The sequence below is a fragment of the Manis javanica genome, chromosome 1 (genome assembly GCF_040802235.1).
Source record: "Manis javanica isolate MJ-LG chromosome 1, MJ_LKY, whole genome shotgun sequence".
Classification (NCBI taxonomy): Eukaryota; Metazoa; Chordata; class Mammalia; order Pholidota; family Manidae; genus Manis; species Manis javanica.
This window is the reverse complement of record NC_133156.1, coordinates 229,512,673-229,801,030: the sequence shown is the minus strand read 5'-3', so window position 1 is coordinate 229,801,030 and position 288,358 is coordinate 229,512,673. Positions and strand designations below refer to the sequence as shown.

Below are 288,358 nucleotides of genomic sequence, written 5' to 3'. Positions count from 1 at the left end.
TAATATTTGAGATACAGTTCAGATATAAGAATTCATGACCTTTCCATTCATTTATTAGTCTTATCACTTTTAATATATCAAAATTTATTTAAAATGAATGAACACTCAACCATATCTTTAGTTGCACTGATAAATACTGAGATGGAAAAGAAAATATTTGCAGTAATATTTAAATTAATAATAAAACAAAGATACATGTATTTTGGGGGCTATACTTTCAGTGATAAATCTAGGATTTTTCCACTTAATTTTCTAAAGTATGTTTTATTGCTTATAGACATATTATATGTAAGTATAAACATATAATATAATGAGTTATTATTGACCATTTGGAGAGTTTAATTTCACTTTAAGATTAACAAATTAGGGCATGCATTTTAAATAATCACATATTTTTTTCTTTTATGAGGACTCAATATCTAGTATTTAAAATTGATGTAGACAGATATTAAATATAATAAATAAGAAAATTAGGACTTAATTCTGAAAATTCATTATGGCAGAAAAACAGCTATGTTGCCAACACATAAATAAACATGTTGACAGAATTGACAATTAAAGATAATATGAAACAATTCAGGTTTCTAGCACTATACATGTTATATTTTATTTAATTAATTTCAATAATTTTGAAATTAGCACTTGTAATTTCTTTATATGTACACAATAGTTTAAAAGAAAAATGTGTGTCAAAAAGAAAACCAAAAAAGAAAGTGGAAATAAGCATGCAGGCATGTTCATTCTTCATAACATTCAAGCTGGCAAAATCAAAAGCATGATAAATGTTTTTATAAGGTGCTTGATAGAGTAAATGTATTAAAAATTAAACAGTATTATTTAAATATAGCATTTAATATGACTACTATATCTGTGTGTATAATTCAAGTTATATTAAAGTTAATTTAAATATTTTGTATAATAAGGAAAGAAAACCAGTAGCTCTGAGAAAATACAATTGGTCTCTGGCTAGGAGCTAGTTAATGATAGCAAATGAGTTAGTAAGATCTTTTTTTTTTAACTTCTGTGCATATTGATAGTCTGGCAAAACTGTTAACTCTTGCCAGAGTGTGTCTTTTACAAAATTTTCCTACAGTCATGCTGGTTCTTACTGTTCATTGGTGATATCACAACTATAAGCAACTGTGAAAAACCATGAGGACTGCTCACTTGTAGAAGACCCAAAATATTTTAAGGCTTTTATGTTCCACATGGGGTAAAGTTGAGAGATCCTTAAGTTTCACTAGCTTCAGAGAGAAATCTTTGCTTGTGCTTCGTTGTTAGAAAACGTGTCTCCTCTAATTATGAAAGTAGAGCTGTGGCCATTGTTTATTCTCAGGAATTTTTATCTAAAACAACTATCAATTCTACTTTGTCAACTCATCTGAATGTTGTCCTTCAAAATCAGGCCCCTATTTTGAATATACATCTTATATTTAAATAGATACAGAGGGGACAAGGAGATAGTCAGACAGGAAGATACAAGGAGTAAGAAAGAGAGAATTCAAGATTTATTTTATATACATACATCTATTAGATAGATAGATAGATAGATAGATAGATAGATAGATAGATAGATAGATAGACAGACAGACAGACAGACAGACAGACAGACAGATAGATAGATAGATAGATAGATAGATAGATAGATAGATAGATAGATAGATAGATGATACATACATACATACATACATACATATATACATACATAGACAGACAGATAGACACATACACACATAAATGATCTTTAGAGCGTTGGTTTTAGAGACAAAGCACTCAGGTTGTCTTTTACATATAGATCATCTTTGGCACTTCTCAGAAAGCTACTTAGTAGCACCAAAGAATTTACTCCTTCATCTTGCTCATGTACTTCATGACAGACATAAAAACAAAAAAAGGATCTTAAGAATAGTTGGCATGATTAGTATGCTCCAAATTTTTCCAGCATTGCTCAATAGCATTACAGAATGTGTTCTGTTTTTCAGGCCGTCAATGTAAGAAAGCTCTAAAATCAAAAAGGCAGCCTTATCTTTCCCTCTGGGCACCACAGATTTTATTCATATTTTTTATATGTTCACTTAACAACAATTTATTACTTTCACATTTTCAGGATGTGAAAGAGCTGGCATAATAATTACCAGCAAAACGCTTCTAAATGACCATGTCCCATGGTTGAAATCCTTGTTATTAAAAGTTATTGGGGTAGACAGCTCAGAAGCTGGATTGTAAAGGAAGTGAGTAAAGTTCTATATATTCATCAATGACTTTATTTCCCACATTAATGGGTATTAGAATTTTAAAATGAATTCTGGAAAGATAAACTAACCAAAGTTTGTGCAGAAACAGAACTGAAATGGTCAGATGCCCTGTTCAAAGTTCTTAAGAACAAAACTAATACTAAAAGTAGGAATTCAACCCTTGTGTAAATTGTCCTGAACTTCCAGAATTAGTCCACATGACAGACCAACACTATCCAAGGACGCAGCATTCAACCTGCACATTTGCCATTAGGAAAGCCATGCTTCTGACTTGATTTACCTGTTTCTAACTAGATTCTAATTGAGCTCCCATAAATCCAGTCTCACCTTTGCCCTGGTATTCTCTGTTGTCTAGAAGCTAAAAGATGAAAAAGGAAAAAAAAAAGAGAGAGAAATGTTTAAATCCCAACTATTCTTCTGCTAATCCTTTTCTTCCAAGAACGGATTTGACTTCTTCCTTGCTTGAAAACTGTCACGCAATGAACAGGATCGTTAACCCACTCTGCTGGATTTGCAAATGCCACTACAACCAAAAGTGCCCTCATGCTTCAGGTAGGACTCTAATTAAACTCCCAACTACTCACTGTCCCATCTGACTTTATGGGTTTGGTTACTGAATGTCAAGTGTAGAAAAGAAAGAATTTATTCTCAAGGATTATGTGGAACTGAATCACACAAAAATTATGCACCTGCACCTAGCTACAGCCGCTGTGTTCCTACGGTAAAAACACAGCAACAACACATTCCTTAAGTGTTTCTAAATGTTGGCTCTGCTCCCCATGGCACATGGCACTGAAAGAAAAATCCCTATAATAAATAATAGTGTCTTTCATCTGAGGTCACAATCTAACATCTGCAGGGGAAACTTCCTTCCCTAAAAATTCTAGGCATGATACTGGACAGAATTAATACTTCTAGACTTAGTAGTTTCTTACTTAGTGCAGAGAAAGTGGGGAGTATTTAGTGACCGTTGTCTCTGAATTTTCCTTGTCATAGGAATGATGAAATTGTTTTTGAAAACCAGCATTTGTAACTATATGTTGCACTAAAAATGTGACCATTGTAGAGTATAATACAACTTTGTTTCTCTCTAAACCTTAAAGTTTTAAAAACTTTGCAACACTTTAGCTCCCAAGAATCCACAAGGGAAAGTTTCACCCATCAGAATACAACCTATCCATCCTAGAGAAGTTACTTGTTCTGTTAGAGAAATTAACAACCAATCAACCTTTTAAAATAAATTAGCAGTGCCAGGTCTCTAAACCTGGTCTCTTCCCACTGAATGACTTGAAGTTGGGGTATATTCACTCCTCAGGGAACCATCCAACTGTATTCCTGTCCATTTAAAGTGTATCCATGATTTATCAAGCCCCGTACAGAAGACAGTTGGCAAGCCACATCACATACAGGATAAGAACCTATTTATATAAGCTGGTGGCCTTGTAGGGAATTAAGAAATACAAAATAAAATAATCAGGGTAATATTCATTTATGTATTGAAGTAAGGCTTATGAAATGCTACAAGTAACATAGCCTTAAAAGGATGCATCAAAAACATTCTCACTGGCATGTTAAGTATTGCATATAGATATTGCACTAAGATATTTAAGAGAGGCTACACAAATCCAAATTTAAAATGGAAATGTTTAATGCAATCAACAAAGAGAAGCATTGTGAATGTGAAACATGAGTTGTCTCCCTTTGTAAAAATTCTCTGTGCCTTTTCCTTGGCCATATTTAAATTGTGATTTTCTTAGGCCGCCCCTTCCTCTCTCCTCTTGGTGCTAAGTAACAATATCGTAGTGGTTATACAGTGCTAGGACTTTTAATGCATGTGTTCCTTAATGCTGGTGAAAGAAATCTCAGGAATATAAGAAGGATAAAAATGTTTCCCTCCCTACAGCTGCAATATATCATATATATATGTGTGTATATATATATACATATATATAATATATATATAATATATATCTATATGTATTATTCTGCCTCATCCATCTAGTTCTGATATATTCAGTGAATGGAAAATATCTACAGAAGTATTGATCTTGTTGTTCCTATGAAATACATGTGAAAAAGTATAATCTTTTCTGTATTAGGCTATTGAAACTGTACTTATGCATGTTATTTGTACAAAGAGACTTTTGGGACACCTAGACTTCAGAGGTTAGTGCTCAGCCCTGAGAAATATAACCTGTTAGCCCTCCAAGCTTGCAATTCTGATTGTCCATATTACAATAATTATCTGACCTGCTAATAATATTCAAATTGGCATCCTTATTTCCTGAAAGTGTAAATAGTTGTGAGGTTTCATTTTAAAACCAGAAGAGCACTTCTGGAATTCCCTTTTCTCTCCCTTTATTCATAAATGTATACCATTAAAAAATGCCATGAAAATGCTGAATTCTCTTCTTTGTCTCATTTCAAATAAACCTAGTATATTCTGGGGCATTCTAAATTACAGTAACAAAAAAATAAGTCCTGAGACTACATACTTTTTAAAATGCAGAAAGAAGATAATCATTTCTAGCTAATAATATATTTAGGGAAGAATTATTTAGTATCTTTCTTGAAACCTAGAGGTTGACTGAAAAACAGAATATACCTTTAACTTCTCTCTCACTTTTAACTTGAATTCCCATCACCTATTTGCAAAACCATGTTCAAATATAACACGCCAGCCCTCATGGGAATCTTCTGATTTACAGATGAACAAATTACAGAGCAATGGGGTTAGGTAAGAATGTCACAATCATGCATAAAAGGGGGAAAAAGTAAGATTTTTAATCTGCTAAATACTAATTTCTGGTGTGTGACCCAGCAGCTGCTTCTGAAAGAATACAATTAATTCCATATGACATTTTGTCTAGTTATTAATGCCCCAATTCTAACACTAGGGTAAAATCTTCTGGCATGTTACAGAATAGACAGAATTAAATGGAAGACTAATCTTTTGCTGTATTACTCATAGTGAATCTTTTTCTAGATTATTCATAATAGCTATCATCTCACTTTGTTTTATTTCAAGTAATATAAAGGACAAATGTTTGAGTAGATGTGTATAGGTTCATGATCAAAAGAAGAAAAATTAATAGTTTCTTTTATATATATCTTTTCTTCCTATCATCCAATTTTACATTGTATTACACTTAAAATCATTATGAGCTCTCCATCCTTAAAGAATATCTCAATTTTAACTTAAGCATAACATTTTTAGAAGCATATTGCCTTAGAGCAGATTCTGTCATCCATGTAGCATTCTTGATCCTTTCATAAAATGGCACTTAAAAGGAGAAAATATAAGAGTATAATAGAGCAGAATAAGGAAAGCGTTTCAGCCCTCAATCAGAAGGAAAAAAATTTTTTAATATAAAGAAGTAAGGAGTTATTTTAATTTCTTCTTTCTAGTAAACTACAGTGAGAAGAATAAGATATGATTAAATCAAATCCATATTTCAAGTAATAAAGGAGAATAATGAGAGGAATCACTTGTCCAGCCAAGTGAGAAGAAATACAATTGTGTTTTCAGATGTTAATCTAACTTCACTGAGCCAAATCATCCATTAATAGGATGGGATACAGAATAAGAAAAGGCCCTTGTGGAATGTGTCTAGGAATGAAGCTACAGACCCATACAGAAATAATTATGATGCAACATGCTGTGACTGGATGAAGTTCTATAACTGAAGAAAAATGCTAGGGGAACATAGAGGAGGGAGGCACTATTTTTGGTTGGGGTAATGAGGCTGGGTGAGAAAAGACTTTAGGGTGATATTTTCTATCTACCTCTCTACCCAAATTATCCCTTGCTATGGTGAGTAGGTGAATAGAAAAATTACTTATAAAACTGTATTTCTGTACAAAAGTTACCTCTTCTCTCAACAAAATTTTAAAAATTTGAATAAACTGTACATTGTTTATAGTTAACTGCCTGCTGGTTCAAGTGGAAACTCCTTAGTATGATACTCAAAACCACTAATATCTGGCTTAACCCAAGTCCCTAGTTTTATGTTTCACCAAGTTATTTTCTTCTAGGTATACTCCTGGAAACTAGAATATTCTGGCCTTTTTTTTTTTCCCCTGTGTATAATTTCACAGCTTCCTCTCTCTAGAATGTCCTTTCCTAATCCTATTTTTATCTGTCATATTATCAATCTCCCATACTGAAACACTCAATGCTGTCATTTATCTTTCTATCCATCTGCGGCGGGTAAAGACGGCATAAATTCTTTGTCACTTCCTAAGAGGTGGGGTCTATTTATGTATCCCCTTTAATCTGGGCTGAACATGTGACTATTTTTGGCCAATAAAATATAATAGATATATTGTGCCAGTTTCGGATTTATCCTTTAAGCTTCTGCATCCTCCCTCACAGTCCACTTGCTCAGAGGGAAGCTAGTTACTTCCATATAAGAAGCCCAACTACCCTGCCATGCTGTCAGGAAGACAAGTGGAGAGACCACATTGAAAGATAGAGATGCCCAGCCACCGCCAGCTGTTCCAGTCATTCTGCCTGAAGCTCCAGATGTGTGAGTGAAGGAGCTGTCTCAGACTCTTAGCCCATCTTCAGATGACTGCATTGCCAGCTATCACCTTACTGCAGGCCCTGGAAGAGTTCAAGCAAGAATTGCCCAGCGGAATCCAGCCCATATACAATAAAATTCAAAATTTAAAGAAAGGACACAAAAAAGGAAGATGGCAAAACAAGAATTTTACATATATATATATATATATATTCATAGTCTTACTAAGGCTAGTCATCTCCTAGGGCATTTTGGGGACCTTAGATAAATTTTCAGTAATGGCATATACAGACACCCAAACAATAGAAAGAAAGAGACCTCCGGTCACTAGGTGGCATTGTCATAAAGTCAGTGGAGAATTCACTGTAAAGCACAGAGCCAGACTGTCCATCCATTCAAAACATCTCATAAATGGATCCAGGGGAAGGTCTTAGCTTCACATGATCTGTTTCAATACAAGATATGTAGTTTTAAAATCCAACTAAACTGCACTTTCATGACTAAAATGTTTTAGATTTGGTGCAGTCTCTTTTGTAAAACAGCCCCAATAAGGTTTTACTTATTTGCAATTTGAAATACATTTCACTTTAAGAAAATAACTTACTAAATGTATGCATGTTTTAATTATGTACTGTTTAAGACATAATTAGAGAGTATGAGTTTTAATTAGGTACTGAGTTTTTATTTAATTCTTTTGTATACTGTTGGGTATGTGCGGGTGTTTATGATTTTAAAGACCTGACTCTTTCTTAATTAGTTTCCACCCATTCTGATCTTTCTGTGAAATAATAAGCTAGCCACATCATCCATTGTGTACATCTAAATATGTGCAAATTTTCTAAGAGACAGAGATTTTTTCTAAGGAACTGAATTTGTGAACTTAATAAAATAACATTTTTTTCTAAGATTTTTACCTGTGGCTAAAGTTGTATAGATCTCCACCGTTATTATGAAGGTCTAACAGTTATATTTTTTTACATAACAACCAGTGTAATTTCTTTAGAGCATACTGTAAAAATAATTTTTATAGTCACCTTGATATATTTAATAATAAATATTTCTTAAAGAAGATTATATGTTCTCAGTATCAACATACTTTCTAAATTCACTCATAGATTTTAATACAAATAATCAAAGTCTCCTTATCTAGGGACCAAAAAGTATGATCTCTATTGCCAATTCCAATTTAGCCACTGTTATCAGCATTTGGGACAGGTAAATAAAAAGAAGGAGGGTAGCATTTTTGAAGTGCCAACTCTGTGCCAGGTCCTTTTATATATAGTCTCACTTAATTCTCTGATTAGCCCTGTGTGGCAGGTATTATTCCACTCTTTAGAAAGTACTTGAACTGGGATTAAAATATTCATGAGATCTGTCTGATGCTAAAACTCATGCTCTTTCTGAAATATCAACTTAATTATCATTAGAAATTAAAATTAGTAAGTAAAATGAGAGTACACCACATATACAAGTATTTGTGTGTTTGGGTGCATTTAATATGAAGTAAACAGTTTTTATTGCTGGTAAGAAATCATAATGAGACAAATTAAAGCATCAAAACAGATGTTTTTCAGCTTGTCTTAAATACTGAAGGGACCAGGCACTGTGAAACTACAGGAACATTCTTTCATTCTCTCAGGCCGTAAGAGAAACATTAAGCAGTGATCTTTTCACTTGTCTTTTCAGAAATAAAAACAGTCATGAGTTGAGAAGCGATATAGTTCTTTATGTTTAAGCAAAAGAAGAGTAACTAAGGAAAATTAATTGTATAATTTAAAAACGCATCAAGTCTTCTTACTTCGTATGGTAGTACCAGCATTATTCCAGAAACAATCATTTTTTTCTAGGTTGATCTTTGCCCAGCAACTACATGGCACTTCCATGAGTAACACTATTGTTTATTCATAGTAGATATAATTTTTTAAAGACACTATGCTCAAGAGCAGTACCAAAATAGTTGTCTTCTATCAAAAGGACAATGTTAAGTTCTTAAGTAGTCTGTGTTTTGACATCTGTAAAATTTGGATATTATTACCTCATGGATCTAGCATTGGGATGAATTAAGAATAAAAACATAAAGCTATTTTGGTGCCTGATATACCTAGGTTCTTGTAGTGGGTTGAATGGTGGTCCCCAAAAAGACATGCCCATGCCCCAATTCCTAGAATCTGTGAATGTTACCTTATTTGGAAAAATAAGATCTTTACGGATTTATGTTAAGGATCTTGGGATGAAGAAAGCAGCCTGGATTATCAGGGTGTGTCATAAATCCAGTAACAAGTGTCCTTATAAAAGAAAGAGGACACTGATAGACAGATGTAAAGATGGAGGCAGAGATTGGAAGGATGTGGCCACAAACTAAAGACACCAACCTCAAGCCACCAGAAGCAAGAAGGAAGGATTCTACTCTGGAGCCTCTAGAGGGAGTATGGCCCTGCCTACACCTCCATTACAGAGGTTTGGCCTCCAGAACCATCAGGGGTATTTTTTCTGTTATTGCACAAAGCCAACCAGTTTGTGTAAGTTGAGAAAGCAGTGACAGGAAAACTAATACAATTATTACATGGTAGTTACTAGTAGGTTAAAGTAATTGCTATGCCTTCCTTTTGGTTTACTTCACAGGCTCTCAACCTTAAATTCACATTAAAATTATCTGGGAAACTCCTAAAATATATATGCCTAGACCCTATCCCCTGAGATTCTGGTTTAATAGGAAGGTGCTAAGGGAGTGATACAGTTCTCAGTAGTTTTTAAAATATCCTAGGTAGATACAATGTGGAGCAAAGGTTGAGATTCATTGTTAATATTGCTCATTCAGTCTGTCTTCCCCATTTGATTTTGAGCTCTATCAGGACAGGGACCATGTTTGAATTGCCCCTGCCTAACACAGTGCCTGACATATAGTCATGTATTTGGGGAATAAATGAATGAATGTCTAATTCTCTAACATATGTTTATTCAAATGTGAAAAATGAACCAAGCATGGCACCTAATCTCAAGCAGTTCTTGATCATGACAGGAGGGTGAGAAGGCAGTTTGGGGATAATAAGCATTACATCAAGTAGAATCACATTCAGCTCCAAATTATAGAAACCCTAAATAACAATAGATCAAATAAACAGAGGTTTCTCTCACACAGAAAAGAAATCAATTCGTAGACTAGAACTAGTAAGATAGTTTTAAAGTCATCATGGACCTGAACTTCTGTCTTGTTCCTCCTTGCTTCTTGGCATATGGTCCCTAATTCATGGCCCAGTATGGCTGTCTGAGGTCCAGAGATGACAACACAAGCACACTGCCCCCAGCAGAAAGGCATGAGGCAAGCACCTCCCATGAAGGACCCATTTAATGTACATGACATGACACTCCCACTAAAGCACTATCCCAGTATCCCAATAACCACAACATACTCATCTACCATCTCTATCTACAAGATAGGCTGAGAATATTTCTTTATTTCATACATCATATGCCCAGGTAAAAATTGGTAGTTCTATATATTATTAATAGGAAATGGATATTTAGAGGAATTAGTTATTGTCTCTGTCATAATAAATAACTCTATCGGAACAAACTTAGATACTGGACTGTCATAAAGGTCCATACTTTGGGAGTACAGGAAAGGAACTAAAAATCCTGCCTGGAGCATCAGGAAAGGCTTTATTGAAAGGTAGCACTTGAGCTGTGAAAGAGAAATGGAACAATGGGCAAGGAAAAGGGTGCTCAAGCAGAGGGAATATTGTGAATAAAAGTATAGAAATAGACAGACTATATATCACAAAAGGTGCATCTAGTTGAGAATATAAAAAAGAGGAAGGGCGTTCTGCTGTGGAAAGAGAACAAGGATTTTGAATCACAGAGACCAAGCTTTGAATCACTTCTCTAACTACTTAATAGATGGGTCATGAACGGTAAATTGTGAGATTTAGATTAAAATATGAAACACGATTTACAAATAATAAAGTTGAAAAATATACACATGATAAGGATGAAACTGAAGCTTCAATCAGTGATGAAGCAACATAATTGTCGTACTAAAAACTTTGTGTTTATTCTGTTAGTAATAGTGAGGAAACTGAGTATCTTAATAAAAATCATACTATTTTTTTATGGAATGTCTTTTTAGTAACTTTAATTATAATTTAATTATAATCAGATTTAATGATTATTTTAATAATAAAAAACTATTCATTACAATGAGGAGCTCTACATGCTGCCGCCATGGAATTCTTCCACACCATTTTATTCCTCTTACAGCTTTCAAAGCATCTACTAGACACATGCAGAAAAATCTGTTTGAAAATGACAAGCGAAGGATGTTTTATAAAGTCCAGATGGAATTCGGTCTTTACTCAGATCAAATATGAGAAGACATCCAGTCACCAAGGTAGATATCTACCAAGTAAATCCTATCTGACTTCATGAATTGAAATTTTCTGCATTTTACTAACTGAACCGAACTGTAGTGTGGAAGCTCAGCAGTTATGCCACTATGGGAAGGGCAAAGGGAATACGGAAGGAATGGTAGAAGATTATCCTTAGTTATTGATAACAACAAGGTACTAGGCATAGTACCAGATATTTTATTGCCAATGTCTCATTAAACCCAACAACCCTATGAGCTGAATATAACTGAGGTTCAGTAAGGTTTAAGTGTCTTGCTGGAGTCGTTGGATGACCAATGTCATCCAGTCATTGTATGACCAAGAATCGAAATCCCAAGTCTGTCTAAATCGAAAGAATTTTCCTTTCCCATACAGATGATAGGCACTTTCTTACTCACTCACTCACTAATTCTCTTTTCACCATTAATTCTCCATTTCCAAATTATTCTATCCAGCTGTTAAACCAAAATCCATCTCTCTTCTATTTGCCCAGATGTTTCCAGCTTCAATGTTCACTGATTTTCTTTTCCATTTCCAAGTTATCTTACTTCCTTATTTATAACGTAACATATTAACATTTCAAAATTTAAGAACAAAATTATCAATGGAGTTAACATGTAACACTTATCTTGCCTTTAAAAGCTCCCTAGTCTTTATTGTCCTTTGCATAAACAGCTGCTGACTGATCTTACATTTCTTCCTTTCTCTTTTCTGCAGGTGTTTGCTATGATCAGTGGTGGGGCTAAAATATATGACATCTATCTTTGCTCAAGAGAGAAACTGAGATCAACCTAGGCACTAAGCCAGTTGTAAACCCCTAAGAGATAATTTATTTATTCTAGGAGTATTCATAAGATGACACTGTGAACCATGAACAAATACAATTATCACAAGTCACCCCTTATGTGCCCCGTGCTACTAATCTATCTTTCAGCTTCCCACCCCTTCATCAGAGGCAATTGCAATTAACCATATTTGGACTACTGCCATTCTGTAAAAACACTCTAGGCATTTCCACTTCTGAGATTTTATTTATTCCTTTCTCCCTACCCAGAAGGCTCTCTCACATCTCACCTTATAAGAATCCTATTCATCCTACAAAGTTCATTGCAGCTCAAAGTCCATCCCCTCCAGGAGACTTTTCCAATAATTAAAGGTGCTCTCTCCTTTCTTGCAACTGTTATAGCATTGTATTGTATACAATGATATAGAAAAAATCATATAAATCAGATGTTTGGCTTAATAAATTACCTTAAAATGAATACCACCCAGGTCAAGAAATAGAAACCCCTTCCACATTCCCCCACCCTAATCCCAACCACCTACCTCCTGCCACAAATCAACATTGTGATTGAGTCATTTTTCACATTCTATTTCATAATACTGATTTGAGCATATATGTGTGCCTCCCCAATTAGAGGATAAGGAATTTCAGTCTTCTTACCTAGTAATCTGTGCAGTTCTACAGCTCTATGATAATTTCAGATTCTGTTAAATGCTATAAAAGAAATAAATATGATGATATGGCAGAGTAGCTGTGGTGGCAGGAAGGAGGGGAAAGATAGGAAGGAAGCTGCTTACTTTGGGAAAGTATCTAAGGAAAATTTTTCTGCAGCGGTGGCATTTCAACTGCATCCTGAAAGAAGAGAAAGAGCCATGGGAAGGGCTGGAAGTAACACGGAATAAGTACAAAAGGCTCTGAAGAAGGCAAATATAAATCTGTGACATCTTACTACACTGATGGACAGTGCCTGCATTGGGCTATGGGTGGGGGCTTGATAATATGGGTAAATGTAGTAACCACATTGTTTTTTCATGTGAAACCTTCATAAGAGTATATATCAATAATACCTTAATAAAAAATTTTTTAAAAAAGAAAAAAAGGCTCTGAAATATGAAAGAATTTGACATGTTCAAGTAAAGAAAGGAAGTCAGTGTAACTGGAGCTCAAACAGCAAAAGCAAGAATGATAAGAATGAAGGCAAGAGACAGGTAATAGGGTCCAGTGCCATTAAAGAGTTTGAATTTTATTACAAATGTAATGGGAAGCCATCCAGGCATTAAATCCAGATATTGACATGGTCTGATTCACATTTTTTAAAATATTATACATCGAAGTTCTGAAAACCTTCTCCTTGGAGATGGCTCTGGCTATTACTTTAACATCAGGAGAGCAGTCTCTTCCAAGCACCAACTTCACATCTTCAACAGCCAATCAGATTTTTCTTCCTGAGAGACTCAACCTTACCATAGACTCAGAAAGCTGAGAACAAACTTGTCTTCTCCCCAGTAACTGATTTAGCTTCCTTATTACCATCACTTCCCTGGTTCCCTGGCTTCAACACCCTACAAGTCCTCCTTCCTCACCCACTGAGCCTGGGCAGGGCTCCTATGTAGGACATTCTTTTTCATTCCCACAGCTACTGCATGAGATCAGGATTGCACATAAAACTTGATTCTAGACTACCAAAAAGAGAACCCAAAAGGTCTCCCCTTCCTTCCAATTTCTCAGCCCCTCTTTCTTAGAGCTCTAATAGTTATGTGATACATTCTCCATTTAACAGCTCATATCTGCACTCTGCTATGTCCAAACTCTGCAGTGTGGCTCTTAAACCCCATCCTAGCCATAAACCTTATCTTCTATTGCTTTAAATCCATTATTACTATCAAATTCCACTAAACTATGAGATCTACCATCTAAAACATCCCCCTCCGATTTGCTCATGTAAGGGTTTCAATTTGTATATCTTATAACATTAAACACTGGTCTGGCCATTCACAAACAGAATTTTGAATAATTGTGTCTACTCACATTCAACCTGCTTTAGCAAAAAAGTGTAAGTTTGAAAATTACATGCATAGTTAAGATGATTCAGGGGAAAGAAAAAAGACTAAATTCTCAAACCATGAAATATTTTACCTCAAAGCGAAAATCTTTATGGAAAAAAATAATGAATAACAAAATAAAATCTCAAAGATAGCTATTGTTATTTATCACATGAATGATTTGAAATGCTCTAACTCAGTATTACACCAATATCAAAGAAAACCATTACATGTTCATTTTCATATGCTGAGGATCACTTCTCAGAGGAAAAAGTGGGGTGCCAAGTCAAATCATGACTACTGAAGCAAAAAACAAAAAACCTTGAAAGACACAAGTAATACTTCTTTCCATAACGTCTTCCTCAAGGGAATGCCAGCAAACAGAGGGGACATTTAGTGATGGAATATAAGGCTTTGTATGCATTAGGTGTTATGGGTTAAAATTGCAGTATTTCCAGAATCTCACCTAGCCTTAGTGCTTCTCCATATCAATAGTGTTTCCAAGGGGTGAAGAAAAATAGTTCATCTCCATATTAACAGGAAAATTACAAGAGGGAGCCAGGGTATATCTGGACCTAAGAGGTTGGGTGGGGCCCTTTTTGGAAGCCGAGTTGCAAGAGACTGCAGAAGTACATGACTGCTTGTAAGCAGTAAATGGGTTTCTCTCACTTTGTATCTCCCTTTGACTGATTTCATTTTTGAAGGTATTTTGCCCCAGGACTTTCCCCCCAGGAGTTACAGGTGCACAAGAATTTTTATGAAGTCAATTCCATGTTAAAGTGGTTCCTTTTTGCTCTCATCCTAAACTGATGGAAATACAGGAGATGTAGGAGAGGAGGCTGTCTGGAGGTCTTCATGACAAACATACAAACAGTTATATTCTGAGAACCACATTTGAGAGAATTCTGTATCATCTTTTAAGTCATTAACAAATTGATTATTGCTTATTATCACAGATTGTAGGAAGAGTACTGGGATACTGGGATACACATAAATTAAATGCTGTGATACAAATAAATGTGAAATAAATTTTAAAAAGTCTTCCTTTGCCATTTGAGATGAAAATAAGATATATAAAGGCCAAGCTGACTGGTAAGCTGATGTCATGAAAATACTGATCATCTACTGCCCCTGGGACTACTCACAATAATAATCATAATGATAATGATAGCAGTTTTAATTTTGTGCCTGGTATTTGACATAAATCACCTCATTTAACTTCATCAATAACATTACTTTGTAGATGTACGGCTCAGTCTAGAGAAGTCATGCAGCTTGTGTTTGAACTTCAGCATATTGTAAAGCCTGGATACTTTACATTGCTGCCTCTGTTGAATGTGGGAAGAGAAGGAATGGAGGGAATAGAAGTGTTTTTAAGAATGATTCCAATTATTAGAGGTAGAAACCAATTTATGTCGGGGCAGCAGCTGAGGGAATAAAAACAAACAATATTTGTCTTAAAATTTCGCCATGAGCACTCACATCAGCCATCATCCTGACAAGTCAGTGAACGTTTGTTTGGCTAACCCCCCCTTCTCCTGGTTGGGAAAGATCACATGGGTAGATGACTTGATGGAGTGTAATGAGGCAGTCCCCAAAATAGAGAAAACCCAGGAAAAGAGGTGAGCAAAGCTCTAAAGGAGTCAGTGTAGGAGTCTAGAGAGAATGCGCAAAGACAGTTTGGGTCACTTGTCTGAGATCTCACAGTGAATGAGTGGAAGGCAGAAACACTGACCCAGCACACACATACTGGGGCAGGGATAGGGGAGCCCTGAGGCATATCTGTTTCTATAGCTATTTAGAGCCTTGTCCAAACCATATTGAGATTTTTCTCAAATTTAAATAGTCTCAAAGAATATAATGTAAGACTTTTCTTTAAATTTTCCAATATTTCACAATCTTCATTATTAGCTTCTTCAGCCCGGACCTGATCCTCAACAGATCTATTTTTATTTTATTGTGAATATTTTCATTAAATTTTTTATTAAGTTATGGATGTACATAATTTTCAAAAAATAAATTTTAAGTAGGCTTGCCAGAAAAAAGCAGTTCTGCCAAAGACTAAATGTTTCCGTATGTTAAGTCTTCACTCCTAATGTGATGATACTAGAAGGTGAGACCATGCTGATCTTTTTGCCATAAGGTGATTAGGGGAGGTGAACAGATCATGAGGGTAGATGAGCCCTCATGAGTGGGATCAGTGCCCTTACGAATGAGACCCGGGAGAACTCCCTTGCTCCTTTTGCCTGGTTTAGACACAGCAAGAAGTCCCCTATATAGACCAGAAATCAGTCCCTTAACAGATACCAAATCTGCAAGTACCTTGATCTTGGACTTTCCAGCATTTAGCACTGTGAGAAATAAATGTCTTTTGTTTATAAATCACCCAATCTATGGTGTTTGTTTTAGCAGCTCAAACCAACTAAGATAAGTTCCTTTCCCAAGTACTCAATACTCCCTAGTTCCAACAGCAAGCACCTCCAATTATTTATGTTTCTTCTGATATTTTCATTCATATTTCTGAATGAAATGCTTATACTGCTATTTCCTATCAACTTCAGAAATTACCTATTTACTTCCAATTATGACAGGTCAATATGTAACATACTTGAAACTGCCACCCCTACATTGTTTCCTACCCTCCATCCTCACAGTACAGTTATACCTTAGTTTTGACAACTTGCTAGTCAATCCTTAAACTACTGTTACTTTGTATTTATCATTATCAAGCTAAATAGTGTACTAAGATTTTATTCCCTTATTTGCATACAGTTCCCTCTCTATGTGAATTTAATGATTGCCAGTTATTCTCTTGATTAATTATGTGATTTTTTTCTTGATAACATCCAAATGTCCCAGTAGATATTTTGGATATTTACTATGTTATTTTCAAATGCTCAAGGACTTCGAAAGCATATCAATTCCTCTTTTCCCTGATAATCTATCTCCCCGAGAGCCCTCCAGCTCCCTCCTCCACTCCAGACCCGTAGGTCTCTAGGCCTGCCACAGAGCTGTCTTCTTGGGTCTTTTATTTCCCCCGGATCCTGATCTTTTCTTGAAAATCCCATTGCAGCTCCACTATTTCTTCTATCCCATGATCCTTCTTTTAAAATTTAATATCTATCCTCCAGTAGCCTTCTAGTTAGAATGAGCAGAAGATAAATTCTAAGTATCTATAACTGCAATTATTTTTATTATAAATTCCCCCTTGATTCACAAGTCTGACTTGTTATAAGATTCTAAGTAGTAAATTCTTTTCCATCAGATTCTTGAAGGCATTTCTCCTTGTTTTTATCTTCCCAGTTTATAATAGTAGCTTTCTAGTCAGTCCGGTCATAATTATTTGGTATGGTATTTTTTCATTCTCTAAATATCTACTGAATGCCTACTATGCACTATGTGCAGAATCTCATCTACTTAGCAAGGCAGTATAATATGTAGTTATGCACATGAACTGGAGCCAGGCTGCCTGAGTTCAAAACCCAGCTTTGCCTCTTTCTAGCAGGTAAACTTGGGTAGTTTTTTATATCTCTTTGTTTCAGTTTCCTTACCTATAATATTAAGAAAATTAAATGAGTTATTTGTTGATGTGCTGGCACATAGTATGAACTAAATAAATCTCTGCTGTTATCATTAAGGCAGTCTACTTTGCATACACTATCAAGTAAAGGTCAGACTTTGCTCAGGGATGCTCTAAGAAGCCACCTGCTCTTTGTAGGTGGGTTTGTTTCCCGCTTATCATTGGCTTCATGATGCCACTAGACTTGCCTGAGACAAACTAATGCAAAATACTCTGGATGAGTCCAAGAGAAGTAAATCTTTAGTAGCCCTAGAATTCTAGTATATGGTGAAGCTAAGTGAGACTTCATACTGTGAAAAGATTTAGTTGTTTAATCCAACGGTACTAACTACAAAGTTTTGTTATTCATGGTAATGTGATGTAAAATCAAGAGCCAATGCTTCCTTGCTGTTTATTTAATATCAACAAAACTCTAGATGCCTTATAGGGGAATTTAATTAAACTGGACAAAAAGAATGCTAAAATAAGTAGGGAGGATTGCTAGCACCAGTGTATATAGACAACTTGTACTGAGTGGGAAATAAATTCACTCGGAGCTCTTCACATTTTAGGTTTCATTTCTTTTCCTTGAAGAATACAGAAGAAATCATGATTGATTTTTAAGAAGAAAAAGGCTAGATGTTAGCTATCCTGACTTAATAAATACTTTGGTATTCTTGAGTCACCAAAAGCAGCAAACAAAAATGCTCAGCATGGGAAGCAAAAGAATTTTTTAAATCTTCATAGGAAATACATTCAAGAAGTGATTTGCTAACATCTTGCAGCACTGTGGTTCCACATCAGTCATATATCAATAGAAACTTGAGAAAGAAAAGCATATTGATTCCCTGAGATTCTGTTTCTCCTCATAATATTTTTCCTTTATAGATTTTCATTTTCCAGGGGTGTTCATAGCCAGATACTACTGCCAAAAAGGAGGAATTAAAAATTCCAAAAAGGCAAAGAAGTCCAAACAAGAACAGATAAAATGGAAGACACTATGAAGAATAATAAAAGTACTTAGAAACGAAGAAATATCATTCTTTTGGTGAATGAAGAGAAACTAATGAAAAACTTTAAAAGAAAAAATGGCTGGGAAGCAAAATAAAAATTTTAAAAACCTATGAATATACAAATTAGTTTACAGAGAATAAGATCTAGAGACAATTTGTGCAAATCCCTATGTGGCTCTGCAAGTACTATTGCATTTCTCAGTTATTCAAGCAGCCAGCTTTACGTACAATGGAGTGAAACTCATGCTCAGGGTACAGCCATCCCTGTAGAGTACACCAAGCTAACTGCTATACCCCAGGACCCCTTTATCTTTCTGAGAAAATGAAAGAAAATATGGTGTCCCTGGGCAAATGATTGATGGATCTGAAATATTAAAGTCTGAAACAAAACAGATTAAATCACATTATGAGAAGCACTGAAGAAAAGGATTATAAAACTTCCAATAATGGTTGTATGCAAGAATATAGAAATTACATTCAGAAAATGTACAGACTGCAGCCATATGTCTCTTATCTGTATGGCTCTCAAACAAAAGTGGAATCAGAGGTCATTCCTTATTGCTCATACATATTTCAAACAAACTTACTAAGGTATATTTTATAAATAATAAAAATTTTGATCATTTTAAGTTTATAATTTAATTATTCTTAGTAACATTTCTGGATGGTGCAACCATGAACATAAGTCAGTTTTAGAACATTTTCATCCTCTCCTCCCCAATAAGATCTCTCATGCCCATTTAAACTCTAACCCTACTTCTAGGCCCAGGTAACCACAATCTACTTTCTGTCTCTGTAAACTTGACTTTTCTGGACATGTCACATAAATGGAGTCATACAATATATGTAGTCTCCTGTCTGAATGTTTTCACTTTGCATAATGTTTTTTGAGATTCATTTGTGTAGTAATAACATATGTCAGTAGTGTATTTCACTTTGTTGTTGAATAATATTCCATTATAAGGGTCTATCACATTTGGTCTAACCATTCACAAACTGGTTTTTGATTGCTTCCAGTTTTGGGTAGTGAGATAATGCTCTAAACATTTAGTCACAAATCTTTGTGTGGACACATGCTTTCATTTTTCTTGAGTAAATACCTAGAGAGGGATTGCTGGATCATATATGGTAGTTTAATGTTTAACTTTATAAGTTTAATTTTATGTTTACATGCCAAACATTTTTCCAAAGTGGCTGCACTATTTTACATTTCCACCAGCAATGTATGAGGGTTCACATTGTCCACACCCTCACCAGCATTTGTATTGTCTGGCTCATTTCTTATAGCCATTCTAGTGGGTATGAAATGATATTTCCTTCTGGTTTGGATCTGTATTTCCCTAATAACTAATGATGTTGGGTAGCTCATAACACTTTGAATTTACAAGATCCTTATTTTTCAAATTAGGAGATCTCTAAAAAAGTGATTTATCTAAGATGATTCAGAAATTTAGCAGTAAAAATAGAATATACATTTCTTGGCTGCCTCCTTAATTTTTATTTTTCTCTCTGAAGCAAAAAAAAATGTATAGCCATTGTGGGTAAAATGGTAATATTTCCAGAATATCTCTCCTGGCTTTAGAACATCTGCAAATCAATAGGTGTTCAGAGGTGGAAAGAAGTATGGCTTTAGTTCATTTGCATCATTCCTCAGAGGTGGAGAGAAGTTCATCTCTATATCAATGGGTAATTACCTGGGCAAGGAGGGCTTATTTGTACCTGAGAGGTGAGGGGGAGCACCGGATTTTGCTTCTGCTGGAGTAGGAAAAAGAAAAGGCCCTGGACTGCAGTTTGTAAGCAATAAACAGATTTTAAATTTTATTTCTTCCTTTGACTGATTTCAGTTTTTAGAAGTATTTTGCCCCAGGATTTCCTCTCCCTGGACCTACACCTGGCACAGTCAGCAGGAGTCCTCTGAACCGGAAATCTGTTATAATGGGTGCAACCTGTGGGAGGGCCGCCTCTAGGAATGATGGGGAGAAGTGATGCTCTCACCGAAGGATATGTGTCTACATTCATGTGATTGTGGAGGCGCCACCTCTGCTGCTGGCCATGCCAAACCCAGCCTATGGAAAGGAGCAGAAGTCCAGTACATGTTGATAGAGAAGCAACTGGCTGCTGTGTATCATGCCTTGCTGGCTATGGAGCCCATCACCGGAAAAACTCCAACCAAGGTAATAACCACCTATCCCATCACGGGGTGGGTGAGAGACTGGACCCAAAGGCCATGGAGTGGTGTGACACAGACATCTACCGTATATCATGGGACTGGCCATTTGTCTTTGGCACCCAGGGAATGATGAAACAGATGCATTGGCCCAGATGCACTGGCTAGAAGGAAAGCCTGCCTCTGATGTGGCCCAATGGTTATATCAGTGTTTGTTGTACATGGGGCAAAAGACAATGTGGGCTATAGCCCGTCATTGGGGTTCGCAATTGACCTCTGGAGAAATCAGCCTGGAAGGAGTGCCCTGTACATTGTGCAGATCAGCAAACCACCAAGAGGGCTCTAGAGTGTCTCTGTGTCTCTTTGCAGCCTATGGCCAGTCGCCAGTGATTGAGAGCAATCAAGGCACCCACTTTATTGGACATGCATTGCAAGGATGGGTGCAGCAATTAGGAATAAAATGGATGTGGCCCTGGACATTCTGAACACATGGACCAATGATGGCTGGATCTTCTGGCATCTTGGGAAAAAGGCCTAGAAGCTGGCCTCCTGTGTATTCCTGGAATAACAGCAAGGTGACCCCCCAAAATCACAGTTATTTGCTTCTACAGTCCTTGTGTCCTGGATGCACCCCCTGGCTGCAGCTGCCATGTGATGACTGGAATAGATGAGCTTTGGACTTAATCTGCATGGGACTTTGAACCTAGATGAATCCTCTGGCTTGAGAATTATCATGATTGTATTGCTGTTGTCAAGAAAAAATTGCTTAAAGAGAAGCTTGACTTTGTCTACTGTTTAGTAAAAGTTTGTGAGTAATCTAGCATGGTTGTTAGGAATGAGTAAACAAGTATAGAAACATGTTTTATGCTTAGTGAAAGATTGTGTTGTAAAGTACATTTATTTAATCTGCATAGGCTGAGTCCCCTGGATCAAGGATTATCATGATTTTATTGTTGTTGCTATTGTATGTCATTAGTTTGGTCAGAAGATGGGAAATGAGAAAATTGTAAGGCAAGATTTCTGGAGGGGTAACCTGTGGGTAAAATTGTAATATTCCCAGACTATCTCACCTGTCTTTAGTACATCTGCACATCAATAGGCATTCAGAGGTGGAAAGAAGTATGGCTATAGTGCATTTGCATCATTCCTCAGGGGTGGAGAGAAGTTCATCTTCATATCAGTGGGTAATTACCTGGGCAAGGAGAGCTTATCTGTACCTGAGAGGTGAGGGGGAGCACTGGTTTTTGCTTCTGCTGGAGTAGGAAAAAGAAAAGGCCCCGGACTGCAGTTTGTGAGCAATGAACGGATTTTGAACTTCATTTCTCCCTTGGACTGATTTCGGTTTTTAGAGGTATTTTGCCCCAGGATTTCCTCTCCCTGGACTTACAGCCATATTATTCAGTTTATACTCTCCCCAGTAAATTATAACCTCTTCTAAGCAGTATTCAAGATCTGTATCTGTCACCACACTCAGTACAGTTTTCATGTAATCTTTATATTTCTTTTCTCTTGCTGTGTATAGAATCTAGTATATGTTTGATATTTATAAGTATCTGAGTGAGTGAATGAATGACTACACAAATGCCAGTAACTATTAAAAACACACTGTGTATCTGAGGAAAAGCCAACAATGCTGAAAAGAACTTATTCAAAACACGTATGTGAAAGTAAGTTCTATCCCTTCAATTAGCAGGTGAAGTGAGTTATTTTTGCTTACTCCCAAACTTGATTTGTGCTCATCATCCCCACTTGCACTTCCTAGTGAAATCTCCATCATTTCCTAATTGAATTATAGTAATAGCACCAAAACTGTCTTTACTGCCACCAGTTTTCTTCAACTCCTGCTCATCTGCAAAATAAATATCTGAAGTCATTCCCCTGTTTTAAAACTGCCTTTGTCTCACAAATATTCTTAAAATCCAAGTTATTTCATATGATCCACAAGCTCTTAATATTCAGCATGATACACTAGTCACATATTAAATGGGTCTTAAGGACCAGATAAGTTGCCTGGAGATAATGGGTGGGCCAGCACCAAGAAAATCTTTATTTTGAGGCAGGTTTTCAACCTAGCCAATAGCGTCACTTAAACCTTCCTAAGGTATAAGCCTGGATTTGCAAAGCCTTTCTAAGCCTGTAAACAACAATAACAAAAACATATAATTAATCACTCCTGCTCATGCTGTTATTGTGGAAGATGTGAATACTTGCTAGTATAGCACAGTCCAATCTCCATTCCCCAGAATTGGTTATCTTATTGTCTGGCTCCAAAACCATGCCGTTTTCTCTTCCCTCCATAAAACAGAAAACCACCACTTTGATAGAAAATAAGCCCTTATCCAGCACCACTGGGATAAGTCCAGTGCCTTCTGCGGTAGATAAGCTGAGGCTTAATGCTTCTCTGAGCTCACAGATGCAGGAACCCTGCTGATATTTTTGTTCTCAAGCAAGGTAATCCAAACTCTAGGATGACTCATTCCCTGTGTTCACATGCATTTCCACAAATATTAGCATGGATTAATGCATCAACTCCCACCTGGCATGAGTTTACGATTTGTTAAGAGCAACTGCGAATTAGAATGTGACAGAAGATCTATCCATGCAGAGGAACACCATGCCCTTTCCAACTTCTGGAAAATGTAATGCTACAGACAGGCCAAGGTAAATACCATACAAAGTTGTGATATATTTCTGTCTACTCTTAATTTGCCTGTCAGATTCATTATAAATGCCTTAAGAACTACCTCTGGATCCTTTTTTTACTTGATCACAGTTTTGAGCACTCTTGTGTGTGATTTTACTTGTGCCATTGTCAATGGCTTTTTTTACGTCTTAAAATAACCTGCAGATTTTGTGAAATACCAAATAATAGAAGTTCGGTGTAAGTTTTTAACAATACTTCTTGTTATGCAAAACCTTATAGAAGTACAATTATACGTGTATTTAAGTATCATGTAAACTTGAGATATAGTTTTATATTTTTGTAGATATTCCAGATGGTAGAACACCTAAAAATACTTAAGTAATTTTTTAAATGATGGTATAAACAGTTTTTGCTGGCATTCTAGAAACCCACGCATTTTATTAGCATATGCCTCCCTGTCATATTTTAACAGTCCCTAATAATAACCAAAACAGTTAACACATAAATAGCATTGATAAACTGAGCCAAAGTATAATGTGGAGAGAAAATGGTGCTTCAGCAAGAGCACTGAAAAAGTGCCAGGATGTATTGTTTCTTGTCTTGGCTTTAGCACTAACTGTGTGGGAAACTTCCTCACCTTTTGGCTCCTCCATTTTCTCTTGGATAAGGAGTGTCAACAGGGTTTCCTGAGGCAGGGTCTAGAAAAAAGGCCTATGTGCAGTTTATTTGGAAAATGATCCCAGAGATCGTAAGTGAAGGACCAGAGGAGTGAAACACGGAAGGAGGAGAAGCCAGAAGGAGGACTTTTATGCTGTCAAGTTGGCCACTGCTTTGGGCTACTGGTGCTCAGAACCTTCCAGGAGCCTCAGAAAATGAGCGGTCTTTGAGCGGTCCACCCGGGGGGCAAAAGAGGAGAGGAAACGTTTGTTTATCAGCTCAACGCCTCCTGAGTTAAGTCTGGCCCCTTAAGGGAGTGAAAGCTCCTGACCTTGGAGTTTGCACTTGCACTGTGCACACCAGTCCCGCAGGAGTCCTCTTGGAGCTGTCGGAGAGGCCTGGTCAGGTCGGGAAGTGAGCGATGTGAAGGGAAGCCTGAAACAAAGTGCTCTCAGGTTGTACTAAAGGGAAGCAGGTCAAAGCCCACATAGAAATGGTCCCCTTTGCATGGACTAGAGTGAAAGGAAAGTCAAGAGCATTTGAAATGGTGCACAATAGGTGCATGATACGAGACAGGTGGTGGTAACATGTGCTTATAAACCTTCCAGTTATAATATTATTTAAATATTTACAACTACCATCTATTTAGTTTCTACGAAATAGATCACTCTTTTTACATTGTTATCTAATTTGGTTGCCTGTAAGTAGATGTTGCTATTCCATTTCATGGATGACTTAACTAAGGCTTGGAAGGTTAAGCAATTTTCTTAAGGTGAGGTTCCTCAACCTTCATACTTTTGGTGCTTTGGACCAGATAACTCTTTGCTGGGAAGAGGGGAGACTGTCCTGTGCGCTACAGGGTATTTAGCAGCATCTTTGGCCTCCACCCACTAGATGCCAGTAGAACCCCTGCATTGGTGAGAATGAAAGATATCTGCTAAATGCCCCTTAGCAGGCAAAAATCACCCCCAATTAAGAACCACTGACCCAAAGTCACAATTGCAATAAGCAACTTAAGTGCAATTTGAATGCAGAAGTGACTGCAAAATTCATGTGAAGCCCAGCAGTGTCCCTTTTCCTGTCTCAAATTAATCCAGCCTCTTGTGTTAAAGAAATCAAAGTTCTATGGAAATCAACTGGTGGGAGAAAAGTCAGCTCTCAAAGATTGTTTGAATAAATACAAAGGTAGGGACACAGAGTTAGTAATAAGAATCCTGAAGTAAGACACCAGACATCCCAGCACACTCCTGACGACGTAGGAAATGGGTGAAGTCCATCACACTGTACAACGTTCAGACTAGATCAGAATTACTCCTTAGCAAACCATTGTAATTGAATCTTGTCAGCTTGGTAATCAAGAGCAAATAAATGCTGAGATCAAACCTTTATTAGTCATTATGTATGCACATATGTGCAAAATGAGTTATCAATAAAGTAAATAGTTCATATAAATATCTGCTTTCTCCAATCCTAGGCAAGAAGGAAGCCAATATTGTGTTTCTAAGAACCTAACCAATACTGACCTCCTCACGCCAGCAGCAAGTGGAGTATCCCTTTCAGGGAATGTGTTAGGAGACCCCAGAATAAAAGGAGATGGAGGCTACCAGTGGTATTGAAAGGAAGAAGACAGAACAAAAAGATAAAGGAGAGAAACAGGAGTATCTGATTTTCCCAAATGCGAGACAGCCTTGCCTGCTTGTAAGAGACCATGGGGAGATTGCAACGAGATGCACTAAAGCCTCAAGAGCAAGGGCAAGGGTCTCTGGAAGCGCTTGTGGTCAAAGACGGACTGAGATTGGATGTCTTACCAACCAAGGAGGACAGAGGCGAGGAGTGTAGTTTTGTAGTAGATTGAACTTGATTCAAAATAAATTAATTAATGTGACAATTTTCATACCCTAGAATGAAAAGTGGATAGTCATATTTAACTATATATATTTAATCTGTAAATAGTGCTCATTTCAGGTTGACATTCTAAATAAATCATCTGATCATTTTTAAAAGTCTGAGTTTAAAAGCTTCTTCTGTCATTGTTAAATATCTAGTCTAAAGGTTTGTATGGTCTGTCTAATCATAACAGGCAAAGCTCTGGGATGCATAGGAGTGGAGTCAGGTGAGCCACACCCTTCTTCTGAATGCTACTATAGCTATGCTCATTTATTTTTTCAAAATTGCTATGTATTCTTCATTTCAATTTCATTATTAATTCACAAAGTATAATCATTTATTCAAAAAATACAAGAGAGCACCTACTATGTGCCAGGCATCATGCTAGAAGCTGGAATTCAATGTTGAGCAAAACAGACATAATCACTGTCCTCATGGATATTAGCCTGCTCGATGGGCTAATAACATGAGCGTTAAAACAGGAAGATTTTACTTATTCAGAGGTCAGGAAATATATGGCCCTTGACGCAATAACACCTGAAAAGATGAGTGGGAATGAGCAGGCAAAGAAGGGAGTGGGGAAGGGCAGAGTTCCAAGCAAAAGGAAAAGCTTGTGAAATCTCTGTTGAGGGAAGAATATCAGGGTGCCAAGTGAAGGCCAGAGAAGTAAATACAGATGAGAATATACATGTTTAGAATCATATTAACAACTTCATATTTAAGAAAAATGACACATGAATGAAGTGGTTTAAACTGAAGATGGGAAAGAGGGTGGGGGTGGGAATAACATGATCAGATTGACACCTCAGAAACTGTAGCATGAGATATAAAGGCCAAAGTTATATAGACATAAAGGTGCTAGGGTTCATGAAGATAGCTGGGAGAAAAATTTACTTTCAAGGTCAAAAGAAATTAAGCAACGGGCAACAAACTATTATAATAAACCCATTATGTGCCCTAACAAACCTTATGTGGCACTGAAGGATGGGAAATGCTCAGGATAGAGAAGCTACATGGAAAAAATGACCTAACCAAAGGTATCACCACTGTTACAGGCCATCTTCTCATGAGGTCCTCTGTGGCTAGAATTGATATTTTTAGAACATGAACATTGTTTCCTTTTTTGTTGTTTTAGAATTTCCACTCAAGCAATATATGTTGATTTGGAAAGTACCAAGAGTAAAAAGGTAGATAATGACCATCCATAATTCCACCAGACTATCAAGATGTTATTGCTGCCTGGCTCACCACTAAGGAAAACTGAACCCAGCCCAGTGGCTCAGGGAAGGTATTTCGTTCTGTGAAGTACCAAGAAGCTACGTGAGATAACAGAAGACACCAAGATTCCGGATAAATCAAGCCGAGTGACTAGAGAAGAGGCAGATATCCAAGTCCTGGAAAAAGCACATAGGATCACCAAATCTAGCAGTATCAGAGATAAGAATTAAGGTTAATGGCGCAATGTCAAAAGATAGAAGACAACAGAGAATTTCCTTGAACAACAGCTGGCGTTTGAAGCTCATTATTATAGGCAGGCAGATTTTGTGATACATGGCAATTCCATCTGGTGCTAACAGAGATAAAAATCTCTGAAACTGAGGTTCAGTATTATGCATTTTCAACAAGTTTAGATAATTCTTATGTGCACTCAAATTTGAGTATCACTGGTCAGGGCTATGACTACCATGAGGCCTGATGCTAAAAGAAGCCCAAGCCTATTAAGCACTAGTGACCATGCAAGGAACACTGACTCACCCTGCCTATTTAGAGGTTCTTTTTCTCAGCAATCAGAAAGAGACATTGAAGGTTCATAAGCACAGGTCCCTGCCTTCACTATAGCCTTCCCAAAGCCCAAAATCTAATAGTGTATTTCATCAACTGCATGAAATACTTTGAATCAGCAATCTTTTACAAATAAATTAAATTATTAGTTATCAAAAGCTAAATGAAATAATATTTAGCTTCCTTTAAATATCATCTTTCCTTCTTACTTGTAATATTCCTTAAACCAAGGCAACACCAAATGAGGGCTCAATATACTTTCTTTTCTTAAATTTCAACAGAGTACTAGGAGACAGATTGAAACCTGCAATAGCAGTGATTTATAGCTTTTCAGACTTAAGAAGTACTTAGCTCATATTGGAAGAGCAAAAGATATCAAGCAGAAAAGGACAGGTTCTGTGTGAGTATCATAGAATAAGACCAAGAAATCACAGAAGATAAAACACTGAATAAGAACCACAAAATATCAGTTGTTTTTTAAAGCAAGCATAACTGAAATTCATAAAGTACAGGATTTAATATTTATTAAAAAACTTCCTATTATATTCAGTAACAGTCAAATACTCAAATATTGGATCCAATTCTAATTATGAAGTCCTCAAACTGGAATATAGGCTTGAAAATACTTAAAATCTGCTTAGCTAGTAAAAAATAAATAAGCAAGTGAAACTATTTCATGTATAGCCAGGTAGAAATGTCTTGTTAAAGCAGAAATCCATAAGGGATGGCATTTATTTGGTTTGTTCTCTCTAGGAATTAGAATCTTGACTTTATTATTTAACAAAAAAATCAACAAGAATTCTTAGAAATATTCTTTACCAAAACATCTTTATAAAAACACAGAGGGTGGGTGAGGAGGGAGGGAAAAGGGGATTGAGGGGTATTATGATTAGTATACATGGTGTAGAGGGTTCACGAGGAAGACAGTGTAGCACAGAGAAGACAAGTACTGACTGTGGCATCTTACTACACTGATGGACAGTGACTTCAATGGAGTATGGGAGGACTTGATAATATGGGTGAATGTAGTAACCACAATGTTTTTCATGTGAAACCTTCATAAGCGTGTATACCAATGATACCTTAATATTAAAAAAATTAAAAATTAAATATGCAGAATGAAAAAATCACACAAATAGAGGGTCAAACTAAATCCACATAATGAATAAAAATTACATACAATTTATCTTTCAGTTAACAAGCATATTAATATATAATGAGCTATATAAGATATACAACTACAATCTGAAGTGAATTTCTAATGTATTGATTCAACAAGCAATTCTTAGACAGTTAGGTTTCCAGGTATTATTTTACATGCCGAGGATACAGCAGTTAATAAAACAGATAAAACCCTTACACTCAGAATTCACATTCTAGTGAGGAGAATTAGACAACAAACCTAATAAATAAGTAAATGCAATAATCTTTTAAATAGCAAAAAATAAGTCACTGGAGAAGAATAAAACTAGAGAGAAATGGAAGAATTTCCAAGGGGACTAAAGGAAAAGGCTTCTAAACATAAAATTCTTTGTCCAGATTAACTATGGTTCAAGTATGAGGAAAAAGTAAAGATGTTTTCTAACATGCAAGAACTAAGAAAATTTTCTACCTTGATTGATTAGGATTCTTTCAGGTGAAAGTGAAATAAATCTAATTAAAACATATTTAAATAAGAGAGGGGTTCTATTGGCTCATATATCTGAACTGCCTCTTTCCACCCCAATGTGTTTTTTTCTATTTTATGTCATTTTTCTCTCTCCTACTGCATTATCTCTTCCCCATATCATGGGAAAAAGAGGAAACATGGCTGAAACTACTCTGATTTTTATATCATCCCACTTGTAAAAACAAAAGAACTACATCAGTACATATGAATTCCCTGGAAAGACTTGGATCAGATTCAAATGATACACCTATCTCTAGAAAAAATCTCCTGTGTGTCAGATGACTTCCTTGTTCTTTTCTCACTGTTTTGAATTTGATTAGTGAAATTTATACCCCTGGTTGTTTCCAGTCCTCTATCTACTCTAAATCTGAATGCATGAAGCTGAACACCACTGAAGAAAAAAGCAATTCCACACATGACTGCTCTCACTTTCAACTTCAAGACCATGAACCTCAAATGGGGCCTTAATGTTGCCCGGGAAACACCCCATAGATCCTGGGTTTATGTATTCTGCTATCCTCCTAAACAGCTATTTTGCATATTCTTCTTTCATTTGGAAATCCTACCAATACCCCCTCTGTAAACATCAGTCTCAGCATATAACCAGCTTCCTATATTCTGGAGGATTTGAAATAAAAGAGAAAATTCAAACATCACATTTACACCCACCTGCATTCTCACCTGCTATCAGAATAAACTTTCAAGTTCCTACCTAAAGCCAATTCTTCCACAAATATATTAGATACTGTCCCTTTCTGCTTACTCATAGACAACTTTCTAACAATTCTTTCCTTTCTCTCCGACATCAACTTTTTGCTGTCTACTAATTTCCTGCCAGCATACAAAGAAGCTACATGTGTAAAACATAATTCTCTTTTCCTTCTTCCCCCGTAACTACCACCTCCATTTCGCTGCTCCCTTTTCCAGCAAAATTCCATCACTACATCAAAACTGTTCCTCTCAATGTCATCATTGTCCTCCACATTGCTAGGTTCAGTGGTTAAGAAGGGAGTGGCCCATTTTTTTATTTGACTTTCAGAACATTACACTCCCTTGGTTTTTTCAACTATCTCACTAATTTCTCCTCTCTACTTCGATGATTTCTCCTCTTTTCATTGATCTTTTAATATAGGAGGGTCCCAAAACTTAATCTTTAGTCCTCTCCTCTTCTCAATCTACACTTACTCCCTTGTTGATCACATTTATTCCCACAGTTTTAAATACTTTCTATAAATTGATGATTCCCAGAGTAGTAGCTCTAGCACAGATGTTTCAAAACTCCCGACTAGTCTGTCTCTTGCTTCCTAAACATTCCACTTAGGTACCTAATTAACATCTCAAATGCAGTACGTCTAAAGCTAAACTCCTGATACCAGCTGTCATAGTTGGCTTAGGCTGCCATACCAAAACACCATCGTCTGGGGTTAACAGAAATATATTTCTTACAGTTCTGAAGACTGGAAGTTCAAGATCAGGGTGCCAGCAGGGTCTGGGGAGAGTGCTCTCTTTAGGTTGAGGATGGCCACCTTCTCACTGTATCCTCTCCTGACCTTTTCCTTAATCTGTGTAGGTAGAGAGACATTTGAAGCAAGCTCTTTAGTCTGTATTATAAAGACATTAATTCCATCACGAGGACCCCACCCTCATTGCTTCATCTAAACCTAATTACCACACAAGGCCCCATCTCCAAACACCAGCACATTGGATGTTGGAATTTCAAAAGAAAAATGGGGGGGGCCTGGGGGAGCACAATTCAGTCCATAGCACTGACCCCTCAAGCCTCCTCCACCCTCAGCCTACTACCTTTAATTTGATAGCAACAGCATTTAAGTTACTGGAACCAAACATCTTGGAGTTACCCATAATTTTTTTTTCTCACTCCACACATCCAATGCAAGAAATTCCTTTTTATCCTATCTATAAAAATATATCCAAAATATTTCAGGCAACTCTCACCAACTCTACTAATACCTCAGTCTAATCTTCTGTTCAGTTTCCCCCTCCTAACAGGTCTGCATCTTATCCTTTCTTCTCCACTATTTCCCAACAGAGTGATGCTTTTAAAACATCAGTGAGATCTTACTCTCTTTCTCATTCTAATTTTTCAATGAGACCTACCCAGACCACCCTATTTAATACCACAACTTCTTACCCCAGATACATCAGTTTCTTCCTTTACCCAATTCTGCTTTTACTCAACATCTTCTAACATATAGTACTATTTGTTTGTTGTTTATTGTTTATTGTCTGTCCTGATTAGCATGTGAGGTCCACAAGAATAGTAAATTCTATTTTGTTCACTGATGTATCCCAAGTATCTAGAACATGTCTTACACATAGTAAGTGTTCAATAAATATTTTTGGATGATTTAATAACATATATTAGATCTTATAATAACAAATAATAATAAACACTGGAGCAACTGTTGATGACAGTGCTCAATTAAACATGAATTGCTATAATGTATTAAAGGCCTATCACATACAAAGCACCCTATTGGACAGCTTACAAACTTTACTTAAAATTCTGAAAAAACATGAAAGTTAGGTCTTACTATCAACAATTTGCTGATGAAGAAACAGAGAATCTAAGAAGTTATTATGGTTGCAGCCATATCTCTCTTATCTCCAAAACCCCATGCTCTTTCTGCTACAATATGCTGCTTCTGCTTTCAGTTTGTTTGTTTCACATCCTTTTTGGAAACGCAGAGTAGGATGTAATCAAAAGTCATAACAATGCACTTATTTTCATCTCTTGCCTGTTTCCTTTTTTACCACAGAACCATAACCCAGTCTTCTAATTATGTTTCCATATATTGGAGAAAGAAGTACTACTCCACATTTTTCCGTAGTAGTCAAGTCAAAGGGAAATATTTAAAGAACTAAATATTAGGTCAGAAAGAAGAACACCCAACACAGACTTATAAGCATCAGTGAAGCTGAAAAGTAGTACATCCTTATTGGGAGAAAAATTATTATTTCTCCTTCTTGCTTCAGAATAAAAAGATGAGGCAGAAAAACTTCATAATTGCCAAAGCTGAAAAGTCTTTCATGGCTAAAAGACTTCCATGGCAGAGCAATGGAAAGAATCTAAAGACTTAAAGGATATTGAATCTATATATCTAACAATCCTTTAAAAACGCTTAACTACTATCACTAAATACACTTCATTTCTTATAGTCTGCAGTTAGGAATGGGACAAGGTAATAATTCATTATGAACTCATTTTTAGGGATTAACTAATTTTAAATAAAGTCTTTCCTTATATGTTTGTGAACATTATCAAATATGACCTTATTCTAATCTTGTCAGTGACAACTTGAGAATTTTAGAAGGTTGTGTTTTAATTTTTTTAATTTCATGTTTACATGATAAATTTAGTTTTCCCACCTTTGACAAGTTGTGTTTTAGCATAAATAAAATTAGGTTTAAACTATATACATATACAGTTGACCCTTGAACAAAATGGGTTTGAACTGCATAGGCAAACTTACGTGTGAATTTTTTTTTTAATAAATATCCGGAAAAAATTTTGGAGATTTGTGACAGTTTGAAAAATGTTTTTTTCAGTTTACTGTATTGTAAGAATATAGTATATAATATATATAACATACATAATATGTGTTAATCAACTGTTTATGGTATTGGTAAGGCTTCCAGCAAACAGTAGACTATTAAAATTTGGGGGGGAGCCAAAACTGGAATGTGGATTTTTTTACTACACAGAGGTGGGTAGCTCTAACCCCTGCATTGATCAAGGGTCAACTGTATATGTTTGAAATGATAAGAAATGTGGAAATGAACATAAATGGATTATTTTGTACAACACTTTAACTATTACATAATCTTATATGCCTGAATTGAATATTCATGCATTGGTATATTTATTAATGACTCATTTCTTTGCTATCATATTTTTAAAACACAGCCCTAACAAGTTGATGATATTTAAATAGTAAGTTAATATAGACTAAATTTTTTGCTTGTTTATCAAGAACCTATAAACCTTAACAACACTTAATGTCATACCATGCCTTTAATGTTTAATATTAAAAAATAAACATTTTAATTGAGAAAATTAAATTTAAATTTTCCATTGAAGGGTTTTTTCATGTAAGGCAATGTTCTAAATTATGAAAATTCAGGAATATAGGTATAGATAATGAAGAAATACCTTAACACTTAAAATATTAATTAAAATACTATGCACTATCAATAAATATTATCTCTATTTTCCTGTGTCTGTAAGATGTAAGAAAAAAAAACCTCACTTTTATTTTTATTTAACTTTTTTATGTATGACTCCTGTGTTTCCCTAACCAGGCTGTCAGTCTCATGAGAACAACCATGTTTTACATTCATTGCATACCCAGGAGTTAGCCTGGTATCTTGTATATAGTAGCACTCAGTAAAAAAGAAAAGGGAGAGAGGGAGAAAGAAAGAAGAAAAGCAATATTAAAGCAAGTAACAGTTATTAAGTTAATGGAAAGAGCATTAGCCTTTATTTTAGTTCCACAAGATTTTACTATGTGTCATATATTATATTAGGACCTAAAATCTAAGATCTCCTTACTTGAAAAGGTCACTTAATCTAAATTAGTTTCATTATCAGAAAACAGGGATGATAATGGATTGGTGAGAAAATTTAATGAGGAAAATTAGGCAGAGAACGTACTGTCAACTTTACAAAAACTACACAATAAACATAAGGATGACAATGATAAACTAGCTACCATTCTACAAATGAACATGATGATGAGAAGGAAATTAAGAGTAGTTTAAGAGATAAAGTTAAATTTTCTGAATTCTTATAATAGGATGGAAAGATAGAAAAAGATATCCTAAAGAGGGATATCTGAAAAAATTTCATCTTGTATTCCTCAAATAATTATTGAGTACTTAGAGTGAAAGCAATTCAGAGACAATCCTTACCATCCATGACTTCATGGTTTGTGAGACAGATGGTCCAGTGAAGTATATAATAACACTTGAGGGTAGTAAATCTTCTATTACTATGAAAGTGTTGATCATGAGATCCCTTTCAGTCCCCAAAGTTTTGATTCCATGGACACTTCCATCAGGAACACTATAAAAATAGATGTGGAAGCAGATTGCAGCCATACATTTTAGAAAAGGAATATTATTTGAGTAAAGGAGAATGGAAAATAAAAGCAAAGTGAATCAGGATAGAAAAAAGAAATAGGGAAAAAGGAAGGAAGGAAGGAAGGAAGGAAGGAAGGAAGGAAGGAAGGAAGGAAGGAAGGAAGGAAGGAAGGAAGGAAGGAGGGAGGGAGGGAGGGAGGGAGGGAAGAAAGAAGCTTGAATAGCATGTCTTACCTTGGAATTATCCTTCAGCATAGAAAGTTTAGAGAAAGAGTTTTTCCATAGGCATATGAATCACTAGAAAATGAGGTTATTCTTCATTGGGGCTATAATGTGTGAAGTACTAAAAAGTAATTTGTTCTAAATTCTGGAAGTTCAGTATACTGCTTCCTACCCCAGGAAGCCTCTTTTAATCTTCTGATTTGTTGAATACAAAGCAAATTAGCAAAATTAAAAGGGACTTCAAACTATCAAGTAAGGAACAATTTTTTGCTATAAGAACAGAATTAAGTCCTTCAATATACTTTCATTTTAGTCTATAATCTCCTAATATTTTATATTTAAAAAATCATAAAATGAAAAAATATCAATACATATATAAATCTCCATCTTAACAATATTGCTCATCTTCATGCTATCCTAAATAGAACCTTCCCTTGCTCCCTAATCTATAATTATTAAAAATTTTAAGATTTAGCTCTAGTTCTACATTTCATATAAATCCTCCCTCCCCAGCCAGAATCAATCTTCCAAAGTTCTGTACCACCACAGCACTCAGATGGCTCACTCTGTTCTGTATTATCTGTCAATATGTTTTCCCCAGGAATTAGATGAAAATTCCATATCTTGCCTATCTTTGTAACTCCCACAGTACTTAGCAAGTGCTTTGCATCTATCAAATCCTCAAGAAAAGTTTATTCAACTGAATATTGTATTTTATGGATGTTAATCTAACAGTATTTTGTGCTTTCTTTCAAATTTACCAATATGCAGTATCTTTCTATGTCTAAAAATTACTAAGTATTTTTGTAAATTTAAATGCATTTCAAGTATAATATCAGTTACTTTCATAATTCTATTCCAGTTTAAAAGTTCCCTCTAAAATATACTGTGTTCATAAGAAAAACCTGTAAAGTAAAGGAACTTTACATCCAACTTCTAAAAAGTTCCCAGAGCAGTTTTCAAAGACATATAGGAAATTCATTAGCCATAGCTAAGAATCCAGCCATGCCATCAGTTTGAGTCAAAAACTAGGAAGACTTGCAAAAGTGTATTTTTTTACATCTGTTGTTATGCTTTGTCACTCTTGTGATAAAAAGGAAAACTGAGCAAAATATATATTTTTAATTAAGTGAAGTTCAAAAGTACTATATACAACAATGTGAATGTGCTTAATGCCACTAAACTGTATACCTAAAAATGATTAAAATGGTAAATTCATATTATGTATATTTCACTGCAATAAAAAACTGCTGTATCTTTTTAGTAGTTTGTTTATAGTAAAAGGAGTTCCATGGAACCTAGCACAATATGTTAAATATGTTAAAATAAAATGGTCCAAATAAATGATGTGTTTCAATTGTGTCTTAATAAAGAAAGTGTCCTGAAAGGACAATATCCAAAATATACAATAGGCTTCAAATCATAAAGGTAAACATTCCTTAGCTTATGCTTCTTAGGTGGGATTCCTTAAGGCAGGAGCACCTATGGGTAATCTTTTTATTTATAACCTTTAAGAGATGAGAAAGCTCCTTTCTAAAATAGAAATAATGATAGCTATTAGTAATTACATGTTTGTTATGCACCAGGAGCTCTGCTAGACATTTCCAGTATATTATCGCTAATGTTTGTCCCATGAAAATCAGTCAAACCCTGCTCCACTCTGCAGATACCCATAATCAGAAACATTAGCAAGACTGAAACTTTTTTTTTTCCTGGAAAAAAAATGTCACAAATCCATAGGCTTGTCTTCATAACTGATTTCAGCAAATCCAAGTAACCATTTTTATGATTCCAACTGTATGATATTCTGGAAAAGGCAAAACTATAAATATAATAAAAAGAGTATTTGTCAGAAGTTGGGGATGGGGTGGGTAACTGAAGAGGGGTGAATATGTGAAGTAGAGGGGATTTAGAGGCAGTGAAACTATTCTCTGTGATACTGTATTGGTGGATACATGGCATTATTCATTTGACAAAACTCATAGAATTACACACCACAAAGAGTGAACTGTAATGTAAATTATGGACTTCAGTTAATAAAAATATATCAATATATCAACAATTATAACATATGTACCATACCAATGCAAGATAATAATAGATGAAACTGGGGTGGGTGGAGAAGGTAGTATTTAAGAACTCTGTACTTTCTATTCAATTTTTCTGTAAATCTAAAATTATTCTAAGAAATAAAATTTAATAATTTTTTAAGTTAATATTATAAAAATGTTAATGGTTTATAAAACTATGCCTCATTTCTTAACAAGAGTTTTAGTTTAGCATGAGAGCATTCTCTCTCTTCAGGTAAGCACATTTTCATTGCTATACAACTTTATAACATTGTATGTTTATGAACTGTTGTTACATTTTATTTCTTTGTAACCATCTATAAATTGTTACTTCTGTATGTTCAGCACCTTCAAAAATATTCCTACATCCAACTCCAACTTTGTGGCATTCTAATTAAAATACCCATCCATACTTTAAGGAAGTTCTTCCCTGTCAAAAAAAAGTGCTTAATATTAAATAAAAGATTAGAAATAAATATGAATTGTCAGTTTTTAGAGAAATAAGTCAATAGGTACCTCAAAATTACACACTGAGCTAATTTCTATATCACTCTGCCATGTGCAAATTAAAATTTTCTGTTAGTAAGTTTGTAGTTTGTCAAATGCTAATAGGGGGAGGAGTGCAGAGAAATTTTGTGAAGGTATATAAAGCATTTGAACAACATGCTACTAAAGTGATTAGAAAATGAAGTAGCAGCCGAAAGACTGTGATCCACTCAACTATACTATGAAAGAAACTTTCATTTTGCCCTATTGCAAATAAGCAGCCTCCAAATTTTGATTATTGACACTAAGCGCATAGGTCCTATAGCAAGTTGTCCTACTCATCAAGGCACTTGACAGCTGTTAACGACAATTACAGTAATGATGAAGAAACTGTTTTACAAGTGTAGCATTTAGAATAGTAGTAGACTTGTGAGGTATTCTTTTGTGAAGTAAACTTTAGAAGACAAGGAAAAGAATAATTTTGTAGAACATTCGTTTTTGCCTATAGATGAAAGTATTCATAAATTATTTTATAAAGTCTTGTTGAAAATCAGTATTAACAAGGAATAAAAAGTGTAAATCAATTAAAGCAGGTGTTAGTCATATTAAAAGTCACTTATACAAGCCTTGTGAAGAAATAGTTGGGTTCTGCTTTGACTGGCCACAATATTAAGGGAGAAAGGGTAAGCAAGAAAGAGCTAAAGACAAAAACATACCAAAAATCCCACTGAATATTACTTACATTCTCTTCTACAAACCAAAAAAGGCTACAAACTTAGCAGATTTGTCAATAAAAATATAAAGCCAAACATTAAAAAAATCATTAAATAAATGCTATATGAATATTCAGCATATAATCAATAAACATTTTGAACATGAGACACTGATCAAGGGTTTAGAGACTATAAAGAAGTTTCTAAAATAATGCCTATACACAAGCTTAGATAGGTGAAGAGATAAATAATACAAACAGTGTACTAAATGTTTTATGAGTCAATTTAAAAGGGAAGTTCTATTGTTATTCATGAGATACAGTAACCATATAATGTTCAAGTAGTTGGAGAAAGCATTGTAGAGGCTGTAGTTTAATAATAGGTAAGATTTAAATTGGTAAAAGAGGACCTTAAGAGAGGAAAAACTGAGCAAAATGAGAAAACATTAGTTGGTAGAAAGTGAAGTACTAATGGACTAGTTTAGTTGTAGGGAAGTTGTTGGGTGGTTATCTAAAAGTTACATTATTAGGTCAGGTCAAAAGAATGGAAAATGATGAATCGGTTAGAAAACACCTTAGAAGAAGGAAGCAACAGGATTTGATAGTGAGGAATAAATGCCAAGAAGGAGAATGAATGATAACTGAAAAGATTTTAATGATTTTAATGATGACTGATATATTGAGTTGAAGTTAATGACATGTAGCAATGTGGAAATTAGAGCAGCATACCATAGCAGTTAAGAGCTTTGGCCCTGAAGCAGACTGCCTGGGTTTGAATACTGATTTTGCCAATTAATACTTTCTGATGTTAGATAAGTTACTAAACTCAAAATGTAAAACAGAGCTAGAAATAGTATGACTATGGGGTCATTTAGGATTAAATTACTTAATATATATAAAGAGCTTAGATTAGTTCTGACTCTAAGCATGCACTTAATGAATATTAGTTTTTTTGATTATTGATATGCAATTGAAAGTAGAATTAAAGAAAGATACAATTTGGTGCCAAAACCATAGATACAGTATGGTAGGTGATCCCATGAAAATTGGTGAGATTTCTAAGGAATACAGAAGTAAAGAGCAGAAGTCCACAGACTAAACTCTGGAGTTTACTTATACCTAAAAATCAGAAAGTAAAATAAATAGTATAGTCAGAAAAACAAGAAGTAGTGTATTATCACAAAGTGAAGGTTTCAAGGATGGAAGGCAGCTAGCAATGCAAAGAAATAAAAGAAAATGCAAGCTGAAAAATGACCAAAGTCCTCAGTGACTCTTAAGATCATTCTTTCTAATGAAAGGAGATAGGGCAGAACAAAGAGATTAAGACTCTAAGAGAAGAGAAAGGATGTATGTACCTACAGGTGAAACCTACAGTAGAAATGAGTGGGAATTAGAGCTATGGGATGTAAAGCAGTAAAATAAAGGAGAGAAATTGGAATGGCAATTAGAGAGGCCACAGAATGAACCACAAAGATTTTTTCAAAAAGGAGACATATGACCATATAATTAAGCATGTCGATAAAATTATACTTATTAAAATATGAATATTATGTTAAAGTAGTATTAAGAATATTTTTAGAAGTTAGGAATCAGAACTTCTAAAATTGCTTTAAAAACTGTAATTTTAGTCAATAATTCAGATTCAAAAACCCATTTAACTTTCCAAGTTTGTTTCTTTAGCATTAAAATTTTTTCTTTTAATTTTTTAACATGTTGAAATGCATAACTTACTGAATTTATTAAATATTCTCTAAAAAGTATAATTATAAAATAGGCAGCAACCAGAAATACTGTATGCTTATTAATAAATAAATATTAGTGTTTCATAAAAATATGTAGGGGCAAAGAACTACTAAATTGTTTCCTTCACTGAGGGAAATTAAAGAGCTAAATGTCAAAAAAGACGAGGAGGATTTATATTCAGTGTTTCTTTATCCTTTTTTTATCTTTTGAATTTTGTACTATGTCTAGATATTAATTTTTCAAAAATAAATAACTGAATAAAACTTAAAAGATTATTTAAAAGGTAAACATAATAAAAAGTCAAAAATAAAAATTTTGGAGTACTCTAACAGCTGTTGTTTTTTTACTAACACAAAGGAAATAACTTAGAAAATTTAAATTTATGTTAACTTTATAGAGATTTTAAATGGGATAAGAGGACAATGAATTTTGAAAAGAATTTTTATAACTTAGTTTCCAAAATTATTCATGCTATAGTTCACTTTGTTTTACCTTATTTTTCTCTTCATAGAAAAAGACATCTAAAATTCTAACAAGTTAAGCTGCTGAATTTCTGAAGAAAAATACATAGTAACTGATCTAGATCCGTGCTTTGTTTTCACATCTTTGGTAAAAGGAAAAAATGCAAGAAGACTAGCACAGAGGATGGAAGAGACCTTTAAATCCTAGGAGGGCACAGAACTATATGCCTCAAGAAAAAAAGGCAAACCTGATACCTTTAAGGCACACCTATTCTTGTTTACATTGTTCATTCTTACATTCAACTACCCTTCATTGAATATTTATTATATCAAGCACTATCCTAGGCACTGGGAATACAGTAATAGGCAAAATAAGAAAAACTTTGGCTCCCATAAAGTTTAAAAACCTAGAAGGAAAGGCAGACAATAAACAAGATAAGTAAAATACACAGTACGTTGATAGTAAAGTATTAAGGAGAAAAAGATAAAAGCAGAGAAGGCACATGTGAATGTTAGTAGGAAGCAAAAGCCACACTGAGAAGGTGACATTTGAGTAAAGTTCTAAGGAAAGGAGTGCAGGGCAAGCTATACAGATACCTTAGGAAAGAAAACAAGTAAAAAGACCTTAAGGCAGGGACATTCCTAAAGTATCCAGTGAACAGCAAGGCCAGTGTGGTTTCTGTAGAATGAACAGGTGAAGATATTAAAGAGGAGTTTAGGGAAATGAGAGAGGGTCAGATCAGTAAGTGACAGCAAGACTCAGAAAGCATCAAGCAGAGATGTGATGTGCTACGACATACATCAAAGAGTAGTTCTGGCTAATGTGTTCAGAATAGATTGAGGGGACCAATTAGCTCTCCACTGCAATCGCCCTGGCAGAAAAAGCTAAACCCAACAGGATTTGCTGATGGGCCAGCTGTGAGTTGTAAGAAAAAAAGAAGTGTCAAAGAAGTCTCCAAGATTTTTAAGCTGAGGAACTGAAAGAATGGAGTTACCATTTGTGGGCATGAGAAACCCAGTGGGAGGAGGAGTTTGGGGGAAAAAATCAGGAGTTCATTTTGGGGCATGTTCGGTCTGACATGCTTATGACTTCACAGCAGAGATGCTGAGTAGACAGTTACTAGTTAAGTTCAGGCAAGAAGGCCACAAGATTTCCTTTTTTAAAAAATAACGTGTGTATAAAATTCCAGAAACATAATTACAGGGATTTTTAGATCATGAGTTTTACTGTTTTGCCCATAGCCTGAATAGGTAGAATAGTTTTAATGACTATTTCTTTTGACTTTGCTGTTATAGCATGTGCCTGGGCTTTAAAAAAAATAAAACATGAAAAAGGAATATCTGGCAAGGATATTTTCAAGCAATGATATATTTTACAACAAAGTAGAGAAAACATAATCTGGAGTCTTTCTGTTGTCTGTCTTAGTTCTCTTAGCCCAAAGATAATTTTTTTAGTAGTATACACTGCCACAAACTATTGTAAGTTTATGTAAATGTGTGATCTCTGTGCTATTAGAAAAATCTCCCAAAATGATGGCTAACTCTATTTTCTTTTATGTAACAATTTAGATGGAATTAAAGATGAACTTCACTACATGTTTTTTCCATTTTGCTTTACTAAATAAAGTTAAATGGATAATATTAACTCAGAGATTTGCATTCTTAAGGTACTATCAACATAACTTTTTCAAAGTGATTTAATATAAGGCTCTATTTCTCTTCTCATGCTCACTGTTATGCATCCAAAAGCTTGTTACTTTAAACTAAAGTAATGCAGAAATTTATTCTAAGGTTGAAATAAAACCAAATATTTTTCTGAAGTAGCTTTTCATCCTTTGAATATCTCATTTTGATCTGAAAACATTCAACTTCCATGTTTTAAGAATACAGATAAAAGGAACAAGGTAGAAGGATGATGGATTTCAGTTTAAAATGCCTTCTACAACAGCCCCCAATGCAGCCTCTCCAAACCTGGCTATAAAGACACAAAAACGTAAGAGCTAAAATGTTACCTCCCTCCTACCCTCCAGCTTTCTAATGCCAGGGACAAGAACTCACAGAGCCAGGCAGCAGGGGAAAGGTGATGTCTGTTTGTGCATGTATATGTGTGTTTGGGTAGGAAATACTGGGAGAAGAGGAGCTTGAATAATGACACTAGTAGGAGCACATTTTGCATTTGGGGAGGTGTAATCTCTAAAACTTTTTAATAAGAAAAGCTCTATAGATCAAAGCAGTAATGGGGTACTTACCACTGTAAACAGTACAGTACTTGCTGGGAGTTTAATCACAGGGTCAGTTCAAAGCATGAATCAACAATGAGTGTAATTTTCATGAAACTGGATAAAGGAACCCACATTCAAAACGGAGTTGGGAGGCCAGAATGGGAAGCTCTCATTCCCTACCACCCCATATCAACTGTAGACTGCAACAATATCTTTGCTGTTATAGCATGTGCCTGGGCTTTAAAAAAATAAAACATGAAATAGGAATATCTGGTAAGGATATTTTCAAGCAATGATATATTTTACAACAAAGTAGGGAAAGCATAATCTGGAACCTTTCTGTTATCTGATTGTCTTAGTTCTCAGTATTACACAGCATTCTCAACAGAAAGAAAACTGCACTTAAAAAAACCCAACAGGAGGAAGATGTTCTCCTAGCCTGGCAACAGCCTAGCCAATGAAAGACTGTCACAACTCAGCCAATGAAAAGTCACTATACTTTGAACTCTCAGTTGACAACAATGGACTATTTGTTTATAACAGTCCCTCCCAAGTACCCTCTTTCTTCTATAAAATATCATCCCTTTCCTTTCCCTACTATTCCCAAGTAACCCCACTTTTCCTGGTTAGATAACTGTCAATTTTATTTTTAAGGTTAATAGTTTATACACCATTTATTAAAGAAATGATGAAAGCATCTATAAGTTCTCCTAAAGATTAGGAATAATACTGGAAGCATGTAAATTTGACCTCAAGAAAATATGAGAACAGAAATCAATATTCACACACAGGGACAGAGAACAGGGAAAAAGACCAAGGTTTTTGAAAACAAACCTTCATTGTGATAAGATTTGTCTTGTATAAAGATAAAAGAAAAACCCAATATGAGGCTTATAATAATAATAAAAAGAAGGAAAAGGAAGATGAAACTTGCAGAAAAAAAGCAAAAGGGATACCTTCATAAAACTCATAGGAATAGGCAAATATTGCTAAAAAATAATCTAATTCATTATCCAAAAACAATTTCAAGAAAAGTCAAGTATTCTAGCATTAAACATTGAGTGGTTACTATGTATCAGTAAATTCTTATTCATTAATGAGTAGTCAGTATGTATCAGAGCTAAAATATATAACAAGTATTTGCTCATTTAATCCTCACAATGATCCCATAAATAGTTGTCTCTTTTTAGAAATGAGGACTTATCCAAGATCATAAAGCTCTTAAGAATTCAAAAGGACAGAGCTATTATAAGCACATGTAGAAATTCATTCATTCACTCAAGTAATATTTTAAGGGCACTTTGAAAGGACAGGCACTATTCTGGGCACTTGGGATATATTAGTGGGGAAAAGGGAAAGAATCCTGTCCTCAAAGAGCTTGCATTTATTCTAGCAAGATATAAATTATTGGGCATGTGAGAAGGTGATGAGTTCTCTGGGGGAAAAAATATTAGAGCAGTATATTAAAGTTAGAAAGTACATGATGGGGGATGGAAACTGATGAATAGAGCTGAGTTTGAGACTGTTTTTAGTATATCTGAGAACGTTGGTTTATAATAGAATCATTTAATCCAGTCACATTTACTTTTATGAACTGATACTTTTAGTCTTTGTCATTGTATGTTGTTTTTTGTCTTCTTGATGTTTCCTTCTTTCCTTACTTTTTGTTAAGTAGGCCAGTTTAACGTTTTTTGAAAAGTATTATTCTACTGATGGTTACTTTATATCATGTATATCCTCCATTTCTTTACTAATAAAGCAGAGAAATTAAGCTCCATAAGGCAGTCTTCTTCTGTATTCTATTACAGAGCCTAACACAATGGAAGGAGTACTAAAATATATTTGTTCTATGAGTGAATAAATTAATAGTACGTATTAACTACATCATCATAATTCTGCTCTGGGACCAAAGGTAGACATGGGATAGGGGAAATAAAAATTAGAGAATGCAGAGAAAAGTAGGAAAGAATGCTACAGAGGAGAGTGCCTCTATCCGAATCTGATATTAACAATGATATTGAAAAATTTACCCATCCTCTTGTACCTCTGTTTTTTTCTCCTTGAAAAATAGGAGAAGTGGATTGGAACAGTGGTTCATTGCCTTTTTATGAGTCACAAATCCTTCTGAGAAATCTATAAAGGCTATCAATCTCCACAAATATCATGAAGAACAATAAGTTGACATGTTTCTTAAGACAATGAAAAGCCTTTAATGGGTACATTGTTAATGTGACATGAAAACATTAATGAAATATTTATAACATTTAGAGGTAATTAAATAATTCACACACGCAAACCCTCTTCATACTTAGTAATAAGGAAAAGCCAAAATTCCTAAGCTGGAGGAAAGCATTTAACTAAAGACAGAAAAAAAGATTGATAGGTGTTGTGAAATGCTTTGAAATATATTAAAGTCCATTATCTTCTTTTAAGTTCTCGCAACATTCATTTCAGATAGGGATGGAGTTTTTTAAGCTTAGCTTTTCTTGACAAACCAATTCTGATTGGCCGACTGCATGTCTTAAGAGGTAATACTCTTGAAATTCCATGTGAAAAGTTACTACCTAAAAATATAAGACAATAAAAGTATGTAAGGGAGTAAAAATTACTGTTTCTAAGCTTAAAACTGTTTCCTTTTATCATAATCTAACATTTACTTAGTCACTGAACTAAATGTTTTGAAGACATTAGTTTACTTAATCCTACCTTCATTTTTCAAATGTGGAAACCTCAGCACAAAAAATGTTAAGTAACTTTCCCAATATAAAATAGCAACTAAATAAAATCAGCATTCCAGTAAGGCAGACTTAACAACAATAACAGTATGTAGGTTCTTAAGGTTAACTTGATATAGTGGCTTTAAATAAACCATGTCATTTTTCTGTTAAAACCTGAACAACTAGGCTATATTGTTAATAATTATGTTTGGCTTCTGATAGAGATTAATTATCAATAACAGAGAACAAATGTATTTCATTTGTTATATATCAATGGAGGGCTCTGATACTGAAGCTTTTATTTAACATCACGCTATCATTTTCAAGAAAGTTCAAAACATTTCATGGAGGTATATCTGTTACAAAATCGGTTGACCAGACAGATAGGATGAACTACACTTGATAGCAAAATACAAAAAAGACCTCTAATTTTTAAAGTGCTTTTTAAAAAAATAAATAGTGATACACATATGTAAAGCTAAAAATGTATCACACTTTAAGCAAGCTTTAATGAATTAGTATGACCTTAATATAATAGCACATTACATTGAAATGAAAACAGTGTAATCAACCTAATGCTAAATCTGACATAAGATTAAAAGCATGATTTCTATTAAGTTGAACACAACAAAAATCTGTGTGTGCATCTATGTAAACAATAATGAAATAGCATACAAAATTTAACTATATTTAAATAGAGAGAAGAACACAAAAATAGCTATAAATCAGTTTTTGATACCTTATTCAACATGAAATTATAGTTATATAAAAAATAAGAGGGAAGTACATACCATTAGATTTTTTTTTTCATTTTTTAGAAAGGGATTGTCCAAATAAAACAAAATTATTGTATCATACCTGATACACTAGATTTGGTTATAAATTAGATAATTTCAGCAATTTATGCAGAGTGGACTTCTTCACTATGAGATTGTTATTTCAGAACGAAGCCATGATTAGTGTATCTGATTACTTTTTCAAAGTATAGCCTTCCTGTTTCATATTCTAGTATGACAGATACTTCTAATAATTTTGCAGTGAATGGGAAAACATTGAACCAATTTGTATCAGCAGCAGATCTTTTTAAAGCCTATGCCCTTCAACAGTCATTAAGCTGTGATCACATAGATGTGCTTCTCTGTCTCCTTGGCTTTCCTACATTGCTAATAAATAAATAGTGATCCCTTTTATTATTGCTATATGCTGGATCAGTCTATTGTTTTATATTGTTTAACAATTCTAAATATTCAAGCACAATACCATAAGTTGTTTATTTTAAAAATCACTGTTTAAAAAAGGTCATGAAATCTATTAGTGGTCTTTCAGAAATAATATTAACTCAATTGTTTTCTAAATCATTGCAATCCACAAACTAGTAGCACCTACATTTGTTAGGAGCTTGTTGAGAATGCAGAATCTTAGGGTCTACCCCACAACAGAATCAAAATTATTTGACAAGACACCTTGTCATTTCTTTTATATACAATTTGTATATACATTGAGGTTAGGGAAGTATCAGTGTTGAATGATATGTAAAGCACCTGGTGCACTGGCTGGTTGGTATATTACTCATACTCACAATAATTTCAAACTACTTCCTTGTCTACACCACAAGGAGAGGGGAGACAAAGAGAGACAGGATGCACTGGAGACATTAGTGGTAGAAACTTTTGTTGGAGGCATGATGATGACAAGTGGGTAGGTATCAAAAACATTTCATCACAACCAGGAGTTTCCCAACCTTTAAAAATCACACTGCATACCCACTCTGCCTGTGCAGTTAGTTAGTCCATTCTTAGTATCTCTACTTCCCAGTATCTCCCCACTTTTCCTTATGAATTTTCACAAGCCTCGGGAAGATCACTCCATTTTTATGTACCTGGAAAGTGAATCCAAGATGACTATCCTAACATAGTATTAAATAATTCCAGCTGACCGTATAATTTCTCATATTCAGGACAATGAGGCACTTTTCCTTGTGAAGATACAATAGAGTATTATGGGTTCAGATATTTCGAATGAATGTAATATGTCCAAACAGTGTGTATTTTGTAATCTTCCTCATATATCCATTTCATTATCACAATTGCAATCATGATGATAATACGAGCACAGGATCCCTAATGTTCCTCCGTTCTATCTCAAAATATGTTCCTAAACCCAATTTGTTTCTTTCTGTCCTGGAAGGAATAACCCCTATCCTTTGCAGGCTAATTCCACCACTCTGTTTCTAGTCTCACATAGTATAATTACCTCAGTTATTCCCTTGGTTCAGGGGAGAACAGACTACCTGTGAGCTTTTGATCTTCCATTGGCATGGATTAGTTTTTATGATTATTTCATTGTTAACTAAGAAAACAGGGAAAGATGCAAATCTAAAGTGACCAAATCTTTACTCCAGTACTAGAAACAGAATTCTACTACTGATGAGAAGCCAGGAAAAATGTTTTGAGAAATGATGTTTCTCATCTTCTGCAATTGCAGATGTTTTGCTTAATATATTTCACCTACATCATTATTCTTCTTAGATCTAGTCTTATGTAATACCAGAAATTTCTTACCATATGAAAATTTAGTCAATTAGAACACCATTTCCTAATTTCAGTTCTACCTTACCTAGCCCTATTGGTCCTAGAAGTTAGAGTAGATGGTAGATTTGGTATGTTTTATTCTGATATCACAGACTTCTTAGGCAAAGGATAGGTTAGTTGTTTAACTTTTCTTTAGTTTTATTTTTTTACTAGTAATCAAAAGTTTAAATGGCATAGTCATAAATCATGTTAATTTATCTAAATGATACTCAATTTTTTAAGTTATTAAATAAAATGTCCAGATAAAAAGCCCCATATTTAAAGGATAAACATTGATAATAAATATATGATTGTAAGTAGCATCTCATCAGTGGAAATCCAACTTAGATAAATGTTTGTTTTGGTTTTCCCAGTATTACACATATTAGATGCATATATTATATTCTAAGTGGCATTTTAATTTTTAGCCAATTTTTAACCATTGGAATTTGGATCAGTAAATTACTATTTACAAAAGCATTAAATATACAATCTAAGTATATTTTCCTCATGCTAAAAATACAAGAATGCAATAATCATCTCAGAAGGTATTCTAGCAAATAACTAAAAATCTTACCTCTCCTTAATAAATAGTTAAATTTTTCTTCCTTAAAATCATCAGAGAAAAAAGCAGATCTTTCAGGTAAAGGTTTTTCACCATCTGAAAATAATGATAAATCTGTTATAGAAAAGAGTAACTTTTATGTAAAATGTTAATACTAAAAAACAATTATGTTTTCAGAAACATTTCTTTCCATTGGCTCCTAATATTTAGATAAATGAATCAAGACTTCTTGAAAACTCCTTTTAAAAATGTAATCCCCTTTCTACAGCATCTTACTATGTTGAAGGACAGTGACTGTGAACTTGGTGACAAGTAGTGATTTTACAGCATCTTACTATTTTGATGGACAGTGACTGTGAACAGGGACGTGGGGGCAACTTAATGAAGGGGGGAGCCTAGTAAACATAATGTCCTTCATGTAATTATAGATTAATGATACCAAAATTTTTAAAAAATTAAAATAAATAAATAAATAAAAATGTAATCCCTTGTTACCTTGACTTCTGTGTATTATTTAAAGTTTAAATAGCCTTTCATAAGAATATGATGGGCATCAACATGGTTTACTCCTTATCTTCTTTTACCCAAATTATGTATTTGGTTGACACAGAAAAAAGCAGCAATTTTTCTTTTTCTTTTTATCATGAGAAAGAATATGTTAAAATTAATTTCATACCTTCCTCAGGAATAGAATAGAGAAATTCTTCCTCTGACTTTCTTGGACAGCAATATTCATTTGGAACTTCCTGTTCTCCAATACTGGATACCGTTTTCCATTTAAATAAACTTTGGTGTCTTTTGTGCATATTAGGACACGCTGTTATGTCACAGAATGAAGAAGATGCACATATTTTGTTGACTGTAGCTATTTTCAAATCTCTTGTTTCTGTTTTTACTGCCTCAATATCATTATTTCCTTTTAAGTAAGTTTCTTGCCCATTGTTTGTTTCCTCAGAGCTTTGAATTTCATTTTCCTTACTGATTTCATGAAACATACGTAGTTCTTCAAGCACTAAATCAAATTTACTCTTCATCTCCAAATCTCTTACTATTGTCAGAGCTTCTGTTGATAAACACTTGGCAGTTAAATCCTGAAAACGTTCATTGTTCCCTACACTCAAATCAGTTTCAAACTGATGATTAACACATTCTGTAGCATCATTCTTTGGATGACAATGGTTTGAATTAGCCAACTCAGTTTGTTGTAAAATACTCCAATTTCTGTCGGCTACATTATTTTGATTAACATATTTCATTTCTTCCACATTTACCTCCGTACCCATAAACGGAACTAGTTGCACAGAAAACATGCCATCCATTGAATAAAAACTATTTTTCTCTTCCTTTTCTACTTTAATATCTTTATGAACTTGGCAACTGTTTGTTAAATTTTGTGGTGTGACTTCTACTTCCTCTCCCAAAATTGACTCATGTTTTTTTCCTTCAGGTACACTTAGCAAGTTTCCAAGATTTAGCACATGAGTTATAGTTGTGGGATTGGTTTGTTCACTATGTTTTGTGTCACAGTTTGTCAATATGGTTTGTTGCTTAATATTAAAGAAATCTTCAAATATGCACTTAAAATTAAAGCTTCTGATCCTATTATGCTCATGTTTTCTTTCAATATCTAAATCTTGGTTGTGTATATTTATTTCATAAGTTTTTTCATTAATATGTCTATGGTCGTTCTCTATCATTTTAAGACCAGAGTTAACATGAGTTTTCACAGTATTAGGACTACAGTAAGCCCAATGTTCCACATTCTTGAATTGTTCAAAACAACTCTTACTTTTGTAACTAATTTCTTTTGTCAAAAGAGGAATTTTTTCATGTGTCTCAAAAATTGGAAAATGTGTATTTTTAGTTGCAATACTGAAGGAATTGATGGTCTTTTTCTTAGGCTCTTTAGAAACTTGCTCAGTTTTAAGTAGCTTTCTTTTCTCTAACATAGGTTTCATGTTACCTTCTAATAGTCTTGAAGAAGTTAAAATCCTCATTAGATACACAGTATGATTTTCCCTTATGTTTTTTGAATAATTCAAATACACTATCCATTTGAAAATGCATCCCTCTTCTAATTTAGAATTATTTTCAGTTCTTGCTAAACAGTCAAAATTATTGAGCAAAAAAGCTTTGCTGATTTGCAATATGATATTTGGAGATTCTGAAACACTGGCTTGTAAATATATGCTTAATATACCATTCTTGCCATTGATAATCATATTCCTAGTTACTAGATTTTGAATATCAATTTGCTTTTTACACTTCAAATTTTCATACCAGGTTAAAATACTATTATCTTTTTGATTTCCTGAAATGCTTTTATGGAAATAAAAAATTTCTATAATGAAACTTTCAAAAATGTCACTTAAATGGAAGTCTTTTTGTGTAGCAGTATAGCTCAGCTGTAGCACATTAATGTTTTCCCCTTTACTATTTAACCAAAATAATTGTTTTAGAGCTTTTTGGCTATCTAATGTTGCTATCATGAGATGCCTTGATTGTTCTTCATATGAATTCGTGGCTTTTGTATTGTGATAGTCTTCTTTGCTTAAAAGAACTACTTCTAATAATTGCAGCACAGTTAATTTTTCTCCAGTTTTTTTCATATCTTCACATTTAGTCTTGTAATTTTCCATAACCCAACAATTTTCTCTATTTTTTCTCAAAATATGTCTAATATTACAGTCCCAGCTTTGAGATTTTTCCAATCTGGTATTTACGTAACTGTCCAGGCATGTTTCCACTTCTTTCCAATCTGGACTTTCTAGTATTATAATGAAATTATTTTCAGAGTCTCTTACATCAGACTTGATACTACTGCGGTTATAGCAGTTTAAACTGATCAAGTCTTTTATTCTCACACAAGTATTTTGGTTGCTGAGTGACTGTTGGTTACTCTTAGAATATGAAGAAAAAATACCTTCTGCATCCACAATTTTTTCTTCATCCTGTACCTTTTGCTTCTTCACATCAGGTCTATTTTGGGACCAGTAAATGTCTGTGAAATCCCTAACATATGCCTTATTTTTGTCCTTCTTTTTCTTTGCTGTTTCCTTTAAATAGACAGAACACATTTTGTTATTCAAATCAGTTGGAAACTCAGGGATACTTATTGTGCTGCTATCTCTAAAACAGCTGGATTTGGCCATTGCCACGCTGGGCTGGTTTTGAGGTTTTGATATTTTTAGAAATGTGGATGTTGAAATGTTATTTTCCTTTTTATTTGATGGCATAACACTGTCAGCCTTACATCTGTTGTTAATTTCATGAGATGTTGATTTGGTTTCCTTGCAAAAAGTAACATCCAAAAATAGACGTTCAGCCTGTTTTATGTAACCGTTGTCCTGAATATTGTCTCTCCCTTGGACTAAATACTGTCTTCCATCCTCGTCGGGAACTGCATGTCCATGGTACACAGAGGCGCGGGGCAGAAGCTGCCCAGCCTCCGCTTCGGCGCTCTCGCTGCAGGGCACGCTGGACACCGACTGGTCACCTGGTTTCCGGTCCAGAAGCCCCAGTTCAGAAGACCTCCGGGAAGCCCTCCCACAAGAACCAGGATTTCGTGAGGGGAGGGACTGCCGACAACTGTTCGTCCCAGATTGTCCATTTGGGCCCCCCAGATTACATCTCTGCTTCCCGCTGACGGATTTCTCCGCACGCGAAGCCGTGGAGTTACCAAAATTCGCGTTAGCTGGAACAAGGAGCGCCTTGAAGGGTCTGGGCGAAAACTCCCCGACTTTTTCCACCTCAGACAAGCGAGGCACCAAAGGCAGCCTCCAGCTCAAATCAGACGCAACCCCGGGCTCCTGGAGTCGGAGCCGCTTACTGCGGGGCGGCTGGGAATCAGGGTCCCCAGGAGGTGGCGAGGGGGAGGCGGACTCCCCGAGCTCCGTCGGCTGCGTCGTGTGGCGCGTGAGCGACATGACAGCGAACTGAGAAGAACCGCCCGAGTTCCCGCCAGGCTTCTGTCTGTCGGCCGGCGCGAGGCGGCTCCGCCCAACCCAACCAGCTGCCGCCCTGGCCACGCCCCCGACACGCCCCCTGAGTCCCGGCTTCAGCCCCAGCTTCGGGGCCAGCCACGCCCCCCACCACCCGCGCGAGACCCAGGTCTGTTTCAGAGCGCAGAGCGCCAGGGTCCACTACCCTGTGCGTTTCTAGCTCCTCTTTCGAAAGCCACGGACCCTGACCTAAATATTTCCTCCCATCAGGTAGAATTAAAAAGAAAAGTCAGAATCTCTTTTTCTAAGAATTTGTGAACGGAAACATTATTTTTAAAATTCTAAATTCCATGTTTTCCTCAGAAGCGGCTTCTCCACAGTTGCTCTTGAGCGTATGGTCCAGGAAAGTTGTGTCCTCCTGTCAGGACCGGACTCAGTTGCGGTGTGTGTGGAAAAGGTTTTTTAAACGCTCTTAATCATCCCGGTGGCATTTCAAACTAGATTTCCACATTTGAAGGGAAGAAGTCACTGGTACTTCCAATCTGAGTATTTCAGGAAAATGTCTGCGGAAATTATTACCCAGATAATTATTAATTTTCACTTTAAGACTGTAGAAAGTTTCGTATCCACTGTGGGATGCCCTCCAGTATTATGGATGAAATACTTAAAGTAACAATTGTATCTTGCAACTGTTTCATTTATTTTAAGAAAAAATAATACAGTTCTGACTCATACCTGATAGATATTGTAAATGTTATCTTCTCTGCTTTGAGAATAATTGATTTCCAGGCACTTCTGATTTTTGTGAATTCCATAACCATAAAGAAAATAATTTTCAAAATATTTATTACTATTATGTACACGTTTATAAGAAATATATAATTACCACTCAGTAACCCAAAACCCCAAGCCCCTTGATGATTGTTTCCAAGTTGATAAGTTTTATGTCACCTGGTAAAAATCTGTAAGAAATACAATAATGTATCACAGGAATTCTAACTTCAGAACCCATGGGAGCATTACAGGGCAAGATACAACTGGCATACTACTTGAGGTAATAAGATGTTCATCAGCCTCCTGTCTTGTAAATACTCTTAGATAAATTGTGATTCCAGTTCTGGGCATTTGCTTTGACTTTAGCTTGTAAATTCCTCCAGAGAAATGTTTACTTAAATCTGTAGAAAGCCTTGCTGGATAAGCACTCCATCAACACTATAAATGAGAATGTGGCAGCAGTTCAGATTATACATTAGTGATTTCTTGAAGTTCTATATATCTTAAATTCCTTTGTTCTTTATCCTAGATTTTCCACAATTCTACATTCCATTCTAAAGCAATCTGCTCTAAGCTTGAAGGACAGCTTTCATAGCTAAGGTGGTTGTAATTAGTGCACTAAACATGATTTTAGGAACAAGCATTCTATCTGTAAAGAATATGCCATAGTTTTGCAATTCTAGATTGGTCTGTAATTTAGTATTTGATTCTTCATCTTACTAATTGGGCCAAGAACACCCTATTTTTTTAAAGATGGCCATCACACCATTATTTAAAAACTATGCACTGTTTAAGGACTAAAACACAAATAAAACCCAGAAGTATTCAATGTAATTCAACAATTGTTTGAGAACTGTCTAAGACACTGCTGGATGTACAGAAATGTACGCTGTTTTGTTTTCTATCCTGAAGAAACTTATAGCAATGATGACAGAAAAAGAAGTCTTTTCTTGCACTTCCTTATTTAAATATTACACTACTGAAATTACTATTTATGTGGGGGTTTGCTTTATTTTTAAAATGTTACCTTGAAAATAGACTAGTGATAAACAAGAAATGCAAAAGGTTTTATCCTCCACCCATCATTATTAAAATATTAATGGCACTTGTTCAAATCTTACCTACTCTTCCAAGCCCACTGCAAATATTTTCAATAACAGTAAACTGCTTTAAGGACAGGACCTGTCATTCCTTTCAGCTTGGTATCTTTTCACAGTTCAGATCTGAATGAATGAAAGAATAAATGAGTTCATGAGATAAACCCCAGAAGGCAATGTTGACACAAGGTCCCACTAGAGTTAAGTCAGAAATTCACTCTGCACTTCGAGATTCCTAAAGCCTAATGTCCTAAGCACGGTGTGCCGTATCTTCACAACGAGGTCCTACTTTAACTTTTGGTTTCATCTCTTTTTCTAGTTTGCCCTGTGCTGCCTACCCCAGACTTACTTTCTTGCTTTCCCACGCATGTTCTCAATGTCCTTCTCTTTCTGCAACTGACAAATTCCTCCTATTCAGCCCTATGGGTTCTACCCTCAAGTAATCTCCACCGTGAAAGCCCTTTACCTCCTTATTCTATCCGATCTCCAAGAAGAATTACTTGCATCCTCATCTGTGTTCCTATAGAACTTTATTTTCAACTGTACTATAAAACTTAAAACATCTTACCTATGGGTTGTCTACAACCCCCTCCAACAGACTAAGTGTTAAGGCAAAGATTTATTCATTTTTGCATCATTTTTGCACTAAGTACCTTAGTTAATAAGAAAAAAATTGAATGTTATTACTGTTACTATATCTTTACCAAATGGATTTAGTGGTGTCTTGAGAGTGTTTTAAACTTTGTTTTGGTTTTGGTTTTATTTGTTAAAATGGAGACTTGCTTGAAACTATACCACCACAAAGATAAAAAATTGACTTTAACCATTACTGGTTTTAACATTTAAGCTTCATGATAGAGCCAGATTATTTGACACCACAGTTTTGCTCTTTCATGTCTTTCAATAAATTGTGTAAATGGTGAATAAATATGCAAAGCCTAAAACTTTGTTTCAGACTGACAAGATAATCAAATATATTTTAAATACTTAGTAAGAACCACTAACAAAAATAATTAAAACCAATACAAGAGTTAGAAAGGAAAACATCGTCACTTACTAAAAATATTTAAAATAAATATGGCTATAAATAACAAAAATGGCACTTTTTATCAAGTTACTAAGAAGCACTAAATGGGAAAATATTTTAGAAAACTATGATGCTGTATATATCCACATATTCAATTAACCTTTCAGCAGAGTGATAATGGTAAATTATAACATAAATATAATCTTAATTAAGACAATGTATGTGTAAGTATTTTAAACCATAAACCACCTCCTTTCTCAATTCAGTCTCCCGAAGTAGAAACTTAGTGTTATTCTTAACTTTTTTCTCTTTTTACTCTCTCCAACATCCATCCCCTATGTGGATATTTATCAAGTCTTTTTGATTTTACATCAAAGAATACCCTGAAATTAATCCTCTATTCCTTATCCATAATGTTTTAGCTTTATTGCAGTCCCTCGTCATTTCTTGCTGAGAATATTGCAATAAGCTGATATTTTACTAGCCTCAACTTCTTTAATTCCTTAAATATTATAAGGCTCTTTCAAAGTTTCAGTCTTAGGCATATGGTGGTTCATTTGCCAAGTGTAAATGGCAGGTCTTACTTAAAGTCATTTGCAGTGATTCCAAAGTTTATAGCCATCTTGTGCCTTTAGAAACCCACAGTCTTAGCTGTTCCTCGTTCCTTTGTATTTCTAAATCTTACCTCATTAATGTACTATGATAGTTTCTGCATTTTAGCAATAGTATTTTTCATGGGCTCTCTGTTCTGGAAAACCAGGTGGGGATATTCAGCTATTTACAACATCCATTTGATGTTCTAATAAATTTCAGCTTCAATTAAAAGATACTTTACTGCGGAAATGAAAGCAAGAGTGTGTATTATTTTGAAATTCAGGTGATTATAAATAACACCTTTTTTAAAAATAGTTGTGATTTCTTTTCAATTAACCTTTTACAAGAATCTTTTATATGATTTTAAGATGGAAAATGTCTATCACTTACATCATACAGATTTATAATTACTTTTGTTGCTTTCTCCGTTGTACAGTTTTCTGCTGTGATGAGTCACTTTGGTTCGTTGCATGAGAAATATTTAGCTGGACATTGCAAATTCACAGAACTACAATTTACTTAAAATTTTTAAAGAATAAGATGCATTTGTATTAAATCAAAATACATTTAACATGAAAACTGTGCTGAACATAATTTAATTTCTTAACATTGAAAGCAACATAGTATAATATGTTGGTGAAGAGGCTCCTGGGGTCAGACTGTCTCTTTGAATCTACGATCTGCTTCTTCCCAGCTGCATAATGTGAGGAAATTACTTAATCTTTCTGAGATGCAGATTCCTATAAGTGGAAATGATAAAGTAGAATTACCTCATAGGGTGTTGTGTGGATTAAATGAAATACACCATACATATAAAGCATTTAGAACAGTGTTGGACATGTAAGTGTTCATTACAATTCTTAAAAAATATGCTATTATTATTAATGTCTAACTAGCAGTGCTCTGGACTCAGTATACAGGTTTAGATGAACTGACTGTCAGCATCTCTTTCCAACTATGTGTTTCAATAATTTCATGTGGGTAGCTTGGAGTGGGCCATGATGGAAGTATTTACATCACTGAAATCAGCAAACACTACAAATCAGGGTTTTTTTCTTTCTATAAAGCCAACTGTTAAACAGTTATTAGCATGGTATTGAATCAAACACTTACACTACTTCAGATACAGTACAATGTAAATCAACTCTCACTACAGAATTGTAGCTGTAACAAGCCAAGCAGTTTTTTTTATAGTTGATACACAATCTTACATTAGTTTCAAGTATACAACACAGTGGTTCACCAGCTACCCATATTATTAAATCCTCACCCCAACTAGTGCAGTTACTATCTGTCAACATAGAAAGATGTTACTGAATCATTGCTTATATTCTCCATGCTGTACTACCATCTCCATGACCAATTTATATTATGACTGAGAATTTTTGTGTCCCTTTATCTGCCTCCCTGACCCCACTCACCCACCCAGCCTCTCCCCCATGGTAACCACCAGTCACTTCTTAGTGTCTATGAGTCTACTGCTGTTTTGTTTGTTTTGTTTTGTTTTGTTTTTAGATTCCACAAATAAGTGAAATAATATAGTATTTGTCTTTCTCCACCAGCCAGGCAGCTTTTTATATCTTGTTTGGCAAAGGTCAAAGATAGGCAATTTGACAGACTATATTGATGCCAGGACATACTGTAAAACTTTGCTAAGTAAAATACAACTATGTTAGTGTATTTCAATTTCATCTGATACCTTTTTGAGTGGAGAATCCAAACTTGCTTACATAAAAAAAAATAACTTTCAATATTTTAAGTTTGCTTATAGTTTTATGATTTCAGGATGGATATAGGTTTAGTTTGGGGGAAAATAATGGATCAAAAGGATGCTGCTTCTATCATTATCTAGGGCAGAGTATGTCACTGTTTATATCAATAATCATTGACAACTGAATAACAGTTTTCAAAGTACTTTAGGTAGATGGTCTCATCTGATGATTTTAACTCTGATTTGCTGAACATCTTTTATGTGCAAAGGACTATGCCTGACACTGAAGTAAATATTATGATATATCAGATATAATCCTTGTCTCTAAAGAATGCATTCTAGCGAGAAATATGCATATAAAAGGATAAGTAACAATGTGGCCCATTCTATAGCCTAATCAGGCCATTCACAGCTTTGTCCTAGACTATTTTGTATCCTGATTTCCAGCCACTTCATTCCTAGGTCTCTCACACTCTGCCACTTAAAACTGCTTGGTATTCTCCAAATAGTTACGTTTTCTTCTTGTTGTTTAACTCAGAAAACATTTATTGTTATGAACCAGGTACTGTATTAGCTATTAAGTATAGAAAAATAAGACAAGTTTTTCTTCAAGGTATTTACAATATAATAGGGGAAACAGACATACAGAGCTTATTACAGTATAATAGGATAAATGCTACAGTAAAGGAATACACAGACACTGAATAGAGGGGACCAAACCTAGTCTGGAAGCTTAGGGAAGAAAATGTGCTCAAAGCTGATTCTTGAAGGATACCTTCATGCATTCTATTCATTTGAGCCTGTAATTTTCTACAAAACTCCTTTTCTTCTCCATACTAATCAATTTTTCATCCATGTTCCCATAGCATTTCAGACATCTATTATAATACTTATAAAATTATATAATGGCTAGCTGCATATATACTCTCTTCTTCACTAAATTATTAGCTCTTTGACACTTCACCTTTGTATTTCCAATGCACAGCAAGGGACCTACCCTACAACAGGACAGTACTATTTTTTTAATTGTTGGTTTGAATATATACCGAGAAATACATAAGAAAGAGCTATTAAATACTATATTCAGAAAAGGATGAAATCAGTTTTAGATAGGGTAGATAAGAAGGCTTCAGAGGAGAGAACTGAACTGGATCTTAACAAGTGGGGTCTAGGCAGCCTCAGGGGTGTAGTGCCAACTAGAAAATAAAAACTGGAAAAATAAAACTCTATTCCTCAGAGACATAGGAAGTAGAGAAATAGCTGTAGCATTGGACTGACAGGCAGAAGTAAAGATGAACTGATCATAAAAGTCATTGACCCATGGACTCTGGTTATAGGAAGAGCCAGCCAGTCAAGATGAAAATCAATGAAGGTCTAGAGGAAACTAGGTGATATTTTTAAAAATAACGTCTAAATAGGACTATAATCCAGTAATTTATCTATACTGAACATATGTACCAATAAATGCCTCAGAATTTTTCTAATGATAAATAACACATGAGTTTGGCACATTCTTCATAACTAAATTCAGCATGCTCTAACATTAGTGGACCTTATAGAGATGAATTAATGACAAAAAAATGTGATCAAAGCCATGACTCCCTTTAACAGCTTTTTAGAGTTGTCTTCTAGAAACAGCACCAAGAATCATAGAAACAAGGAGGGAACATAACTTTGGGGCATGGGGAGAGACAGTTAGTTGCCTGCTGCAGTGTGCTGTCACATAATTAATTCTATTAAAGAATATTTTCTCTGATTTGCAAGTTTCTTACAGCAAATGCCAGATTTCTCACAGATAATATACCCCATGAGGAAAAATGTAGGATGAGCATACATGTATAGTTTTGTAATGTTATCTGACACACATTCATTACATACATAATACTTATTGTTCCACATAACTTACTCATGAACAGAAAGGAAGGAAAGTTGCAAAATGTCACTTGCTTTGCAACTTTGCCTGAGCCCAGTCATACTAATCACCCACTTCTGCAGTCACATACCTGCTGCCAATAGCTAAACCTGTCATCTCTGGAGACCACTCAGGGGGATTCTAGATGTGACTTCCTTAAACTTGTTTAGTTCAGTTCTTGGACAATAACCTGGAAAAACACAGATATAGGATGTGGACTCTTTAGTTAGTTACAAAGTCATCTGTGAGAAAACATTAAATGAAGGTAGGGGCTGGGCTTGGACTATGATGTTTAGCTAAGTAGGGACAGAACCACCGTGATCGTGGTTGGAATGAAGATCCTCTTTCTCATGAGAAAAGCCAAAAGGTAAGAAGGAAAGGGAGAAATAGAGTCATCGAGGTCATATATTTCCAAGTTGTACTAATTAGAATATAAAGGAAAAATAACTATGTGTATTCTCCAATATAAAAGTATTATAGTGAATCAAAGGATTATAAATAGAATTTAGTTTAATATGTCTATGGCCAAGTTTTTTACACATAAAAAATAACATTTAAAAAGGCACAGAGGTTTTCTTTTTTGATTTTTGCTATATAATCTCTAATGGGTGGAAACAAACAGAAAGTTATTTAAAATGAAATAATTTTAGTACAAAATATGTGCTCAACACTGCACTTGAGTTGCCATGATCTTCTCAAAAGTATAGGTTTGCAGTCATGAATGCATAAATATGTATGTGTCTTTCTGTTGACAAGCCTGCTTGCATAAAAATGTAATGGCAATATCATCTTCTCTACTTTTACTCTCCAACTCCTCTTTGCCAGAATAAGTGAAAAAAATGAAAGACAAGTATTTTAACTTCTGCATGACATTGAAGAAAAGACCTCTTCATTGGCTGTGATTTATAAACTAATTGCCTCAAGCCATAATTAATCATCCCTGAAGTACCAATACAAGTTCAAACTATTAGGAACATCAATACAGAAACAAAATATGCCAGTTTAAACTCCAAAAGGAAAGTTTGTGTTTGCAGGAAAGTTTGGTACTAGGGACAAACAAGTAGAAGGCTAGAAACAGAATTGTGGCATCATTCACCATTAACTCTGTCTTCAGCCCTTGTCCTCTGGTACAGACCTACGGTAAGATCATAAGGATTTGCATAGAGTCAAAACTGCATTAAGTGCACTGCTCATAAATGCGCTATCATTGAATTTTTCAGAGGCTTCATAGAATTACAAGACTATGTGTATCTTTTTAATTTTTTTTAAAGTATTCAAATTCTGGCAGGAAAACAACCTTAAAATTCAGGGTATTTCAACAAATTTTGTTTCTATTGCTTTTTATGAATGAACACTATAAATTTGAATAAATGTAAACTGAAATCATACTAAGAACTTGAAGGTGGAGAATAATGTCTGGAAATCTATTGAGAGGCAACATAGAGAGCAGTGAAGAACATAAGATTATGGACTCTGTATTCCGGCAGACCTACTCATGCTTCTAGTATCTACGTCTTTATCTGAATGTGTATTCGTTTTGTGATGATTCATTGTGATAAATATTTATGAATGGTATCACTTTATGTCTGCCTTATTTCTATTAATAGAGAAGAAGAAGAAAGAAGAAGGAAAGAGAGGAAACAAGGAAGGAATGAAGGGAAGGAGGAAGGGAGGGAGAAAGAAAGGAAGGGAGGGAGGGGGAAGGAAGATGGATGGATGAATAGGTTCTGGAACTAAACTGCCTGGATTTGAATCCTGGTCCTACAGCTTACTATCTGTGTGACTTTGGGTAAATTCCTTAACCCTCTGTGCCTCAGTTCTCTGAACTGCAAAATGAAGATGATTATAACAGTACCTGCCTCCTGGGTGGTTATGGGACTTTATGAGTTAATATATGTAAAACATGTACAACAGTGCCTTACACACAGCAAGCTCTGCATAAGTATTACAATTTTTAGTAGTAACCCATTCACTTCTGTGACCATTCTAGAATGAGAATCCTTAGGCCAACTCTATAAAGAAAATGATTGAAAGGTATTTCCCAACTTCTTTCAGACTTTTCATTGATTTGTCAAATTTGTTTCAATAAAGTTAATTTTTCATTGTTTTCCCCCATATGGAAAAACTCTAGGAAATAATTCATTTTCATTTTTGTCTCTAGATTTAATATAAAAGGAAAAGAGATACAATACATCCCCTTGGACATTTCCAAATATATTAAACAACTTCACTAATATATATGGCTATCACTCTGCTTTTCAAATACATGATTAAGTCTACTTTTTAAAGTGTCTATTATATATATTTATTCATTAATTCTCACTTAAGAATAATTAACCATATATCCTGATTTTTTAGCATCAGCTGTCATAACTTACAGTTTTTTAAAAAATGACTTTATTAAATATAGCCAAATAAGACCCTCATTACTAAGGGCTCAAAGGCATTTACTCTGGAAACCAGTTTTGACTCAATGAAACAGTCATTTAGTACTGAGTAACTATTATTCAACATTGTGTCAGATGCCATACAAAGAAGTTATGACACAGACACAAGGCATTAACAATAAAAAAACATTTAATAACAATACAAAAGGTTAAAAGGCTTGTATGTTATTTTAAATAGATTATATAAATAATATATGCTTGTGGTTCAAAAGAATTGAGTCATTAAGGTTTGGAGTAGGCTTAAAGGCATCATAGAGAATACTTAAGATTTGGATACAAGCAGAATAGCAGAATATATTGCAGATAAAGAGTATGAACAAAGGCATCGACACAAGTGTAAGATATATTTGGACAATAGTGAGTAGACAAGTGTATTTGAGAATGTTTTGGGGAGGAGGTAAAAGTAGGTAGGCAGGAAACAAACTGAGGTCAAGGGTATTCAGAACCTGAATTCCAGGCTAAAAAAGGTAGACAACTAAATTTGTGGGTTTGCTTCAGAAGAAAGATATATACTAAAATAGCATTTTAGAACAAATTCATCCAGCGGCCACATTTAGGATAAACAGAAAACAAGTGGGAGCAAATGCCATTCAGAACTTAGTTAACAGGCCATTGTCACATGACCAGAAATGTGAAGGACCTCAATGTAAGGATCAACCACAGGAAAGGAAAGGAAAAAGCAAGCGGGAATAATATTTTAAAAGAAATTATCATTAGAATTTAATTCCCTCTGTGCTGTTGTGGGAATAAGGAATCAGTAACGGTTCCAACGTTTCAAACCTAGACGATTAGGAAAATAGAGATACCGTGAATGGATGAAGGATGTGGAGTGGCTGTCCTCGTTTGAGAGCTGGTAAGGATAAAGGTGAGGAGTCTGGATTTAGGCACATTGCCTTGAAGAAACTGGTAGGCTTACTGCACTAGACTTTTAACTGGAAAAGCAAAAATGGAGCTTGGGAAGAGGCAACAAATGCAGAATATTTTGTCACCATGTTTATTAAAATGTGTTGGCATGTTTGTGAAAGACATAAATACCAGAACTGTGTATTCCCAGAAACGTCTTGCTGCTGTTACTGTGTTCTAACTATACATGGTAACAAACAAAACAATATAATTTATGCACTGTGCTATTTATATGTACTATCAATGACATGTGTGGGCATAGAAACATCTTAACTCTCAATGGAAATTAAACCTCATCTTTTTTTACCAGCATGATTGGCTTGGTTTTAAAACATGATTTCAAAGTATGATCCCTGCTTTAATGCAGTCTGATTTTTTTTAAAGGTGGCAAGACCGATTTTATTCAGACAACTGCGGTAGGGGAGAGAAACTCCTGTAAAAACTGAATTCTACTCCAGCTAAGACAAAGGTAACAGATTTTTTTTTTTGAGAGGGCATCTCTCATATTTATTGATCATATGGTTGTTAACAACAATAAAATTCTGTATAGGGGACTCAATGCACAATCATTAATCAACCCCAAGCCTAATTCTCAACAGTCTCCAATCTTCTGAAGCATAACGAACAAGTTTTTACATGGTAAACAAGTTCTTACATAGTGAATAAGTTCTTACATGGTGAACAGTGCAAGGGCAGTCATCACAGAAACTTTCGGTTTTGATCACGAAAACAATGAACTATAAACAATCAGGTCAATTATGATTATTTGTTTGATTTTTATACTTTATTTATATGTGAATCCCACATTTCTCCCTTATTATTATTATTATTATTTTTTTTTTAATAAAATGCTGAAGTGTAGGTAGATGCAAGATAAAGGTAGAAAACATAGTTTAGTGCTATAAGAGGGCAAATGTAGATGATCAGGTGTGTGCCTATAGACTAAGTATTAATCCAAGCTAGACAAGGGCAACAAAACATCCACGGATACACAAGATTTCTCTCAAAACAGGGGGGTGAGGTTTTAAGCCTCACCTCTGTTGATCCCCAATTTCTCACCTGATGGCCCCCCTGTGACTGTGCCTGTCTTAGGTTGTTCCTCCCTTGAGGAATCTTACCCGTCTCTGGTTAACCAGTCATCATCCGGGGCCATACAGGGAAATGTAAAGTTGGTAAGTGAGAGAGAAGCAATATTGTTTGAAAAGGTTAGCTTTTTACTTCTTTGCAGATTTATGCCCTGTGGCTTCTATGCCCAGCATTTGTCTTGAGGCATCTTTACCACTTGGAAGAATTATGATACTCGGTAATTTTGATATAAGGCACGAATTCTACTTAGTGGTTGTGATTATGAAGGAAGAAGAAGAGCTATAGAAGTAGCAGGTGGAAGAAAACATGGGAAGATTGATTATTTCTTTGACATATCTTCTTGTAGTGTAACATAAGCGTGTATAGGTTTTAAATTACTAATTAAATTGCGTGCAACATTAACATAATAGGAATACAGCTACATAACCAAAGCAGACCTACAATTACCAGCCATATCCAGTGAAACCAAGAAAACCAGTTAGGCACCCTAGCATTTGTGAAAACTTATCAATGATATGATGGATATTGTCTAACTGAATTTGAATAGTTTGGGAAAAATCAGACAAATTAAAACAACACATTCCTGGGAAATGTTCATAACCCATATGTTCTTTTAACAGTAGATAGTCTGTAGTCGCAAGATTTTGGAGCGCTGCAACTTGCACTTCTCCTAATTCTCGGTTGAGTTCCCACAGTATAGATCCAGTCAAATTTGTTGTTTTACTGTATGCACAGGCCAGCTTAGATATCTCCTTTTTCATTCCAATGGCAAGTCCAGGAACCGGTGGGATGAATGCAGCTACAACTGCAGCAGGACCAGGATCTTTGTTGAAGTTTTTTGATGATCATCTTCTGGAATGACTCTTCCAGAGAGTGCTGATGTTGGAAGTTCTTCTTTGTATCGTATCTTAATTTGTTTTCTGGGTAGCCAAATTAGGCTTTGATCCTCTGTATAAACACAAACAAACCCTTTGCCCACACTTTGATATGCCCTTTATACCATTGTGAAGAACTTATTGGAGATCACTACACAGGAACTGCTTTTTTATTTTTAAGAGAAAGGAATATTATCAGAAAAATGTACTTCCATAGCTGATCATCTGACACCCTTTAAATGATCAAAATTAAGGATATTTAATGCAGTCTTATTTTGACTGCACTGTAAGCTGAAAGAATTTTTACCAGGATATGTAATCATCAAAATGCTTTTAAGCCTTAATTCTTTGAAGATACTTATTGTTTAATATGGTAAGCTTCAGTATTCTTATTTTGGAATTACTTCCACAAAAATTAGAGCGAGTGGCAAAGAATCTTTAAGTCAACAGCACATGGATTTCAGTGTTACCTGCATATAGACAATCACTCTCAAAATATAAAAATATATGACATTTCCCTTAGAAAGTATAAAAGGAAAAACTATTTAAACTTTTGCAAAGACCTTGAAAAGGTCCAAAGAAGTTACCAAATAAACAAAGAAAAAGAATGAAGTCTAGCATAACTTTCATTTTTCATTACTAAAAAGAAAAAAAAAGAAGAGAACTATATAAGGAAGAATATAAACATATTTTTTGGCTTGCAAATGATTACTCTGACTGCCAAAAGATGATTCAGTTCCAGTGTCTAATGGCAATTGTAAAAACTGTTGCCCAGTCAAATAAACCTAGAAACTCCCTTTTGTCAAGTCTAATTTCTTATTTCTTTCATAAATCAAATCTGATTTCTTCTTTCTATGAACATGGTATTCATAGAAATTAACTTAAACATGAAGTCACTTTTTATTTAAATAGTTTTATAATATATTCCACCATATCTAGTAAAAACCTATATTGAATAATAATAAATATAAACACCTGCTGGAAAATGTCAAATTCTCTCTTTAAAATCAGTATAAGAACAACTGTTTTTCATTGTTTGGGGCTCTGTAAACAGGAAATTATGTGTCACCTACTATACCAATTATGAAACAAATTTATTTATTAAATTATACCTTTATCCTCATGATATACTCTCAAGCAAGGACAACCTTTCCACTTAACTCTTCCCTTAATGGCATCTCTATTTTCCTAATCATCTAGGCTCGAAACCTTGGAATCATTGCTGATTGCTTACCCCCATGACAGTACAGCAGTGATCAAATTTATTAAGTCATAAAAATAATTTTCCCAATTACCAGAATTTCCAACTGAATTTTAATTCTACTAGATAGTAAAATCACAGAAAAATAAATAACTGAGAATGAAAACTAAAGAGAAGGAGGAAATAAATCAACTAAGTAACTACTGAGCTCTACTATGAATCAGGAGCTAGGCATTTTGAGTGGTACAAAGAAAGCACATAGTTTCTGTGCTAATTAGGCTTACAATAGAGTGAGTTATTAAGATCTAAAAGGAAAACTATATGTTTTGTCATATTTCATTGATTATTTCATTCATCTGCAGTCTACTAGAAAATGCAAAGAAGGAAATATCATTCTGGAAAAGATAATCAGGGAAGTCTTCATGGTTGAACAAGACCTTGAAGAATAAGTAGGAAACGTTACAGTTATCCAAATTCAGCACTGCACTATAATCTGACTCTTTGATGGAAAAGTGCTAATCCATTGTAAAAGTCCTCATTTGGGGATACAAATTAGTGAGTCAGGAGATCTCTGATAAGATTTTTGTCCTGCTTTTGCCAAAAGATTCTATTCTACTCTAAATTCAGCCTTAAGGTATTGTCAGAAATCACTGTCACAGTCTATTATTTGCCCCAGCCCCAGTTTACCCTATAGAAAAGCATCACCGTAACCAGAAAAGGGTATAATTTTCTTCTCTCTGAAGGAAAAAGATTTTGTCATAGATCCGAGGAGATTTGCCTTTGGTGTCTCTCCACTCATTCATACTATCTGAATAAAATGCACCACCAAGAAGCAATGTGATTCTTTCTACGGGAGGGGCGAAAAAGAGGAAAGAAAGAATCAGAGAAGGAAATGAAAAGCACACTAACTTGACAGCAGTAGGGACATCATATCTTAACTGTTTTCATGTTTGTGGATAAGGGTTTTTTAGTTTTAAAGTGACCCTACAGGTTATTTCAACAGCTGCTCAAGAGATACAGACTCTTCAGATGAACACTGGTAGTTTCTAAAGACATAAATAGAGTAGGTTACTGAATTATTTCCTCTGGACCGAAGTGGAAAATTGTTCACACAGCTTTTGGGATAGAAAGAAGACAAGCATAAATAGTAGCATTAATAGTCCATTCTCTTAGATTAATAGATTTATTAGCTCCTAAGAAGAAAGAGCTTCAATGTATTTAGAAGTATTTATAAAGATCTATTTTTAGAAATGCATGGGAATTCATAAAGACCAAAGAATGAATTTTAGTTTTCTCAAAACTTTCCTAATCCATTGGATTCAAATTGCTTTCAAAATGACCATGATCTCATGTCTCAATTACTTATTTTTCAAGTAGTACAGTGATGTATAGAAATTTTAACATTTCCAGGTGACAGGATTTTAATAGAATATGACCTCTATAGATTTAATCTTTGGGTCGTATCTATTTGTGAATGACCCTGAAGGTTATAATGACAGTAATACATCATTTTGCTAAAGCACAAATGTGAATCTTATACAACTATGAAGCTGGTGCTTGTAATTGATAACTAAATTAGTAAGTCTAGTCAACTGATTACCCAGTATCTGCAGACCAATATAGCTTTGCTGTTCATATTTATTGTCTCAATACTCTATAAATGGATTATTAACTCCTTTGAAAGACCAAATTATAATGCTTTTTTAATCCTAGAATGATATCCGTATATTGGGAATCAGGAAGGTATTAGGACATATCTCTCATGGATATCATGGGCCTACAATATATTAAAGATGCAATACTATTAACCTATTATTTACTCTTATTTTTCATCCAATCCATAATCAACATGTTTGAACTTCTAATATGACACTACAGTTTGTATAACCAGAATCTATCAAGGCCTATGGTCAACAAATGTTTCTGAAAACATTATATGTACTATGAACCTATAATTTCTCTAAAAAATAAAGTCTATTTAAAAAATTGTATTGGCAAAGTGTTATGTAATTCTAACTTCAAAATACTGTTCAACATTACAATGTTATTAATACTCAATTTTATTGTAAGATCTATAAACTAGCCTGGGAAATCTTAAACTGAATTTGTATTACTTCTAGCAGGAGTACTGTGATCAATGTATCTAATCTGATTTTCATGAGCAACATGAAAGGTCTCCTAGGAAATTATTTTAAATGAACTCAAAACCAAAACTATGAATTTAATTCAGTTTTCACTTGGAAGACACTGGCTCAGTATCATCTTAGATGCAAATTAGCACAATTAACTTCCACCCAGAATTTTGTGGGTGTTCAATATCTTGAATTGTTGAACTATAGAGTCCTTCTTTTAGGTAGAGTTTTAATCTTTCTCCATTTATAAATGAAATTAAGTCATGAAGAGAGGTTAAGGATTTTTCCAATACCACATCTAATAAATAGCAGAGTTCATTCTTGAATCCATGTCTCTTAAATCAAAGTCCAGTGATTTTCACACACAAAAAAAAGTATGTCTATTTTTTGGGAAAAAAAACCCTTTATCTTTCTATTATCTCATTGCTAGAATATTGTTTACTGTGAACCTAATTGCACAATGCTGTACTTAAAAGCATATAATAATCCTCTGTGTTAATTTCCTAGGACTTCTGCAACAAGATATCATAGGGTGGGTAGGATGGGTGGCTTAAAACAACAATTTATTCTCCCACAGTTCTGGAGGCCAGAAGCCTGAAATCAAGGTTTCACAAGGGTTGGTTCTTTCTGAGGCTCAGAGGAAGAATCTGCTCTATGCCTTCCTTGATTCTAGCTTTTTCTGGTTGCTGCTAATACCTGATACTCTTTGGCTTGTACATAACTTGAATCTCTGCCTCTAAATTTACTCTATCAGTCTAAACTAATAAAGCAAACTACGTCTCAATCACTAATTATCAGTGGGGACTCAGAAATTCTGCTACAGATAATCAACTAATTAAAATATTTCTGTCTTTGTTATATTTCAAGCAATTTGAATAAAGGTAGATTCCTTGATGGCTCTGAGATTTGGGGAAAATGTAAAAGTAATAAGTGCTTTAATAAACACATAGTTTATAGCTTTAATGTAAAAAGTTCTATGGGATTATACTATGGACAGCTAATGGATGCTCAACGCACTTTTTCTTTGTGTTCTTAATGTACTCTGGTTTTCTAAATTGTGGAAAACAAAGTGAGGCATTTTAACTTTAAAAAGTTAAAATTTTTGTTTTTTAACTCTAGAAGTCAAAACAACAGTAACTTACTTTCTTCCTAGATTATAAACTACTACTGCATGTTCTTGTCATGCCAAACAAGAATCTGAAACTGAGAAAGATGGAAAATAAGTGGAGCATTTTGTCAGTATCAGAGAATAGTTGCTGAAAAAAAAAAAGATTGCTGAGTTGCATCTAGTTCCACCACATTAAAGCCACGTAACTTTAGAAAGCATTATAATTTGCCCTTTTTAAGGAGATAATCTCATATGTAAAATGAGGATAATGGTATCTAGGGATCAAACAATACAAGAATTGTAAAATCTTTTAAGAGCTATAAAATACAGGATATTTTATCATAGTTTTATGCTTACAATTAATGCATAATGTCTAGAAAAACAAAGAACAATAGAATAAAGGAACCAAAAATCAGTTAGTTTATGAGTGATTTTGAGTACGCCAAATGTGGATTATTTGCAAAACAATTCAATGAAGGTGGAAGACACTCATACAGAAATGTTACAAAATTTCTTTATATCAGAGTTAGGAACTCTAAATTCAGTCAAAGGCCACACATTAGTCAAAACAGTTCAAGAGTTTTGTTCCTAACCAATGTAATACATTCATTTTGTCTTTTGGAATGAAAAGCAGACAACATAAAGCCTTGACTTAATAATTAATAGACAAATTGCCATTTTTCAGTATCTTATGTTTAATTAGAGCTTCATATCATATAAAATATTATCATATACACGATCTCAGTTAATCTTCACAACAATCCCATAAACTGTCTGCTATGTGCTAAGAAGGGAAAGATTCTTCTGTTAGGAGATAATATTTCAGCTGAACTTGAGGGATTAATAGAAATCTCCCAAGCACAGGAAAAAAGGATTTCCCAAGAAGAAAGAAAGAGCATATGCAAAAGCACAGAGAAGTAAAAGTACAGCTCACAGTGTGATAGTGCAAAGGACACCAAAAGATGTGGTAGGAGATTGGGCTGGAGGAGTAAGCCAAAGCCAAAAAATGAAGGATCTTGAGTGCTGTTAAGAAATTTTTATTTTTATTGTTTAAAGTGAGAAACCACTTAATGGTTTTATTCAAGGGAGAGATGTGATTTTGTTTGAGTCTTTGCGATAGTTAAGAGAATGAAAAAGAGCAAGTCCAGGAGTGAGATGAAAGGCTGAGCTAATCCAGTAGCAGTAAAGGACAAATTCGAGAGATATTCAGGAAATGGAATTCATAGGACTGATGTAATGGTTTGATGGGGAATGAGAGAGATGGAGGAAGGTGATATCCAAGGTTCTGATTTAGAGGACTAGGTTGAGAGCTGGCACCTTCGAAGTCCTAGAGAGCACAGGTGGGAGGAGGTGGAGGGACAGAGGCGATAATTATTTTGTACAAGTTGAGTCTGAGGTATCTGTAAGAAATTCACATGAAGATGTTCTTCAGGGAGCTGTAAATAGGGAATTGGAAAAGAGAAATGTCTGGATTTAAGATCATCAATGGTCATTCATTCTCAAACACTCCCACTTTAGGATGGTAAAATAAACTTCAAGAAGAAATTTTGTTAGAACAGCAAAAAAATCAGGGAGTCTTCTGTTTCTTTTCTCCTTTAGGCAGGAGATGGCAATGCAGAGTGCTGGGAAAGGTACACTTCGTTGTGGGCTTCTTTCCTTCCTTCTCTGCAACACCCCACAAAAACAGATGCTTGGTGGTTAAGGCAGACATGTAGCAGTCTACCACATGGGGGGGAGATTCTGAATGTATGACTGAGGGCTTAGCTTTCTCAAAGGAAATGGGAGACTACTGAAGAGAAATGATGTGATCACAGTATTCACAACGTTTATCTTGCATAGCTATATTAGGTGGATAAAAAAGCAGTAATTTATAGAGGATGAATCATAACATTAATTATAAGGGGGTGAAGAAGGAGAAATTGAAGCTAACTGAAGAACGCATCTGGAGATAATACTAACACATACATTGCTTCAGTTTCCTCCTCATCTGTAAAATGGGTTATACTAGTACCTCTCTCATACATAGTCAGGGTTGTTTAATGTGAAATGGCATACTGCATATAAAGTGCTTAGCACACTGCCTGGCACAAAGCAGGTGCTCAATAGGTATCTGCTAAATAAATAATGAATGAGACTTAAAAGAATTTAACCTGATTCCACTATAAAACACCACCATTAGTTACTCAAGCTCTTTTTTTTTTTAAATCTTTTTAAAAATCAGTGCACTCCATCCTCCCAAAACTACATTCTGAAAAAAATCAAAGATTTTCAATGGTCATCATTCTCTTCTTGAACCTCCTTAGGATGGTAAAATGAACTTTAAAAGGGGAATATGATAAGAACACTAAAAAATGCAGGGGCCCCCTATTTGTTTCCTTCATGAAATAGGTGAAAATACAAACCCAATTAAGGAAATCTTTTGTTTTTGTTGATTGCCTCAGAGAGGGTGTAGAATTTATTTTTATTTTGCCTTAAATTTTATGCTAAGATTCTCTGTTAAGTTTCAGAGATTCATTAAAAATGGAAATGAGCAATATTAAAGAAAATGGAGATTGAAGGAAGAAACAAGTCCACAAGATCTGCTTTAGGCAAGAAAGGCTTTTGAAAACCCTTCAAGATCAGAAGTTTCCCCTCCAAAGTACAGACGTACCAGAATATGAAATCCATGATTATATCTGCAGTGGCTATTCACACAATTAAAAAAGAGTACAGCCTAGCATAAAGAACTACTTAAAAATCATTGAAGAAAAGAAATAGGGGTGATATATAGTCCAGTTCTATTATCATCCATTCTTTTGTGTTGTCAGTAACAAAAATGGTGAACATTTCCAACTTAAGAGCACTGCTAGGAATCCATAGGTTAGGCCCAAATGTGGAAGAGAGAAAAGAATAAAGCATCTTCTATTCTTAAGGCCGTAGACCCCCTGCATTTGCTATGACCATTTCTAAGGCCCCAAGAAACTACCAGGAAACTCAAAGCCTTCACAATAATTCACTTGGCAAGGACTTATGAAACTTTTATTGTGACTTCTTCAAATTTTAAGGGAAACTGGTGGCACAACTAAGAGTGAGGTTTCAAACTCAATTTAGATTTGATCATGAATTACAGAGATAAATCAGGGGTGGACTGGGAGAACTGACCAATGAAATCCATTCAAACTAGAACTTTTTAATCCCACGTATGTATATAAAGGCATAGAACTCTCCCACTTAATTGCATGGGAATCATTCCTTCATGGCCTTGCATTTTTCCATTTACTTTAGAAAATCATGTAGAAGGAATACAAACATATACAATGAAACACTTCATGTGTCAGAAAAACTGCTGCACAGTCTTATTCTCCACAATGACAACTTCCTGTTTGACTTTATAGGAAGTTATTATAGTTTGTTAGTCTCTCCATGTATTTTTTTAAATGGGATTAAAAAATTCAAGACAAACATAATTATCTTACATAATGTATCTCCTCTATAAGGGTTAATACCCTTTGTTTTTTAAAATAAAGACACTTTACCCATATAAGAAAATTACTAGCATTATTCTGTGTGAATTTAAATGAATATAAATCCATTTTTCCAATTCCTCTTTTCATTTTCTAATGTTGACTTTCAAACACTTAATTTTTCTTCTAATTTCCTAAATGTCCCTGTGGGTAAAGTGAAGGTTCCTGTGGCCAGGATTCTCACCTGGCCCTGACTGGCTAGCTCACTACACCTGTGTGAGCAATACGTTGTTATGGACTGTATATAAAGGGCTCCGCCCAGTGCTCTGGGCAACACGGTGGCACAGCTACAAGGCTGCAGGGGAGCAGAGAAGAGGCTGGAGCGGTGGCAGGGCCAAGGACAGAGGCTGAGGTGGCTGCAGGGGTAGAGCGGCCCAGAGGCAGAGGCTGGCTTGCTGCAGGTAGACACGCTCTGAATGGACGGGATTCTAATGATTGACTGGCTACCATGGAAATAAAGTTGGGTATAACCCTTTCACCCCAAGCATGTTCTACTCTCATTTCTTTGGTCTCATTGAATCCATAGTGAACTTGTCCAGAGCTGAAACATATTGGCAAGAGAGTCCCCATGCCTTACATTCCACCATTCTTAGTTCTACTTTGTACACAAGATACCTAATATTAAATTGTGAGCTCACAGGACTACAAGCTTAGACCTGTTACACTATTGGCATTTTGCGCTTTTATTGTCATTCTCAGTTTACAACTTGTCCATGCCACCATTAAAGTGGATTGAGGTATTAAATGAAGTTGTGTATACTTAAAAAGTCATTTTTTGTTTTGTTTTGTTTGTTTGAATCTTGGAAGGAGTGAGGTAGAAATAGTTCGTTTCAGAAAATAATACAATTTGCAGCTGAGGAAAGGAAAATGGCTCCTCAGTTGCCTCTGGGCAACTGAGGACTCTACCAGGTACTCCAGGAAAACACACCTCTCCCCCGCTCCACCATGGCACCTTCCTCCCCTCCTCATCCCTTTTCTAAACTTACCCCAGCCCCAAAAATCTCCAGAGTGGGAAAGCTGACAGTACCGTCGGTCCGCATTGTTGCGGACTGGGCTTTAAGTAATGGGACAACTGCTACAGCTGATGGCGTTCTTCACTCAACACGGTGCAATGTCCCAGTGTGCCTAGCAGAGCAGTGCACCTCTGCTCCTTGGTGACCACCAGTGACTTGTGCAAATGCCTGAATAAGGAAAGAAAGAGAGGGCTCATTTATGTTTTAGTCCCCCTACCACATTCCTCTTTTAAACTTCACTCTACCATCTTAAAAGTGGAAGTGCTTTTCCATAATTTAAACGGTAACATTCCTTTGGTGTCTTTTAAAATAAGCTTGCCTCCTGTGACTTCATGCTTCATATAAAACTCGACTAGAAGACACCTCAAAAAAAAATTTTTTAAGAAACATAATATTAGAACTTAAGAAGATAAAGCTGCATTAGTAGCTGGAGATAAAAAATGAAGATATTAAGGATGCCAAACAACGTTTCAGTACAAACAGAACTTAAACAAAACAGCCTTCCCCATTAGACAAGACTGCTTTACAGAAGCACATGTATCCAAGTCAAATATCGCCACAATAAAACACGTTTTAAAGTATGTGTTCATTTTTTCCCAAACTCAAGTTGGAAGTAAGTTAGTTAAAACAAAACATTGCCACGAAAGAGACCTCCAAGGCGCAATCACTAGGTACGCGTCTTCCAGGCAGAAATGGCTTTATGACCCCTTGGGTGATGCAGATGGTAGTGCGGAAACCGTTCTTGAGAGAGGAACCAGAGAGCCCAGCGCAAAATGCTTTAAGAGGGGGTAATCGACAAAACACGGAAAATTACTTTGAAAGCTTTGGAGGCTGTCTCCATAGGCAACCAAAGTGACTTGGGCAGAACTGACTTCTGCCCCCACCTCAGCCGAAGAAACAGACGAAACTGGCCTGGTTAGCCCGGCTGCGCAGTGCGCACTGCGGCCCGGGAGCGCAGGGCTCGCGCAGCCAGACTTGGAACGTGCTCGGCTGCGGCAGGGCCGCCCGAGCCGAGCGTCCAGCTCCGCACAGCTCCGCATTCCGGGTTTCCGCGGTCACCAGCATTCAGGCGCAGAGCCCCGCGGGGAGCGGACCCCAGCGAGCAGTGCCTGGGGAGTCCCGAGAGCGCTCTCGCACCCCTCACCTCGTCTCTTTCCCCAGGCGACTGGCCTATCGGGAAGCGCGTTCCTGGGCTTCGGGCGGGCCGGTTTGGCGTGAAGCTGCGCCTTAGGCGTCACCGCCGGGTACTTCTCTGGTGGAGTTTCTCGTAGCCTTCGCTTAAGTAGACTCCAGTTACCCCAAGCGTGAGCTCCCCGCCCCGCCTCGGCCACCTAGCAGCTAGGAGCAGCTCTCCCAGGGCAAGGGAGATTTGTCAGGAGGTGCTTTCGGTGTCCTCAGAATACAGAGGTTAACCCTACAGCTTCCCTGAACTGTTACGGTGTGTGAAGGCGCTTTGCAAATGGTAAAACTCTCTACTTCAAGTAAGCATTGATCTTCAGTGCACCCCCAGAACTTCACACCCTTGAAAATAAACTGCCACCTGAATTTAAACCTCGAGGGGTTTTGTTCACTACGTTTATCCCCAAAGCATAGGAACAGTAGTGCCTAACAGTAAGTGGGCGGACAATGCAAAATTGTTGTATGAATGAATGTACAAACCCTTGAGGAAACCGATCAGGTTGGGAGCAACTGGGAATTCTCCCTGCTTTCCTGGTAGGGAAACGACCAAACACCGTGCACTACTCCTTGCCAAGTCTTCTAGGCTTTGGCAGGACAGTGAAGAGCGGGAGAGGGCTAGCAAACGTGTGCGGCCTTCAAGGACACAAAAGGGGGCTTTATAAATCACTTGGTCCAAGCCACCAACCCTGGATTGCAAGAGTGGTTTATCCCCGCCCCTTCACTTCCCCAATCCTCATCCTACCCAAAGCGTATTCAGTAAACATTAAGCGCATACAGAGGCACTTATGAAATGTTTGTTGATGGTTATCGTGATTTGCGCAAGGTCACACACACAGAGCAAGAAGCCTCCGACCCAGCTCCCTTCAACACACGTTTGTCCAACCGCGCTAGACCAGGGCCGTCCCGGACCTGGGGTACTGGAAGGCCCGGGCGGCCAGTACTCCCAGCCTCAGAGCCTCAGAGGAAATGGCCCACGCCAAGTGCCCACCATTCAGGGCTTTTTCACAGTGAGCCCGGCAGACGTGCTCACAGCTTGCTGAGACCGCTTCCTCCTGAGAAAAGGATTTCTGCAGTTTTCGCCTTCACTTTGCAGCCTGACAAAGGGTGAGCAGGGCCCTCTAGGGCTGAGAGCGGCGGGAAATGCAGGCTCCACGTGTCCCATCTCTGCCCTCAGCCTTTCATCACCAGACTTGGTAACCGCTGGCCGTGGTGAGCCCGACTCGCTCTTCTTAGAACCCGTCCAGGTGCAAGCAGCACGGGTGGCCAGGCTGCCTTTTCCTATCTACTTTCCTTTTGAGTTTCCGCTAAAATCTGGAGACCTGGAATCCACCCGCGGAAACTCCGAGCCCCTCCATCTGAGCATGCGCAAATGCCGGGCGGCTTTTGGTCACTGGTTCCCGAGCTCTCCAAGCTGGGGCTGCGGAGTTGGAGGAGGAGGGAGGAGGTGAAAAGGAAGGGGGTGCCTGGGGAGGCGGCGGCTCGCGCGCCTGCGCATCCAGTTCCAGGGACCCTAGGTTTTCTATGGGATTCCCAATCTGCAGTAGAGATTTACCCGAGATTGTTGCGGCGGTGGCTGGGCTTGCAAGGCGCGATCCAAAAGGGATTTAAGCAGCCTAGAGCTCCAGAGAAAATAAGAGCGCCAGAGAACCGCACGCAGACGCAGCTTAACCGTTTGTCCGAATTACGTACATATATATTTAACTGAACTGTTGAGTTTTATCATTTTCGTTAAGTGACCGTGCGCAGCGCTCTGACTGTAAGTGGAAAATACAACCTTCGTTGCATGTGTAGTGCAGCCAATTGTCTGGGAGATGCTTTAGCTATTGTCACATACTTTGCTTTGCATAAATGCCTCTAAATGCATGGTGACAATTGCTTTGGTTAATGCTGGCGATCGGAATGTGTTGTTCGTCCACGGGGTACTTTTTGAAATAATGGGGGTGGGGGAAGGGGGAGTGTTTATATGCGGCGTGTTTGGGGGATTGACTTGGGCTCCATTTAAGAAAGGTGAAGCAGCGGTGTTTTTTAAATTTTAGTCTATAAATAGGCGGATTTCCTTACACAGATATAAGTAGCAAATTGGCCAGTTGTGAAGTTTTCCGGTTGCTGATAAAACTATTGAGCGGTGACAGTCAAGTACCAACCTGTCAGCCAGGCGGTTGGTGCACCATTTTTCTCACCGTGGAAGAGCAGCGAAGGTGTTTCTAAGTGAAATTGAGTGAGCAAGATGGTGTGGCAATCAGGGTTGGTTTCCAGGCGGGATGTTAGTGTTCAGAACCACGGAGCTACGCGCAAAATAAGCACATTTCTAAGTATTTAGAAATGAGTAGATAATTTTTCGTTTTTGATTTTTCATCACTATGGTGAATGGGCAGAAAAAGAAAAAATGTTCAACCGCATAGTCACCCATCTATTCTGAACAGTCTGAGACAGAGTCTGTGAATGGGATCTGTCAGACTTAAACTAGTTACCTGCCTTCACATCCCGTGTTCGCATTCTGGAATGTAGGGGTGAGAAATGTATACCCAGATGTGTTACATTTGGTAGTGTTTCTTTGAGGGAGAAAAGGTCGTTTTGTGTTTTGAGTTAAAATGGATTGTCCCTTGCCCAGAAACTGAAGAAGGGTCTTTGCAAGGTCAAACCCCCTGTGGAAATCAGGGGCACTGGTGATAGGGGAGGGAGGAAACTGCGATGCTCCCTGCGAGTTCTCCGCACTGCATGGATCAGTGCCCTGTGAGATTCGAGAGTGGGAATCCATTTTTCTAGAGTTGTCCTCCTGACCATATTTTGGAGACTAAAATGAAATGGAAATAATAGTGGGTGTAGAAAACACAAGTGTATACTGTGTGTCACATCCCACTTGAAAACAAGAGCAGCAAGAGAGTTGTATTTCTACATATTAACCTAAACATTTTTAAAGGATTTCAGGTTGAGACAGATTAAAAATGAAAGTCTTGTGAAAACATGTTTTATCCTCAGGACCATCTGAACTGCCTCCCTGTGTGTGTGGTGGGGCAGGTGCGGTCCTGCACGGTTGAGCACCTCATTCATGAGTGCACTCTGATTAAGCTTGCATGTTTAATAACCCCAGAAAATGCTGCACGGAAGCAGGTTGGTAGAATGGCATGAGGCTGGCAGACAGGAGAAGAGCATGGCCAGCGTGTGCTGGATTTCCTTGGGAAAAGCAGATCCAGTTTCTGGGCTGAAATGAAATCAGTTTTCACCCACATAGGGCAGATCATTATAGTGTTCTTTGGCCCTTTAGTCAGTCAAGTAGTTGGAACCCCTCAAAGGAATTATAATTTATTTAAATGGATGAAATTTGAAATGGAAAATTCGAGAACACCCTCTCCTTGGAAACCCAAAATGAAATCATACTGCCTTTGCTATTCCTCCCTTCCTTACTCCAGGGCAGAAGGACCAGTCATTTGTCCTAACTGAGCCATATTCTTGTCATCACTAAGAGTTGGAATCAGCTCCATGAATGGTGCAGGTGTTGCCCTGCATTGACAAATGGGAAGTGGGGGAGGAAAGGGAAATCTGGTACTGAAACTCAAAGGCGTTAGCGCTCATAGGCTGATGGTTATGCAGGGTCATGTTAGCTAGCAGAGACCTTCTAAAGTATCTACTGCAAACTTTTTGTTTTACAGATGAGAAAACTGAGTCCCAGGGTCTTGGAACTAGGGAAAAGTCAATCAACTTCTAGTCTATGAAATAAACAATTAAAACATGATGATGAGTGGAAATGTTCCCTGCTGTCTACACTTTTAGCATCCTCAGAAGCCTTCAATTATAATACTACTTCCCAGCACATCTTTTAAGAGAGTCCCAAGGGTTTCTTTTTACTCCATAGCCCTTCTCTGCCTTGTAAGGTGTCTCTCTTTTCCATTGCTTCTCACCTCTAATATACCCACCTCATTGGCTGTTAGATCTGGCCCTCCTCGCCTTTTCTGCATCTCAGTCAAATTTTGAATCCTTGGAGATTTTTGAAAGAACTGATGAGTCTGTCAGAATCTTCAGCTCCTGTCTGAGGACTGCCTAGGCCCATCTCCATCCTCATCCTGTTCTAATTCCTCAGGAAATCCAGCCTTTAGAGACACTACTGGCACCATCCTCACTCCTACTGTCTTACCTCTTCCCAAACAGCTGCAGCTGCAGGGACTGGGACCTAGTGGAGTGAGGAAGACGCAGTGTAAACACACAGTGGGCTCTGCCAGCTCTCTTCTGGCTCCTAGAAGGCAGAACCCACATCCAAGATGCCTACCAGTCTCCAACCTTCATAGAAATCCTCCCGATGAAGCTACCCACAGAGAAAGGGGGTTGGGGACTGAAGGAATGAGGCTTCAGTGATTCAACCTAAAGGGGGCGCTAAGTGGGGGGAGGCAGGCAGTACAGCATTTTAAGCCCTTAGAGCTTTTAAAGCACTTGCACATTTTTTCTTGCACGGCTTCCTTCTCTGTCTTGCTGGACAGGGACGGCAAAGCAGGCAGTAATACTGGCCTAATTGGACCTTTTTCTCTTTCCTCCTTTCCTTTTCCTTTCTTACTTGCTTTCTGTATTTCTCCCTCATTTTCTCCCTTTCTTCCATAAAAATTCCCTGAATGCTTATACAGTAAAGCTCCAGGCCTTCTTATTCCTTCTCCAAAAAAATTGATTTCTCAGGCCTTCAGAAAGATAAGTACTACACCACAAATGTCCACTTTGGGGAAATGCCAGGAATTCTTACCTGAAAAGGCTGAGGCATTAGGAGAGGCTTGAGGAAGATAAGAGTCTGAGTTTCTTATTTGAAGGCTTAGCTAAATACCCTTGGAAGCTATTGAAGAAGCTGAGGAAGCAAGGTGGTGAGTTTCTTAACATATTCACCAATTTAAAATTTAATTTAACCCTTCCCCTCATGGTAAACTTCACTGAATTGGAATGAGGTCTGTCTTGGATAGGGTCTTCTTCACCTAATAAATGCCCTTGGGTCAGATGTCACCTGGTCTTGCTATCCCCATTCTGAAACAGTCGTGTCCAGGCTATTCTGAACACTAAGTAGCCCATGCAGAATTCAGAAAATTGTAGCTGCTAAGCGCCCTGCTTTGATGTGTTATGCTGTGAATCTCATTCTGCATTAGTATACCATGATTGGAAATGTCATCCTCAGCAAGCCATAGGTTTTTGACTGGGGTTGCATATAGATATGCCTTCCAAACATTGCTGAGGATCTTCCTGGGGAGTTTCCTAGAATGACAGTATAACATCAATACCAATGAGTGTTTTCCTAATTCACAAGAGCAGTATGTTTTAATGTCATCCTATTGGTCTTTTTCTTTGCATTGAGTGATTGCTATGCTCCTAAAATTAGTGATAATTTGGGAAAATAAGATTCTTCTTACAGAAAGGATCACATTTGGTTTCAATATGGTTGAAATTGACAATCCATCTTAGTTACATTTAGTAGATACAAATATATTAATTTTCCTAAAGTATCATACATTACTAATATAAATTAATAAATAATTGATATTTCTACTATCCCAGTGGTTAATTCACATAATTAATAGAGTATATGTGCTGGATGGCACCCATATAAATTACCTAATCCATCTCCCAATACATAAAAGGTACAGTATATTAAGGAACATTTTTCTCTTAAAGACATATCTGCAATATGAAAGTATAGTTCCAAAGGGTAATGATTTTAATAACCTTTTATATTTCCACAATACCTGTATAATATTTTAGAGTACTCTATAATATTTGTCTATTAAATATTTGTTCTAATAAGAATAAGTTGCATGTTCCTTGTTAAGTATATAAAGAAATTAAATCATTTATACAAAAGCATATGCACATTTATACTAAAATGCATATGCTTTAAATTTCTGTACTAAAAAGAGCAGTTAGACCAAAGATTATTCTATAATTTATTTTCAGTAAAGATATGAAAGTACTATATTAATACCTTTGAATGCTTTTCAATTCACTTACATAAGTATCCTCCCTTTAAACTCTTAATAAGTAAAAGTATAAATTATTTTTACTATTTACAAGAATTGCTATTAATAAGTCAAAGAGGGAATTTGAACCTAGACTGTGGTGGCTACATTTACCATTATTTAGATCATGATTCTCTTGAGCTATGGAATTATTTTAACATGTTCACACTGTGAAGGGACCACAACACTGCATTTCTTATTTACAGTTTGTTTCTAAAGATAACTTGTGCTCTCTTAAGTGAATCAAAATAGTTTGAGTAGCCTGATTCATTGAGAATTTCTCAAATGGGGATCTTGGGGGTGCTTTAGGAACTACTTCATGAATTAAACAGAAATGAAATAGCAAATTACTAAAGAATCCTCAAAGAGGTTTGACACTTTAATAATAAGGTGCCTGTAACTACATTAAAGCGATGTTCTATATACCCTTATCAGCTAACTTAAAGCATGCAAGTCGGCAGCTAATTTGTTATGATTCTCATGCTTTCTGTGGATTTCTCCACTGCTTTACTTCACTGCAGTTCTAACCCAGATGACCTGCTGTGAAACCACCAGCTGTTTACTTTTTTTAAAAAACAATGCACTACATTTCTAACCATTTGTTGAATTATTTTTAGGTGAACAATTTATTCCCTTTTGTTCTAAATTACAATTAAGACTTGGAGTACTCATTCACCAAGTGCCCTATAAGTTCAATATGTCTAATGCAATAATTGCTGAACTTTTTATAGAAATTAGGGCTCTCTTAATTAAAAAATTGCATTTTTATGAAGTATTGCTCATAAAAGGCAAAGTGTTAAAAAATCAGTTAAATTTACTTGAAGTTATAGATGTACAGAATGAATCCAATTTTTCTTTTGCTTTTATAGGGACTTTTCTGAAAACAGAAATCTGTCACTTACATATATTTTTTCTCTTTTGTTTTATCTCTTAGGCTCTGAAAGTCTATGAACTTTTGAGGAGCTGAATATAAATAGATTTTTTGCAAATCATTAACATGTTAAATGTGCTTTGGAGTCTGGGTGAATTTTTTCTAATGCAAACAACTAGACCTTATTTCCGTTGTTTCATATTTTAGAATGCTTAGGCAGCTGAGGATTTCTTAAAATAGTAGACTCTGGTGCTGCAGGAGTCTCTGGTGTTTTCTATTTTGCATTACTTCTATTTGTGATTTGCTTGTTTATTTCTAATTTCTTAAAACCCAATCTCAAATTATGAGGGAAATATCCCATTGGAGGCCCATTAAGCATGATCCAATAAAGTTGACAGGCTTATTAATATAATCTTTTTAATGTATCAAATAGTGCTTATAAGTCTGACTTTCAATTAGCAACTTCTGTGTGTTCAAATTCTTGGCATTTGATGTTATAAGCTAATGCAAGACTATCAATTTCATTTATTCCAGAACTTGAAGTGTTTTTTATTTTTATTCATAAGAGCTTGGTGTTTGCTTTCTTGCTCATGTGTAAAATTTTATGAAAAATATGAAATTATGAAATAAGTTTACATTCTATACAAAATTGTTAGTTTTTCCTTTAAATGTTTATAAAGGTGTTCCTTCCTCTGAGTGAGATGAAAACCATCCATTTACTCTTTCCTCATTTTAGTTTGTCAATGAGAAAACTCCTTAGCCCTCAGTAAGGTTTCAATTGGCTCAAAATTATGAGAAGAAATATAAACAAGAGTTTTCAAGCTAGATACACTTAGAAAAAATATCCAGTTCCACAGTTAACTAGGTCTGTGACCTTGAATTGTGGCTTAATCTCTCAGCCTCAGTTTCCATTTAAAATAATAATTTACAGAATTATTGAAAAGAAAATAGAAGACTACATATGTAAAGAACATAATGTTTCATTATTGAAAATGTAGAATAAATGATAGCTATCATTATCATTCCTTTCATCAGAAACAGTAGTTCATAAGCCACTTTAGTCTGTAAGTTGCAGTTATCTCATGCACAGCTGAATCTCTGAATAAGGAACTATTAAGAGCAGTTAGTTAACAGTGCTTAACCTACCTTGTAAAACACATATGGATTGAGTAAATGTGCTAAGCACTGTGTAGTCACTGTGAAATCAACATTAAATAAGGTACAATCCCAGCCTCTAAGGAATTTATGCTTAAGGAGGAAGACAGACAGATACAATTCAGCAAATCAAGTGAAAAGAAATAGGTGGTATGAACCCAGAGAAGAATTTCCAGAATGCCTCAGATTTCACATTTCCTTCATTCTTTAAGTGAATCCCCTTTCCATTATACAACCACTTTACCATCAGCATCCCACCATGTAATACCAGTGTGTGACTGGCAAAACAGAATATGGAACTAATAGGACTTTTAAAGTTTGTTGGACACATTTTAATGGCCTCTATTAATTATTTTTGAATGTACAGTAGTGCTCCCTTCTCCAGGGTTTCACTTTTCATGGTTTAGGTTACCAAGGGTCAGGGGCTGGAAACAGCTGACCCTCCTCCTGTTGTAGCATCAGAAGATCGGTAATAACCTGACGCTATGTCACAGTGCCTGCATCCTTCACATCCCTTCATCTAATCGTAGGCATTTTATCATCTCACATCACCACCAGCAGAGTGAGTCCAGCGTAATAAGCAATTTTGAGAAAGAGAGGACACAGTCACATAATTTTTGTTACAGTATATTATAATTCTATTCTATTACTAGTTATGGTTAATGTCTTTGCCAAATAAATTAAATTTTATCAAAGGTATGTATGTGTAGGAAAAAACAGGGTAAATCAGAGGATTCAGTACTATAACCAGTTTCAGGCATCCACTGGGAGTCTTGGAACATAGACCCCACAGAGAGGGGGCCGTCCTGCAGCTAAATAATGTGGCCCTTGGCTCCCACCCAAGTCTCCAGTGGGACTGAACTTCAATAAAAACATTCTAAGAACCCTGCCTTTTGGCTTAAATATTATATGATGATAGTTCTATCCTTTAATACCTTCCAAAAAAGGAATTTCTCTCTGATATTCTCCCCTCACCTCCCTTATTGTTCCAACTAATTTCATGACTAATACTTCAATGCATATCTGTGGGAGGACTCTTATATGATTTACTCTTTTATTCTTTCTCCCAGGGCTTTTATGATAAGGGAAATATACCTCCCAACTCCTCTTTCCTGCGGAACTGAAAACTTGTTTCCAGCCCGTACACACACACAGACACACACATACATACACCCCCATGCACACATACAGCACAAATCCAAAATGGCCTTACTGTCTTTCACCTCTTCTTTTTTACCCCCTTTTCCTTCTGCCTCTATTTCCTGCCCAGTTTACTAGGGAATTTCAAGTATATTTCTTTTCTGTGGTTAGAAAGGAACAACCTTTTCTCCTTTAAAACTCTTCCAAAGTTGCACCTATATTCTGAGGCCCTTTTGAATAATAGGAGTCTTGGATGATTCACAGAAATGGGTAGGACTCTTGGTTCTAATTAAACCTAGGGGGCCATTGCCTTACTTGTGAGATGGAGATAAGATATTGACCTTATAGTGATGTTGAAGAATATGTATATGCCACTCAAAAGAACTTAGCTCAGAGTACAAAATATGTCCTCACATCTAGGCCTCTATTTTCCTTCCTGCTCATCCTCCTCAGTTTGAATATCACCATTTCTCCTAGTCTTGTGTCCTAAGTGTTCCACTCTTTCTGAGTAGATTTGTCTAACTTGCTGGAAGTTAAATAATAGCTAATACATACATATCCTGGGTAGCTTGGCGAGAGTGGGAAAGGTACACTAACTGCACCACGGCCCTAGCATAGACCCATGTTCCTGAACCTGTTTAGAAAAGCTCTTCCATTTATTTAAGACATACTTCCTACTTAAGTTCCCAAAGCTTCTGATGACGAATGTTCAGTTGATGAACAATCTTCCCCAATGCCAGTGCTTTCTAGTGCTCTTCATAAATAAAGTCAGAGGACATCTGCTACCCTGACTGTCTCCTGAGTCTTACCTCTTCCCTTTGCCTTTTCCTCCACGCCCTGAGTGAAACAGTCCAATGACACACTTCTTTCACTTTTGTGTCTCATGTAGAGCTGTCACTTACACATCTTTTTTCATCAAATAACACCAGATAAATGGCTGAAAGGGAGCCTTAGTGGTGCACACAATACCTATTGCAGAATAAATTTGAGTCAGGATTAGCCCATCAGAGCCTTCATCTGTTGAGTGTTTGTAGAAATGCACACTAATGCACTTTGGCCTAGAGCAGAGGACAGCTCTCAAGGCAGGGGTGAGGAAGAGATGTACATGCATACAGACACGTACATACAGACCTGATATGTACACAATGAGTTCAGTGTACTTTCATAGATGGTTTTACCTTTTTAAGTAAAATATTTAAGAGCAAATAGCCTTATAACAAATCAGTGCTTATGAGATGAAGTGCTATTAAAAGGAAGGCTTATTGAAAGTTTCCTCCTTGTCAGTGGAGGGACAAAGTCAAAAGGCGCATGGTTTAAATTTGGTGGTAAGGAAATTTTAGACTTTGTTTCTTTAAGGAAATATTTCCAAGACACTGAGTTATTTCTCTTCAAAGAGTTTTGTGGAAACATCTTTAAAGGGAAATAGCACTTCCTACATCGCACTGGTAGATATTCCCAGTGGACGTTTTCACTCTAAGTAGTCCTGTTGTAAAGACCTCAGTATCTGTTTAGCTTTGCTTAACCTTACTTTTCCAAGGTTTGCTCAGTGAAATTTATGTTAAAAATACTTATTACCATCTCACTATAGTTCTGAAAATTCAGTTGGAAAAGCTGCTTTAAAAGGACAAAGGCTGAATTACATATACATGAGTACATAACACTAGCAATCACTAGCTGTGTTTTAGGCATCACAGCTGTGCTGTAGTCATCTAAGTGTGATGTCCTAGAAACGTTCTTTAACTTTTCTGAGTTTAGTTTCCTCAAGTGAAGATAAATAAGGGATTACTTATCCTCTCTAGGTAGGAGTTATTGTGAGCTTGAGATAACTTTGAATATACTCTGTAGATTGTAGAGTGCCATGTAAGGGTAATAAATGTATTATTATTCAACTTCAGAATTTTAACTATCTTTGATTTTTAAAAAGAGATAACTTAAGAAATTAAGTAATAATTGCATACAAATTATTATGTTGAGGTTATATCTGGTAAAATAAGTCTCCTCTCCCCTGCCCTCCCCAACATAAGCTCCTAGGATAAAATGGCAAGCATATGATAACTGTAACCAGGTCTTCACAGTTAAATTGAAAGAAAAAAATGATACTGAAGTCAAGTAATTCTAGAGGGAAAATCTAACATATATACGGTCTGAGGTACATCTGTATCTTCTATATTTTTCTCAGGATTTCTCATCCTGTAGTTATAGAAGTTGAGCCCACAGCCACTTCTCAGTGAAGCTTGTCTCAATTTCTAGAAATTCTTGTGGAAATAAAGGCAACCATGAGCATGCCATGTGTTTACTCTAGCAGAGAAGCTTCAGAAATAAGAATTTTATCCTGATGAGATAGAAAAGGTCCATATGGATAAATGGGCCTTCCATTCGTGGAATCAGCATGTGTGCATGGATCTGCACAATATAAGGACAGTGAGACTCACAGGAGAAACAGAAGAGACCCACTTGTGCATGTGTCCAAAGCAAATCCATTTTGGACAAATTCTGTGCCTGCTCACTGTAGGTTTCTTCTTATGTTCATTGGAAATTTCTACAGAGCTGCCCACAGCTCTCATCATCAAAATCCGATTCTTCCTTAGGAATCCTTCCTAGTCATCCTGGCCAAGGGTTATCTATCCCTCAGTCCTCTTATTGCATCCACACCTATATTAAAGTCACCTGTGTATGTGCCAGCTCTCCTATAAACCTGGATGTTCCTTGAAAGGAGATACCATGCCTGATAAATTTTTAAGTCCTATTTAGAGAGATGTACCACTGGAAGGCAGCAAAACATGAGTCGTAGCAAGCCCACGGTGCATTGCCCCATCAATGAATTATCAAGTTTGGAAATCTCCATCCAGGAGTTGTTAAGGAGTCCACAAACACTTCAGAATAAGAAGAAACAATGTTTGAACATCCAGCTCACAAAGAGTGTCGATGGCTCAGTTCACCAGCGCCAGTCAAGTAAGACTTGGCCCATTTCCTGCATAAGCCCCTTTTCTTGTCCCTTCTAAAAGCAGCAGAGCAAATAACAGAGGAGGGAAGTGAGCAGAATAAAAGAACAGATTACAGTTCTGTACACAGAAAAAAACAATTTTCTGCTACCTGAAAGTGACCTGAAAAGATACAGATCAGGCCAATATATCATCCTGGAGTTGAATGGGAGACACAAGAGCATGTTTGAGACAGTGATGAGGGAATAAAGCTTTATAGCCAGCCCATTCAGTAAACTGGTTATGAAAGGAACGATACAAAATGACATATGGTTCATTCATAAAACAAGAGGTCTAGGCCAGAACTGCTGGTGTAGGTATTAGAAAGAAGAAATCGATGTGACCTGAAATGGCAAAAGAAGGTGGTCTGGATCCAGGTCCCCAACGCGAGAAACTGGAAAAGGATGGCATTTATCCAAAGAAGTGCTCTGAAGAAGACCATGTCCACAGAGGGTTCACATCATTCATCTTTGGGTCTTAGCCAAAAGCAGATTCATCTGAATATTGGAAGTTATCTCTAGGTTAAGTCAAAGAGCAAGAGGGAGGAAATGAAAGCAGAGATCATTTATACTTTGTAATATGAACTAGCAGTGTTGTAAAGAACTTAAAGTGTATAGAGCTCTGTGGTGGATATTTACTTCATTGAATCCACATTATAGCTCTGCAAGGTAAGTGTCTGCAAGGTAAGCTTCATTTTATGACCAAGATCTGTATTACAGAAAGTAATTTGTCCAAGGTCACATAAATGATTTGTCCAAGCTACTAAGTGTTAAAGATGTTACATAAACCCAGGACTCTACCAATCTACCTAGGCTTTTTTTTAAACTTTTTATTATGGAGTGTACGTACATTAGAAGAGAATGATGTAATGAACTCCTGTGTACCCATCACCCAGTTTGAACCACTATTAGGGCCACTTTGCTTCACTTCTATCTCCATCCTTTCTTCTCCAATGAATTAGAGCAAACAAATGTATAGATATGTGTAAAATATCATTTCATTTATAAATATTTAAGTATTTATCTATAAGGACTCTTTAAAACATGTCCACAATGCTGTTATACACCAAAAAAATTACTTAATATCATCAAATATCTTGTCTGTGTTCAGATCTCATAAGTATTGTAATTTGTCTGCATCAGGATCCAAATGAGGTCTACACTTCCCAGTCAGCTAATAGACGGCATCCTGATTTATATAAGATGTTTATATAAAAAACATGCTTTTCATTAGAAAGAAGGATGGTATGGACAAAAGAGAGGTGATTTCAAAGATAAGCCTAGTCTGAAAAAGTTACCTAATTTTCGGAAAATTATATCCCTGACATTAATTGTGAGAATTCATAACATAATGCCTGTGCAAGTGCTTAGAATAGTTAATCTGGCAGGTACAAAGTATTCAGTGAATGTTAGTTTCCCTTCTTGAAAAATTTAAAATGCGAAATGGAATAATAGTCCAAGAAGCTTGAGGAAACTTCTTGGACTGTTTTGGCTCCAGATCGTTGGGGATCACTCCCACTTTTGTTTCCGAATGGAAATTTTACCGTAATTGTGCCAAAGTGGCTAATGACTAATGGCTCTGAGTCCTCCCCACTGACATGACTGTAGTTCTGTATTGTTCCCTACATGAAATGGAAGGAAATTTGTGACACTAAAATGATCTCAAATTCAGAAATATGACAATATTCTGAAATATTTTAATTTCATGTCAATTAAAAATGACAGAAAAATTTAAAATATGATATGTTAAACAATGTTGCAGAAATAACATAATTTTAAAAACAAGTAAAAGCAATGAATCTAACTCAGATTTGAGTTTGCTTTTTGTTTATATGAGCTTGAGCAGGTCAACTTGACCTTCATTCCTCAAGGTCTCTGCTTCTTAAGAGTATAAAATAGAAGTTCTGAGTAAGATAATCTAAGTAATCCAAAGATCAAACATCAACAGCATAGGAAAATGGAAATAATACTGGACTATAAATCAGATCAAATTTGAATTCTGACTCCACCACTTAATGGCTGTGTGGCCTTAGGCAAATAATTAAATCTCTCTGAGCCTCAGTCTTCTCCTTTGTTAAGTGTAAATTATAACCTGTCTCACAAAATCCTTGTGAAAACTAGAGATGATATCTATTTTTCTAGATACTAGAAAAATATCTACCATTTAATTGATATGCAATTTTTAATAATGATGTTGCATATGCTGTTGTTAAAAAGCTTTTAATTTAAACTGAGAAATTAAATGAATTCAGAATCAAAAAGTATAGATTCTGAGTATAGCTAACAGGCCACCTCCTGCATTAGGTACATCTAAAATCACTTGTGGAATTAATGCACATGTTGTCTAGATCATGGATGTTGCATGGATGTTTGAATTTAAAACAGTATATTTATAAAGGCGCATAGCACAATGACAGTAATGTTCTTGTACTGCTTATGCCTGCTTATTTAGAAAATATAAAGTAAGCAGCTTCTACGTTATATGGGAACCACTTCCTAAAATGCCAACCAGAGATTGCTGGTAAGGAGTGCTCAGACTTGTATAAGGTTATATATATGAGTAAGGTTAGACATCTGTGAATGAAGTAATAGAAGGAAGGCTAAAAGCCCATGCAGTATTCCAGCTAGCTTCTCTGAATTGTAGTTATTGGTTCCCATGGTAGATAACCAAGAATAACATCATATCTCTGAATTTGGAACTAGCTTGGACACCACTGATTGATTGTGATTGAGTTTGTCTCATTAAAACAGTGAGAATATTCCAGTTTTATGGTTGCCTAGAATTAGATATAAGTGCAGAATTTTTTTTTTAATTACCGAAGGCAACAGAAATTACTTTTCTCTTTTAGAACCCTTTTTAAAATCTAGTATTACAAACTCATTTGACAAAACTCCAAGAACTGTAACTAAGGAGAGCTGATGTTGGTATTTCAGATAATTCCTTGAATAAAAAGTTGGTTCCTTACAACCCTACTCTGTACAACAGTTCTTAAATGAGCTCTATTAAGACCTGGGAATTTTCTCTTTTTAGGTTAAAGGCATTAATATGTCATTAATTTTTTTTCTTGAAAGAACGCATGTTAAAAAGACATTATTATATCTTTGTCTAAACTAAAACAATAATGCTTATTCATTGTAGAAAATTTAGAAAGTGAAACATAGAAAAAAACCAAAAATCACTTGCAATTGTTTTTTATAGCTTACATTTCCCTCCAAATTATTTTCTAACTGAAACTACTCATTTCTTTAAAATTTGTATCTTTTTTTCCCTTAACATGCTCCTTGCAGTTAAAACTCTTCACAAATGCCATTTTAAGACTTTCACTAAATCTTATACACAGACATGGTTTACATCAGTATTCTCTTATTACAAATTTTAACTTTTAAATACCACTGAAGGAAACATCTTTGTGTATATAGCTCACTACCATTCTGAGGGTAGCCTGCACAATATCCTTGGTCTAGATTTCTAGACATTTCTAGCAGAATGAATGATTTCACTGAACCTAAGCTTGCTGCCTAGCAACAAAGGGTGGGATTCTAGAGAACAGCAGGCCTAAGGGGTTATAACATTTAGCACTTTGTGGAAAATTTGTCTAAACTTGTTAGTCATTTTCAGGTCCAAATTACAGACAGATGGCTTTCCTCCTTTTGGGAGCTCTGAAAAGCATCTTCTGATTAAAACCTACCTGAATTGTCTGAAATTCCATTGCTTACATCACTTTGTTTTGGAGCAGAAAATGGGAAAGACAGCCATATCTAGGCTGAGACCCCAGGACACTGGCTTAAATAGTTTTTGTGGCATGCTTTGCTTTTATTATCATTATGACTACTACCACCACTGCTGTCATCATCCTCTTCATTATTGTTTCTAGTAATAGTCTTTCTAACCAGTCCATGAATTCCTAGAAAGCAGACCCAGGGCCTCATTAATCTTTGGATCTCTCATAGGTCCATACACCTAAGGGGTCTTCAGGGAACATAGTTATTTTAAAATGAAATTCATTCATTTATATTTTAGCTTAAATAAATTTGTGATTTTTTTTCTTGAAAGCAAGTTTTGCTAGAAGAAACTAAATTGAAGGCCACTGGGCTCCAAAGAGGTAATGAACAACAAATTTCACGTGTTCAAAATTTGTTTTGGCCCATGCCAGCCCAAGCCCCACTTTGACACTCCTAGGAGGCTCCTAACAGAATTTTCCCTTACTCATACAGCAAATGTCTCTTGTGCTTCTACTCTGTGCCAGGGATTGAGTTTGGCCACAAGGATACAAAAATCCTTAAGATAAATCTCTGCTTTCAAGAAGCTCATGGTCTAAAGCAGGAGCTAAATGAAGTGAGCCAGGTGTTAAGTCAGTGTTAAAATGATGGTATTTCAACCAAGCAGAATAGCTGCTTAGTATCTTTTCCTTTTAAAATATAGCATCAAGCAAACTGGCCAATACAAACACAGCCATGGTCTTATGTGGATCAAGGTCCATGAATCTGGCACTCCTGATCTAAAAGAAAAACCCCTGGATCCTGACTTAGATTCCATTTTAAGATTAGTTTTGAAAGGATTGCTGTACCAAAGGCAGGCAGTGTCATGTGCCAGTGAAAACCCAGCATTTATGATCGCATATTTTTACAACAGCTATTAAAGGAATCATATTTATTAAACTGAACAATCATATATGAGATCAGCCTAACAAAAGGAAATAACATTCTAAAATAATGCCAGTTCATCAGTTCTTAAATCATTTACACTATTAAAAGTGATTGACAGGCAGACAGGTAGAGGAACAGCATGGCTGTAGTGTCACACAGATCTGAACTCCCACCTCAACATTACCACTCACCAGTTGCATAGCTGCTGTTTTCTTGCCTAAAAATGGAAACTATTAAGTCTATTATGCATAGTTCATGTAAAGATTGAGTAAGATTATGCATGCAGCATACCTAAGACAGAGCTGGGGATAGAGTAAATGTACAATACCAGATAGTTGTCATTATTACTGTTTGCAATGATATGTGAATAACTAAAGCCCTTGAACCTTCCAGACTTATTTAATTATAAATAGAACTCTTAGACTAACACCTTATCTAATCCATCAGTGTATTCTCAGAGCCAAGTCCACTGTATAGCATGCCATAGCTGTTCAATAAACATACATTCAGTGAATCAAAGGATACCAAATGGTTCCAAATGGTTGTCTAAGAAATGGAATTGGGAGGTGGGATTTTTTGACCACATGGGGAAGCTTTTTCAGGGGAAAAGGACCTTAGATCTTCCTGGGTTTTTCTCTTCTGAGTTCTTACCACTTTTCACAGATTCTTATACCTTATGATGGTCGGGTGTTCCAAAACTCCCCACAGTTAATTCATCAAGGAAGGGGGAGAGAGAAAGGGAGAGACGCTTTTTGAAGTGCACAGTGTTTGTAAACATTCACAGTGTATTCCATCTGTCTGTGCTAAGGACTCTACCCTTAGAGTAGTCCATTGCGTCTAGGGACTGTGAATGGCTGTCTTTCCTATTTTCTGCTCCAAAACAAAGCGATGTAAGCAATGGAATTTCAGTGCTTCGCTTTACATGCATATTATCTCACTCATTTTCACAATTCAGTGAGACAATTTTACTTTAGATGAAGAAATCAATACTTACTGGGATCAAATAATTTGCCTACAATCATAGTGTGTGATAGCTTTGAGATCCAAAAAAGATCTGTGCTCTTCCTGCTCATTTCACCTTGTTGCTTTTATGTTCACTATGTTGCTTTTATACGAGGTACTGTCTCTCTGTTTCACCAGTTCATTCATTCATTCATTCAACAAATACCAATTGAGCAACTGTCATTTGCCTAGTACTAGATATACAAGGTGAACTAAAACAGCCTTAATCCCTGTCCTCTAGAGTTCAGAGTGTAGTTAGGGAAACATATTAAATAAATAATCACAAAATAACATAAAATTACAATTAATATTAAGTAACATGGAAGAAACAACACATGATGCTGTAAGAAAATGTAACAGGGAGACCTATTTTGAGCTGTTTGAAGTAAATGATTCCAGAGAAATCCACTGAGGTCTAGATTTCCAGCTCAGCCTCCTGGGACACCTACTAAGATGTGTTTACACTTACTGGGCCTTGAGAAAGGAGATGGTTGCTGCATTTCTCTCTGAGAAGAGGAGAGTGGGCCCAAGTTTTGCATCTCCCAGTTTATACATGACTCACAAGACCCCCAATAATGAGGACAACAGAGTTCTGAGGTCAGTACTTCTCCAAAAGACTCACATTCTGATGCATAGTTCACTGGGACAGTTTCCAGAAATCTGCAAGTACCTGTGTGTCACGTGTCTTCCCAGACCCTTGGTTGCTTATATATGATATAAGCACATTGGTCTTTAAACATGCCCAGTGACTCTATAGTTCCATTAAATTAAAAGTGGTCAACGACTGTTTAATTAAACACTTACTGTATACTCTGAGGATACAAGATGTTTTTCATGCCCTCTCAGAGCTCACATTCCACTGGTGGAGCCAGATAACTGATAGTCTGATAAGAACAATCGTGAGAGAAGCATACAGCACTGAGAGTACTTCTGGGGATGAAGAACCCAAAACTCCACAGGGTGAGGGTGGATGTGGGATAATTTCAGGGGTGCCAAGATTAGGAATTAGCTAGACAGTGGGCAAAGGGGAATAGAGATGCTATTATTGACAGAGGAAGCAGGAACCAAACTATACAATACTGGCAGGAAAATAAAGAGTTATAGAATCTTGATCAAATAAGATGAGCATGAACCATAAAAAAATGTGGATTTTATAATCAGGCTTTGACACAAAATATTCCAAATTATATGAATCATTTCATCTATGAAATTTAGATAATGATACCTATGTGACAGTATTCATGATGACTAATTATAAATATTGCTACATAAGTATCATTTCATGTTTGGACTTTAGAGGTGGTGGCAATATTGGTTTTAATAAGATCAGTTATACTAGCTGCGGTTAATTTATATTGATTTCATCACATGCATTTATTCATCTAATATTCACAGAAACTCCTGCTAATAATTTCTGTTGTTCCCATTATAAAGATACAGAAACAGAGACTTGCAAGTAGTAAATGACATGCCCACAGTTACATATCCAGTAAGTGGCAACACCAGATAGTCTGACTTTAGAACCCATTTCTTAACTGCCTTGTCTCCCTGCAGTAGTCAATGTACAGATACTATTGTCATTCCCAGCATTACAATTATTATTTTAAATTTGAAGTTCTCAAGATCATAGCCAGAATTCTGATATTAAATATCTATTATGCTTAGTTGCTTTTTTTTCTTTTTGAGCAAGAGTTTGTAGATTATCTTTCAGATAATTGTACTTACACTGTTTGTTACACCTTATAATTTCTTTGGTAAACCAGTTAGAATTAGATTCAGCTTAAAAATGATAGAAAATCCCAAATAACAATGGCTTAAGTAAAAGAACTTACATCTCTTGTATATAAGTCAATTCAGAGGTAGGCAGTCCAAGGCTGACAGGGAGTCTTTACAAAGTTTTCAGGGTTCCAGACTCCTTCTGCCCTTTACCTCTGCCATCCTTAGCATGTGGCTTCTGCCTCATGATCCAACATGGTTGCAGCCATCACACTGCTTTTTACCAGTAGGGAGGAAAGGTGAATGAAGGTGTGCCCCTTCTCTTTTAAGAACACTTCCCTAAGTCTTACCAAAAATTGGCATACATACCATTGGCCAAAATTGAGGAATTTTATTACTAAGGAAGGAGAAAATGAATCTGGGAGGAAACTGGAAGTTACACCATTCTAGTTGTAGCAAAATTTTGAAGTTACGCTGAAGGTTATAACTGAGATTGCCAAATTGTTCTTTAAAGTGTAATATGAATAAATCTACAAAAAATAATAGTATTTTTAATTCATGTCTAAGGTTCTGATCAACTATGTCTTTTACAAAGAACATTGCCCCAGGGGTCATAAAATCTTGGTATTCTTTCTGGGGCTTTGCTTCTAGCTTTCTGTTTTGGTCAAATCACTTTCTCCTGCTGTTCCTTAGTTTCATTTTATGTAGAGTGAGTAGCGTTAAACTAGAATGTCTCTAACATTCTTCCAGCTCTACCTACTATTACTGAATGTCATGGGAAATCTCATGCATTTCTTATAAAAATTTTAAAGTCAAATAAGTGTTATAGGGCAAAAATCTAGAAATGAGCCACTTTCTCAGGAATAAGTACAGGTTCATCTCTGCATATTTATAACTTGTCTCAGAAAGGATTAAACGCTTCTGTTTTCTTTATTTGTGCAAAATAGATATGATAAAAAAATGAAATAAGCTGAATAAACATTGGAAAATAGATGAAACTATCATTTGGGGCTGACTATATATAGGGAAAATCCAAAGATTAAAGCAAAAACAATTAATAAATATTTGATAAGGAAGCTGGATACAAGGTAAATTATAAAAACAACCTTCTCTTTTAGACTACCAAAAAAACTCAAAAATGAAAATTGGAAAAAAATATTCTATGTACAATAGCAACCAAGATGATAAAATAGTTCAGATTAAAAATTATAGGAAAGGTAAAGTGCCTTGTAAATGGTAACTATAAAATCTTATTGAAGAACAGAAAATATGATAACAAAGATAATAGGAATACTAATTATATGCATACATACATATGTATACATAAAAAATGATAATGCTACAGAATTAAACGTTATTTAAGTTGTTAAACCTGATTTTAAAATTTATCTGGATGACTGCATTTTCAAGATTAATAGCTGAGAAAGGTATTAAAAAGGAACAGTGAAAGTAAGCTTGCATTACCAGATGTTAGAACATAATAGCATTATAATCAAACTAATAGACATAGGCATGGGAGTAGATAAATAGAGCCATGGGACAAAATAGAGAATCCACAAGTATATCTTATTTTTTATGAGATTTTATGAATTACCAACAAAAGTGGCATTTTAATATAGTGGGAAGGATGTAGTTTATGTAACAAATGGCCCTGGCACAACTGATTACCCATTTAGAAATGAACAATTTGGATCCCTATCTCATACTTTGTAAAATGTATCCCAGATATGTTAAAGACTTCAATTTTTTTAAAGGCTTAGAAGGAAATCTAGAAGTATACTTACAAGCTACATGCAAAGGAAAATAGGCAATACAGAACCTATAAAAGAATAGGCATATTTGGTTACATAAAAATTGCAGGCTCCCATTATGTAAAAAGGTCTGACTATGGAAACTTCTAGTGTATTTTAGTAAACTTTGGAAGACAAGTTTCTGTGTCCTCTGGACATAATGCCTGGTCATAGTTGAGATTCAGATTACAACATACAAGTCATACTGAGATAAGAGCCACTGCAAGAAGGGTAGAGTGTGTATTAAGAAAGTTTGGATGTGAAAAAGAAAATCTGGTTTCAGTGCATTTGTTAGGTTGCCTCTTTGGGGCTCAGAAGTTTCTTCTGCAAGAATATGACAGTTAATCCAGCTCAACAAACATTAATTGATTAATCCATTTTAACAGACTAATTTAGTATTTATTATGTGCCAAGCCATGTACTAGAAAAATTTAGAACCAAAGAAGATAGACTGTCATGGAGTTTATGATAGGGAAGGCACAATAGATTATTACAAGTTGATCAGCCTGGCAAAAAAAGGGGGGCATGGATTATGTTCTGGTGGGCATGCATAATAAAGAGGTTTAACTTAATCTAAAGAATCCCGGATAGAGACAAAGTGAGATTTGTCTGCTGAGATCCTAAGTAGGGGCAGAGTTAGCCAGGTGAAGAGAGGCCCAGAAAGAGTAGTGCTTCCCACACAGGTATTAGCCTGTGCAAATGATTGTGACAGTGAACCTGGTGAGAAATAGAATGAGGCTGAGCAGCCAGGTTCCAGATTGCATTGAATGTTGTAAGGAGTGTTAAAGATTTTTTACTGCCTTCTAAGTGCAGTAAGAAGCTACTGAAGGTTTTAAAAAGGAATGACTTGATCAGACTTGCATTTGTAAAAGATCCTTCTGAAGAATGACTTTGGGAGGAGCAAGATAGAAACAGAAAAGTCTGGAGGCAATTGTAGTTGTCCAGGTGAGAAGTGATATTACCTTGGTCTACGTGACATGGCACAGATTCAGAGACTTGTACAAATTTGGGAGATATTTAGGAGGTCATACAGGAGCATGACTGTATTTGTTAAAAGAAGGAGAGAGTGTGTTCATTGGCAATTGGGTTGAAGGTGGTACAAGTCTTCAGGTAGAGTATCTATTCTTCTCTGTGCCTCTTAACAATAGAGCCCCGAAGTTAGCCTAGAAAATGACACTCCTTTTACAATGTTCTAAATATGCACACTCATCAGAATAGAAAATGTGACTCACGCCAAATGCCCTCACCCAGCCAGCATGGTCTGCAATACTCCCAACCTATGAAATTACTATTGGATTCTACTGAGGTTCAAGTCAAACCTATTGAAATGTCCCTAGGTCTACAGTGTATGTCAGGTGTTCCCAATCTTTTCCAGCACTGCTTCATACTTCTAGGACTCTTTGTAATACCAACAACTGTCGAAGCTCCCAAGGTTAGTACTTGTAATTTCATTATTGGTTGATTGAAAGAGCACACAGTGACAAATAGCCTCTGTGAATTCAACAATGTTTAGAATTCATATTAATAGCAATAACACTGACATATATTTGAAAAATAATTCAATGATATGTGAAAGATACTCTATTCAGTTTCCAAGGCTTAACATTCATATGTATTCACAGACCCATTGCAATAATTTAGTGGGCTCTCCCACCTCCAGACATCACCCCAGCAAACCACAGACAAAAATTTATCCTTCAGATGATCATAAACATTTTTGTTTTAAATAAGAAACAGAGCTAATGTTAACATGACCTTTTTAAGAACTGCACATTATTTAGATATCAAAGAACCTATTTTTTGCTCCCTATTGATGGCATTTAGACAGAGTAATGGGATTGTTTAAACAGGTATTATTTGTGCTCTTCGTAATTTGGGTCCTAGGTACTGAAGGTAGAGTCTGTCCCCAAAGAGGGATACTGATTTTAAGAATAAGCTTCAGAACTAGACCTACAGAACTGTTAGGAACCAGCAGAGCTCTAGGTATTTGCTGCTGTTGCTTTTCTTGGTTTTGTAGGATCCAAGAGGTCCCTCTATTTATACACAGCAGTTCCGCGTCCCTGCAGTTTCACTTTGCATTCACAATTGATGAAGGACCCAGGACCATCTATCTTTCATTCCAAATCCCTGAAAGAGCAAGTCTGATTACTTTTGTCTGTGTTAGTAGATCCTTTCCCACCAGGTAACCTCATCGTGTGTGTCACTCTTGGATCTGTGAACCCAACTTTGAATTTTTAGGCCATCTCTGCCTAAAAACAGTTTCACAATACATCCCTAAATATGAAGTATCAACTGGGCCATTTCAGCTAAAATGACAGATGGGATGTATTAATAACTGATATGTCCAGGACATTGGGCAAGGAGTAACCAGGAAGATGAGATGAAGAAAAAGGGGGGCTATTTGATACCAAAAATAATTTAGACACACCACATGTAGGTATTCCATCATACATGATTTTCAGAGCAAAACTCAGCAGATTTATATTATCTCCATTTAACAGAAAGAGGACAGTGGAACTTTGAGAGCATGAGCAATACACTTGGTCATCTCACAGATCCAGGTCTGTTTCACCCCAAAACTTGAGCTGTTTACAAACTCATTCTAGCCAGGAGTGGTTAGCGGTGGCTGGCATTTGTATTATATGCTTAATACTGGGAATGGAGGACATTGGTTAATCAGTTAGCTTGGTTGGTTAGGTCAGTCACCACAGTTCTTAAGATGTTAAGTCAATAGGTAATTGCCATACATTTAAGAACTGCCTGAGTACTATCTAAATTTGTAAGTAGTGTTGTTATGAAGGTAATATTTGACAGTGATAAAAAATCTGGAAGATATTAAATCAGCAAGAAATAAAAATCATCATGCTAACACTCAAAGTTAATTGTTGGGATTCTTTGGCATATATATCTTTCTCATACTTTTTCCATATGCCTATATTTTTACATAGTTGTGATCTAGATAATATGTACCCTCTTCTAAACATTCCACTTTAAAAGCAGTTCCTTTAATTACCTCAAGTATCTTTTCCCTCTATACTCTTCTCTGTTTGATTCTAGTCTTCTGCCTTGCTTCAGAAAAGATCTGTTAGGTTTAGAAAATACATCAAGTATATTAAAACAAAAAAAGAGAATTAAAATGGAGAGATTTCAAAAAAGGAAAACAAAGATTTTCTTCTGATTTGTTCTTCTAGCTATTAAATAGTTTCCCTGTGTGGCCTAGAGACCTCTTCTGTGCCTTCCTCGAGTCCTCCTGACCTAAAATGCACTTTCAGAGTCTATAAGCTGAAGGAAACTATGCCTAGACAGTTGGCCAAAGACTGTGTTCCATTTTGGCAAAGAAATGCATATTCATCTTTAAGTGGACTTTATTACACCATTTCATGAGGCTGTTCAGAGTGGCCTTTCAGAAATTATTCCAATATTCCTGCTTAGGATTTTGGAGAAACAACAGCTACTACAGCAATTACATACTCACTTTATGCGTTTAGTACAATGGCAGGAAACAGGTGGCTCAGACGGTTACTCCTTCCAATTCCACTGGTTCTCTCAGAACCTTGAAAGGTCAGAATCTTTCAAGATACCTTGCAAATAAATGTTTTGCTAAACTACTGTGTCTGTTCTCCCCATTCATAAGAAATTTGATATTTTATTAAATAATTTTTTTAAACACTTACTGAATGCCCACCTGGTGTAGGAGTTGATGAGCAACACAGGGTCCCCATCGTCAGACTGTTCAAGAGCCTAGTGGAGTCATGCAGGTAAACAAGTCATTGCAATCCACAAAAGTGGACGCCTCAGAAATGTTAACTGCAGATGAATTGCAGCACTAACCAAACAGTCATATGATTATGGGAACTAATTTGAATTTCCGTTTCACTTTGTGATACCAAATTTGTATTTACAAAAATGAAGTCACTTGAGAATTACCAATGGAGGATCAGAGAAATGTATTTTTTTCCTACTTGAAATAGACTTGCTTTAAATTAGTAAAATTTCTAGAATATGGTGCAATTTTCTCTTTTTCCTGTGATATGAATATGATTACTCTCCATGATAAAAGCTAGAATAGAACATCATTATCCAAAATTATAGATGACATCCAGGCCATTTGATTAGTTAATCTTCCACAATGTCGAATACCTAGGAAAATGTCAGGATTAGAGAGAAATATGAATTACAAATTGCTTTAAAAGAAAATACATTAATTTGTATTGTGAAAAATGTCAAACATACATTTAAGTTCAGAGAATAATGTAATAAATATCCATTGACCTACTACCTAGAATTCATTAATATTAACATGTTCCCATATTTTGAAATTACCTTGGCTTCTCTTGTCAGTACTGCTCACCTCTCTTCTCAGAAACATTCTATTGAATTTAGGATGCATTTCATTCAAGAGCACATTTGCCATTTTTACTAAATATGGATATCTCTATAGTATCATTTTGGATCTTTTATATTTAAGTAAATGATATACTGTATGTATCATTCCCCAACTCATCCTCCTGAAAATATTTTTATGTAACTTTTTATTCATATAATATCATTCATTCATCTTAACAACTATATAGTATCTCATCATGGGACTACACCCCAAGTTAATTATCTATTCCCTATTTAGTAAACATTTAGGTTGTTATCACTTTTTTTATGTTTGCTATGACAAACTTGCAGTGTACAATCTCTTTCACACATCCCCTTGTTTATCTGTGGGTGTTTTCTCTAGAGTACATGTGGTGAAAATAGAATTGCTAGATCATCTTTTATATGCATTTTCTGCTGTATTAGATATTGCCAACTTGTTCTCCAAAGAAGATAGGCCAGTTAATATTCTCACCAGCAATATATTAGAAAGAGTTCATATTTCTGTACAACTTTACAAACACCTGACATCAGCATGTTTTAAAGATATTTTTATTAAACTGATTATAAAAAATTATCTGTTGTAATTTTCCATTTTCTTACTCTTTATTGGCCATTTAGGTTTTTTTCTGTATATGTTAGCTGTTCATGTGCACTACCTATATAGGATTGTTTGTCCTTTTCTTATTCATTAATTGGAACTCTCTATATATTGAATACAAACCCTTTATTATGCAGATACTTTCTTGTGTGTCACTTATTTAATTTTATTATGATTACTTTTGTCTTAAAAACAGTCTTTAATTTTGAGGTGTCATATTTGTGCATATTGTGTATAGTTTAGGTTTTAATCCATTGGAAATATATTTTTGTGACTGATGTGAGGTTGGCATTTAATTTTATTTTTTTCCTTTAGTAATCATTTATCCTAACAGAATTTTACTGAATACACTTTCCTTTTACTGGCTTCTTATTATGAACTCTATCACATGTAAAGTCCTAATATTATTAGCTCTGTTCTTTTGCATTGATTTATTTTTCTGTTCTTACCAGTACCATACTCTCTTAAATAGTATGGCTTTATAATAAGCTTAGTGATATGATGGGGCAGAAACTTCTCCTTGTTCTTCAAACTTGCCTAAAATATTCTTGACCTTTTGATTTTCCATTTGAACTTTAAAATATTTTATCTAACTTTATGAAAAATACACTTGGGATTTTTATTAGAATTGGATTGAGGGTTTACATGAATGAGGAGACAATTGATATGATTTGATTTCTAATTTATTCAGATTTTATTGCTTTTTCAATGAAGTTCTATAATTGTTTCCATAAAATCTTGGGAAATTTTTATAAGGTCTATTTCTAAGTAGCTTACCTGTTTTTTTCCTATTGTAAACAGGGTCTTAACTTTTTTACATCAGTTTGCTATAGTTTTTTTTATATAAATCCTTTACTAGGTTAAGAACATTCCTTCAAGTCTTAATTTAGTGAGAGCCTTTTTTCTAATATCATTAATATGTGTTGATTTTCTTGAATGCCTTTCTAGTGAGCATTTTTCTTCTTTTATCTATTAATTAGGTCAGTATCAATAATAGATTTCTTCATATGTATCATCTTTGCATTCCAGAGGCAACTCCTACTTGATAGCAATATTTTACTACATTGCTGAATTCTATCTGATTTTTTTTAGGTGTTTTACTTTTCTTTTCAGAAGTTAAAATAACCTATACTTTTCTTTGGATGTTTTCTTAAAAATGGCATATAGCTAGGTTTTATTGTAATAACTGATATATTTAGATTACATCTACCTTCTTATTTTGTATTTTTTATTTACTAGGCTTTTGTTGCTGTTTTTTCTCTCCTTTTCTATTTTCTATTGGATTAAGTTTTATTTACTCCTTTTCCTGTATTTATATGAAAGTTACAAATTTATTTCTAATCTTGTGGTAGTTTATTACCTTTTGTCATTTTCACAGTTGTAAATTGGCTTTATGTTCCAATATACAAAGTAAATGTCCATGCTATATAACAAAACACTTGAAGTTCCATATCACTTTAGCTAACATGTCTTCCAATAAAGTTTAACCTATAGTTTGTGTGTGTATTTTTATCTAAATTATTCTTAGTTTTTAACAACAAACATTTCTTAAAAATTTAAATAGATATATTTCCAAATATCCCCCCCATGTTCATTTTGTTAAATGCATTCATTTGTAAAATGCAAAGCTGAATTTAACATGTGGCTTGCATTTGTGAGATATTTATATGCATTTGTGAGAGCTATATATATATGCAAATAGTTTAGTTATTTCCCAAATCTGATTACAGAGTTCATATCAGTCACAGGGATGGTCTGGTGATATTCAGTGCTAAAGGGTTGTGCTGAAGACTGTAAGATTCACCTTACTGGAGAATTATCTTTGCTCCTTTGAGCTCACTGGCTGAACTTACTGGAAGAAAATACTTAACAAATTCTGAGCTTAATCAGTATTCTTCTCTGAAGTTGACAGTAATTAAGAAGTCTACTAATTGCTGCAAACCCCATGAGCTCATGATCAGGTAGATAGGGGATCTTTCTTCCAAACAATTTGGCAGAGACAACCTCTTTGCCTTGACATATGAAATGAACACATTCATATAGTAACTATCAACAGCTATCACTTTCAGGAAAGGGAGTTTGTCTTTAAAGATTATGGAAAGTTAACATACTCATCTTGTGTACTGCCTACTCAGTACCAGGGATTGGTCTAGATAGGGCCACAAAGAATATAAAACAAGGTAATGGGGTGACAGTCACTAAGAATGTGTTGGCTGAGAGGCTGGTTTTAATAGTTTAAACAGAAAGATCCCAAGATGACATTTAAGCAGTGAATTGAAGGGTAAGACCAGCCAGGGAAGATCTGAGAAGAAAATTCTAAAAGGAAAAATTAATGCAAAGGTCTTAACGTGAGAATAAGTTCCGTGTATTAAAGATAAAGCACAAAGTCAGTATGGCTGCAGCATAGTAAATAAGGGGGAGTGATCAGAGGTAAAATTGCAGAGGCAGAGTGACTACACACCCCAATTTGCTTAGGATAGTCCTGAAAAATGCCTGTTGTCCTGGTATAAATAAATAGCACCTTCTTTACTCTTAAAGTGTGCTATTTAGAAAATAAGTTACATGATCTTCCTATTGAGAGTTAAGTAGCTGCCAGATTATAGCAAATGAATAAAAATTTTAGAGACTAGCTAGCAAATGAATTCCTTCTTACTCCATTGGCCCTTCCTATTTTAATCTGAGTTAGAGCCAAAACATTTTATTTTGCATTAGTCTGATGCATGCAGTAGAAGAAGTAAGTAATACTTGGATAAATACTGATTGCCCACAGACCACATCCTATGGAGAGGTTTTTAGATTTAGACCTTAAAAAGGCCCCTAGTCTACGTAGTGAATGGCTGGAGCAGCCTGAGATACTTGTGCCAAACCAAAGAATTACCAGTAGAAAGAAGAGGAGAAAGAACAAGGAAGAGGAAGGAGGGGAGAGCTCCTGTTTTTTGCCAAGCAATAGTCAGTATTCTATATTCTATATTATCTCATTGTTAATCACAATTTATTTTAAGATGAGGAAATGAAAGCTAAGAGAGTTTTAATAGCTAGATTAAGGTCATACAGATAGTGAGAATTAACTCAGGGATTTGAATGTGTCTACACCTTTCCATTAGGTTATGCTACCCACCTCAAGCTTTCCAGTTATCTTCTCTTATTCCTTGATCCCTGAAAATGCTATGCTCTTTTGTATCACATTGTCTGTTATTTCTACCTGACAATCCCTATTCATCCATCACAAAGTTGTCATATGAAGCTCTCCTTAATTCTTACAAATGTGGCTGATTGTTTCCCCAGCCCTTCCATAACAGTCATACAAATTTTTCTTACAAGATTTAATTTATTCAACCACCTGTTCATTTATTTATTCAACTGTTAAACGTTGGATATCCAACAGTGATCAGGACAGACTTTGTACACATCCTTACTGAGTTTATGGCTAGAGAGGATTATTTAGCCAAGGTATCGATGTCATTAAGAAATATCTATCAGGTCTCTTTCATCTCATTTGTTCATTCTACAAGTGCCTACTATGCTAAGGGAGGCCTGATAAGATACTGAAACATTTTTGAAAATGCAAATTCAATGTGAGCATGAATCTGGGAATATGAGAAAGAGTAAGAAGAAATAAAACTGGAAATAAAGGCACAGGCAAGATCGCGGTGGTCTCTATGGGTCTTACAAAGGAACTTAGACTTTGCAACAAGGAGGCATTGAAGGCCTGAAGTAGTCAGGCATTTATTCTAGTAAAATCAATATGGCAGCTATGTCAAGAAGAAATCTGAAAGGTAGAGACTGCAGACAGGAAGACTAATTTGGTAGTTGTTGCAAAAAAAGTAATGTCTGAAGTAAAATAGAGTCAATGGGATGGAATGTAGAGGAAGGGTCCATAGTTAGTCCTGACAGAATTTCTGACTAACTGGAACTAGGGTTCAAGGAATGGAGAAACATATACAGACTCTTAAGTTTCTGACATGGGCTTGCAAACTCATGACCCTTCCTAAATTATTGAGACAGATGAGGTCCTGCCCTCTATGTACTCTATTGCTTTATGCTTCTCTAGAAGATAAATAGCCCAAGTATCTCACTTCTTTAGTCACCTCCTTGGTGTTTTTGTTAATGGGCTCTAGGTAAAAGCTGCATTTGAAGAAAACATTGGGTTTGCAATCAGAAGATGGGCTCTGGAACTAGGTCTTCCACAGATGTTCTTAGAAAAAGCTTATGTCTTCTCAAGGCCTCAGTTTCTCATTGGGAAAAGGAAAGCATTGATCAAAACTAAATAAATAAACTAGTTATTTACTATCTCTGGACCTCAGCCTTTTCAACTTTATAATAGGGAAGATTAATTAGAATTTTCAAAGATTTTCACAAGTTCTCAAATTGTAATGCAAGTTAATATGGTAAACTATCGGCGATCTTATTTAACATTAATGTGTTACCATAGAATCTTTTACATTTTAGGAATGTGCTTATCGCTCCATATTATAAAACGTAATTAAATATTTTACATATTATTTGTCTCTTCCACTGGGTCATTGGTTTCTACAGGACATAAACAACTTCCTATTTATCTCCATATCCTTATACATAACATGATTTTAGAACATAGTCTACACATTTTATTGATTTATAGAGAGGAAAACAACTGACTTCATATTTTGCAGTAAATAGCTGTAATTATACTGCAGACTCAACATTTGTGCTGTTTTCCATTTATCATAGCATAAGTAATTTGCCATGTTTCAACATGGTATTTACAATTTTATATTCCATTGAGTTAACATGCCAAACCTTACTATCCATTTTGCTAATGGGGAATGGCTATAGTTCTAGAGTTTTTACCATTATTAAATAAATAGTAACTGTATCCCCATGTATTATTTATTTAAATAATCAATTATTTATTTAAATATTGGATTATTTCTTTAGCTTCCCCTTGAATCAAAAGTGTTGTTATTTAATGCGTCTTGATATATAGTATTTTCTAGTGGGTTGTACCAACATGTAATTTTACCATTTTTGATTATTTGTAGGATTAAAGTTAGCCATTTGATATTTCATATATTGTTCATATTTTGTCCATGTTTGTTGTCCAGATTTCTAACATATTCACTTCCCATTTATTTTTAAGCATCTTTTATACTTAAAAGATATTTATGCATATTTATTCCCATTTTGATATTTGCCTTTTTCCTCATGTTGTTAAACTCCCTAAACTTGGAATTTATATAATTATATTTTTCAATTCTAGCTTTTATGGTTTCTGCTGGATGTTTGCTTTTATGTTTAGAAAGTCTAACCTAAAAAAAAAAAAAAAGGAAATCTAACTTAATCTTAATAAATAGGTTAAACATGTTTCTGTGGGTCTGTTTACTATTTGTGTTTACTCTGGTATGAAATACCTATTCCCACTTGATTTGTTCATCTCTTCTGATTCAGATGGTTTCTTTAGTAATTGGTATTTGCTTCACATATAAAGCTATCTGTTTACATGCATATATAAAGCTATGTGTAGTTACATTGTGTCTAACATTCTCAGTTTCATTTAGTTTTCTTTGATTTAATTTTTATAATAAACTGCTTATTCAAAACATTAATGATATTTTAAAAGACAGTATGTGTGGTAGATTCTAACTTACTTTTTCACCAAATTGCTGTCAAATGTTGAGGATGGCATGACTTAGACAACTGTATTTCCTTTCCCCTTTGTTCTGAAAAGCTTCCTTGATCATACATGAATTATGTACAGCCAGATCTATATCTGAATTCTCCATTCTCTTACACTGATCTGTGTGTCCAGTTTTGTGTCAGTAAATTCTTCACTTACTCTAGGAGAGCGCACATTTCTTCTCCTGAGTCTTTGCCTCCCCAGGCTAAGCATTCCCAGTTCCTTCAACTGCTGCTCCTATATTTAGCATCCAAAACCCTTCCCAACACCACCCCCTTTCTGAAGGCCAGAAGCAGGCAATCATGGAATAAATGAATAAGCCTCAGGGTAGTCCTCACTTCAGTAAATACATGTACAGATTAGGGCAGACCAGGCAAGGCGGGAGAAAGGTGAACCTCACACTGAAGTAACCGTTTTTATCCTGGTAAGCGCTGTTTTTCATCCTCTTTGGCAAGGTGGAGGAGCTGACACTAAGAGCCTTCCACGGTTCAGTTCTCAACTCCATCATTTTCTTGCTCTATGATCTTGGCAAATTTCTTAAATTTAACTAAGCCTTATTTTTCCTCAACTGTAAAATGAGCCTTAGTGATAACTACTTCATAAATTATTTTAAAGATAAGGTGTAGAATCCACGAAAACATGGTAAGCACTTGATAATACAAGCTATGATTATTACTGCTAAATATCAGTCATATAGATTATTTCATTTAACGTTTTGAGGTAGTTATTAACATACACAATTTAAAGTGGAATGAGCAGGACAGTAACTTTCCCGAAGGCACCAGCTAACACGAGTGTTAAAGCCGGGGATCTCGCCTCATCTAACTCCAGGCCCTGCCCTTCCCTGGAGATGACACCACTGCCGCAGCATGCCAGACAGTTCTTAGAAGTGGTTCTTTCGGTTCTGCAGTGATTACAGAGGTGAAGCTGTGAATTCTTAGGTAAAGGTACATATAAGGTTCAAATATATCATTGTCAAGATTTCCTTTTGGTTTTAAGATGGAAGGCATTAGATTAATGGTAAGGAGCAAATGAGCTATAAATGAGCTAATGTAGAAACATATTCCTTCAAACTAAGTATTAATCAACATACTGCTGCAAGTGGCAGTGACACAGACCCCGAAGCATGTGTCATCCCCACAGGGTGCCAGAGGAAACAATGATTTCTCTCCTTCTGCACGTTACCTGTGCTCTCAGAGGGCCCACAGCCGGGAGGGAGGCAGCCTGTGCACACAACTGCCAGATAGAACCGGAAGGTCTAATTTTAGCTCTCTCAGCCTTGGCATTGTCCCTTTTAGCCAAGATATTTTTCATGCGCAACAATAAGGTGCTTTGTTCCAGCCCTGCTGGATGGCTCACAGAGGCCCCGTAAGGACAGGGTTGACCACAAGTCAGAGCTGGAAACACATCAAAGCCAGGAACTTCACCAGAAAGGGTCAGCACTCCTGCAGCAGCCTTTGGTCAATGCACCCTTTGCATCTACCTCCCAAAGACCAGAAGAGACACACGGCGCTTCCTCTTCCTCCAGCTTCTTCTTTGTGAACCTTCTGTCGGCTGCTCGCGGACCAGTGTCTTTGTTCCTTCATGCCCGGGATTTGCATTTTACTCCCCATCTTCATCCCTGCCTAAAAAAGCCCACTTCTTTCCATATATCTTTCCATAGATATGTCCTGTTTTCTTTCCCGAGATGTCCTGGAAAGTACACTAGCTGGAAACAATCTTACAATTTACAAACTGCCTCAGTGGTTTGCTCCTTACGAGACCTGGTGAATTGGGTGAAATAGAAACTTTCAGAGAACTTTTGGAGATGAAGGAACCGAAGCTCAAAGGGAAGCTGACTTTTGCTCAGGTCACACAGGAAAACGCTGGCAGAGTTCATTTCTGAAATCCAGCTCTGGTGCTTTAGGGAAAGGTATGGTCCCATGAATCTAACAAAGCACAGAAAACCCACTCAGCCCAGTTGGGAGGGCCCTGGAAAACTTTTCCTGAAGATGTCAAAGGTTTTGTGGCCCACAGTTCCAGACTAAGTACTCGGATAGTGGGCTTCAAATTTAGGTGAATCACCATTTCCTTATTTCCTAGAAAGAGGTCAGGGAAGGCTCATCCACACATCTATCCAGACATGCTATTCTTTCCAAAGCCTTTGTAGAGAAGGAAATATAATTTTCCCTCCACCCTTCTAGGTTCTTGGCTAAGACCTCCCACGCCCCACTCCCATGATAAAAACCAGATTGATAGGAGAAAAACAGAAGTTTAATAACGTGTATACCTCCTGTAGACCTGGGGTATACCTAGGAAAACTGAGTAACTCTGAAATGGCCTGAGCCACCACCTCAGGTACTATCTCCAGCTAAAAGCGAAAGATGTAAGTGGGGAGGCTATCAGGCAAACCCACTAAACAAAGGTATGGTTGTCCTGCACATTTAGGTTAGCGTCTTCTCCATTAGCAAGAGTTTCTTGAGATTTAGTCACCCCCCTCTTGCTGGTACAGGGAAGGGGACACCCTCACAAACGATTTCCACTAGAAATATAAATGTCTCCTTCAGACGGGTCATTCTAACTTGCTTTTTTTTCAAAGATTGTCCTCTGTGTGCTGGTCCTCAAAAGTAATTAGCCTAAAATAATTTTTATGCTGAAGAGGCATATTTTGGTGTGGTGATTTTGCTTCCCTTCACCTTCTTAGACCTCCTTGGACAATCCTCGATCTGGCATTAACACTCAAAAATGATGGTCTATAGGATCATATTTGTCTTTGAGTTTTCCATCATTTGAATGTGAATTTGAATCATTACAATGAACATTGGATAGTGCTTTAGCATTTACAAAGCTCTTTCCTATCTCACATCTCATTTAAACTTCATGATAACACACTAAAATTGATATTGTTAACATTGGTCTCCATGGGAGAGTTCCTGAGGGTCAGGGACTCTGATGGAGGGACCCTCCCCACCCCTGTCCAACACACACACACACACACACACACACACACACAGTGTCTCCCCATCCATCACTGCTTCTCCAAGCTGCTAAAGCAGGTGAGCAGGTGGTAGTCTCAGGGTTCTCCCTAGTGTACTTCCTTGTTCATCTTCATCCAGTGCTAACCAGGTGGGCCTCAGAACCAAGGGTCTTTGGCCTTGCAAGTAAACCTGGAAATATTACTGTGAATTAACTGAAAGGGCTTGGCTTTAACTGAAAGTACCACAGGAATTCTCTTTCCAGGATTCGTGAGACTGATTGTTTGTAAACAAAAGACATTTTGTTCGGTGAAATTATAAATATGTATTTTTTTATTATAAATGTTATATGTGCTCTTCATAAAAAGTTCAGAAAGGTGTTGAGGAGTGAAATACTACCATTATACTGCCAGCAGTATAACCACTGTTAAGATTTTAATGTAAACTGTGTATTGCCCATGCTCTGCTCCCAAGATTGAGCGTGTGTATGGAGCAAAACCAAGGTGATACCCCACATTCTCTTTCATAAGTTGCTTTTTTTACTTAACAGTTTATTGTAATATCTTCTCCTTTTCAGACCTCAAGGGCACACTTATGTTGATCATACACCTCTGTTCATGCATGATGTTATCATTGTCTATAGAAAACCCCTCCTGTGCTTTTTTACATATCTTTTGTCTCCGGTACTCCCGTTCCCCTCCTCCATTCCATTGTATTTAATACATGTCCTCCGGTAAGTGTTTATCTTAGAAAATATGTACTTGTTTTGTATATTTATGTGTTTTAATTTAAATAAGTGACATTGAGTCAATGCCAGTCCAAGTCAGTCAATGTATATCTACATTACCACTTTTAATGGCTTCCTAATTTCCACTGTGTGGTTCTACCAAAAATCTAACCAGTTTCCTACGATGGACACTTAAGTCATTTTTAAAACAGATAATTTTTTTGTTGTTTTAAACAATGCTGGGATAAACATGCTCATATATACATCTCTGTGGACTTGTGTGATTATTTTCTTGAGAAATTTTGAAGGACCACTTTGTAAAAAAATGCTTCACCCAATTTTCAGCTCCTAATATGCTTTTGTTACTGATTCCCTGAGGTGCCCCCTCGTTTCTTTTCTGTTCCTCTCCTCCTCTCTCTCTCTCTCAGCACTTTGCTGGTCTCTCCCTGATGGCACGTCGCAGTCATCTGTGATCTCTGTTCCGTCCGTTCTCTCTTATCACGCAGCTGATAAGCTCTAGCTCTGCGTTCACAGGGATCACGTCGCGGTCAGTTGCTTCAGCAGTGTTTCTGGGCACCTGCTCAGGGGTAGGCTCTGAACTGGTGCTGAGGCAAACATGACGATCATTCTGCCTTGAGGAAGCCCAGTCCAGTGAGAGGGCAGACAAGCCTTCCAGGGACCACACTGTGGTAGGCGACATGGCGACCACAGTGCTCACAGTAGGTACACCAAAGAGGAAGCCAGATGATGAACTCACCAGACATGAGGTGCCTCATCTGTGTCTGGAGTTTACTAGGGGCCCAAAGCAGAGCTAATGGGAACTGCCGTCAAAGCAAAAGGCGTAGCTTGCACACAACCAGGGGGATTTGAGATGATGATAGCAAGTTGGAGCACAGCGTGGGAGCCAGGGGAGGGAGGAGAAGAGGGTTCCTGGGTGGGGAGCAGAGTGGGCACAAGTGAGCTGGTCTTGAGGGCCGTGCTGAGGACTGGATCCAGAGTGGATATGATGGGAGGCTGCTGAAGGGCTTAGGTGGGGCAGGGACATAATGGGCTTGGTGTTTTAGGAAGGTCATTTTGGGTATGGTGTGGAAGATGGGCTTCAGGAAAGCAAGACTGTAGATGGGGAAGCAAGTTAGGAGGCCACTGTAATAATCAAAGTGAGAGATGATGATGGCCTCAAGTAAGACAGTGGCAGCAAAGAGAGGTAGATGGAATTTGAGAGTTTTGAGGCTTGCTGATTGATTAGATACAGGAATATGAAGAGGGCAGAGTCCTGGGTCATCCCCAGGCTGTGACTGAGACCCTGGGAGGAGGTAGGCCATTTACTCAGAAAGGAGCACAGGACGAAATGTTGAGTTTGGTGTGGTTGTAGGATACAAAGATGGAAATGCAGGCTGGTAGATATATCATCTAGTGGAAAAAGCTTGCCCTAGAGATAGACTTGGGAGCCATATTTATCTTTATAATATGTGATAATAGCCAGTAAAAGTTTGTTGAATAAGTGAGTGAATGGATGAATTTTTAGCATTATATGTCCTTCAAATAAAACCTTTTACGTTTATGAAACCACCTTTATGTGAGAATTTCAAAAGTGTCTGTATCTAAGTCCCAAACTCATGATTTATAGTACTTTTTACAATTACCCTAGAGATAATAATTTAGGGACATGGTAAGTGCAAACAGCTCTCAGAAGGGAAAAACCACCAGCCCAAGAGTCAGACCTGAGTGACTCGGCCCTAGCAGTGGATGACATGTCACTCACCCCTCAGCATGTCCACGTCCTAACTGAGAGCAAGTAGAGGGCTTGCACCAGCAATGCTTGAGGGTGCTCCTCGCCGTGGGACTGGGGATGTGCCGGTGACGTCAGTGGCTGTTCTGTGCTTCTCCTTTGCAGCTCCTGCTACTCTGAGATAAGGGCCATGGTCCTTCCCCACTGGGACTTGGCAACTCAGCCTCGAATGCAATCTGTTGGGCAGAAGGCTGTGATTATTAATGAAAGCATTTCCTGGGATATCGCACAGAACTGAGACTCTGACACTGCCAGAGATGGCCCATTTCCTTTCATAGAAATCGGTGCTCAGAAACACATAGAATGGTCAGAGACAAGACGCACAGAGAAATAAAAATAAGATGCAGAAAAGTGGGTGGCTGCTTGAAACACTCCCAGATGAAAGGTTTACCAGCTATTAATCAGCTCACACTTGTGTTCAGTGGGTGAGCAAGGAATTGGCTGGAAATTTCACCTGACAGTTGATGCTTACTCAGGGCTGTGGGGTCCTCAGATGACTTGACTCTGTTGGGTCCAGTATGAAGCACTTTTACTTAGAAGAAGGAGAGTAAACAGGACCACAGTAAAATCTTCATGTTTCACAACTTGATACTTCTGTTGATCATATTTAGGCCTGGTGCTAGGTATCAAGGTTACAATGACTCCCAGATATTCAGACCAGAATTTTGAAATGTCCACCTTCCCATCTTCTGGAGCAGCTCAGTTTGCTGGGTACTGTGATGAGGATAATAATAGCTACTGTTGGCTGAGCACCTGCTACATGGAAGGCACTGTTGGAAGAAATTAAATGTGTTATCTCATTAATTCTCATTACAACCTTGTGAGCAAATGTCATTATTTCCATTTAACAAGTGAGGAAACCAAGGCTCCAATAGGCTAAGTAACTTACCGTAAGTCATACAGCGTGTATGTAGCAGGAACATTGTTTGCTCCCAGGTCTGACTCCAGAACACCTAATTTCCCCATTAAACTAAATCCAAGTGAAAAATAAAAGAGACACTGGATCCCAATAGAAAGAGAAGGGGACCTGCAAGGTGTGATGAAAGGGAAACTGAGTCTCAGTAGAAATGTTTCCAAAGTCATAGCCTCCAGCACCTGGGCACCAAGGTGGGTAGTACCTGGGCACCAAGTCCAAGTTTCATTCTCCAAGCCCTCGGGAACTGGTCTTTGTGCCTGGAAAGAGAGGAAACACATAGAATGGTCAGAGACAAGATACAGTTGAGTCTGCGTCTGTTGAGTCTGACCCCCAAGGCTGATCGGGCTACGTGACCCCTTGCAGTTCAGAGTTCCTGAGCACCTGGCCACCTAGTTATCAGGTGGGATTTAGTTTGGAACCATCCGGTCAGATCCAAGGGCTCGTGTCCGCTGATGGCTCTCGTCCTGAGTCATGGCTGTCCCACCCAGCCAAGGTGCCAGGGTCCCTTCAGGCTCTCAGGTGAGAACTGTAGAGGGACCCCTCATGCAGGAACGTGGCTGGAAGCTGCTGGAGTGGGCCTGGGGAGGGAGCCCACTCTTCATGCCCTGGCCACAGGGACATGGATTGCCTCTTCCCAAGCCTGCAGAGCCTGGGACCCATCTCAGTGCCCAAGGATCACAGGCCCGGGCATTGCCACAGCCCCTGAGCTGTTGCTGAGGCTCAGAGCCAGGGCACTGCTGGGCCCTGTTACTAACTTGCTCTGTTCCCTGGCATGAGTCATCTAACTCCCTGGGCCTCCTCCAAAAAACAAAGGTGTTGGATCAGAAGGTTGATCCCTGGGGCCCACTCTGCCTTTACCTTCACGCATTTATTATACCTTCTGGAATGGAACTCTTGTCACTTGCCCTAATGGTGCCCCTGCCACTGCCATGAAAATATTCTTCCTCATTTATTACACATCAAGTAATACCCTTGCCTTATCTTGAGCCCCCAAGGACATGCCGCCTGCCTGATTCATGCTTGCAGGCCAGAAACGTAGCTATAATTCCACGAGATTCAGGTTTTCAAGTAATGCCACAAGAGAATGTGGTGAGAAATACTTCTCCCCTTTTCTGAAGTTGCTCTGGTCCCCAGAGATGGCGTGAAAGACAGCAGGCTGTGATCAGAACTCTTTGTACCCCGGGAGAAGCTGCTGGGGGCTCGGGAGCACTTGGCTTTGGGAGGATAGAGAAGAGACAAGCAGAAGGAGCCAGGTAGTTGCCTTTATTAAAAAAGAAAGCCCCACACGATGTGCTGGGCAGCTTTGAGGCTTGGTTTTCAGGCTTGTTTTGACAGTCTCTGGAAACTAGAGACCTACTGTCATTTGTTTATAGGACCCGAGAAGAGTGGTGGTGGGGATTGCTTCAACATGCTGGCACGGAGATAAACAGCCTCCTGGCGCACAGTCTTTGAGTGTTTGGCATGAGCACCACACGCTGTGGGTGGGAGGTGGAGATCACCCAGCCAGGTCGGGAGACCGGGCTTCTCATCCAGACTCTGCCTTTAGTTGATCTTGGAGAGTGTTGACTTAAAACAGAGGGGCCCAGAGGCAAATCTTTTCAAGCTTTGGTCTTCTCCAGTTGTGTGATGTTTGACTCCTTAAAGCTGGCCCTCCAAAGAAGGATCTGGAGCCGTATCAGGGAGGCCAGTTGGAGGCAGTGAGGAATCAGAGAGCTCGGGCCACGTCTGTGCTGCTTTGGGTGCATTCTTCTCAGCCCATCTACCTTGATTTTCAATCATGTGTTTTCATTAGCTCTTCCCAAATTGACTGAGGATCATCGTCGTCTGAGCTGCTTGTTAAAAGCAAAAAAGCACAGATATCCTTCCAAGGGAGAATCTCATAAAGGTGTATTTTTAACAAAATCATCAGAGATGATTCTTTGGGTTCAGGCAAATTTGGGAAACAGTCTTGAAGAGTTTTGATCTGGGGAGCAGACACACATGACGTCGCCTGATCTGCGGGAACATGTCTTTCTGTCCCATGTGTCTTTGTCCCCATAGGTGCATCAGATCATGCCCCATGGTCCAAGAGGTGGGAATGTCTCCTGTACTCAGCTTCAAACCCTTCAAGATTGGAGCAGGTCTTCTGTCTCTATCCCACTCTGCTTAGCCTGGGGCTTTCTTTGCTGACAGATGATGCCTGTAAATGTCGGCCAAACTGGGTTGTCCAAAGTAGCTAGGCCATGGGTCATTACTGAAACAAAACCCAAGGACAAGGCGAAGAGAAGAGTGGTGAGAGTTTGTGGAGAAGTGTCACAAGAAGACGGCATGAGAACTGAGCCTTGCAGGAGTAAGATTTAGACAAGCAGTAGGGAAAAGAAAGGACAGTCTGGGTAGGAGTCTAAACAGAGTGAGGCCAGCCACTTCCAGTTCTTTCACTGTGCAGGTAAGAAACCTGGGGCCCAGAAAGAGCCCCTGATGTAGTCAAGCCTGACCCAGGTCATCTGACCCTAGAACCAGTTCAACTTCCATTCACATCCCCAGCACGGCCTATTTCACAGGCCTCCAACCTGAGCCCCTAAAGCGCTTCCATCCTCTGCTCTGACCCATTTCCAGGGCTGTTTCCCCATCAACATGTTCATCCTGCTGTGAGTCTGCACACCAGGCAGTACAGCCCTGTATCATGCCCCAAGTCTCTACCAAGATTCAGCCGGGCGGGTGGCCAGATTGCCTGCGAGAAGCTGGGTGTGATGTCTACATCCTTATCGCACGCAGCAGGCCTTAGTGTGTCCTGAGGAGCTGCAGTGAGATTTCAGAGTGGGTTAGGGACAAGCTCAGGGCAACACACACACATGCACACACATACACACACGCACACACACACACGCACACGCACATGCACACGCACACACATGCACACACACACATTTTATTCGAACCCTTTTTAAGATTAAAGGGGTTTGCAGAGGAAAGGCGCTCATGGGTGCTGCTTCGCTCCCCTGCTGGGACTCTTCCCTCCCCCAGGAAGTCTCCCAGTTCTCCCCTAAGGGCACTCTTACGAGCTCTGCCTCTTTTGCTCTGGAATCCTGCTCTCAAAACAGGGTAGGAAGTGGATAGGCAGTGGGCAAAACAGAAGGCAGGAAGACCAGTTAGGTGACTGCAGAATCCAGGCATGAGGAAATGACAGCCTGTATTAGGAAACCAGTCGGGCTTGACGGAACTTGTTCATTTTATATTAAGTTTTTACTAGCTGGTGTTGGGAGGGTAAATTACTTCATCTCTCTATGCTTTACACTTCTCATCAGTAAAAAGGGGATGATAATTATCTCTTTCTTATAGGAATGTTATACTGATAAATGTTGTTGCACAAAAGCCTTTTGCAAATTGTAGTGTATAAAAATGTTGTCTTTTCTGATATCATTCACAATTGGGTGTTGGGCTTTCCTCAAGCATGGGCACATCGGTGTTTCTGGCTGTGTCTCTTGCCCATCAGAACTGCTTCTCCAGTCCTGTTTTCGGCCAAGCACTGAGTCTTTAGGGCAACTCAAACCATGAGAAGTTACTTAGTTTGGGGCTGGGCTAGTTTTTATTGCATAGCCTGGAACCCTAGCTTAACAATGACATGCTCCAGTGTCTATCTCCTCCCTTCTTAGGTAAGAAATGCTCAAGTACTGACAGGTTCCCCGGTAAAAGAATCCACAGAGCCAACCTGTGCTGACTTTTATGAGACAAGCCAATTTGAAGTCTGTAACTCATATTTTCGTACTTACAAAACTTGTGTTGCAAATCAGCCAGTGGTGGTTTAAAAGGGCCTCAAAGCTCATTTGTTAAAGCTCATCTGGTCCAAGTCACTCATTTTTCAAATGGAGAAACTGAGTAAAAAGAAAGAAAAGGATCTTGCCCATGATTACAGAATCAACTAGAAGCAAAGCTGAGATAAATGCCCTCCCTGCCGACACCGTGTCATGGAATCTTTTTCATTGAGAATGTGATAAGCTTTACTGCCCTTTTCACCCTTTCTGTCATCTTGGTCCCATAATAAAAGACGCTGTTTGGCCCATAATACAGCAGCCACAGAACAAAAGGAGCATAGGCGGGAATGTTAACCCATCAGTGCTTTCATTCATTTACACACATTACTAAGCACCCCCGTTATGCCAGCTGCTGAGGATACTGAGACAAAAGACATGGCCCCTGCCTTCAAGGTGCTCAACATTTGGTGATGAAGATAGACAAGGAAACAATCTCCAAGACAGCAGGCTATTTTCCTTACAGTTAAATGATACTTTTCCTCCCATCTGCTGCCTGCACTTTATATTTATATTTATGACTTCATATGCTCATATATAGATTATTATGAGACTGATATTTCCAGAAAGAAACATACCAAATACTGTAACTTGATGAAAACCAGTGACAAGGTCCTTGAGTACCTGTTTCATAGTGGCTCCGTCCCTATTATTCATTCATTCCTTCAAAAATATTCATTGAGCATCTAGTATAAGGTACATAAAGATAAATAAAAGACAGTCCTCTGTCTGAAACTAACAATCCAGTAAAGAAATAAAGAACAATCATGGAAGATTTTGCAGGGGAATAGAGATGCCTAGGAGAAAGGATACTTAAGTTAGCCTTGGAAAGTCCATGAAGGTTTCATGGAGGAGGGGGTATTGAGCCAAGAGGACTTAAAGGAAAAGTCTGCTGAGCAAAAGGGTAGAAGAGAACAGTGTGTGCAAAGCATGGACGTGTGGAAGCACGCAGGCCCTGGGGCCTGCGGGAGCAGATTATGGCTGGCACGGGAAGTGAAAGAACAGAGTGGTGGAGAAGGAGGATACAAGTGGGTAGTACCTGCGCTACCTGCACTCTAGGGGAGTCAGGGCTGCAACATGTAAACAATGGGGAGCTGTTGAGGGTCTTAGGGAGAGGATCTGAAGGCAAGATTTATACTTTAGAAGTTCATTCAAGCGGCCATGCCAAAGGTGGGTTGGAGTTAGAGTCCAGTGAAGATCACTAACCAAGCAAGATCTGGTAAAGGCAGTGCCATGCCAAGCCAGGCCAGAACTTGATATTCTACACGCTTCACCCATTGCTACAACACCTGAATGCTGGTGCTGACCGTGACCTGTAACCAAGAAGCATGAAGCTATGCATATGAGTCTCCAAAACTGTGACTCGTGGTCCTGACAAAGACCACCCTCTCCTCAATTAGTTGGAACATTTTAAGTCATCATAAATCATCTGTGGAGAATCCAAGCTTCTTGCCTAAGAGAGAAGCTGACATGTTGCTGACCTTCTAGAAGCATCTGGGGGAGGTGGTCTTTAATAACCCTTAATTTCCCATCATCAATGCTGACTCACTCCTGGCTTGTAGTTTTGGTAAATCTAATAGACTTTTCCAAACAAGGGCCTGGCAAGGTGACTGATCCCTCTCTCATCCCTTCTTTCAGTGCCGAGAGGCACTGATTCAGCCTCTCAAGCCTTCCTGCTTTTGCCCTTCCTGTTTCTTCTCCTGAAATGCCTTCTATCCATCTGTGTATCTGTGATTGTTCACTGGAGACTCGATGCTTCAAATTCTAGCCCTGCTATGCATTAGATGGATGATCTTGTACAACAGAGCTGCCCTGATCCTCACTGCTGAGTTGTCATAGGGTTAGAGAAAAATTTTGTGAAGTGCTCAAAACAGTGCTTACCTCACAGCCAGCACTCAATCTTCAGTAGCTATTGTTGGTAGGTGAAATTCTAGTTCAATAATGAAAACTTACAATTCTCTACTGAAAAGAACAAAATGAAGTACCAAAAGGTTTGGTAATACATCTTTTGCTTATCAGAATAACCATGAATTACAGTTTTCTTACCCAGATTAATTAAACCTGACACCTGAGTACCCGCTTGACTTCCATATCCAGCTGTGGAAACCCACAGTAACCTATAATTAAGAACCAGTTGCTAATAAGACACTTAGAACCTGAAATTAAGAGCAAAATAAGTAGAGAAGCTCCATGACAACAGGCATAGTTGCTGATCCTCAGGTCCCTTCCTCAAAAAGAAGAGTTTGGGAGATAAGTAACCATCTTAATGGTATTTTCTCACCATGTTGCATGCTATTGGCATGCTGCCAAGAAGGAAGCTTTCTTTGGACATAGCAAGAATGGTTTGGTTTCATTGAGGTGAAGGAATTTTTCAAAGTTAAGGCAGATTACTGACAGTGGGTGTGGAATCTGTTTCAGAAGAAGGTAAAAAAAAAATAACAACAAAGTATGTGATGAGATTACCCCTTCTGAGCTATTACAAATCTAAACCTGCCTAGAGCCTGGAAGAGAATTTGTTTCAAGAACGTTGAAGGAGTAGGTCCACCTGAATAGATTCTTCAAAGCCTGACTCAGTCTCCTCTAAAAAGATTTGGAAGATCTTGTAAGACTTTCCTTATTCGGGTGGTCCCACTGATTTTCAAGCTTCATTTGACTTTTTATGTCAATCTGTGGTTAATTTGGATTTTCTTTTCATTCTTTTTTTTTTAAGTTGTAAAACAGCCTTAAAGGGAATTTTTAAAAATCATCCTTAATTTTCCTACACTAATACAACTATCTTAATTTTGGAGTATTTCAAATCTTTGTTTACCTACTTATTTTGTAATTAGCCATCACAGTAAATCTGAAACAGTTTGTTATTATAAACATTTCATTAAAGAAGAAATTGAAGATAAAGTAGTTAATTATATTGCCCAAAGTAACACACATAGTAAATGTTCAGATCGGGGGTAAAAATCAGGAATGACTCCAAACCTAGGCTCTAGTCACCCACACTCTACTATGGTGTTGCCCATACAACCTGGCATATAATTATTACAGGTAATATTATACACTATTTTTTAAATGTACTATCACTTAATAATAACAGAATGAAATTATGTCAACTGAAATTCACCAACCAACCTCTCAAGAAAACCGTAAAGACTTTGTCAACACTGAAGGCAGTGTTGTAGGAAGCAAGTCTCTGAAAAAGAGAGGAGAAAGAATAAACGTAGTTAATAAAAATGAGCTGTTTCCATTTGGGGGAATAAAAAATCTGCAACTTTATAACCAGACCAACCAAGACTCCTTACCATACCATTGCTGATCAGATTTTCCAAGTCACTTTTTGATCATTTGGCTATAAACCATTTTGTTGTTTGGGTCAATAATCCCACTATGTAGAATTCGGCACCATGGCTGTAAGTGTGGATGAATTGAAATTCATAGGAGAATATAAATAGTTTCCATACACTGTGCACGAAGTGCCTAAAAGGGGAGATTGCCTTTCCATTTGGGAATTGATGCCATGTGAAAGATGATCCATGACAGAGGAGGATGAGCTCTGCCTCCTCTTGAGCTGTGTGAGGAGAGTCTTTTTCACACATCTCCTCTCTAGAATACCAAAGGGAAGAAAGCCGACTTGGGCAGACTGACCGGCCACACTGGAGAAGGTTCGCACCAAGGGACTGTTCAGAACTCCAGCTCGGCACCCAAGCAAGTTTGAAATGATCACAGTCTCGTCGCTAATTGCATTAATTTGCTTTTCTTCAGGCAGAATGGGGAAGCAGAATAGCAAACTGGCCCCCGAAGTGATGGAGGACCTGGTGAAGAGCACGGAGTTTAATGAACATGAGCTCAAGCAGTGGTACAAAGGGTTCCTCAAGGACTGTCCAAGCGGGAGGCTGAATCTTGAAGAATTTCAGCAGCTCTATGTGAAGGTAAGTTGTTTTTCAATCTCTTTCTTTTAAGACCAGAAAATATTGTCTTCAGGAAATGTAGCATCCCATAGAATTATAACTCCAAGTAGGCAATTTATTTCAACTCTGGTGTTTTTCCACCCAAAAAGGAAAATGGACATATTTTTATTGAAGTATAGTTGAAATACAATATTATATTGGTTTCACATGTACAACATAGTGACTCAAAAATTATATACATTACAAAATGTTCACCATGATAAGTGTAGTTACCATGTAGCACCAAAGGTATTACCAAAGTATCGACTATATTCCTTATGCTGTACTTTTCATCCCAGTGACTTATTTATTTTATAATTGGAAGTATGTACCTCTTTTACCTGTCCCCACCCCCACCTCCCCTTTGGCAACCATCAGTTTGTTGTTTATATTTATAAGTCTAGTCTCTTTGGTTTGTTTGCTCATTTGTTTTATTTATTTATTTATTTCCACTGTAAGTGAAATCATATGGTATCTGTCTTTGTCTGATTTATTTTACTCAGCCTCATACTCTCTAGGTCCATCTATGTTATCACAAATGACAAGCTTTCATTCTTTTTAGGGCTGGATAATATTCCGTTGTGTTTTTTAATCCATTCATGTATTGATAGACAGGTTGCCTCCATATCTTGGCAATTGTAAATAATGCTGCAGTAAACATAAGGGTGCATATATCTTTTCAAATTAGTGATTTTGTTTTCTCTGGGTAGATACCCAGATGTGAAATTACTAGGTCTAGGGTATTTCTATTTTTAGTTTTTGGAGGAACCTCCACACTGTTCTCCCTTGTGGCTGCTGCACTAATTTACATTCCCACCAACAGTGTAAGAGGGTTCCCTTTTCTCCACAGCCTCACCAACACCTGATTTTTTATGTCTTTTTTCTACTAGCTATTCTGACTCGTATGAGATGATACCTCATTGTGGTTTTGATTTTCATTTCCCTGATGATTAGTGGTGCTGAGCAAGAGATGTGTTTTGTTTCAGAGACACGTCATGCAGTTTCTGAACAAGAGAAGTAATTGTTCAATCAAAATACTGAATAGGGTTCAGAGGATGACAGTGGTGGTGAATGAACAGTAAAAATCTCAGATAATAGTGTTTGCTGATGATTATTAACAAGCTTCTAATACACTATGGTTTGGCTTGTTATAGGTATCTGTACCTCTCTCAATTAAAGAGAAAGTATCTAGGAGGGCTTTTTCACCAAGAAAGGTCCTCCTATTTGCAGATAAGGAAAAAAACATAGATTCTACGTCTGAGCATTTAGAAGAGGGTAGGGAGTCCTGATATACATCCAGGCATCAAGGTCTACAACTCTTAACTCAGTATCTTGTACTGTTTACAAGCTAATCTTTCCCTGAACTTTAGATAAAATGGTTCCATGGAAGGTATAATTTCTACTGCAGTGGTATTGTTTTGATTTCTCTGAGTTTATTGGTTGTATTGGTATTTGGCAAGATCTGAGACATTCCATTTTATGTATACTTACATAATGCAAAGTTCGTGGAAAAAATGCATTGTTTTTTCTTTTTATAGTTTATGACTAAAATAGAAAATATTGCTTTCATCATTTAAGTGTACCAAGTGTCAAATTGAGCTATATGAACCATCTATTTGAATACATGTGTGGGGGATAATTGCACAAAATGTTAAGCATTGCCATAGTCTTCTGAAGTTGAACATTTCACATAGTCTGTGCTCCAGCAATTCCACCCTTGTACATGTACAAGAAGGGGCTTGTCTAAGAATGCTCATAGTTGCACTCTTCACAACAGCAAAACAGGGAACCATTCCAAATTCCCATCAAAAGGAGAATGGAGAATAAGCTGTGGTATGTTCCTACAGCAGTCAAAACAGTTGAACTGTAGCAACACTAAAACATTAAGTGCAAACAGTCTCAAATGTTTTAAATTAAACACAAATAAGTTAAAAATATATATCATACAACTACAAATAAATGCAATAAAATCATATAAGAAGGAAAGCAAGAAAGTGATGAACACGGGATTCAGAGTGAGTTGAATACAGTGGGAATAAGGCAAGGGATGAGATGGGGTACAGGCCCACAGTTAGCTGTAGATGGTGTCAAAGTCGTAACTGTGGTTCTGGGTGGTGAATTTGCAGGTGGGTGGTTGTTGCCTAGTTAAAAGCTCACTAACCCAACATGGACTACTGATGAATGTCAGGGACCCAAGAATATTATTATCCAAAGCTGAGCACCTGAGGGCCCCAGGTACATATAAAACTATCTCCTTAAGTGCGTGTGCAAAGGTGTGCATGTTATAAGATGTGACATTTCTAAGAAGATGTGAGTACAGTTGGCCCCTTGAACAATACAAGGGTTAGGAACAACAATTGACCCCACACGCAATCAAAAATCTGAGTATAACTTTTGACTTCACAAAACTTAATACTCCTAACCTACTATTGATTTTATGGTAGTAAGTAATAAAATAGACTTGTATTTACATGTGTTTTATGTATTCATGACATACCTAACTTTGCCTTATTTTTTTCAGTATTTCTAGGCTACACAGTTCACCTGTGATTTTTTCAAATCATCACAAATCTCAAAAATGTTTTCAAATACATTTACTGAAATAAATCCATGTGTAAGTGGATCTATCCAATACAATACATGTTGTTCAAGGGTCAATTGTAATTCACTTTTTGCATGTAGAGATCTTTCATAGAGAAGTGCTGAGAAATGAATTATTGTTCAATTGATATAAACTGCTTTTGCAGAGAAGTGTGATCACTTGCTTACATTATCATACCTCTGTGTGTAGTTTTCAAAGTCACATCTTCTATAATTTCGTCACCCAGGAGTTAGCCTGAACCTCAGAATTATCTTCACTCTCAGCCCCAAGGCAAGTACAGACAAATGAGATTTGTCACAGCCACTTCATATCACTGAAGGTCATGTAAGCTGTCACTCTGTGTTTGAGAGAACTCTGTGTGCCATATTCTTCACTACTTGTTTAAAATGAGAGGTGTTATGCCTTTGAAGAAATAATTGAAATGCAGGAAATGAGGTAATTCATTTATATTCTCAAGTACTAAGCACTGCAAAAACACTAGCCTCAAGATGGGGGGCCCTGTAAACATTAAACACAGCTCCACATTTTGTGGTACAACTGACGTATATGTACCAGCACAATCTCCCACCACCACCTCCCCCATTCCACCCCAGAATGGATTTTTTTTTTGTTTCAAGAATAGAATGTATGAGTTTCTGGATGGAATTTAGATTCGTGGCAGCTTTTTAACAGCCACATTCAAACTCAGCCTGTGCTCTTGTATCAGACAGAAAGCAGGGAAAGTCTTCCTCTCCTTCCAGAGTTGTCCAAAGACGTAATACAAAGGAGAATCACAGAGGAAATATGCCACGTACACAAAGAAAAAAGAAAGGTCTGATGGGCTAGAAGGGAGAGGCAGGGAGCAAGATGTAGATTATGTAAGAAGGCCCAGGAGAGGAGCCGACTAGAAATAACTTCCCTTAATTCTGCTGAGAAGTCCAATATTCAGCAAAACACAGTCATTATCCTGGTAAAGAGGCACTTTTCAGTAGTATCTTCTCAGTGCAGACACTGAGACATCCTGGAATCCAGCCGAGCTAGCAGAACTGCCTTTGACCTCTGCCTTTCTGTCTGTGGGGTCAGTGAGGTGCCTCTGTAGTCACTGACCTAACCCATGTCAGGCTCCAGGAGAGTCACCTGGCTGTGTAGGGCCAACTCTGCTGAAGGTGTGGGGTGGGGGGGAGTAGAGAGCAGGAGAGGCCCCCTTGCAAGGCCAGGGGACACAAACTCTCAACTTTGGAAACCTGTTGTCTCCAGAATATAAAGGAAGCCCTTCATTAGGTCTGTGTCTAAAAATGTATAAAATTTTGGTTCAGAAAACTGAGCCATGTGACCAATGTCACAAAAAGAACGGAGGCAGGCTAGGTGTTGGGCACGCCGACCTACACTGTAGCCCACGGCCTTGCCCCACGGCGGCCCCTCGCCAGCCCCCTCCGGGCCTTTCCACCACACAGCTGCTGGAGTGATCTTTGCAAAACACAGATCTGGGGGTGGTCCTTCCTAGTGCAATACAGGTTTCATTCTGTAGTCATGTAGATGAGCCACCTGGTTTCTTTCAACAGAAGACCCAGGGGCCAGCACAGAGCCTGCCGCAGAGCAGCGGCAGTGAGCACTTATGGTGTGAATCATATTAAAGCTGTCTGTGTTTCACCTTCTCAGAAAGCCCTGTGATTGAGACATACAGAAATGATAAAAGGCTAGTTCTCACAGGCTGATCAGGGAGAAGTGTTAGCACCATACAAGGCAGAAAGCCATTAATGTTTGTTGGGGGACAAGAGTGGAAAGAAGAGGTTAATTTCAAAATGAGATATTAAAGTAAAAAGTTAATTAATGCAGTGATGGAAGGAAGACTTTTCTCTCACCCTTTTATAAGATAAAATGTCTTTGAGTAGATAGTTTTTACTTTTTAGAAGCTTGGTACCACGTTTATTTTAAAATATAATATACTGGTGGAATTCCACACAGTAGGAAATGTTCTAGGCTTAAAGCATTGGAAATACGAGTCTATTTACCATAGTTCTATCGACGCAGCTACCCAGAGATGTGTATTAAACAAAATAAAAATCACTGGTATCATAGAACCAGGAGCACCTAAACATTTGATGATAAAATTATTTTAATAGAATAAGAAAGATTTTCTAGTTAATAAAGTATCATGACCATATTCTATAATATGGTTTGAGAATTTTACTCTCAAATTTGTTTTGTGCTTAAAAACCTGCTATCAGGAGTAAAAGTCATGTTGCCTGCAAGTTACAGCAAACATACAATAAATGTAGGATTTTAGTTATGTAATCTGTTTTGCAGAATATGAAATAAAACATGTGCATCTGGTTTTTCCCTGTTTACTGTTCCCTGCCTGTCCTCATTGGGCCTCCAGGTCCTTCCCTCTCTTTCATGGTCCTCATTACAATCAGCCCTGCATCACAGATGTGTGTGTGTGCACGTATACAGGCCCCAAACATCCATGACATCCACAGGCGTGCTCTTAGACGATGCCTCGACTTCTCTGTCCTCAGCGTAAGGTTGAGAAGAGCCCTTTAGACGTCTCTCAGTCCACCTCCCCCACCTCTTCCCTCCCCATGTGTGTGTGTGACTTCAGACAAATGACTTTGTCTCTCTGATTCTCATCTTCATCATCTGTACAAATGAAAAAAAATCTGTCTGCCTCAGTGTATTTCAAATTTGAATGTGCATCAAAATCGCCTGGGTTGACTGTTCAATTGGCAAATTGCTAGACTACTTCCTCAGGGTTGCTGTTTTACTGGGCCTATGAAAGAGCCCCAGGAGCTGGATTCTTAGTAAGACCCCACAGAAAATTTCAATGGAGAAAATCCATGAATGACATTTTGAGAAACACTTGTCTAGAGCCTATTCTTGGATAGGCTTCCAGAGTTCTGTATACACTGAAATTATAAAATTTTCTATCTATGCTTTCTTGGCATGACTTTCATCAGATTTATAAAGGGCTCTATGGGCTGGAGAAGGGTTAAGAATCACTAAAGATACTTCCAATCATTAGCAGGCCTAACATTCTAATTGCCATGATAGCAGAGTTATTAAAACTAAGACAAATGGAGAAAAATCTCCATCTTTACTACACTTTCAACTAAACTTCACTGACAGAAAGTAAGAATAGATTTTCTAATCTGTAGTTTGCTCAGTTTGTAGGGGGTGTTTTCCTGATTCATTCAAAGCCCATTCATTATTTTGTCCAGAGACCCATGACAATGAAAAGAGGAAGGCCTAGTGAGATGAAATGCAATCCCTGTTTGCCATTCATTCTTCTAAGCACACCTGTGCTCCAGATGTACCTGGGTCCTGGGTCTACAGAGCAGACGTCACAGTTCCCTGCCCTCAGAAAGCTATGGTCTGGCTGGTCTGCTACCATCAGGAGGCCTATAGCCAAATGTGGGGCCTGTATACGTGCACATGCGCACGTGCACACACACACACACACACACACACATCTGTGATGCAAGGCTGACTGTAATCAGGACCATGAAAGAGAGGGAAGGACCTGGAGGCCCAAGGAGGACTGGCAGGGAAGGTGCCATTGAAGTGACCCTCAAAAGAAGGGTAACTTGGACATGAATTGTTGTCAGTCTACCTGAAGACTCAAAAATCTCACTGACCAGAATTGTTAAAACTGGAATAAAAGATGACTACTGTGTTTGAGAACTCCTTTGCATGGGGTTGGCAGGAGGCCCACCATATTGAGTATATTAGGTTGCAACAAAAATACAACACAATAAGACAAAACAAACAACCAAAATCTTTTGGCAGTCCTGCTGAGAGAGTATGGAAAACCACCTGTTGAAGAAAAAGCCTGTGCATGCCAGGGGCTCCTGCCCAAGCCCCCTCTCTTGTGTCTCTCCCCGCTTCTCCCTTGCTTTTTCCCCTTCCTTTATTATCATTCTAAAGTGCTTCAGTCTGACCAATAGCTCACTTGATTCTCACCATGGCCTATGAACCAGGCTTTGGAGGGAGCATTTCCCTCACTTTAGGCCACAGGGTTTGGAAAGTCAGATTTGACTGAGGCGGCAGAGGGGTCAGCAGAGACCAACACCTGGGCCACTTTGCAGGAAGCATCTCTTTAACCTTGCTGTGCTCCCTATGTCCTCTGAGCCACATCCAGGAGCCAGCACCTGGGAGTTTCTCTAGCCTACTTTGTTCTGAAGCAGAATGCATGCAAGGCTCCCCTGTGGCTCCACCCTCACCATCCTTCCAGGACTAGCTCATAGGTTTCTCCCTGGGAGGACCTTCCTTGATCTCCCCATTCTCAAAGCCTGAAGAGTCTCTTCCTCCTCTGTGTTCCTGTGACTTTGGTCCCTCCACCTCTGTTCACAAGGACATTGTATTTTGCCAACACAATCTGCCAGCTTTTCTCACCTTCCCATTAGGCAGGGCCCTTCGGCGTTCTCCAGAGCCCACGCTGCTGTCGGAGCTCTGCCTAAATGCACAGAGCTGCAACATGGTTTAATTACAAGGCTGGATGTGTGCCTGGATCTACCTTACACTGGCCGTGTGAAACTGGGAAAAGCTTATGCTTAAAGGTTTGTTAAACAAATCAACAAACCACTATGGGGGCAGTTTCCTCATTTGGAAACTGATGTCAGTGGAAAGAATACTGTGGGCGCTGTTTACTTCATGCGAAAGCCAACCAAAGTGCCTTGTAAATAGCGCATCTGATTGGTGGTTTGACTTTAGGTATATGGGCGTGGGAGGGCTTCCAGTTGCCAAATAGTCCACTCTCTTGGGTTGCGGTGTCAAGAGCTGGTATCCCATCAGATATTTTGTCAAAAAAAAAATGTGACAGAGATGACTATTATGTCTTCTCAATATTTGAATCAAACCAATTTGGAAAATAAAACCCTTGGCTCAAAAAAGATTTTTGGATGATCAGTTTTCAGGGATTTAGATTTTGCTTGTTCATAAGAGGTAATTAGGGGTAGGCCTTATTAAAAACTTGTTGGGCAGAGCTATATACAGAAAATTTAATTCCTTTGGGAAATAGATATTACATAAGACACAAAATGTCATCCAGCTTGGGCTGGTGAGGATGTTGCAATTTTTAGTGAGAACCTGGGAATTCATTTCCATTTGGAATGTTTGCCAACATAACCCAGGCTACACTTCAACCTGAATTAATGTGGGAAATGAGAGCTTGGGTCTGAAATCTCCAGGAAGAGATAATGATAAAGTTACACTTCTGGGAAAACAAGGTCCTATGTGAGGCTCCAAAGGCATTTTTTTATGGTGAGATTGTCTCAGGGAATAGCTAGCTACCAGCGTGTCCTGTATTAGAGAGAGAATTTATCCCAGAGGGGTGGAATTGATAACCTTCTCCTGTCTCAGAGAGTGTGAAATTATTTTGGATGGCTTCCACACCTTGGAATTTTGCTTTCTTGTGACAGGCCGGGTGTGGGTGAGAGATTATCATGGTCGTTGCCGCTATGACATCCAAAGGCGTGCATGCTCTTAGATGATGCCTCGACTTCTCTGTCCTCAGCGTAAGGTTGAGAAGAGCCCTTTAGACGTCTCTCAGTCCACCTCCCCCACCTCTTCCCTCTTCCCTCCCCATTTTACACAGAAATAAACTGAAGTCCTTGGAAGAAGGAGGAGCAGTCCAAGATCCAACTGTTCCTTAATGGCTCCAATTAACATCCAAAGTCTATGTCTCAACACCAGGCTGATTATGGAGGTTTTAAGCAGAGGGATCTATTCTCCTATTAACTATTCTCTGCAGCTAATTGTTAAAAGACAATCCATTTCTAATTGGAAATAGAGCCAAAGAGGAAGAAATAGCCCATTTCTATTATAGGATTGGACTTAAAACACAAAATCATGTCTGGATCTCTCATTGTAGAAGTGTTTTACATTACTGAATTTTTGTGACCCTTTGAAAGGATGATTGGGACTTGGATCTGGAACAATTGACCCCCATTTCTGGGACTCGTTTCCTCCCTCTATTCCTGTGGCCCACTGAGCACCTGCTGGAAGAAAGCATTCTCTCTTATTGATCATTCATTCTCATATCTTTCTTGCATAGTTCCTGGACCTCTGACTGCTTCTCTCTGAGGGTGGACATGGAGCTTGGGGTCCCATCCTTGCGACTGTTCTGATGGTGCTGTGAATCATGTCCTGTGCTGAGCTCTAAGTCAGCTTCTCCCCTCACAGAAGAAACGCAGCCCTGCCATAACTGGAGGACAGATGGGGGACACCAGCCATAAGTCAGTCCTAAATTCATCTATGAAATGTCCAACGACTTCATTACCTCTATCTCAGGGAATCCCTGTGTAGATAGTAATCCAGAGGAGCTCTTAGCAGTCATTGACTTTCAACAAACACTACTGACTGGGATCTGGAACAAGTCTGTGGCCAAGAGCTGGGAGGGTTGCTGAGTTTGAGTCAGATTCCCTCATTCACTTAAAGTGCTTACAGCCGAGCAGAATCACCTTCGATAGCTAAAAGATAATCAAGAAACCTGTATTTGTCCCAAGACCAGTGCTGATAGTCTAGCTGAGTGAAATTCTGTATAAATACCTTCACTGAAGATTTCAAGATATCTTGAAATATAGGTAGGATTTATAGCTGCAAGGATGACATTCCTAAGAGGAAGGACAAACTTCGCAAGGGCACAAGGGCAGGGAGACAGGGGGATGGTGTGGGGAACAGCAAGCAGCTGTGTTGGCTGAAATGTCAGATGCCCAACTGGTATCAGGGGAAAAGCAAGGTCGGAGATGTAAGTGGGGCCCAATCACAAAGGGCACTGAATGCCAGGAAACCCTCCAGCCCTAAATGTGGCAGCCCAGTTAACAGATGGTTTCCTGCCAGGATGTATTAGATGACCATGGAAAGTCTGGTGACCTGCTGTCATATGCTTCTTAAAACAACATGACAGTACCAGGAACGAGCAGTTACATTTCATTTCCCCATGATTCGGTGAATGAACCTGCAGGAGTTTGTGTGCCCTCAGGCAAATGACTTAGAGCCAAAGTTGACTGAGTTATTCACCAAGGATTTATGGTCTGTGCCTTGTGTGTGCTGTACTGGACCGAACAGTGAGGGAGTCAGCAGGTGGGATGGCCATGAAAGAGACAGAGGCTTCCAAGCAAGTGCAGTGGCAGCCCAAGAGCTAAGCAAGGTCATGGGTGATGGGAGCTTTGGGAGCCCAGGGACGGGGAGGGAGACAGAAGCAGGTCTGGAAGGGTCTGGAAGGGTCTGGCAAGGCTTCCTGGGCAGAGGGGGTGGGGCGGTGTGGGAACGGAGGCGTGAGGTCCCTGGAAGGATTTAGACGAAGACGGTGAAAACACTCCCTCCACAGAGCAAGTGGTGAGCGGGAGAAAGGCAAGGCGCTGACTTAGGAAGGGCTGGGACCCTGCCCACTGGCATTTTGGAATTTTCCTTCCTGTAGCCTCTCTGCCCAGGCTCCTCTCAACTCCTCCCTTTAGTGGTGGAGGACCCCTTCCCCCACCCGCAAGGCTGCTCTAGTTCTCACCCCGGTCTGGTTCCCCGTCCCAGCCGCCTGCTTGGAGCCCTCCGCTCCCACGGGCCTTTCCTGAGCCTTTGTTTCTGCCCCTTTCCACAGAGAGGAGCTGGGGGCAACTTGCTGAGAAAGAGGTGGGTTCATTGAACCTCTTAGGGTAAAATCAGTGGTGCTAGGCTGTTCATGAGGACAGCGGGCCTGGCGGCTACAGTGCCATCGTGCAGTCAGACGTGCATCTCCTCTGCAGATGAAATCCCTTCTCTCTGAAAGAAGAAAGCAAACTCAACAGATTTTCGTTTGAAATTAAAGACATCTGGGCTGTTAATCAAGGTGGTTCGCAGTGTTTCCAGGGAAAAGCACAAGATGGATCTTGTCCTGTGTTTTTGGATATATACTTTTTATTACTAAATGGCACAAAGATGTGAGATGAGGTTGTGTTATCATTTAGGGCTTGGATCCCTCTACCAGAGACCCAGAGCGTGACTCAGCGTGCGTTAGGTCATAGCTGAAGCGGCAGCTGCGTGGTGGTTCACACAACCTGGGGCCACACAGATCGGTCTGGATGCAGGGCCTGCCCTTCGGGCGCTGTGAGTCTGCAGGTGGGGTCCTCCACTTCCCTTATCTTCAGCTTTTGCATTCTTCATACCTGCCTTACAAGTGCCTATACTAAAGGTGCTCAGTTAGTGCTCGGGGTCACTCTCATTGTTACTGGGGCCACAGGAACTGGGGGCAAGGGCAGAGTGCTGGGCAGCTGAGCTCCTCCTGGGCCTGCTGGTCTCTGCAAAGCCTTGAGTTACCATCTGCCCCAGGGACCTGTCCCCCCTTTGGGAGAGGGCTGTCTTGGCTTTCATTCATGTGCACCAGTTTTCCCCAGCAACCCCCCTGGGCTGGCGCAGCCTGCCTCCTGTGTGGAAAAAGGGAAAAGGAGGGCGACAAGAGCCTGTCTCAGATGCAGGTGCCACAGGGAATCCCCCGGCGGGTGGGGAGGTGAGCCCCCAGAGAGGAAAGCCTTCCCGCCTCTGTGCCTCTCTGCAGCAGCAGTAACAGCTTGGAGGTGTTACCCTGACTCCAGAGAAAGGCTCTGGGAAAAATGACTTCCCCGCAACAAGGCACCTGGGCGGGGTACCTGGGCCTGTGCACAGCCCTCACTGAGGGCTGACCCAGAGAGACAGGGGCCCATCTGAAACAAAGCATCCTAACACTAGATACTGAGGGAGGTAGCAGACAAGGTTTCTGCTATCCTGTGCCTTCATCATGTTTACTGACTGCTCTGGGAACTGTCAACCCTGGGGATAGGTAGGGAGAGGGCTGGCATAAAACACCATAGAAAAAGGGCACACCTTAGGTCCTTTCTAAAAAGTATCAAAGGATGAGTAGATGCATAGATGAATAATAGTAGATGACAATAGCCAACTTTAATTGGTGCTGATCGAGGGTCAGACACTGTTTAAGCATGGCACTCTGCGTATATTACTCATCTGATCCTCCCAAGGATAATGAGGCAGGTATTATTATTTCCTCCATTTTACAAATGAAGTTAGGCACAAAGTAGTTAACAACTTTCCCAAGGTCACACCACATTCAAACCCAGGCAGTTGGACTGCAGCGGTGCTCTTGACTAAGGAGATGGATCCTTGGTGGAAATCTCAGGGCACCTGATCCTGCTAAAAAGGGTGGTTTATGTGGTTTACCCATCTTTAGTCTTTCATAAAAACATTCTCATAAATGGCCAATGTGGTTCTTCTAGACGGAGCATGGACAGGAGGAAGGAGCAAAGGGCCTGGAGTCAGACAGAGCTGAGTTCAAATCCTGGGTCTGCCACTGCCTTGCTGGGCCGTGGGCAAGTCCTTCACTCTCCAAGTCCAAGTTTCCTCAACAACTGCAAGGCGTCATCTGACTCCCAGGTACTCACCTGGGCCAATGAGGCAGCCAGTTTAACAGTGTAAGAGCTGCCTGTTGGCTGGGCTGGAGTTGGGTCAGTGGAATGTGTGTGACTGGTACATGAGGCTGGAGAAGCCCCAAGAAATTGCAGCTTCCTTCTCCAGCCAACTTAATGAGAAGACACAGAAGCCTGGTTAAATGAGGTATCAGTGATGGTCACTACCCAATCACTAGCCCCCTCTCCTCACCTTCTCCTATCCATCCGTGGCTTACCTCCCACTGAAGAGGCTGAAAAGCCATGCACATGCTTTCCTGCCTATGTTGCATCTAAGATATGGGCATATTACCCAATCCTGGTCACAAGGGATCTGAGGAAGGATCTGCTTGTGGCTAGGGAGGGTTCTAGAGAAGATTTTCTTCACTCACAGGAAGCCTAGCACACGTGTTTGTAGCGCCTGCATGTGATACCTGGAATGGCATAGGTAACTTTCAAATGGTAGGGGGATATATTGCTTCTGATCTGAACACAGTGGAGTGAAAATACAGAAAGATCCTGGCCCTTGGTAACATCCTTGAGCTGCTGAATTGGTCTTGAAATGGTATCTGGACCATGTGTTGTATGGGGTAGTTAACCCTCTGTGGTTTATGCCTCCTTGAGCTGGTCTTTGGTTCCTTGCAGGAGAAGGCAGCCTACTTGATACAAAGGAGAGCGAGGCCGAGAGTCACGAGCCCCTGGTCCAGGTCAGGACTGTGCTGCTAACCAGGAGCGTGATTCTGTGCCACTTTATCATTTATAGGGCCTCAAGTTATTGAAGAGGCGAGTAATCCCTGCCCTACCTCTTTCTTAGAACAATTGTGAGACCACATGAAACATTTTTTGAGCCCCACCTCCTACTTTGTTCTGAAGATATAGAAATACATAAAATATGGTATAAAGGCAGATATGGGAATGAACTCCATGTTCCATGGACAGAAAGAAGTTCAGTACTGCTGAGCAGAGATGAGGGGATGGGTGAGAAGTAGAAGGGAGAGGTGGGAGAGGTGGGAGAGCTGGGAGAGGCGGGAGAGGCGGGAGAGGGGGGAGAGGTGGTTTTTGCCTCTGTGAAATGAGGAGAAGAACCATATCACCTCTTAGGTTCCCTCCCGAGGCCAGGATTCTAGGAGCCAAGTGGAGCTGTCACTCAATCATGACTAGACATTAATGTCCCTGTACCACAGGTCACTTGGCATCATAGCAGTTTTCCTGTCCAACTATCCACATGGACAGAGACTATGTCTCATTCATCTCTGTATCCCCAGATTTCTACTGTCCCCCAATAACAGAAATTCATATATGAATAAAGGAGTGTGTCTTACAATTAACTGAAAATCAATTTGAAGAGTAGATGAAAGGAAGGAAGCATTCTATAGTGTGTTACCCAGAATAATAGGCCTACAGAGATTCATAATGAACTATTTTGAAATGTAACATTTATGTAAGAGGATGCAACATACCATAACAGGATAGCATGGCATCCCCATTCGCAGGGTCAAGCAGCAGGCTCTTTTCTTATGAAAATGTGAGGCACTTGCCAGCAAAAGAGAGTAGTCAATGAACTCCTGAAATACTATTTTCCTAAAGAGGAAATGAAAGGCTATTATGCAAAACTCAAGATGTCTAATATGAAAAAGCTATTTAAAATTAGGCTGCTGACGTTTAACTTTGTAATGAGATGGTCAGAGAAAAGTGTGAAAACTGAAAGGATTTTCTTTTAGAAGAAATGTGAGGTGGCCCCTAAAAGACATCGATGGTCTCTAGAAATAGGTAGCTGTGTCTGCTTTCTAAGTAAATCTCACTGCATAGTCAAGGTAAGGCTTATTTTTATCCATGTTCTTTAAAAAAAAAATGTGACATGTCTACCAGGAGCATGATAAATGGTGACATCGTGTTACAGCTAATATGTTGTGGCTTCCCGGCCTGGCCCCAGTCAAATCCCTCGCAGACTCAAGCTTGTGCCCGGAGACATCTTTCAAGATGACACAGTTGGGTTACCAGGGAAACTCACTGGATGAGGATCTGGCTGGCTTTGGGGGAGGTTATGTAAGACAAAACCAGCTGGGAAGTCAAGGGATACCCTGGAGTCCGGAGATGAAGGGAGTCAGGGCTGTTGTCCATTCAGCTTTCAGGATGAGGTCATGGTGGGGACATTTGGAAGTGGGTGGCCTTAGAGCCCTGGATCAGCCACCTAAATAAAAAAATCTCAGTATCCAGACTGATGGAGACAGCCATGGGTGCAAGATTCCAGTTGATAGAGCATTAATGTAATATATATTGAACAGGGATGACCATTCTCCTAAGAATCAGTGTTACCATTTCCTTTTAAGATTTCAAAGATATTAAAGATGCTCACTTATTTTCTGTTAGGGGCAAATGTTAATGTGCTTACTGTTTCAAGTAAATGAATAACTCCCTTAAAGGACCAAAAGTCAATTGAATTTATTATAGTGGAGTAGACACAAAGATCCTGCTGAATGTGTGTGTACAGTTTTACATACACAAACACATGCACACACACAGACACACACATAGTTAATTCATTTACATGGGTGCCTTAGTTAAAGGTTCCACTGAGTGTGACAGAGATTCCCATGGTTTTGACTATAAGATTATTTTTCTCACATGGGAAGTCCAAGCTGGACTGGCAGGTGTGTTCCACAAGACACCAGGGCCTTCATTCTCCTCTGTCCTATGCCCCTCCCAAGGGTGTTGCTCTGATTAACATGCCTCCAGTTGCTCACCACAGTGGCACATTCCAGTTAGTGGGAAGGAGAAGACAGAAGGGATGGGACAATATACATTTAGTTGCAAGGGACACTGGGAAAAGTAGTCTTAATTTTACCAGAGTGAACTAGCTGGCAGTGAAAAGAAGGAGCTCTTGACAGCAGCAAGCGTTTGAGTCTTTTTTATTTTTTACTTTTATTTTTTTACTAAGATTTATTTCTAGTCCTAGTCCACAAAATCATCTTGCAAGGCAAGAGCCTAGATATTTCTCAGCTACACTAAAAATACATCCATAATCTAACGGAAACAAGCACGTTGGCAAAATGTTCCCCTTCCTGCCCATTAGTCAGCCCTTTATCAGAACAGCCCTGTCGAGAACCGAGAACGTGACGTTGGATGGCAATGTGTCAGTGATGTGGGACTAGAAGCATCCGGATGACAGAGCCCTGGCTCTCCAAGGATCTTCCTCTGAACTCCAGCCAGGCAAGGGCCGCAGCTCGGGGCCCTGAACCCTGCTTGCTTTGATCCAGTAGTGCCAGTATTGGCTCCTCTTCCCAGGAAACATGAAAATCTTAAGTCCATAAAACAAGCATTTTTCGGGTCCTGATGGCGGTGTTCAGAGAGGCAAAGGAAAGGAAATTGATGATCACCGAGCTCCCCCTGTGTGTCCTGTAGGTGCCGTGAGAGAAACAGAGGAGGCGGATCCCTGGAAGCAACACCAAACAGCGACAAGAACAATAATAAGAGCAAATGCTGAAGCAGTGTTTGCAACACGCCAGGCACTATTCTCTGTGTTTCGTATATTAATTCTTTTTATCCATACACAGCCTTTGGCAGGAAGTGCCATTACTGTCTCCATCTTACAGATGAGGCGACTGAGCACAGAGAATAACAGCGTGTGTGAAGTCACACAACCGGTGAGCGGCTCTCGGCTCTGACTTTTTCACTGTGTGACTTTGGGCAAATTGGGTAAATCCCTGAGCCTCTGTTTCTTCATGTAAATGGAGACATCAGCACCTCACACACAGCTCTGTCGTGAGAATTTCAATCAATCTGAGAGACCAAGCCTGTACAGAGATGAGATGGAGGGCAATGCACACAAGCAGGCAGGCAGCGGCACACTCACATACAGCTGCTATGAGGGCAAGCGTCTTCCGGGAAGTAGGGCCTAAACTGGGCCAAAAGGTAAACTTCCTTCCAGGAAAGGAAGACGTTCGGCAGATTATTCTGAAGTGGACAGTGGTGTCTCCGAGTGGGAAATGGGCCAAGTGCCTCCATGACCCCCACCTCCATTTTCTGTCTGTGCCTTGTTCTCTGCCCGTAGTTCCTCACCCCACACCTACCTACTCTACTCTTGTCCTCCCTTCACCCAAACCTGCGCCCCGAAGTGTTTTGAATCGATTAATTTATACTAATGGGTTAATGACTGATTAGACTTAATGTGTACATGCTGCTAAGGATTTACAATTTAATCAGGAAAATCAAAGTAATAATGATGATATTTCAGTGCCTGTAGAAGGAACCTTCTTTATGTGCTGAAATTCACATCACATCATATAGGTGGACAATTCAGGGCAAGACTTTGTCAGTCATGGGGGTGGGAATTTGAACAGCCATGTCCTTCACTCCACCTGGGGGCATGTGAGTGTGTGTTGGGGGTGGAAGAAGAGGAGTGTGTTTTGCTGCAATGTGATCCTTTGCTGGGGCTGAAGCTCTCAACTCTTGGAGGGAAGCCAAGGGTGGCCCCAGAGGGTGCTTGATGCCTGTGCAACTGCTGTTGCTTTCAGGAGCTCAGACTGCATGGCAGCATGCTCTGCAGTGGTCCGTTTCAGTCCACCAAGGCCAGGAAGGCTAGTTTCAGGAGAACAGGAAAGAACTTGTGGAAGGTCCCAGCTGCAGGAGTGACTTCTTGAATCAAACAAGGGGTTTTTAGTCGTGCACAGAAAATATTAACTGAGGCAGAAAATGGGAATTGCAGAAAACAAAGAAATGTGTTGAAAAGTACAATGACATTCTTGGAAAACAGTTGATGAATTATACATGTGTCTATATTCCTGAGACCTTTATGGCCAGATTCAGATAATGACCTCAGTGTGGCACCTGGAGGCAGCCAGTGAGCTCTGGGCTGGTCATGAGCAGACAAGGGCTTTCATTCTGGCCCCACCACTGACCCCCAGGAAACCTCAGATAGACCCTTTTTTCTGGGCCTGCTCCCTCAGCGTGAAAGGCATCAGGCTGAACAACTCCTGAGGACCCTGCTTCTCGGGACAGTCATCCCAGGATTTTCTTCATGTTGAATGCTTGTCACCCATCATAATGCCCAGGTTTATCCCCCATGCAGAAGGTGGGCCCTATGCAGGAGGATGCTGGTTTCCCCTGAGCAGGGCAGAGCTACTGGTCCAGAGCTCATTTGCTCACCTTCTCACTTCTCATAAGCAAAGGATACATCTCTCCCCAGCCAGTCATTCATTCATTATTTCAGTCAGTCAGTCAGTCATTCCATAGAAACTTAAGTAGCTCCTGGCATTTAAATGGCTCTTAGAAGGGTGATCAAGAACTAGAAATCAGACAAGATATTGCCTCAAAAGAGTTTCCATTCCAAGAGGCAAGAGATAAACAGTTAACACTTAAGGTAAAATGTGCTTAGTTCCCTTCAAAAGGGAAGTCCCCAAAGGTTAGGGAAGTGGGGTGGGAGCGTGGGGAGGGGATGTCAGAGACTTCCTGGGAGAGGTCTTCTCAGCGCTTGCTTTGAACTGGGGTAGGATTCCCCAGGGCTGTGGAGGGGAAAGCATTCCACCAGGAGGTCCTCTCCTAGGGCAGGCCCCCTGAGGTATAGCTAAGGGCAGGCGAAGGCTTGGTGGCCTCTCTCACTACCTTTCCTGTGGGACAGTAGCAGACAGGGGCACTAAAACTGCTTCCTGTTGTCAGACTTCCAGTACGGGGGAATATTGGCTTAACAATGCTCAGCAAATGACATATCACAATGAATCCTGCTGGCAAATCTTCCCAGGCCTGAGCACCGGAGTGCCTCTGACAGCATAATTACCTCTCACTATGAATTTTGCCAGTTGTCATTTTCCCAAGAGCTTTGCTTAGCAGTCGGCAGGGAAGCCAGCCTGATGGGCTCCACACAGTACTTTGTTCAGTTTTCTCCTCCTGCCCCTCCTTGCCTCCAAACCCACGCCAGTTTGTCCCTGCCTCAGTTACTCAGTGTTGGCCAGCACCAAGGGGAGCATTTACAGCGCAGGACAAGGTCCAGAGCATTTTGCCTTCTTAGCAGAACCCACCGGGAGGAGGCTCTGCAGGCACTCACTTTGCATTATGCCTCCCATCAAGGCTGTTCAGATATTTGTCTTTGACAGTATGAAACGTGGGAGCAGCTATGACAGACCCCATGGGGAAATGCAAACCTGCTTGTTTGTGAAACCAGGGACTTTGGGGTCAGATAGAATGGTATTCCGATTCTGAGGGAGCCTGTTTCCTCATCTGCAAAATATGAAAAATCTCACAGAGGAGAGGAGCTGGAATTGAATGAAAATGCCTAGCATAACACCTGCCTGTGGAAGTTACCAAAATATCTCAGTTTCCTCATTTTCTTTTCAGAGGAAGGGGAGGTTTTGTTTGATTCTCTTTATGCTCTGCTTATAGATAACTGAATACTTCATATCAATGTCATCTTGAGTACAGCTCCCACAATATCCTGCCTTTTCTCAATAACCTTCTGGATCCATGCTACATCATTGAATGTAAAAAGTCAATTGCAAAAGACTTTATAGATAGATGTATAGTATGATCCTATTCTTGCAAAACATACACACATCTCTCCCCACACCCATCTTTCTTTACAGAGTTTACCTTCCAGATTTGGTAAGAGGGGGCCCTTCACTCATTATTTTATATACTTCTTTATCACCTGAACGTTTTCAGAATGCACATGTATTACTTTCATTTTAAACTAATCTTAAACGAGAATAACAAAAGACTTCCTATGGGCTCCTTTGGCTACTGGAAAAATACAAATTCCATTTCCTTACACTGGAGTTGTCTCATTTACTTGGCTATAAGTAACCGAATATCTAACAGTGACTTGAATAGACAAGAGCTTATTTTTCTCACATAAAAATAAAATGTTTGGAGTTGGACATTTGTTTAGTTTTAGATCATGACTTCTGAACATCTCTGGGATTCTCTTAGTCTTACCCTCATGGATACAGTGATTGCTATAGTTCCAGGCATTACATCACCATTGAAGTCTGCCAGAAAAAGGGAAAGGGCACCAGCTGCATCAGTCTCTTTGTATCAGGAAACCAAAGATTTCCAAGAAGTGCCTCGTACCCACCCACCTTCAACAGACTTACTCTTCTGTCTCTTTGGTCTAAACTATATCATATGGCCAAAAAAAAAAGAAAAATAAATATGTAAAAAGCAAGGATTAGGATTGTCATGATAAGTTTTAGTCCAGTCACCATCTATTGCCTAACTCTGGCAATTTTGATGGGCTGAATAAAAGTCAAGTTTATGAAAAAATCAGGGAAGAGATAGTAGGTGGGTCATGTAACTCTTTGCTGATGTCCAGTAACCCTCCTTTCTCACTGCACCCGTCCATGCACTCGATAACTTGGGCAGCTTATAGTCACCAAACAGCCTGCAGCACTGCATCTCCAGCCCTGTTCACCAGCTGCTCTCTCAGCCTCTGACATGCTCCCTTGGGAGGCTGTGGTGAAGGAACAAGGCGCTCACATACTGTGAACATCATCACAGAGTGAAGCCCAGTAAGCCATACACTTTTTCTTGACTCCGGGTGGCCCTGCAGTCAGCTCTGTGGCTCCTGTCAGGTTCTCATATTTAATTGATGAACTCCAATTGATTTATCGTGAAGTGCTATGAAATGGCAGGGCATAGCCTTGCCCCATCAACACCGCTAGCTCGCTGGACCCTCTCTGCAGCATTGTGACAAGGCCCTCAAGGATGGGGAAGGACGGAATGAACTTCTCCGAAAACCTGTTGCTGACTGGTCGTGCAGTGGTAGATGGCGTGGGCTGATAGAGCAAAGTGAATTTGCTTTCTAAACAGATAAGCTTGGTCAAGGTGAACTCTGTGTACACCCTTCATTACAATTACTTCTGTGTATATCTCAACTTCCCTATTGCACTCTATCTCCTGGAGGTCAGGAGCTCATTGAGTAGCTTTAGAGAAATTAACTGGTTAACCAGATTGATGTGAGGAGTTCCTCTTGCTTTGTGTTATACGGACCCCAGAGTCCATCCTGGCCAGTGGAGGGAATAAGAGCTGTGATAAAATGGTTCCTGAGGAACAGGAAAGGAAGCAAGGCTCCCAGAGTTCAAGAGCAGGGGCTTCTCTGACATCTGGAACTATCAATCATACAAAAGAGAGAACAGGCTGAGAGGAGGGAAAGGACTTTAACCAAGAAGATCTTGAATCCGGTGGTCTGCCCACTGTACCTGCAGACCCCCGTCCCTGCTCTCAAAGCAACCCCTGGCTTCTAGAGTCCAGGAAGTTAATTTAGAAGGCAGGGAAACAGCAGAAGTCTTCTGGCTTTGGGTTTGCCATCCCGTCATGCTGTGGAGCTGCTGAGCACTGGGTGGCACCTAGATCACCCGGCAGCAGGGCTGTGCTAAAGAGGCAGCACGCACAAGCCAAGAGATGCTGTTTCCATGGCAACTGCCATTCATCCCGCCTTACCAGGTTGGGAATTCTGGAGTTGAGCAGGGCTAAATTATTGCCCCATCATGTATTTTTTTCAGTTTCGAGACACAGTCATCTACACACATATGTACACACACACACACACACACACACACATCTGTGCACCTCCTCCCACTACCTTGTCCAGGGAAGAAGAGGCGTGGTTCCCAGTAGTACATTTCAAGTTTGGCACCATCTTCCCAGCTCCAGACAGCATCAGTAACCTGGTGAAGAAATGTGGGGGAAGGGCCGAGGAAATGTGGGGTCCAACTATTGTCATGGTGCCTAGTGATCAGATGGGTTTGCTGGTCACTGTTGCTTCTCAAGGATGTAGTTACCTGGTGTATCACCTCGTTACTGTTACTATAACACAATGCAATAAATTGAGTGGCTGGCTTAAAACAATACAAATGTATAATCTTACAGTTCTGGGGGTCAGAAGTCTAAAATGGGTTCCAGCTACAGTCAGGCTCTCACCAGGGTTGAGTTCCTTCTGCAGGCTCTAGGGGTCAGTGCATCCCCTCGCCTTTTCCACCTTCCAGGAATGTTTAAATCCAACAATGAAGCATCCTCCAATCTTTGTCTGCTTTTGATATGTTCTCAAATCTCCTTCTCTTACTCTTTAAAGGACCCTTGTGACTACATCAGTCTATCTGGATAAGCCAGAAATAATTTCCCCGTCTCAAGGTCCTCGCCTTAATGATATCTGCAAAATCCCTTTTACCATGTAAAGTAACATATTCAGATTTGAGAAATTAGAATGTAGACACCTTTGGGGGAGCATTATTCTACCTACTCCATCCGGTTCTGTGTCTCTGGGACCCCAACAACCCATTATTGTAGGAGTGATAATATTCCCACCTATTGAGCACCTAATATGTGATAAGCGCTCTGCTATATTTTTACATGTATTAGCTCATTTAATCCTCACTAAAGCTCTGCAGGGATGATATAATTATCGTAATTTACACATGCGGAAGTTGGACTTGAGAAGCTCAGTGAATTAGCCCACTGAGTTTCCTGCAGGGAAGCGGAGAGAGAAGAAAAGTCCATAATGTGAATGCTTTCCATTATGTCACCCCCACATTTCCCCTGCAGGTTAGAACAACTACTGCTTGTCGTCATTCTCTCATTTCTAAATGAGCTGGGGGTGGGTGGTGGATGGGAGAGGCTTGTGGGGAGAACCTGCAGGGCAAGGGTCAAGAAGAGAATCAACACCCAACACCCGCGGTGTGACGTCAAGCTGGGTGCTCTCCCGGGCTGGTCCACCAACTCCCTGAAAGATTTCGACAGCAGTGGGGACAGTGGATTGGCAGCGAGGCCAGTAGGGACCGCCCAGATGATCGAGCTGGGAGATGAGAGTGGCCCCCCACCCCCTCAAGGAAGATGGCTCAGCTGAGCTCCCAGGACGTGGCCCTGCATGTGAGGTTTTCAGGATGGAGGATGACTACCACTGGCCCCAGCTTACGATGTCTTGCCCCAGATCAGGTCTCTAATTAAAACCAAGGAGCCATGGAAGAATGCATCATCTTTGCTCCCCTGGGAAAGTGGGTGCGTAGGTGAGCAATATGGTAGTCATGATGTTATCTTCTGTGGAAAAAAAAAATTTCACACCCACCATTGTCTTTTATCTAGTGACACTACAAATAGATTCCAGGCCTCAGAAATCAAAAGAGGGTGTCTGGTAAAAAATACCAAAGATAACAATCTGCACTTGGCTTGTGTTAAAAAAAGCACAGAGTAATCCCTGAAAAATTCAGAAAAAAAAGTAGAATGAAACCTTTCCATTTAAACCCCCTGGGGAAGACTTATTTGAATCTTACATTGTTTCTAAGGAATGCAGTTATAATCCTCTCACATCTAAGCATACAGAAACCATAAGAGAATATTTGTGTAATCAAGTGCTAATGATGGAATATGGACATTGTAATGACAGATGTTATATAATGATGAGTCATGAGCAGTCTGGTCAGTTTATATATAAGAATGAACCTGACATGAGACAGCTTTCTTAAAAAAAATCCAGCATTTCACTTAACAAGGAATCTCAGTGAACACGCAGCTCTATAAAAATCAGCAGTTTCTGGGGAGGCTCCTGATTTTTAGATTGGATTCTTCTGGAGAGTTGGGGAGACCCTGAAGAGTCACATGAGAGAGGGCAGTCTGGAAGGGGAGGTTTGCCTCTGTCATTCATTCTCCTCCATTCCTCTGGGTCCCTTCCTCGTCTTCCCCCTGCCCCCGTCCACGACAGAAGTCAAAGCCAGAGGTGCCCCAAACTTCTGCCAGCTCATCTCTTAATCTACCACCAACCTAACCTCTAAACATAGAAAAATCATCAATGAATTCTAGCAATCCATACTTGAAGCATATTAAAACAGTCATTCACCACAGTTGAGTCAGTTCCCACCTCCCAGGAATTTAAGGAAAATTTAGCATTAGAAAAACTGTAAGTACTTTATACCAATTTAAAAAATAATAATAATCATTTGGATAGATGCATTTAAAAACAACAGCATCCTCTAAAAGAGAAAAAAATTAACATCTAATAATGGAGGAAATCCTTTAATTTGAGGGAGGTTTGCTATCTTCAACCTACATTGGCATCATCTTAATAAAAACACCTATTAAAATCAAGACTGAGGAAGAGACACCAGTGGCTTTTGGCCACTGTTATTTAATTTTGTTAGTGGAAATTCTCTTCTATCCACTAAGAGCAAATCAGCTCTAATATCAGAAATTAAGAGATCTATGTATCACTATTGAGAGACCATATAGCCCCCCACACAAGAATCTATGAGTCAACAGAAAGATTAATGATGATTGATTTTTAAAGGCTAGTATAAGTTAAAAATATAAGTCATTACCTTTTCCATATACCAATAATTAATCAGAAAACATATAAGAAAAAGATAATGCTTTGAATAGCAATAAAATAAAACACCTTTAGGAAAAAAGTGTGAGACCTCTATAAGGAAAACTTTTTTGAGGGACATAAAAGAAGACATAAGTAAATGGAGAGAAACACAGTGTTATAAATTACATTTTATCAAATTAGACATTCTAAAGATATCAACTATTCTGTAATTAATTTTCAGTGTAATTAAATGTTAGATTTATTATTCTAAAGATTATTATTCTGAGATCCAGTTGGAAAAATAAATGGTTGAGGCCAGCTAACTTTTAAGTAAGTAAGATACCTGTTGTGTCAGATATGAAAACATGTTTTATAACTTCAGTAATTAAAACAGTATGGTACTGGTACTGGTGCCAAAACCAAAAAATGGCATGAACCATTGGGTCAGAAACAAGACCTAGTGTATCTAAGAATGTAGTATATGGTCAGATGCCATCACAGACTAATGATTGCTGGCACATATGGTTGTTTTTTGTGTGTGGGGAGAGAATGGGAAATAAATTCAGGGCCTCTCCTTCCACCAGGCACTAAGTTCCAGACAAATTAAAGAGTTGGTGGTTTAAATTAAATAATAAGGAAACTCTAAGGAAAGAGATGTGGCTGTTAATCGATTGTCTTCATGTGAGTGATTTCTGAGAGAGAAAGTAATGCAAAGCATCTATCAACCCATAGGTTGACAGTGTACGAATAAAGGAGGGTGTAGGTCCAAAAATATCTCAGGCCAAATTAAAGGCCAAGACTCAACTAGGATTCTGCTGTAGAAACACGTTGTGGTGAACTTCCACAAGGACTAATGGAGCTGATCAGAAACACCAACTTCTGCAAGGCAGTTCCTGGAAAAGGGAGAGCTGGTAATGAACCAGTCCTTCCAGGAAGCCGTGCCTGCATGTGGACAGATGCGCCCAGCATGTCATTATCAACTGGTCTGCAGCTTAGCAAACGTGGGTTAACCACTTCACTTTTCTGTGCCTTTTGCCTTATGTAGAAAATATGGAAAATAACAAATGCGGTAGGCAGAATAACATACTGCCGTACCTCCCAATGATACCATATTCTATGCCTAGACCCTGTGAACCTGCTATGTTCCATGGCAATGGGGAATTAAAGTTATTAATCAGCTCTCTTTAAATTGGGGGGTATTCCTGGATTATCTATGTGGGTCCAATGTGATCACACGGGTCCTCAGAAGTGAGAGAGGAGGTCATAGTGTGGTGATCTGAGAAGGGTTCCACTGCCCATTGCCAGCTCTGATGAAGCAGGAAGGGGCTGCAAGCCAGGGAGTGTGGGCTGCCTCTATATAAGAAAGGCCAGGGAAAGGCTTCTCCCTAGAGCCTCCAGAAGGCAGTGTGGCCCTGCCAACACCTGGATGGTAGTCCAGGGGGCCCCACTCCAGACATCGGACCTCCAGAAGCAGGAGGTATTATGTTTGTATTGCTTTAAGCCAGCCAGTTTATGGTAATTTGGTAAAACAGCAGTAGGAAACTAATACAACAAATAATACTCAAACATATGGTTAAGATTAGGAAATGATAACACCTACATGAAATGCCCACTATGGTGGTCAGCCCCCAGCTGCTACCCTGGTTACTGTAATAGGAGCAGCTATCCTGAGATTCAGTACAGGTAACCAGGTTTCCCATAAACTCTCGGCTCCCTGGCTTATAAACACGAAGTGATTTCTGGTAACTCCGCATAGCAACCATTGCTGTGGTGACCGCTCTGGCCTGTGCAGGAGTTACTTTGACAGCACCTTGGCAAGATTTCCTAAATTTGCAGTCATTTTCAGTTATAAGAGGAGACTCATTGCAGATGTTTAGGATTGGGTCCTGCTCATTTAAAAGGATTCCATCTCCGCCACAGTCAGAGCCCTCCTTCCCTCCTGCTGCAAGGATGGCTTGTCTGTGGCTACAGCTCCAGAGCTGGGGGTGGGAAGTTACAGCGAGCAGCAGTTGGCATGCAGCTCCCCTCTCCTCACTCCTCCACTACACTGGATGGGGAACAAATAGAGAAAAGAGAGCATCTCCTTCCTGAGCCAGGCAGGTTACAGTCCTCTCCATGGCTGATCATCTCCTCTAGCTCACTGTCCAGGGGCTCCTTGCAGGCTGGCCATGACCACTGGGCTGCATCACCAAGACGGAGGCTTGTGGCTCAGCAGTGCCCCCAAGCACAGGCTGCCCTGGGCTGTGTGAATTTCATGCTGCATTCCTGGGAGGGCTCAGGGTGTACCCCCTTCAGCTGCCTCCCTTGGCCAACTTGCAGGCCAGTGGGCACACACAGGATCCATTTTCCAGCCCCTGAACTTGGAAAGGGTGTGGAATGGGGAGCATGCGGCCTGGGCATCCTCTATATCATCTGCCTCCAGTTCTCTTTCCCAATAAAGGCACAGGGGCCACGAGGCAACTGCCACGAACATTGGTCCAGGGACAAAACGCCAGTCTTCCCTTGTACAGGAACTGCCATTCCTTCACGGAAGCTCCCTGGAGCTGCCCCTTTGGCTGTGAGGAAGGAGGGCAGTCCCCTGCCCCTCCCGCTGTGGACACCAGGGGTGAGGCAGGACATGTTCCTGATTTAGCACCTTCTGATAAATCCTATCAGCATATGGCTGACCCCAGCTGCCAGCTGCTCTCTGAAGTTAGGATGAGGGATGCTTAACACCTCTGATTCTAAGCTTTGGGCACTGGCCACAATTCCAGGACACCCAGGAAAATCTGTCACTAGCTAGAAGCCTCACTAGGATTCTCAGAAGAGGCACTGGGAGGATTCATACTTTTAGTCACATGATGGAGAATGACAGCATTTGGAAGTCAGCCCCACATCCAGCTGGGTCTGACCAGGGCCGGGACCTGCCGCGGCCAACATCCCTGCTACAGAGACGCAGGAGGAGGTAAGCCCCCACAAGGAGTTTTAGCAGCAATAAACGCAGTGAAGGACTGTTTGGTCCAAGACCTACTGTTCCTGGCCTGTTCCAGCAGTGCCACCCTCCTTTCAACAATAGCATCCGGAGGGTTTCAGGGCCAGAATGTAAACCAGGCCCGGGAGACACCGGACTCGGCCCCTCCCACGCACTCCTGCTGAGCGGCTGCTGGGGTGGCTGCAGGACATTAGATGAGCACATGTCAAACTCTCACGCACGTTTACACGCACACAAACCTGGAACCACTTTGGGCGTAGTCAGTCATTCCTTCTTTCAGGGAGACAGCTGTCGTGTGCCCCATCCTGTGCTTTGAGGGATACGACGAGAGACAAGGGATGGCCTTTCCACTCAGTAGCATCTCCCGGCTGAGCAGGGCAGACACAGCCACATAGTTATAAAGTACCCTAGAGAAACAAGGGGCCCAGGATAGAGAGGTTAGCCTGAGTACGCCAAGGCACGACGGAGCGTGAGCTCCTGGGGACAGCCGTATCTCCTCTCTCTGTGCTCATCTGGGTCTGGCGCTGTGTCTGACACAGACTGGATAGCTAACATTTGTCAAACTAACCTTGCGTTGGAGGACCATGGAGAATTTGAATAAAAACAAGTCATCAGTATGTCCGGTGTGCAGCTGGGAAAGAGGGAGGGAGTGATGTGAGATCAGCGCCCCGTTATGAAGGCGTTTGACTACCCTGCTTCCTCCAGGCAAGACGAGGCAGGAAAGATGAAAGAGAAAAGCGGTATTGTGAAATTTACGATTTAGGAGACTCGCCGTCAGTGCCCTGGATGGTAATTAAAGGCAGGAGGCGTAGGGAAGTGGTTTTGTTCCAGGGACAGAGGAGACTGGCAAGGACCGAGGTAACCTCGGTGTTCAGGTGTGGCTTGGAGTTTGTTGGACTTCTTCCCTTCAAATGGCGTTAAAAAAGAAACCCCGAGTCCCACAGCGCCTCATGCAGGCTGCCCACCTCTAGGGTTTGAGGCAGACCTTTCCTCCCTACATCCGTCCAAGGGTCAGTAAGGGAGGGCACTTCAGTGGCACATAGAGAGGAGTGTAAATAAAACATATATACAATATATTTTTTAAAGTAGCTTCCTGGGGCGGAGTCCTGTTTATGGAGGCAGCTCGCAGCAGCAGTGGAGATCAGTAACACTACCAGTGACCCAAAGAGACCAAGACTGAGGTCACCAAGGTGGCAGACTGTTGGGCAGGCAAACAGATCTCTAAGGAAAGGTACCAGCCGCTTTGAAGGCTGAAGACCGTGTGTGATATCGAACAGTATTCAGGTTTAAATCAGCTCTGATTGGCAGGGTGGCCCCTGAGCTGAGCAGGGAGCTCAGACTAGCCCCCCTCCGCCTGGGCTGCAGCCCCGCCAGCATCTCTGAGGAGCCCAGGCTCAGGGCTGTGTCCCGCCTGCAGGTGCTGGGGCACGCAGCCCTCCCCTGGCATCCTCATTCTCTCCCCTGCCCCACCTGCTTTGGTCCCGGCCTCCCTCACAGTCATGTCCCTTTGAAGTTCAAAACTCCTGGCTCCCGCTGAAGAAGAGAATGTGTGCCTTCACCGGGGCTCAGAGCCAGGAGGAGCTTCACTGTCGCAGTCCACTTCCTGTCCCGCATTTACCCCTGATCCTGGGCATGCAGCCTGTAGCATGGGCTTCGCCTTCTCCCGCGTCTCCAGCCCTTCCCGGATGGGATTTCAGGCTGATTTATTAGGTCCTCTACTGCTCTGGGTGGTTTAGGGAGAGGCTTGGAGGCAAACCGATCTAGGACCCAGGGCCAGGGCATTAACTGCCAGTCCTTGGGCAGGTCGGTGAGCCCCCAGCTCCTTCCCTGTTACATGGGGCAACACCACCCACCCTCAGGGTGAGAGAGAAGATGCAATGAGATGCTTCCATAAGGCATGTATCCTAGAAGGTGCTCCTGAATCAGCCACCCTTCACTGTACTCAGGAAAACCTACTTAGGTTTGGACTGGGGCAATTTCTCCAGAGAAAGATATATTTATTGTGGGGGCAAGGTTTTCCTAAATCCCTTCTCTGTGTATACCTGGGTCCAGCTGACTTGACCTATATGCCACCGGGTTACAACCACTACTGGGAAGTCCAACTGAGAGAGCCTCTTGGGTCGTTCTGAGAGCTCAGTATCTCCACCCCACAGCTTCATGGCTCTGTGCTCTGTGAGGAAGGGGGATGTCTGTTCACACTCCAGCAGCCTGGACAGCTGGGCAGGCATAAGTACACAGGTGGACGCATCTAGTTCTTGGATAGAAAGACTTTGCAGAGATGCCAGCTCTCCCTAAGTGAATGTAGCAGCTCAAAGCAATCTCAAACTCTCACTGGGTTTTGCTCTGTTTCGATGTTTTGCAACTTGACCTGATTATTTTGAAGTTTCTCTGGGAGAATATATTTTCAGTAATAATCTAAAGAAGAAGAGTGAAGAAGCTGCTTACCCCCTATTAAAATGCATTATAAGCTTGCAGTAATTAAGGCACTATGCTACTGACAGAGGAATACACTGACCCATAGCTAAAGAGAGTAAGCTCAAACACGGGCCCCCAGGATCCAGTGTAAATGTAGCATTTCAATCTCGTAAGGAAAAAATGGATTCTACGTTACATCACATAACAATTGTCAAGCCACAAAATAATGTGAATGAATAGTCAAAGGTAAATGACAGAGAGAATTAGAAAAAAATATTTTGAATCTCATTGTGAGAAAGGCCTTTCAAAATATGATACCAAAACCAGAAGTCATTTAGAAAAATACTGATGGACTTTACCTAAAAATTAAATTCTGTACAGAAGAAAAGAAAAATACATAATTGTTATCAAGCTTACTTACAGTTTTCCCAAAGGAAATACCAAAGATATTCAACCTCTTGAGAAATAAAAGAAATGCAAAAATGCTTGGATAATGATGTGGTATCATTTTTTTTTCTCCTGAACGAGAAGATTAGGGGAAGTGCTAACACCCAACCTTGTCAAGGACGCAAGATAAATCAGCACCTGATTAGATACTGGAGTGTCATTTGGCAGTATGTATCAGAATTAAAATTTGTGTATTTTTCCACCACTGATCTATTTTAGGAGATGACCAAAACAACTTTATGATTAAAAAAAAGTTTCAGTGAGGTATTGATAACAGTGAACTTTTAGACAATTATCTAAGAGTTCAGATTTAGTTAATTAAATTATGAAATATATCAGCCATAAAAAATAGGGTCATGCATTTAAACCCTGTGGCATGAAAATATTTTCATGACATATCAGTAAATGAATAAACCTAGTTAGAAATTGCAAATATACAAGCTTGTGTGTGTCTGCACAGAACTGTTGATGAGCACATATGTAAACAAAGACTACTGGAAGGAAAGCTTTTCATGGGCAGGATTCACTGCTATATCTGTAATGCATGAAGCATGGTCAGTGTTCAGTAAATACTTGTAGCATCAATGAATGAATATCTAGAACAATGTTCATTGTTAATAATAGCTCTCTCTGAGCAATAGGTTTTGGGATAATAATTCCTTAATTACTATGTTTTAAGTTTTTTCCTTTATAAATGCATTTTATCTTTATAGTCAGAAAAAAAATTGCTGTTTTCTGTAAATCATGATAGAAATACTTTTTTAAAAATATCAATAATAACTCTCCTTCAGTTATACATTGAAAAAAATCACTCTTTGGAGAAGTATAAAAGAATTGTGGAAATCAGTTTGGAAAATACATCTCTTGGTGGATTTAATATTAAAGTAAGATAAGACATCTAATGAATATCGTAGGGGGTGGCCTTCACCCAGTAAGTTAGTCAACAACTGTTTAGAGGGATACATAAATGACCCTGCTTTTGAGGACCTCATAGCAGAGTTGCGGGCAGGCGTAAAAGCAGCTCATTGCAGTGAGGAGTAGTGTCCTGTACATATCCATACAGGCAGGGCTCTGCCATCACACACGGAGGATCATGGCTGAGGGAGAGTATGGGGTGAGAAGGAAAGAGCAGTCTGGGAAGACAGCTCAACAGAGGTGACCCTGGAGCTGAGTGACAAAGCATAATAGGAACTAGCAAGGAGTGAGCGAGAAGTGTTGGCCAAGCATGAAAGAGCACTTCAGAAGGACTTGCAGTGGATTGGAGCAGGCATGGAGTGCCAGAGGGGTGGGCTGGGAAATGAAGCTAGAGAGATTTGCAGGACCCAGGACCCGTGTGACTGGGCTAAGCAGGGTGGCTTTAATCGGGGTTGTGGGAGCTTATGGGGAGGAGGGCATCAAAGAGCTTTTGGAGAGAGGTGAAAGGCTTACATTTGCACAGGTACTAGCTCATCCCAACAGCAGTGTGGAGGCGAGAGTCAGGGCCAACTTTGTGGGCGTGCAACCAGTGGGGCTGCGAAGGGCCCCCAGCTCAGAAGGGCCCTGCACTTGGTTTAACGCTCTGATCTTGCCATCTTGAAATTCTTAATAATTTTTTAACAAAGGGCCCACATTTCATTTTGCACCGGGCCCCACAAATTATAGGTCCTTCCAAGACCAGAGGCCAGCTTTGTATTGTAGTTGATCAGGAGACGGGGCAGTCTGGGCCTCTGTCTCTCCCTGTCCCAGCCTTTGTATTTAGGGATCTTCTTAACACACCGTCTAGGGAAGGAGCAACAAATAAAACGGCAATGTGTGGCATTGCCAGGGCCGGGGAGATGCCCTGCAGTGCGTAAGGGGGGAAAATGAGTCCAAGGTAGACTTACTGGGGCCCCTTTGTCTCCTCTGACACCCTCATTTCAACTCTGCAGGGAAATTGGGATCAGCTGGCGCAGGAGGTCGGTGAGGAGGAAGACAGGTGTTCTGTGTATTTGTTTTGTTTTGCTCAGAAAACAACCACGGAGGAAGAGAAAATGGTTACCTCCCTGCTTTAAACCATTCAGCCCCTTCCCGCCCCCTCTGTGCTCTGTGTGCTCCCACACTGTCCTGGGGCCCTGCTGCAGGGAGTTGCGGTCTCAGCTTTGTTCTGCTTGGAACACACACACACACACACACACACACGTGCATGCAGCTCTGGGCACGTGAGGGTTTGTTTTTGACACCATGAGGGTTTCCTTCCACACATCTCAGCGTGCACCAGCTGCTTAGCAACAAGCTGTTGGGCAGAGTGCTGGGGATTAAGTGCCTCTCTGGCTGCTTCCACCACAGGTGCCCCTCTGGAGGGGACGGGTCCACCAGAGGGACTTGTGTTGAGCTAAAGAGCATGGGTGTGTGGCCGCCAGAAGGACACTCCAGAGACAGTACAGTCAGGGCTCTGGTGCCGTGCCAGAAAGCTCAGAAGCCTGCTGGGAATGATGCTCCAGAAAATAGAATCCTGACAGAAAGCCGTGGGTGGTGGGGAAGCTGCAGGGATGGCTGATAACAGGTGGCAGGCAAAATGTAAAAGTTCATAAATATCTGCTGCTGGGAATTGCCTTGGTAGGATCTGGGTACAGGTCACTATTATGGCTGCCCTAAGAGCTTCCACTCTGGTCTGTGGTTCTTGCCTGTGGAGCTTAAGGTCACAAGTCCCCTCCCTTAGGAATCCTGCTTTGGTTTAGCAGCAAGGAAACACCAGGACTGTGTGAGTGGATTTCCTAGGTTCACATCAGCTCTGCCATTTACTGTGTGACCTTGAGAAAATTACTTGACCTCTCTGTGCTTCAGTTTCCTCATCTATGAGCCCTACCTCGTAGGACTGTTGTGAGTATTCAGTTAAAACAGGTAAAAGGACTTGAAACAGTGTCTAGTACATGGGTGTTAATCAATGAGTGGTCAATTACTGCATTTTCTGGGATAAAAGTACTTTTTGTCAGAGATGGTGTAATTTGTAATGTAGACTTCAAAATGGCCATCCGTAATCCTGACAGCAAAGATGTAAACTACTTTTTTTCTAGTGTCTTCTATTTTATACACCTGGCACTGTACAAACTGCTTACAGAAATTTGCATTAACACCCATGGAAATGGTTATTTCACACCCATGGAAACTGAGACTCAGAAGCAAAATGCCCTGCTTAGGGACAGACGGCCACTCCAGAAGTGGAGCCGAGATTTGATACAGTTACTCTAAGGTCCTCACTCATTCCTCTAGGCCGAGCTCACTCTTGCATTGCTTCTCAGAGAAGGAAAGAAAAAAATACTGATTTCTCTCAGCAGGTAGGATTTGCTGCAGAGCTCCTCCCCAGGGTAACATTTCAGAAAAATTGTGTAAGGCCAGTGAGCTTACTGTGGCACTCACTGGTGTATGGTACCTGGGATGGGGAAATACTAGCCAGAGTATGGGGAAATGGAATATGTTACCACGGTATGAGGCATTAGATGCCTGGATTTGGAATGGAAGCGTGGATTCGTGCAGCTGTTCCAAGTCCACACATAAGCAGGATGCCCAGGCTGCCTGACCAGTCACTGTCCCAGAAGCTCAGGGCATTTCTGGTTACACACAGACCCCAGCTTCATCAACCAAGTGGTCACTTGTGATAGACATATTTTCCAAAGATCTTTTATAGCAATAACCTGTATTTTTAGAATTTTTGTACTTAAAACACATTGGATTGCATTGCACTGTACTCACCATCCAGGGCTGCAAGGTCCCATATGGCAGCCACGAGCCACAAGCACTCAGAATGTGGCTAGTGCAAACAGAGATGTGCCATAACTATAGCATACAGGCTGATTTCAAAGACAGTCCAAAACAATGTAAAATATTTCATTAATAACTTGAGTATTATTACAGGTTAAAATGATACCATTTGATGTGTTTAAATATGATGGGTTAAATAAAATGTTGTTAGGATTTTTTTCTCATCTTTTCAAATGATGTATGTGGCTTGCATTTGCAGCTCACAGTATCTTTCTTTCAGACAGGGCTCCTCTTAAAGGTATTGATAATAGGCCTTGCATTTGGAGAGGGCTTTACAAGTCATAAAGCATCTGCCTTTCTTTATAGTAGAATCACAGTAAGTCAGAGCCGGAATGAGGAGCCTTAAGCCATTTAGGTCAGTCTCCTGAATTACAGGTAGATAAACTGAGGTATTGAGGGAAGCAAGAGTCTGGTGCATTCCCAGCCCCCAGCCCCAGCCCAGCCCATTCCAGGCCAGTGCACAGCTGGCTGGCCTGCCCCTCCGCCCTGGGGAAGGCCCCGGCACTCCCCTGGGGATGCTGGCATCTTTATTCATGAGCCTGGCAGAGGGGAGCCCTGGAGCCTGTAGGAAGGCTGCTCTCTGCTTTCAGGCAGAAATAAATAAGGAGACCTGACAGGAGAGGCTGTCAGCAGCTAGGGTGGAGGAGGAGGCTCTTGGGCTCATACCAGCTGGGTCTCCTCGGGCTGCTCAGTGCCCCCCTCCAGGGGCCGGGCCCACCCTCCCCCTCAGCAGGTTCCCACAGGCAGGCTCAGCAGACCCCAGACGTCTCCCCTCACTGCCTTTGGCTTCTGTTTTCCAAGGCATCTCCCTGGGCTGCCCCTCAGTGCCCCACAAATGCACGTGTGCCTGCTTCTCCTGTGGCCTTTGGAACCCTGATCCAGCCTTTTCCCCCCATGGCCTCCCCAGGCCTGCTGGGCTTCTTCCTTCACATCCCAGATGCCTGGAGTCTGTGTTCTTGCTTCTTGAAGTGCAATCGGGGGGAACAGGGGCTCCTGCACCAGGAGCAGGTGTGAGATATGCAGACCTTGCGGCCCCCTCCCAAAGCTACTCAATCAGAATCTGCATTTTAACAAGACCTCAGGAGGTCTGAGCTCTGGCTCACACCAGAGATTGCAGGACATGGGGCAGGTTAATACTGTACCAGCTACAGTGACTGGCACTTCAGTGGCTGCTCTAAGCGCAGAGGGAATGTGCTTTCTCAGGTCCTTACAGTCCATGCAGCACCTTCAAGGGTGCTTTTGCACACAACAACCCCTCTGCCCTGGACGATGCTGAACGGTTAAGTCAAGAACCTTTGATTCTGGCCGAAGCCTACCACCCCTAAGCCACTTTGCAGCAGGAATCATGTCTGACTCCTAATGCGTGAATCCTAAGCAACTTTGCACAACTTTCCATCAGCAGTCAGAACTGCTGACCTCACCACCAGGCTCATGCTGCGTCTGCCTGCCTTGAGTAGAGGCAGGGGTCTACTGGTGGTATGTGCTGAGGGGTACTGGGATCTTGCCCTTTTTAGTGTCTGTGTTCCTGTTGTACTGAGATCAGAGATGTGTAGCTTCATGGCTAAGTGTATAACCTCTAGAGCCAAACAAAATTGCACCACTAACAGGTTGTGATCTGGGACAAGTTCACGTAATATCCATGTGCCCCTGTTTACTCATCTGTGTCATGGGGTGAGCAGAGTGCCTACGTAGGAGGATTGTTAGAAGATTACATGGTGAAGTATTGACAGTGGCTTTAAACCACACATGGCACACGTCCTATAAAAGTTTAATTAAACTAGCATCTTCCATCAAGAATAATGTTGACTGTGTGCCGGTTTAGACTCATAGGCGCTGATAGAACCCCAGGTCTCATAGAATTCCAGCTCTCTCATCCAACACAAGAAGAAACAGGTCGGATTGCCAAGTCCTCTCCCAGCATTAGATAGCCAGTAAATGGCACGAGTGGAACTCGGGCTCTGACCCTTGTCTGCTCCAGGGTCATGCCCTGTGGGACTTGATTACAAAGCAGAGTGGCTCCAGGTCTGGCGCCACTGTGGCTCCTGCCCTCTGTCCTCATTATGATGCAGGGACTCTAACTGCTGGCTCCTCCTGGCCAGCCCTCCAGGGACTTCCTCTGTGCTCTGAGATCTAATCTCTAAACTGGTCCTTCTAGACCACGGAGTCGAGAATCAGACTGCATTTGCTGGCATCCCTCCCTTAGGAGGGGAAAATCAAGGAGACTGAGTTTGGGAGGAGACAGTAGAAACAGGCTCCTCCCCAGGGCACTACGTGGAAGACTGGCTCACTGCTCACGCTGATGTCTGCAGGGAGGAGAAGAAATGGTGAGAGTCCTGGTGCCTGGCTTGCCCACCCTTTAGTGTGTGTTTTATGTTCTTGCTCTTCGAGCCCATAAGTTCTGACTCTTGGTGCATGTCCTGGACCTTCCCAAGTAAGCCCTCATTCTTCCCCCATCAGGTTTCAGTCTCTGGGTTGCAGTAAACAGGACTCCGTCCTGGAAGGAGTCATCCCTCAGGAGCACAGCAAGATCTGAAAATAGGTGGCTGGGAGCTTTCTGCAGGGAATCATGGCAACCACCTGGTCTGTCCGTTCTGCCAAGGGGCTGGTGGGGTGGTGGGATAGATTTGCTGCCCTGGAGGGGCAGCAGCCTCTCAGAATTTCTCATGTTCCAAAATTCCTTGCCTCAACCAGATTACAGATCTTGAGCAAATTTGGACTCTGAGTGACCTGGTGTTTGTATGGACTTGGCGGTAATTAAAGGGAAACACAGATACACCAAGATGTGTCCAACAAATCCCACAAGGCTGGGTCAACGGCGCCGTCCCTGGCTGGCCGGGAGATCCCCTGGCTGCCTGGCATGGCTCATAAACTTTGGGCATGCCTGTGTCTGCCTCCTTAAGCAGGCTGAGATCCTGGGACACAGTTCATGCTTCTCTGTATCCTTCCCCAGCACCTAGCCCAGCACCTGGCACATAGTGGGTACACATAGTAGGTGATTATTGACTGATCACTCAGTATATTTTTTCCATGAAAGAATAAAGAAAATCAATTTCTTTACATGTATTTCTTTTAGTGTTCCTCATTTTCATATTCTTGGTGCATATAAAATATAGCCTTTCTGAATGATAATTCAGACTCTTTCACTTGCCAAGTACCTACTATGACCCAAATGCCATGCAGTAGTCATTACACACATCACCTTAGTCCTCACAGCATCTGACCAGAGCAGGAAAGCCCACTGCCCCTAGTTACACAGCTCCACCCTGGAACTGGTACCCAATCCTAGGCATGACTCATTTCCAGTGTCCTCCCCATTAAATTCCGGAGAGCCCTGCCCAGCAGCCAATTCTCCACCAACATCCCCATCCCCACCACCATATGAATAAGCCAAGGCTTTGAAAAAGATGAAAAACCCTTTGCCCAAGACCCACATCTAGTAAACTGAAGAACTGATATTCAATCCCAGACCCCTCTGGCCACAAAGCTCACACCTCCCACCTGCAGACCATCCTTACTTCTCTATAAGATGTATTTTCTCTGTTTCTTGGTCTGCAACCAGATCTTTTCCTATACTTTTGGTAGCAGTGGGAGACTATGTGGGACTGTAATAACTTGGGTAGAAGTTATAGTTATGTCGGTAGTGCCGAACAATAATAAACCTGGTGAACATCTCAGAGTTGGTCGGAAGTTTCTCCTGAGCAATCCCAGCACTGTCACCATGCCGGCGTGAAATTCATTGGCTCTAGGCTGCAATGGAATGATCTCGAATAGACTGCATTATTCTAGGAGGAGCTGGGGAGACGAAACAAATAACCAGCTTTAGAATCAGTAGCAAAATCTGCTGCTCTACTCACTGCAGCTGGAGTAATTAAATAGACTATCAGGTGAGGGGCCTCTTTCCAGTTTTCCCCACAACGACCAGCCTTCCACCAACCACCTTGAAAGGTCCTCATCTTTCCCTAGTTTTCAAGATGAGTTCTTTTTAAATTGATACAACAATCTTCTTCCTATTCTTGCACATCAGTTTCAGATGGAAACTCATGACAGTTTCCAGAGTGTGATGCACTGTTGTTGACCTCCTATTTTATAACGTGCTAACAGTGGACTGATTTATACTGTTGACTGAAGATGAGTCAACAAGAGAGGTACTAGAAGAATCTCCGCGGCACAGACCGAGGTGCCATCGACCCGACTTGTCATGCAAGTTGGATATTAGACAGAAGTAAAGAGAGTTTGTTTGGTTTTTAAAGTCTGAGTACCAATGGCTATCTTTCCAGACCTGGGATACCCTTAAAATAGAGATACAAACATGATAACGAAATAGAAAAATAATATATATATATATATATATGTGTGTGTGTATGTGTGTGTGTGTAGAGAGAGATTAATTATAGGTAGATATATAATCTATATATAGAGATAAAGATACTTGGATAGCTGTGGATAAAGACAGTTACATTCTCATCAGAATTTGATCCTATAATTAGGACACCAACATAAGGGGGTGGTAGGTGTTTTGGTTAATAAATCCAAAATCATTAAAGTACCATTGTTGACAAGTTCATTATTTTCTTTTATCTTCTTATTTTTTTTTTTTTGGAGATTTTATGTCCAGAATCAGAAAAATAAGTAAAGTATTATCACCAAGAGGAATTTGGAAGCTTATCTGATTTATCCTCTCACCTTACATCCGGGAAATGGAAACCCTACGAGGCAACATGACTCGGCGTTAGTAGCCCCCAGGCACCCCCGTCTCCTCTGCAACCAGTTGCTCCCTTCTAAGTATCTATACAGCACCTACAGTATTCTAGTTCCCAGTCCAGAAGCAGAGAGGGTACAATTACAAGGGGAGCATATTTTCCTTAAAACAGAGGTGACCTTGGCTTTTGTCATGGTGAGAATTCTAAAGTGAAGGAAACCTGAAAAATGTGTGAGGAGTCTGAATTTCTCCTGCCTGTGTCTTGTTTTCTCTAAGATAAGTAACAGGCTTTCCCTGGGAGTCATGACCTTTGGGGGCGGGGCAGCAGGGGTCAGTATGCAGACAGAGGGGCCAAGTCTAGGCCATAAATGAAATCGCTCCCCTGCCCCAAGAGGCAAAAGCTCTTTCTCTACACATTTAGTTCAGTGATAATTTTCTGCTCAAATACATGTAGACCCAGAAGAACGTGAGCTAATAGTGGCTGCTTTGTAATGAAGACTGGAGTCCTGAGGGAACAATGACTGTGCAGAGCAGATATTGGCACGGGAGGACAAGTGATGGGGTGGCTCTGACATGCCCATGGAACCTGAGTGACGCCTCTGGGGGCAGGGGGAGGGTGTGTGTGTTTACCCCGCGTCCAGAGAACCCACAGGTGGAGGGGCGGCCCCATTAGGTTTTGTAATAAAACTTTGCCTGTTACATCTACTTGAGGTCAGCGACCAGGTCTTATAACTTATTCTCATCTGTGCTGCCCCTCCTCACGCCGCCTCCTGCACACACAGAGCTCAGCATAGAGCCTGGCACCCCCCCCCCCCAGACTTCTGTATCTGTTGAATGAACACTTTGGCAGAAAAGAGTTTTTGGACTCACCATTTTTAATGAAGACGAGGTGTCTCTTTCCTCTTCTCATCCACATGACCAAATGCATGTACCGCCCTGGGGATGATTCATGCATGAATCATCTGCTAAAGTAGTAATGGATGTGACAAGTTTTAAGGCCAAATGGTGAGCCTTCTTTAGCGTGGCTGATTCACACAACCTTCAGAACGCATTTCAGCCCCTCTACTGGCCATTGTGTGCATTTGCCGCTGCTCCTCAGGCTTGAGAAAGGCCTGCTGTGCTGAGCTGTTCATCCAATCAACAGATGCTTATTGAGCACCTTCTGTGTGCTGGGCCCAGGCATCAGAGCTGGCAGTGACAGGCAGAAACAGGCCATTCCCTTCTTCCATTCAACATCCAGTCCTCGGGGAGAAAGGCATTAATCAAGCAAGCCCGTGAACATTTCTTCACGTCTCTGAGGACTGTTACCAAGGGGGGGACTCTGTGATGTGCGTGTGTGTTCAGGGTGTCCAGACTCGGGCTCCAAGAAAGCATTCCTGAGAAAATGAAGACTGAATCAAGCTGAGTTGTGGGAAGAACAGATGGGAGGGGCCTGACAGTGGGGGTGGCAGAAGCAGTTAGGAGGAAAGGAAGTGGGGCATCAATGCAACCAGTGAAGCAGCCCAGGAAATGGGCATGAAGAGCCTGAAACCAAAACCAAATGCTAAGTTAATCCTCAAGGGCACCAGCATGGCAGCACCCAGCCTGTGCGCTGACACCCCACCGCTAACCACCTGCTGCCCTGGTGCAGCCTTGAGGGGGAAGGGAACGGGGAGGGGGCCTCCAACACCCAGGGCCCAGCTTCCTGCAGCCTCAGAGGTCTTCCACATCTGTCATCACAAGTAACTCACACACCACCACCATGATGTGCTAATTACTATTGCCCCCTTTCGTGGATGAGGAAACTAAGGCCCAGAGGTGTTAACCGACATTGCCGGTCAGCCACCATCATGGAGGCAGGCGGAACTGCATTCCCATCCCGCCTCTGCCTCTCCTTAGCAGTGGGTGGGTCCTGCTTTCTTTCAAGGACCCTCTCCTGCATCCCTGGGCAAGGGAGGATGAACTATCAGTACCGTGCTGGGCCACGGCCGAGGTCCAGGAAACTGACTGAAATCCTTGGGCTGGGCTTAGGGGGCACATGCTCCTCTTTCCACAGTGGCACCCTCCACAGAGCTGGGGCCGCAGCCTCCATCGGCCTGCCCTGGATACAGCTCTGCCTGGGCCTCGGGGATTCCTCTGGGCCCTTCTTGCTGCCTGGGGAAGAGATGTGTAGACCATGTGAGGGGTGGTATGTTTGCCTCTTTCGTCCCTAGAGTGGGTGTCCTGCTCCCCAGGGGCCTGCTGCAGCCTGCTGGGTCCTGCTGACAAGGACAGAGACAGGCAGGCAGGGCTGCCATGAGCACAGCGCAAGGCTGGAGGGGCGCTGTGGGGAGGAAGAAATGGGGGGACGGCAGAGAGAGGCAGAGCCTCTCCAGTCCTCATGGAGGAGGTGGACTGCAGCTCTTTGCTGAAGGCTGGGCCTCCATGGCAGGTGCAGGAATCAGGCAACATTCTGCAGACAGCTGGGTGTGATCCCAGCCCACTCCACTCTCAGTGGTATGACCTTATGCCGGTTACTTAACCCAGAATAACGACACTCACGTCCAAAACTTGCTGAAGGACCAGGGGAGGTAACATATGAAAGGGGCCTGCTTGGGGCTTTGTTCCCTGACAGGCGCCTATGAAGCAGTAGCTGCTTTGTTAGTGGCAGGGCCTGAGAGGTGGGTCTTGAGCCAGGTCATCCACAGGAGGCTGGAAGCCCCTGGCTAATTCCAGCAGAGGTGAGGGTGGATGACCTCCCAGGCAGAGTAGCCATATTTCAGGGGTGCGATAAAGAAGACTCCACCTTGGGGAGGAGATTGTGTTTGTGGGTTCATAAGCCAGACAAGAAAGGCTTCTGACATTTGAGAACAAAGGAAAACAGAATTGGCCTGATCAAGGATGTTTTCAAAGGGACTGTGTCCAATGAAGGACTGGATGGCCGACCTCTCCAAGCCTGAGAGCAGTGAAGCAGTCCCAGAATACCCTTCTGCTCTTTGATCCCATCATGAGCTCTATTTCAGGTGGACTAATGAGCAGAAATCTATTCTGAGGTCTGAGGGCTGCTCAGCATCAGCTGGGAGCTGGGCCTGGGGCAAAGCCCTGGAGAGAGGCCGTCCTCAGTGGCCCTGCTGCCACCCACTCCCGCCACAACACGGAGGCCGTCACAGTGGGCCGAGGACGTGGTAGTGCAAGCATCTCCCAGCTGAAGGTCAGATGGGGCAACTTCTAGGCCACCTGCATTCCCCATGAAACAGGCAGGCACCTGTGACTCTGGGAGAGGGAGAGATTCCTGTGGGGAATGTTGCAGTTGTTTTCTCTGGACTTGGTGCAAGTTCTGGAAGGATGAGGTATACAGCAGCAAGATGGTACCGAGGGCTATCTGGGTGAATGCCGGCAGGAATGCAAGCACGCTGCTCCGGGGTCATTCCTTAACCCAGCTACCAAACAGCCTTCTGCCACTCTGGGTGGGACCTGGGAGTGCTGGGGTGAATGACAGGCCCCATATTCAGCAGGAGGCGTCTGGGGCTCTTTCACCACTTCTCAAAAGAAACATAACTTTTAATACAACCAGATAGATTATGGAAAAGACAGAAATGAAGGACTTTGGCCCACTAACTGTGGGGAAAACCCTCTGCTGTGGCTTGGAGAGAGCTGGTTAATTTATGCAAAGTCTCCTACTGTCTTCCTGGGGAGAGGCAAGTCCTGGAGCCCTGGCTGGGGCCTTCTCCTCCCGCACCATGGCTGGGTCAGAGTAGAGCTATGGAGTCCATGCAGATACCGTCTAGGCTTGTGTGACCCCAGAAAGTTTCAGGCTCAGAGACCATTCCAAAACTATGATTTAAAAAAAAACAATTGTCAGTAGCCTGCATATTAGGGTGGGGGCCTGTCGCGCCAATGGGTTTCAGCCCCAGGCAAATTCGCTATGGATTCAGTGTGACCAAAGAAAATGACAGCAAAACGTTCTTGGGGTGAAAGGGTTATACCCAACTTTATTTCCAGGTGGCAGGTCAGTCACTAGAATCCCACTCACTCAGAGCGAGTCTGTACGCAGCAAGCCGGGCTCTGCCTCCGGGTGCCGCTGGGCCCCTCTGTCCTCACTGCCGTCCCACACAGCCGTCCTCTGGGCCTCTGTCCTCAGAGCTGCCACCACTCCAGCCTCTGCTCAGCTCTCCTGCAGCCTTGCAGCCCTGCCACCATGTCACACCCAGAGCACTGGGCAGAGCTCTTTATACAGAGTCAACAGCCCTGTATTGCCCACAGGTGTGCAGTGAGCTAGTCAACCAGGGCCAGGTGAGAACCCTGGCCACAGGAACTCTCATTTTATCCCCATGGCCACACACTAAAGTTTTGTTCAAGTTTCAAGCTCATAAGACCATCTTCATTACTCTATTTGTAGCTCTGTACATTGGTAATGACCAACCATAGTCATTTTCCGTTTCTTTATGTAGTTGATTAATAGCTACATCCCCCACTATCTTCAGTGCTCTATGTCTTTTATATATTTTATTCAGCATCTAACAGTTTCTGACACATAGTAACTGCTATAAATGTATGTTGAGGTAAAGAATGAATGAGTCATGAAATGACTAAAAAGTCCTCAGCATTTTTCATTTTCATGCAGTACACACATGCTGCCAGAAGGTGGCAATAAACACCCACAGCAGAGAATTTCAAGCCTTAGAGGGGATGAAAGTGAACGATTACATAATGCAACCAATTCATTTGCTTCATCACATGTGGATTTAGGTTTTTTTCCCCGCAACTAATGCTTGATAAAGAGAAACAGAAAAATATAGCAGAAATGGTCAGATGGACTCATATTAAATCCTGCCTCTGCCACAGCCAGCCAGGGACCTTGGATAAATGCCTTGACCTTTTAGGTTTGTTTCCTCGTCCTTTACATGGAGTTTACGATGGCAGGTTTTGTGATAAGAATTAAATGAAATAACAGACATTACAATATTAGAACTGAACCCACACTAGTGTTGTGTGATAATCATGAAAGCGTTCCAACAAATGAGGAGGCAGGAGAAAACCTTCTTTCCTACCTTTCTAAGTTCTGTTTTGTATGTTCTTATTCTCAGAAGGGCGTGAACAGTTCTTACTATCACATCGTGGCAGCAGATTGATTGACACAGTGGGAAGAAAATTAACTTGGGAGCGTGCTGGATGTGTTTGAGTTCCTTGTTCATGAAACAGGGCTCAAGATAACCGCTTGACAGGAGCGCCGTGAGAGTCCAAGCCGCAGCATAGGTTGTACCAGCCGACATAGAAGCTACTAGCACATGTGGTTATCTAAACTGAGACATAATTTAAATGCTATTAAAACTTTCAGTTCATTAGTCACACCATTTCAAGGGCTATTTCTCTTGCATCCTCAATGTTCTGGGGTTTTTTTTCTATGTTATTCCTAGCACCTAACACAGTGGTGACGCTCATGGCTAGTGGCCATCATTTTGTACGGTGTGCCTTATAGAATATTGCCATCATCACAAGATGTTCTACAGGACAGAGCTGCCTAGATTATAGTAAATGGCCAATAAGTGATAGCTGTTCTGAGCAGCAGCATTTGATCCCCTGGGCACCGTCACGTTGGCACTATATACACCTCTTGCTCCGGGTCATTCACAAGATCGTATGGGGCATCTTCCAGGTGCATCACCTGTGCTGTGTGTTATGTATACACTGCTGGGCGAATAGGCTTTGCCCTCTGGGAATTTACAGTTCAATAATAAATATGAACAAATAATACTTAAATAAATAGGAAAGACAGATGGGGCTAAACATCTGTCCTAAAAACCTCCGTTACCAAGTAAAAGTTTGGGAGAATGGACCCTGTGGGTGGCCTGAGAGTTCTGGGAAACACTGAAGGTATAATCAACTGCAGCTGTGCTATAGCTATTCAGAGGCACAAGCAGCCCAAAGAAATTAATTCCTTCACTCATTCACTAAAGAATGATTGAGCAACTAGCCAAGGAGCAAAACAGCCTAATGGCCAAGGCCCTCTGCCTTGCAGAGATTACATTTCTCATCAAGGGAGATGGTCAGTGTATATACATATGTTGTATGATGGTCAGCTCTTTGGAGAGAAGTAAGGCAGTGAAGGGGATAAGGAATTGTGGGAATGGGAGAGCTGACATTTTAATGAGTTAAGATTGTTAATATTTTTCATCATCATCCAGGTGTAGTGAAAGGCTTGTCTTTCCTCCCAGGAGCACAGATGCATTTGGTTAACGCAGGAGTGTTCCCATTTCACAGGTGACGGTGAGCTGCTGAAAGAAATGATGCAATGATAATGCAAAGATGTGCAAGACTACAGACTCTCTGAGCCCTGGGCCCGCAGGCCAGAGTGGGCAAGAAGGGAACTGACCGTAGTCTCAGGCAGAGGGTTTGGAGAGAGTCTTCTTGAAATAAGTGAAACACAGACCAAGCAGGGAGAGATGCAATCCAGTCAAGAAGGTCTCCTGGAGGTGGAGCCTGTGAGCTGGACACGAAGAGAAGGTGGGATTGTTTGGCCAAGATGAGATGGGATGAGGAAGGGAAGAGGCATGTTTGCAACACCTGGAAACAGCGCACAGGGGCACAAGAAATAGAGGCGGGAGAGACCTGAATGCAGGTCAGGGCAACCATGTAAGCTACAGGCAGCATGGTTACGAGTTCAGAGCTGCCCATGTGCAAACGGGAGCCTCTGCAGGGCTGGGCCTGAGAGCAGAGAGACGCGGGCTGCACTGTATTTAAAGCACATATGGGGGCACATAGAAGCTCGCACATGGCAGGTGAGGGAGTTTGGATTTGATTCCGAGTGTCTCTGTGTAGAGGAATGACACCAACTGAGCCATGTCATTTTCGGGAAGATAAATGTGGCTCTGAGTGTTGGCCCTGCAGAGGCAGGGGGCACATATGAGACTGTGGCCTGACTCCGTGCGAGGTGACGTGGCTCTGGCCAAGGCAGCAGGGAGAGAAGGGCTAAACGGTGAGAGTCTCTCCAGACAGAGAGTTGAAGGGGAGGCCAGACGGGAGGAGAGGCAGGAGTCTTGACCCCCCAGGGCTTTGCTGATGGGAGTCGCTGAATGTGGAGCTGCAGGCAACCTGCTCTGAGTCTGCTGTCCCCATAGCCCCACTGCAGGCTCAGAGCTTGGCTGTGACCCAGCCCCAAAACATACACACCGTCTGAGAGGGTCCTGGCCACCCCCAGGAAGAGGACACAGCACTGCTTTGCAGCAGCCCCGAGTCTGAGGCCTACACCATGGCCAGGCCTCATCCCAGCACCCTGGGGAGGAAAGATGTGTAGCCCAGAAGACATCTCTGAAACTTCCAAAACCAGTCCAAGGGATGACGTGGGACAAATACACCTTCTGCCTGTCAGTCAGGAGGAGAGCAGACATCCCCAGCAACTCTGCACCACTCCCCTGTGGAATCTGCTGAGAAGCCCTGTTCCTGGGCCTGTCCAGAAAGCCCGGTGCCCTTCCCATGGGGCAGGACGGCTGTGCATTCCTTGTTCTCTCTGGTCCACATGCAGGGCCGAGCACAGCAGAACCAGGAGGCCTGTGGGGCTGGCCTTTCCTCCTTTCCAAGGTTCCATCCTCAGGGGCCCCTTTACTGCAAGCCACAGCTTTCTCATCAGGTTACAAAGACTGTGCTGGGAACAGAGCTGAGCGAAGCAAGGAGTTTACATCCTGCAGAAGAAAGCTGCCCAGATGAAAATAGTCCAGATACAAGGAGAGATGGTTGACAACAGGATGTGTTTGCAGAGAAAAGGCCCTGGAGAAGGGGGCATCCGGGCTGTGCCTCAGATGCTGGGAAAGAGGGAGAACTGAGCAGGAGGGGAGGGTCCGACGGTCGGGAGAAGCCACGCGGGCAGAGGCAGGAAAGCGCGGGGCACCGTGGACTGGGGAAACACCGCCTGGCTTCCGCACACAGGTGATGGTGCCCCTGGCCGGAAAGAGGGCATGCCCTTACCATTCCTCTGTACGCTTGTTTCCAGCACCGCAGCGACATATTCCTGTGGACACCATGCTACACTGGGAAGTTGGTCCTTGGTCCCCCTACAGGCTAGCGGCCTCTAGAGCCCATTTTCCCAGAGCACAGCTGGGGCACAGGACTGTCCCTGTGACTGGGACAGACCACTGCGTGGCCGTGAGGTCAGTGTCTCACTAGCAGGGTACAGAGGGTCTTTCCTGCCCCTACCTGCTGCCAACCTCCTGCTACTAAGCTCTGAGCACCCAAGTGTGGGAGCAAATGGGCTGCGGGCCCACCCAGGGATGTGGACCTGAGAAAGGGACCCTTGGGAGGCCCAAGGACACTGCCTCTGGTGAGCCGCCCAGGCTGGCCATCACCTTCCACCAGGAACCCAGGACCTGGCCACTCACCTCCACCTGCAAGATGCCTGTGCAGATTGGCGCCGATGGTGTGGTTCTCACCCTGCAAATCATGCCTAAGGCTCTGCTGCTCAGAACCTGAAGCAGATGCTGCCCCACCCCATGCCCTGCTCTCCAAAGAGGAGCCTTCTCTCCGTGCCCTCTGGAGGGCAGGCTGCCGAACCTCACAGGATTCCTCCCAGAGCCACGCCACACAGCTTCATGGGAAGGTCCCCCAGCTGCAGGGATCCTGGATTCCAGTCGGCGGGCTCAGCTAACCGTCTGCAGCTGCATCCCAGATGGCTTTTTTTTTCTTTTAATGGAAATACAGTGTATACTTGATTTAAATTTTGACCCAAAGTAGGAAAACAAAGTGTACTTGGACAAAGGCATAAAAGACGACCTGGAAATTTACTGAAGACTAGCTATGTTAGATCATCTAATACAGTTTCTCAACTTTTTCAAACTAAATTTATTTTCTTTCAAACACATTGCTATGGACTCAGTGTTTATGTCCCCCCAAGTCATATGTTGAAACTTAGGGCACAAAGCGGTGGTGTGCTAGGAGATGGGGCCTTAGCCAGGCGGTTAGGGCTTGAAGGTGGGGCCCTCATGAGTGGGATTGTGTCCTCATAAAAGAGACCCCCAGAGCTCCCCTGCCCTTCTACCTTGTGAGGGCAAAGCGGGAAGCTGGCAATAAATACCACACACTTCAAGCAACAATATGTAAAAATATTTGCACTTCTCAGGCACTACTGTCCTCTTACAGAAGGAAATAGGAGTTCAAGACCCTAATTTCTTCCTAAAGAGGTTGAAGGGAGTGTGGTTTCATTTTTCTATGGTGATTCACCCAGAATTGAATCATTTCATGAAAAGAAGGAGCTGATTAGAAAAACTCAGAGCACTCAGAACAGGATAAGATGGAATTCTACAGGAAATAATCCCTCCAGACAGGTGAGGGCCCTTGAGCTCACACTCAGGTCTCCTCAGTCAATCATGTTGTCTATAAAAGCCCCTAAATAGATCTTCTGCAAGGCACATATAGCTTTTATAGCTCAAAACTTACAATCTATTTTTTTCCTCAAGAATTTTCAGATCTAAATTGATTTTTCATATATTGACCTAAGGAGCCCAGCTATCTTTATCTCAACTATCAGATCTCCCCTAACTTTAAAGTATGCCATGAACTACAGTGGTTAAAGCACTGCACTACCAGGCAACCCCCAGGGATGGAGAAAAATGCCCAGTGATCTCATGGCACTGCACATAGAAGGCCAGTGGATAAACTGCTCTGCAGAGACACGGGAGGTGGGCACGGGGCTTGCTCCGCTCTGCCCTTTCACAGGGACCAGCTCTGCCCAGGCCCCTGACTGCAAGGAAGATAAATACATCTGCAAACAGCAGAAAGGGATGAAGAACAATCATGCCTATGTTACCAAACCTCCACAAAACCCTTCAACTGTGGGGTTTGAGGAACTTCCTGGTTGGTGGACACCAAGGTGCTGGGAGGCTGGTGTGCGCAGACAGGCTCCAAAAGGGAGAAAGCCCCAGGCTGGGTGTGCGGCCGGCTCTCTGGATGGAGCTGCTCACAAGCAAAGCGGTGAAGCTTAGGAAGAAAGGGGGAGTGACAGCCTTGGAAATTGGCTTTGAACTTGTATCGGCTGGCTGTACTCACCCTGAAACACACATGTAACTCTTCTGCCTTAAAAACAGCACCTGGTTTGTTTTTTGCTTTTGTTTTGAGAGTTGTTTTCTAGTGCCCACCTGAAGAGTGCCCTTCAGCTGCTGGGCAGAGGGTCAGGTATCAGCACCACCTGTCCTTTGTGAGGGGCCTAGGCTGGGGTGCAGGTGAGCCACCGCCTCCCTCTCGGGGGCCTGCCCTCTCGGCTCTGCGAGTCCTCCTCCTGTGCCCATTCTCTGTCTCCACAGCACCCTTGCCAACTGTTGGCTCAAAGAAGAAACCTTTTTCTGTTTCTCAGAAACAAGCCCAGTCATGTTCTATTTTTAATGGGTTTTAAATGTCTGTTCTACAAAAGTCCCTGTAAAAAGAAATGGGACACTGGAACCACACCCAGGCTGGTAAGTGCCAGGTGGGGGTCTGAGCCAGTGGGAGGGGAAACCAGGTCTGGGCAACCTCGCGCCGGCCCCCCTGGAGGCGAACCTAGGTTTTCACACTGAGAGGAGTGTGGAAGCTCTTGCACCACCACCGTACAGCTTCCTGCCTGTTGCTGTCCTTGTCAGGGGGTGATCAGAAAGCCACTAATGAGGGCTCTAGTGGCCTGCCTCTAGGCCCCGCCAACACAAAGGCCGCATGTCACCAGCCTCCCCGCCAGGAAACAGCCGGGTGTCTCTGCAGACACGCCGAGATGGCCTCCTTGTGCCTGCCCTTGGCCTTGAGCATCGGCCGGGCCAACCGCTATCCAGACAGGCAAGCCTGACCCCTCCACCTGCAGCATGGAGGGGTGGGGGAGCACCCGCAGTGCTGTCAGCACAGTGTTTCCCGGCTGAGACCTCAGCCCGGGTGGGGCCTGCGACCCTCTCACCTCCCTGCATGAGCTTGTGTGTTCTGCTTTGCAGTTCTTCCCCTACGGAGATGCCTCCAAGTTCGCCCAGCACGCCTTCCGCACCTTTGACAAGAATGGGGACGGCACCATCGACTTCCGAGAGTTCATCTGCGCCCTGTCCATCACCTCCAGGGGCAGCTTCGAGCAGAAACTGAACTGGGCCTTCAACATGTATGACCTGGACGGCGACGGCAAGATCACCCGAGTGGAGATGCTGGAGATCATTGAGGTGAGCGGCCAGCACCTGCGCTACAGGGCACAGAGGGCAGACACTCCAGGAAGAAGCTTCCTGGGCACCGGCCTGTGGTGGCTTCTTTCCTTCCTTGCCGGGAGCCCTGCTAGTTGCATGCCAAGCCTTGACTCACCCTGGCCCCCTGCTCCAGGGCAATGTTGGGAAAAGTCACAGATCCAAGCTGCTGGGCCCTGTCCACTAACAGTGGGCATCTTAACCAGCTGCTCACGCTGTCAGATCTGCCACAAACATAAGCCCACTGGGCACAGAGGGTATTATCAGGACTCAGTTTCTCTGGCCCTTGGCTTAGCTCTGCTTTGCCTCAAACTAGCTTTATCTTGTGGGCATAAGATACTGCTCATGACTTCTCTAATTGCCATTTTTAAAAACTTCACTGAGTTACAATTTAGACCATAAATTAACCCACTTTGTGCAATTTTTAGTAAAACTAGTATGCAACCATCACCCTAATACAATTGTAGAAAATTTTCATTCTCCCTATTAAATCCCTTATGCACCCTGCCCATTCCCACCCCTGACTCTGGAAACTACCTATCTGCTTGGTCGCTAAGGATTTGCTTTCTGAGCATTTCATGTTAAGTGTAATCATACAATATATGGTCTTTGTGTCTGGCTTCTTAACTGTGTTTTAGGTTTATCAGTATTTCACTCCTTTCTGTGACTATTAAAATAGTATTCAATTCTATAGCTATGTCATATTTTGTTTATCTGTTCACCAGATAATGAGCATCTGTGTTGTCCCTACGTTTTGGCTGTTATTAATGCTGCTATGACCATATGCCACAAGTCTTTGTGTAGTGGACATGTATTTTTTTAAGACACCCGCCTAAAACAAAAAGTTTCTACTTAGGTCCTAATTTGCATATTGAGAATTAATTGCATAAAATTGAAATCTTCCTATTCTTTACCTTATGAGCAGAGTCCCTGATCCACCACTTTCCCAAACTAGCTTCTTTCAAGACTGGATTTTACTGGTCCACCTTGCTTCACTGCCTTCACAGATTTTAAGTTCCTTAATTCCTCAGTTGGGCCCACATTTCATCTTTTCCTCAGTCTCCAAGGGCTAATGCTCGTCGACTATATCACCTGCATCTCAAACTCTCAGTGTTTAAAACTGAACTCTTCATTCTCCCCCTGAATGTCCTGAATCCATTGCTTTTGATCTGACCACTGAGCTACTCTTTCTATGCAGTTCCTCCAGCTGGAAACCTGGGAGTCACACAAAATTCTTCTATAGCCAACTGGCCACAAGACTCACACATATTTGATTATATCCTTGTCATTTGAAACCACTTAAAGAGTCCTTTGAAGTATATGTAAGTTCTTTATCCTATCAAAGGAGAGCTTCATGGTCTGTTTCTTGTTTTCCCAGGCCATCTACAAAATGGTGGGCACTGTGATCATGATGAAAATGAATGAGGATGGCCTCACACCCGAGCAGCGAGTAGATAAGATTTTCAGCAAGATGGATAAGAACAAAGATGACCAAATTACACTGGATGAATTCAAAGAAGCTGCAAAGAGCGACCCTTCCATCGTATTACTTCTGCAGTGCGACATTCAGAAATGAGCTGAGGGCAACGCTATGGACTGCACAAAAGTCTCAATGTTCCATTCAGTCTGCAGCTATTCACATACACACACACACACACACACACACACACACACACACACACACACACACAAATATTGCTTGGACTACCTATAAATGGACTGCTTCTTGTGTTTGAAACACTTGTGTGCATGAGAATGTCATTTGCTAATGAATTTTAAAAGCATATATTATAAAACAGACAGACAACCTGCCACAATGTGATATGTGTAATACCATTTCATAAACAATTCCTTCTCCTCCAAAGCCTGGGCAGAAATGTGCTGCAAAGAGTTATATGGTTTCTTGTTCATGTTTTGCTAATGCTTGTGTCTCCTTGATTACATAATGTAAGTAGCACGGAGACCCCCCACCCCCACCCCATGGTAATGTAACTTCATGACAAGCTGTGTCACCATCCTTCTATAAAATAGCACTGGGCAGATACACACAGGAGCCAAGCCCCTCTATGTAGTCCACACACAAGACCTTGTATTACCAGTGAATATAAATATACTACATCTGCATGCCTTTTAGGTTTGCCTTAATTCTTACCTCATTTGCATCCTACCAATCTGGGAAGAGCTGTATTGGAATTTAGTATAAAACTTAAAAATCCTGCTAAATGACTCATTAAGTATATCTATATATACATATACACAGAAAGATATTATTTATTGAATGTTAAAGGAAAAAAGATACAAGTGTATTGATTTCTGTTTGAATTTTCAAAGGCTTCCAAAGAGGTGGCAATAGATGTCCCAAATAAATTTATAACATTTGACCTTTTCCCCTCAATTCTTATTTCATAATTTTAAATCTGCAACAGATGTTCATAACCATCAAGGGTCAGCTAGCAACAACTTACCAAATCTACCTTTAACATACAACTTTGGAATTCAAAGAATTAATATCAAAGAAGAAAAAAGCAACTTCCCAACTCTTCATCCTGGCCCTCGAAAGAAGACAATTAATATGGCATGTAAAGTTTGAATAAGACGTAACATTTGTTCGTGCTAAAAAAATGTTCAGTATATGAAAATAAATTGTATCTCAGTGTGACTGTGGTGTTAACAAGGCATTGTGTTCCACACAGCTATGTGAAGTCACATTTAGCAGGCTGAGATGTGTCCTTCAAAAGAATGAATGAGACACAAACATTGGAGGGTCCATTTCTGTCCTTCCAAATCACAAGTTTTAATGATGGAACAAAACTCTGACCCTTTTACCATCAGGAAGGAAGGAGGGAGAGATTCTTTCAAGAACTCGAAGGAAGGTTTGTATTTTCAGAACATGCCTAGGAGTTTCTTTCGACAGTGCTGTTCAAAAGACCTTCGGCGCGGATGTCAACATATCTGCACCAGCTACGCGGGGCAACTGAGCACTTCGAGTGTGACCAGGATGATTGAGAAGCTTAATTTTTCATTTTGACTGAGCTAAAAATTTGCCACATGCTGCTCATAGCTATAGTATCAGACAGTACAGTGTGATATTATTCACTTTTTATTGAATGCTTTATTTTCTAAATACTCTTCCCATCTTCTATCTAAGACCAGAGACCAGGGCCTAATGATTCCATTCATACATTCAACAAGAGACTGTGAGCAAGCAAACCTCACCCCACTCAGGACACCGATGGTACCTAAACACTGACAAACCAAATTTCTGCCCGTAGAGAGACCAGTCCCAAGGGCTAATAGAACATTCTGGTGTCTTAACCCACGCACTTGGCGAGCCCAGAGTGAGGGCGGGGAGAGATGGGAGAGGTTCAGTGCCTCCTAATATTCTCTCCTGGGATGAAGGATGGGCGGGGTGGGGTGAGCAGTGGGGAGGCTCCTTGGGGTGGCACTGGGTTAAGTCAGGCTCTGAGCGGTGCATTCACAGCAAATCTTCACGAACCACCTGCTGTGCACCTGACCCAGCCTTATGCGGGGAGACAGACAACCAAGCATGCGCGGGTGCATACACACACACACAAACTGTAAGAACAATGAAGAAAAGCACAGCAAGCTAAGAGGGGCAGAGTGCTGAAATGCATGATTGGTTAGGTGACATAATCATTTAAGACCTGAATGAAGTGAGCCACGTGGATATTCCAGCACTAATGGAAAACGAACCCTCAAGCCGACTAACTGGTCCTTAAAATCCAGTGTAGAAACTGGGCCAGCAAGTGAGCATCTTGTTTGCTTGCTGTAGTCTTCAGGTATAGACCAGGGCAGTGACCTCCTGCGCAGCCCCGCAGCACCTGTCAGAGGAAGTGCACGTATGCCCTCTGACGCAGGTATACTGCCCGAGAAGCCCTCACAGAGGGCCGTGCTGGGACAGGTCCTGGGATGTCTGTGGCAGCTGTCTGTGGTGTGGGAATTGGAGGCAATCTAGTTCATTACTAGAGGGGCAGGGAAGTAAAACGTGCTGGATGCATCCCCTGGTGTCAGCAGGAAGCTGACAGATGATGGCATATACAGCAGCATTTTTAAAATGCTGAAAGGGGGATAAAAGAACAAAACTTTTTGTGCAGTATAATATATATAAATGAAAAATGTATTCTCACAAAAGAACAACAAATCATATAAGACAAAAGCAAACCTCCCATTATGAGAAACTAGCAGGTGGATAGTAATGGGAGTGGCTCCACAACTCATCCTCAAAACTTAGTGGCTTAAAACAGAAACAACAATTTTATTGTTTTCCATGGCTTTTGCGGATCAGGGATTTGAGAAGAGCCCACATGGAGGATTCTGGCTTGGGGCTCTCATGCAGCTGCAATCATCTAGCCCAGCTTGTGCTGAAACGGGGCCCTGGAGCAGCTGGGGCTGGCAAGGCATCTCCCACGTGGTCTTAGGACTCCTCGGTGTGGTTTCTCCGCACAGGCTGCTTTAGGCGTCCTCACCCCACGGCAGCCTCGGGACATCAGATTGCTTCCACCACAGCCCAGCGATGCAGCCTGAGTATTCCAGGGCCCCAGGCGGGATTTTCACTTCCCATTGCCTTTCCAGACAGTCTGAGGAGTTACAGTGTCATGTCCACTGCGTCTTATGGGTTTTAAGTGAGGTACAAGTCTGCTCAGATTAGGCAGGAGGAGATCAGACTCTGCAAGTCAAAGTTTAGAAGAACACAGGGATCTACTGTGCCTATGTTTAGAAAATACAACCCGCCACAAGGAATGAAGAATGGACATAAAAGGAAAGCACCGCCACAGGGCCCAATGATGAAAGCGACCCAGGAACTGAAGGGCGGGTTTACCGTAACCGGCTGCCACTGAGCTCCAGTAAACACACACCGTCAGCCCGGGGTCCTCAGACTCCACACCCCAACCAGCCAGGCAGTTCCTGGAACAGGACCAACTACAGGCTTCTTCTAATCATTCAAGCAGGCTTGGGTTCTATTAGTTCTAGCTTACATTCCACTGCTAATTTAATTACCATGTTAATTAGCTGTTCAACTCCTGCTGCTGTTCTCAAAGTACCCTCAAATGTCTTTTATTTAGCTTCAACTTCTGCATTCAAAGTCCTAAATTTCCATATTTCCTTTCTTTTTTCTTGAAGAACTCTAAACTATTTTAAAAAGGAAATCACATTGCCTTAAGGCTTCATTTTTCTTGTAATCTTGCATTCAGGATCAGTCTCCGGGTAAATAATATGAACTATTTTCTTAAAGAGGCAGATGATTTTTCCTCCACCAGTTGGAAATCATGTCACGGAGTAAAACACACTTAAACATAAGTCTTCAGAGCCTTATTGCAAAGGATGTGCAAGGATTGAGAGAAGCTGACAGTCAACTAGAGCTTCTAAATAAAATGACACTGTCTCCTGAGGTATTTTCTTGTAGGCAATTAAGTTTCCCAACTATTTAGGGCACAGAATTTGGATCTCCAGAACCTAAGTCATGTTAAGAGTTTTCCATTTGTACACTAACCAGTGTAAAGCTACCCAGTGACCTCTGTTCCTCAACATCTTCCCCATCTCTATGAATGGCACCATCATTCATCCAGTTTTTTAGGCCCCAGGCAAATTATCCTTGATTCATCTCACAACTCCACAATATTCCCATCAGCAAGTCCCACTGCCTACAGACTGCAAGTTTGAACGCTTCTCTCTCCACTACTTTAGTCCAAGTCACTGTGGTCTCTAACCTGGACCTCTGCCAAAGTCTCCAAATTGCTTGCTCCTTCCAGGTTTGCCAAACTCTTACCCCCACCTACTCACACATCAGCCAAGGATTCTTTGAAAATGCTCTCTAGTCCAGATCTGAAACCTTGCTTAGGACCGTGAATGATCTTGCCTTTTTCTGTCCACCTCTGAATCTCAACCCTGTGCCATCCCCTTTGCGAATGAAGCTCTAGCAACACTGGCCTTCTGATGCCTGGACAGGAAGCTCATTCTTCCCCAGTGGGCTTTGGACTCATTTCCTCTGCCTGGAACTGCTGCCCATCTTCCTATATAGCTCATTCTCTCCTTGTTCCAGGCCTCTGCTTAAACATCGCCTTCTGAAGTCCTTCCTTAGTGCTCCATCTGAAATACCACAGCATCCCATTCTCCTCACCCTGCTTTATCAATACTGATAGAAATTACCATGGTCTGAAATTAAACACAGTGCAATGTCTCCCTAACTGTCCTTACGTTCCATGAGGACACATTTAGTGTTACCATAGTATTTCCAGTGCTTAGAAGAGTTGCTAGCACATGGCAGGAACTTAATCATTTTTGAATGAATTAATCTCTACATCCTTAAACTGGAGAAAAATTAAGCAACAAAAACCCACCTGAGGTTGCTGATGAGTTGAATATTTTCAGGCCACTTTACTTTCTTTCTATGGATTCTACCCAGATGCCCTAGCCAAAATGTAACAGGTTAGGTATCAGTATTACATACACTTTAAAAATAAAATATCACTTGACTCAAAGATGCAGCTAATTTATATCCACATTATTACTTTCCCACCCTTTAAAGAACAAAGAATATTCCCATTTAATAATATTTTGATATATCTTCAAGTCCATGGTCATTTAATTCAAGTCATGAAATATCAGGAACTGCTTCAACTTTTTAAACTGTAAGTTTCAGACCAGTTCTCCTGAAAATCTGAGTTGGTCAAAGTATAGGTATCTGTATAGGTGTCACGGATCTAACCATAAAATCCCTCAGGGCGTAATTATTTATACTAATTTGTACCACATCTAATTAGTAGTCAGGACTTCTAATCAAGATAGTCTGAGCACTTGGTTTTCATGGGAGTGGACACCTCTGGTGGAGCTCCTGAGTCCCGCCAACAGTTTCTTATTGAGAAAGGCAGCATTTTGGTCTCCCCACATGTTGAAGGCATGCAAAAAAAATCATGAGGAATGGATGGAAGAAGTAAAATCTGGAAAATATTTAAGAAATAGGAAGTCTTTAGTGTGGATTATGTTTGAGTAACTGTATTATTTATGCACACCTTTGTTTCCTAACCTCATCACAAATGTCTATAGTCATGTTCACCCCAAAGTCTCGAGCAGGTAGGATTTAAGAGGCCGAGGGAGCACTTCTCCCTTGGTCTCAGGCTCTATCCCTCAGTCAGTCGGAGCTGCACTGATGATAAAATGGGGGTGGAGGACTTTCAGCTCTATGATATATTCAAATCACTCAGCACATATAAAGTTTTACTTTTACAAGTCACACATATTTTAAAAGAAAATATTTTTCTTTTATACTAATTAATGTACCTATTAATTAGAACTAGTAGAAATATTTATTATTATTAATTGAAGACATTTTCACTGTATAGGAAGTAATGACCAATCTTCCACTCAACAAGAAACCTTGGGCACCTGAGGATTCTATTTCCCATTCTGTCTTAGAGACCATCACATTCAAAAAAATACCACAGAAATTCAGACACTGACATTACTAAGCTAAGTTTATGCATTTGGTACTTTTTTTTTTATTTGAAACAGCACATGCATGTTAAAATAGTTTTGGTACAAATTAGTTATACATGTAACTTTAAAAAGTCAGACTTCGGTTAGTGGGGAACGTGTAAAACATTCAGCATATATTTCCTCTTTCTGTAAGTTCTCAGACTAGAAAAGCACAAGTTTTGGACTTCTCATTTGCCAAATGATCTCAAAGTAAGACCAAATTAGACTCCCTTCCTCCACCAATATAAAAAACGAAATCCAGTTTTTCTCAGTATGTTTTTAAAATATTACAATTTTTTCCTTAAACTACTTCCTTTTCAATTTCATAAACATGGATTGCCAACAGTATAGGCAATGCTTCTTGTTGGATATCTATATCTTTTAAAAAGGTTAACACTAATCCTAGTAGCAAACACAGAGAATACAGAAAGGAATCCTATTCCTGCTTTCTTTGAAAAAAAAAACATAAATTCTATTTCTAACAATATATTTTATTCTAAGAAGCACACTTTTTAACAAAGCTAAAATCAGGGTGTGCCTTATAAGTGACGTCAGCTCGCCATCCACAGGTTGGCCTCTGGCTCCTGGCCGCCTCCTGCTCCATGCGGAACCACCCTGCATCCCGATTCTCCCAGCCTTCTTGTCACCAGGTCTACACAGTCCCTCTGGCCTGTGTCCTCTTTCAGCTGAGCCAGAGCTTGAGAGCCCCTGGACTGCGAACACACGGATTTTAAACCAGGCAAGCACAGCGCAGGTCAGCATGCAGAGCTGGGCCATAATCCAGTTCTGACATGGGTTAGCTGGGGGCACGATGGGTAGAAGGACTGAGAGAAAAGCATGTGTCAGAGTTGGCAGAGATATAGTGGTCCACAGAAGTGTCTTATAAATAGCATCTGAAATTTGCTGGAATACAATTACACCTCAAATCTGTAACTGTATAGGTAGAGTTAAGAGAGACTTGTGCAGGGACTGACCCAAGCTTTCATAGTCTCACGTAGGTCCCTCATAAGAAATAAGGAAAATGTACAATAAATCCACCATAAACTGGTCCCTATCCAGAGACCACCTCACCTGTGTGCCCCCACCCTCTGCAATGAGAATGTAATATTCTTGAAAAGCAAAGCTAAATGTGATCAGGTGCTCAAGTTTTTATTTTAACTCTTACAAAATACTACAGAAATGAATCCAAACAAATACGTACATGTACATATGTACAATATTTCACTTCTGAAAAAGAATCAATGAAAGTAGATGGTTAAAACAAACAAACAAAAAGATTTTAAACCACTACCATGAAACTGATTTTCTCAAAGTAAAATAACAGTAATTTGAAATTGCTGGTTGTAGCTGGTTTTCTAGGCTTATTTACATATTTTATTATAGTCAGATATATAAAGAAGTTTCTTTTATTTCAGAGTATCTTCAGTGTCATTTTATGTCATCAAATAAAAATACTGCTGAACCACTTTCCCTTTACAACCCCTTCAGCACGAGGGGCCCGGCGGCCTGTCAGTCAGCGTCGGTCTTCCTCTCCTCCTGCGTCAGTGTAGGCTGGAAAGGCAGCGTAGTTTGGCCTCTTTCGGGATCAGACATTCGAAGAATTCTGATCAGTTTACTTGATGGAAGTGAGCTAAAAGAAGCAAAATTAATCACTCATTTTTCCAAGTAAAAATATTCTAATACTTCATGAAAGTATAAACCTGACTGGCTGTTATCTGCTGATAGGGATATGAATATCTGGAGCCTAGGAGACATAAAATCTGTAGTAAAAACATAATGTGTCTTCATTTTTCATTTCATGGCATTCATTCCTGCTAAATGCCATGGTTTTCAGTTGGGAGGAAAAAGGAAGTGAGGAATTTATAGATCAACTATTTCAACTCTTGTTCTTTTTTTCTAGCCAGGAAGGAGTTATGTGAATATTGCCAATCACAAATTTAAATCCCCATATGATTGAATGAATCAAATGACCACTTTGGAGACAGAGTATCAACTCTAAGCGATACAATGCCTGACACCTTTTAGTTACCCAACAGATGCTGACTGACAGCAAAGTAGACCTATTTAGAAAGACTTGTAGGTCACCAGGAAAAGTCGAGAGTAGGTAAATTATGAATTGTTTCTTTAAATAGAATTACAAAATTCACCTTATATTACTTTCTCATGATAACCACAAAGGAGCACATTGAAAACAGAAATAGTACCAAGTCAATAATCATATTCAAATCAACCTGCTTCCATTATGGAAGGGAGATAATGCAGACAAAAATTTAAATATCTAAAAAGGAAAACTTATCTTAAATTTTCTGATAAAGGAGCTAAATTTTATTTTCATTGGCCATTTATGCATTCGCACTTTGAAAATTAAGATTATGAGAGATTTCATCCCCCTTTTATATACTTGATACATACATTCATATGGGAGTTTTAAAAAGTTACCTCATGCTGAAATCTTCTGCATCCGTGGACGTTTGTTGCCCTTGTCTAGCTCGGATTAGCACATAGTCTACAGGCACACACCCGATCATCTACAATTGCTCTCTTACAACACTAAACTATGTTTTCTACCTTTATCTTGCATCTACCTACCACTTCAGCATTTTATTAAAAATAATAATGAGAGAAATGTGGTATCCACATATAAATCAAGTATAAAGATCAAACGAATATTCATATTTGAACTGTTTATAGTTCATAATGCGTGATCAAAACCGAAAGTTTCTGTGATGACTGCCCTTGTACTGTTCACCATGTAACTTATTCACTATGTAAGAATTTGTTCTCCATGTAAGAACTTGTTCATTATGCTTCAGAAGATTGGAGACTGATGAAAATTAGGCCTGGGGTGAATTAATGATTATACATTGAACATTGAGTCCCCTGTACAGAATTTTATTGTTGTCAACAACCATTTGATCAATAAATAGGAGAGATGCCCTCACACACACACACACAAAAAAGTACACACTTCCAATTGTAAAATAAATAAGTAAACGGGATGTAATATATAGCATAAGGAATATAGTCAAAATATTGTAACAACTTGGTATGGTGATAGCTGGTACCTAGAATTATCATGTATATAAATGTTGAATCACTGTGTTGTACACCTGAAACTAATGTAATACTGTGTGTCAACTACCCTTCAATAAAAAAATATCTAAAAAAAAAAAAGGGAAGAAAGTATATTACAATGCTAAGATTTGATAAAGCTGAGTAGCGGATCCATGTGCTTTCCAGTATTAGTCTCTATTATTGTCTTATTATTTATAGTTTTATTATTGTATGTGTGCATGAACTATTTCATAATTTTTTAAAATGTCATTATTAAGATTCTTTATTCCATTAAAAAAAAAAAGTTACCTCATGCTTTGAGGGGTAAGCAAGATAAATTGTCTGAAACGCTGGGAATCTGCCATCTTGAGTATCATGTCCATTGCAATTCTCCGGTTAACCATATCCTGATGAATAAAGTTGTAAGTTAAGACCGCTATTGTGTCAATCATGTTCCCGTAAAAGCAGCAGTAGGCTGGCTGCCACACACCCTCAGCTTTCTATCCAGGGATCACCTATTACCTTATCCATGATGCAAAACAATTCATACAGGGAAAGGTAACATCCAAAACTTTGGGGCAAAATAACTGAATATATGTATCTTCCAGGTGATTTTTATAGTCAAACTATTTGTAAGTATAGCTCCCTCCCTCAAATATATTTAGCAATTAGAATAACCAGAAAATATTTAAAAGACAACTATTACAGAATGAATTTAATTTGTACAGTAATAGTTAATCACACAGAGAACAATATCAAAAGTGACTAGCTGCAAACTTATGAAGTCTCTCAAATTTTCCCTCAATGATTAAGGTATTTTAAAAATCCTGCGTCTGTCCCAACACCTTCTACAATTTTTACAATGTGAAGCAACTTGAATTTACAGACCAATTTCTTGATTCAATCTCTAAATTAAGTAAAAAAACATATCAGTGTATAGAAAAATGATGCTTAGCCCTAACAGGTTTTGACTAATCAAAATTAAACCACGTGCTTACATTTTCTAAGTTAAATAATGGGAAAAAAGTCAAACTACATATTTTTAAAGGTCTCTCTGAAACTAGCAGCAATACTAAGTACAGCACGATGTTTTAGCACACAGGCTTTGGAGGCAGACAAGGTACCCGCATCCTATCTATACTGCTTAATGGCTTGTATTATATAAATTCAACCATCAGGCATATCTGTAATATAACCATAACCTAAAGTTAACAAAAATAATCAGAGCTTACACAAATGGACTCATGTCTTTGAAAAACACTGTGCTAGGGAGGCCTATAACTTAATAACAAAGCTGCCAATGTTTCTTTGGATTGGTTCTCAGAACTTGGGTACATTTTTCTGAGGAATTTCAAAGGGGCAAATTGCCACTCTGATTAAGAACCTGAGTTTCTGAAAAAGAAAGTTGTTGTAGAGAATTAAATGTGACAAGTAAGATGGGTGATAAGGCTGTATAATGGCATTTGGGACAAAAATATTACATGGAAAGAAAAATCACCTTCTTTGATTTTTCTGAGTTATAGCTGTGAAGCCAATTCTCAGATTTCTAACTGATCTTCAGCAATGGTAACATATAGGGGAAAAAATGGCACTGAAGGATTATACAGCACTCATAAATATAAATAAATTCTGATTCATGAATAAACATTTGCTAAATGCTTTCTGTGGGCTAGGCATTAGGAGGTGTAAAGATGATTAAGATATAGTCACTAACTTCAAAAAGGTTGTAATTGGTAGTAGATTCAGACATGAAAACAGGTGATTGCAGCAAAATGAAAAAAAGTATGTAATAGTAAGATGCATATAATAAAAAAATATTATATAATAATATATTTTACAATATAAAATATAAAAATATAATCATCTGAGCTGATGTAAGGTGGTCCCAGACTCTGCGAAGGTTGTAATCTTGCCTGGATGGATGGTGGTCATGAAGGGTACATAAAGGTGGCATGTGAACCAAGTCTTGAGAGATGAATAGGAGTGTGACACACAGCAGAGGGGGGCACACCAGGCAGAGGCAGAGTTTGTAAAGTCATAAATGGCTTAGTGTAGCTGAAAAGTGGGCAGATGCTACATCATAAAGGGCCTCAAAGCTGCCATACAGAACTTTATCCCAAATAGGATAATTAACTACGGAAGAGTCTACCGAAGAGTTGTAAACGAGTGAGGGGCCACAATCAGATTTATTTTACAAAAATAAACCTGGCAAAGCAGTGAAGGAGCGACTGAGAAAGGAGCAGGACTAAAATCTGGCGAGTCTGGACAGCAGGTGATTGCAATAGGCAAGAGGTAAGCGATAGCAGGAAGGAGAACAGGGCAGAGGCGAGGGAGATATTTTGAAAGAGGAACAGTCAGGGGTCAAACAATGAGAGAGTAAAAAGTTATATCAAAGGTCTTGCAGTTACATGAGCAAATTGGTAATGGCAATTCGCCAGCCATCCAGGTAGGGAAATCAGGAAATAGAAGAGGCTTTGAGTGGAAGACAAAGTCAGTCTCAGACATGCTGAGTTTGAGACGGGGTCATCTACTAGCTGATGTCTAATAAGGAGTTAGACATATGGGTCTAGAGTGCAAGAGAGGTTGTCACAATGACATACTTACATTTTGTCTCCAAATGTAGGCAGTGGTTTTGGGGACTATGCGCATATATATGTGGGGATAGGTAGGGTATGGTATCCAGAAAAACCGACAACAGTATAAAACAAAGACCTTAAACACTTAAGGGCAGCAGCATCAGGCGAGGCAGTTTGGCAGACTGATGGGTGAACTAGAACAGAGGTCTGCGGAAGCTGGCAGGAAGGCACACCTTAGAGATGGAGGATATGCCTATGATGCCAAAAACCTCAAAGAATTGAAGACTAAAAGTTCATTATGATCTTTGCTAGATAAGTTTGGCTGGAGCATTGAAGTCTAACCCCAGACTACAGCAGGTTTAGGGAATGAGGCATGCAGGGGTCAGGAGGATGGTTAATAGCTGGGCTGTGGGGACTCGCTTCGTGTCGCAGCACAGTCAGTACATGACACACAAGGCCTCCCTGGTGCTTCACTACAGCCCTGTGAGGCAGGACAGACCAGTAACCTCGTTGCACGCACGAAGAAACTGAGGACCCGGAGGAGAAATACTCTGCCTGGCGTCATCTGGGTAGCTAGCGGCAGAGGTAGCCCTCGATCCTTTCTGAAACTTCAAAGGCAGATGTGCCTGTTCCTCCTGTTCTATCTACCACTCTTCTGAAAAGTGTGGCTGTGAAGGAAGCGCGAGAACCAGAACCAGCCGTGGACTTAGTCAAAGTGCAGGTGTGGACTGGTTATAATTTTGTGTTGAAACAGGACATGGGAGGAGGCTAGTGGAGAGTCTGCTGGTGGAGAGCAGGGATGTCCGTGACGGGTGAGAAGAGGACGCCACCCTGGACAACTCTTTGGTCCTTCTCCCACTGACTGCGGCCTGCAGGGTCAGGGTAGGGTCTTTTCCATTATAGGTAAAACTAAACAAAGAACTGCTTACTTTCAAGGTACTCATTTCCAGAAACTAAAAGTAGAGAATTTAAAATTTAACAGTACCATGTATACATCAAACTCATCCAGGCATCTGAAAGGAGATTCTGCAATGGACCAAAGAGAAAGAATGAAGCAAACCGTAGAAAAGGAACGTTCCCCTCCAGATAAGGCTCTCATGTCACTGAAAGCAGCTTTGTTTCCCTCTCCAGGCTGAACCTTGAAAGAGTTAACAAAAAACAAAGTATAGAAAAAGCCAGATTAAACTACAGAATAAAAGTTGGCTAACATTAGAAAGAAAGGGTTTATAGTAAAATAAATAAATGAAATCACTGAGTGACATGGAAATAACATCTATTAACAACATTAAATCTTCAGATCCATGAACACAGGGTATCTTTCCATTTATTTGTGTCTTTCTTAATTTCTTTCATTAATGTCTTATAATAGTTTTCAGTGTATGGTTCTTTACCTCCTTGGTTAAATTTATTCCTAAGTTTTTTTTGGTTTTTTTTTGATGCTATTGTGAATGGGGTTGTTTTATTTATTTCTTTTTTCAAACATTTCTAAGTGCCAAGATAATCTTTCGTTATTTGAATTACAGTGACATCTAGTGGGTAAACTGCTTTAAAAGTATTTACTGAATGTCAAAGGACAACAGGCTCACGCTGGCCAAAGACTAACAGCAGCAATGAACTAAAACATGTAAAACCTTCTTAAATAATTCCTCTACTACATTAAGGGGTCTTGGGAACAATAAAAAAGATTAGGTGAAATTAATTATAAACTCTTTCAATTTCCTGAGAAGACAGCATAAAATAACATTAGAAGGAATTCTATTTCATTCTGACAGAATTCCAGACATACACATACGCCCATAAGGTGAAAAAATTGCACCAACCAATTTTATATCATAAAGTTTTATCATATGTATTTTAGCAGACACACAGCTTCACATATTTCTAACCCACTACTTGAAAAGTTATGTAGTTCCCAAGTGAGCATTATTTTTTAACCTTTCAAGGGTTATAAAAAATCCTGAGTTTAAACATATATTGAAATTCATCATCTGTGAGTCTGACTCCTCTATTAAAATCTAACTGAAAAAGCAACTTTAACCTAAAGAGTAAAAAGCTAAACCAATCCAACCAACCACACAAAAAAGCAAGAACTAGGTGGCAGGATGCAATCTTTAGCTCCAAAACTGCATTTTGTTCAATCTAATAAATGAAGCCCTAGAGAAATTGTAGAGACCTAAATTCTACCCCTGGTCAAATTGTTTTCCATAGACAATGGGTTAAAGCTTATCAATGTATCATCAAAAGAAATGTAGCACCTAATTCTAATGATTAACATGCAAAGGGTTAAGATACTTACTGATATACTAAGAGTCTCATTCTTGTGGTCAAAATTCATTTTTCCACAATAGGTTCGCTGAGATAGTAAGTTGTCAAAGTACAATTTGCATCGTAAAGTCAAACATCTTGAAATAAAGAGATTGGCACGTTAAAAAGAACATAAAGATATATAACTATACATTCAGCAGGATCTTTAAACCAGCATTTAATACCAGACAGAAATATCCCAAAAGGTTAACACTGGTTGCCAATTTAAAGGTGGCATTTTAGAATGTTTCTCCATGTCTTTACATTTCATTCCTCTCCCCATTTTTTATCATTTCATTTTCTTTTATGACAATCAAACATCTATAAAATTAATAAAGATGTCATCCCACATTTTATACCCTATTGTATTACAGACAGCCCATATGAATATACCAATGAGTCAAGCAATTTAGATAATCTTGTCCTTGAGAGGATTAATCTCTACTAGTGTTAAAATAATGGATAAATGGCTTGTTCATATGCCCATCTCCTCTCAACTTCATTGTAACACAAAGGGTAAGAGCAACCACTTAATTAACTACACACTGTCTGGCACAATGCAAACTCACCATTCCTTCTCTAACTCTCAGATGGCATTCTACTCTCAGGAACACCTTTATCTTCTTCCTCAATTATTTGTTTATGTACCCACCTTTCTATTTATCAGGATGAAGTTATAGATTCTTAATTTATTTTTTGGGTTATGATCCATTACTGGCCTTATTTATTTTGGTCCTCAAATTGTCCAGAGTTCAGCAATGGAAGCTCCTTCAAGCTGCCTTCTATGTCTTTCTATCATGACTCTACAGTCTTTTTGAGCAGTTCCTTACTTTCTGGTATAGCAAATGGCTCATCTGTATCTTCCCTGCCCAGCTCTGGAATCAGCCTTTCTCAAGGAGCCATGATTCCTTCTGGTGGGGAATGGTATTTAAAAAATAATATCTGGGTGATAGGTGACTGGCTATTTTTCTTAACATCTTTACTTCTTAATGAGCCTACAGCTCGTTTCTTCAGTCACTGTCATTATTTTATTCTTTTCCCTCCTAAACTACATCAAATTTCCATAATAGAAAATAATGACCGTCTAAGTTTTCTTTTGTGATAGTGGTTTTGTGCACAACCACTGTTAGTTAGTTTCCAGAATTTTCTGTTAACTTTATTGATATGCATTCTTCAATTGCTCCCATTCAGAGGATGTCTAAGAGAGACTGTCCTCATAAAATGGCAAGGTTTTCCAGTATAAAAAGATAAGCAATTTTAAAAATTGGATCATTCTTATTCTGCTGCTAAGATTGGGGAAAGAATATCAAACATGTCAATGGGGAAGAAACATCAGGGTAATAAGCTATTAAGACCAATACTTTTATAGAAAACATTTTAAATACAAATTTTCTGGATAACAATGTAAAAACAAATCCTATCGCTTCTGGGAATATGTATTATTAGGCAGTGGATTTACTCTTCAGCATGAAACAACTTAAAAGCTGGAAAAAATATGTGAAACAAGAGTTTTCAGAGTGAACATCTAACCAGCACAGGCAGTTCTGGTCCAAATGATCTCTGGAAGATGGGAAACAAAAAAACTGAGCCCTGCAGATGCCCCCAAGATACTACTTATGGGAAGAGTAAAGGAGAGAAGCGACCCAAGCAGGGTCTGGAGGTCTCCCTGCTTGAGGAGACAGTTAGGAGTGTGGGGAGGCCAAGGCACCTCCGGTTCACAAAGCAGGGCCAAGAGGAGAGAGTGCAGCAGAGACAACTAATGGCAGAGGACCCGCAGAGGGCGCCGGGGGACAGGCTCAAGCTGAGTGCTGTCAGTGCTTGCGTGAGGACACTGCCTGAGGCTGCGGAAAGAAACACCTGAAAGACGCCAAGGCAATCCCCAAAGGTCACCCTGAGACTGGAAATGTTCACGTTCCCACTGGCAGGACTGGAAAACCTTGTCACTCACAAGACGTCAGGGGAGCACTCAGAAGAGCACCGCTTCACAGGAGCAAATGGCCCTGACGAAAGGCTCCCCTGGCCCCACTGAACAAGAGTTAAAAGCAACCTCAAGAGAATAAAAATAAATCCTATATAACTGAAGTCCTAATAACATGTTTATAAAACTGAAACACATTTCAAAAACTAACCTATAATTCACTTAAGGAATATGGTCAACATGCAAAGCCTGTTACTCTTTATGTCTTTATCTGAATTTCCCCACATGTACTAGAGCTAGATAGATTGTTTCTTTTCTGTAGTCTTAAGATTATAGAGCTTGAGGTATAAAGACAGGTAGAAAGCAGGGTACCGAGCGAATGCCACTGGGGAAAAGTGAGGTTAAGTGGAAAGACTAGGGCTGCTTTGGATCCAAGTATATAAAGGGCCATCCTTACCTACAAACTGTCTTCTGGTTTATTTCTACTGCTTGTGATTTTGGTTGCAGTCAGTCTATCCCTATAGTCTGCATCTTTCTAGGTACCTTAAAGAACACCCTGTTTCCCTGACCTGTGTTAATTCATTCATTCAATCAATATATATATCAAGCTTCCACATATTGCAGGCATATTAGTAGGTACTACTGGAGCCATAGCAGTAACAAACAGAGATTCTGCATCCATGGAGCTACATCATTCTGTCAGATCATGGTAAATCAACTGAGATTCTGCCTCAATAGGTCCTATTAGAAGCTTATATCCCTTAAGAACATGCAATGTCCAAGAGTGAAACAGGTGTTTCAGAACCAGTGAATTTCCATTCAAAGGACCTATGGGAACAGAGACTCAACAGCCACCTGATTCATCTAGGACAGGTTATCTATCTAACGGAGTAGGAAAGTTGGATAAGCTTGCTATATTAAGGTCCAGAATTGAATCATATAAATTATAATTTAATTTTATTATTTGTGAGGGATAATGTAAAAACAAACACAAAAATGAATAACGTGTTAGTATTTTTAAATACACTTACCTTCTAAATTGTTGATATGTTTTATATCGATGGGTCATTATTTCTTCCAGTAATTTAATAAACCTCCTTAAAGTCTTTACTTTATTATCCAGATCAAGATAGGTTTCTCTTGCTTCTTGGTACTGCCTGTTTTATAAACAAAATATTAAGTAAATAAATACCATTCAAAGTAACATAAAAAGTAAAATCTCAAACCTATTTAGTGGGGAAGAACAGGGAGTGCTGAGGGGTCCAGCACTAGCAGATCTCCCGCCTCCAGACAAGACACACGCCTGGAGTAAGAATGCGCTGTCCTGGCAGGAAGCGCTGTTAGCCGGGCTGGCTGGAGGCCAAGTCCAAGCCCTGGAGAAAGCAGATCTTAGAGAATGCCAGCAAATACTCACCTTTTAAAAGCACAGGGATCACACTGGAAAGCAAGAAATGTTTCCCTCAGTGACAGATGCCAGTGCAGGAATAGAAGAACACAGAGTGAGCACAAGGATCCCCCTACCACAGCCAGAGACAAGATCACACAGGCAGAGAAGTCACGGCTACTCAGAGAAGCAGGGGAGAGGAGGTTCCTGGAAAAGTATGAAAGGCAGGTCTGGCCGAGCCTTCCACTGCTACCTGCTGCATCCTCCTTCTAATGCTCAGTCCAGGAAAATCTAACTAATTAAAAAAGGAATAACAGAAAAGGAAAAAGCACAGCATTCACATGAGATATTTATGGAAAAGAAGGGTTGAGAAAAAGCAGCTCAAAGAAAAAACCTCAAAGAAAATTCATTAGAATAATATTGTCACAAAGCAGACAAGAACTATAATTGAACACCATGAATTAAAACAACAGGAGACAAGTGCTGTCAGGAAAGAAAATTTTGAAAAAGTAATCAAAGAACTGAAAGAAGACATAAACCAAAGAACTCAAAGAATCGATGGGTAAAAACACAGAAGGTGATAACCAGACAAAAGGAAGTGAAGCGAGAACTCACAGAACCCAAGGTAAGGGAGGTGGGGGAGTCAGAAAAAAAAGAACAGAGATATGAAGACAAAATGAGAAGATCATGCACAGGGGCAAACACAAAAAACACTGACAGATAAAGAGATCAGAAATGAGAAAAGCAAACAAAATAAGGAAAAAAATATTTAAATAAAATGTTAGACATAGTAACTAGAAAAGAAAAAGGATATACAACATATGTATAACTGACACCTCAAAGAAAACATCTAAAAGTAAAATACAGGACAATTTTTAAGAAATAAGACAAATACACAGATGAAAAGAGCACAGTGTATACTAAAGAAAGACTCAAAGACTTTGATATTATGGATAAGCTATAGGACTTCACAGACAGGTATCATAAACAGATACTCAGGAGAAAAAGGGGTTTTGTATTAGGTTAAACTCTTCTTCACATTCAAAAGCTACAGACAAATAGTTTTCAACAGGCAAAAACACACAAAACATCACTCACACAGTCACTCTTTATTAAGAAGCAATTATAGGACAAACAACTTTTCAAGTGGATACATTTCTCACATCAAAAATATCACAGGAAAAGGAAAAAGTTCATAAAAAATTCACAGAAAAGAAAATAAATAAATGGTCCTTAAGACATGAAAAGATAGTCAACTATACTCAATGTAAGTGAAATGCAAGTGAAGATTACACTGAGGTATTTTTTTTTTTAGGAAATCTATCCACCAGTAAAAAGAATCTATGATTATCACACCTTGTTTGGGCTGTGGGGAAATAAGTGCTCCAGTACACTGCTGATGGGGGTGCAAAAAAGTGCAATCTCTACAAAGGGCAATCTTCCAAAATGGGAATATGGGAATTTGTTTAAAAAACACTGAATATATATATATAAAATGACACATGGACAAAACTGTTTATTATGTACCACCCTTTATAATATCAAAAGATTAAATTAAAACTCAAATTATCCATCAGTACAAGATAGTTAAGTATTATAAAATAATGAAAAAATGAGAAGATGCCTATATACTAACACAGAAAAAAAATCTTTAAAATACATCATTAAATCACAGGAATTCATAAAAAAGTTTACTTAGTGTACTTTTTTATCCACAAGGATGAGAAATTACATATATTTAAGTTACCCTGCATTTGCATATAGAAACACTGAAAGCATAGTTAATAAACTCATAAGATAAAAGGAAATAAAAGTGATGGTGATGAGAATACAGAAGACATACTATATGCCCATATTTGGAAAACATGTGAGGTACAAGCTATCTTAAAGAAAATCTTCTCTTACTATTTTGCTTCTTCCCATTGTTTTCCAATTTAAAAAAAATTGCATTGAGATCACTCCTGTTCCCAACCTTTCTTGATATGAAAAGCTCTTCATAAAGTAATGGCTGTAATTTTCTACTGTAATTTAATGAGTATCCTACAGCTGTACACAGTTTCTAATTTTTCAGCATTATAAATAATGCTGCAACAAACACATCTGAGTACAAATTGTTTTCTCATTTTGGATTATGTTGTACAAGCAAAATTACTTGGCTAAACTGTAATTTTTGAAGGTGCTTGATATTAACTGTCCTAATGCCTTTCAGAAAGACTTTAATAATACCCGACATATTATGTACCATATACATTCTGTTCTTCATAGATTAGCTCATCAACAGAACGACTTTAATAATAATAACACCTAATATATTATGTACCCTACATATTCTGTTCATCATGGATTATATCTCATGAAATCTTCACAACCCTATCTGCACTATAATTATGAACAGTTCATAGATGAGAAAGTTAAGATTCACCAAGATCAGGTAATTTGGTCAAATAAGTAGGTGGCAGAATTGCAATTCAAAAAGAAGTACTCTTTCTTCAGAATCTGTGCTCTAACTACACTAGAGTTACCATTTTTACAAGTAATATAAAAGTATCCATTTCACTGAAATCTCACTGACATTAAGTGTATATTTTCCAGCTTGATAAATGTGAAAATAGCTCCTAATCATTTTGATTTGTGTTTCTCTACTTGTAAAACTGAACATTCTCACGTCTATGGTAATCTTATAGGTATAGAAGAGGCATTTATGTTAAAGTGTCAATCCATGATGAATTTTGAAATAATTAATAAGAAACTTTATAATTAATAACACACAGATGAAAGACCAGCTTAGCTGTAACTATGCCACAGCAACATTTTAGCCAAATAAAAAAAATAAACTTTTTTTATATCTTGGTAATATATATAGATAGTGAAGTAGAAAAGCTACCAACCACTTACCTCATTATTTCCTCTCGATCTCCATGACTAGCACGTTCTGCCTGTATCTTTTGTCTCAATCTATTAATCTCTTTGTCTAGAATTGATGCAGATTTTTGTACTTCTATCCGCTCTGGGCAGATTTGTCTGGCTTGTGACATTTTCTCCTAAGATAAGAAATATTTAATATCTTTAAGTATTTTTCATATAAAATTCACTGTACTACTTGTGCCAAAATATGCAAAGTAAAATTCTAAACTTGTGTTTAAGAAATGTATTTTAATTACATTTAGTATCAATGTAATTTCTTTAAGCTTTATATTAAGAAAATCTTTAAGAGAAAATTGCATTACTGTGCCCAACTTCAATTTTGTAAGATCTCCATAACTTCCTACAGAAACAAATTTCAAATAGCAGTTATAAAAAGTTCGGCACCAAGGGCACTGAACTCAGGAAGCTTTCTGTGTGTTCTAGGATGGACTCTTAACACCAGATAGTGTTGAAAACAAAGAAAATATTAAAAAACACAAAGCACTTTTATGCATAGCACTTATATTGACAACATTCCATATAGTAAGTAAACAGGTAAGGAGATTGATTACAGTGTTTAAATCATTTTTACAAGAAAAGCTGGAATCCATCTCTTCTAGTTAGACTAATGCTGCCTTCAAGTTATTCTCCTCTAAAAAAGGGCTGCTGCCTACAGCTGTCAACAGGAGTGTCTAGTAAGTACCTGAATTCCAGCTAAGACCATACCCAAGCTACTCAGAGGACAGGGTGCTTTTTTCTGACAAAGCTTTTTTCCACTTGCCAAGCTGGGTGTTGTTTAAGGAGCTCTGTTAGCTAAGATGGGAGTGCCATTTTCCAAATTACTCAAGAGGCAAGATACTGCACCTTTGCCCTCCTGCCTAAGTCCTCTGCATTTGGTCTATTTAGGTCCCCACACTTTTAGCGCCCCTAAGCCTACTCTTCATGTTGATTTATCACAACAGCTGTTACTCTGTACGGATATTCATCCATTTGCCTATGCTTAGACACATGACATTATGGAACACATATTTTAATGATCATGACTAATGTACACACAACACAAAAGAAAAAATGCCAGCTAACCTCTAGTTCCTTTTCTTTCATATCCAGTTCACGTTTCTTTTTATTTAAAGTATCCAAGTGTTCTTTCTGTTTTTCTTCATAATGCTGCTTCCCTCGTTTTTGGTTATCCACTTCAGAATCAGCAACGTTTAATTCATCCTGTTTGAATAAAGCCAAAATAACTTATGAAGATGGCTTTAAAAAAATTACCAGCACAGGAATAAAACTAAGGGACAACTCAACAAGCAGACTGGATTATGCTGCTTGAAGAAGTTAAGTGTAAAGAGTTCACATCTACATGTCTGAGTAGGTGGGAGGAGTTTCCCAAAATTAAGAAGTCACATTATTTTCAATTTCTTAAATGAAGTCTCTCTCTCTCTCTCTCTTGGTATATATATATATATATATATATATATATATATATATATATATATATATATATATATATATATGGTGTTTCCAACTTTACTTTGGTAAACAAAGTAGTTTTGTAGGAAGCCCCATTAGCCTGAGCATCTTAAAACTGCAGGTGTTGGATATTTACAGAGGTCACCTGACAGAGGAAAAGTGGTTTCAAAAAAAGGTGAGTTGGGGTAGAGGAGGAAAGGATGCCAAGAAATTTAATACTGATTTATTTAGTCATCATTTCTGGAAGTATAACTTCACAATTTTGACCACAAAATATAACTTTGAATAATCTACCACAATATCACTTTAAACATAAACAGGAATAGACGAGAAGGTAAAGATGCATATTATAATACAGAGCAACCACTGGTGGAAAATAAGTTGTACCTAAAAAACTAGTAGAGGAGATTAAGAACAGGGAACATTAAAAACTACTTGGCTAATTCCCTTAAGGAGGAAACAGAAAAAAACTGGAACAAGAACAATTAAAACACAAATAGCAGCTAATCACTACTTTTCAGATTAAATACTGCTTTTTATTTAAGATCAAGTACATGGCAAGGATGTTTAGTCCCATTGCTTCTATTCAACATTCTACTGTAGGTCCTAGCTAGTTCAAATAAAATTTAAGAAGGAAATAAAAAGCATAAAGATTTAAAAGGAAGAAAAAACTGTTATTTGAAAAAAAGAAGATTGTGTACAAAGAAATTCCAAAGGAAAAACTTTTAAATTAGTAAACAAGTTTAGAAAGGTCAGTGAATACAAGGCCAATATAAAAAAATCTGGAATATTTCTACATACTAGGAATAATTGGAGAATGAATTAAAAACTATCAGTTACTATAGCATCAAAAACATCAAACATATATACAGAACACATAAAAAACTCTGAAAATTCAACAATAAAGACATGTAACACAAGTGAAAAGGGGCAAAGATTTAAACCGACATTTCTCCAAGGAAGATAACAAATGACCAGTAAAAACATGAAAATTTGCTCAATAGGATCAGACATGAGGAAAATGCAAATCGAAACCACAGTGAGGTATCATTTCACACTCAGAGGATGTTTAAAATAGGAAAGGCATACAAGTGCTGGCTGGTAAGAATGTGGAGAAATCGGGATACTCAAACATTGTGGGTGAGAATGCAAAATGATGCAGTCAGCCTGGCAAATAGTTTAAAGGCCCTTAAAATAGAGCATAAGCATGTAGCCCAGCAGTTCCACCCCTAGGTATCTATACATGAAAAATGAAAACATGTTATCTACCTAAAGACTTGTACACAGATATGAATAGCAGCAGTACCTAAATGGCCATCAACTGTTGGGTAAAATGCGGTATACCCATACAATGGCACATCACCAGAAAACACAAAGGAGTCAACTGCTGATACATGCTAGGACATGGATGAACCTTAAAATTATTATGCTCAAGTGAAAGCCAGTCTCAAAAGACCTCACACTGTATGATTCCACTTACATGAAATGTTCAGAATAAGTCTAGAGAGACAGAAGTAGCAGTTGCCCGGAATACAAGTGGTTGGTTGTTCAGGATTTGTATTAAAATTTGTATGTTTTGTTATATTTACACAGAAGTATTTTTTTTTTTGTTTGGTAGGGGGGCAACTATGAATGGCACTGCAGTTTTAATTTCAGCAACCATGTGCTCATTGCTATTGTATAAAAATTCAGCTGGTTTTTGCACGTTTATCTTGTGTTTTGTCATCTTGCTGAACTCATTCATTAGTTCTAGGAATTTTCTTGTAGACTCCTCAGGGTTTTATAAGTAGAGTGTCATGTTATTTGCATGACATTCCTCCTTTACAATCTGAGTATCTGTCATCGTCTTTTCTTGCTACACTGCACTTGCTAGAACTTCCAATACTATATTGAGTAAAAGTGGTGTGAACAAACATTTCTGCCTTCCTCCTGTTAACTATAGGTTGTCGGTTGGTGCTCTTTAATGTGCTGAAGTTCTTTATTTCTATTATTTTTTAAAAATCATGAATAGGTATTGACTATTATCAAATACCTTTTCTGCACTGACTGATTACAAGGTCTTTCTTTTTCAGCCTGTTAATGGATATCGTGGTGGACAGAAGCACTTGGAAATAAGGTGTATTGTGCTATTGTGGGTAGAGTCCTATAAATATCAACTAGATCCTGGAAGTTGATGGTGCTGTTGAGTTTTCAAAATCCTTACTGATTTCTGTCATTTTGTCATCAACTGTTGAGGGAGTTCTACCATATTTTGCAGTTCCTATGTTTGGTACAGCTCTGATGTTTGATGCATGCATTTAAGATTATGTATTCTTGGTGGACTGATCCTTCAGTCCTTCTCTATCTCTGGTAATAGTCTTTATTTTGAAACATTCTTTATCTGATTTTTTAATGTACGTGCTCCTGCTTTCATTTGATTATTATTTGCAAGACATAAAATTTTCATCTTTTAAAAATTTTTCAACCTGCATATATGGTTATGTTTTAATTGACCTTACTGTAGATAACATATAGTTTGCTCCTGTTTTTTGTCTACTCTGCCAGTATCTGTCCTTCAATAGGTTTATTTAGACCATTTACACTTAATATATTTATTCATATTTTACTTAAGGCTTAAATCTGTCATTTCATTTTTTTGTTTATCTACCTTCTTTTTCCTGCCTCATGTGGGTTACTTACATTTTTTAGGATTCCATTTTCATCTATGTATACTACTTCTTAGTGTAGCAATCTGTACAGCCTTTTTAGTAGTTGCTCCTGGTATTATTTTGTCACAGATATTCAACAACATAGTCTACTGGTCATTATTTTACTAGTTTGGTAAGTATATAAATCTTACCTCCCTTTCACCCTTTACCCTTCCTCATTTTAAATATAGTTGTCTTAAATATTTTCTCTATGTATTTTAGAATCACCTCAGACATTATCCTAACTTTTGCTTGCTTCATAAATACTTAACTCAAGAAAAGCCTATTGCATTTACCTATATATCAGTTTATTTTGTTTTTCATTCTATGCTCCAAAGTTTCTTCTATTATTGTTTTCCATTAGAAGAACTTCTTTTAGCCATTTATTTTAGAGCAAGTCTTCTTACCAACAAACTCTCTAATATTAGAGTTTCCCTTCATCTGAAAATGTTTTGATTTTCCCTCTATGGCTGTAAGATACTTTTGTCAGACATAGGATCATAGGTTAACTGGTCTATTTCAGTACTTGAAAAGTGAGCTACTTCCATGTGGTCTCTATGGTTTTTAATGAGAAATCCGCTATCACTCAAATAGATGTTTTCCATATATGCAAAGTTCTCTTGCTGCTTTTAAGACTTTGTCTTAAGCTTTCAGAAGTTTGACTATGATGGATCTTCTCATGGAATACTTGGGGTTTAGCCTGTATGGGGTTCACTCTCTTTCATTTGCAGGTTCAGGTTTTTTATGAAATTTGGGGAAGTGTTCAGCCACTGTTTCTTGGTGTACTTTTTCAAACCTGCCCTCTTGCCCCTCTCTTTCTGGGACTGACACAAATGTCAGGTCTTTTGTTATAGTCTCTCAGGTTGCTAAGCAGTAACTCATTTTTTCAGTCTATTTCAGTCTATTTTCTCTGTTGTTCAGATTTATAAGGGACAATAAGGAAATACTATGAACATGTTCAACATATGTGATAAACTTAGGTAAAACAATAAAATTCCTAAGTAGAAAACTTGAATAGCTTAGTATTAACTAAAGAAATTAAACTCATAAACTATAGGCCACAAAGAAAGCTACAAGCTAAGATAGCTCTGCTGGTGAACACTAAACATATAAAGAAAAAACAATTCCAAATCTGCAAAAATGCTTACAGAGAAGGTCGGAAGAAACACTTTAAAATTCATCTTATGAGGCCAATATAGCCATAATAAAAAAATCAAACAGAACACAGGAAAAGAGAATCAAAGACTAATGAATAAACATAGGATCAAAAATCTTTAATAAAATTTTGGTAATTTAGAATCTAATCATTTGTGAAAGGAAAATAATTATGACCATGTGGGGATTTGCCAAGATTAGTTTAATATCTGGCCAAAAAGAAAAAAAAAATCAACATTATTCTCCATATTAACAAAAGAAGAAAAAACAAATGATGATGACAGTCTTCAAGAGCAGTTCCACTCCCAGGTATTTAACCAAGAGAAATGAAAACTTACATTCGTACGAAAACCTATACTAGAAAGTTTATAGTAACTTTATTCATAATCATCAAAACTGGAACTATCCAAATGTCCTTCAATAGGACAAGCAAGCTGTGGTACATCCATACAATAGAATTCATATTGGCAATAAAAAGGAACAAGCTGTTGATACAGATAATAAGGATAAATCTTAAAAATGACATGCCAAATCAAAGAAGTAAGACTAAAATATTACATACTATACGATTCCATTATATTATACTATATAAAAGGCAAAAACCTTAGTGATGGAAAACAAATCAGTAATTGCCAGAGGTTAAGGTGGGGGAGGTTTGACTGAAAAGGGGTAACACAAGAGAATTTGGGAGAGGGCTGACGGAATAACTGCCTGGGGAAAAGAGGTAAGGGCTGGGGAAGGATAGATCACAAAGCAGCATGAAGAGAGTTTTAAGCATGAAGGATAAGACCCTTTTTCTAACTGTGTGGTTTCACAGGTACATACATGTCAAAACTCATCAAGTTGTATACACTTAGATGATATTTATTATGTATCAATTATATCCCAGTAAAGCCTTTTTAAAAGATTCCTGATTTAACAATCACAAAATTAAATTTTACTCAGTTTGTCTGTTTTTTGAGCCTAGCACTAGTCATATATACTGTGATGATCACATTTAGCCTGAAACAGTTATAGTTACAAAGAAACAAATACAACCCAAATAACAGTACCATGAAACACAGAATATTAGACATTGCAAAAAGGAAAAGAAGTTGTAAAGTATCTAAAAATTAAAAACATTTACCTCATGTAACAGATGATTTAGGCTATTTCCTAAGAACACAACTTACTGTGTCTCATTCATAGTTAAATAGTTAAAAGTAACTATCACCCCTAGGAGAGGTCTGACAGTATATAGCTTTTATTAAAAAGTTCTATTAAAAACATTGTTCTAATAAAAACATTATTACATGGAAGATGGAAATGAACTGTTCCTTTAAACAGAATAAAGCAAAATGGGTACAATTTATGTAGTAGGACATATTACAATCAGAAATTGGAATAGTTTATGAAACAGAATGGTTGAACACTAAGTTTTCTAATTATTTTGGCAGAAACTTTCAAAATAAATAACTCATATTTGCTTCAGAGAGGCAAAGGGTAAATTATATTAGACCACATTTGTACTAGTTAGTTTTTTCTGCTAGCAACTTTTGAAAGGGAAAGATCTAACTTGCAAAATAACATGAAAAGAACTATTGCTGTTAATACCCCTCTCTCCACATTTGACACGGTTTCTTGATTTGACCCTTGTATACTTAATAAATTTATGCCCGGGTACAATCAAATTTAAAACTAAAAGCAGAGCAACAGAGTATTTCAGTTAATTGTATTGGTGAAACAGAGACCTAGAGATGTTAAGAGCCACTTATTGACATTCATGCTGGTTTCTGGGTAAGCAGTAAGACAAATTAAGTCTAAAGTTAAACTATGATGTATGTAGCCCTAAACCTGTAGAGTGTCTAACCTTTAAGAAGTTACAGTCTTATAAAAACAAGCAGAGAATTTTTATTCTCTTGTATGTGTAAATACCCAAAGTTAGCTACCCAGCAACACTGGATAAATTGCTATGGTATTATTACTGTCACTTGTTTCATATAAACCTATATTAATTATGAGGTTGTAAAAACTATGAAATATTAGATCTTGAAATTTTCAAAAGCAGTTTTAATTTCAGCAACCATGTGCTCATTGCTATTGTATAAAAATTCGGCTGGTTTTTGCACGTTTATCACCCTCAATCCAAATAAACTATCTATATCAGAAACTGCGAGGCTCTCCTACTCCAATAATGCAGACCGTCTATGTTTGTAGGCTTACTATGCGTCACACTCCCAGCCCAACAAATATAATTTGTAGTGAAAGCAGTAAGTTTGTAGCACAAATCAAAATAAACTGCTCAAAATGAGAAAAATATTCCCTAAAGCCAAGATTTTAATAACTACATACTTAAACAGAGTACCCCTCACCCTCCCTCTGACACAAAATGAACAAGTGTCCTAACAGCAAACAGATTATAGCTAGAAGCATCATGATGGCAGTTGCTCAGGAATGAAGATTATTTTGTTAGCCAAATCCTCCTGGTCCTGTTGTTACCAAGGGCCAGTGTGACGCGATACTGGGGAAGAAAAGCACCTTGGCTTCCTGCTGATCGCGTGCAGGCTTCCTGGAGGACTGAGCTCCTAGCTGTCAGGTGTTTGCAGCCAAGGCGAAAAGCTCCAAGAATTTTTACCTCCTCTGCCAAGATATTCTCCTCTTGAACTTATTTATGGAGCCCCAATTCCAAGAGCTGCGTTAGCCTAGTAGTCCCTAACAGTAACAGAACAGCGCCTAGCTTATACTTCATTGTTTGTTTGTTTTTTAAGTTGTCTGGGATAAATAATTAACGGTGCTAAACTTTCTTTTTCTATATTGTTTTAGCGTATTTCATTATTTTAAGTCAGCTTGTTCAATCTTTAACCTGTTAAAAATGAATTATCTTTTGTAAATTCACTGCTGTAATTCTCAAGTGGTGAATTCTACCATGTCTATTCTTCACAATTTTAATACTTATTTTATTCCTTCTTATTCTTTTCTTTTAAAAGCAATTTTGTCTTTTTTATCTCAGACTTTCTTTTTAATTCTTAGTTCCTATAGCAACTACTTTGCCTTTCTCAATATTATCTTTAATACATTTTTCTTCTTCACAATTTTGTTATGTAAATTTTATATTCTTCTTAATCGGCCAATTTATCAGCCTATTGCCCCATTTTATTCTTTTCTTAAATAGAAAAACTCCAACCACCATGAGTTACAATGGCAGGCAGGAATCCCAGCTCCATGGACAGTGATTCTGGAGAAACCTACCAGAAACAAAGGAAAAGTTGTTTCTATGTGGCACTTCTCTAACTTCCTTAAATATTCTCCCAACTCTTTTAATTATGTAATTTTCAGGAGACAATTACAGTAAAATTTATATGCATGCAAATTCCTTTAAAATATTAAAATATCTAAATACATTTTGATTCAAAGGGGATAATTTTCCTGACCAAAAAAAAAGGTAGGGGAGGTATGTTACTGTGATATCAACACACCCATTTCCTTTTTTTTTTTTTTTATTTTATTTATTTTATTTTATTTTATTTTATTTTATTTTATTTTATTTTATTTATTTTATTTTATTTTATTTTATTTTATTTTATTATTTTATTTTATTATATTTTATTTTATTTTATTTTATTTTATTTTATTTTATTTTATTTTATTTTATTTTATTTTATTTTATTTTATTTTATTTTATTTTATTTTATTTTATTTTATTTTATTTAGTTACTTACTTACTTACTTACTTACTTACTTATTTATTTATTTATTTATTTATTTACCTACCTTTTCTCCTTTTAAAATACATATTCATCCTTCTTGGTGTCTAAGAAGTCATATGTGGACTTCTGAGAATAACTGAGCTATTCACAAAAATGATGACAGTAAGCTACGGATAACAAAGCTAGTAAACAACATGGGAAAATTTACATAATTTAATTGTTAAATAATTTTATTTCCCTAAATTGCCTGTGTTAAAAAAATGTCAATTGAATTCAGGCTGAAATATAACTGAAATAGTCCAATAAACTGGAGCTGACTAGCACATTGTATCAACTAATCATTGAGTTACTAAAGGAAAGAAAAGAGGGACAACAGAACAGGCACGCACGGAAACAGTAGAGACAGACAAGATACCTCCGCCTCTGGTTCTAAAAAAAAGAAGAAAAAAAATCACAAAATAATGCAGAAACAAAAGCTGTGATCCTCTGGGGTGAAAGAGAAAATCGGCAATTTATTCTCTTAAAGGCATGCACAGTGTTTACTTCTAATTGCCCTAATGGTGAAAATTTGGTTTCTATCCCATTTTTATGTGGTTATATTTATATTTAACCATAAAATTAGGACAATATCTAGTGAATACACTGTGAACATAAAACTAAAACATAACATATGTATGAATAGTATATGAGAATAATAGTAATATTACCTTAAGGGGTTCTGCTAGGTCTGAGAGTTGATTAATTTTCAGTTTAATTGCATCATACTTGCTTTCTGCTTCTATTTTCAGACTTTTAAGATGTTCCATATTTTCTTTCTGTTGCTCCATGTTTTTTTCAACCATTTTCATTTTGACTTTATTTTCCTGAGCTTCATCTTCCTGGTTACATTTACAGAGCATATAAAGTCAATTAAAATATTTTAGGTATCAAAGAGAAAAACAGTACAAATGATTTTGAGAGAGGAGTAACTATAGGCTATGGGCAAATCAGATGACAGGTAAATACAGAGAATGCTAGGATATTTTATACCCTTCATGGTAAATTAGGAAGTAGAAGAACACAGGTTCAAAAATAAAAAGGAATGGCATTTAGAAGATAAATTAAACTATATTGTGCTTAAGTTATAATGAAAAAAGGAGTAACTTTTATTTTAGGTGGTTACTTTTTCTTTCAAAACATAGTGCATATAAATACATATCTTATGCCTAGACAATAAGTTAGGTGCTGAGTAACAGAAACAAAGCATAGTCCATATCTGTAAGAAATTCAGTCTGTTAATAAAAGGAATTAAAGCAGAAAAATAAAAAGTAGAAAACAAGACTACTAATAAAAAATAGAGAAAAATTCTCATTAGAGTAAAGCTCTAACAGTGTAGGGACTTCATCTCTCGTTCACTGCTGTATTCTCCAGCACTTGATATGGTGCCTAGTACAGAGCACACTCAATAAATATTTATGCATTTTAACAAGACTCTTCATCTGTCTAGTCAACTGCTTACTGTAACTCAGGAAGGCTAAGCTGAATGGCATACATAGTGGCTTGAAAAAAAGAGAGTAAATTAACATGAAAATTTTATTTTCATTAAAATTAAAATGAAAGGAGGGTGAATTAACATGAAAATCATATACTTGGGGGAAAAAGAAAACAGGGCAGAGACCAACTACAGCCTGCTAAGAGGTATCTGTTACTATTAATAAGGATTAACTCTGAAAAATATTATGCTAGCGAGTTTCGTTTGAAAGGCCACTGTTTAGAAGCACAATTACACTTTGATGACATTTTATTGCGTGCAGAAGACCAAATCAGTCGCTACGCATGCAACTTACATACACAAAACATTAAGGAAGTTGAAGGCCATATACCAGGTAGTTTCTACCTTATTTGTAAATGGAGGCAGTAATCATAAAAAGTAGCCTCAATTAATAGGAATAAGAAAAAAAGTACATGCTATTAACCTAAGTGACAGTTTTGTCCTTTCACATTACATTTAAATTGAGGAAAAGATCGTACCAAAGTTGCAATATCTACAGATTGGTGCTCTTCTATATTCTCAAGTTCCCGAATTTCAGAAATACTTTCTGTTATTTTCACCTGAAAGAAAAGTATTTAGATATTAGTAACATGAGAATAAATAAAAAACATAAAAACCCGGACAAGATGTATTAATCCACAGAGTTCTTACTCTGCTTTATATTACAGAAGGATTCTGTAATTAATGGAAGAGACACATTAGAATTAAATGTACCAAATGAAGTCGTGTACAGAGTCTGCCTGGATCACCCTTATTGCTAATCTATTCCCACGCAAAAAAAAGATGTAGGCACTCCACCTTAGCATTTAAAATGATGACAATGTTGAAACCACAGAGACAATATTTTTCTGAAACATCCAGACTCAAGTTATGGAAAGTTTACTGGAATCCAACGGTTCACCAAGTATGATGTAAATAACCAATGGATGCCTCTGAAACTCTTTCAGGATGTCGTGAGGTCAAAACTACTTTCATAAAAACACTAAAATATTATTCTCCATTTTCACTATCATTTTCTCATGAATGTAAATGTTTATAACTCTATAATGTGTAAAATTGCAACAGACTGATTGTAGAACTGGTATGATAATTCAGTTGAGTTTTATTAAGCCAGATAGTATTTACAAAACTATAAAAATGTCAATCTTCTCATTACATATCTTTGGATTTGAAAAATATAGCTTTTGTAATAACAATGTTATTTATGTTAATACATAATGAGTTATTATTTTCAGATGAGCTAATAAATATCCTTAAATTGTTCTAATTTTTAATAATGAAAACACTGAAAGATAAAACCCCCATAAATGAAAGCTCTTTCATGACTATAAAGGGAATTGAGGCCAGAAAGTTTGAGAACTACTCTTCTAACTAAATGAGTGGTAGGATGTGAAAAATAACTTGGAAGCCATGTAAGATTAAAAAAATAACATATATTTTACCTTTAACTCTCTATAATGTATTTGGCGCCTTCTAAGAAATTCTTCATTGCGTTTAATATCCTTCTCAAGGGCAGACGAATGTTGCTGAAGATTTAGTATCTGGGCCATCTTATTTTCAATCTCATTCTCCAAGTCACTTAATAGAAGACAAAAAATACTTTAAATCTGTTTCTGAATACTACAAATACTTTAGGTCTTTACAAAAAAGTTTATTTGTAATAGTTTATTTGTAAAAACCAACTCAGTTAAACCAGTTCTATATTCCCACCAAGTTATTAACATGAAAATACAGATTTCAAAAATATCTTCTAAACTGACATTCAAATTTTACTTATTTCATTAAGAAGTATTCATGCTATGATTTCTGTGTGGCAGGTTCTTTGCAAGCAATGATAGGTAGAGGTAGAAACAGAATTAACAAAGGAATCAAACAAAAAGGGGAAAAATCAGGCAGTAAACCATAACATTAAAATGCAAACAGGACGCTGTATGTCCATAGTACTCCACAAACCTAACAGTGAATCTCAGAAGTGACAACTGAATTGTATTCTCTGAACTTGCCATCAGCTAGACCAACTAGGCGACGAGATGGGAAGAAATACACAAAGACACAGGGAGACGAGACGGGTAAACCTGAGAGCTCAACCTGTACCCCTGATGAATAAATGCTCTGAATGAATGGGGAGCGGAGGACAATGAGAAGGGACAGGGGACAAAGAAAGATGATGCCAAAGCCATAGAGGGTCTCCAAGACAGCAGTCGTCATCTTCAGAAGTGATCTTTTCCTGCCTCACTGATCCAAGCATCTGTCTCCTAATATTCTATGCCTGGTGGAAGACAATCAACCTACACAGTTAAGAAAAGCTTCTGTTTGAGAGCATGTCACATTTCAGAAAGATGCATATTACTCCACATTTTAATACCTCTGAAATCATCTTCTGGTCCATGGTTCAATTTGCAGCATTTTTTCTTTTTTTACTAGTATATAAAATTAATAGAACAACTTAATTTTGATGAAATATAACTGTGCTACCTTGCTGGAATTCTTAAAATTAAATAAATAAGTAAATGTCAGTTGAATGAAAGTTAAATGAATGGTAAAAATGAAGAGAGGAGGAAAATAACAAATATTTCTGGTAAAAATGAGGTCAGATACAAAAACTTTAAGATAGCCCCTCGGGATTTTAGAAGAAACATTTATGTTATCATATAAAATCAATAGCTTTATTACCAAACAGTAATTTTGCTCAAAACAATTTACCAAGTAAACAAAAGCTGAAACCTAGAGCCTAAACCAAAAATAAAAACCAACCAAATGACTACAGACAATATTATTATACAACTTTCTGAATATTTAGAATAAATTTAAGCAATCAACATAATTTAGAAAAACAAAATTGCTAAATGTTGTAGGTTCATTTTTGCTGGCTAGGACAAATTCTGTTACACGTTTTCATAGTGTTCCTCCTTATTTTTAATTAATTTTTACATGGAGAAAGAACATTACCTAATGAAATACTATGACAACTAAGAGAAGTGTACGTGTGAAGTTGTTTGTGTGGCACAAACACACGTTGCCTGTGCAGCCCATCGAAGTGGGACACCCCTCACTCGCTAGCCCTTACTCGGTGTATTTGTCTCCACGGCACTGTATCCATTTATGGTCCATCTCCCTTCCTAATATAAGCTCCAGGAAAGTAGAATTTTTGTACTTTGTCTCCTGCTGTACTTTGTGCATTAAATCAGTGCCTGGCATATTAAGTAGTCATTTAATATCTGTTTTAAAGAACAAATTAAAGAAGAAAATTTGAAAAACATACTTTGGAAAATCATATTGAAATGTTACAGGATTTTGACGATTCGAAATTCCACAGGTAATTTTTATGTAGTGACCTTCGTATGGAGCAGTAGCTGCACTGGTAATTATTCTGAGTGCACGTACACATTTCCTTCGCCCCTGCTGTGTACTTTCATAATGGGAAATCACACTGGCAATAATAAAACCAAGTCAGGACCTGTACTTGAGACTTGAAACTCTTTGCCTACTAGGAAGCCACTTTACTCATGAAATTGTGAGAAATAAATAATAATCTCTTCATTTGAATTGCAGAGCCATTTTTCATCAACAGAAACCTGTCAGTTCTGAGTTGGAGAATATAAAGAGAAGCATTCTTCATACAGTACAAGAGGAAACTGAGGAATCTTTCTACAGTCATTTGGCAATTGTTATTCAATAATCAACTTACATTAAAAAAAGATAAAATTTAACAATTAAATTATTTTAATAAATAGCAAAGCTCACTTATTGTAAATATCAAAAATATTAATTTATATTAATAATTAGTAATATTAAAATAGTTTAGTAGTATTAAATATTTGAGATTGGACCATAAGTTGTATATTTATACTTCATGATGGTCACTGGCAACAGCTAGTTGTTCTGGAAATACAGAAGAAACTGTTAAACTTTTGAAAGAGGGATAAAAGCAAAGGGTTTTACTCTTCTTTGCACACTTTCTGTACTATTGGTATTTTCTTACCATATGTATATATCATTTATAATTATTTTTAAAAGGTCAATAGGGACTATGGAGAAACACAATTATGATTACTTTGGTTTTCTAATTACATTTTCCTGCATTTAAAAGACACTAATGAATTCTTAAAATTTTCCAAGTTTCAGACAACTTTCACATTAGCTTAGGTCAAAGCAGATCACACACAAGTCACTTAAAGATCATCAGAACTTTTACTTTTCCCCCAGAAAATCCAGGGATATTATTTCCTCCAGTGCCTTCTCCTCCTTCCCATATTCTTTCAGACTTGGCTTTTTTTTAGCTATCAGCCTTTTTCTCTGTTCTTGTTGTTTTAATTGAAGTGTAGTGACATAGGGTATGACACTAGTTTCAGGTATAGGATTCCACATGTATATACATTACGAAGTCATCAACTGATAAATATAGTAACATGTGTCTCCACAAAATGTTGTCACAATATTATTAACCATCTTCCCTATCCTGTATACTATCTATCCCTGACTTACTTATTTCATAATTGGAAGCCTCTATCTTCCCCTATTTCAGTCATCCTGTTACCCCAGTTCCCTCTGGCAACCACTAGATTGTTTTCTGTATCTGAGTCTGTTCCCATTTTGTTTTGTTTGTTGTTTTTTAGATTCCTCATGTAAGTGAAATCATATGGTTATTTGTCTTTCATCTATTTCACTTAGCATAGTACCCACAACTTGGTCCATTTTCAATCAATAAAGTTTATCAATATGAGAAACAATTTTTTAAAAACAATGTTCACCTGGCTTTTAAAATAAAAGCTTCGTCCACTGAGCACTAAGCAAATACTTTCAGCGAAAAACTGAAGTCAAGTTATCAACTGCAGTCTAAGTTTTGAACCCTTACTCCTAAAACGTTAGAATCAAGGATCCTGATTTGCTGTGAGATACCATCTTTTCCAAGAGTGCCACACTTCTTTTTAAAGATTTGGGACAAAAATGCACAAGATGCTTTTTTATTGAAAGAAAAAGTGTGAATCACAGAGAATAACACTACCATGATATTTTTATACATTTGCACTCTGATTTGCTTGAATACTGTATAATTTAGTCTTTCTTGTTAAGAGTAAGGAAGGCTTGATTTAAATACAGCACAATGGCCAAAAACATTACTTTAGAGCACATTCAAACACTTATGGACTTGCATTTATCTATCAGAAAGATTCAGTGTCAATTTAAAGTATGTCCTGAGCGCCATAAGACCAAACTGCTAGTCATTCAACATTCTTCTGTTGCTAAGAAGTTTAACTAAACTTTGTAATATACATTATGTTATTTTCCTTTATGTTGCTCTCATAATCACATAAAAATGATGAATATTATTTGAAAACAAGAGATATTCCAACAAAACTCTCATTTCTCTTACATATAAGTCATTTAGAATATATTCGCTTTTACTCATTTTCTTAGATATTTCTTTTACTTGATTTCTAAGTTCTTCTACTTAAGGCTTTCTAGGTTACTAATTCAGTTCTAACTCATCAATTTGTCAACTAAATTTGTCTGATTGCAAAACCATGTTTTATTCATGCCAAAAATTATTTCTGTAATGCTTTTGAATCTCATTAAGTACACTTAATACTTTTTTGTTCAGCTTCGCCATTTGTTTCCTGTAAATTTTCTAGGCATGTGTTCTAGTTGTGCTGACTGACCTTTGTCCAACAGTGAAACTCCAATTACTAGTCAGACATATAATATGAAACTTGAGCCAGAAAGTAAACGGGCACACACGTACAATCACTGCAAAAGATCAGCAGAACTAACAATGGGCATAGTGATGCAGTTGATTCACATTCTGAGTTAAGCAACTTGAGCTTGCAGACATGTAATAAACAAAGTGCAGATCAGCTGAACTGCTCAGGTGAACACACTGTGTTCTTAGCTCAGAATACTGTTGTCAAAGTGATAATGGAAGATAAGCATCAACCTAGAATTCTGTGTACAGGTAAATGATCTTTTTAGACCAAATAAATTATTCATAGTCCTTCACAGAAATGACTATCAATAGAGTAATATGAAAGGAACTAAATCCCAAAGGAAGCAGTGGGAATAATAAAGGTAACACTACACTGGACACCAACCTTATTTCAGAATCCACATCTTTGCTTAGGAATTTAGGTCTTTTATTTTCAGATGAATAATAACGTTCTTCAAAAACTTGATCACCATCAGCAGTAAAAGCCTCTCTACAATTCCTCGGTGGCTTTTTGGACTGCATTACTTTACGAGCTACAGTGTTATTCTGAAAAAAACAGAGGGGAAAGTAAATTTATTAAGTTATGCCAAAGCATTTCTGATGCACACAATTTCAAAATATTGCCAATCATTATTTTAAGATTGAAGGATTTTTATTTAAACATTCAAATAATTTCATCAAGAGAAAGAATTTCAAAAATAATTTGCAAGATTCAAAGAAAAGTACTGAATCTTTAAAACATAGTAAACAATGCTTTATGACAAACCAAGATACTTAATTTTTAAATTCTAATACTGCTATCCATGTAAAAAAATTATTTTAAGTATCCTTTCACAGGAAAATATTTACTTCAGACCAGTTCATACAAATCATTTTTTCTAAATGATTTTTACACCCTGGAAAAGATGTACATGACTAGCAAATCCCAATAGAAGATTCGTATACTGAATTCTGTAGGAAAAGCCTGTAAATATTTAAGCCCTGGAGGAAGTAAAAAGGGATTAGAATTAATGCAGTACTAACCAACCTTCATGTGGACAGATCTTAACAACAGATTTCAGTATTTTCTTTCATGTATCCTTCTAAAATATAAGAGAGCCAAGCCCACAAGTAATTAAAGTATGAATTTGAAATATATATATGTATTTGCATTACTGATACTATTACTTCTCACATTCCTTAATAAGAAAAAGACTACTATGTTTTTCTTGATTACAGATTTATTTTGAATCTCCATTCCTTCCCAGCAAATTTATTGGGCCAGTAGATGAAAGAAAGGTGGTCTAATCCAGCAAGTACATAAATATATACAAACAGATGAAGAGTAAATATTGATTTATTTTACAGCACTTAAAGTTTTAAGAAGAATTCATTAAATATCAAATAAAGTATGTGTTTAAAAAGTAATAATACATGTATCTGTGAGGGTAAATAAAAAATAGTTTTGTCAGCTAATTAAGAAAGAATGAACAAATTTTATCACATCATTCACCAAAATAATAATATATATTTGTGAAATTATCTTATAAAGAATATAACCATAAGGTCATAAAGCTCTCTGGGGCAGAACATACACAAACTAGCCCACTAGTTCTATAGTATTCCAAAGATTTTCCTATAAGGCAAAATTACAATGATAAAACATGTCAACAATTCTATGATATAGAAGGGAAACAGGAATTTATATAACCAAGTTCAATTTTGAAAATTTAAAAATAACCTAAAATACAGCAAGCATCTGGTCTTACTTTGATCAGAAGCACCGTCTCTATGCCTCTCATGTCAATGAGGCTGTTTGCAACAACTGCATTATCTATTTCTAAAGCAGTCAGAACCGTGGGAAACTCTGGGTGATAAACAGCTCTAGGAGACAAAAATACATACATATGGATTAGGTTATCAAACTGAAATTATATATTTATTTATTTAATGGGTGAGTAGATTATAGATAATACTACAATGGAATATATCTCATAATATTTGAATACATCTGTAATAGGTTAACTTTATTGACTTAGCAAATATTTATACGATACTATATGCTAGGCACTGTTCTAAGAACACTGTAAATATTAGCTCTTTTAATCCTCATAACAACCATGAGATAGATACTGTTCTCTCCAGTTTTGTTTTGTTTTTTTCAGATGAGAAAGCTTCAGAGAGTTTAGTGAGTTCTCCAATGTCTTAAAGCTAGTTAAGAAGTGCTTGGGTGGGGATTAAGCCATGCAGCTCTGCTCTTAAACCCCAATTCTTAATTATTATGCCTTTCTGTCTGTTATAATTAATAGTCACAATTTCCCTAAATCTTAACACTGCTAGCATTCATAAATATAAAAGTCAATTAATTAAAACATTTTTAATAACTACCTTATTTTTCTTCTGAGACAAGAAAGATTGAAGTTTATTTTCAACACAGAGGAAATATAAGAGAATAGATATTCTTGTGAATTGTAATTTGGAATTTGGACCCCCTAAAGAAACATCCAATATTTCAACTAAAAAAAATATAAGCGTGTGAGCTACTAATAGCTCTGAAGAATAGAAAACAGTAGGTACAACAGCAAAGAATGGCTCCAGGGAAAATGGCTGCACCACCCTTAGTGCTTGCTTAGTCCTAGAATTCCAGAACAAGGAGCAAATCTTTGCAGACACTTTACACCTACTCAGTCATTAATGCAACATGTATTTATTAAGTGCCTACTACATGCCAGGATTAGGAGACAGACCAAAGGTATCTCATCCTTTTCCCCATGGAAGTTACAGTCTCCTGATGGGAGATAGAAAATTACAAGGGACACATAGAGTTTTCTCACCCCAAAAAGGTCAGGAATAGTCTCACTAACATGATACCAGGCAGACATGTGAAAAAAGGAAGAGTCACATCAGCATCCTGAAGAGTGTTTCGAGCCATGGGAACGGTGCTGGCAGAGGCCGTATAAGGGGTTGCAGAGAAGCCAAGAGGCAGTGTACCTGGTGGGCTGGGCAGTGAGGGGAGCACTCCTGGAGACAGGACAGCAGAGATGGTCAGAGGACAGATCATGTGGGCCGTGGAGGTGGCAGAAAGGCCTCTCATCAGGGGAATAGGATGGGGAACATATGGAGCACTATGAGCAGAGTAATGACATGAACCGACTTCCTTCTGGCTGGAGGGGTGGCAGAGAACCAGAAGCAGGAAGATCAGCCTATTGCAATACTCAAGTGGGACACGACAATGGCCTGAACAAGGTGTGGTCAGTGCATAAACGTTTAGAGCCTGCATATATATGTATATTCTTTAAAGTATAGCCACTAGAACTGGGGAGCAGAGGGGAGCCAAGGATGAGTGAGGATATGGCTTGAGCAACTGAAAAATGAAGATGGAGAACACATTTTAGAGTGGAAATCAGGGCTTGGCTTTTATTTATTTATTTATTTATTTTTATTCTTGGGAGGAGGGACACAATGGTCATAGGCCTGCGCTTATTTTGTTATGAGTGGAGGTTGAAGGTCTGTATGAGGCTCTAAGCATTTCACTGGCACAGTCGTCAGACAGCCAGCGTTGGCAACACCCATGCTTGTGTGGGCACCCCTCTTCCTGCCGGGCTTCTAAGAGTCACAGCACATGTTCTCCCTGAATACTGTGTCACTGCCCAGCAAAACAGACTTGCCCTCTCAGAGGCTCCAACGTAGGACCTTCAGGTTATGAGACTGATGCACTGCCCACTGCACTAAGAGGACTTCTAGGAGTTTAGCTTTTAGACATGTTAAGTCTTGAAATATCTGTTAGAAAAGAAAGTGGTATATATATATATATATATATATATATATTGAATATGTAATATTCTGGAGTTCAGAGGAAAAAGCTAAGCTAGAACATACACTGGTAGCCATTGAAATGTAAAATGTACCTTAAACCGAGATACTGGATGAGTGCACCTGGGAGCAGGTGCACATGCAGACACGGTCAGGAGCTCTGATCTAGTTAAGAGGTGCCCAGGTGGGGAGGAATAAGTAAAAGATTTTTTTTTTTTAAATATCTAGAGATTTAGGAAAACCATAAGAGTAAAATCTTGGGGATGAAGTGGAGAAGTATTTCATGAAGAATGAAGTGATCAGCTGACTCAAATACTGCTGATGGGTTGAGTTGGTGAGAAGTAAGGATGGGTCACAGGATCAAGCAAAGCAAGGTTCACTAGTAACTGGACAAGAGTTGTTTTGGTATGTGGCCAACTTATAAAGGCTTGACTGGAGGAGGTTCAAGGCAGCAGGGGAAGGGAGAACTTAGAAACAGAGACAACTCTTTTGAGGAGTTCTTCCTGTAAAGGGAAGGAGAGAAACAGGGCAGTAACCTTAGGTTGTACTTCCACAGAAGTGAAAACGAGGAAAGGACGGAGGCTGGGCACTCTAGAACCATCAAGCAGCGTCAACAAAACAAAGAGGGGAGTGAAAGGAGAAAGGAGAGGCAGCAGGAGCCTAAAAGGGGAGGACGGCGTAAGAGATTCCAGAGAAAGGAAGGCTCTGGCCAGTGCACTGAAAGCCCAGGTTTCTGTGCTAGGAAGGAGCAACTGTTTTGAACAGAACCATGCCACTGCTAGACAAGACTGCCTCTACCGGCGGGTTGTAAGCTCCAGTCACAACCACCTTTCCTTCTGCTCAACTTCCATGGGATGGCCTTCATGTTGGCCTCTATTACAATGAGCTGCATGCTGGCAGATACTGTAAAATCAGTCCGGAGGAACGAGAAGTAGGAAAGAAGAGTAGCAGTGAGGCATCAGTGACAGGGGATGAGGAAAGGATAATATGAAATAAGCTCACTACCCATGCAGAGTAGAAAGCCTAACCAGGACAGGCGGAAAGGGAAAACTGCACACAAATTCCCCGCAAGCCTCGCGCGCCTCACCAGTTAAGAGGAGTTACAGGACCAAATGACTAGATGATCCTAATGAAGCTTAGAAGAAATCTTAAATAAAACCATGAGTTCTACAGCCAAGTAAAAGGAAAAATACCATAATCAAATAAAATACAGAAAAAACACACTTAAACTTGGGATGTTTTGATGTCTTTAAACCTAAGAATACATAAAGTGACAAGTGACAGCAAACCAGCAAGAGCTGCAGGGAGCACCAAAATCACAGGAGCAGGAGGGGAAGGGGAAGCCCACCAATCGGCGTGCAGCATCTGGAAGGCAGCGGAGGGCCAAGAAAAACAGTTCCCAGGTAGCCGAATGAGCACAAGGTTTCAAGGCAGGTATGCTTAACAGGAATAAGCGCAGACGTTGGATTTAGCAACATGAGTCATCTGTCAGGGGCCAGGCAGTAAGTAGTGCGTCAGGGAGCGAATGCACGGTCACACCTGGGAGTCCGTTCTTCAGATGCGAGAGGCAAATCAGCGTACATTTTAAAGGGGAGACATTTGGACATTTGCAGGGGACAGAAGTCAATGGTAGGAAAGTTTAAGGCTCAGGAGAGTTGAAATAATTAAAAGGAATGGTTCATGCATGAATCAGGAAAGAAAGTATGCAATTCAGAATACAAGTAGAATCTACTTAGGCTTGGAAAGAACCTCCCTTCTGCTGAGATGCAGACATGCGCTGGTAAGAGCAAGCTGAGTAGCCTGGTGGCCTCTTCTTCAGACTTTGACAATAGGAAAGAAGCCCATCTTCACAGGAAAGGAAACCACTCCTAGTACCTCCCTGGGAGCTACGCATGTTCCCAGGTGCCTTTGTTGAGGTTCTCTCACAGAAGCCTGATGTATCTGATTCCATCTAATATTCTAATAATGCTTTACCGTGTTTTTCCACATTAAAATAACATGCCCAATTTTAAAAATCAGCATCTGAACCACAATTTATATTGATAAAGTTTACAAAAAAATTACCCTTGAAAATGTTGGAAGGAAGCTAAAGTTGACAGAATATTAAACATACCAAAGACTTGTCTATCTCCTGTCAACATTTAAAAGTTATCAGCCAACTTCTTCCATTATTCCACCAACTCAAACTTCAACAACCCATTCTTAAAGCCAGACATGGACCTTCCACCCCCTGAAGCAGCTCCATGAAACTCTACTTGCCCCTCTCACCACAAGCTGCCATCCTCCCGGCTACACCTGCTCTCCAACTGCATCAAGGCTGACCTGAAGATTCTCTACCAGGCCTCACTGTCTCCCCAGCCTAAAACCCACGGCCCATCATTGAGCTACTTTCCCAGCAGCCCTTCCTCAATTGCTTTCCTCCTCCTTTTCTGTAGTGCCCACCCACTCTAAAAAGTTTCAATGCAGTATTAGGCCAACAACACAAATTACCACTCAAACCTACTACAAAAACAAACATTACTAGTGAAAAACCCTACAGCCACCACAGGTGTTTGAATCTGAAAGGACTTTGGATGAGCTTCCTCTCTCATTCTCCCAAACCTGCTTCCCGACTCCAGAGACAACGTGTGTTCAGCATATGAGGACGTAAGCATATTCTCCTCCACTTCCGAGTAAGTGACATTACAAGGCACAAACCTTCACAGGATACTCTATGTCCCACCTGGCACACTGCTCAGAAATAAAATGACTAGGAACAACCTGCCAGGAGGACAGGGCCAGGTATGCCTGTTCATGGAGTCCTTGCAGCAGTTCAGGGTGGTCCACACAGCTGACCAGGACTTCTACTGTTCTTGGTCCCCAAAAGACAGTTCGGGTGCGGGAGGACACTCCCCACAGAAACCAATATTTCTTAACAACCCCACAGGAACAGTTTCCAAGGTCTCAGCAGGGAAACGCCCATTACAAGAGTCATTATACAGGCAACCCACCAGCTATTAACAGATCTTCCATTCCAGATGCAACTAACCTGTGAGGGGTCATTTTTACGTTCTCTGGTAGTGCAACTGAAATTTCACTTTTATCAGGTTTTAGAAACCAGGGATCAATGCTAGAAATTAACATAAGGTCAAATTTTCATGCAGTGAGAACACTTTAACCCTAAATCCCAAATCCTTTTTCTAGCCTAAAAATTCAAAATCAATAATTTCTTAACAGGACTTAACTACTTTTGACAAGCCACTTTTTTTTCTTATACTTCTCCTAAATCACCTGATGGCACATTTGTTAGGTCAGAAATCTAATGGTTATCCTCAATTCTTTCTTCTCTTATATTCAAGTAACACATTTCATTAATGTTGTCCTAAATATCTCTTAATTTGTTCCTTTCTATCTGCAATGCAAATGCTATTTTTTGCAGTCTAATTTATGTCATGCTTCCATGTGTTTTGCACATAGAATTCTATCTGCTTAGAGGCAATTAACCTTTGTCTGTCATTTGACAAATCCATCAGTTAGAAGACTGATTATTTACTCTCTTTTCTGACTTATTCCCTAACCTTTAATTATTCCCTCATCTGAACTATACCTGCATCTTGTGATCCAATTTACCAAAGCTGACAAAAATTAGAAAGTATGTGTATAGTTACCTCTGAACAAAGTGGGGGTTAGGAGCACTAACATCCCCCACAGTGAAAAATCCACATATATAACTACTGACTCCCTGAAAACTTTACTAATAGCCTACTGCTCACTAGAAACCTTACCAATAACATAGTTGATGCATATTATGTATGTTAAATTATATACTGTATTCTTACAATAAAGCTAGAAAAACTTTTTCAAATTGTTGCAAGTCTCTGAAAAATTTTCCAACATCTATATTGAAAAAAATATGCATTTAAGCAGACCCGTGTAGTTTAAATCCATGTTGTCTAAGGGCCAAGTGTATTTATTTAAAAGTAGAGTGACCAGGTAGCCAGCAGCTACCGAGAGGACAGTTTGGGACCTGTGCCCTCATGGAAGGTTAGAGTCAATCAAAGAAAACAATCCCAGCTCTTCAGAGAATCTGTGAAGCACTTTTGGAGTTAACGGTGAGCAGTGAGCCAATGTTCTTTCTTAATACCCAGCTCTTAATTTGGCCAGGCTGGTGTAATTTCCCTCATCAGTGTGATTTCTATGCCGCACTACATTTGCTTCCCTTCATGTTGTCCACAATAGACCTCATATAAGGAACTCAAGGTCAGGGGTGGTCTCTTTACTACCTATGTATATCCGGTGCCTACACTGAAATTAAAGAAGTGACTTCATGAAATGTTACATCAGTAGGGTAGATGTGGTTAACATAAAAATGTTTTCTTTCTTTCTAACCTTAAACATGATTAAGCAAAACCAGAAAAATATTTAATTATTAATGCCTTACCTGTGTCTTACATCATACATCTCATTCCGAAATTCAGAAACTATAATTTGTGGTCGTGAGGTTCCTCGTGAATAAAACCTTTCCATCAATGCCTGAAGGACTCTTTCATCAGCATGATTATGGCAACAATAGGCTTGCAGAAGTCCTTTTAAACAAGATTCAATAGCCAGAGCAAGTTCAGGGTCCCGAAGATGAATGCAAGCCCCTAAAAGTCAAAGATAATTATTAAAAGGCCCATAAATGCTTATTTTGAAATATTAATTTAATGATTTTATTGTGAAAGTTCATAAATGACTTTAAAATATTTTCACATTAAGGTAGCTTAAATGATATTACAGACCTTTAACTGAACAGGAAATCTTCACATACCCACTGGATATACTGGGGGAAAAAACTCACCAAATACTGTGAAAAAAACTGTCCCACTCTAATGTAAATCAACACTTACGTGGTTTTTCCACGTAAGTTTATATCATCCCAGCCTCTGAATGGTGTTCTGGAAACCCCAAACCAAAAGGTTTATAGATTATTATTTTCTGTAAAACTGATCAGTATTGGGATTTTAGACTCAGAGATAGAAAAAAATGCCTCGTCCATTGAAACAGATCCTGGTATAGAGGAACATATCACTTAAATGAAGAGATATTACCACAATATATAATACAGGATATAATACTGTACTTACACAGTAACACAGTACTTTACTAACAAAATGTATTTATATTTATGTCATTTTTATCTAATGATGTATAGGATTGAAGATAACTCCTAAGGAGAATTCAAATGATACATACATTTCTTAATTTCATGTATATATGGGGAAAATTAAATAACCCCAGATTTTATAGTTGGAAGAGGGCTTAGAAACAAAGTTGTCCAACCTTAATAGAAACTAAGAAAAGTCATTTTACAACGGTGACAGAAACTCAGGTGGTGAATGTTCTTTTGATTGTATCTTGAGGTCACCGGATTTTCTAACTAATCAATGTCATTCAAATTAGTTCATTCATTTATTCATTCATTCAGGAAAAAAATCAGATTACTCAACTCTGCAATTATTTTTCCTTTTCATAAATTCTCTTTCGTTTGGCTATTTTATACTTTAAAGAAACAAAAGGAAAGTAGCAAAGTTTAAACTGACTTTCATCATTATCTCTTAAATGTTCTTTGTTAACAGAGTTTTAAAACTAGATTCAATAGACCCCTTCCTTAAAATAAAAACTTGTATCTAATGTTTATTACATCTTGTAAATGATGACAAATACCTAAAGGGCCTATAGGTTTATAGGTAAAAAGCCCACGTTTATAAGCATCATCTATGGCATCAAGAAGAGCTGGCACATGAGGGCCAAATCGTTTTAGTCGATCAGTTTTACTATCTTTCAATTCCTTCAGTTGCCTCTGATTATAGTTCAGTACATGCTTCACGTCTAATTCTTCTCTCCTAAAAAAGTGCGAGAACAGAACAGGTATGTGATACAGTTACACAGACATGCTCAACCTTTTCCCCTAACACCTGCCTGCCAGTGAATAACCCAGCTACACTAAAAACTAAAAGCAGATTTATTTGAAAATAACTATGTTACTAGAGAAAAATAGAAGTCCTCAAAACAGCATAAACAAAAAAAAAAGCCACAATGATGAGGGCTAGGAATCCCAGAAATAGTCCAACTCTCCAAGTGTGAGACAAGTCTAGGAAAAGTAATTTTAAAAGATCCCTTACATGTAGAAGAAACAAAAAACCATGTTTTCTCTTTTCATATAAAAAGCAAAACATGATTTTTAAATAATTGAAAAAAACCATCTAAGGATTTTGACACTTACCTAATTCTGATGCTTTCTTCTTTGTCCTTTTCTATGGCTTGATGAAACTGCTCAACCTCTTGACTGACTGAACTTTCTTGATCCTTTAATGCCTTTACTCTCTCTTTTAACCAAGATATTTTTTTTTGCCTTTCCAAGCACTCCGATTCCAAAGATTGATCAGTACTAACAGTAAATAATCCAAAGGTAAATATGTTAAATGGAAAAGTCTAACATTTAAAAAACAAAGCAATGTGATAAAATTCCTTTAGTAATAATACAGAAAATATGACCCTCCATTTCACCTAGATTACTTTATTAGAGAATGAGACAATCATGAAAATTGAAAAGTAACTATGTTACCTTTTCTTTAGCTCCTCAATTCTTTTGCAAAGCTGTTCATCATCTTTCATTAATGCTCTATACTCATTTAGGGAACGGTTATATAAAACCTAACAAAAAATTAGACACACATCAGTAAAATGAAAAAACAAATATCCCATTCAAGTCCACTTCCGCCATATCTTTAAATCAGAGGCTGAATATGTGCAGAAATAGATTTTTAAAACAAAGTACATAAATGGCCATATGAAACATTCTTATATCTGAAAGCAAGATAGATTATATTTGATAGGCAGTTGTTAATATTCTAGGTTGGGAAATTTCCCTCACCTCAGCTTCATTATAGACCCTTTTCTTAGCAGTCACATCTGTTTTCAGTGCCAAACATTCTGGTGCTCGATCATTTGTCTCCTGAATAATCTTTTCCAGTCTATCTTGAATATCCTTGTATTTGTTTTCTGCTTCATTAAGTCTGACCTTTAAGAAAATAACACTGTTGGGTATATTTTATTTTTCTTCAACAGAAAAAAAATTAAATTATTTATAGCTCACATCCCAATACTAAGCTTAATTTCATTCTGACTAAACTCAAGACATTGGATAAGCAAACATAATTACATAAAATAATAAAATATAATTTTAATTCCACATTTAGTTATCCAATAGAAGTGCTATCTTCTAGGGATACAAAGATACAGTAACAGTTATCTTCAAGTGACTCAATTAAGGGAGATTGACACAATCTAGCGAGAAACAGGTATGCTAATTGATCATACATTTTGTGTACAACAGGGTATGTCTACTTCTGATTGTGGGAGCGCAGACAAAGAACCCACACGTCTGCCAAAAAAGTCAGGAATGCCTTCAAAGCAGAAGTAGCATTTGGGCTGAGTCATGAAAGAGCAATCCAACTGTTCTGGGAGAAAAGTTGGGGAAGGATATTAGAGAGGCAGATGGAAAAGCACATAGAAAGAAATTAATACATATTTTATGCATTAAAAATATTTCTGGAGCTTAAGCTTCGAGGGTACTGTTGGGAAATGAAGTGAAGACGTAGAAGGGTCTTACTCCCACACTGAACAGTTTACAACTTACCCCTGTAGACAACAGAGATATAAGAAATGACCAAATCTACAATGTTAAATCACTCTGAAAGCACATGGAAGGCTGGGTCGAAGGAAAAATTAAAGGAAACAACTTCAGCATGAAGTTAATATGCTAATCTGGAGCAAAAATAATTAGGGACAAATAGAGCAATGACAATAGGAATGTATTAGAAGGGACATATATGGGAACTATTTAGATCAGGGAATAGTGAACTTCTCTAGAAAGACCCAGAGAGTACATATTTCAGGCTGTGGGTCATATAGTCTTTGTTAAAGTTATTCAACTAGACATACTAAGTCTGAAGTATCTGGAACATGCAGATACTTATGAGAAGATGGATATTTAAATCAAGTGCTCAAGGCTGAATAGGAGATAGATTAGGGAATTGACAGAAGATGGGGTATTAAGGAAACATTCCATAGACTGGTAATGAAGTTCTATTACTAAAACATCAATAGCATAATGTTATGTTTTGTTTTATGTTGTTTTTATAAAAACTGAAGTTGGCATGAGCAATTTTTTCCTGGACACATCCTCGGGCAACAGAACAAAATAAAAAATGAACAGGTGGGACTACATCAAACAAAAACTTCTAGACAGCAAAGGACACCATCAGCAAAACAAAAAGGCATCCTATAGTATGGGAGAATATATTTGTAAACGACTCATCTGACAAGGGGTTAACATCCAAAATACATAAAGAACTCATACACCTCAATACCCAAAAAACAAATATCCTGATTAAAAAATAGGCGGAGGACCTGAACAGACACTTCTCTGAAGAAGAAACCCAGATGGCCCCCAGGCACATGTAAAGACGCTCCACACCACTGACCATCAGGGAAAGGCAAATTAAAACCACAGTGAGATGTCACCTTACAGTGGTTAGAATGGCCACTATCCAAAGACAAACAACGAATGCTGGCGAAGATGCAGAAAAATAGGAACCCTCCCTACACCATTGGTGGGAATGTAAATTGGTGCAACCACTGTGGAAAGCAATATGGAGGTTCCTCAAAAAACTAAAAATAGAAATACCATTCAATCCAGTAATTCTACATCCAGGAATTTACCCAAAGAAAACAAAATCCCTAATTCGAAAAGATATATGCACCCCTATGTTTATCACCACACTATTTGTAACAGCCAAAACATGGAAGCAACTTAGGTGTCCATCAATAGATGGGTGGATAAAGATGTGGTATGTGTACACAATGAGGTATTATTCAGCCATAAAAAGAAACGAAACCCTGCCATTTGCAACAACATGGATGGATCTAGAGGTTATTTTGCTCAATGAAATAAGCCAGGCAGAGAAAGACAAAGGCTTATGATTTCATTAATTTGTGGAGTATAAAAACAAAGCAAAAACAGAGAGAACAAAATAGCAACAGACTTATAGACACTGAGAAATTACTAGTAACCACTAGAGGGAAGGGTTGGGGCAGGTGGGTGGGAGAGAGGGATAAAGGGACACAATAATTCTCCATGGTAATCTAAGTTAATCACAGGGATGGTAGTTCAACATGGAGAATACAGTCATGATTTTGTAACATCTTTCTCTAGTAACTGCACTAGAGGAGGTGAGGACTTGATAATGTGGGTAACTGTTGAGCCACTGTGATATACAACTGAAACAAACATAAGATTGTATATTAACGATACTTTAAAAAATACTGAAGTTGGTATTGGTGTTACACAAACTGAACATAATTCCTCATTCTCAGTTTCAAATTAGATTAACACAAGTTAAAAGTCTGCTTTTGATATCACTTCTTCAGAAATCTTTCATTCAACAGTCATTCAATAATCAATAAGTGAGCATATACTGTATAAAGGGCTTTATGTAAGACATGATGAGGAAGAATGGAAATATAAGACAATCCTTACCCTCCAGAAATTTACCATTTACTACACAGAGTGCCCAATACTTAAGTGGAGCAAATACCTATAGAAACAAGTAACACCCGGCCTCAAGATCCTCCCTTTCCCATTTGAAAATCAGGTGAGCATCTGTTCCTCAGGCTGGAGTCCATTTTTAGACTGGGGAATATCTAAAGAGGAAATTAACTTAAGGTCTTCCCATATGACAAGCTAAGAAATGAGATGGAGAAGAATTTGGTGAAAATTTCAGACTCTTCTCTCAGAAATGAGTATTTCAGGTGGCATTGGGTGAATTTCCATTTACTCCCAGAAGAGGGAGTAAGAAACTCAGCCCAGAGATCACTGTAAATGGACTATCGTCACTGTTAGTTTTGCTTACTAATCCATTACCTTTGATGGACTGTCATAATCCTTCAAAGGAAAAAGACCTATCTACTTGTCCTGGAGGCGGACAGGAAAAAGTAAGGTGAGGAAGATTACATCCTATACAACAACCAAGCACAGGGGTCAAAAACTCCTAAGCAGAAGAAAATACTACAAGGTGAAGGCACCCACACTGAGTATATGGAGGCTCCTATAAAGAAAGAAAAGGCTGGAAGTTCTACTTTTGGCAAGACAGTGTGAGGAATTCCACAGTGGTGGCTGCACACCTTGTGAATGTCCTCAAAAACCACTGAATTATATGACATCTATATGACATCTCAATAAAGCTATTGAAAAGAAAATGAAAAAGTGAGTATAAACAGTGGATCTGCTATATGATAACCAAGTGGAAACCTCCAACAATTACTGCTTTTATTTACCACTCACCAACTTATAGCTTGAGGCCCAAGTGAAAAACACTCTTGTGGCTTTCTTGAATCTTAGGTAAATAGTGTAATCCCTACCTGGGCATTTTAGATCGCACTGTAAAATTAACCTTAACAGACCTAATTGCTGGTCCCATACCTATTCCACCTACATGAAATCCCTAGATGGTTCTGGGCCCCAAATCTCAGTTCCCTGAAAGTTCCATCAGCTATCTTTGGGCACAGGGTTCAGTTCTGAATTCTTCTACTTCATGATACTTTGCTTTAATCCCTTCCTAATGAACTATTATCCTAGCACCCATGTTTTCACTACTTAATGAGTAAAAGCTTCATGCTCTAGCATCTCTAGTCGGCAACAAAGTGTCATTGTCCACATGCATGAATTGAGTTCTACATCACGAAACTCAACTGGCTGATCACATCCAAATACAGTACTCTTTTTAAAAGAGAACTGACACAATAGTCTTTGAACAAGTTTAGGTCGGCTTCACATCAATAATAAATACAAATAGATACACAGGTTGAAACAATTGTTTTTGTAGGCCATAAATAGTCTAATAGCAGTAATTTCATATGATTCAACCTACTAAATCTGTACAAAAATACTATAATTACCTGCTGGTCTTCCATTTTCCTATCAAGTCTAGCAGCACGATCTTCTCCAATTTTGATATTATCTCTGATAGCATTCAACTGTTTTTCAATTTCATTGACCTGAAAAGGAGTTAAATAATGAATCATGTATAAAATTAACTGCAACCAAATGTATTCTATGTATTACAAAAGTAAGTGAACAAGTAAGTAAAAATTACCACTGCCCAAGCCATTTCATGTTTCAATTCTTCTAAATTATTCTTCATTGTACTTAAACCAGCAATGCTTTGAAAACGTTCTTCTTTCTCCAAACACTGCCTCTTTAGTTCAATAAGCCGCTTTAAAAAAGAAAAGATTTGTTACTAACAGAAAAGACAAGTCTTTTTACAAATGTATGTATTTTGAATACAATGCTTTAACAGTGCTAAAAAAGATTTGCTAGTCATGACTCCTAAAAGGCAAAAATAAAAGTAGTTTTGTCCTTTGGTATAGTTTCACTAAGCACAATAATTTTGTTAATTTCTGCACTATAAAAATAGCCGAATATTCTTCAGATGAAGAAGAGCAAAGGAATAAACTGTTTCAAGACCACACAAGTATAGACAAACCACAAAACTCAGTTTCCTATTTACTCTCAATCCATAGCTGATAGACAGACTGGTCTGTTCTTTTGGGCAAAGGATACCTGTACCCATTCAAAAGATTACAAAAGGCTCAAAATAAATTTATTTCCAAAAATCAAAGAAGTTTGAAAAATTTTTCTTACCTATGTTCTCTTAGTAATTAATAAATAAAATCATCAGACAAATATTAAATATAATGACATTAGAACAGCTTCTGATGAGGCTTCTGGATTTTATAGTCTGTACACCTGGGTGGATGGCCTCTCCCCGTCATGCATGTTCTCATGTTCGACTAGGGCCTTACACCGTAGAGCTTATTGTGTTTCCCCGTCCAGGTCACTTTCCCATTCTCCAGGATTATTTCTACCCATTATCACTCTCTTCAGACCTCACACCCCCTGCCACCCGAATCTCTCTTATTCTCCGTTTTTCTTATTTCAGATAATTCAGTAGCCATTTTAGACTAAAAATCTAAGCAGCCATGCCTTCCTCCTGCTGCAAAAGAAAAGTGGCTTCATTACACTTAAATCCAGTCCCCACTTCCTACCTATTTTGGATGCTACCATCCTCTTCTGCCTCCTCAGCAGGTCTAAATAAGCTGGGTTTTTTTCACCCCATCTTTGCAAATGATGGTTTTCACCTCACCCTCTTCACTGACTCCTTCTCATTATCATGTTTAAATCTTTACTCACTTATTTTCCCAATTACAAACAAGAGCTTCACCATCCACCCCCGGGCACCGCCCCCCCGCCTCTGCCAGTCTTCCTCTCTTTCCATCCAAGTTTTGTGGAAATTATCTGTATCTCTTCTGTTTCCTCACATTTTCAGGCCCACAAATCTGGCTTCTGTTTTCACCACTACAGAAACTTGTCTTGCCACAGGCTTCTCTGAAGATTATGTCACTGAATACAGTGAGAATCTGTCAATCCTTGTGGTGTCTTCCCACTCAGTACAGCTCAGACATTACGACTTTCTCCCCAAACCCTCTCTTTCCTTGGCTTCTATTGCTTCCGTGAGCATTTCTTATGGCTCAGGACGGGGCACACTTTCCTGAGGCACTCCCAGGACTCAGATATCAACAACATCCTGACGGCTCGTAAATTTTTTGCATCTAGATTTGACTTCTGTATTCCTAACTCATGCCCAACTGTCCACTTTGTATTTATCCTTGAATGCTTTATAAATACCTCAAAATGAATGTGGTTCAAAGTGGAATTCATCATCTTTAAAGAAATTAAATTCATCATCTTATAAGAAAAAAAGTCAGAAAAGAAAAACTGTCTTCTCTTCCAAGCTTCGTATCTTAAGAAACTTACTCTACCGCTCTGGTTATTAATCTAGAGGTCATCTGGTCACTGTTGATGACTTTACCCCTCCATGTCCCATAATAACAACTGTCCGAATCATTTCAAAACCCTGCTCTCCATTACCTTACCCTAACTTACATGGTTATCACCTCTTTAGACAATGACAACATCTCCTTTACCAATCTCTCCACATTTGCTCTTTCTTCCCTTATAGCAATTCACTCTTTCCTAGAGCAGAGCAATCTATTGAAAATACAAACTTATACACCCCTATATGTTTACCACAGCACTATTTCCAATAGTGTAGTAAAAATGCAGTATTTCCAGAATCTCTCGCCTGGCCTTAGTGCATCTCTGTATCAAGAGGTGTTTCAATAGGTAATTAAAAGGGCCAGTGAGGGCTTATCTGGACCAGAGAGGTTAGGTGGGATCTCTTCTTCTGCAGCCGGGTCACAAGAGACATGGGACAGCTGCTTGTAAGAAATAAACAGGTTTCTCTCACTTTGTTTCTCCCTTTGACTGATTTAGGTTTCAAAGGTACTTTACTCCAGCATATTCCCCCCAAAGTTACAAATAGCCAAGATATGGAAGCAACCTAAGTGTCCATCAGTAGATGAATGGATAAAGAAGATTTGGCACATATACACAATGGAATATTATTCAGCTGTAAGCAAAAAACAAATCCTATCATTTGCAACAACATGGATGGAGCTAGAGGGTGTTATGCTCAATGAAATAAGCCAGGCAGAGAAGGACAAGTACCAAATGACTTCACTCATGTGTGGAGCATAACAACAAAGCAAAACTGAAGGAACAGGAACAGCAGCAGACTCACAGACTCTTTAAGAAAAGTCTAGCAGTTACCAAAGGGAAGGGGTTGGGGAGGGTGGGTGGAGAGGAAGAGAGAAGGGATTAAGGGGCATTATAATTAGCACTCACAATATAGGCAGGTCATAGGGAAGGCAGTATAGCACAGAGAAGACTAGTAATGACTCTATAGCATCTTATTATGCTGATGGACAGTGACTGCAATGGGGTGGCAGGGGACTTGATAATATGTGTGTATGTTGAAACCACAATGCTGCTCATGTGAAACCTTCATTAAGATTGTATATCAGTTAGACCTTAATTGAAAAAAAAAAGAAAATACACATTTAACCAATTATCCACATTCCTATGTTCTACTGTCCGTAGTTTTACAAAGTCCTCCATGATCTGGCCTCTTATTTCTCACTCTTGTGTTCTTTACTTCAGCCAAAACAGAATTCTTTGCACTTGTTAAAAGCACCTGAGTCTTGCCTGAGGCTATACCATGTTCATTATTTGGAACACCCTTCTTTACTTCACCATCTCATGCCTAGTATTATTCATCTTTTACTCCTCATCTTGACATCACTTCCTTAACATCAACTCGTCTCCCACTGCCCTACCCGCTCCTCCTCCCATGCTGGACCCTATTAAGTGCACAAATCTTTTCCTCAACTCCTTTACTAGTGCTCACTATACTCAATTTATTTGCCTCTGTTTCTCGCTGAATAGTTATATCTATGACCCCAAGACTCTGATATTTATTTGCTGTCATACAGGCAACTGAAGCACAATGCTAGGAGGAATGTGGTCGGAACTTCAGGTCTGCTGACTGAAGAACTTCCAGTTTCTAACCTTCACGTATTATTTCTTAGAGATTTTGCTATTCAAACCCAGAATTCATCTTGAGAATACAGGGTAGTTAACTGATTGGAAATAAAGTTCTTATTAAGTCCCTATGTCTGCTACATGGCATAGGGAAGTGCTTCTTAAAACTTTATAATCAAAGTACCTTTAATTACTGATGACAGAGTATACCAGGGAGAAAAAGTGGGTGTTTGGCCCTGAGCTGTCTGAAGCAAACAAATTTCTCTAAAGTCCTGATTTATTATCTTTAAAGTAAAGAATATAATACGTACTATGTACATGTGTTTGAATAAGCAAATATTTCCTTTCCCCAATAATAACACTGATACACTCTGAATTCTGTGGTTTATGGTACCTTATTGCACACTGACACATGCCCCAGGTTTAAAGGGATAATAATGTGGGGGATAAAAATAATTATGCTCATCCTTGCCTTTTGAGTTTTCACTTCATGAACCATACAACTATAGACCTAATTTTAAATATGCATTCCTCAAAAACATAAAGTAAAAAGGTCAGTGTAATAGCTAATGAATTTGACTGAGTCAATCAATAAATAGTACAATTCTGTCTCAAAAGAACAAGCTAAAAAGTTGCTAAAAGCTCAACTTATATAAAACTAACAAAAGAACAAGATACAGAATTACAAAAAATTAGCAGGACTTGATGAACAGCTGAAAAGTCTAAGCTTTATGATTTTGAGGTCTCTGATTATCAGAAAGAAGGTTTGATCTTCAGGAATCTAAACAAGAAAGAGTAAGAACACAAATTTAAGTCAAGTCATGCTGGCTTGAGTGATTTCAAACTGAAGCAGATTTGCACAGCTGCCAAGTTGTTGTGTGCTGATGTGACAGTTATTACCCAGCCATCAGTGCTTAATGATGCTAGCACTTTACTAGAGTAGTGCAAGTTAACCACTGTGTGTAATTATAAATGTGTATCAGGCTTAATATCAGCTTGGCTTGTGCTTAAAGGTATTATCACAGTTTTTAAACTACTTACAGTGGGAATTAGTGATACCTTATTGTAGAACCCATCAGTCACATACCAAGGGATAAGCATGTAAGATACTGCCCTGTCCTCCAGTTGGTAGCCTAACAAAGTAAGATGTGTACATACATACCTATTACTACAAAATGAAAATGGCTAATAAACACCTTGAATATAAAACCACACTTCACAGTTTACAGTGCTATAAAAGTATTCATTTTATATACCTATATATCTATATTTAGTGTATAATTTTAAAAAACCATTTATCTTATAAGTACTATAGGAATTTTTCAAAAACATTTGCATTAAGCATTTGCAAACCTCTTCTCCTTGACTTATCTGCTCCTTTGTTCTTTCTTTTGTTTCCATAATGTATGAATAATCTTCCTTCATCTGTTCAAGTTGGGTTGCTTTCATGAAGAACTATATCAACAATAAGAAAAACACAATTAGGAGTTTGTAAATTTCCACGGAACAGTGAAAAGAAGAACTTGGTCTCTGAAAACTTTTAGACTAATTATGTTTAAAAAAACATTAAAAACACACTTCAGCAAATACACTTAAACACACAAGAACATATTTTATTTCAGACCCCAAATTTACTTAACCTGCTATGCTCACATCTTACACGCTCATTTGCAAAAGCTCTTAAAACCCCATGGAAGAAAACACTTTTGGCCTGATAGTAATACCATTTTGAAAGCTCATTTTCACTGATTCTTCCATTCTTTAAGCAAATATGAAAACAGAAGACATTCGTAACCTTCATCTTAGCAGATCTTAAAACTTAAGAAAAGGAAATACCAAAACACAAGCAAAAGTTCCACCTTAAGTTTTAGTAGTAGTCCAATATTTTATTAGCTTTTTAAGTTTTTCAATAATTTAAGGTTTAAGAGCTATTATGTATATATATATATGGCCAATCATTACCTTCTATTTCTTTAAAGAAAATAATCATCCATTCTCATTCAGACTTAAAAGCCAAAAAGTGAAAGCAAGGATTTACCCAGAAAATTCTACTTCCATGTTACTTAACAATTTTCTAAACTATTCCTACAATATGACTTTAAATAGGTGGCTTAAAAAATACTCAGTATTTATTATGGGAAGAAGAGTTATATTCAGTGTATATACTGAATGGACAGCAGTGGTGCGGGAGGTTAAGTTTAGATGGACTTTGGTGCTCCCTACTTTGTATTTGTCCCCCTCATTTTTAGACTGCAGGAACTGCTTGCTCATCTCTTGTGTTAAAACAGAAACTGGATTATCCACCTGCAACAAACAAACAAAAGATTATTTCTGAATATTCTAGTCTAATGCATAAGACAAATGAACTGAAATGTACAATTGACGTATGGTGCCATTAAGAAGGTTAAACACTAGCCAAAGTTTTGAGGATTGGGTAGGTAAATACATGAAAGAAAAAAGTTAGAAATTTTTAATACTGAGAAGATATTTCGATATTTCAGGATACTAATAGTCAAAACTAATCATTCTGCCATTACATCAGGGCACAAGCACAAGAACTTTCTGAAGAAGTGCTTTTATTAGTAAGTTTTCATTTCTTTCATCTGTTTTATAAAGGCTGTCACTCCTATGCTATTGGTCAACCATCAGACCAGAGTGGGAAAAGCCACAGCACGGGAGTCAGCTGACAGTTCTTGTGTGGGCTCTGTTTCTGATCTCCTATGTAGCCTCTAGCAAGTTACATAGTTTCTCCAACTAAATACAAAAGTCCAACTTAGTTACTTTTAATCAGAATTATGAAAACAAGTTATTGTTTATATTTCTTATATCTGCTCCAGATTTCCCATTTGTTGTCATTTCTGCATGAAGATATTGTAAAACAAATGGAAATACTGGAGTCTATCTTTTGAGGGGGAGTCATTTTAAACAAGCCATTGCTTGAGTAAAATTATCTTTGGCTAAAAAGTTAAAATACGGTTAACAGTAAAATACAGGAACAGTTCAAAGTACAATGGAAAAATTTTTTTTAAAAAAATGCAGCATTTCAAAAAGATTCAGGGTCATTACTCATTCATATCTTTGGCATTAATAACAAAGTATTTATATGTTAGAAAATAATTCTGCTTGAAAGTTAGAGAATATATAGGACCAGTATAAATGAAAAAAATGTAAACTCCTTTATTTTACCATCGGTAAAATACTGATTGTACTTTGGTAGTATTCCAATGGCTAAAGTTTCCCTTTAAGTAAAATTTCGGGTCTTCTAAAATAATAAAAAACATTAATAAAGTTAAAGTATAAAGAAACATCAGATTCTGACTGCCACACCTGTTTTGCAAGGTCTGCCCTCCATCCTAACCTTTCCACTGATCATCTGACTTCTTGAAAGACCTACTGCAGTAGCCTGGATGACACTTTACTACCAGCTCTGGATTAAAAGCTTCACCAGAGTTTATATTCTTCTCTACATCTTTTTGATTAATAATTTGGTTCCTCATTTCTATATTACTCTAGGGATTACTTAAGAATCTTGTAGCTTTACCTGTCCAAGACCCTGGATCAGGCAAAAGGCAGTCAGAAAAGGGTAAGAAGGGGAGACATGAAGGACAAATATAATCAATACTTAAATACATTAAATCCTCTTCTCTCTCTAGGTTATTCTAGACCAGCACTGTCCAATGGAAATAAAATGCAAACCACACATACAATTTTAAATTTTCTAGTAGCTACATTAAAAACATAAAAAAGAAACAGGAAAAATTAGTTATAATAATACTTGTTTAACCTAATGTATCTAATACAGTATCACTTTACCATGTAATCAATATAAAAATTTAGCTATTTCTCTGCATTAAATTTCCAAAATCTCCAGTGTGTATTTCACACTACAGGACATCTCAGTTTGGACTCTGCACATTTCAAGTGCTCAATATCCACATGTGCTTAGCGGTTACTGTACTGGTAGTGCAGCTCTAGACCTTCTGTATTTTGATCAATGAACTTGAGTCCCATGAGAAGAGAACTAAGGAGGTTAGGATAACAATTATCTTCAAGCATTCCAAAAGAGAATTAAGTAAGTTTTACATTCCCTAAGAAAGTGGGAGCTTAGAAAAACAGGCTTTATTCAACTTTTCACATAATAAAAACTTTCTAATAAATACAACTGTCCACAGAAGGAATCAGAAGCCTCAGGCGGAGGTGATTTGCCTACTACCGTCCACTCAAGTATCTGCTGAAGGGGCACCTGGTGGAGATTCCGCTATGGGTAGTTATGGTACGTGGCAGCTGTACTGGATGACCTTCAAAATTCTCCCAAACACTATGATTCCACAAATTCCAAAAAATCTGATTTTCCTGATTTTTTCTTAACAAATTGTCCTGTGTTCTAATCTCAAATGTACTTGTATCTGCTTTTCTCCAGATTTTAATAATTATTTTTTCTAAACCTGTGTTGTCTGGTATGTAAGCTAGTAGCTATGTGAGGCTCTTTACACTTAAGCAAAATTAAATACAGTTAAAAATTTCGACTTCTCAGTCACACATTTCAGGTGCTCAAGAGCAATTCATGGCTAATGGCTACCCCATCAGAAAGCAAATACAGAATATTTCTACCATCACAGACGTTTCTCCTGGACAGCTTTGTTCTAAACCAAACTGCCAAAGAGACCAGACTTGTAATTGTTCTTTTTCCTTAGTGACTAGTTTTGGCATTCTTACTCCTGGAATAAGGCCGGGTGGTATGACGGATAAAGCACTATATACAGCAAAACAGGGATACCTGGGTCCCCACCCAGGCTCTCCCAGTAACCAGGCCTTGACAACTCTAAGTGCAGATTTACTTTTTTCCAGCTCCTACTCTCTCACCTACAGAATAAAGGGTCTGGGTTAGATGACCTCCAGAGATAATTCCAGTGCTAATGTCCTAGGACTGTATATGCTCTGCCCTATTTCCAACTAGTCAGTCCAAATATCTTGGCAAACAGGACTCAAGCCTATCTCCTACAGTTACAATCAGTAACTCTGAAATACATAAAGAAATGCTTTTTTCTAGCATAAGCCACCTCTCTCAAAGATTTTAGCAACTGAATTTAGGAAATTATGATGCTGTTCTGACTAGAACAGCAGAAAACAAAAAATCTTTATAGCCTTTATTAACAAATTTTAACATAGACTGGTATAGACTACATGTTCTATTAAATTGAAGGTGTTATGTACTGAAAGTTCCTGTTAAATTTGTAAATTTTAAGGAACATCACTAATAATAGTTACATTCTTTCTGAGGTCAATTTACTCCCACAAGGCCATTTTAGTTCTACACCACAAATGAAATCACAATAAAAGTAATCAGTTCAGTTACATTAGTTAACCTGAGGCACAAATTTAGCCATTACCTGTATGTTAAAATGATCAAGAATTGCAATCAGCTCTTCTTTCCTAGTGGAAACCACAGTACCTAGTTGAGAGAAACACATAAAATGACCAGATTGTTTCTAGGGCAACAATACAGAAAGAATGAGCAATTATTTACAAATATCAGTACTGATTACTTTTCATTTTATCATTCAGAACACACACACACACACACATCTGAACGAACTGGGGTGATATATTAACCATGACACAAGTGCACGGAGGAGAAAGCAGCACACAGGGGCCCGACAGTACATCTCTCCTTCCCACAGCTGAACATTCCCTTACCTCCTCAGTTACTCTTAACAACCCCCTCCTCTTCTTGAATGTCCTTTTCCACCTTTTGCTAACCATCTCTTCCCACATGTGACCAAGACTACAGGGGGGAAAGATGTGCAGGGAGAGCAAAATGGCACAGTCTGTTTCAGACAGACCCAAATTCTGCTCACCCTAGTTCTGCTGCAGCATGTCCTGTGGTTACTAACTACATGTAATGTATGTATACACACATGTGTGCACACATGCAACCAACTCATCATTCTACAAGGTCTCCAACGACTAGCCTTTTCAGTGAATACCAACATTATTGCTTCCCTCCTTTCAACTGGTCATCTACTATATTTTATATGAAATGAGAAGAAATTTGTAACCAACCTGTTTCACTTTTTAGTTTGTAAGACCGACTTCCATCCACGCTGATGCGCTGCTGCACGATTATAGAGTTACCGTAGGCATTTGCTCTGTAGGCGTCATCTCCTCTGTTCCTCAGTGTTATGGAGACATCTGCAGAGCTGAAGCAGAAAGCCACATGGAGATACAGTGTAACTACAGTACCAGGTTACTCTGACTTCCAAAACCTACAAGTAATCTGGCTAATTCATTTGAAAGGTAGCCTGACACTAGCTGTTCATGACTGACAGGCTATTAGAGAATAATGTTAAAGATACATACCTAAGAAAAAAATTAAGTTGAGAGTAAGAGAAGCTTTATAAAAAATAACTAACTATTCTATTCATAACAGAAATGTTTGAACAGAGACATTAAAGTTTTGGTTGGTTCAGGTCATGTAGCTAAGTTACATGTCTCCCTATAAGCAGTGTGTGGCTGATACAATGCTGCCTGACTACTCTGAAATATTTAACAGTGTCATGCTGACAGCAAGCCTTTAAGGATGACAAAGGAAGAATTATAGTGAAATAATTACATTTTCTAAGAGCTCATGAAATAATTACATTTTCTAAGACTCAAAGAAAGCTACCTTAGTAATTCAGTGACCTGGCAATAAAGAAAAAGTATTTGATATCAAGAAATGCACAACTCAAAATTTCTTAAAGCTTCACTAGTTTTACAAAAGAATTGTTTTGAGAGACTTAGAAGTTTAAAACATTTATCCATGCATATTTTACTACATGGGGAAAAAAATCTTGACTTTTCTACTCTAACTTGTATTAAACTTGATAGAAAACCAAATAAAAAATGTTAATGAAGTAAATTAATAAATACATACTCATAATTTTCATAAACATAAAAGCTGGAAGTATTTTTTTCTTGGTCATATGAACATCTGCCAAAATGCAGAAGTCCTTTAATACAAAACTGCTTTAATTGGTAATTAAGTGAAATCATGAATAGAACAAATTTATCATATTCCAAAATTGTTCCCATTTGCAGGAATTGTAGGAAAAAATACTCAACATAAGCTAGCTCCACTGTAAACAGTGTGATGGCAGATACTTGGGAGGGTTTGCTCAGGTCCTGCTGACCCACCCTCCTCTTTGCAAGTGCCCTAGGAGATAGAGCGGGCTCCGCAACCTTATCAGTCCCCAACCTGTCCTGCAGGGATTGAGCTAAACAGAGAAATGTGACACTGAGGGAAGTCTCATCTTTAAAAATTCCAATTAAGAAAAAGTGGTAAAATCCAAACAAGTTCAGTTATATTACACCAATGTCAACTGCACAGCTTTGAGAAAAGCATCATAGTTATTTAAGATGTCAACATTAAAGGAAACTGGATGAAGGGTATATAGGAAACTGTACTCTGTATTTAACACTTCTGTTAATCTAAAATCATTTCAAATGAAAAGTTTCTAAAACAAAATCAAATTAAGACACAGCCAAGTCGAGAGATGGTGGTTCTTTGGAGCTACAAAATTATAAGGCCTCTGGGGACTAGAGAAACCAGTTTGGGGCACTACATCCTTATGAGCAAGTGGAAAGTCTGCGAGACTACAGAGAGAAGCAAGAACAAAAAACAGGTAAGTTCTTGGGACGCCACCCGAACACACCGGTAGACATACCCACAGATACACTGTGAATCAGAAACACAAACACAAGAGCATTTTCTTACCCACCCAGCCCCAAAGACTAAGAAAATAAGATCTACATGTCTAACCTCACAAAGACACAGAGTAACAAAGACTCAGCTAGATACTGAGAAAGAACTCACACACTGCAGAAACAACACAAGCAGCACATTCACACACTGCACACCTGTCCCGTGAGAGAGGAGAGGGGAGGGAGGAAAGAGGAGAACACGAGTCCAGCCCGGTGAGTAAGGGCAAGGGGGGAGGCACAGAGGAAGACAGCAGCATAGACACAAAGGAAGGGAGAGGGAGACAGGCCCGGAGCAGACAAAAAGACACAAAGAGAGAGCCAGGGACACAAAAAGAACAGACCCAGAGACAGAAGATACTCGGTTCTGAAGTCTCTCATTTCTGGTCACTCATGAGACCCAATGTACTTCCTCCCCGCAGCTTCTAAGATCTACATCCCTGAATCTTTATGATGAATCTCCTACCTTAAAGCTATCCTCAGTGGGTTGGTGTGTGTGCATTTTAATCAGAAGTACCTAAAAGATAGATATGCTCCTAAAAAGTTGTAATTAATGGGATTTTTAAAAGCTTCCCAAGTTCATTCTAGTGAACAGTCACGGTTGAAAGTCATTAACTATAACTAAGTATGATGGGGAAGGGCAGCTGGCCTACAAAATGGAACAAAAAATATTACATTTTATTAACTAGTATGATTATCTAGTAGTAAATAAATATATCTCATGAAAACATTTTAAAAATAAAGTGACTACATACATTTGCTCTCTGAATTATCAAACATCTCCCTTGATTAGCAAATACCTACTTTATTATTTTCATTCCCAGCTACTCCTTGCATCTGAAAGCTCTCTTTAGTATTGTGAGAACTTTGGAGGCACTGGTATCCTGTTGCTATATGAATTTAGTGACTATAAAAAAGGCAAGTTATTGAAACAATTAAGGCTTAAGAGAAAAGCATCATACTAACTGCTCAAAAAACCTGAGCAAGGTAACAGGGGCAACTGAGCTGGACAGTAACTGCTGTGTCCACACCACACAGATGTGGCGGGCTGAATTTGGGTCAAGAGCCAAAGAGCCCAATCTCTCTAAATACAAGAGACCCTTTAAGTGAAAAGACAGCCTTTCAATGAGAGTCCTTTCAGAATGACAACACGAATAAGCAGGGCCACTGTAAGACTGGCTTCTTTCTCCACTCCAGAAGAATCTCTCTGCACAGAGATTAACTGGCAGCAGCACACAGATGGGAACAAGGAAAATGCTGTATAAAAATAGGATGCATTTGCTCTTACCCTGGATAGCCAGTTCATCTGGACTAACTTCTGTAACCCTGACTAAACAAATCAGGAACATCCAGCAGGAGTATTGAGTTCTCACCTCCCCATAACCCAAGGCAGAGCTGATGTCAAAAACGGACTGGTGCAAAGATCCCAGTGGCACCAGGGCTCGTTTGGGGAGGCAAGGGAAGGAAACAGTGAACTGAACATGTTCAAGAACCCAAATAGCTAGGAGCATGAGACCTTGGGGCACTGAGAGAGGTTATTTTTCATGGCAGGAGATCTATTAGAATTCATTCACCGTCCCTCATTCAAGAGTTGGGGCCAATTACAGGGCTGAGCCCAGGAAAAGTGTCTTAAGGCAGAGCTGTCTGGCTTCTCCTAACCCTAGAAAAGCAAGCATCTCTAAGGAGTGTCAGAACCCTCAACAAAGGCAGCCCAAAGCCCAAAGGTCACAACTGGAGAGTGTAATACTGGACATGAGGGGAGGAGAGGGTCCTCAGGACTCCCTCAGCCCTGGGCCAGACGGACAGACATTCTTCAGGCAAAATGTAGCAGCCTCATAGATTAAAGATGCAGCAGACTAAGGGTGGGCTGAAAAGTTCAACGAACCGATTCTGTAAAAAAGTGATGCAGAATCAGAACTGTAAAATAAGGTGAATTTTACAGATACGAAATGTTTTAAGTGAGGAAGGGGATGACAAGAGAAATAGTAATGGGTTTGGAGGAGGTGTTTCAGGTCAGTAAAAAGGAGACAGAGCTCAGGTTAAAGCTTTTAACTATTATTAACTGTTTATATTTTAAACAGCTGTGTCCTCAAACGTTAGTGTTTTCTTTCTTTCTTTTAATAGTATTTAGAAGGAAAAGTCTCAGAAAAAAAGTTTCTGCCTTAGTTCAGGTTCTTCCCAAATGGAAAAAATATTTAATTGAAATAAAACATTTAATAATACAGAAAAAATTTCGTTTTGAAATATCAATGTTACCTTGCTAAGTAGACTACATGATGATTTAGACAACTAAGGAGTTGGGGCCATAACTTAAAATTGTTAAAATAACTAAGTTTTGGCTTCAGACAGTTTGGTTGGGGACTGTGGGGGAAAAGACCTCTGGGTTGGGACACAAGATAAGCAGAGATAGAAAAATATGCCAAAAATATGCCGGCAAACTGTTACCAAACAGTTCTTTTCCGAGGCCATACAGGATGGGAAATGATTTTCTGTGTATCTTTTCCCAGCTTCTCCTGAGTCAACTTGAATCCCTGGTTTAGGGTAAAGATTCCTAAGGTTTCCTAGAGACACATAAGAAACCTGCAATCCTGATTCACATCCTGCCCCTATTCTATTCTTTAGTAATGGGAAAAGTTAAATGGACATAACACTGAGCAGAAGGAAAGTCTATTATATGATTTAAAAAAAAAGGGATCACTGTTAATTATCAAAGTTCCAGGAGTTCTGGGACTGGTAGTGCAAAAGAGAAATGAGCTGGGAGAGTAACCCCTCTCTGGAGCTAGTATGACAAGTTTGGAACGTCTAATTGTTAGGAGAAACCAGGATCTCTTCACAGTCATCTGAGGCATTATTAAAGAAAAAATAAGGAGATAAGTCTGCTCCTAATAAGCAAAAACCCATGAGTCCATGATGATGCAAATAGGGCAATTAATAGCTATTTCTATGAAAGCAAGCAACAACAAAAAGAAATATAGTCATAGAGTCAAGGAGGGTGTCACATGACCATTCACCAAGGGTCAAGATGGACCAGATAGACTTGTGATTGTGGTCCTCCAATCCAACTCTTTGGTAAATCACCTGGGTAAAGAATATATAGAGTCTGGAACAGAGTTGAAATACTTCTTTGGAATTCTTAAAGAGCTAGAGGCAGAAATTGTTTGCAGGAACTCCATGGCTGGTCACTGACTCTGCTATTACCCATGTCTTATCAACGTGGGTGTGCTGAAGCTGGTTTGAGTCAAGAGCCAGGAAAATCCTGTTAATAAATATTCCTTTAAAAAGATGTACAGAGATGTATCCCTGCTTGTTCTTCCAGAAAGGTAGCAGAAACAACAGTGCAGGTGGACAAAGCAGTAATTTATACAAGCTTCCTAACTGGAGAGAGTAACAGACAACAGTGGGCCATGCTGCCAACAGGGAACAAAAGGAAGGAATGAAATGATAGGACATCTCTGCTCCAGTTTTGGGAAGCCAATTCATGTCCCATAACATCTACATCAATTAGGAATCTAAAACAGCTGCTTTTTACCAAGGAATTGAAAAGTACATGTAGAAAGCCAACACTTACTTCTGTCCATCTTTCACAAAGCCTTTTAGAGAAGATCCTCTATTAGTAGCAACTGCTTTTCCACCAAGACCAACTATGAGAGCTGTGAGTACTGCACTCTTCCCACCTAAAGAAACAGATGTTGAAGAAATCACATTCATTAGAGAAAGAGAGAAAGAAAAGTTTGACTCCCACAATCTGATGTAAAAAGATTTCTGAATGAAAATATGAATTAGTTCTAGCCGTGAAAGGTTATATTTTAATTATAATTTTCTTCCAGTGCCAGAGCAATAAGCTTTAAAAAAAAGTTGCACCATGAATTACTTAGCTGCTGTTATTAGAAAAAAATTAGTACATTTGAGGAACCAAATTCTTTGCCAAAAATAAAGAAATGGAAAAAATGGTTGGTATCTTTCCAGCCTAAAAAATCCCATTTATCATCTTGGTCCATCCACTTATTAAATGAACTTATTTTTCTAATTACACATGTATGCTTAATTCATCTGATTTTTATTATTCTAATTACAATTTACTTTTCCCACGAATTCTCAGAAGTCAGGACTATTTTTAATAACCCTTAAATGCAAGCTCCACAGGGACAGGAATGTTGTGTGTTTTATTCAATGCTGTATCTCCCATATCAGCCCATAATAGCATTCGTGTATTTGTTGAATGAATGAATGAACTTAAATATAAAAAAATTATCAGTCATATAGTTTTTATACAACATTTTGACACTTTGAAAAGTGTACTTTTTACCCTAATAGACATAAAATATCATAAACCTAAACTCCAAAATCTGTTAACATAACCCAGAATAAGGTAACCATTTTGTGCTCCATGATCAACCAGTTCAATCAACTCTTATCAGCCCATCATCTAAAATATACCCCAAATACACCACTAGTTAAGTCAGTTTAGTTCCTAAAATACCTTTCAAGTCCCTATTTTCTTATCTCCTTTTTCATCATTTCCAAATTCATTGCCTTTCCAAATTCACTCCACTACTTGCATTATTTCTTCTTGTGTTAAGTTTTATTTATAAAAAAGAAAAGTCACTATTTCAGAAGTAAAAAAGAAAAAGGAATGACCTAACTGCACAGTTCACCAGTCCTTCTCTACTTCAAGTCCTACATGATCTCCCGGTAAACCTGATTCCTATGTCCTTTCTCTCCTTTTGAAAATACTTTCCTCTTGACTGAATATAAAGGAAGGAAAACAAACAACTAAACACGCTGTGGAGCCACACACCCAGCTCCACACTGCGGCGTGTCACCAGCTGTAGACTCCAGCAAGCCCCTTCTCCCTGTGTACTGGCTCATTCAAGCTTGTCAACAGCTCACGCCTGGCTTGTCTATCACAAAAGCTGCTGAACTGGTCTTTCTAACTCCTTTGTCTCCTCATTTTTAATCCATCCTCCACAATGTGGCCAGTTTGTTTAACAAATCTTGACCACATCATTCATTTACTCAAAAACTTTGGCACCCCACTGACTTCGGAATAAAACACCAAAATCTTTATCATGGCATTCAAGATGCTCACCAGTATCACCTACAGTGACTCTGGGGTATCGCTGTATATGGTAAGGCCACCTACAGTTGTTCACCATTGTCCATACGTGCGTCTACCTCTCCAAAACTATGCTGATGAGCAATCTTGGCCTAGAACACCTCAGCTTCTTCTTTCCCAGTAAATGTAAAGTATCAATAATTTTCATCCAAGTACAACCATAAATACCACCTTCTTGTAAAGCTTCATTGACCACAATAATGAGAATTAAGTTTCTTTCGTGTTTCAATTCCCATGGTACCATATTTATGTCCTATTAAAACTTGTAATAGATGTAAGACACAAGACTGCCTCAATAGCAATGGGAATAGCTTATCCACTCTTCTACAGTATGAACTGCAAGGTGAATTGACTCAAAAGATACCCTATTGCATAAATAATGAAACTAGAGTTTATTGTTTCTTATAGACTGGCAGCAAATACTGAAAATACTCATGACCATAAGTTATAGATCTAAAACTTAGATTTATTAGCAATAACAGTCACCTATTTAAAAATGTGAATATATTCTAATCTCAAAGAATTCTTCAAAGTCAAATAAACAGAAAGGCAAAAGCACTTACTTCCATTGTTGCCAACAATAAAGTTGACATTAGAACCAAATTTAAAGGGTCCAAGCATCGAATGACACATGAAGTTTCTTAGCTGAATACTCTCAATTATTCCAACTTCTGCTGCAGTCTATTAATAAAAAACAATGAAAGAACACAATTATTTTATCTAATTCACTCATTATAATCATAAAAGCGTTTGCTGGCAGGAGAAAGTTACTAATGAAAAAGTGAACTTCAGTAACTTCAATCACTGAGTAAGATGAAATTAAATGGGAAACTTATATGAGCAACCACTCATTCTAAGTTCTTAAAGGATCAAAGAAGTGTATCACAAGGTTTCTTAATATGGACAATGCTAACAATTTGACCAGATAATTTTTTGTTGGTGGGGCTGTCTTGAGCACTGTAGGATGAGTAAATAGCTTCCCTACCCTCCATCCACGAGGTGCCAGTAGTACACACCCACCCAACAGTTGTGACAACCAAAAATGTATCTGCACATTGCTAAATGTCTCCTGGGGGAACAAAATCCCCCCTGGATGAGAACCACTGGTGTAGTGAACCTTCCTGTAAAATACACAACTATATTTAGAGCAACCCTGAATGATGATTAGCCAGCCATGGTTTGAATACTGCATGAGCTATAGATAATTCAAAACGGAGAGCACACATTCTTAAAAGGTAAAGCCTATTTTTCTTGTGGCTTTCTGTACCTGTCACTTTTATATGATAACTGGATGACTTTGGCAATATATAAGGAATATATGATAGTTAGAGAAGGTATATAAAAGTTTTAATCATGAGTTTGGCACATCATGGTCACACTTTGTAGTTAGAAATACCAAAGTAACTCAACCATATTTTACCAAAACTTCAATTTTTTTCAAGAACACTTAATGTCTCCAGCTTTTTAAATAGTTTCTTTAAAAACTTCCTGGCTCCTGTCTGAACACCACCTTCTTAAATAGCAGAAGACGTAATATCCTTGTATGGACATAATACTGGAAATCATGGTTGAAGACTTTTAAAAAATAAATTTATTGTTTGATCTAATTATAGATTCAGATGCAGGTCTAAGAAATAATGCAGAGATCCTGTGAATCCTTTACCCAGTTTCTGCCTAAAGTAACACTGAAAACCATAGTACAAAATCACAGCCAGGACACTGACATTGGTATAGTCAAGAGACATGTTTCCATCACAAGCATTCCTCAAGTTGCCCCTAAAACCAAAGGCATATCCCACCTAATCCATCCCCTCCTTAGCCTCTACCCCACTAATCTGTTCTCCATTTCTGCAACATTTGTCATTTCAAAAATGTTACACAAATGAAATCATACAGAATGTAACCTTTTGACATTGCCTTTTTTCACTCAGAGTAACTGTCTATTGTTGCAGTTCCCTGCTTTTTATTGATAAGTAGTATTTTGTGGTATGGATGTACTATAACATGTTCAACCCTTCACTCACTGGATGACATTTGGGTTGTTTCAGCTTACAGCTATTAGAAATAATGCTGCTAGAAAAGCATGTACAGGTTTTTTCATGAAGATAAATCATTTCTCTGGGATGAATGCTCAGTTATATAGTAAGTAGTTAAATATCAAATTACATCATGTCACGTGGGTGTTTGCCATCTGTATATCCTCCTCTTTAGTCTATGACTTCTGTCTGTTCTCAAGTTGGATTACTTGCTTTAAACTGCTGAATTTTGAGAGTTCTTTATTTAATCAAGATACTAGGACATTTTTGGGTATATGGTTTGCAAATGTTTTCTCTTAGTCTGTAGCTTGACTTTTCACCTTAACAGGGTCTTTTCCAGGGCAAAGTTTTTTAATTTTGATGAGATCCAACTTATCAATGTATCATTTTATGTATAATGTGTGCATTTAGTGTCAAGCCTAAGGATTCTTTACCTAAACCTAGATTTCTATGTTCGTTTCTGAAAGTAGTATACTCTTATATTTTCCAGTTAAGTCTGTTACCCTGTTTTGAGTTAATTTTTGCATAAGGTGTGAGACTTAGGTTGAGATTCATTTGTTCTTTTTTGCCTATGGATATCTAATTGCTCCAGTACCATTTGTTGGAAAGACTGTCTCTTCTCCATTGGATTGCCTTTTCACCTTTGTCAAAAATAAATTTGTCACTATTTGTGTGGGTCTATTTCTAGATTCTCTGTTCTGTTCCACTGATAGATATGTCTATCTCCACATCAATTCCACATGGTCTTGATTACTGCAGGTACGCTATATCTCCTGAAATTGAGTAGACTGATTCCTCCCACTTTATTCTTCTTTTTCAAAAATGTTTTAGCTATTTTAGTTCTTTTGCCTTTTCATACAAAGTTGTTTGTATCTATAAAAAAATCTTGCCAGCATTTTGAAAGTTACTGCATTAAACCTGCATATCATTTTAAGGCAAACCTGACATATTTTCTATGTGGTGTCTTTCAATCCACGAACACAGTATGTCTCTGTTTTTAGGTCATCTTAGATTTCTTTCATCAGCATTATGTAGTTTTCAGCATACAAATCTTGTATTTATTTTGATTTAGACCTAAGTATTTCATATTTATTGAGCAACTGTATATGGTATGGTATTTTGAATTTCAATATCCTTGTGTTCAATGCTAGTATGTAATAATTGACTTTTTTTTTTAACTTTATCTTGTATCCTGAAAATTTGCTGAACACACTAGATCTAAGAAATTTTGTAGCTTTCTTGAGATTTTCTATGTAGATAATCAGGTCACTTGCAAATAGGGATAATTTTATTTTCCAACCTGTATACCTTTTGTTTCCTTGCTGTATTACACTGGCTGGATTCCCAGTAGTATATTAAATAAGTGATGAGAGCAGACAACCTTGCCTTATTCTTAACCTTAGGTAAAAGACATTTCGGTGTATCACCATTAAATATAATTTTAGTTGTAGGTTTTTTCAATATTCCTTATCATGTTAAGGAAGTTCCTCTCTATTACTACTTTTCTGAGAATTTTTGTCATGAATGGGTGTTGAATTTTGTCAAATGCTTCTTATGCATTGAGATATGATGTGATTTTTCTTCTTTAGCCTATTAAAATGGCAAATTACACTGATTTTTCAGATCTTGAGCCAGGCTTACATGCCTAGAATAAATCCTACATAAACACTAGTGTATACTTCTTCTTATTTATTGCGGAATTCTATTTGCTTATACTGTGTTAGGGATTTTTGCATCCATCCCATGAGATATATTGGTCTGTAGTTTGCTTCTGCAGTACTCCCTTTGTCTCATTTAGATTATCAAGATAATGACTTAGAAAGTGTTTTCTCTTCTACTATTTCTAGAACAGACTGTAGGATCCCCATCAATTCTTCTTTAAACATTTGGTAGAGTTGTAGAGTGACTCACAGTGGATGAGTTGTGGTAGTCTGTGTTTTCTGAAGAATTGGTTCACTCCATCTAAGCTGCCAAATTTGTGTGTAGAGCTAGCTGTTAACAGTATTCCCTTAATATTCTTTGGATGTTTGAAGGGTCTGTGGTCACACCACTGCTTCATTCCTAACATTGGTAATTTGTGTCTTCTGTCTTTATCCCTTTGTCAGTCTTATTAGAAGTTTGTCAATTTTATTGATCTTTCCAAAGAACTAGCTGTTTCACTATTTTCTACGATTTTTCCTAATAATTAACATAAACTTGAAAATTAGGTTATTTTACCTCAGCTTTGTAAAAATCATGCTTTTCCTGATAGTGGATTATCAAGAATATGACATATAAACCAGACATGAGAAACATGCCACTTAAAAACACTAATTTTGTAATGCTGCACTTACCAAAGAAGAGGTACCACTAGTGAAAGGAACTGTACATTCATCTTCGTCGCCATCTTTATCGAAATCCTCCAACTCTTCTTGTCTTGGTCTTTTGGCATTGTCAGGAGAGAAGAAATTTTCTTCCTTTCTTTTGGCCATCAGGTCTGAACAAATATTATAGTAACAATGAAATTCATAGGTATAGCATCCTACACAAATCAGGTATAGCAAAATAAGACAAAGTTTAAGTACAATGTCCATTCATTCATTTTCATCTTAAAAAATATATATATATCATTTGCATGAAGGAAGGGGGCCATGAGCCAAAGAATGCAGGTAGCCACTCAAGGCTAGAAAGGAAACAGATTCTCCCCTGGAAGCTCCAGAAAGAAACTCAACACACAGCCACCTTGATTTTTAGCCCAGGGAGATATATCAGACTTCTAACCTAAGGAAGTATAAGATAATAAATTTGTGCTATTAAAAAAGAATTAGAATATGCAGTATAGATGCATATAGTTAACTTTATTTTAGACTTATTCATGGCCAAGATTTTATTTATATGGGCCTACTTAAGTATTTTGAATCCTAAACTAACAAAAGGTAAAAGATTTTATCTGTAAAAACTGTGGTTTCTAGTTTCCTAGATCTATTAATAGAGATGATATGATGCCTTCCGAAATTATTCCATCTAAGTTTTACAAATTATAAGGTAATAGTTAATTAGCTAAAACTTATTTTTAACAAGAAGCCCGTTTGGAAGCAGTCCTGACTAGCACCAATTGTTTCCTTTAACAGTTCCCTAAAGTAATAGTCCATGATTGTCTATTTTTTACCAATATACTATAAAATTTATACCTAGAAAACTAATGTATTTAAAATTAAACAAGATTTTCTAAGCATGTGAATACTGCACCTCAATTCAAAGCTGACAATCTGTGATTACAAATTAAATGTTATGACTCCTTTATTGTGGTTTTCTCTCTTTAGAATGTGTTTAACGCCCCATATGATAGTTACCTAATAACTATTTGCTGATTAAATGGAGAAAAATCCATGACATATGAAATCAAAAATGTTCAGACAATTGCCCTACTCCAGCCAACTACCATTGAAAAAACTGTGGCCCCTCCTCCTATCAGTGTCCCCATCCCTCCACCCTGCACACCAGCAAAGGCCAAGTGGGTAGCCTGGACTTCTACCCTGTTCGGCTATACGGAGGCATCTCAACATCCCAACTGGGCTAGTGTCAGAAAAGGCTAGTACACTATGTGAGGAACCATGATAATGGCGCAACTGGAGAACCACCACCTGGAGAGCCTAGATGTCTACCCCCACCAGGCAGTAATAGGGTGCTACTTTATCCTGCTCACCCTTGGGTGCTGTCAGAGAAGGCTTTTTACCACTGCCCAGAGAAGTGAGGAGGCCACCCCCTAAGTGTGCATGGAGAACATGTGGGGAACTGATTCTTCTTCTCTGGACTTGAAGTCACGGCAGCTAAAGGGAAGAGCTCTGGCAAAGTTCTAGACTTCAGCTTCTGTGTCCATAGCCCAATATCATACAGCAGCAGTTCTCAAAACGTTTGCGGTCTCTTAAAAAGTACTATGGACCTCAAAGAGCTTTGTGTTTATGTCTATCAGTATTTACCATACTATAAATTAAACTGAGAAACTTAAAGAATACACAATTATGCATTCTATCAGTCATCTAAGAGATGACATCATCACACTGTGTAATGCCTGCAAAACTCAACTACATATTCCTAAGTGAATGAGAATGAAAAAGGCAAATAACATCTTACAATTTATGAAAGCAGTTTGACCTTGCAGACCCTTTGAAAGAATCTCAAGGTTCCCTGGACCAAACTGCTGCTCTAGGAGATATGATAAGCATGTCCACGGCACAGTGCCATAAATTATAAGGCACAGCTAGCAGAGAAGCTGCCAACCACAGAATGACTTGTAGACTTGATAATCTAAGTATAGTCCAAGGACCAGCAAGTACCACCTACTTCTCCTAGAAATCTGTTAGATATGCAGAATCTCAGGCCCTACCCTAAACCAAATGAATTAGAACCTTCATTTTAACAAGCTCTCAGGTAATTCAAAAGTGCATTAAAGTTTGAGAACTGTTGTAATCAACGTTTAAAAACTCAGACTTTATCCTATCCTGAATGCAATGACGAACCTAATTTATCATAAATCAAAATGTATCATTTAAAGGTATATTAGTTAGCATCCAAAGGACATTTAATCTAAATAAATGCCTTTTAAGACAATATTAGCATTAGTCATAATTATGTAATATTCAACATCCTTTTTACAAATAAATGTCTATTTTAAATTTTACACACATCAAAATTTTAAAATCAAACATACTTCTCAAATTATTTAATATTAAAAATGAATTCGTTTCAGCTTATCGTTAATTTAAATATCCTAAAATACCACCAGGCCATTATCTTCCTAACTCTTCTTTCCCACCCATCCTCTGTTCCCTTCTCAATTACTGGACAGAAATTAACTTATTGAGGACTTATTCTATTTATTTTTTATAGAAGAGCAAAGAGGAGGCATTACTTTTTGGTTTTCCCAACACTAACTGCCCTTTCAGACATTTTTTTTCAGACCTGTTTTTACAAATGCCTGTACATGATCTTGCAGTTAGCAGGCACTCAGTCATCAGCTACTGATATTAGTATCTTACCATTAGAAGATGGCAGTTTTTCAAGTAAAACTGGGGGGAGGGAGGGACACAAAGGTAAATGTGATAAGCTTCTTACAATGAATGTGAGATTCTACACTACACAGAAGATACTGTGCTACATAACGAGGATGGTTTTTATTTGCTGTGCTTGGGCTTGGGATTCGGTTGCCGTGGTAACCTGCATCTAACAGACACTGAGGAATCCTACCTTTTAAAACATGAATCACTTTGTAATTTAATGATAATGAATTTTTAAAAATATGTGAATGTCCTAAGAGTTACCAGTTAAAATGGTAAAATTGTCTCCAACAGGCCAGAGAGGCATAAACAGATGCAAAGAAAAACAATTTTAAATATTCTGGAATACACAAAAAGAGGAAAAAAGCTCCCTGATATTTTCAATACATCTGTAAAGCTCTTCATAGTTTTTAATATTTATTTACAATAAAAAAAATCAGAATTAAGGAACGTATTTCTCCTTCACAGGAAGCAAACTCCATCAGAGCAGAACAGTAACAAATATGCAGATTACCAATAAAACATATATTCAAGAAGAAAAACTAATAACCAAATGTTCATATAACAATCCCAAATATGTGCACAGGAAATCTGACATAGATCAAATGCATTTTAACAAATAAAACAAATTTAAAAAATTTTTTAAATTACAGATTTTTTTATTTTAAATTTTATTGTGAACATCTAATAAATCATACTTCTCGTTATTATCAAAGTAGGGACTAGAAGAAGTGACAATAGACATAACTGAACTGGAATTATCAATCAAAAATACTGGCTAAAAAAAGGCAAATCGCTACTACTTCTGAATCTGCTGTGATTGTGTTTATGTTTATTTACTCCCAATTCCACTCCTCCTACCACCACGGACATATTCATTGTGCATGAAACAACCTCACTTCCAATGTACTGAGTTAATTAAGTACATTGCCTGGAATATAGCATGAAATTAGATGAGATGCAATAGATAAATGAATATTTAAAGGAAAAAATTCATAAACCCATCCATCAAACAGTTCTTGATAAGAAAAACTGAGAAGTCCTAAGCACAGTATTTCAGATGAAATTTGAACACTTGGATTCGTGTTTTAAAAACATCCCTGTGGCCTCAATATAGAGGACAGATGAAACACAGGGAGTGAGAATAAGGGTAGAAAAGACCAATCTCTAAAGGATGAGGGGCTCTGAATAAAAACCAAGAGATTAAAAAGGCTGGCTAAGTGGGAAAGGAGAATTAACATTAGTTGAGTGACTACTTACTACATGCTTAAACTTTCAGATAAACACTTCATTTCTTTTAATCCTCAGCATCATTTTAAGTATTGTCCTTACTGTCAAAGGGCATATTGAGGCTCAAGGGAAATACATTTGCCCAAGCTTATGTAGCTAAAATTTAACAGAGTCCAGATCAAAACCTAAGTTTGTCAAAACCCAAAATCAAACCTCTTTAATGCCCAGGTTCCTCTTGGCATGAACAACTGAGTTTATTTGCCAATTTAATAGTTTTTAGGCAGTGAAATTGACTCAATGTGTTCATATTCTTGTCTATTCTTTGTTAATGTATAAATCTACAAAAAATATTTTATTGTGATTAGCCAATTAAAACTTTGGGCTAACTTTATAAAATTTCATTTTGTGTTTAATTTTCAGAAATAATCTTTACACTTAATGCTAACTGCCATTATAAACAGAGCAGGTTTGGCAAGGAGGGAGGATAAATAATACTTTTGTTTGAAAACACTGAGTTTGAAGTGCTTCAAGGATACTGATATGGAGAGGCCACAAGGCAGTAAAATATACTTTGTAGTACAGATGGATTTGGGGGTAGAGGTAAGAAAGCTACAAAAACTATTTCAAATTTGGTCCCAGGGAAAGTATATTGTGTGAGTAAAGATGTTATCTCATTAACTAGTGAATCAAAATTGCTAACATCAAGAATGTTAACATAAGCTATTACACTTGACTCTCACTCATCTGGACTTACTAGCCTGTGTTTATAGAGCTGTGACATTTAATTACGCCTTAAATGTAATGCATACAATTCTGCTAACATTTTGAGTTGCTTGTTTATTTATTCCTGAAAGTAAGCTAAATACAGCTTTGATTAATTTTCCTAACGTAGGTCTAAAAATGATAGTCAAGATTTAGACAAGTTTTATATATAATTCTGTATCTAGGGAGTCAGTAAAATAAACCTTTGGGGAATGAAACCTGTTTTTTCACCCTAACAACTTTAATATGCCATTTGTACTGACTTTTTGCCAGGCTCAATACTAAAATGCTTTATACTCATTATGTAGAGAGAGGTACAGAGATGTAACGTTCCCTCTACCCTCCCCCACAACGTATTTAAGAATCCTGAGTTAAGTAGGATGCTCTTCTCCCCAACTACAGAATAAGAACTGAAACTTAAAGAGGTTGTACCTACTGGCCCAGGGACACACAACACTGGTTCTTATACAAAAACATCCGTCTAAATCAATATTCTAGTGATCTCCAAACTTTTTGTACTTACTCCCATTCAGGAAAAGAAATTCTGAATACACATTCCAACGTGAAGTTATTACTCTGAATATTTTGCACAGTAACAGAATGAGAAAAAGTAAATCTTAGTGAAAGTTCTAATACGCTCCCTCCCACCTACACACCCATGAAAGTATCTGCAGTTCATTGCATATTTGGACGGTTTAAAAAGACGACACAGCAGCCATCGAAAAGGGAATTTGGACCCTCTCTGGAATATATATTCCAGAATAGCTTGTCTTTTAAACACGCGCACTTAATCTACTCATGAAATATACATAGAGTAATACGCGCTCACCTAAATTGTGTCCTGGGGGCTTAAACATCAAATAGTTGTTCTTTCTAGGAAATAAGAGCCTACTGGTGTCCTACAGCTCTTTACCCTTTAATCCCGTGTTCCGCAATTTCCAGTTGGGCTTCTTCTCCAGGCTGATTTCCACAAGAAAACGGAGAAAAAAATGCCATCATAAAACCTCCAGGTAATACATGTTGCGTTTTCATGAAACTGGGATTTAACAATAAACCCAATTCAAGTGATATTTGTATATCTCGTAAACATACTTAAGTTGCTGCTGATGAGGTATCATCAGATTTATTGTAGGATCTCACTGTCCCAACCCAACCTCACCCCCTTACTCCGTTCCTCCCCCTCAAGCTGCCCATCAAAGCCTCCGGGCCATTAAGGGCCGGGCGCCAAGATTCGCAAGCCTCGCCGCCGGGGCCGCCCGAGGAAGGGGCCCAGCTCAGACCCGCAAGTTTCCCGAGGCTGGTAGGACCTGTGCCGACTGCAGAGAGGGGGCGAAGATTCCCGCCGGCCAGCCGGCCAGCTCTAGACACCGCCGCAGCCCGGAGGACCCGGCCACCACCAGGTGCGCTGGGGGCGCCAGCTAAAGGGGCAGCGACTGAGGGATGGATCCGAAGCAACGGAGAGCGTCAGTGCGCACTCAGCTTACCTCGAACAAGCCGAAGTCTCCCCTAGGCAGCCGATCGGCGGGGTCGTCGCGCTGCCGCCGGAGGCTGAGGCCACCCTGGGGGCGTCTTGGCCTCGGCTGACGGCGGTTGGCCCGCCGGGAACCGCGCGCCGGCCGCGGGAGAAGGCATGAGACGGGCCGCCCCGGCGCCCACCGCTAACAGTCCGCGCCTGCGCCACGCCCCCCCTCCCCGCCGGACTCTGCCCGCGCGTGCGCTGTTTGGAGTTTTCGCGCCTCCAGATCCCAAGCGGCGGGGCCGGAAGATGCCCCCGAGCGGACGGGGACGTCGGTAGGGCCTGGCGTCGGCTAGACGCGGGAGCGAGGGGGCGGGCGGTTTGCCTAAATGAAAGGGAAGATAGCTGGGCGGACCCGGCAACAGTCCACGCATGCGTAGAGCCGCCCGGCTGGGAGCCTGGACAACAGCGAGGGCGGTGGCAGCAGGGAGAGGGGACAGTTACTTCCCGGAAGGGGTGGAGCCATGTGGGAAAGGGCGCCGAATTCGAAGTGCTTACAAGCTCTTCCTGGGTGGGTTGCTAAGGCCCAAATGCTCGTCTTTGGGAAAGGAAAGAGGAGTTTTTCCTTTCCCTCTTTCTTTCTTTCTTTTTTTTTTTGTAGGAAAGCAAATTCGTAAACTTGGAGGTAGCAATAGTTAGGATTCAGGCCAAACTGGTAGAAGACGAAGGGCGTCTTCCAAAACCAAGGAGAAAGGGTTGGCCGGGTAAGTCCCGCGGAACGTGGGTACCGCACCGCCCGGGCCCTTCCACTGACTCCCTGGGAAAGGTGGGTTGGGCGAACTCTGTTCGCGGCCGCGGCTCCTCTTGGACACCGTGGGAAACTGCCTGGCCGCGGCCCGGCCCTGCTGCCCGGGAGGACTCGGTGTCCGTCCCCGAGCTCTGCCTGGGCGGCCTCCCCCGTCCTTCCCCCTGGGTCAAGGCCGAACGGGGCGGGCCTTCCCTGATCTCTGTACGCACACTTGGATCTTGCGTTTTCCGTGTTAATGCTGCGCTTCGAAAATACTTGCCATTATCTCAGAGACCTTAAGGCATTGTGGTGGTTTATTTAAAGTCTTTTCCCCGCACAAGCCTTTATTGTAAACCCCCTCAATAAGTACCGGACCAATGGAATTGAAGTTCCTTGGCGTAGATTTCAGTGCTCGCCTCAGCCCGCCATTACCTTACCTGTTGTGTCTTCACACAACTCTTCTAGTGACTAAGCTGACTAGCCAAGTAATCCACTTGCTATACTCCAAAATCTTTCCTTCTAAATGGGACAAAGTAGCAGTTACGGCCGCCCCCCAGCCTTATCCCCAGATAAATAGATGTCAAACTTCTGGTCCCCAGTAATGCAATTCTTTACATTAAAGTCACGTTTTTATTTCTAAAGGTAAAAAAAAAATGTATATTCCTATGGTGGCTCTTTTCAGGGTACAGTGAAAAGTATAACCTAGTCAAAATATACCAAAAACACTACATCTGGCCTAAGTCGGTCCTTGTTGATAAACAATGGGAAACACAGTTGGGAGTTTTCTGTTTAGATGTCACTTCCGTTAGGAAGCCTTCCTTGATACCCAAGACTAAAAGGTACTTTTGCTGTATACTCCTATACCTCATTCACCTTACCTCTAAGCCTGTACTTGTCACACTGTTAAATTATCTCTTTATCTCTAGTCTCACTGACCAGTCTTAAGATCCTTAAAGGCAGAGCTTGGTCTTTCATTATTGTATCTCCAGTGTCTAAAATAGTTGCTGGCATATAATAGGCATTTAATAAATATAGGTAAATATAAATTAAGCCTGGGTTTTATATTGGCTGCAGAGTTAAAGCTAAATACATGTGGAAATAAAACGAAATAATTTTAAAACAGCATTGATTAGTGAAATTATGTGTTAAATCCCACACAATTACAACCATGTTCTGAAATAAACTTTACACCATTTACCAATCTATATGATTACGTAATCTTCTAAATGGCAATTGGGAAATTTAAAGTATTTCCCACTTTATTGTTATGAATTCTTTATAATGATTATTTAAAACAAAATTGCGAAACTTTTACTTTAATAAAATTGTATTTTTGCATAAATCAAGCAAATGATTTATTTAAATCATTTAGTTTATTTAAAACAAATAAAATTGGAAAACTGTTGGTTTAATAAAATGTGTATTTTTGTATGAATCAAGCCATTGACCTTTTTATGTTCTTTAAGTTTGATTCATTAGTGGAATTAGCAAGGTTCTGTGCTTTTCTCACCTCATTCAGTTTTATAATTAACCAATAAAAGCTTATTAGCTTTTAAGGAAGTTTTAGGAACATAAATTGATTTATGGGCACCATATGGGTACATCAAAGGAGTTGTTTTTCTTTTAACCTGAAGTGGATTTGTAAGTCCTTTCTTTAAACTAGAAATTCATGCTCTTTCTTCCAAGCAATACTATCCAAAATAGAGTGATCTTTTTTTAGTTCCAAGATACCAAAATTGGTCATGAGATTCAAAGGACATCAAAGTCTTATAATTCATCTAATTCATTTTGTAGATGGGTTAAATGTCTTCCCAAGACCATACAGCTAATCAGTGCCATATCCAAGACCAAAATCCTAGGTTTCCTTTCCCAAGTCCAGTGCTCTTTCACTAAATAAACTGAAGCCACTACTAGGTTTTAAAGTTATTTGCTATGGCTTGCTCTGACTTTGTTAATTCACATAAGTATTCGTGTGTCATGCTCACTCCTCAGAGTTGTGAAGATGGTAGGAGACTCTTTATATACAATGTATATTGATTTAATGATCATATTGACAATGAAATTATTACATTACAAAAGATCTGAGCAAAGATGCACTGAATCCCATACCTCAAAAACTTCAAATTACATCGTGTTAAAAAATGAGCAAGAATGGGGACTTGATAATAGGGGGAGTCTAGTAACCATAATGTTGCTCATGTAATTGTACATTAATGATACCAAAAAATAAAAAAATAAGTTATGCATTATTCTCTGTGAGTTTAATATTATGTAGTTAAATTTTACTTAATGCTGAACTGTTCTCAGGTAACCTCATCAGCTTGATCATGACCTCATGCCAGAACCATCTGTTCTATCTTTGAATGTAGTTGTACTTGAATATCTTAAAAGCTGGTGCATCTGTCCCTTTTGGAACCTAGTGTGCTTTTACAGTCTTACCATTTCTAGTTAATGTCACTTCAGAGGAAGTGCTGGTGTAAAGAAAGTGACAAGAAAAGGAAAACATCATGCAACTAGACCTTTTGGATAAACTGCATTGTTAAAATGTCACAGTGTTATTTTTCAGAAAACATACATTTCACATAATTTTGCCCTTTCAGAACTATTGGGGTAGACCTTTACTATTCCATTTAAATGAATGACTTTCAAAAGAAGCATGCATTTTTATCTGAAACAACTTAGATGGTGGATCTGCTAAAGATAATCCTGAAATAGTATGTTAAAATAATGTTACACTTAGAATGCTTATGTAATTAAACAAAATTAACATTTTTTGCATTTATAACTGGCTATGAGGTAGCAGCGTAAATAAAGAAGTAAATTAGTGACAAACAAGTTATGTCACTTTAAGGAAATCCACTACCCATTACCAGAAAGATGATGATTTTAATATATTTTCAGTTTTTAAACACTGTCTTCTGTGGGGAGAGTAATTGTGTGGGAGTGGAGGACAGTAAAAAGTAGAAGCAGGAATGCCAGTTGGGAGACTGACAGTTATATACAGGCAATACTAGGGGAGTGTCATTAGAAATGGGGACTTAAGATGTATTTTGGAATAGAAGACTGCTAATCAAGTTGCTGTTGGGAAATGAGTAAAGCAAAGAATCAAGAATGAGTCCTAGGTTTTTGGCCTAAGCAACTGGGTATTAGGGAAAGACTAGAACAGTTTTGAGGAGAGGTGGTAGAAACAGGATTTAGATGCATATTATGCATCTAAAGTAGAAAACTAGATGTTCTAGTCAAGTGCTTGGGGAGATGTCAAATGTAGTGGGGATAAATCATATTAGGGAGAATGAAGAAAAGGTCATAGAGTCTTTAAAGGGGCTCAGCAATAATGTTCCTTCCAGCGTAGTTGGCCTCTGACCCTGAAAATATTCTTCCTATAAATCTTTCTGCTCATTTTCCAATTCCATGTCTACCCCCAATCATTTAGATATTTTTGCTTAGCATAGTTCTAATCTGTTATTGTTTAGTTAAAAGTAGTAAAGGCTGTATAAAGTCTTAACACTAATTCAAGAAGGTCTAATAGAAATTCATTAATAATTTTTTAAGGGAAAAAAAGATTCACTGGGGCATGTCATAGAGGCTACCTCCTATAAAAATGTTTCCTTGATTCCTATCATTCAGAGAAAAAAGTCAGGAGAAAAGCATATTTCACAGTAGCAATATTTCTTTCATGCTCATAGGAGTGTGCATGGGGAACAGGAGAAACTAACATTTCTCAAGTCCATTTTGGTCAATACAGGGACTGTAGGTTAAGGTACCAAAGTGGTCGAAAAGACTTGAGTTGCTTAAAATATGACCAAAAAGATTGGTAATGAAAGAGACATTTTTTATAAGTAGCCATTGTTATAGCTTCATAGTCTGCTCACATTTCAATGAAGGAGTAGCCAAAATAGATGTTCTAGGTCGACATTGTTGATATCTGTTCACCCACAAGTTGGTAGTTGTTCTGTAACATAATCATGGATGCTCATTCCTTAAGCCAAGTTTATTTCTGACAATTAATATGAAGAATTAACTTTTAAGTATAATGATCATATTATATTAAAGATAGTATTTATGGGCTCAGTTAAAAGCATTCTGTTTCTTAGGGGATCCAATCTTTGGGAATCAATATATTAACAGAATCAGTTCTGGCCTTATCTGTTCCCAGGCATGGTTGCCCCAGTTCATCATATTCCATTAAAGTCTTAACAAAATGTTCCTAATGTGCTTGAAATATTTAGACTACAGTTCATTAAAATCAAGAGTACTTCATCAGTGTCTCTAATTTTTGCCACAACCCTCAGAAGGAATACGGGTTGTATCACAGTCCTATACATGAATGTGTGTTTGTGTGCCATCATAAACAACACTGCACTTGGTGACAGTCTTCATTAATTACTATTATTTATATATATGTAGTCAACTTATGTAATGAAGCATTAGAGACATGATAGGAAGGATTGAACCTTAGAGCTGGAAGGGCCATGGAAACAATATGCTTTGCCTAAGACCACATAACTAGTTCCTATGCAGCATGAGGGAAACCAGAAAATGTGAATCTCTCATCCCTTAAAAAGCCACACTGAAGTCATATTTGATATCAGGTACTCATAAATTTGTAGAAAATTACTTTTTTGTAATTTTTTTAATTTTTTCGTTTATGCAACTTTATTGAAGAAAAATCAATTACTAGCAGAGCTATTAGTTGATCACTCATCCATTGACAACTTGCATAATTTATTCAGTGCTATATTAAACAGTGTATTAGAAGATTAACTAATAGCTCCAAGCCTCCTAACAATTTAAATGAAAATTACAAAATGTTTTGAGACCCTAATTTGGAATACAAAGGGTATTTGACTTCCAATTTCCATTCTCTGTAGAACAAGAACAGGTCATTCCTTTATTGACATGCATAAGATACATCACATTTTCTGTTCTGCTGATGCTATAAATTCAATACCAATTCTCCAGCCACATCAGTTATGAGCATAAAGTATATCACAACCTCAAATCTAACAGTGGAAGGCTTAAACAAGAATGGATGCTAGAGTAATGCTTCCTTTGATGTGACAACTGAGCATCCATCTCCCTCCCCCTCAGGTGAGTTCTTCAGCATGTTAGAGCAGTGAGGAATGGTTTTAGTGGTGAAGACATTGGCCACATAATACACATGCTCCATTTTTTTAAAAATTCTGAATCTTGGGCAACTGTTCTCTTGTAACTACTTTACAGTTTCTAAAAGCAGTTATTGTCCAAAGCTGGAAGAACTTAGTAAGTCTTCTCAGATGAGCATGTGAATGAATGGAGGGAGGTAAACAAAAAATAAAATTAAAAAAGATGAGGTCTGATGGGGGAGCAGCCGGATAAGAAAATCAAAAAAGGAACAGTAATTTAAGGTTTATTTCAGCTATAATGCAGGTTATTCTGACTTTAAGGTAGCATCACATGGCATACTTCTGAGTCCATTCCCGAGATATTCTGTTGTACTTATCTTTGTCTTATAGATCCGTGCAGTCTCTGGCACTAGGGGGTCATCTGGGTTTGGATGACACAGCAGTGAACAAATGGATAGAAGAACTTTAGAAATATTTAAAGCAGGAGACCACTGTGATCTTAGAATATCGAGACAAATGCCATTACTGTTAATATTTGAATGATAAAGTCTTGTAAATGCAACCTTAGGTGGTTTGAAGGGGTAGTCTGTAGGAAAATGAATTGTCAAAAAGAATACACCGCCTTGATATGGGCTGTCCCATAATTGTGGCTTGCCAATGAAACATATCGTCTCCAACTGGACCTGCAGAACATTGTGCTGGAGGGTCACGGGCCAAATCACTAAGTTCCTTATTAATCTGTTTCAGTGCCATAGTCTGTGCTTTTCGTCTGGCTTCTCTCTCTGTCTCAAGGGTCTGGCCAAAACTCTTGATTACCCAGGCGGCAGGAAAGGGACTGTCTCTTCGTCTCACACCGGCTCTGCCAGACACAGGCACAGAAGGGCCAGGGCCTCCCTCAAGCTGCGGCCACGGCCTCCTCCCCGCGCGGCAGCTGGTGCCTCCCCAGCCCTACCAGAACATTACTTTTTATTCTGACCCATGAACTATATCCATATTTGGTCACTTACTAGTTAGCCAAGACACAAGCCATCTGAAGATTTCTAGTTTATTTCCCCAACCCCTTCCAGATAGGACATTTTTTAAAACTTTTTTTGGTAATAAATGCATATGATTGCTTAAATTAACACAAAGGGATATTACTTTGAAGCATAATTCTCCCCATCCCTGATATATAACCTATTTTGTACCTGTTTTCATTTAAAAACATGGAGACTGTTTATCAGTACATAGAGATCGAACCCATTTTTTTATTTGCTATGTTGTCTATTCCACTGTTTGGCCATACCATAATTTACTTAAAAATAGATCTCCATTAACAGATATTTGGTTCTTTTTTCATTGTCTTACTATTATAAACAATGCTACTGTGGGTATCTGCACACAGCTAAGAGCATATCTTACATTCCTAGGAGAGCTATTACTGAATTAGAAGATAACCAGCAGTTAAAATTTTGACAGCTAGGGTCAGGGTCTCATTTAAAATGAGATCAATTATGATAATGTGCCTCCAGGGGGAGAAACTGCCTAATTTTCTTAAGAGTAATCCATTCCAGTACCCAGCTTGAGTCACAAGTAAAAGGAAAGCAAAACTATCCAGAACTTCCTCCTCAAACTTCTTATTCCTGAATTTTATGTGTTCTGATGCTGAACACTTAACACTTTCATAAAAATGCCTTAGAAAATATATGTATCCTCACTCTTTATCCAGAATTAACTAAGTTTTCACATGAACAGAGACGAAATCTTAACTGAATCTATGCCACAGTGCCACATTCAACTGGTGGGGCTTCCTAATGTAAAATGTATGGTTTTAGTGATAAGGCACCATGAACTACTAATGCTTTTTGTTCTTTGCTTTTAAATTTGTGTATTTTTCTTAGTAAAGTGATAATGAGATAAGTAGAAAACAAATGGAGAGACCAATCCAACTCCACATACCTAAGTCCTGACAAAATGCCTTGTGACTCAACCATCAACTAAGGTTCCAGTAGGTCTTGTTTTTCATATCAACCTATTGTTTTAACAAGTTTTTTAGCCACTATGTCCTAGGTTTAGAAAACCCTTGGTTAAGTAATCAATGGACCAAGCCACAAACAACTTGTGACATACACATAAGGAAAATTAGGTGTCCATAGTTGCCTTTTCCTTGTTATAGTACTGAATTTCCCACCCCTGAGTGGAGATTTTATATACTAATGCTACATGAGTGACATTGCATACGTGTATGTAATTACATTTATGTATGTAATCCAACTGCGCATGTGCTAATTGCCTCCCTACTCATGCTAGGTGTCCTAATTACTAGTGAATAAACATTTTTGCTCCCTTTAATAGGAGCTACCCTGATTCTTCTCTGAGCTGACTCTCTTGAAGCAGCTCATCTTGGTCTATCAAGGTGTTTGTGTCCTCACTTCTTTAATAAAGTGCACTGCTTGCTTGCATACTCCTAAGTCTCCATGTTAAATTCTTTGAGTACATGAAGAGAATGGAGGACCCTGTTCTAGAGTCTGCTGGTAACAACTCATCAGCAAATATTTGTACAGTTCTTCATAAAAATGAGTGCACAAAACAGTACTTATGGTGACACTGGCCACATTATGAAATTAAGATTCAGGAAAATGCAGAGAAAATGACAGCGACATTAACAGCATTTATTTTCTTTTTTAACCATGTAAAATTTGAGAAATTTTGCTCTTACTATAGATTTTGTTAAAGGAACAGACAATACTGTACTTTTTATTTCAAATGGTTTTGCATTGGTTTTGCATTTTGCATGGGGAAAGCCTTTTGACTTAGTATTTTTTCATATCCTACCTTGGGTTTTGCGGATGAGTTAAGATCATTATTAAGATGATGATAATCTGGGTTATATATGTATAGTCAGACAGAATCTTCGTTGCAAATGCTATATAATGTTTTTATCAATTAATAACAAAGTAAAGGAAAAACAGATAGAAGTGTTTAATAAGGAAACACTGGTCTATAGAAAATACCCAAGCAGGTGACAATAGCAGAGTTTAAGCCAATTTTGTTTATAGAATGTCATGCATGTAGCAAAGAGTTTAGCATTAGTTTTCTTTGAGTAATGAACTACAGGTGATTTAAACTTTTTTCTTTTAAAAGACTTTTGTTTTTCCACAATGAACATGCGTGACCTTGCAATTTAAAAAGCCAGTGCTCTTTTAAATAGATAATTCCAAATTCCTCCAGCTCTCCATCTTCTCTGTACCCCCACTTTTCTGTCACTTTTCCTTAAATATTCCCTTGGTTTTTTTCTTTAGTTTGCCTGCTTGCATGGTTCCTTGCTTTTGTTTTTCTGTTTTCCTAATTGTGATAGAGGATGAGTCCTATTCTCTAGGTATACAAATCAAAAAGTAAATTCTCAGGAAGACAAATATGATTTACAGCAACTCTGGGTTTTCTACCAATCTCTGCATTTGTTAGCCCTTATTCTTAGCTGGAACAAAGCCAATTAGCACCATATACTTTTGGTGATTTTTTTCCTTTTATTTTCCAAATTTCATGCAATATTAATGTAACCAGGTAAAAAATTTTCTTCTCAGGCACTGCTAAAGAGAACATAGAGGGCAGAAGGAGAAGGGACAAGGGGACCATTGACATTTCGGTTATATTAAATTTAAAAATAACTATCAGTACTGTAAAGAAATCCATCTTTGGTGACGAGTGGATTTTAAGGACAAATTTAGCATGCTGCAATCTGTACACAATGTTTAATCTATTACTTGCATCTATTCATAGCTAGTGATTAATTACCTCATTGTTATTGTTTCTGGTGTTCTTCATTCATTCTGAAAAGCTAATAAGGAGAATCCTCCATCTATTAATTATCCTAAGTAAGTTCATAATGTATTGTTTGAATTCTTGTTTTGAGCTTCTGTGTCTCTGAACAATTTTTTTTTTAAATGTGTTCAAATAACAGCAGATAATCACCAGGATGGGAGTGAATGACTTGTGGCAAATTCTGGAGCCTGTTAAGCAACACAGCCACCTGCATAGTCTTGGTGGGAAAACCATTGCAGTTGATCTGAGTCTCTGGGTTTGTGAAGCACAGACAGTCAAAAAAATGATCGGAACAGTCATGAAGCCCCACCTCAGGTACAGTAAAAGTTTTTAGAATATAAATATAGGCGCATAAACAGTCAATGTCTTGGCTTTGTTTCCACTTTATTTCTTTTGTTGTTATTTTACATTTTGATATTTTAAAATATTACTATATTGACTAGATCTGCCATCTCTATGTTGATGACTCACAAATTTGTACCTCTTTACCCTTTGAGCTATTTGAATTATATAATTCATATAATTAGCTGCCTTCTTAACATATCCACTGGGAGCTTTGGTGACTGAAACCCAGAAATATTGGGGACATTCTGCCTGTTTTACCCTCCCCACATCCAATCTATCAGGAAGTCTTGCCAGTTGCTACTTCCAAAGAAGACCCTCTGTTCATAAACTTCTCTTGGTGTCCAGAGGCCCCACCTCAGTGTATGCCTACATCATCTCTCATCTGTACTGCTGAAACGCCTTCTTCACCAGTGTCCCTGCCTCAGCTTTTGTCCCCCTCCAGAGCACTTTCCACACAGCAATTAGAATAATCATAAATCTCCCTTGCTTAAAAACATTCAGTGATTTCTTACTTCACTTAAGATAAAACCTTAATAAATAAAATGTTGCTGCATATCACCTTTTTTATACTTGTCTAATGTTCTTGCCATTATGTCATACTGCTATGTTGACTTTTGCTATCAATATATGATTAATGTATTACTCGTTTTTATATTTCAGAAACTTATTTTTTCGTATCTCATATTTAACGCTAATGGATGTGAAACTAGTGTTTGTTATGGAAGGGGAACCGCCAAGGCTGAAAGCTGATGTTATAAGCAAAAGGAATCAGATGCGGTATGGGCCTTCGGGAAAAACATGGCCTCAGAGAACAGGAAGATCACATTTTAAATCAGTTTTAAGAGAGGTGAGATCTGATTTCAATAATTCTGATTTTAATTAGAGAGTACATTTTATTCTGATAAAGGTTATGAATCATCTTTAATACTCTCTAACCTTCCTATAAATAGAAGGTCAATGTGGATAGAGAAGAGAGTTTATATTTTGGAGTGAAACTGGCCCAAGTTCAAGTAGCTTTGGCATCTAGATCTTAACTCTCAGATGTTGAGTAAGATCTTTAACTTATATCTGCCTCATTTCCTACTCTGTGAAATGAGGATACTATACTTTGTAGGATTGTGGTGAAAACTACAAAAAAAAATGTAAATGTCTAATATCTAAAGCAACTAGTACGTAGTAGAGACTTGATACATGTTGCCTTTTTATGATATTTTAGTACTTAATGAACTCCCATAATAGAGATCCCATCCATACTTCACTCATTCAAAACTAATAATAGTTTGTATATAGAATACATGTTTGGCTTCCCTTAGGGCTCTGCAATTTTTTAAAGTACTTATTGTTTGTATTTTGATATATTTATATATCACCTATAAAATGTATATATTTTCAGAAAAGTTAAGAGGCAAAATCTATACTAAAATAAAATATATAACTAAAACAATTTGAAGCTACTATCATTTGCCTCTTTTTCAAATGTATTTTTTAGAATTTGCCATAATAGTGTACAAATAATTTTTATCTTGTACTTTTCATTTAACATATCCTACCCATAATTCTCTGTTGCCACATTCTATTCAAATTCATACCTGTAATGGTTGTGCAATATATATAAAGGTAGGGAATCATTGTCCATGTTTATGTATTGTTTGCCTTTCAACTCTAGTATAAGCAAAAATTCAAATGAACATTTTTTGTGTAATTGCTTTTTATTCTGATTTTGGATTTTAAAATAAAATTACCCAAAGTGGGATGGATAGACCAAAGTTTAGGAATCATTTTATAGCTCTTGCCAACTTTTATAGCTATTACTTTCTTTCTACTAGTTCAGATATGAGATAAGCAATTTCAGTGTACCCACAGATCATTGGATAGTAGGAGGTTTATTTTTGTATTATTTAATATGCAAAAAAATATTTCTTTGTCTATATAACATTTTTAAATACATATATGTTTAATATGTGTTGGTATTTTATTGGTGAGGAAAAACATTTAACTTAGTTTTTGTACCTCAGTGAACAGTGGCCATCATGTCCTTGTCCCTCTTGTCTTTCAAGGTTTTAATTTTTTCTTTTGTTAAACTTCTTTATATGTTAAGGATATAAACTTTTTATCATATTTGCTTTTAATTCATATCCCTGTTTTTCTTTTAAATTTTGCTTAAAATTTTCATTTATTGTAAAAGACACTGTATAACAATCATTTTCTCTTAAATACCTATTTTTTATTCTTATGTGATTTTTTTTAGAAAATAGTTTTCAATTAATTGTTATGCCACCTTAATGACTATCAATAGCTGAATAAAATATCTGTACTGAATTGTAATTTTTCTCTTATAGTCAGTTCCTGGAAATGTCCATGGTCCACATACTTAGGGCAGTAAAAGCAGATATAAGGCAAAAAGATGTCCATCTCTTCTTGAGAAAATTGCTCCATTCCCATTTCTTTATCCCAGTAATTGTGGTGTTCTTAAATTTTTTGTGTCAGTTGAGAGTTGTTTGCCCATTATTCATTTTCCTGTTTCAGCACCGTCCGTTGCTAGGCCCTACTTCCTCCTAATCCACGGCCATCTTTTAGGACCAAGCAGGAAAGCACAAATTAGTCTTCTTCCAATACCACCCTCTATGACAGACTTGAGGGTAGGGAAATTTGCAACCAGCCTCATCACAAATTCTATGCTGGGTTTTGAAAAGATTTAGAATGACAAATGACACAAGATTTTGAAATAACTTTCAAACTCTTTTATTATGAAGGGATACTTCTTATAAAGGAAGGTTAAAGCAACAATCATGTTGCAGTGAAGCAATACCTGTAACTGTCCCCTGAAGTCACCTGCCCAGAGTCCTGAGAAGTACCCTTTTTTTTCAACATAGTACTTTTTCTTTTTGAACCTTGTCCACCTTGGGCAACATATGGCAGAGGATTGTATTATGTAACATAATGTGTAAGCAATTAATCAGTTAAAATAAAAGATGATATTTATTCTATCAATCTCTAGAAACTACAAGTAGCCTCTCTTCCTCACCATACCCAGTATTCCTCAATGATAAAATGCAAGAATGATAAATGACAAGAAAGAATGCACCAGGTTGTAAGGCTAAACTACAAGCTGCTTGGCTGGGTTAAATTCTAACCCAAAGAAAACTCACAGAAGATTATTTATGCATTAGTGAATTGATATAAACTTCCTGCACAGACATCTGACTCCCCAGGAGCACATCAACTGACCCCTGTGTGGCTTCTCACAATAGGAGAGTTTCACTGTACAGAGGTACTATGAGGAAAAGAAGAGAACTTTACGGCCTCAAGTTAAAATGTTTAATAGTATCTTCTCTGGAAGAACTCTGATTGAGTTGCTCCTTTGAGAAGAATTCTTGGTTTTATCAATATAAATCTTAATGTGATTAATTATTAATTATTTAAAAATATTTCCAGGATCTTGAGATAACACTGAACAAAACAATGAAAGCTGAATATTATGTTTTTTGAAAGGATTTTTAAATTTACTTTTTAAAATTAAGTATTGGTTACTTTTTAATTGACATTAAAAATGTTGACTTTTTCATTACAGAAAATTTTAAATCAATACAGAAGTAACCCATCATCAACCTGAAACAGTTATCAAGTCTTGGCCAATCTCATTTCATCTATCCTTCCATCCATTCCCCTGCTGCCCATTCTCAAACATAATATTGTTTCACTCTCAGTATTTCAGTACCTTTGACTAAAACATAAGGACTCCTAAAAATTAATAAAAACATAGCCATAATACAATTTTTACTATCATACTTAAAAGTTTAACAGTCATTTTTTAAAGCTATAAAGTATTCATTGTTCAAATTTCCAATGGTTCCTTAAATATCATAATTTGTAAAACACCTACTTATAATAATATTTCTAATGTAGAAATAAGTTAAACACCAAAAAAACAGCAATGAAAAATGTTCTTAGATTTCTTGCACCTACTTTTTCTTTTCAGTGTCTTGATATGCTGGAATGCTTAGGAATTCCCTGGGTCCAGGCTGCTGGGGAAGCTGAAGCCATGTGTGCTTATCTCAATGCCCATGGTTATGTAGACGGCTGCCTCACCAATGATGGAGATGCTTTCCTTTACGGAGCCCAGACTGTTTATCGCAATTTCACCATGAATACCAAGGTATTTTTTCTTTCTCCATTTCAGCATTTTTACTAGCTACCTTTTTTAAGGAAATTATTTAATGATTAAGTAAAATAATAGGTCCAAAATGCTTGCCATTATGCCTGGCACATAGGCACATAACAATTGCTAAATAAAATGTTTGCTGTCATTAAAAATAGCATTGTCACATAGTTCATTCGCTTTGAAGTGTGGATTTCTCTCCTCAGGGCTTGACTTGTTTCACATGACTTAATTCTTTATCAGTTAAAATAATATATCATAAGATTATGAAATGTATTGCTTTGACCTGGAGTTTCCAGTTTAGTGATTTATCCTCAAAAACACCTCCAAATATGCAAAGAGAGATATACAAGAATGTTAATTACAGCATTGTTAGTAATCACAAAAATTTGTCAAACAACCCAGATGTCCACTCATCGGGAATGGCTGAATACAGCCATGGTTCTCAGCTAGGGAGGTACTACCAAGGGACATTTTCATTTGGAACTACTCAGGGTTGGGCAGGGAAGACTATAGACATTTGGCAGATTGGAGCCAGGAAAGCTATACCTCTTGCCAAACAATTCTGTTCTCTCTCTGGAAATGTTAATAGTCTCCCCACTGAGAAACATTACCTCAGAATCCATATAATATAGTAAGAAGTCATTAAAAAGGTATGTAGTATTGACATTGAAGATATCCCAATATATTAGAGTGCAAAAAATATTGCAAAATAATATTTTTATATAATTCTGTTTTACTTAAAAATATAGTTAATAATAAATACTTTCATATATCTGTCAACAAATGTTTTTGGAAGAATATGCACCACACTGTTAATAATACTTAACTTTAGATGATGTAATTACTGGAAATGTTTACTTCCTATAATGTACATTTTTATGTGGTTGAATTTTGTAAGATGAAAATTACTTTTGTGGACACCAAAAAAACAAGAGGAAAAAAAAATACTACATCTATTCTTTAAACCATTTTTGAAAGTATGACTTTATTTCCAGATACAAACTTCCCTACTGTCCAAAAGTGGAGTATTTCTGCACAGCGCCTTTCATAAGCTGAGATGACATAAAGCAAAGAAGCAATTACCATTAATTTATATGGAAAAACTTCTTAGTGTTCCCAGACATGAAGATAACCTCTCATAGGCTTTTCTGATACCTTAGGACACATCTTGTTAACATATCCACAAAATAAATAAAGGTAAAGCACAGTTGCTCACAGATACAATTCAAAGATCTGGCAGCCTGATATTGAGGTACTGGATGTAGTTTGCTGGGAAGGAGCTTGGCAGGACCACTGTCACTGCTGAGTGTGCACAGCCTCTATTGGCAGCTTGCTGTAAAACAAATGCTGAGCCCTATTTTTTATTTTCACCTTTTTTCATAAAAGTGAAAATGCTTTTTTGATTTCGTTTGGTCAGAGAAAACAGGTACTAATGTAGATCTTTTGCTAGAGCAAAGTGGTGTAACACGAATTTTTAGGAAAGTGGGGATATACCTGTTTTGAAGTGTAGGACTGTATGAAGATTCTGGTGGTATGGATAATTCCCTATTTAAACTTTTAGGAATAATTGAGCATTTAGAGACAACTCTGATAAATTATTATTTGTAGTATTATATAGTGTATATATGTTTAATTTTTGAAGATTAACCTGTACTTTCTTCTAGGACCCACATGTTGACTGTTATACAATGTCATCTATCAAGAGTAAACTAGGTTTGGATAGAGATGCTCTGGTTGGACTAGCAATACTACTGGGCTGTGATTATCTTCCAAAAGTATGCTGAAATGGTTGTATTATTATTCATAGTATATGTCTTTTGATATCTTACAGGCTGCACAAATGTAAATAAATATGGTTATATGATTAAGAATCTAATTTTGAATATAATTTTAGGCATAATAAACTTCAGTAACTAAAATAATCAGCATTTCAAGTGGCATTAAAAGCTGGCTCATTCTAACACTGAATGTTATAGAATAATAAGTAGTACTGGGGCTTGAATCTCAGTAAATCATTACTCTAGACTGAGAGATTCACACTCAACTTTGACTACCCTTTAAAGAAATACAGATATTAACTCTTTTCTTGTCTCATGCTAATGTTAGTTTCTATTACTGTTTTGTTGGTTTCTTGGTTTTTCACTCTCCATTGTAGCTTTCTAATTATGTCTATACTTAATTTATTACTATTGCTAGGCAACGTGATTGTTGAAGTAAACCATTCATGCTTCCATGCCTCTTAGCATTGCATGGAGTTTTGTTCATACAAACCTTTTATTTTTATCTTAAGATGCACAATATAGTACTCTGTAACTGATAGGTATAATGGTAAGTGATAAATTAAGAATTATGAGAATAATCCTGTTCTTAAATATGGTATTTAAAAATATAAAATGTTTTGTAGCCCTTACTATGTATATAGTTCCATCCGTACGTCCCTACTGATCATCAAATCTAAAGAAGGATGATGTATAATATTTTTCACCAGAGCTTAGGAGAGAGGAAAAAATAGGATAGTAAAACCTATTTTAATTTCTAATTTATGTCATCATGAACCCTAATTTTTAATTTATGTCATCAGTGGCCAAATAGAGAAATCAACAATTTTTTTTTAACTAATAAGAAAAAGAAGCAGGATGAAGAAACTTATAAATAACACAAAAACATAATTACTTTTATTATAATTCTCATTCTGAAATAGAAGATTCCTATTTTCCATATGTAATTCTATCATCACTGATGTCTAGAAACAGCCCATGATTGAATATAAGAAAAAAATTTGCAGACATAAACTCACAGAAACCAACTTTAGCTACAGTGGTGTTTTATTACATTAATTTGACCTTTTGTATCCACTGTAACCAAAAATTCTATTTATATTGCTCTAGTTAAAGATTTTTAAGATGTTACTAACATGATTTGCCTTCAAAAAAGTGTAAGATGTAGTTAATGCTAATATAAGAATGATGATATACAAAGTGTCCAGCAAGGGTACACCAAAGACAAGCTGTAGAGGTGGAAAAGGCTTCTGTCGTGTTACATGCTGCCTTTTTAGTAGCTGGATCCTGGGTATAGGTAGTTTGGGAAGGGGATGAGAGTAGAGGGAAGAGACCTCTTTGCCAGCAGGCACTCAGGTTGCTTAAGAAGTGGCTGTTTACTAACCAGTTTTGAAGTATTTTAACACTGGTGTGTTTATTGCAGTGCATATTGGCTAAAGAGCAGCCCTGATTATAAGAACATAGTAAACTTTCAAAAGAACTGGAAGACTCAAATTTAAACCAGAAATTGTCATATGAATTGCACATATGTATCTGTGTTGTGTATTGTATTGTGTGTGGCATGTGTTGAAATCTTAATGCTTGTTCTGATTTTCTTGTTATTAATTTCAAGAGTTAACTTGGCACTCTTTTTAGTTCCTTTTTGATGTCTGAGTCTTTAAATGTAAATATTCATATAATTAAATGTACATTCTTTTACCTGATTACAAATGTAACATGAAGTTAGGTAAAATTAAAATGCTGTTGACCCTTGAACAATGTGGGAATTAGGGGCGCCAACTCCCTGTGCAGCTCTGAAATCCACGTATCACTTTTGACTCCCCCAAAACTGAACTACTAATAGCCTACTGTTGACCAGAGCCTTACCAATAACATAAACAATTGATTTGATTAACACATATTTTGTATGTCATGTGTATTATATGCTTTTTTCTCAAAATAAAATAAATAAGCTAGGGAAGAGAAAGTAGTTTTCAAATTATCCTAAATCTCCAAAAAAAATTCCAATGTATTTATTGGAAAAAATTCATATATAAGTCGGCCCATGCAGTTCAAAACTGTCTTATTCAGGTGTCAAATGTACTATTAAAATAATTAACATAGAAAGTGAAAGCCGTATGTGGGTGGGACTTGGTGAAGGGGAGAATCTAGTAAACATAATGTTCCTCATGTAATTGTAGATGAATGATACCAAAAAAAAAAAAAGACAAGCAGTAAAGACTAGGGAAGGTAGAAAAAGGTGTCAATAAAATTGCTTGGGGGACTTGAAGCTCTACTACAAAGCCACAGTAATCAAGACAATTTGGTACTGGCACAAAAACAGAGCCACAGACCAGTGGAACAAAATAGAGAGTCCAGATATTAACCCAAACATATATGGTCAATTAATATATGATAAAGGAGCCATGCACATACAATGGGGAAATGGCAGCCTCTTCAACAGCTGGTGTTGGCAAAACTGGACAGCTACATGTAAGAGAATGAAACGGGAACATTGTCTAACACCATACACAGAAGTAAATTCGAAATGGATCAAAGACCTGAATGTAAGTCATGAAACCATAAAACTCTTAGAAAAAAACATAGGCAAAAATCTCTTGGACATAAACATGAGTGACTTCTTCATGAACATATCTCCCAGATAAGGGAAACAAAAGCAAAAATGAACAAGTGGGACTACATCAAACTGAAAAGCTTCTGTACAGCAAAGGACACCAACAATAGAACAAAAAGGCATCCTACAATATGGGAGAATATATTCATAAATGACAGATCCGATAAAGGGTTGACATCCAAAATATATAAAGAGCTCACACACCTCAACAAACCAAAAGCAAATAATACAATCAAAAAATGGTCAGAGGAGCTGAACAGACAGTTCTCCAAAGAAGAAATTCAATTGGCAAACAGACACATGAAAAGATGCTCCACATCACTAGTCATCAGAGAAATGCAATTAAAACCACAATGAGATATCACCTCACACCAGTAAGGATCGCTACCATCCAAAAGACAAACAACAACAAATGTTGGCGAGGTTTGGTGGAGAAAGGGGAACCCTCCTACACTGCTGGTGGGAATGTAAATTAGTTCAACCATTGTGGAAAGCAATATGGAGGTTCCTCAAGAAAACTGAAAATAGAAATACCATTTGACCCAGGAATTCCACTCCTAGGAATTTACCCTAAGAATGCAGCAGCCCAGTTTGAAAAAGGCATATGCACCCCTATGTTTATCACAGCAGTATTGTATTCACAATAGCCAAGAAATGGAAGCAACCTAAGCGTCCATCAGCAGATGAATGGATAAAGAAGAGGTGGTACATATACACAATAGAATATTATTCAGCCATAAGAAGATAACCAATCCTACCATTTGCAACAACATGGATGGAGTTAGAGGGTATTATGGTCAGTGAAATAAGCCAGGCGGAGAAAGACAAGTATCAAATGATTTCACTCATATGTGGAATATAAGAACAAAGAAAAAACTGAAGGAACTAAACAGCAGACTCACAGAACCCAAGAATGAACTAACAGTTACCAAAGGGAAAGGGACCTGGGAGGATGGGTGGGAAGGGAGGGATAAGGGGGGGGTAGAAATGGGGCATTATGATTAGCATGTATAATGTGGTGGTGGGGCACAGGAAGGGCTGTACAACACAGAGAAGACAAGTAGTGATTAAAAAAAAGAAAGTGAAAGCCTATAACAGTTCTGTTCCTCTTCTAAACTAAACACTGTCAGTGGTAGGGGATATAACCCTCTGACTTTTTGTTTGTTACATATGGCAACTATCTTAGCACATCCTGTCCCATCATTGCAGAGTTACTGCCTCTTTCAGATGCAGTCGCCCATTGAATCTGTGAACAACAGACACTAGGAGAGAGTCCTTCGTCCTTGTCGTTGGATATTAAAAGAATTTTACAGAGATTTAAGATTAATGCAAGTAGGCAGTGCACTTTCTTAGAGAAGTGAGGAAACAAACACCTTGATAGACCAACGTGATCTGCTCTTAGAGCATCAGCCCTGGGAAGCAAATATGTTTATTCATTAGTTATTAGGTGACCTAGCATGAGTAGGGAGGGTTTCAGTTAGCACGAGCACAGTTGGGTTACATACATACCTGTGTGTTACAGTGTCACTCATGTAACATCAGCATATAAATTGTCCACCCAGTGGGGATATATTTAGTACTATGATAAAGAAAAGGCAACTGTAAACACCAAATTTTCCTTATGCACATGTCACAAGTTGTTTGTATCTCGGTCCATTTATTTTCTGACCAAGGTGTCTCTAAATCTAGGACGTGGTGACTTAAAACTTGTTAAAACAATAGGTTTACATGAAAAACAAGCTGTATGGGAGCTTTACAGAGCCAGTGGTCTGGGATACAAGGAACTTGGTCAGGACTCAGGTATTTGGAGCTGGAATGCTCTCTCCTTTTTTTTTTTTCTTTCTCTACCTATCTTAAATCAACATACCACACTTTATTCATCCACTCCCTAATGATTAACATTGGAATTTCTTTCCCACTTTCTGAAAGGGAGTCCCTGGAGTTGGAAAGGAGCAAGCGTTAAAACTTATACAGATTGTGAAAGGGCAAAGTTTACTTCAGAGGTAAACAAAAATTACTTTTACTTGTGACGTTAGACTTTTATTCTTGTTGAAATTAATAGTGAATATTACAAAAAGTAGTTTGCTTTCCAAAAAAGGGTTTTTGTATTTTTAAGCTGATTTATATTTTTATTTAAAATCACTTATTTTTATTTATTATGTTTTCCAAAGAAAGGAATAAGAGTATGTGTTCCAAGGCATTCTGTGTTTCTTTCAATATTATTAGCTCACTGCGAACACAAGTAGTAAGATGTCAAATGTGTTTATTTATAACCATGGGCATTTGCCACCAGCTATTTTAGACTATTTTGCCACGAAGTTAAACTAAGTATAACACTGAAGTAATTTTACATTTAAAATTATTTTTCATATAAAGTACTTTGATATTATACTTATTTTCAATTAATGAAACGCTGATGTTGCAAATATTTAATAAGTAACATTTGATCAAAATTTTTGTTTGACTACCCTTTGTTCCATAGCCACATATTTAGTAATACTTTAATTCTAATTAATTTAGACTATTCACTTTGAGGATTCAAGACAATTCAGATACAGAATATATTGAAGTTAACAAACTATGCTATTTAGTTTTGACAGCATGTGAATTATATTTATGTGATAAAAGCACAGTTTATAAAAATTAATATAAATAATATAATAATGTTAGGCAAGAAAATAGATATGAGCGGAGTGACAGTTATAGAATGAGTAAGAAGAAAAGGAGTAAGACACTGGGAAACGTAGAGCAGTCTTGGCCCCCAGTAGATCTGAGATGGTGAGTATATGAAAGGAAACATTAAGTTGTAGGATTTAAAAAGGAATGGCCATGTAAAGAATTTCACATCACTGTACTTTTTTCTATAACTCTATAAAGCTCAATAGCTTTAATTTAACTTAATTTAATTTAATAGATTTAAGATTTCAGTAAACCGATTATTATGCCAAAGCTGGGGGGGAAGCCATATTTTGGCAAGAAGTGAATTAAGGAACCGTTTGACAATTGTGAGGAATGATATAAAGAATGAAAAGCAAGCAAATACAGTACTTGGCTAACTACAAATCACTCTTACTAAAACAGTTGCAGCAAATCGGTACTTTTGGCAACATTTCATTAAATATTGTCATAACACTTGAAAACAGTGAAATTACATTTCTTGTTATAATTATCTGTCATTTTAATTTTGATTAATTTATACTGACTTTCCCCCTAGTTATTTGTAATTTTTGAGGTTCTATTTATTGTTCATCCAGCAGCATTTAATGCTTATTTTCAGCATGTTTGTATTTGGTCTTTGTAGTAAATGAATTAGAAATCCCAAAAGCTAAATAATAACTCTCAGTAACAGATACTACACAACAAACTAAAGAGATAATTTAGCTTTTTATTAGAACTTTAACTTGTGTAAGTACAAGAACATAATTCAGAATACTTATGTTTTATGATGAATACTATTTAACCATCTGTTTGTATAAGAGATTAAGAGAATGATAATTTCACATGATCTAGATTTTTTAAACAGTTTTTACCCAGGCGTTTAATGTTGTATTTACTGTTATGCTTTACCCGTTACCCTTTTTCTGATGAAGAACAGTGTTTATGTACATGATTATGTTTGCTTTATAACTTGGCATACAAAAAAAGAGATCAAAACACGTGTATACAAATCATTCTCCTTACTTTTTTCTGCCTAATTTAAGATTCCTTAAAAAAAAAAGCTGGATGACTCTATGAATACACACAACCATTTCTCTTCTCCCTTTCCCTTTCCCTCCACCCGCTCCAACCTCCTCTCCCCCCCTCCCTCTCTCTCTCTGACTCTACCCTGTTGAAATTCTGTCCTTAGGGCCACATTTAAAAATTGAGGGTTTTCCCAGGCTGGATCAGCAACTTAATCTGCCACCAAAGGGAAAATAAGTAGGCAGGTGGAAGGGAACAGAATAGTCTGATATTTGAGAACATGGCATTTTTGGTGACCTTTCATTTTCATATTTTCTCTGTTAAACCATTTTCTTTTAAAGGTTTACTCAGTGGAATGAAAAATCTTGTTACTCTAATCCCCAACCGCTGGTTAATAAAAAACCAGCTCACTGCTCTGTGTGTTCCCATCCAGGTAAGCAGACATAAAAAATGACATCTCTAAAGTATTAGTGTCTGATACCCACGTTTTCATCTTTGTTCTTATAGACTTTTACATGCCTGTCTTCCTCACTAGATTGGGAATCCTGAATCAGCAGTAGTTTTACATATACATTGGCACTCAATAAATGTTAATTGAATGAAATAATGTTAGGTACATATAGGATAAGAGCAGTTTCAAACTGTGATACCAAATTACTTTGATCTTAAAATTATATAAAATCCATTTTAAGAAAAATGCTGATGAGTTTTAGGAGAAAATGGAACTGAAATCATTTGTATTCATGTCAGTGATATCTTTGTATATTTAAATGATTCTTAATTGTCCTATAGTGCATTTTATTGTGTATGAAGATAGTCACTTAAAACTAATTTCTAATACATGTTCATTATTATTGAAAATACTTGTTTCCTCTTCATTTGTCCTGGTAAAAAAAAAGATGCCACTGACATATACTAGATTAGAAAGACTGTTCACTCCCAGGACAGATTAGGAGATCATTTTAGCTCATCGTTTAAAAGAAATTCTCCTTTATTTGTCTTAGTATGTGTTCATTAACATTGGTAAGTTATAAATGAAATCATAGGAGAAATAAATATATTTTAAATAAGATTCCATTCTATGGTTTTTCTATGCAAATTGTTTCAGCATATCAATTTAAATTATTGAAATCATTTACACTTAGTATTTGTAAGAACTGTGAATACTAACTTAAGTACAGTACATAATGTCAGCCATTCCATAGTTTTTGATAACCTTATAAATGATGATCTTAGGTCATATCAGTTGTGAATGTTTTTCTGTATTCTCAAAACAGTGCTGAAGGTGATTATGCTCTACTTTTAAAAGGAACTGGGGTACCATACCCATACCACAATCATAATTTGATCATGCTAAGCATAGTTAAAAATAGCAATACAGGTAACTGAGAGCTAGACAGTAGCAGAGATAACTAATTGCTATATTCCTTTATTCCCATTAAAGAAAGCATTTAATGAATTTCTATTAAGTAAATAATCTTTTTTAATACTGGTAATTGCATCCTACTTTTCTTGTATGTAGCTATCAAATAAACCACAAAGTTTTCCATTGTTGATTATTATATATGTATCATTTCAAGTTAGAAATGAACACTTTCTCTGTCAGAAGAGTAATTTTCAGAAAAAAAATAGTATGATAATAATAGCTCAGGATCTAACTTATCCAAAGAATTTCTATAGTGTTCATTACTCTATTCAGTCTAAATGTATGGAAACCCTTCTACGTGCTAGGCCCTGTGCTAGGCAGTATTCATTTTTGATAATTTGGGTTAAGGGCAAAAGAAAAAATGTATGTAGAAGATAATTTCTAAAAAGCAGTGAAAATCATACTTCTTTGTGTCTCCATAAAGGTTCACCTAAGGATCATGAACGTAATGGATGCAAATTATGTAAAACTGATCAATACTGTGAACCACATGATTATGAATACTGTTGTCCTTGTGAGTGGCACTGTACAGAATATGATAGACAACTAAATGCAGTAGAGAACAGTATTAAGAAGTAAGTTTTTTTTTAACTCATTTTTTTCTGGCATGACCTATTTATACATTTGTGGTTGAATTATTTCCAAATAACCTTCTCCCATGTCTAGATTAGTAACATTTAACAAAATCCTTTCCCTGTTTCTGTTCAAAAGTAGGCTATCTCAGAAGACAGTAATTTAATAGTTATTCAAAGAGAAGCTTGATAACTATACAAAGACATTTTTCATTAAATGAGAGGAGATTGGATGAGATAATTTTTGAGTCTGTCTAAATATGCCTGATTGTATTAATACATGTATATAATTTACTTTCAGAAAAGCCTGCAATTGTGAGGGATTCCCATTCTATGAGGTAATAACTAATAATTTAAATGTGTGTGTATTTCAGAAGCTTTTTTTAAAAAGTTTGAAGTCTCAGTGCCTATTTTCTTTTCTCTTGCTAGGTTATTCAAGAATTCCTTTTGAACAAGGATAAATTGGTGAAGACAATCAGGTACCAAAGACCTGATTTATTATTGTTTCAGGTATATGCAAAATAAATTCTTACTTTACGGTATGAAGTTGGATACTAAGAAAACAAAAAGGAATAATCACTTTGACTGATCTGAAAGGAGATTTAAAATAGACAGCTATTTAAAAAATGCATAAATAAAAAAAATAGACAGCTATTGATTGCCCATAAATTTTTTATCATACATTTCTCATACATCTTCATTCCTTTGCCACACAGTAACCACACTTGGTAGACGTAAGACAAATTACAACTATACTGTTCTTCAGAAGACACCTTATCCCATGTACAGATATATTGTATACAGACATATGCTGGGAAAGTGTTGCTAATAACCAGAGACTGTTAGGATCAGGTATCTCATTATGAAAGGCAGTATAGTTTACAAGAGCACTGAGATTAGTAATGAGTGATATAAATTTAAATTTGGACAGTCTGTTACTTTGTGACCATCAAAATAGATATGTGTTATCCTCAAAATAGAAATAATATTAGTTATGACATCATGTAAGGATTATCATAAAATAATATTCCAAAAGCTTCTGTAATATACATACATTTAAATGAGATTTATATTAACCTCTAATACAGTGTCTAGAGAAACAGTGGATCAATAAATTGTAATGACTTATTGCTTATCCTTACAAACAACAGAAACAATAATCGCAACCATATTTATTGAAGTTGAAATTTGCTATTATATTTAACACATTACATATAATCTCACTTAATCTTTGAGCTGGGTTATATTTTACAGATGGAAAACCCTAAGCTAAGAGAGGCCAAGAAATTTATACACCATTTAGGAAATTTCATACTGGCATTTAAACTGAGAACCCTCATACTTAATCATCATATAATAGTGCCTCTTTTGTTCTTTCTGGGAATATTCTCATTAATACTACTTAAATGTTAATTCTGAAGGAAAAATAATGTCCCCTGAGAATGCTGTTTGTCTCCAAGAGATAGTAACATCTTGTTTTATTTTTATTACATCTCCAGAGATATACTCTTGAAAAAATGGAGTGGCCCAATCCCTATGCATGTGAGAAGCTTCTGGTGCTTTTGACCCACTATGACATGATAGAAAGGAAGCACGGCAGAAGGAACTCTTACCAACTACAGCCAGTTCGGTAATGTAAAGAATTGTATGAAGAAGTCTCTGTGTTTCAAGTTAAATATCTTATAATCTTATAAACATTCTTCTTCTTAATATCTTTAATATCAGGGTATACAGCTCTTTGTTTTCTAAAGATGAAGGAAGGGTCTATTGGAATACTAAAAGTTTATTCAGGGTTTACAGTCAACATAACATGGTAAGTTAATGCTTTGATACACTTGTCAGCTTTAAATACATAGTAATAATAGGTTGTTAAAAGAAATAAATACAAAGTATAGCCAGGCTTAACCAGACAGCTAATTCAATGGACCAGGAAGGGAACAAAAATGTACTGAGTGGAGTGAATAAACTAAGAATTGGTGAATCTCAATAAAGGGTATATGAGTATTCATTGTCTAGGCCTTATAACTATTCCAAAGGTTTGAACATTTTCAAACTAAAAAGTTTGGGGAAGGTATCAAAGAAAAAAGATAAACTACAAAGCAATGACAATATTATTCCACACATCTTTCAAGACAGTAATAGAAGCCAGAAGATGATAATATTTCAAAGCTTTGAGTAGAAATAATTGGCAACCTAGACATTATTAAGACATTATTTACTGGTTGGTAAGGCATTTTCAGAAATATGAAGACTAAGAGTTTGTCATTCACAAACCTTCATTAAAAGCACCGTTAAGGAATGTACTTCAGCAAGTAGAAAAATGAATCCTTTGGGAAGATGTGAATAATAAGAAGCAGTGGTCAGCCTAGAAAGCAGTAAAACATATTTAGCTAATTTAATAAACTGGAAAAAATATGTATATAAATATCTGCATAATGTTTAATGATTAATATGTGATAATAAAAAACTAAAACTCCGAAAGTATGCATACAAACATTTAAGGGTAACCACTAAAACATTAGAAATACAATCTCTATCTTCCAAACCAATGTCTAAAAAATTGGAAGATAACACTATCAAACCAAAAGAATACAGGAAAGAAGAAGGGGGGAGAAAAGTAGACTAGAAAAGACAAAATAAGATGTATGAATGAGTCCAGCTAAATTGGTAATCCCAATAAATGTAAGCGGATTAAGCTCATCTAATTAAATGAATAAATAAACAAAATTCAGCAATACTCTGCTGTTTGTAGGGCATGTGCAGAATAAAATGACACAAATTTTGAAAATAAAGAGATTCAAAAGATTTACCAGACACATATTTATGAAAGTGATAGAGCAAAATTAACAGAAACAAAATAAACTTTAAAACAAAAATCTTTATTACGGAAAAGAAGAATACTGAATAACAATGAAAGGAGCAAGCTACTGATAGGATCTAAGAATTATAAATTCTGTGCACCTAACAAATTATCTTCTGGATGAACTAGCTCAAGGAATAACTGCAATAATTCCTTATAATATTTTTAGAATATTCTAAAAATAGAATAAAAATGGAAATTGAATTATGCAATCTGTATATTGAAAATTTCCAAATAACTCATGCAATTGGACCTCATTAGGTGAATTTTTTTTTCAGAATTGTTAAAACCCGGATCAGAAATGGAGTTCGTTGCTTTGAAATAGAATGGGAAAAGCCTGGTATGTATTCATTTTAAGCAAAATTTGTAACATTTGACCATATAAGTTTAACAAATATTGTATATATATGTATATATATAAAAAATAAAGAAGAAATATATCATATGTACTGAGGATCAATTTCATAGTTTACCTGTGCTATTTAAATAGGCTTTGACTAATAGTAAATATGAAAACTTCAAGTGATTTTATTATCATATCTCAAATTATATTTCTTTTATAATTAATGTTTAAGAAAATAATATGGAAATAGTTTTGATTTATATTTCTCAAGAAAATGCTGCTACAAATGGTCTGGTCATTGGATTTCATTGTATAGCTGGGTATAAAATCAAGGTTGCTGAATAGTATGTAGGGTATTCTTCCTCTCTTTTCTTTATTTTTTTTAGTTTTATTGGGAATTTATAATTGTCAAATAACTTTTATTTTGCTATTGACAGATATACAGTGAGCTCTGAATTAGCTCCAAAACTGAAGGCAAGGAAAGCACAGATCATTTAAAATGGAAAATAATCCCAAATTCATTTCTATCTGGCTTTGAAATTAGATTGTGTGGTTATATGCGAACAAGTGGAAGAGTACTTTGTCACTGAAAGTTTAAGTTATAGGTGACTTTGAAGAATGAAATTATAAAGAAGTAGATAAATCATTCTAAACAATAATAGGAAAATAGCTGAACATTTTTGAAAGCTGTTTAGGAACAGTGCCACCAACTGAAATATATTTTGAGAAAAGAAAATGGCATTAACCCAGTTTGGCAATGCATCAAGGGTCCAGAATTGAGGATTAGGTACCCACTTTCACTTACCCTTGTGGGAACTATCCCTTAAGGAAGAAAATGGACCCCAAATAGTTTCACTAAGAAACACTTTGAAGTTCACCTGTTTCCATTGTTTGTACTTGAAACACATCAACGAGTTTGGCTTCTTATGTAGTTGTGCTCTTACATAGAATAAACACAAGAATTTAGTCTACTATTTGTATATGTTAATGTGAATTTACATATGAGCATTCTCATTTTCATTTATCAGTGGCTTGTCAGTCCAGTAAATCTGGGTATATTCTCAAGACATTGTTAACAATCTGGAAAATAGTAATAATTTTGATGACCCTGTTAATTCTGCTCTTTTTAGAAGCCACTGCTAAAAAAAGCTAATGTTGAAGTTTTAAGAAGCTATTCCCATTCTTTATATGGAATTTTAACGCTTAATTATACTAAATGAAAACCAACTAACCTTATCTAAACAGTTATCTTCTAAGCTGCCCCTACCATCTCTGAAACAAGTTCTAATTTAAAAGGAATCTCCTTCTAGCTCTTACGAAGCAGAAAATCAATTCTAGTATCAACAGATTATTAGGATAAAGATAACATTATTAGGATAGAGATAACAATTTGCCATAAATTATCCATTTGTGAATGACTTTGTTTATGTGGTAAACTTAGTTACCTGAAAAATCAAAATTTTCAAATCTAGTTAAGGCTGTTTTACTGTATTGATAATCTTTTAGAGCATTATGCTATAGAAGATACACATGGAGAACTGGTTCTACAAACAACAGAAAGAGAATCATTGTTTGAAGCAGCCTATCCTGAGATTGTTGCTGTTTACCAAAAACAAAACTTAGAAATTAAAGGGAAGAAACAGAAGAGTAAGTGTTTCATTTGAGAGCTATTTATACCACATTCAAAAATATTATAGAAGAGTTACCTCTCTGTTTAAATCGATCTTGTCTAAAGTTCGCTGAGAGCTCTATAAAATCGAGAGTAAGGATTATATTCTTGCTTCTTTGTCTTGGCACTCTTCTTTTAAAGCTAAAAGCCAAGAGTAAACTATTCTGCTCTGTGTCTGCTTACTTTACAAAATGTTAATAATAGTAATGAGACTAGCTGCTTAGTGAACAACTAGTATATATAACATATTTTGTATTATAAATACATTTTCTTTGTTTCCCAGAATTTGGTAAGGAAAACAATCTGATTATGACATTGTGACATTGTTTACAAAAGAAAATAATTTATAGTATTTTGTTATAGTTATTTATCATAGAGTTTTCATGAATGCACTGAGACAACACAAAAAGTGCTCATGCAGAAAATCCCTGATCTGAACTCTTAGTTTGTTTACCCGAGTTAAGGAAAATAAAATCGATTTTAATAGTATTCTTTTTTATTTCTTTTCAGATATGAAAATTAAACCTAAAGGAAACAATTTGCTAGAATCAGATGATATGATGTATTTTCAGTCACACATGAGTTTAAAACCCACATGTGAAATCTTTTCTAAGCAGAATTCCAAGTTAAATTTGGAAATTTTTCCTGATTCTCCATCACCCCAGGAATCTAAAGCTGTGTTGTCGAATAGCTTGCTTTTACCTGAAGACACTCCCTGTGTGAATATACAACGGTTAATGTCTCCAAGACCTTTGGCTATGCAGCAAATTAAAACTGTCAGTAAATCTCTAATCTCAGAATCTAGTCAAACCAATACCTCATCCCATAATACAGCAGCGATTGCTGATCTACACTTGAGCACCATTGACTGGGAAGGTACTTCTTTTAGTAAATCTCCAGCTATCCCAAGGAACACTTTCCCTCATGATTTAAAATCAGAATTTGAAACAGCCATCCCTGATAACTTTAAAAATAACCCAGAACAATTGTCAGGTGAATCAAAATGGTGCACCACAAACATTAATAAAGTATTGGATCGGGATCTTCAAAAGACTAATTCTGAAGAACATCTACTTTCTGGCATCACTGATTTACACCTTCAGGATTTGCCTTTAAAGGAACGAATACATGTGAAACCATTATGTCTTCAGGATAATGTACAAGCAGATGTTGACCTAAAAACTCTGTCCCTACTTACCGCAGAAGAATCTTGTATTACTAACAGTAGTTCTGATGGTCAGTCACATCTCTCAAAGGATCTTCCAGGAGTTCATTTGCAAAATGAATCTAGAAACTCTCAAGTTCTAAAAGGAGACCAGCTGTTTCAGAATTATAAAGTGAATACTTATATACCTTTTTCTGTCAAGAACCCAATAGTAAAAACCCCCAGCATTGGAATGGGACCATCAAATACTTCTTTAAATCATAGTAGAAAAGTTGATGTGCAAACTGCTCAGAAAATTGTAATGAAGACAAGCATTTGCCTCGATAGACATTCCTCTGAAGAAAAAAGTGTCCCCGTATTGGAGAAAGCTAAGTGTTCAACTCAGAAAATGAAGCAGAGTTCTTGGAAGCATTACCCAGCCGGATTCAAGAAAAATGACACCAACAAATTGAGTAACTCGAAGATACATGTTAAAGAAACTGAACAGTGTGTTCAGGCACATAAAACAGATGGAAATGAAGAAAAGTGTTCCCCAGATGCAGCAAAAGGTTCTCTGAGGTTTCTACAGCATCATAACGGAAAAGATGACTCTAATAATTACTTAGATAGTCCCCTCCCTTTGTGCCAGAGATTAAAGCTAAGGTTTCAAAACACTTGAAATGAAACTTAATATATTTAAGTATATGTTATTATTTTAGTACTGTCGGCCTTAACAAAGGCAGAGGGAAGATATCTAGTTAATGGTTAGTAGAAAAATGTAATGTAGTTCTAAATCTCATGGGACACTTTTGCCACTTTAATTAAAATTGTAGTTTAAAAATATTACCTAAAACTGCAGTTTTAAAGGATGATTCTTGTGAAAACTTAAATGTGTTTTAAAAATATTCTTTTGCTGTTTTTCGTATCTCTATTGATTCTTCTTTAGTTGTAGCTTTAAAGTGTTAGTACAGTTCTAGATAGAATAAATCCTTTGGCACATTTTTACTCATTTCTTCTACAAGCTTCTAAAGTACTTGTTTATATTACAGCTTGTTCCCAAGAGTATAACTTTTTGTGATTGTCTACACTCTCACAATGTTTTCTATGGTGCCTTTCCTGACAGTTATATTTTCTTTTAATGTGAAGATACTTTTAAGTATGCTCTTCCAGTTTGATGACATTATTCTCTTTTGTGAGGGACCAAGATGGAAAAAGAGGCAGCTGATCAATGTATGTAATAAAAATGATGGTTGTAATAGCTGAACAAACTGAGGAAAGCAACTCCTTACATATCCCCAGAAGTTCACAGGCATGCCCAGTGGAAGACTTGGAAGATAGAAGGCATAACCAGATGAAAATTAGAAATTTCCAGAGAATCACATAGTTAATTAATGGTATGGGATTTCTTGCTTCCTAATGCCCTGGTTTTTCTGTTTTCTTTTTCTCTTATAGCACATTTTTCTTTTCCTTTTTAAAATATGAATCTATATAATATTGACTTCAATACCTCCAAATATTAAGTTGTGTACTCATTTATTTAGCACTCAAAAAGTCTGGAAGCAACCAGATTGGAAAGGAAAAGGTAAAACTGTCACTCTTTGCAGATGACAGATCTTCTATATACAGAATTCTAAGAAATCCATTAAAAACTATTAGAACTGATAAATGAATTCAGCAAGGTTGCAGGATACAAGATCAACGTACAAACATCAGTTGTATTTCTAAGCATCCACGGTGAATAATACCAAATGAAATGAAGAAAATTCCATCTACAACATCAAAAAGAATAAAATTAAATAAATATAACAAAATAAATGCAATTTATACTCTAAAAACTATATTGTTTAAGGAAAATAAACAGATACCCCATGTTCATGGATTAAAAGACTTGATATTAAGATGGCAATACTCCCCAAATTTATAGATTCAATGCAATCCTCATCAAGTCCAGCTGATTTCTTTGCAGAAATTGACAAGCTGATTCTAACATTCATATGAACATTTAAAACAGAATAGACAAAGCAAAGCAATCTAAAAAAAATTGGAGGTCTCACCCTTCCTTTTTCTGATTTCAAAACTTACTAGAAAGCTACAGTAATGAAGAATATTGTAACGGCATAAAGGTAGATATATAGATCAATGGGATAGAATTAAGGGTCCAGGAATATGTCCTCACATTTATGTTCAATTGGTTTTCAACTAGAGTACCAAAACAATTCATGTGGGGAAATACTAGTCTTTCAGCAGAAGCTACTGGCATAACTGGATGTCCACATGCGAGAAGATGGAAGTCTTATCCCAACCTCTTACAATATATAAAATTTAGCTCAAAATGTACCAAAGACCTAAATGTAAGAGCTAAAACTATAAAATTCTTAGAAAAAAAACAGACATAATCTTTGTGACTTTGGACTAAGTAAGGACTTCTTAAATAGACAAGTAGTGATTCTGTCACATCTTACTATGCTGATGGACAGTGACTGTAATGGGTATGTGGTGGGGACTTGATAATAGGGGGAGTCTAGTAACCATAATGTTCATGTAATTGTACATTAATGATAGCAAAATAAAAATTAAAATAAATAAATTAAGAAAAAATACGACACTGAAAGCTCAGACAAGAAGAAAAAAATAGATGAGCTACATCAAAAGTAAAAAATTTTATGTTTCAGAGGACTCAAGAAGATGAACAGCAAAAATCCACAAAATTGGAGAATATATTTTTAAATTATAAACATGATAAGGAACTTTGATCCATAATGACTTGTAAAAAGCTTACACCTCAGTAATCAAAAGACAAATAACTTAAAAGTGGGTAAATTCTGAAAGGACATTTCTGCAAAGAAGATACACAAATAGCCATACACAAAAACATGAAAAAATTCTCAAGATCATTAATTTATCAAAAATGCAAATCATAACCACAATGAGACACCACTTCACCCTTAATAGGATAACTAGAATAAAAAAGATAACAAGTGTTGGTGAGGATGTGGAGAAATTGGAACCCTCATAACCTGCTGGTCGAGATGTAAAATGTACAGCCACTTTGGAAAAAGTACAGTGGTTCCTCAAATGGTTAAATATAGTTACCATATGATCCAGCAAATGCACTCCCTGGCATGTGTCTAAGAGAAGTTAAACCATACATCCACATGAGGGCACACAAATGTCTGTAGCAGCATTATTCATAAAAGCTCAAAAAGAATCAACCTGAATGCCCATCAACTGATGAATGGATAAACAAAATGTGTATCAAAACATGGAATATCAGCAATAAAGAAATGAAGTATGAATACATATTGCAACATGATGGCCCTTGAAAACATGCTCAGTGAAAGAGGCCATTCACAAAAGACCATATATATGATTCAATTTCTGTAAAACATTCCAAATAGGCAAATGTATAATCTGTAGAAACAGGAGAGTCATGGTTGTTAAGGGCTTGGGAAGAAGGTAGGGAGGTAGAAGGGAAATGTCTGCTAATGGGATGGTTTGGGAGGGAGGGAGTAGATGATAGAAATACTCTAAAATTGATCGCGGTGATTGTTCAAAACTGAATATACTAGAACCATTGAATTGAATTGTGCAATTTAAGTGGATAAATGCTATGGTATGTGAATTATAGCTTAATAAAGCTATTTTAAAAACAAAACTGTTAAGTGTATAGTATTTTTTTAATATGTAAAGTATATAGTATTTAACCTCATTCCCACATATGCAACACCATTATTTCATAGTTAGGAAACAAGTCCAGAAAAATGAAGAGATTTGTCCAAGACTGGAGATGAAATTTTGTTTTACTAATCTAGTGCTTATTACATTATGCCATGTTGTAAATATAGACTAAAATTTAGAGTACTTTTGAATTTTTGTGCTTTTTCTGCAGTTACAATTTTTTGTTTTGAAAATTCCACTGAAGATATATAAAATGCTCTGAATCAAGTTCTATGTTTTAGAAAAGTGTCATGTTTGCAGAGACATATATAAAATCCTTGTGAGCAAGGCGATTCCTAAGTAAAGGTAATCAATCCTCTGCTTCTCAAAATATATATAGTTTAATCCGTGGTTATTTGTGTAAGTGTTACTTACTTTTTAAGGTAATACTTTCTTGTGGTTAATAAAGGTGAAATAGTACACAAAATATAGAGTGAAAAATTCAATCTCCTTTCTATCCTTAATGCCTGGACTCCAATTCTTACGTTTAGAGGAAAACGTAGTTCCTAATTTCTTACAGATCTGAAGGTGTTCAGAACCAATAAACTAATGTAGCTTAGAAATTATTCCATGTCAGTACATATATGGGCTATCTTATTCTAATAGCTTCTATGTCCCTGTATATCTTTACAAGGTGCCTAGAGACCTATAATAGATGTGACTGTCATGTTTGATTTTAACTTGATAAATGTACATTTTTAAACATTTTTGATTTCCTAATTTAAGACCAAATAAATTATTGAAAGTCAGATATATGAACTAACTCACTTGAGTGCTTCAACTCATTCTTGATATTGCTGTAAGCTTCCTCTTTTAAAAATTTCCCAAATGTCCTAAACAGTTTAGAATGATTAATAAAATGCATTTACTGTGCATATGAAAAAAATTAATTTACTTTGAAGACCTAACATCAGAAAAAGTTGACAATATGGCTCTAAGAGTGGCATTTCTTTGGTAAAATCAGTTTAGGGTTTGCTCAGTTTTGAGCTAGCACCCATGTATTTTTTTAGTAATCTCAATTTTAAATGCCCATGTCATGTAAATTTTAAGCTTTTTCAAGGAACTTCAGACATTCATTGGACCTTACTGCTTGGATACTGTATCCAGTACTACGTATTGAAGAGGATGAGAGTGAAATTTTACTTTGGAGTAATTTGATTTTGTTTTGAATTCCTGATTTCACACACAGAGCTATTATCTTGATTTACATTGTCAAAACTATACTAAAAGACTCAATTTCTTCGTATTGCTGATTTTATTTTCTTTATTATAATTTGATGCAATTAAGTACACTCATTCTAAGTGTAAAGTTTGATGAATTTTGGTGATTTGATACAATTGTATAACTTCTACCACAATTTAGATAAAGTCCCAACACCCTAAAGTTTTCTAGTGCTCCTCTGAAATTAATCCGCTCCCAAACTTTGATCCCAGACAACCACTGATATGCTTTTTTTCACTATGTTTTGCCTTTTCTAGAATTTTTATAAATGGGACCATACAGTATATAGTATTTGTGCTTGACCTTCTACTTAGCACATGTTTAAAGGCATATCTATCTGTGTTTATTAATCTTTTCTTCCTTTTCTTGCAGAATAGAATGACATAGTATTAATATATCATTTTTTTATCCATCAGTTGAGGAAAATGTTTTCACATTTTGGTTATTATGAATAATGTAGCCATAACCATTCAGATACGGCCTTTAGGTGGACACATTTTCATTTCTCTAGGATGAATAAATATCTAGGAGTGAGATTGCTGGTCAATATTATCAGCATGTGTTCATTTTTTTAAGATACTGCCACACTCTTTTCCAAAGGGGCGGAGCTATTTTGTGTTCCCACCAGCGTTATGTGCAAGTTTCAATTATGGTACATCATCACCAAAACCTAGTATTGTCAACCTTTCTCACTTTAGCCATTCTAGTAAGTATGCTGTGGTATCTCGTTGTGACTATATTTGCATTTTCCTGATAAATGGTGACACTGAGTATCTTAAGTGGATATCTACTTTTGTGAAATTCCAGTTTTGAGGGGCCAATTTTTAAATTGGGTGCCTTGTTACTAAATTTTAAGTGTTCTTTATATTTTTCTACACACGAGGCTTTTGTTAGATACGTGTTTTGTGCCAGAGTCTGACTTATCTTCATTTGAACTAAGTTTTTCAAAGAGCAAAACACTTTCAATTTCTTTGTCTATTTTATGAATTTTTGTGTTCATGGGCTATTTAAGATACATTTGTCTAACCCTGTGTCTCAACTAATTTTTCTATTTTCTTCTACAGGTTTAATGGTTTTACCTCTTATATGTGGATTTATGCTTTATTTCAAGTTAGTTTTTGTATATGATGTGAGGTAAAGATTGAGAAACACTTTTTCCCATACAAATAGCGAATTCTTCCCCCCACAATTTATCTTTCCTCACTGAATTACCTTGGCTCTTTTTGTTGAAAATCCATTGGTTGTGTAAGCATCCATCTGTTGCTGAACTCCATTCTTTCCACCAATCCCATATGTCTCCAGTACCACATGGTCTTGATTACTGTAGCTGCAAGTAAGTGTTGAAATCAAGTATTTTATCTTTGTTTATTGTCTGTATTTTCTTGTCAAGGTCACCAATTGGTCTCCATGTTACTAAAGTCAATGAACACTTTACAGATTAAATTTACCTTTCTGTAGAATTTGCAATTATCAAACTTACCTCTTGAAAGTTTCTGTTCTCTTGTTTTTCATGTAAAAACTGCCTCTTGGTTTATTTCCTACCTCCTTTGACTATAATTTTAAACTCTTCACAAGCTTAAATCTTCATACTCCTTAAATATTTGTATTCTTCCTGTTCTTCCTCTATTCATTCTTTCTAAATATTTTCTACTCTTATGACTTCAACCAGTGATGTGCTAATGACTCAGATGTGGATCTTTAGCCAAAGCTTCTCTCCTGATCTATAGATCTGTTTACTCAACCAATTATTGACATCACTGGGGATAAGAGAATGATAATAGAGATGCTAGAGGCTCAGAGGCCTGGTACATCTAACCTTGGATGTAATTCTAAGCCTTGCTGTAACTGGTTCTTGGTTCCAAGTGAAGTCATTGGGACCGTGCACACTGACACATCCCAGAGGCATTTATTCACGGTCAACTGAATATTACGCACATCAAATGCCAAGGACTGCCAGGAAATACAAAGTGGCATAAAACTTAATTCTTACTTTCAAGGAATTGATAATCTAGAGCAAAGTAAGGAGATGTGATATATTCATATACAAGAATAAATTATACTGACTAGCACCTAATTGTTAAATAAATGGGATAAGCAATCAATACTGAATGAGACTTTTAGAGGAAGGGAGATTCTTGTGGCAAATGTGAGATTTGACTGGGCTTTGAAGTATAGGCATGAATTTGATCGGCAGAATTGGAGCAGCATTACAAGCAGAGGACATTTCAGTGGATGAGAAAATAGATTGAAGTAATCTTGACATAGAATAAATACTGAAAATTGGCATGCTTAGGGAATGGTGGTTAGGGATTAGGCAATCCATTTCAAATGTGAAGTTTTTTTAGGAACTCTGGTCTCCAGGGAACAAATCACTGTGGAGGCAAAGGAATGGCCAGAGACTGAGAAGAAATAGGAATCTGGAACAGAAAGCTAGGGTATCTTAGGACACGAAAAAAGAAATAAGACAAAGTATAGCAAAAGAACCCGATCAGGATGCTTAAAGACTCTGACCATATAAGGCTCATACAAAGTGAGTTTATATGTGAACTCATCAATTCACACACATGAAATACCAAAATGTGCACCCAACCTTAGAGGGGGTCATAGAGAATGACACAGGAATTTAAAGTTCCTGGGCAAGGGGGAAAACTAACATTTCCTGTGTACCTACTATGTGTAAAATAGATTCCTTACAAGTTTTTATCCTCTCAAAAACTAAGTGCTGGAAGGAGGAGCCAAGATGGTGGCATGAGTTCAGTGGAAATCTCCTCCCAAAAACATATATTTATGAAAATACAGTAAATACAACTATTCCTTAAAGAGACACCAGTGGATACAGTACAACAGCCAGGATACATCTACATCTGTGAGAACTCAACATCACACGAAGGGGGTAAGATAAAAGCCATGGCCAGGTGGGACCCAAATGCCCCCCCACCTCGGAGCCCGGTGGGATGAAAGGAGTTGGAGCAGGGAGGGAGTGAAAGCCCAAGACTGCTAAACAACCAGCTCTAGAAATCCACACCCGGAGCACAGACACAAGGTGCACGGGGTGTTGGATATTAGAGAAACAGAAAAGCAAAACCTGCGGGCAGGTCCCCGCAACCGGCACCCCTGAGACAAAGGAAAAGCGAGTGCTTTTTGCAAGTCTTAAAGAGACAGGGACCCAAGCTGGACAAAGTCATCCCGGCACATTTAGCCAGCAGCTGGGAATCCCAGGGAACTTTAGGCACCCTAACCCCCTGGGCGGCAGCACAGCTCTGAAGCCCCTCATGGCACTAAGCAGCCTGACAGTCATTCCTCCAACTGGCGTGGGCCTTGACACACCGGCCCAGCAGTGGGAGAGTGGCAGTGCGCACCAGGGGCAGTGGCACCAGACAGAACTGGGAGCGGCCCATGCAAGCCCGCCAGAGCAGTGACTAAGCAGCCAGGGAGCGGCCCGTGCACGCCAGTGGCCGCAGCGCCAGAGGGGCCCAGGGGAGGTCTGCATGAGCCCATGGTGGCGTCACCAGAGGGGCACGGGAGAGGCCCATGCACACCTGCAGCAGTGCCAGAGGGAGCAGCTGCACTCCCAACAGCTGACCGGAATCCCAGCCCAAAGCACAGCTGCCTGGGCAAGACCCAAAGGCTGCTACCAGCACACAGCTGCCCAGCAGGGGTGCCACTATCACAGAGGAGCACACCTGGCGTGCCTGCCACTCCCTGCAGGGCTCTGTGCTGCTCTGATTGAGACGCTGCCCACGGCAGCTTAGGGGATTAACCCGGTGGCTGCTCCAGGAGTGCGGGTAACCGACACAGTCAGCAGAGAAGGGCAAGGCGTCCAGCAAGCTGGAAAGGACTTTCTTCTCCCAGCTGACACACCCGCAACCTGCCTACAGCCACCGCTATCACCATGAAAAGGCAGAAAAATTTAGTCCAATCCAAAATAGTCCAGACAACCCCTGAGAGAGGATCTGCAGAGACAGACCTAACCAGTCTCCCTGAAAAAGAATTCAAAATAAAAATCATAAACATGCTGATGGATCTGCAGAGAAATATGCAAGAGCTAAAGGAGCAAGTACAGAGGGAGACTACAGAAATAAAACAATCTCTGGAAGGACTTAAAAG

At 38.1% G+C, this 288,358-nt stretch overlaps 4 protein-coding genes, 2 long non-coding RNA genes and 1 pseudogene across 10 annotated transcripts; 2 read left to right on the top strand and 5 right to left on the bottom strand.

Annotated features, from left to right (window-relative positions):
* Positions 1-44,604: 44,604 nt before the first annotated feature.
* Positions 44,605-52,979, bottom strand: RAD51AP2 (RAD51 associated protein 2). Its single transcript, XM_017649884.3, has 3 exons — positions 48,914-52,979; positions 48,250-48,333; positions 44,605-44,949 (listed from the first exon to the last, which is right to left on the bottom strand). Exons 1-3 carry the CDS (start codon positions 52,161-52,163, stop codon positions 44,831-44,833), a joined length of 3,453 nt encoding a protein of 1,150 aa, XP_017505373.3. The 5' UTR covers positions 52,164-52,979; the 3' UTR covers positions 44,605-44,830.
* A 10,364-nt stretch (positions 52,980-63,343) lies between these two features.
* On the bottom strand, positions 63,344-75,437 carry LOC140844390 (uncharacterized). The gene is made up of 3 exons (XR_012122630.1): positions 74,706-75,437; positions 73,535-73,729; positions 63,344-64,677 (listed from the first exon to the last, which is right to left on the bottom strand). It is a non-coding gene; the product is annotated as an uncharacterized lncRNA (long non-coding RNA).
* Positions 75,438-75,635: 198 nt separating this feature from the next.
* Positions 75,636-172,125, top strand: VSNL1 (visinin like 1). Of its 3 annotated transcripts, none has more exons than XM_017649891.3 (4): positions 75,636-75,844; positions 120,572-120,738; positions 169,233-169,448; positions 170,845-172,125. In XM_017649891.3, exons 2-4 carry the CDS (start codon positions 120,577-120,579, stop codon positions 171,040-171,042), a joined length of 576 nt encoding a protein of 191 aa, XP_017505380.1. In that variant the 5' UTR covers positions 75,636-75,844; positions 120,572-120,576; the 3' UTR covers positions 171,043-172,125. The 3 variants fall into 3 exon arrangements, with proteins under 3 accessions (XP_017505380.1, XP_017505379.1, XP_036882488.2); XM_017649890.3 differs by lacking the exon at positions 75,636-75,844 and adding an exon at positions 76,196-76,496; XM_037026593.2 differs by lacking the exons at positions 75,636-75,844; positions 120,572-120,738 and adding an exon at positions 168,766-169,083.
* LOC140844389 (uncharacterized) lies at positions 135,490-159,320 on the bottom strand. Its single transcript, XR_012122627.1, has 4 exons — positions 159,208-159,320; positions 147,239-147,406; positions 141,314-141,398; positions 135,490-137,421 (listed from the first exon to the last, which is right to left on the bottom strand). It is a non-coding gene; the product is annotated as an uncharacterized lncRNA (long non-coding RNA).
* A 5,968-nt stretch (positions 172,126-178,093) lies between the features above and the next one.
* Positions 178,094-249,378, bottom strand: SMC6 (structural maintenance of chromosomes 6). 2 transcript variants are annotated; one of them, XM_073216247.1, is made up of 28 exons: positions 249,054-249,378; positions 248,399-248,529; positions 242,875-243,017; positions 239,069-239,186; positions 236,958-237,063; positions 231,713-231,849; positions 231,040-231,101; positions 227,873-227,953; positions 227,003-227,104; positions 222,303-222,422; positions 222,106-222,204; positions 218,021-218,167; positions 217,712-217,800; positions 217,370-217,534; positions 216,811-216,989; positions 215,546-215,750; positions 209,082-209,196; positions 207,719-207,879; positions 203,072-203,207; positions 202,109-202,189; positions 200,806-200,976; positions 192,184-192,321; positions 191,092-191,237; positions 187,844-187,969; positions 184,887-184,992; positions 183,576-183,728; positions 180,324-180,421; positions 178,094-178,590 (listed from the first exon to the last, which is right to left on the bottom strand). In XM_073216247.1, the coding sequence occupies exons 2-28, from the start codon at positions 248,424-248,426 to the stop codon at positions 178,470-178,472; spliced, it is 3,333 nt and encodes a 1,110-aa protein (XP_073072348.1). In that variant the 5' UTR covers positions 248,427-248,529; positions 249,054-249,378; the 3' UTR covers positions 178,094-178,469. The 2 variants fall into 2 exon arrangements, with proteins under 2 accessions (XP_073072348.1, XP_073072351.1); XM_073216250.1 differs by lacking the exon at positions 248,399-248,529.
* Positions 249,379-249,550: 172 nt separating this feature from the next.
* On the top strand, positions 249,551-283,154 carry GEN1 (GEN1 Holliday junction 5' flap endonuclease). 2 transcript variants are annotated; one of them, XM_017649892.3, is made up of 14 exons: positions 249,551-249,789; positions 258,858-259,033; positions 259,724-259,910; positions 263,043-263,219; positions 264,890-265,000; positions 269,547-269,620; positions 271,640-271,731; positions 273,149-273,299; positions 273,598-273,634; positions 273,726-273,806; positions 274,796-274,926; positions 276,435-276,496; positions 278,006-278,146; positions 278,679-283,154. In XM_017649892.3, the coding sequence occupies exons 2-14, from the start codon at positions 258,873-258,875 to the stop codon at positions 279,989-279,991; spliced, it is 2,718 nt and encodes a 905-aa protein (XP_017505381.3). In that variant the 5' UTR covers positions 249,551-249,789; positions 258,858-258,872; the 3' UTR covers positions 279,992-283,154. The 2 variants fall into 2 exon arrangements, with proteins under 2 accessions (XP_017505381.3, XP_073072363.1); XM_073216262.1 differs by lacking the exon at positions 278,006-278,146.
* On the bottom strand, positions 254,954-255,700 carry LOC108390683 (ubiquitin-conjugating enzyme E2 D3 pseudogene; annotated as a pseudogene).
* Positions 283,155-288,358: the final 5,204 nt, after the last annotated feature.

What these genes read in the sequence shown, in the direction of transcription:
- VSNL1 (XM_017649891.3), top strand. Translation starts at nt 120,577, where the DNA reads ATGGGGAAGCAGAATAGCAAACTGGCCCCCGAAGTGATGGAGGACCTG. An exon ending in TTCAGCAGCTCTATGTGAAG is followed by an intron (nt 120,739 to 169,232) that starts GTAAGTTGTTTT and finishes TCTGCTTTGCAG; the next exon opens with TTCTTCCCCTACGGAGATGC. An exon ending in AGATGCTGGAGATCATTGAG is followed by an intron (nt 169,449 to 170,844) that starts GTGAGCGGCCAG and finishes TTGTTTTCCCAG; the next exon opens with GCCATCTACAAAATGGTGGG.
- SMC6 (XM_073216247.1), bottom strand. Translation starts at nt 248,426, where the DNA reads ATGTTTAAGCCCCCAGGACACAATTTAG. An exon ending in TATTGTTGGCAACAATGGAA is followed by an intron (nt 237,064 to 239,068) that starts GTAAGTGCTTTT and finishes CTGTTTCTTTAG; the next exon opens with GTGGGAAGAGTGCAGTACTC. An exon ending in TGAAAGAAAAGGAACTAGAG is followed by an intron (nt 191,238 to 192,183) that starts GTTAGCTGGCAT and finishes TTCTTATCTTAG; the next exon opens with GAGAAAATGTCACAAGCCAG.
- GEN1 (XM_017649892.3), top strand. Translation starts at nt 258,873, where the DNA reads ATGGGAGTGAATGACTTGTGGCAAATTCTGGAGCCTGTTAAGCAACAC. An exon ending in TTAAATCAGTTTTAAGAGAG is followed by an intron (nt 259,911 to 263,042) that starts GTGAGATCTGAT and finishes TTTTCTTTTCAG; the next exon opens with TGTCTTGATATGCTGGAATG. An exon ending in CTGATTTATTATTGTTTCAG is followed by an intron (nt 273,807 to 274,795) that starts GTATATGCAAAA and finishes TTACATCTCCAG; the next exon opens with AGATATACTCTTGAAAAAAT.
- RAD51AP2 (XM_017649884.3), bottom strand. Translation starts at nt 52,163, where the DNA reads ATGTCGCTCACGCGCCACACGACGCAGCCGACGGAGCTCGGGGAGTCC. An exon ending in CTATTCTATTCCTGAGGAAG is followed by an intron (nt 48,334 to 48,913) that starts GTATGAAATTAA and finishes CATTATTTTCAG; the next exon opens with ATGGTGAAAAACCTTTACCT. An exon ending in TAACTATTTATTAAGGAGAG is followed by an intron (nt 44,950 to 48,249) that starts GTAAGATTTTTA and finishes TTATATTTTTAG; the next exon opens with GTAGTAACTTTTCACATGGA.